Source organism: Catharus ustulatus, chromosome 7 (genome assembly GCF_009819885.2).
Source record: "Catharus ustulatus isolate bCatUst1 chromosome 7, bCatUst1.pri.v2, whole genome shotgun sequence".
Lineage (NCBI taxonomy): Eukaryota > Metazoa > Chordata > Aves > Passeriformes > Turdidae > Catharus > Catharus ustulatus.
Genome location: NC_046227.1, coordinates 39,931,360 through 40,153,673, shown reverse-complemented (window position 1 = coordinate 40,153,673; position 222,314 = coordinate 39,931,360). Strand labels below are relative to the sequence as shown.

General features: G+C 49.2%; 5 protein-coding genes across 18 annotated transcripts; 3 read left to right on the top strand and 2 right to left on the bottom strand.

Moving 5' to 3' along the window:
- Positions 1-4,491: 4,491 nt before the first annotated feature.
- PKP4 (plakophilin 4) lies at positions 4,492-68,840 on the bottom strand. Of its 9 annotated transcripts, none has more exons than XM_033064212.1 (22): positions 68,768-68,840; positions 43,035-43,168; positions 31,947-32,059; positions 27,420-27,454; positions 23,946-24,077; positions 23,605-23,795; positions 22,299-22,848; positions 20,452-20,643; positions 17,668-17,878; positions 15,990-16,122; positions 14,718-14,931; positions 13,621-13,804; positions 13,196-13,313; positions 12,531-12,722; positions 12,216-12,389; positions 11,276-11,426; positions 9,111-9,306; positions 8,247-8,331; positions 8,025-8,142; positions 6,665-6,796; positions 5,943-6,016; positions 4,492-5,492 (listed from the first exon to the last, which is right to left on the bottom strand). In XM_033064212.1, the coding sequence occupies exons 2-22, from the start codon at positions 43,161-43,163 to the stop codon at positions 5,241-5,243; spliced, it is 3,576 nt and encodes a 1,191-aa protein (XP_032920103.1). In that variant the 5' UTR covers positions 43,164-43,168; positions 68,768-68,840; the 3' UTR covers positions 4,492-5,240. The 9 variants fall into 9 exon arrangements, with proteins under 9 accessions (XP_032920103.1, XP_032920105.1, XP_032920107.1 ...); XM_033064214.1 differs by having other exon boundaries at positions 4,492-5,489; XM_033064216.1 differs by having other exon boundaries at positions 23,644-23,795.
- Positions 68,841-69,112: 272 nt separating this feature from the next.
- On the top strand, positions 69,113-117,643 carry CCDC148 (coiled-coil domain containing 148). Of its 2 annotated transcripts, XM_033064162.1 has the most exons (16): positions 69,113-69,212; positions 80,301-80,382; positions 82,744-82,865; positions 85,908-86,011; positions 86,531-86,613; positions 86,773-86,936; positions 87,187-87,282; positions 87,374-87,555; positions 92,405-92,543; positions 94,571-94,777; positions 109,291-109,431; positions 110,709-110,827; positions 113,549-113,666; positions 115,517-115,657; positions 116,706-116,848; positions 116,946-117,643. In XM_033064162.1, the coding sequence occupies exons 2-16, from the start codon at positions 80,328-80,330 to the stop codon at positions 116,998-117,000; spliced, it is 1,869 nt and encodes a 622-aa protein (XP_032920053.1). In that variant the 5' UTR covers positions 69,113-69,212; positions 80,301-80,327; the 3' UTR covers positions 117,001-117,643. The 2 variants fall into 2 exon arrangements, with proteins under 2 accessions (XP_032920053.1, XP_032920054.1); XM_033064163.1 differs by having other exon boundaries at positions 116,706-117,643.
- A 564-nt stretch (positions 117,644-118,207) lies between these two features.
- Positions 118,208-125,830, bottom strand: UPP2 (uridine phosphorylase 2; the record flags this gene model as incomplete). Its single annotated transcript, XM_033065278.1, has 7 exons — positions 118,208-118,931; positions 119,043-119,190; positions 120,226-120,372; positions 121,595-121,804; positions 122,374-122,488; positions 124,512-124,670; positions 125,687-125,830. Coding segments are annotated over 7 exons (1,647 nt in total), but the record flags the coding sequence as incomplete, so codon positions are not given.
- Positions 125,831-142,224: 16,394 nt separating this feature from the next.
- On the top strand, positions 142,225-188,044 carry ACVR1 (activin A receptor type 1). 3 transcript variants are annotated; one of them, XM_033065066.1, is made up of 10 exons: positions 142,225-142,289; positions 170,665-170,738; positions 171,260-171,526; positions 171,965-172,182; positions 174,488-174,587; positions 175,292-175,438; positions 177,410-177,685; positions 181,702-181,899; positions 185,734-185,864; positions 186,776-188,044. In XM_033065066.1, the coding sequence occupies exons 2-10, from the start codon at positions 170,687-170,689 to the stop codon at positions 186,908-186,910; spliced, it is 1,524 nt and encodes a 507-aa protein (XP_032920957.1). In that variant the 5' UTR covers positions 142,225-142,289; positions 170,665-170,686; the 3' UTR covers positions 186,911-188,044. The 3 variants fall into 3 exon arrangements, with proteins under 3 accessions (XP_032920957.1, XP_032920958.1, XP_032920956.1); XM_033065067.1 differs by having other exon boundaries at positions 142,247-142,309; XM_033065065.1 differs by lacking the exon at positions 142,225-142,289 and adding an exon at positions 165,499-165,591.
- A 6,334-nt stretch (positions 188,045-194,378) lies between these two features.
- Positions 194,379-219,181, top strand: ACVR1C (activin A receptor type 1C). 3 transcript variants are annotated; one of them, XM_033065137.1, is made up of 9 exons: positions 194,379-194,459; positions 204,165-204,395; positions 213,215-213,451; positions 214,657-214,887; positions 215,206-215,373; positions 216,095-216,251; positions 216,517-216,641; positions 216,749-216,879; positions 217,530-219,181. In XM_033065137.1, exons 1-9 carry the CDS (start codon positions 194,387-194,389, stop codon positions 217,653-217,655), a joined length of 1,479 nt encoding a protein of 492 aa, XP_032921028.1. In that variant the 5' UTR covers positions 194,379-194,386; the 3' UTR covers positions 217,656-219,181. The 3 variants fall into 3 exon arrangements, with proteins under 3 accessions (XP_032921028.1, XP_032921029.1, XP_032921027.1); XM_033065138.1 differs by lacking the exon at positions 194,379-194,459 and adding an exon at positions 201,080-202,072; XM_033065136.1 differs by lacking the exon at positions 194,379-194,459 and having other exon boundaries at positions 204,033-204,395.
- Positions 219,182-222,314: the final 3,133 nt, after the last annotated feature.

The window sequence follows — 222,314 nt, the reverse complement described above, 5'->3', positions numbered from 1 at the left end:
TCTGTATGTATGAGGCAGGAAATAGTTTTGAAATGCAGCAATTTCCTCCCTAGAAAAGCAACTTACTTTGCAAATATTAAAGTCAATAGTGCTGCATGTCTCTGCCCATAAGCATTTAGCCTGAAGTGGGTGATGGCAATTTTGAATGGAGAAATAAATTCTTTCAGGTAAAATGATCTGCAGGAGGGAGAACAAAAGAACCCTACCATGAAGTATTTGGCCAGCAGTAAAGGTTTTTGATATTTGTGCCACTCTGCCTCAGCAGAGAAATACTGATTTTTCAGTTTATTTACCTGAGCTGTTTGTTACTGCACAGGCTGGAGAGGTGAAGTTTCGTTACTTGCCACATAAAGCAGTGGTGTAGTACAGCTTTGGTGTGCTGCCTAGAGCACTAATAATGATGAGCTTTAGTGCCACTGGACATCTGTTCTCGGAGTTCTTGGGACAAGCATGGCAACTTGGTTTAAATAAGAAATTATAAGTTCATGTTGACTTCTTACCATATTAAATATACAATTTCTTTTTTTTATTTTTTTCTTCCACCCTCTTTACTTCATTTCCTCTGTCACTTGTTATATCTTTAAACCAGAAGCTGTTGTGAATTGGAACCGTGCTTGTTGGGGCACCTTGTTCTTGACAGGCAGCCCTTGGCACTACCTCAACAATGCCACAGCGCCAGCTTAGATCTCTAAACCTGATTGTATTTAATGATTTCATTTTTTAGACTGTTTTTTTCTGTTTTCATTTAGACTTTTTACCTGTTGGAAATTGTTAGACTGGTTTGTCTGGGTGAGAAGAATCAGCAAGAGAATAATCTTTCTGTGGCCTTGGGATAGTGCAGTTGAAATCTCTTGCTCTTCCTGCCATCCTCAGTCCCATCGCCCAATCATACGAATATCAAACTTCAGAGATGTTCATCTGATGCTGGGGATAGATTTATTTTAATGATAGCAATTTGAGAATGACTGAATTAAAAATGAGTTGATACAATAATGGTTGTATGTATTCTCAGCATGTGTTTTTTTCCGTAACGGAAGCAGCTGTGGGAAAGCCTGGGGGCAGACAGAGAATTTTAGTTGTGATAAAGAGACAGTAGTCATAGAAAATTTTCCTGAGTGGTGCTATTAGCATTCTGGAACTCTTCCTCTTTCCTGGCAATTTCTCCTTTTTAATCTATGTTCTACAGGCAGGTTATTAGCTGATTGCAAAGTTTGAGAAGTCACTTGGCAGGAACAAAAATCACCATGTTCCCAAGCAGACTGTCTGTTCTAATCCAGCTAACAGCTATTAGCATAATTATACACCATAGTCCACATCTGAAACAAGCAGGTAGCATGCAGACATATGGAATACCTTCCTCATGTGTCATGTTTTAAATCAGATCTCTCTGTTTAAAATCTATTGCTCATGACTCTGCAGTATTTTCCCTTCTCTGTCTTATTTCCAGTATTGCTTGTTTTCAAATGTCAGAATTACTAAATTGTGGGTACTGATATAAACTGATTCTGGTTCTGTATCTGACATCTGAATGGTAAAATACTACTGCTGTTTTCTTAAGCTCAGTGACAGCCAATTCCTTCTTCAGATGGGTCAATATAGCTGGTTTTAGATGCTCCAGGAGCCCAAGGGAGACAACAAATATTCTGGGGCAGGTATATAGCTTATTTTTCATTAATACATGTTTTAATTTCCCCCACCCTTGGTTTTATTTTGTGTTTTACAGTAGTTCAGCACTGAGTTAATAATGTTAGAGAGATCATTTGTGTTAAGTGTCTAAAGCAAGAGGTGAAGGCAGCCATATTTTCAGTGGGGTTTGTGTTGGTGTAATTGTTCACTAATGCATATAGTATGTATTTGACAAAATCTGGAGGGTAAGTCGAGCTTCACGTCTGTAAAGCTTGCCTGTTTCCTGTAGGAAACCTGACAAGTTCGGGACCTGGTTCTGATCTGGATGCCAGCTGTTTCTCAGACTGCAGGAGAAAAAGAAGTCTCCAGGTGGAAGGTGCTAGAAGGTAAAGGGCAACATCATCAAGCAGAGGAACCTTACTGGCTAATTTTAATTATAGATTTATTTTTTTCACAGAAGGACTAAAAAGATACATCTCTGTCATCACATATTTTATCCACCTAAGTGCACAAGTTTAAAAAAGTACTGCTGGGCAGTGGAATAAGTGAGTGAGTTCTAAAGAATTATGTTGCAACACACTGAGACAAGCCTTTGGAATTTCTTCCTAGTGGAGATCAGTTCCTTCTGAGAGTGTGATTGCTTTTTGCCAGTGAATAGGCAGATAGTTCACTTCTCAATCTGACTTTGAGAGCTAGCTGAAAATCAGCACATTACATATCCTGCTACTTGTCTTACTTTTTTACCTGGAATTTCTGTAATGTTGAACAGACTGGAAGGCGATGCTTTGTTCAATAGAACAATATGTATAAAGATATTTACTGATATCTGGGGTACCCTGAAGCGCTACAGAGATACCCTTGGCCTGCTCTAGGACCAGCACTGGCCAGTGGCCCAGCTGACCCTGACAGGCTGACCCAGCCCTTCGCAAGCCTGAAGAAATGCTGCAGCTGCAGTCCCCCAAAGGGAGACTATCAGCTTCTACTGGTGTGACAATGAGTGGGCTGTGACTGCACACTGAATCTCCAGTGACATGGCTCATACTAACAGTTAAGACAACATTTATCCCTTGTCTGTGGAATGCAGTTTTTTAAAAAATAGAGTGAAATTGAAAAAGAAAATTGAGGAATTAATCACATTGAGACAAGCTCCACAGGGGGATGTGAAGACAAGTATCAGAACAGGAATGGTTACTGAAGCTTTAGAAGGAGAATGCGGGAGTTTCTTTAGAGATACCATCACACATTGTTGAACATATGTCATACTGAGCTTTTGGTTCTCTTTCTATGTTCAGTGCACTTCTTTCTGTTCAAGCCATATGAAAAGTCACTTCAACTCCTACGCATTATTTAAAGTTGCAGGGAGTGCCGCCTCAGAATAAGGACAGGCAGGTTAATGGCTGCAGCTGAAATGTTGGTTGAAATGTTCCAAACACAGCCCAGGACTCAGCACGGCAGTGTTCCCTGGGCAGGTGTGCCAGTAAATGGCAAAAGCTCCTGTGGTTAGTCTCCAAAGTGGGTGTTACAGAATGCAATGGGTGTGCCAGCAGAACAACCAGCAAGGCCAGGACAGCTGCCTGTCCAACCTGCTACAGGCACCATCCTGCCAGGGCAACAAACAAGGTCAGCCTCCCTTTTTGTCTAATTGTGATCTAATTATCAACTCTACTCTCAATATAAATGCCATAAACCAAGCCAAATAAATATTACATTTTTTTGATGGGATAAAAACCTTAATAAGAGCAAAAGGAATTCTGTACTTTATGAAAGTGCATGCATTTTAAACTAGTGAATGCCCTCTAAGTCGTATTCATCTCAATACAAAATATTTAGAATCTCTAATAGGATAACAGAATTTACAAATACCATTTTGATGCTAAATTTGAGTAAATGAAGAACTTTGCTGCTGGTTTCATCCTTGCAGGCAGGCAGTCACCTCTCCCCGCTCCATGGCAGTGTTTGGAGAGGTTTCCAAGTGGGGCAGCCAGCACTGAGTCCTCCCCTGACCTCTGCCTTACAGCCACAAACAGATCCCTGCACTCTGTGATGGCAAGAACACCCTTCCAGCACATCTTAGTGACAGCTTTTCCCTTGTGCCTTCTGTTGTTGGCAGCTACAGGAATCTGCTTGTAGCTATGAAGTCATGTTTGCCTTGTTTTTCAAAAAGTTTATTTGTGTTTATGTTACCTTTTGTGAGTGTTAGTCCTTGATACAGTAACTCAAATGAAGAATGCATGCTTGAGTGCTGTCCTTGGCTGAGATGGATTCTCTTCACTCTGTTTACTCCGATAGAAAAATTCATTAGCCTTTTCCCAGTGTTCTCAATCTTTCTTTGGGATACTGGAAACCCTGAAAACCCAAGGAAAATGCAGTGATGTGGAGCAATAATGGTGGTTAGAGACAGGCTAGAGGTAACAGACTGTACAGCATGAGAGTTTGTGATTTAGTTACTTAAAATAATCAAACATTTTTATTGGAAAGAAATTCAGGTCAAATGCAGTCAGAACGGAGACCATCATTTCTAGGACAGCAAGGTGACCTCAATTTCCTTGAGAGAGCAAGGGGAGGGGTAGAGGAGTGATGGAAAGAGAGCTCTGAAGGGCTGGTTCAGAAGTCCCTTGAATTGCCAATAGCAACAGCATAAACACAAGTGTGAGGAATCTTGGTAGAAAGGTGCTGGATTGAGCACGCTGGGCTGCCAGCCTGACATGGTCAGGACGTTTCCACTGGAGAGGGCTGGGAAAATGGCCCAGATGTTTTGGTATGTTTAACCTGCTTAAGACTATGCAATTAGACTTCATTTTCATGGTATTTGTTTCTGAATATTACACACAGAAAATAATAAGAAAAAAATGAACAGGGAACAGCTTTCCATGGATGAGACTTCCATATTTATTGTTATTCCATGTGCATAGAAAATGGCAGTGAAGTTCCTTATGAAATAGGCAGGGAATGGGAGAGATGTGGATATACTGGACTTTGTGCTTCAAAATTACACTATTCATTTTTTAAAGTTTGGGCTCTTTTCTTCTTAGAATTCATAACACTTGTTTTAGGGATTTTTTGTGTATGATATTTCAAATTCCTTTTCCAATGACACACTGCATTACAAATGGATGGCACTTGAGACCAAGGTGGCATTTCCATATTTACACCAACGAAGAAATTTACATGACGCAGTAGCATACAATCCTGACATTCAGTAATAGCAATAAAACAAGGGCAGCCATTGGATTTTTTCTGTACAAACGATCAGAACAAGACTTTTATTCACATTAAAAAAATCAGCTTTAATTTTCTCTGACCTACACGCTTTCCAAATTCATCGTTCTCAATTCTCAAACCTTTCATCACATCGCCCACACCCTCACCAGACTACAGGAGCTACAAGTAATGATACCTAACACCTAAGCAGAGCAAAACCATCCCTGCCAGCTTTTTCTCCTGACAATTCCTCACTCAAAAAAAAAAAAAAAAAAAAAAAAAAATTAAAAAAAAATACATCGTCCTTTTTCCTTCTTTTTTTTTCACTTTCACATTTCTTAACCAAAACAACACGGGGCCATTCCAGTCCTTCTCAAGCCAGACACGAAGCACGCTGGGTTTTCTCTCTGGTGCTACACCCAGGAGTCAGGAGAGCCTGGGTACTGTTCTGCTCGGTAAGAAGATCGTCTGGTGGAATAAAAGTCTACATAATTGGTGGTTGATTTCAGTCCATACTGTGTTGTGTAATCTGAAGTAGCAGGAAAGTGAACTCGATCATCAAAGTAAGGGTCCTCGTAGCTGTGTGGGGACTGCAGGTACAACCGATAGGCATCGTAGTTTTTCCTGGTGGTGTCTTCTTGGCTGTAGTACAGTTGCTGATGCTGCTGGTAAAGACAGTAAAATAAACTTTCAAAAATATAAATAGAAAATACTTCTCCCAAGTGCAGCTCTACCCACGACAGTAACACAGGTTTCAAACCTGAAATGTACCCGGGGAAATGGAGGAAACGCCCCTGAGTCTGCTGTGTGTCTCCTACATCACTCAGAGGAGCAACTCCACAAAGGCACAACCTTAGAGCTCACGTACAGTACGTACAGAGGCTGGCCATGCCTACCAGAACCAGCCCAAACCCAGCTCAAGTCAGAAAAGAGATCTCAGATGCCCCCGTGAGAAGGTGCTAAAACACATGACTCCTAGGGAACTGACAGGGACCAGCCAGGCTCCTGCAGCCTGCGGCCCTGCCAGCTCAGGGCATGTGCCCACAGCCCCAGGCTGCCTTAGCCCTCCTGCTGAGCCTGGGCACAGCTCTAGCCAAGCCCAGCCCTGGGCTCACCTGCAGCCGCCGGTTCTGTTCTCTCGCAGGGGAGGAATAGGAGCTGATGTAAATGGGTGAAGCCTTGCTGGAACCTGGGAGAAAAAAGTTTAATGCTTAAACTTCAGTCTTTATTTATTCAGCCATAAGTCTGTTGGTTTTTATCCTGCCTTTTATGGAGCACCCACACTACTAAATCTGCGGATTTCAACACCTACTAATGTACAATGTAATAACAGAATGAAAGTAAATGTTGTCTCTCAGCAGCAGCTACAGGGAAGTCAGGAGGCTTATGTTGCTGTTTCTCATTTTACAGACTCTTTAAAGGAAGGAGTTTCCTTCTCTTTAGTCACTGTCATCTATTGGTTTGCTACTTGTGTGACATAGTAAGAAGGAAAAGAGAGATCTTGGAATAGATGAAATCTTGGTATAATTTAGTAATATAATAATATAAAACTGCACATTAAAATTTATAACATCATCATCATATAATATATATAATAATACAATTTTCTGCACTAGGATTTTAAATAAAATCCAGAATTCCAACTGCCTCTCACCTCCCAACATAGAAAGGGATCTGAGTTTACTCTGGTACTGGGCAGTTTTACTGAGAACAGCAGAGCCTGCCGTGTACCACAGCCAGGGAATACAAGGAATGGAAATGGAAAGCACCAGTTGGCTGTTGTCTGTGCACCACTGTGAACTCTTCCTACTCCACAAGATCTCAGCTGGTCTCTTACCAGTGTAGATGTCTTTATGTGCAACGACATCGCCCTGGCTGCTGTAATACTGCATAGAAGGGTGCGTCCTGTCATAGTCGGAGCGAGGCTCTCTGATTCCCAGCAAAGCTGGGGACGAGGACGTGCTGCCAACTGACGGGAAAAGAGACAAAAGCTGTTCACACACCCAGCCTTCCTCAGTGCTGCCTGCTCCCAGGGCTCCCAGCAGGGGCTGGCTAAGGACACGGCCGGAGCTGCCAGCAGGGTACCAGAGACTGCAAGGGGCTGTCAGTGCTCTCGGGCACACACAGCACCTTTGTGACACTCACAGCCCAGATCCCCAGATGGGCCCTTACCGTGCTGAGGACATGATGATGCTCTGCTGATGGTGATGGCTCATCTCCGTTACACTTAAACACAATACTTGAGGCCACTGTGTCACTTGTCCAGCCTGTCTGGCCTCAGTGACCCCTGTGTACACAGCTGAGTGCTGGGTGTGGTGTGCCCTGGGAGGCCAGGGGCCATGGGCGCTCCCAGCAAGGGATCACTTTGTGTTCCTCAATAGAGAAGTTTGCTCCACTAAATCCTCCCTGGTCTACGTATCACTTGGGCTTTGTTGGACAGAAAGACTCCAGCAATGGGAGAAAAATACTTAAAAACAATTTCTAGAAATTTTGCTTCAAAATACTAGTTCAGTGATAATCTTCTTTCACTGATGTGTCCATTACATCATAGTTCAGAATTCTGTGTTATTATAGATACTTTAATTACTATTTCCCTGGCATATTCATGGCTAAATACACCATGTTGTTAAAATTCTGACATGGGTCAACACAATAATGTGTGTTTTAATAACACACTCTTACTCCAGAAGAGCAAATTGGCTAAAATAAAATGCCAAATGAAGACAAACTAGAAGGCTTCAGGTAGGTTTTGTATCAGCCATCTTGAAGATCTAAATCCTAGCACTGAAGACATTGAAGGAACAAAGGTGAGAAATAAGTGAGAAGGAGTCAGAAAGTGAGGTTTTTGGGTTTGGTTGCTCATTCTTACGGATCATGACATAGTTGGGAACGAAAATGAGCTCCTCATGGGTGGGTGGGTTGCTGTTTGTGCTGCCAGGCCCCCCCACAGTCCCCACACAGCACAGGAGCAGTGGCTTTGAACAGGGCAGTGCTTGGTAACAATGTCCAGCTCCATTCATTGAGAATTTCACTTGGCAGGAACAGCTCAGGGAACACTCCCAGCACATGCAATGCTTTGCTCAAACCAAGGAGCAACAGCCTGAGCTCTGTGTTTTAAATGGGATTAGTACCCAACTGAGAGGTTGTTTGAGTTAAAAGCATGGGACAGCAGGTCCCCTTCACCCTCCCTGACTGACCTGACTGCATGACAGGTGACATCTGCTGATTGGCTGTGGATAGAGAAGGATGGGATTTGAATCTCTCCCGTTCCAGTGTTGATACTGGTGTAATAAAGTGACTTTGATTCCATCCATCCTGCGGAGTGGCAAAAAGAACAACACATCAGAATAAATTGCAAGTTATAAATAAATAAGTTTTTGTGGTGCCGTTTTCCAGTGTAAGCTAATTTTACAATTTACCTTTTTGTAAATGCTCCGGAGGTCTCGGTACTGCCACAGTGTGTTCAGGACCTGGGCAGCCGCCTTGACAACCTTCAGCGAGGATCTGAGCAGGTGAAGAATATGGCAGTGTTAGAAAGCCACTGAATTCCACTTCAAAAGAGCAGCGTTCCTGAGCTTTGTTACAGCCCGAGCCTGAACCTGTTTGTGGGGCAAACCAGACCCCGCCTCACCAGCATGAGCACAGCCAAGGCAGCAGCCTCACCACGAGATGGGGCTCCTGCTACCCCATCCCCCAGCCACAGGAGCTGCTGCTGCTGACCCAGCACACACTCACAGGGTTCCCTTCCACTGGATAACCACCGTGCCAGCACAAAACCTGTCTGACAGCCTCCCCGGAGCTCTGGCACAGCGGGCAGGACCAGCTCCCCTCAGCCAGCACCTGCCTGGCAATGCTGTTGGAGGGCATCCCCCCAGCCATGTTCTCCTTCACTGACCAAAGGGCTGCACTAGGTACAATTCATGGTTGCTGGGATACACCCTGACAAAGTGCCCACACAGTCTGACTTGGAAAAGCTCCAAATCTTTTATTAATCTTGTGGGTGTTGAAGAGGTGACTGGTGAACTCATTTAACCTGGACAGGTCCCATGGCCATGGTCACTGTGAGCAGCTGTCCCAGCCTCCAGAAGCTTGGGACAGAGAACACTGCCCAGGACAGTGGTACCAGTGCCTCCTCCCTCCCAGGGAGACTCCAGCTGACAGCTTCTCAGACCCAGACTGCAAAGGCAGATCTTTTTTTTTTCACTCAAAAAACCATTTCCTGCATTCTTAAGCATTTTAAATGGACACAAACAGCTCAGGTATGATCTTCGCTGCCTACTTGCCTGTCACCTCTTCCCTTTGTTATGTTGACCAGTTTCTCTATGCCCCCAGTGTCAGCGAGGGCCTTGGCATTCTCCATGTTCTTGCTGGTGACCTCGTGCAGGGCACAGCAGATCGCGGCCACCGTCTCATCCGATAGGATGCTGGGCCCATTTCCTCCGGGCAGCCGATTGACCAGGTCTCGCATGGCGTATTTACCTGCAAACACACACCCACAGAGCCAGCTCAGAGCCATGGCCCGCTCCCTCAGCTTGGAAACTGCAGGACTCAGCATGAGGCTGCAGCTGAAGGCACTGAGAAAAACCTGCCAAGAACTCACAGAGTCAAGGGAGACCACACAACAATTTTTGAATTCTTTTTTCCTTTTAGCTTAAAAGTGTGAGAAGCTGAGTTTTGCACTAAAAGAGGAACAATTTTAAACAATAATTATTTGGAGAAAGCAGAATTGTTCAAGGAAAAATGTTAGGCTACTTATTGTGATTGACAGAGCAGTGCATATTGCTGGGCTTCATCTATGGGAGGATTAACGAATCCTTACAGTAACTGGGAATTCTTTCTTCTGGATGTTCTGTTCACCTCGTTTGCTACCTGTCAGTGCTCAGCTCTGTCAGGCTCCAGCTGCTGACTCATGCCAGAGATAAGCTGCACACAAGGGACAGCAACTAAGATAAGGTTTCTTCCTGTTTGGGCTGTACTGTTAATTGAATGATTAATTGGTTTTATAGCAGACATGTATTTCCATGTAACAGTGAATAATGAAGGAGCTTCACACAAAGTCATTCACTCTCTATTTGTGTAATGTGCCTGAGAGGAAAAAAAAGAAACAGAAAGGAATTCTGCAGGCAAAAGGAGCCCCACAGGAAAACTGTCCTGACAATGCTGTCTGCAGCAACACCCTGCCATTGCCAACCCTTCAGCAAGCTCAGCCACACGCAGCGTGTTCCAACAGATATTGGCATTTGCTGGAGTCCTCATCTGTCATTTCCTCCAGTGTGACCCTGTGAGGCCATTGTTCCTTTCCTGTACCAGCAGAGAAGCTCCTAAAGAGGATTTCCAGCATGGGGTCGTGCACAACTCGCAATGTTTTACCCAGTCTGTCTGAGGCCAGACATTCTTTCAGGGGTACAGCCTTGAGAGGGAGAAGGAGCAGGTGGAGGTGGAGAACTGAAAAGTTTTGCCAGGAATGGAAGAAATATCCTGACAAGAGAACATCACCTGAATCTGACCTGCACAGGGCTGGTGCTATGGAACAGGTTTAGCTATGAATAGGATTCTCTCTTTACACACTTCTCACGTATAACACTTGCACTGCAGGAAAACACACTCTGAATGTCCCAGATGCCAAAGCTTCAGAAACAGATAACAAAGTTCTGTTCACCTGTATTTCTCTTTTTGAGAATAATGATCCTCCTATCTCTATGAACAGTTGTTATGTCCTTGACCCCACGATTCTACACAGAGAAAATGCTTTCATAACCAAAATGAGGCTTTTCTATATCACACCACTTGTTAACAGGGTTCACTGAAGCCACAGCAGTCTGAGACTGAAGCATGTTCAACACTAACAGACTGAGAAACCTCAGGACAGGAAAGGCAGGAAAGCTGATCGTTATTTTGTGGGGTTTTTTTAATGCTTCATCAGAAAGGCACAGATGAATGCTTAAAGGGTTAAATATTAGAATTGACAAGACAGTAAGTTTTTCTAGCAAGCACCCCTGTTGGTGACTTCAGCAAAGACACAGATGCTGCTCTATATCCGTGTTTTCCTGGAAATACTTTACCAGGAGAAGATTTCTTCCCTCTCTTCCTGTCCAAGATTGTTAAAAAAGCACTGCTTTTGTGGCAGCAGAGCTGTTCCATCCCCTGGGAACACACGGGAAACCTGCACCCCCCAAGCAGGTGAGCACTGAGCTCCAAGGAAGCAGAGCTGTGTTTCCAAGCCATTTGCTATGGAGGGTTTTCTGCCTGGTTTGGCTCCCATCCATGAAAGGTGGCCAGCAGCAAATGAATGTGGCAATATTGCTCTGGAAAGCTGCTGCTGTCAGGGGGACCCATTTATGTGACACGGCTGATGTGTCACAGAAACACCAAGTGTGCTGCTCCCATCAGTGGAATCTCCTTGGAGCTCCCACCCAAGGCCTGGTGCCCCGGGACGGTCGGTACGTACCAATGAGCTCCTTGTTCCGCACGTCCAAGGCCATGTTCCTTAAGGCAGTTGCCACAGACGACACCACTCTGTCGTTGTCCATCCTCAGCAGCTCCACCAGGATGGGCAGCCCCTTCTCCTTCCTGACGGCGGCGCGGATGTAGGCTGCGAACTGACACAGACACAGAGCGCGTTCCAGCCGCCCGCCAGCCCCGAGCCCCGCGCTGCGCTGGGACTCTCGCGTGGCTTCGCTCGTTCCCAGTTAAAGACATGTTTGATGTGGGCTTTGTCTGTGATTATAAAGAGCTGCCTCTTTGCCATTTTTCTCTCATTCCACTTATGAAGTGAGAAAGTATCTGAATAGATGATTACTGGAAAGGGAGCAGGGGGTTTGGGTTTTGTTTGCTGTATTTTGTTTTTAATTTCATAATGGTCAAACTGAAGAAGGCTTAGCTGGCTTGCTGCAAGCAAAGGAAGCAATTAATGCTTGCTGTGTTTTTAAATTTCTCCATGACAAATACATGACACAATACAGGGTTCTCATGTGCTGCTTTTGTAGCACATTATATACACAATGGCCAGAATGTATGGAAATAAATAATGGAATATGGAACTAAAGTAAAATTATTTGTCCTGGTCTTATTTCAACAGCACCTTCCCACCAGAATTCACAGCTAGAAGATGCCAGAAGATTGTTTGGATCTGATATGCACTGGAAGAAGTTTTTTCTGTTTATTTAAAATAAAGGCCAGCTTCCATATGGCCCCTGTTGCCCCTGCTCTTTGCCAAGGGTTTTCACTGTGTAAGCATGACTGCAGCACATGAGCACTAATGCACAGACAAGAGGGGAATGCTCAGATGCACATGAGAAAATGGCATGTGCCCCCCAAACACATTCCAGGCTCTTACTGAAAAAAAAACAGCTGGACTACAGAGAGAGGAGGGGCAGGAATTGCCATACCTTCCAGTTGCCTGCAGAAAGGTTCTGGAGTGATCCTGCAGAGCCCTCCAGAGTGGCTGGGTTGGAGCTCTCTGCCAGGAGTGTCAGGTATGGCTTCACCACCGACGGGTGCCAGAGCATCTCCACCCCTTTAGGAGACTTGGAAAATCCTGGGATAGGGCCAACTCCATCCCACTGGGAAAGGAACACAGATTTGTAACTGGACAAAACCTCTGTATTTTCATTCAATGTAGGATTGGTTTTGACAAGGTATGTCCTCCCCCACCATGAGACAAACCCCATCTGAGGTATATGCAGCCCATGGAAAATACAAACCTGATCCTCCTGGGAAGTTTTTTTTTTCTTCTTCTTTTTTTTCCCCCAGCAGCTTGGCTCTGAGTCTTTGCTGGGTGACTCTTTTCCCAACAAGTCATCCAGTTCATTGATTCCCAGCAGCCGTGCCTGAGGCACCTCCAGCTCCAAGCGGTAGGAGAGGTTCCTCAAGGTGCACACACAATTCTCCACCGTCTGAACCAAACCAGAGAGACACCATGTCACCAGCTCTTCCTCACACAGACACAAACCAAACCAAACCAAACCAGCGCAGTAGAGGAGAAAAGGCACTGGGAGCACAAGCACTAAACTCTAATGCTGGACCTTGGGCTGTGTTTTGGCTGCTTCTCTGGGAAAATGCAATCTCTCTCAAATCTGACAATATTTATAGGAGTGGTCTCTGCTATAGTGGCTTATTCTTTAGTATTCTGAAAATGAAAAGCCTAAGAGCTTATCACTGTTTTATTAGGAAACAGGTACTGCAGCACTGCTGGAAACAAGAGGCAACCCTGTGTTACACAGCTGAGTTTGGCTGTGCCTCAGTAACCGGGGCTGGGAGCGATGCCAGCTGAGCTGGGGACATCACCACGCTCAGGTGAGCTATACAAAGCCCCAGGATCAGACACACAGGTTAGCACTGAAGTATCTGTAGCTGGACATGCACACACCTTGCTGTCATAATCAGAGGTGTTCACACAGGTGTGGATCACATAGAGCAGCGAATCCACCAGTCCTTCGCAGGACCTCATCTGCTTCCGTGCCTCTTCCCCAGCAGAGCTCAGGTTCCTGAAGGTTGGAATGACAAAGGAACATGATGCAAGCAAGGACAGACAGATAATCACTCATTAGACAGTTTGCAGAAGGTTCTTATGCAGGTGACTGGTAATTAGTTAGCAACTCTTAGTGACTAACTTGGTAATTTCCATGGTTTTTCTATTAGGAAAAAAGGACAATTGGAAAAGCTGTCTACATGATGGAGCTCTGTAATTTATAGACTAAAACAATTCCTTTATCTTTAAAATTACAATACAAGAAATACCTGCTGGATAACATGATTACTCTTTAAAAGGGAGTATTCTAGAAGACCAAATACCTCAGGCATCCTGTTGTATTGCGCAGAACAAGGGAAGTCTGAAATTTAATTTTATGGTCATCATCAAAGGAGGAGCTGTTCCATCCCGAGTGGGGCACTATCACAGTGTTTGTCAGCGTGGACAGAGCGTCTCTAATGATTGTCATCTTCACAGCATCACACGAAGACAAGTTCCAGAGAACCCCTTAGAAGACATTTCCAGAGCAGCAAAGTCAGCAGAGACTTGGCAAACAAACATGAAGCAACAATGACAACTTAAAAGACATTACTTTAAATATGTGATGTGATTCGAGAGCAGGCAGAATGTGGAGAGCCAGCATCCAAAAAGGAGGAAAACAAGGTGAACAAAGTGAACAGTGGCGGAGGGCATGGCTTTGGTTTGTTTTTTCCCAATGATAAGGATGGCCTGCCCTGACATTCCTGCTACCTCTCACCATATACCAGGGATGTCAGAGCTGAACGTACAAGAGGGGATGGAAAAGTCCTACAGAAACTTTGTTCCTGTAAACAACAGTAACAAGTCCAGAGCATGCCCCATCCATCCATCAGCTGCATGGAACTGCTATCCATCTTTTACCCTTGGGGAGAAATCCCTTGTTTCCTGCCCAGCAAAGTCTCCATACACATGACATTCAGGTACAGAGGTATGAAATCTGACATAAATAACCAGCAGAACTGTGTATACAAATAACTTGCTGAACACAGCATCAAATCTTCTTTTTCATTGTGAAACACAGCTTGAACACTTTCTCTGAAGAAGTCATCCTTGATTATAATTCAGATAAAATTCCCTACACATTTAGATAGTTTGGATCCATCTTATAAATTCTGTGAGATCTCATTTAAATCTGTTGTCAAGAATAGATAAAAGAAGCCTGTAATAAAACAAATGTTCAGAATCAATAAAGAAATTCCTGCTGCGTGTGCTGGAGACTCTTATGAGGGAAAATTCCCCCTCCATGGAGCTTCAGTGCGACTACCTCAGCAGTCACCTCTCCCAATGACTCTCTACTCCGTGCTGATTTAACTGATCAATGTAAGTGTCCAGAAAAACACTTGGCATTACAACTGTCTGCTAATTTCCCTTCCAAGCTTACCTGTCACCAGCTCCTTGACCTCAGCATCGACAGATTTCCTCAGCAGCCGCAGAAGGGCAGGGATCCCTCCCACGTTCTTCATGGCTATTTTGTTCTCATCAGTGGACTTGCCGTAAACGAGGTTCCTCAGCGCACCACAGGCATTCTTCTGAACCTCCAGGACTCTGTGATCCAGGAGATCCACCAGGTGCTTGATACCTCCCAGCCTACAGACCTGGAAAGCGGAATGGCAGCACCATCAGCACCCACTATCTCACCCACCTCACTCCACAGATGTAAAAGGCTTTTGTTTTTATGAGAACAGTACTTCCTGTCCTACTTCTAGAAGAAACAGCTGCTGAACTTTATTGACTTGATTGCAAATGGGACAGAACCTCCCCTCCACCCCACTGCAAAGGCTGAGGATCATTTTCAGACACTTGATGTGTTCAGAGAATTGTTACTGCATATATTTTGTTTCCAGTTTTAAAAGTAATTTCCTATACCACAGAATATCTTTTTAGGGAATATACAAAATAAGAGCTGATTATCACTGTGATCATCACCAGATCATCAAAACCACCACCTGGTTTTCATCTCCCAGCAACAGTGAAATATGTTGGGCTATCTTCTTACAAAAGTTGCACCAACATTTTATTAACACAAAATCTATACTGAAAATAACATCTAGCACACACAAATAGGATGCAAATGAAAAGGCAAATTCTCTCAAATCAACAGCTCACAGCTGCTTTGCAAAAGCAGCAGGTCTTCGAATGCAAAGTTTCAAGAAATTTCAATAATAATCTGAATGTTCACTCAGATGTATCCTGCTCCCACATCAGAGTGACATAAACAGCTTCCTCCATGTTTCTCTAGGGATGGGCTCTTTTCCTTTGCCTGACAGCTCACTCATTCCCTATGATGCCTTAGAACACCTCGATAAAAAACAGTGGAAGTGCTCCGGAGCTCCTGGTTGTCCTAGTCTCCAGTCACCAACAGGTTACACACAGCCAGGCTCTGGCACACCTACTTTGGAATTCTGCTGGATGACACAACTTCAAGGTAAAAGATTTCCATAGGATTTCCATGCAGCTCTTATGACAGGAAGGATCTGAGTGTGTGTAATTACACACTCCCAGGCATTTCAATATTATCATCCACCTGGTACGCAGGGGAACACCAGAGGGTCACAAATACTGTGTCATGATGAAAACAAAGGCAAGAGGCAGCAAGAGGCCTAGTATTGCTGGTACTATTGCCTCTGTGGAAGAGCAGACAAGCAGCACCCACCTCTGTTTTCACTTTGTTATCCCCAAAGCAGAGGTGCTGCAGATAGGCAGCTGCGTTGGCCTGCACCGACGGGAACTGGTGCTGCAGCATGTGAATGACCTCGGGCAGCTCCGGGTCTCGCCACGCAAACTCCCTTCACGGACAGCAAGGAGAGAAGCATTACTCACAAAGCATGGGCATTTACTGACTGCAGCTAGCACCTTAATGGCTTTCCAACAACTCAGTTCTGTTCTGGAGTAGGAGGGCTAGAAGGAAAACCTGGCACAGTGGGTCTCATCACCTTTCAGTCTTCCAGCTGGAAAAGGACACTACATCCAGTGTGCTTCAGTTGGCTTATGGACCACACAAACACAAATAATCACTGAAGTAACACCTCTGTAAGATTACAAACTAAGAAGGTGCATCAGCAGTGACAGCTGAGTCAGAGTTCCTTTTAAGTTCCTTGCTATGAGTGGGAAGCATCCCTGCCATAAGTAACTCTTCTTGCCACCATACCAGAGCAGGCAGCCTCCAAGATTTACTACCTAGAGCTAAGATTGTACAATTAACATCATTTGGATGAATGCACCATTCAGTTAAATGAAATTAATTCAGTCTCTCCATATCCATTAAAAAGAATTTAAATATATCAATTTCCGCTAATGAATAAAATAACAAAACCCATGAAAGCAGCGTTTTCATTGCTGAGATGACAGGACTGGCCCAGACCAGACACCTGCCTGGTGCTGTGGCCTGCTGCAGAGAGGAGCAGGGGAATGCAGCGAGAAGCTCCAGTCTCACCATCTCTGCTTGAGGTTTCCTTGGTGCCCAACATGACCCCGGGACAGCCCTCGAGGCACAGCTGAGCCCAGCTCCTCCAGGATAAGCTGGTTCCTCAGTGACCCAGCAATCTGAGGAGGGACTGGAATTCCTACCAATTCCAAATCCACACCAAACATACATGTAAATCCTTCCAAGCCATGCGTGGCCTGGGCTTTGACACTCCCAGGTTAAATACAAGGTTTTAGTGCACGGTGTCCAGAGTAAATGACAATGACGACACTACGCTTGTCACTGGCCCACACTGTGCACAGACAGCTACAACATCAAACCAGGAATTACTGCAGAAATGAGTGTGCTTCCTTTCAAAATGGAACATTTATAAATAGTTTTAACACTTTGTTTTGAAATTTCAGCAGGCTGTTCATAAAAATTAATTCAAATAAATTAAGTCTGTACTTCTGAATTTTCAAGCCCCAATTCCCATTCACATAGAGAGAAATCTCACTGCAATGTTACAGGTTACTAAAAAATATTTGCAATAATCCAGTCAAATCTCATCAAAGTTGTGTTTCCTGTAATAACTTCTCCATAAAAACAAACATGAAAGAAAAACATCTTAATAAAATGCATAAAAGCTGCTTTTCTTTACTGCAAGCAGCATCCTGCATGTACTGTTTTGGCAATAAAGACAGAGATCTGAATGTTTAAAGGAGCAGGGAGCGCCCACGCCGTGGCAGCTGGGCTGGTACACCCTGCCCCGCCCTGCCCCGCCCACCCTGCCCCACCCATCCTGCCCCACCCTGCCCCGCCCACCATGCCCCGCCCTGCCCCACCCACCCTGCCCCACCCACCCTGCCCCACCCTGCCCCACCCACCGTGCTCCGCCCTGCCCCGCCCTGCCCCGCCCGCCACCTGCCTGGGGTCCTTGTGGATGCTGTCGATGGAGGGCGAGCGCGTGGTGCCGCCGTCGGGCGCGGGGTGCAGGCGGCCGTAGGGGGGCTCGGGCAGCCGCAGCGGCACCGCCCGCAGGGGCTCGGCCAGCGCGGCCGCCGGGGGCAGCCCGTAGGTGTTTCTTTGGTACGTCAGGGTGCTCCGCTGGCTGGAGGAGCGCTGCAGGTTACCCATGCCTAGGAGAGAACAGTGTCACAAACAGCCAGGTAACAAGTGCCTGCCGAAGAGAACGGGCGATGCTTTCTTAACAGGGCAAGCAAAAATCCATCAGTCCTGAAAATGCGAACCGTGCTCCACGCTGGAATCCACCTCGGATTTCATGGAGCAATTCCTCAGTGTCCCATGGAAATAGAGGTTAGTTACAGAATGAAAGGTGTGGTGGGATCAGGCTTGTGCCTCAGCTTCCCTCAACAAGTATTTAAAGTAGGAAATGCATCCCATGCCAACAAGCAGAAATCTGAGTGCAAAGTGCTTCCAAAGTTCATAATATCAATTCACCAACTGTACCAAAAAGGAAAAACAAGTAAACAAAAATTCAAAAACCCCATATTGTTTATATGATATTTTCCTTTTCCTAACTACACTTAACACTCTCCCTGACAAAAAGTAACACGTGGATCATTGCAAAGATGAAGCTGAGCGGTTTGGAAACAAGAACATGGATCTTCCTATCTGAACAGAGCTGTTGTGGTGGCTCTTGTTCTTCCAAGGGAAGTGGTATTAAGTAGATGAATAAACAAAGAATTCCAGTTTCTAGTTTTATTTCTTCATTGGCACTTCCTGACAAACTCCATTTATTCTAGGTTGTGAAAGGCAGAGCTGCAAAAAACTCGTGCCTCCTTCAGCACTCTGTTCTCCTGGTATTGCAGTTACATTAGCAAACATTAAAAAGGCATTTTCAAGCGTATGAAAACATGACATATGAATCGGACAATCTCTATAAATACAGTAATTTCACGAATACAAGCCGCACCAATTTGACTAAGATTTTGCTCCTAAACCGGAAATGCAGCTAATAATCAGGAGCGGCTAATACAACCTCAGAAGTGCCTGCCAGAGTGCTGAGCCGAGCAGCTGCAAAGTCGGCATTTTGCGATTGTTACAAATCGCTACTCTGTTGCACCGCAGGTGGAGCCTGGCTCCCTGCAGGCAGCACGGGGGGCGGGGAGAGAGGCGGGAGAGCTCTCTTTCCTCCTCTGCCACAGCCCAGGGGAGAGACGGGGGGGGGCCCGGCACCGCCATTGCCGCGGCCCGGGGAGGAGAGGGGGGACCCGGGCCGCCCCTACCGCGGCCCGGGGAGGGGGGGGGGAATGCGCGCCGCCATTGCTGCGGCCCAGGGAGGGGGGGGGAAGCCCGCGCCGCCATTGCTGCGGCCCGGGGAGCCGACGGGAGCCCCGCGCTGCCATTGCTTCGGCCCGGGGAGCTGACGGGAGCCGCGCGCAGCCATTGCCGCGGCTCGGGGAGCCGACGGGGTGCTTTGTCCCCGCCCGCCGCCGCCGCGGCAGGAGCGGGGAAACTCCGTCCCTGCCCGCCGCCGGCGCCACGGGCGCGGGAAAGCTCCGTCCCTGCCCGCCACCGCGGGGCAGCGCCGACCCGGGGTGACCGAGCCCAGGGGCAGCGGCGGCCGGCCCCGAGCTGCAGCACCGTGCTGGGCCACCTGGCCCCGTCAGCGGCCCCTAGCGGGCCGAGCCTGCACAGCCTTAGCTCAGCCAGTAAACCCCGCCCTCCCGCCGTTCTGTTACTAATTGCACGCGGGTCCTCGCTGCGAACAACAAAGCGGCTTATATTCGGGTGCGGCTTATCTATGGACAAAAACCGAAATGTTTGCCAACACCCAGAGATGCGGCTTATAGTCAGTGCGGCTTGTATTCGTGAATTTACTGTACTTCCAGACAGTTACTTAAGTTACTTAACTAAATCACTCTAATATTTTAAGAGTTTTTGGAAACCAGTACACAAATTATTAATCAACCTTAAAGAACATACTGCATTGCAATATGCATTACATCTCTCTCTAAAGAAAATAAATCCTAATACTAATCTAATGCCTATGCTCTTCATAATGCATGAGTGGCACTTTATCAGATACTAGAGGAATATTTCAGTTCCAACAGACAATCCTCAGCTGTAGCCTTTACCATTATGCTCTGTTGGGAAGTTGGGTAAAACAGCATTTTTACTGTGAAAGATGCGGTAGGTAATTTTAGTGGCAAGCTCTCATTTTACTGTATTGATGAACAAAAAAACCCCACAAACCAATTCGATTCATAACAGAGTGATACACAGAGAATGCAAGAGAGGAAGCAATAAATTCTGTGTGTCATGAATACACTTATCTGGGATGTACCCGTGCATGTGCTATCAAACAGAAACACCCTGACCCCAGCCCGACAGTGATGTACAGCCCCAGGCATTCCTCACAAACACCACAGGAGCCTTTTAGCTCCTGCATGTTATTTTAAGTCCTTCAAACCTAGCTCCTGTCTCCATTAATTGATACCCTCTAATTCTTCCTTCTGTGCTTATCCTGCGTGTCCCCCGCTTCCCCCGCGCCATGCTCCAGCTGAGCCCAGCCCAGCCCAGCCCAGCCCAGCCCAACCCAGCCCGGCCCGGCTCGGCTCAGCCCAGCCTGGCCCAGCCCAGCCCAGCCCGGCTCAGCCCAGCACAACCCAGCCCAGCCCAGCCCAGCCCGGACCAGCCCAGCCCAGCCCAACCCAGCCCGGCTCAGCCCAATCCAGCCATCACCCACCGGAGCCGGTGCGGAAGAGCGCGGCCTGGGAGCCGTGGTGCAGCTCCACGGTGCCGTGGTTGGGGCTGCGGTACACGGGGCTGTAGAAGGTCCTGCCCTCGTAGATGGGGGTGATGTGCAGGTCCGGGGACACGGCCGAGCGCAGCTCCTGCCCCAGCTGGCTGTGCTGGCTCGCGTACGAGCTCCGCAGGCCTGCAGGCAAGCACAGGGATGCCCATGTGGGCCATGCTCAGCAAAGCCACACTGCTGACAGGATGGAACCTTTCCTCCTCCAGCCAAGAAAAGGTGCTGTTTAAACCTTACCAGTCACAAAGAATTATCCATTACATTTTTTCATTATTAAATGGCCCACACTGAAAGGCTCACTGACAAAGTAGCATTTGCTTGACCAAAAGTTTTGACCATACACTGAAAACTTGAAATTTTGAGACTTAATATTTTTGGTATCATTTACAGTCTAAAGCACAGAGAATAAAAGCTGAGTCAGCACGTGTAAGACCCGACACAAGTCCTGTCGTGACAGAGGGCACAGCCTAAAGGGTTTGTAACCCTGAAACTGAAACAATCTGTAGCAGTAAGAGCAAACATCTGCTTGATAGTGGCAGCAGAAATATAAGCACATGGAGAAAAATCTTTATAAAGGTTTAAGTAGCCCACAATGTGAGTATATATAAACAGCTATGCTGCAGCTAGATGAGTTTTTCTCACCTTGCTATGTATTTAATATTTCATATAAAACGCATACAACTTTGTTGACTTCAGCATTACCACTGCAGGCACTAAAGCTCTGGCAGTTATCAAAGCTGCAGAACAAGTGAAATGAGCTATGCAAGGATGATGAAATGATGGGGATTACAGAACAACTTGAAAAGTACAATGCAGTAGTGATGTGTAACCAAACGTATCCTTAATCTGTGTATTCCCCCCCTGCAAAATGCCAGACCTCTGCCACAGTGCCTGCCAGGAAAGCTTTGGGCCATCTCTAAGAAAATACATCTACAGGTCGTGACAACAGCTGGACTTGAGCAGGCAAAGAGGGCAGCAGGGCCTTTCCCAACAAACTCATTCCCAGCCCTCTATCAAACTGGTATACTATTAAGTCCTGCAGACAGAGGTGAGGGAGAAGACACATTTGATCTTTTGCTGAGGAATGAGGGCATTTTGGAGTTTCCTGCAGTATACTGGTTCAAAAGAAAAAGCAGGAATTGCCATCTGTTCCATGGCACATGGTCTAACTTGAAAATCACCTTGTCTGTGCTCATTCAGATGAAGGTCAGAACAAAATCAGTAACACACAAAACTTACAATGTAGAGTAACTGTATGTTAACAAGAACTGCCTCTCAGATGAACAGGTTCTGCCTTTTAGGGCTCTATTTGAAGCTAGTGTTAAAACGATTACCCTATATTTACCTTGAAAGTATGAGACAGTCTAGAAATACTAGTGGAAAAAACCCCCTAATATTCAGTGGCAATAAGTTATATACTTTAAGAAGGAACTTGACATAAAATTAGTTCCAGGCTAGTATGTTTTATGTTATGTTTAGCCTGCACACACATTTAAATGTACTTTATCTCTGAAAATGTTGACATACCTCTGTAAGACTTAGAATTTCATTTAGTAACTAAATGGTAGGATTTAATTCAATGCAAGGGCAGCAATTAGTAATCATACAGCCAGTATTCACGAGGAACTTGGGATTGACCCAGAGTGTTTGACATCAGCATTTACAACTGACCTGACACTAGCACTGCAGTTGTGCCCCAGTGCCACAACGCTCCATGCACAACACCAGGGCTGCATTCTGGGCTTTCTCCAGCTGTGGCCTGCGCTGTGCCTGTTGCTCACCTGTGAGGCTATCTGGCCGTGGGGGGACCATCCTCTCATAGATCTCGTACTGCTGCCCATACTGGTCCATGTCATGAATTGTCCTCTGCAGCGTCGTGCCCAGGTGCTGCGGAACTGCCGTCATGCCAGAGCGCTTCGGGGAAGAGGATCCCAGCTGGGTTTGGGATGGAGAGCCCACTCTGGTCTGCACATCAGCAAGGGCGAGAGGAGAGCCCACTCTGGCTGCGGTGTGGTACGGGGCCGTGCCGCTGCCGGGGTTTGGCTGCCGGGAGGTGAGCGAGCCCACGCGCCGCACGGCCGAGGGGGACGCGGGGCGCTGCGCGTACGGGGAGCCCGCGCGCTGCACGGGCAGCGTGCTGCACGAGTAGTGGGCAGGCACGGACCTCTGCTCAGCCACGCCCGGAGAGCCGTAGCCGCTGCCCAGGGATGTCCGCAGAGACCCCCGCGACGGGGACACGCCGGTGCCCACCATGTAGGAGGGGGACTGAGCTCTGGAGGGCACCGAGCTCACCCGGCGCATCACGCGGTTGGGAGCGCTGTTCGCTGAAGGCTGTGGGAAATCAAAAACATTCAGGAGTTTTATCGTTTAGGTCACACGGTGGATATTGTAGTCCTGTAGGATGGAGAAGTCAGCAGGAAATGCACACAACTTAATGGTATACACAAGCAGCTGGAGTGTAGCTTTTGCCCTAAACCTGATCCCTTCAATTTTTCCTGTAACTTTTTTCTAACCAATACTTCTTAGTATATAAAATGACAATTTAACATTAAAAAACCACCTGCTTCTCATTCTCATCTGGCTTGCTATGTTTATCTTCACCTATGCTTTCCTTCCTCACTACTCAACCACTCTGGAAACTCAGGAACTGTAACACAACGAGTTCTGGTGTAATCCAGAAACATTCTAACAATTACTGTCTTACTATCATTCCATTCACTGAAAAAGGAGGGAAAAGCTAGAAACCATAGAATGTACAGGAACACGAGTAGCATCTTCCTAGAACTATGCTTACATACAGGCTAACTTCTAGGAAGGTTTTGCCCCATTTCACAATGAATTTTGAGTGAGTGATACCTTCCTGATATGATAATATCAGTGTATTGTGCTATCACGTGTGTTGATCCCAGCAAAGGAGTCTCTGCTGCACGCCATTCCCGCTTAGTCCCCAGTGAAAGTGTCAAACAAAAGCTGATTTGGTGCCATTAACCCCAGCCCACGCAAAGGGGCCCAGCTGCACAGTGCAGTCCCCAAGCCCTGCTGCAGCCCGTGCCCAGCCAGAGGGGCACAGTGCTCTGCTCAGAGTACCTGGACCGACGTCTGCCCCTCGGCGCGCGAGCTCCTCACCACGTGGTTGCCGGGGGCTCCACCAAGGGAGTGCTGCTGTCTGAGCTCTGACTTGTTCAAGTTTTGGCTGTTATGGAAACTGCTTATTTCCTGGTAACCACTGTCAGAATAAGAATTCATTTGTGTTGAACTTCTTGAGTTACCTATAGACCCTGTAGATATGAAGCCAGCATAAGAATAAAATCATCGAACAAATTCACCAAATTATATAACTTTTTAATTTGTTGCGTTCATAACTGTATTACATTTTTATACTATCAATACAGAAATATATTCTAATATTTAAAATGCACACAACAGACCCTCACTTTCATGGAGAGATGTCTGCTCTGGTGAGTAGAGAGTCCCTTGCTCTGCTTCTGTCCTAATATCATAGGCATTGGTGTGAACACCCTCTGACACCTGGGGCTTGCTTACACTGGTGGGCGGAGGATCTGAAAGAATAAATTATTTAGATAAACCCAGTGTTTCATGTGCAAGTTTCCTGCAAACTCAATAATGATCATTATCTCATACATGCTAATGAAGGACTGACACCAAACAGAATCAGCTTACTGGCTCACAGGTATCATCTCCCAAACACAATGAAATATAAATCTCTGAGAATTTTGTTACCCAGAAGTTTTGATGTAGTTATACAATTCTAATTTTTCAAATATAGGTTCTAAACTATTTTAATGAAAAATTAATTGATCACCTAGCACACTCTGAAGATTAGAAACACTGTGCAACTGTGCTGCAGTGCCCAGTGGACAGCTACCCCTACCCTTTTCTTAAGGGCCTGTAATCAACACCTCCAGGTGTAAAAAGCTGAACTGAATTTCATCCCTGTTTGTGTCCTATGAACAGCAGTTGCTGCAAATTTCTGTACTTTTTTTTTTTACTTAGTAAACTACTATCAAGATATTTTACTTCTAAAGCTAACTGCAGTTTCAAGAATGTCAGCTGAACTGTACAGACAAATGACAGTATTGTAAGGAAAGGCAAAGGAGGCACAGCAATGCTCCTGTGAAGAAAGGAAAAAGTTAAAGAGTCTGGGAAAAAAAAGGACAAAGATGAGGATACTGAATCAACACTATTTTCACAGAAATATTAAGCATTCAGTTATCATGTTATGCAGGCAGCAGAGATGCAGCACAGAGCACAGAAGGGTTGGGGCTGGAAAAGCCACCGGGACCACTGAGCCCAGCTGCTCCCCCAGCACAATGACCCCAAAGTGCCACATCCACATGGCTTCTACATCCCTCCAGGATGGGCCCTGTCCTGGGCAGCTGTGCCAGGGCTGGACAGCCCTTCCATGAAGAATTTTCCCTACTCTCCTAAACCTCCCTGAGGAAGCAGAACAGGCAATGCAGGTTACGTTTAAAGTAACACCTGAAATGTAAATGCTTGCTGCAGAAATCCATGAACGAGCCTGGAGCAAACTCAAAGGGAATGTGCAAGGAGCACAGCCCAGCCTCAAGGACTGCTCTGTGCCAGGAGCTGTGGGCTCTAGGCAGTGATGCTGCTGCTGCACAGAAATATTCTGGCTTTTACCAGTGGCTGGACACAAAATGCTGGTGTCTCACTGCCTGCATAATGAGCCATAATGGAACATTCACACTGAAAATGTTACTCAGCAATTGCTATTATGAAGAATGCTTGAACACTAGTCAGGTATTAAAAAAAATCAGTAAATCTTAGAAATCCTAGGCAGCCAGCAGTTATTTACCAGTAGTACATTCTCAGGTCAAAACTAGCTTGTTAAATTTGACACTAGTTAATTTACTAGAATAGGAGTATGACCAAATTTAATTAAGATTTAGTAAGAAGTGTTACTACACTTCTATTAGTTTAGTTGTCAGTATGCCTAGAAATGATCCAGGGAACCAACACTGCAAGAACTCACTTCACAGCCTGTTATACCAGCTCAACACCAGATGGTAACAGCCACCAGTGGGTGTTCCATGCTCTTCAGAATAAACACTTGGAGGACTTGGACATTTACATTAGGATTACATCCAACTCCAATACTTTAATCTTCAGTTGTTTTGTTTGCCTCATACAAGGCCCTATTATCCCAGTTACTGGATATTACATGATACTAAATCAATGTCAAACTGACAGTCAGTTTGGGGAGGGATGCAGGAGAAATAAGGTCCAATTGTGCTGTTCAGTGCAGATGTTCCCAGGACAGAGCTGGGAGCCCATCCTCGCTCCCATCACACACTGCCCACCAGGCCAAAGCCTGCAGAGGGCCAAAAAATAAAGATTGTTTAGGCTGTTTAACAAAGGCAAGAATGCACAATGAAATGAATTGTTGTCTTTCCATCTGACTCCACTACCATAACACAGGAGCAATGCCCTGAATAAAATAATAGCCTTCTTATAAACGGCTGATCTAATATTCTATTTATAAGCATCTGCAAACAACCTCACTTTATATTTCTATGAAAAATTCTGTATAATTCTACTGATGCAGAAAGCAATTACAGCTACAGTCACATCTTATCATCCACTGATGCTTTTGACATAAACCACTACCTGCAGTCATAGAAAAAGTGATTTAAGGCACTGGCTTTATCTGTCTTTAACTTCAGTATTTTCAGATTACAGTTCCTAAAGCAGTATCTAGTGGCACTTCTACAAAACAAAGATCCATGGTGAATTGGGGAATAAAACCTACAATCAAGCCACAATCACAGCACAATGTAAGCAGGAAATGAAATACAGAGCAGGAAATTTCAAGGAAGAAATAGGTTTTGTTTTTTTCAACATGCTCACTTCTGAGCAATTACTTCAGGAAAGGCTACTTTGAATACAGAAATGTGTGAAATACACATCTAGGTTTGCATTGACACATAGAGCACTGAAACAGAAATAGAATTTTTGGCCACATGTCAACTGACTGCTTAGCAGGGATGTGCACAAGAGATTTCTAAAGAAAAACACAAATGTGAGAAGAGAGTTAAAGGGCAAAATAAAAACATGAGCTGGATGAAAGAAAAAAAGAAAAAGGAAGGAACTAATAGAAGGTCAAGGAGAAAAGTGAGTAAGTTACGGGGAAACCAGAAAAGGAAATAAAACAATGGAAGGCAACTGGCTGAAAAAAATAAGTAAAACAACACCTGAGAGCTCTCTGAAGGAATCTCTACTAGTTGTGAAATGTCATTGGGACATCATAGAACAAGGGGAAAAACGGAATTTGAAAAATCTCCAACAAAAAAACCCACAAAACCAACATTCACATAGAAAAAATATGTAAGACTTGTTTTCCAGTTACTTGAAAAAACCAATTTGATTCCTGTTTAAAAGCACTGCTGAAAGAATACCCAAAAAGCATCACCATGACTAGCAAAAGTTAAATGGCAGTAGAAGTAGGCTGTTGAGAATATTAGCTTTAAAATAAAGGAAAAAAGCCTTTCCTGCCAAGGGGAAGACTCACAAGTAAATTTTAGCTAATTAATTAATTTAGTTAATAAATTTAGTTAAGGAAGACCCAATACCTGACAAGCCTTGTGTTACAGTCACAGCTCACACAGAAATGCAAAGGTACATAAAGATAAAAGAAAAGTACTTGCAACTACGTGTAAGCTCAAGCACCTTTTACAGGCACACAGGGAACACACGTGTCCCATGTGTGACAAAGAAAACACGAATGTCATACTTCAGAAAAGACACTTGGAAAAGATATGTAACACTGCTGCTAGAAGTTCCCTCTGTGTCAAAACAAGCAATGAATGCCAAGAAAATAAATCTACTCCGGCTTAAAGCAAATTGTACATAAAAGACAATACCTGAGGATCTCCAAGGAAATGACTTCTCAGTAGAGCTGCAGAAAGAAAAAAAATTATCACACAAATGAACCATGTGGTTAGTATGGACTTTTAATTGTATTTTTAATTAATCGTAGAAAACCTCACAAAACTCCCCAGCAGATAAAACTTCAATAGTCCATGTAAATACCACTCTGCAGTGCTTTAGACCTGAAAACCAACCCCTGGTTATGGAGTTCAGATTTCTATTAGTCAGTGGAAATTATTCACTGTAGCTTCCTGTACGTCACAGCACCAGGCAGCACAACCTGCAATAGGACAGGTGAGAGCACAGCTTATGGCACACAGCTCCTCTGAGGGTGTTGTGCTGTCAGTGCCAGCCCACAGCAGTGTGTGCCAACACAGCCAGCACAGCCACAGACAGCTGTGTGCCACCAGCACCGAGCACTGCTCCACAGCAGTGTGTGCCAGCACAGCACAGCCCAGCACAGCCACAGACAGCTGTGTGCCACCAGCACCGAGCACTGCTCCACAGCAGTGTGTGCCAGCACAGCCCAGCCCAGCCACAGACAGCTGTGTGCCACCAGCACTGAGCACTGCTCCACAGCAGTGTGTGCCAGCACAGCACAGCACAGCCACAGACAGCTGTGTGCCACCAGCACCGAGCACTGCTCCACAGCAGTGTGTGCCAGCACAGCACAGTCACAGACAGCTGTGTGCCACCAGCACTGAGCACTGCTCCACAGCAGTGTGTGCCAGCACAGCCCAGCCCAGCCCAGCCACAGACAGCTGTGTGCCACCAGCACTGAGCACTGCTCCACAGCAGTGTGTGCCAGCACAGCCCAGCACAGACAGCTGTGTGCCACCAGCACTGAGCACTGCTCCACAGCAGTGTGTGCCAGCACAGCCAGCACAGCCACAGACAGCTGTGTGCCACCAGCACCGAGCACTGCTCCACAGCAGTGTGTGCCAGCACAGCCCAGCCACAGACAGCTGTGTGCCACCAGCACCGAGCACTGCTCCACAGCAGTGTGTGCCAGCACAGCACAGCCACAGACAGCTGTGTGCCACCAGCACTGAGCACTGCTCCACAGCAGTGTGTGCCAGCACAGCCCAGCCCAGCCACAGACTGCTGTGTGCCACCAGCACCGAGCACTGCTCCACAGCAGTGTGTGCCAGCACAGCACAGCCCAGCCACAGACAGCTGTGTGCCACCAGCACCAAGCTCTGCTCCACAGCAGCAGGCACTGCTCACGGCAGGGCCCAACAAGGCAGCCCTGGGGATCACCGCTCCAGAGCATCTGCCTTCTACATGTAAAGCACTTCAAAATCCGCAGGTCTCTTTCTGTTCTTCGCTGCTTTTTCAGTTTCCAGTTTTCCAGAGGGAATTCTGATCCTTTGTACAGAGGAAGTCAAAGCACCTGACACAGCTCCAGCTCTGAGAGTGAGGAGTGACAGATGTCACACTGTCCGGGTTAGCAAGGTGCCTTCAGAGCCAGCTACTGCACAGACCAAGCGGGTGTCTGAGATCACTGTCAAAACCAACCTTCTGCTGCATTTTTCTAATGCTGATTTTTTATCAAACCATCTCCGCCCTTTTGTCCTTCCACCGAGCCATGTGCTTTCCTGAGCTCACAGCAGCACGGATGCATGACCATCTTTGCAGACAAATGAAGAATTCATCCATGTGTTATTAACATTTGATACTTTAAATGTTTTTATGGGAAAATGTATCTCCTCACTCTAAATATAAAATATCAAATTTTGAATAATACATCGGGTTTTGCAATGGTTATAAGCTGTTGTTTTCCAAACAAAAAAGTCTTCAAAGGAAAAGCACGCAAGTCAGTCACATTTGATTGTGTCTAAATATCGCATGAGACTGTGATTTTGGGTAAGATGTAGCAATTTCCAAATGACTTTCTACTTTACTTCTTTCTACCACAGCTACTGATTACAAAAAACTAGCCGGCAACATGAACAGCACGAGATACTTCTTTTCTAAAATGAAAACAACCATTTAGGAGCCTTCTTGGAAACAAAATATTTGTTATAAGAGTGCTAAAGATACATGTTAGCACAAACTGAACTAGAGTTACAACGAGACTTCGAGTAAAAGGAGAATTCCGAGGCGGACCTCAGGTGCCCCAGAGCCAGCCTCTGGCCCCAGAATTCTCATGCTGCCTGAACACCAGCTTTTCCACTCATGCCCTTTTGCTCTGTTCTTCAGCCTTTTTGGGAACTCAGTTCCTCACAGTGAGGCATCGTGGCTCAGTGCTGCTGGCAATGGTAACACACGCTGAATACACACAAATACCTCATTGTCACTGTCACAAGGCTATAACTGGAGCACATCCCTGCCCAACACACCTGACTGACCACTTGAGCTTCATTTACAGGTACAGAAGGTAGGAATGAAAAAGGTTGCTCTGACCATGGGTCACTGCTTCATCAACACTTCACCTGGTTAACTTGACTCTTATTGAATGATTTTGGAACAAGTCCAGCACACATCACCATCGGATCCCATCACCTGATTTTGTCACCTAGCAGGTGCAACGTTTAGAAGTCAGCAGATCTTTCAGCTCTGAGCAGTAAGTGCAGTGCGTTTCCTGGCAGTGTTAGCAGCCCTGTGGTGACACACTGCAGGGCCCATGCCGAGCTGCTGCTGGAGTGAGTCACAGTGCTGCCTCTTCCCTACAGCAGCACGTAACATACCCAGAGAGAGCCCACATGTGCAAGCTGCACTTTGGAACATGTTAATTTAGCCCACTCCTATCCTTGAAAAAGAATTAGGTTAGTAGAGTAGACATGCAGAAATATTCCTCTATCAGAAACACCGTAACAACTTGGTGTGACGTACAGTTTTCAATTAGAGAAGATAGAGACAAATATGACAGTAACACAAATATTTGGTAACTGGATATGGAGCATGCATACAACCTGTGCTGAAATCCATTTATGCCTTTCTTTTTTATTTTTTTATCCTTTCCATTTTTCCCTTACTTGTATTGGATTGATTTGTTCGGGGTTTTTTTGTTTGAGGTTTTGATTAATTTGATTTTTAATTGTTTGTTTGTTTTTTGGTTTTGCCCCTTTCTTAATTTCACACCTTTTCCTTGCCATTTTACTGCTTTACTTCAAAGCTATCTTAGATACAAAATTGAACCAGCTGCCAATCTGGAAAAAATAAAAATCTGATAAATGAAAAAGGTTCTGCATTAAGTCATTTAGAGACAAAACACACTAAGGGTCACCAGCACTGCTCTACATTTTAATGTGGCAGCTCTCAAACACTTTCCAACTTTGAATGTCCAGGTTAGAGTAGGGGCTGGCACCCCTCAGTGACACAGCTGTGCCCCTCTGCTAAGGCAACAGGTCTCAGCCAGAACCTGTGCACAGCACAGGAAACCTTCAGGAACAACACTGACACTTAGGAAATGGCACATTTCTGATTGTGTTAAGCAGTGTGCTATTTTTTTTAAAATGTTGTAAACACAATTATGATCTCCAGTTCCTAGACTGAACAAGTCAATTCCCGGTGCGTCTTTTGTAGGTTTTGCACAACATGAAACAGTTTAAGCCTATTATCTCTGCAAGTACTCCACAAGGTGAAAAGTATTTCTGATTTAAACAGCACTCTGTGAGAGAAAAGCAGTGATTTCCATCGCCTACCTTCCTGCTTGGCTATACTGCTGCTGTCACCAAAAAAAGGCAACAGATGAAAAAATTAAGTACTATTTATTAAATATTTATCAAATGGTGAAAAGCTGTAAAAAGCTAAAAATATAATTCTGTGAAAATGTAAGTACTTCACAGACATTCCTGCAGTATCTGAGCTCCCTCTACGCCTCCGTGGCTGGGTACATCTGTGCTTGCTCCCAGCCAGCCGGGTGTGCTGCTCTCAGAGCTGCCAGCCACATTGCAGTGTCCCCACAGGCTGCACGGGCTCTCCCTCCTGTCCTTTGGCTCCCATTCCATACATCAGCAACACATTTACAACTACATGCAGTACACAGAAACGTGGTGTAACTTTAAATTCCTATTGTAGGGGGATTTCTCTAATAAACTGCCATGTACTAAACTCCATAAACCCGTACTACACCTTACAAGCAAATGGAAACCTGGAAAATCAGTATTTTGCTTTTCTTGCTGAGACAGGTAAGCAGACATTTTCACAAATATTTTAAGTAAGTGAGGTGATTTTAAGTCTTCAACTTTTCTAACAGCTATCTTTTTGAATTCGCCAATACAAAACCAGGTGGTCCTGGACTTGCTGGCTGTTTCCAGGTGACTCTGGAAACCACTAATTCTCTGGATGTGAATTCAGAAAATGCCTGGAATACACAGATTACACTCTGTAATCATTAGAGAGGCCTCCTGAAACTGTCCCATAACCCTTTACAGCAAATCTGCATTATTTTGATCCTTCAGATATTAATAGAGGTGAAGAGTTATCAGCGAAAATGTATGTATAAAGGACATAAGCACCACTAAAAAGCCTTTAATTTATGGGACAAATGAAAGGAAAGTCATCAGGACCTGTACCTTGTGCTGGCGATACTTGGTGACTCTGCTCCAAGCCTACATCTCTCTAGCTGATTAGCCACAATTTGCCTTTCCACTTCCAGTTCTCTGGTAAGTCTTTGAAATTGAAGCTCCTGAAATTTCAAAATAAAAAGAAAAGCATTCTTGATGTTAAAAAATGGGTGTGGATTAACTCTGAAACAATCACTGATTCATCACAGTTCTGTTTTCACTCTTCCTTAGGGGAATAAACTATAAAAGTGGGAATTTAATGATTCCTTAAATCAGTGATTCATGCAAATATTGATTTATCACCTGTTACAGAAAGAAAAACATACAAGCATTTTGGGGTTTTATTTTACCTCCAATTAAAATTTTTGTTTCTTCCTACATTACCACAATTGAACAAAATCACGCATAGTGATTAAAGTCAGTCATACAGTCAGTGCCTATAAAGTCAGTCTTCAATTTAATCTATAAATGAGAAAACTGGAAATTGTCATATCCTAACTCTTCCAATCACAAACCTTCAAATCCTAAGCTATCCTACATTCTGACTGTAGTTGGAAACCTTAAGATTTATAACTTCAAAGCAGCTGAGCATAGAGACGTGCAATTTCACCTTTTCTGAGTTCAGCTTTTTTTACATTTCTTGGTCAAGGGTACCAAGCTTCAGCCTTTATATAAGGCTTTTGGAACACAAGGTTGCAGGGGTGAGTGGGAAATACCAGTGCTGCACAGGATGGGTGTTACTGAAACCTGGAACCATTTTCCATGGCACTCGGAAATCCAGACTACGCCACATCAAAGAATATTGAGAGGGTTTTTCTCCCCAGACAGCTTTTATTGACCAGAGAAAAGGGTTCTATTGAGCAATTGCATTATTTTTTCAAACTGTAAGCCCTCTGAAGTTTAGGTAAACCATATAAAAATAGATGAACACCAATATTTAGAAATAAAATGAAGCACGAAGCAAGTCTTACAGAGAGGTCAAGTGAACTCGGAGCGTTCCTGTGATGTGAAAGCCCAAATGACTGACGAGGTTTGTCCCGTGTGCTGCGTGTGAGCCAGGGGTATCAGCTCCTGCAAACTGCTCCTGCAGCCCCACATCACAGGGAACGGGGCAGAACCACCTCCCCTTCACCCAGCACTGCTGCAGCCCGTGCCCTTTCCAGGGAGACAAAGGGTGCTCCAGCAGTGTCCCACAGCTCCCAGCACCCTGCGGGGACCTCTGCTCCCTGCTCCAGCCCCAGAGCTTCACAGCCCTCTGGAGACTTGCACTACAGTAGGGGGCTCAGAGAAAGTGCAGGGAAAAGCTGTTCTAAGAAGGTGAGATAAGGATTTTTCTCCCAACAACACAATGAGACGCCCTCCAAGAGCCCCCAGAAGAAGGCCAATTAGTACCCATGCCATCAGGGAGGCAGCTGAGGCCCAAGGCAAACAGCAGCTGCCCTGCTGCCACAGTGACTAGATTGGATGGCAAAACTGAAGAAGTGACCCCTGAAGGTCTGTTCTGAGCCCCTACACTGAACTGGCTGTGACACACACACAAACACACACACAGAGAGGTGACTGCCCTTCCAGAGGATACGAGCCATTGTGGACACATCCAAACATTTTTGAGAACTCCCAAACCAAACTCAATAACCAACACCCTAACAGCCTCAATTTTGGCCAGAAAATGTGGGTTTGCATCCAGAACATGTTTCCTGTTCCTTACTATTAAACCAATATTTAAACAGCAATGTCATGGATGCAAGCTGAAAATCTGAACCTACTGTTATTTACTGATCTTTTAATTAGATTAATAAAATAAAACACGCTAGCCATTAATTGCTTCCATTCAACCAATCTCTATTAATTTCCCTTTTCATTACAGATAGAAGCATTAATGAACACATTATTCTAGAAAGCATCTTCTGTATAACATCTCAAGTAATAAATTGCCCATTTAAATTAAAATCCCTATTTTTTGCCCCACACTACAAAAATTCAAAGGCAATTAAAATAGAAGAACTATACTTCTATTTTTCTTGAGAGTAGAAAAGGTGAATGACATAAGTGGACAACAGAGCAATACATTTTACTTCCTTTATTTAAACTTAATTTAAAAGCAAAACTCACTTGTATTCTATCAGAAAAACTGAGATAAGGAGAAATAGGAGAAAAAGCCACCAAGCCTCATTTGACCACTTCAGATACTCTTGTAGTGCCGAGTTGGGAACAACACCATCAGCTATTTCCTTTGTTCCTCACTTCATCTTGGCATTGAGCAGAAAGCCACAAACAGCACAGTGCACTGAACACCAGAGGGGTAAGAGGCCTGCAACTCATCTGCCAGTCTTGAATCACTCTGATGCTTAGGAAGATCCAATGTGCTTTTGCAAGTGCAAGCACAGTCAGAAAAAAAAAAAAAAATCCAGCTCTATTTTCTAGTCTGAGTACATTCTAGCATGCCCAGCCTTGAAGCCCAATGAAGCAGCAGTTTATAATCTTTGAAACAATGAGTGATGACTTCTGTAGGCACCTCCTTAAATTTGGTATCTGCAGCAGGTGCTATGTCTTAAATACCTGAATAAATACACAAGATGGAGAGTTTTAGAGCTACCATCATTTTTACATCTGGAATACCTCATGCTTTAAAACTTTTTTCTTTAAGTATTATTATTATTATTATAGAAAATTAAGTCCTAACCAGCTCTAAATTGATCACCTGTCTAGTTGATGCTTCCTTATAGTGAAATTTTATACCAGCCTGAGTGGACATACCCCCACAATGTGTACCTGTGAGTCTGCACACTCGTTCTGGCAGGAATCTATTGGAATTTGTTTCTCTATCCAGCTTCTCTGGGAGCAGTGGGAGAGCTCACTCCTTGAACAGGATGCTCCCTGCACAGAGCTGCTGCCCTGGGCACAAATCCCAACTCACCGACTCCCACAGCACTGGCTACTGACAAAATGGCATTGCAGGACTCAAATACAACTCTTAATAGGCTTATTAGCACTTGCAGCAGAACATCTGTGTGGTGAGCACATGGTAAAATCACAGAACACACTGCCATACTGCATCCCAAGGAGCAAACAAACTTTCTCAGACACACTACACTGGCTTGGCCAGAACTACTTTTCAAAATTATTCAACATACATTGAGGGGAAAAAAAGCAACCTCTAATTCTATAAACCTCTTTAGCAGCAACTACTTAATCCCCTTATCAAACTGCAGGTTTTATGTTCATAACCTGAAATTCCACTGCAAAGCCACAGGCCATAATTCTTAATAAGAAAGTGCAATAAAAGACAGCTTTGACCACAATTCCAGCTCTGGATCAGGAAGTGCACACGCACGGACAAGAGAGCAGCTCACTTTGGAAAGCACTGCACTGACTGCAGGCAGCCAGGCTGTGACAGGGGAAACCAGAGCCCAGAACGTTTCAGGGCTGTGCAAGCTCCTCTTGGAGGAGGGCCAAGCCCTGTGCTGGTGCTGTAGTGCTCACACCAGGTGACCTACTGCTCTTCCTTGTGGAGCTCTGCCCAGCAGGAATCTCACTTGGGAGGACATTTCACTGCACCAAGGCACAGGTAAGGCCAGCTCCACCAATGCCAGCAGCTGATTCCTCTTTCCATGTGAAAGCTAAGGGTCTCTGAGCGGCTGGTGGCTCTGGGGCCGGGCACAACAGCCACCAACACACCGTGCTGGGCTCTCCCAGAAAGTACTTGAAAACAAGAAAGTAATGGGAATGCTGTTTGCACAAGTGGCCATGAAGACTGCCATTCTCCTGTTGCAGGCGTTGCATAATAAAAGAGGGTTTAGGGGCAATTCTGTGCCTTCATGCATCCCATCATTATACCATGTTGCAGGTTCACCTTTTTCATTTATGTTAACAAGGAACTTTTATCCCTCAGTAACATAGATGAGAATGAGGAATCCACAGTCACCACAATGAAAACTAAAAAATAATTTCTTCCTGGCCTGTTGTGATTTGAGGACCTCTGGAAGAACACAGACAACTTACACAAACAGTGGTCCAGGGGGCTAGTGAAAGATTCTCTAGTGACAGCTGTGCCAGAACCAGCAGCAATTGCATGAGCACTGCAGAGAAGTCAAGACTCCTTTTGAATGGTCCATGCCCGGCTATCCAGAGGGAGACAATGCCTCCCATAAACAAAGCCATCTCTTGCAGCTTCTTGACTTGAGCAGTTCCCAGTGGCTGCTGTGGCAGAAGACTGGGCTAGGACAGGCTGGCCCTCCCAGTTGCAGTGACACTGGGATAAGCTGAGCTGCTTCAAATGCCAAATGTCGCTGCCTACGAAATACTATGAAGGGAACTGCAAGCTGAGCTATGAAATGTGTTCTAATCACAAAAGTGTTGTCTGTTGAACAATTGAGCTGAGCCTCTTTCAACAGCTCAACTTACTCATCTAAGAAAGCGTAGCCTGAATCTGAGAGGAATATTTTTATCTTGTGTTTACTATTTCTTATTCAACGGCAACCACAGTGCAAAGCCACACAACTTCCATCACCTGTGAAAGTTTACACAGTGCTACAGAAAAAGCCATTATATTTTGGAATTTTCATGATATAGACATGCAACAAAGAAGAGGACAAACAAAACAGAAGTTGATTTATACCCTTCTTCATGTTAACCTCTTGCACTCATCTATGCAGAGTTCTCTGTTTCCACCTGCCATAATTCAGAGCTAGATCAAGCAACTGACTACTTAAACCCACGCTGAATACCATATTTTCCAAAACAGATGTCATACTGTAGTGATCCAATATTTAAATTCTCTACCAGCATCTATTGCAGAAAAAGCCTGTACTTCTAACTAACCATATTAGAGCAACCTTAATATTTTCTGTAAAAATTAAGTTTACTCACGCACACAACTGCATTTGCGTGTTTTCAGTATCTCAGTATCTTCCAAAATAGAAGACAAAAGATAAAAAATTGGACAGTGTAGAGAGAATCACAGATTACAGGATGTGAGATGACACAGCTACAATTACTGGCTGATCACACTTACTCTGTATTCAACAGCAGCAGACCATTAAAGCCCTTAATACTTTTATGCATGCATTGTTCACTAGTCTGGTACAACAGTTTAGTGCTGCTCTAGCAGATGAGAGATCAAAATTTTAGCATTTATAGAAAGCTCACTGCTGCCAGTGGCAGGAGGGAAGAATGGCACTGGAGGCATTCCCGGGCTGCCTCTGACACATCCTCTCTGGAAGCTTTGTGACAATGCCCAGGCAGCCCAAGTCAGGGCTGGAGCTGAGCTACTGCTCTGCCAGTACAGCTGGGCACCAGGGCTCAGCCTCTGCTGAGCAGACAAGCTGATAATCTAAACCAAGTGTGCTACAAAAGGTGTCAATACTCCAGTATCTGTCAGAGGCAGACACAGTTCCAGACTGGCTCCTTCTCAAGGGGACTTTCTCCTCTGAAGCCTAAGTAGAAAGGAGAAAGGAAAATTAACTGCTAGGTCATCATATGAATAAAGGAGTACAGAGAATTTTGATTAAGGAAATGAGCTAGCTGTTTCACCTGAGAGAGGAGTGGCATTAAACTTGTCCTACAGTGAGACCTTTAGGAAGTTGACATCTCAGACTTGACTCACCAAAACTAAAAATGCTGGTAAACAGCAGAAACTCTAAACCTCAACGTTCTGGGATTAAATAAGCAAGAGTGACCTATGCAATTAAACACAATACTAAGAGAGTTGGAAGAAAATCCCAGTTCTTCCAGTCATTTACAGAATGTTGACCAAGATTTTTGTTTCACTCATGCCAAACAAAAAGTACTGCCTTCAGTTCAGAACTGCCACACATTTATCACCTAACTGATCACTAGATGCATGTAAATGAGAATTTCAAAGTGAGACTGTGAAAAGTTTGTGCCCAATTACTGGAAGTGCATTTAATAAGTCTCTTTCCAGGTATCTCCATGAAGTGAGATGCCTGCATAGAGTACTGAATGTACATCACTATATAGCTGAACTGTAAAGAAATCTCCAAGACTTAATATCAATAGCTGTAATTCAAAAAGATGTTTTAACAAGCAATAAAAAAATAGGCATAATTCCGTTTCCATCTGAAAAACGTGGAGGTTTGCTCCCTGCTCCCAAACCCTATTAAAAAAATCTCAAAAATAATGTAAAAAATCTGTACTTAAACAATAATGAAAGAAAGAAGCGAGGTGCACATTCTTTATTTATGTGATACAGTTCAATACACTTACACAAAAGGAAAAGATTTTGCTGAAGTCCTGAACAAACAAGATTTCTAGAAAAACATGTAGGGAAATCCAAGAGAGGTATTATTACCCATCTGAAAGTATATCCAATCATTCTTACTCTGTCACCTACTTACTAAAGAAAAGGTGAAAGGCTGCCCATCTCTAGGTGTCACAAACAGCTAGACCAAAGAACCAACTAAAAAACCAGCCATTGCTGCAAGGGCTGCTGTCTTAGCAAAGACATTTAAACCAGCATACTCCAGTTACTTTTGAAAACTGCAATTAGTGAGTGGCTTTTCCTGCAAGACTGCTTCTCAGCCCAACCACTGAAAACTAATGTGCTAAGCATGAAATTCACAATTCCAAATGATCCCATGTAATCCTGTCAATTCAGCAGTTCATTCCAAATCCAGCAGCACACAGCTCGAACACAGAAAATAGCATGAACCCACAAGGAGCAGTTGGCAATTAGCTGCCCTACATTCCTCCCCCCAAAAGTTACTGCTACCATTGCTGCCCCTCCAATTTTCAACAAGTTGCTATTTTAGTATGAAAATACTCCATTTACTTTAAACATGGATAAGAGATTCTCTGCAGAACTCAACTAAACTCCTGGGTAGGATCCACAACTCCACAGGATTCAGAAGTATAGACAAGTTTTACTTTTATTTAAGACTTGCTTCAGCAATTCCTAATATACTTCTACCCGTGATAGCATGGAAGCCTTGTAACATTTTAGAAACGAAAGTCATATTTTAGGGAAAAAAATCCCAACTCTCCTCTAAAACAAACCCATAGAAAATAATCCCCTCCCCAGACAAACAAACAAAAAAGAACCACAACAAACCCAAAATACTCAAAATCCACCATCAAATCCATTTAAAGAAAAAAATATGAAAATATGTTTCAGCTTTATTATAATTAGCCTTGGGGGTTTCCTGCATTCAAAAAGATATTCCTTTAGAATAGTATTAGAATCACACAGAGTCCAAACTGTGCCCAATCCCCACCTTGAGCTCTGAGTGCCACTCCAGGAACTCCTGGGACACCTCCAGGGATGGGGATCCAACCCTCCCTGGGCAGTTCCAGTCCCTGACCACCCCTTCCATGGGGAAATTCCTGCTGTGCCCACCCTGAGCCTGCCCAGCCTGAGCTGTTCCCTCTGCTCCTGTCCCTGTTCCTGGATCAGATCCCAAATCCCCCCGGTGTCCCCTCCTGGCAGGGACTTGTGCAGAGTCACAAGGGCCCCCTGAGCTCCTTTTCTCCAGGCTGAGCCCTTCCCAGCTCCCTCAGGAATTCTCCAGCCCCTTCCCAGCTCCACTCCTTTCCCTGGACACACTCCAGCCCCCCAATGTCCTCACTGTATTGAGGCACCCAAAACTGCCTGCAGAACTGGAGATGCCTCAGCAGTGCCAGCAGAGGGGACAGGCACTGCCCTAGTCCTGATGGCCACAGTTTGGACAAGGGCCAGGTGCCTTTGGCTTTCCTGCCCACCTGGGCTCATGTTCATTTCAAAACAGATCTTGAGCTTTCTCAGAAAAGCACAAAACTGTAGTGATCTAAATTTCTTCACAGGTTACACCTGTTCTGCTCATGTTATAAAATAACACTGTAAGTGAATCGAAATGTTCCTCTCCTAAAATATGACCAAGGGAGACTGACCCAGCTGCCTGACACCTGACTCAAGGAGAGACGGATCAGAGTCTAGAAGACACATTCCAGTTTGGTAAAATGATTGCCTTAAGCTGATTTTAGGTCCTAGGAAAAGGAAACAAATTGAAACAAATGGAAACTTTATTTGAAGCAGCTTGTAGGATTCACGGGCTAAATAACACAACTATCTCATGACTATGGTAGAAAGCTTGACATAATTCAACACATTTATCTTAGAACTACTGCAGTAACTATAAAAGTTTTTATCAAGTTAAAATCTTGCCCAATTTGACAAGTAATAATAAAGGTTTTTCTTGATTGCGTTTCCACAGCAGTGTTTCAAATACAGTGAGTGTGTCAGGGTGTGGCAGCTCTATTTTACAAACACTGACCTGCTGCACCTCGCAGCAATTCCTGTACCAAAGGAAACAGCAAACAGTGTAGCAGTTTCTGTTCAAGGTTAATAAAGTAAAGAACTTCACTGGAAAATATTCTGTTCTGGGCTTTCTGCCACACAGGAAGGGTGTTGAACATGTCAGTGTCCATAATTATTATCAACAGAAAAAATACCAGAAAGCAGCAGTTCAGCTCTTAATTCTTTCATACTATCACTTCCAAGACAGAAAGACAATTTACATCTTCCTCCTCTCACACACATTTTATGTCTCTATAATTTCACAGTAAGGCTCCAGTTCTGAAGTTTGTGTAATGCTAATGATAAATGACAATTTAATATTTTTTAAGCTTTCATCAGAATTTAGTTATGTAATAGCCACATATTTAATAGCCGTTTTATAAATGGAAAGAGGAAGTGGTTTTGACTTCCTTTTCAAAAGAAAGAAATATTCCACTATAATTTTTTCTCTAGGACTAATAAAAAGATGCAAACATTGTTTGGGCAGGCCAAGGAACAGTAACAAAAGCCTTCAGTGCAACACCCGTGTGTGGAGCTGCTCCTGGCAGCGCTGCCCTGGTTGTGCACTTGGCAGCATCCGGCACAGCTGCAGAGGCAGCACGGAGCTGTGAGCACGGAGCTGTGCTGGGGCAGCCCTGCCTGGAGAGCCCAGCTCTGGCCCTGCTGCACTGCTGCCAGCTCAGCCACACCACCAGCACAGAGCTGTGCTGTGCTGGGACAGCCCTGCCTGCCTGGAGAGCCCAGCTCTGGCACTGCTGCCAGCTCAGCCACACCACCAGCATGGAGCTGTGCTGGGCTGGGGCAGCCCTGCCTGCCTGGAGAGCCCAGCTCTGGCACTGCTGCACTGCTGCCAGCTCAGCCACACCACCAGCATAGAGAGCTGAGCTGGGCTGGGGCAGCCCTGCCTGCCTGGAGAGCCCAGCTCTGGCACTGCTGCCAGCTCAGCCACACCACCAGCATGGAGCTGGGGCAGCCCTGCCTGCCTGGAGAGCCCAGCTCTGGCACTGCTGCCAGCTCAGCCACACCACCAGCATGGAGCTGGGGCAGCCCTGCCTGCCTGGAGAGCCCAGCTCTGGCACTGCTGCCAGCTCAGCCACACCACCAGCATGGAGCTGGGGCAGCCCTGCCTGCCTGGAGAGCCCAGCTCTGGCACTGCTGCACTGCTGCCAGCTCAGCCACACCACCAGCATGGAGCTGGGACAGCCCTGCCTGCCTGGAGAGCCCAGCTCTGGCCCTGCTGCACTGCTGCCAGCTCAGCCACACCACCAGCACGGAGCTGTGCTGGGCTGGGGCAGCCCTGCCTGCCTGGAGAGCCCTGCTCTGGCACTGCTGCTCTGCTGCCAGCTCAGCCAGACCACCAGCATGGAGCTGTGCTGGGCTGGGACAGCCCTGCCTGCCTGGAGAGCCCAGCTCTGGCACTGCTGCACTGCTGCCAGCTCAGCCACACCACCAGCACGGAGCTGTGCTGGGCTGGGGCAGCCCTGCCTGCCTGGAGAGCCCAGCTCTGGCTCTGCTGCCAGCTCAGCCACACCACCAGCACGCTCTTTGTGCAAAACGGACCTGCTGACAGCCACCACCCACCTACTTCAGGCAAATGACTCCTAATGGCCATTTCTGACAAATGGCCTCATGGACATGTGTGCTACCATGGCACAAGGCAAACTGCTGTTGGGAGAGAGGGGACTGAAGGTATCTGCAACTCTTGGCTGACTTCTCACACTGCAACAGCCTCTGGCAGTGATACCCTGCACACTGCAAATGTGAATAAGAATTTTAACACTGCTAAGAAATTTTTAGGGCTCCCACTGTCACCTTAAAATAGTTTTGAAACTATTAATTTAGGTGCGAAAATTAAGATTCAAATTCCATCATCCTGCAGAGAATTTTTGTTTAACAATAAATTATTATGGGTATGAAAACTGTTGATATCAAGAATATAAAACCTAATTCTCACTTTAAAAAAAATATTAATATGGGACAATTTGTAAGGACTAATATATCAAGCGCTTGCATTCAGAGCTACCATCTTGAATCAAGTCATGATTCATCTTAAAGGAAGTTCCAAAACTGACAGCAAAGTAGATTTATTCTGAGGTTCAGATGTTACAGTTTGTGTATTAAATCAATTAAGATAATAATTATTTCTCAGTATGACATAATGAAAGCCAAAGTTTGCCTTTTCCCTTTGTGCTTTTTAAATTTAAAAAAGAAAAAAAACAACCAAAACCTTAACTGGAGTGTTTCTTTGTAGAAAAGCAATTTTTCTCACTTGAATGATCTTTAGAAATTAAGGCTGAATTTTACTGCAAACACAGTTTTATTTTTCCTATCGAAATTATCACTTTAGAGACACACCCATATATGTGCTGCAGGTTTAAAATGTGTTAGTACCTTGGCACTGAAACGAAGTTTAAACCCCATTTTTTAATAAAGTACAATTAATCATACCCAATCTGTATGTGCAGGATTTGTCGCACTGAACACTTTACTTTGCAGGACTTACAAGGATTGATTCCAATGTTGCATCAATTCTACACCAGCTTTTCTTCTTTCTTTGCCACTAAACCTGCATTTCCAGTCTGACTTACAACAGCAATGCAGACATTCCAAGGGATACAGAATGATGCTTCTGTTTAATGCAGGTAACTGAACCCCCTCTATTCAGACTCTAAAACTGATACAGAAACAGTCTATAGCTGCACTGGGTCATGCTACAGAAACAAACAGTGATAACAAACAAAACAGGAAGAGACAGCTAACTGCACACACTCTCTGAACTGAAGAATTGCTGAAAACGAGGCAGGTACCTGTTCCTTCACAGAAGCTAAAATGGTAGTGGCAGTGGTCTCTGGTTCCATGCCTGGGCCTGTGGAAGCCTCCTGCGCTGTCTGCGGCAGCCCCTCCTCCACCATCGGGCTCTGCTCAGGGGCTGGCATTTTGCCTGCAACAACAAGATTTTAAGATAGTTTACATTTTCAGCCAGTGATGTTTAAAATCCAAGTTTTCAGGATTATTATTTTCTAGAAGCTTTCCAAACTTAACTAAATTAGCAGAGAATTTTGCATTACTCAATCTATGTTGTGTGACTGTGTTTCACCTTCAGAAATGGAGACCAGAATCATGTACACAACTCGAGGGTTGGGCAAGAGCAAGCAGGTTGCATGATGTTTCACCATTATTTTTAAAAACACTATTTTATGGTGGTTAATAAAACCCAAGATGCATGAAAAATACAAGTGTTAACTATTAAGAACACCCAGGATCAGTACAAGTCTACCACATACAGTTTTCAGCACAGAGGAACAACACGTAACAGCAGAACGCTCTGCTGTCAGGAACAAACTATGGAAGAGACTAATTATGGTAATAAAAGCTTAATGGGAGCAATGCTTCTAATGCTCTTTTTGCAAAAGAGGAAATTAAAATGCTAAAGTTAAAGCAATTGCCCTGGGCTATGGATAGTGTGGAAAGGACTGACAGGATTAGCCTCCAGTAATCCCAAATCGTGCTATTGCAGAGGCAGCACACTAACAATTCCAATCCATGGAAAAAAGCAACTAATTTGTTCAATTATCAAAGTCACTATTAACTAATACTACAAAGATAGTTACGAAGTGTGTTTAACGCTTTGAAAACAGCAAGTAAGCGGCATTCACTAAGCTTCTACACAGACACCATGCTTTAATTTCCTTCAGAAAATAAAGCTTGTGAGGTCCAATGTTAGAAGTAGTCCATATTTTAGATTTTCAGAACAAACTCACCCAGTATTCCCAGGCCAGACAAACAGGAACAGATTCCTTCCCCGTTCCATTCATTACTCAAAGGGTGAGGAGATGCTTAGGCTGCAAATGGGCTCCAAGGTTTTGTGAGACCCCCAGTTCAGAGCTGTGTTAGCCACGAGCACCTCACTGAGCACAGGGCAATGCACAGCGTCAGTGCACCCCGTGCTGCAGAGCTGTGTGTTTCTGACAGGGCTCAAAGGGGACTCGAGGTGACCCTGGAGGGATGTCCCCTGGGATGGCCCGCACTCAGAGCCCAGGCCGGGGCAAAGCTCTGTGCTGTCAGAGGAGTGCTGTGCCACTGTGAGGCTCTCATATTCCTCACAGGGGGAATGGCTCCTCTTCAGGCCCGTGAGCTCTCCTGGCGCTAGCAGGGGTCTTTATTAACCACCCTGCTCCTGCTAAAAGAGCTGGGGACACAATTCATGTGCAGTCTCACATCAGCCACTGAGGGAATCGAGCAGTTTCAGGGAAACCCAGGTGAGATGAGTGAGGAGAGGCAGTGGAGCACTCATGGGGGCAACCTGTGGTGCAGAAGCCTGGTCAGCCACCAGCTTCTATCACTGCAAATGGAGAAAGAAAAGCTGCTTCCCAAATACATCAGAGAAGCCCAACGCAGCAAGGCAGGACTTTTCCCCTCAGCACCTTGCATGTAAAGCACGGGGAAGCTGCCCTGTATGTACCCTGAAGTGAGCCTTATCAACAGCCCATTCCTAGCCTACATTCACACCCCGTTTATCCTCAGGAACCAGGCAAAAGAAACTACACAAAGATTTCTGCTGGCAGGACTGCACAAGGACACCTGAGCATGCTAGTCCAGCCACATCAAGAGTCACTCTACTCCCTTCTCCCCTTCTCACAGACACGGGTACCCCCACTTTCCATCCTCACAGACATGGCTCTCCCCTCACTTTCCATCCCCACAGACACGGCTCTTCCCTCACTTTCCATCCTCACAGACACGGATCTCCCCTCACTTTCTCTCCCCACAGACACGGCTCTCCCCTCACTTTCCCTCCCCACAGACACGGCTCTTCCCTCACTTTCCATCCTCACAGACACGGATCTCCCCTCACTTTCTCTCCCCACAGACACGGCTCTCCCCTCACTTTCTCTCCCCACAGACACGGCTCTCCCCTCACTTTCTCTCCCCACAGACACGGCTCTCCCCTCACTTTCTCTCCCCACAGACACGGCTCTCCCCTCACTTTCTCTCCCCACAGACACGGATCTCCCCTCACTTTCTCTCCCCACAGACACGGCTCTCCCCTCACTTTCTCTCCCCACAGACACGGCTCTCCCCTCACTTTCTCTCCCCACAGACACGGCTCTCCCCTCACTTTCTCTCCCCACAGACACGGCTCTCCCCTCACTTTCTCTCCTCACAGACACGGCTCTCCCCTCACTTTCCCTCCCCACAGACATGGCTCTCCCCTCACGTTCCATTCCCACAGACACAGGTCCCCCCTCACCTTCTCTCCCCACAGACACGGCTCTCCCCTCACCTTCTCTCCCCACAGACACGGCTCTCCCCTTACTTTCCCTCCCTACAGACACAGCTCTCCCCTCACTTTCTCTCCCCACAGACACGGCTCTCCCCTTACTTTCCCTCCCTACAGACACAGGTTTCCCCTCACTTTTTCTCCCCACAGACACGGATCTCCCCTCACCTTCTCTCCCCACAGACACGGGTCTCCGCTCAGCACAGACATGGTATTGTGAGGAGCACACCACGCTGTCCTCCTCATCCCCAGTTCCCGTGGCCCAGGGTGAGCATTCCTTCCCGTGCCAGCACTCAGGGCACCCACGGCAGGCCACCACTGCCATCACCACGGCCGCTCCCACAGGGATTGTCCCGTCCTGTCCTGCCAGGCCCGGGCCCAGGCCCGTGGGGGTGAGGGAGACCGCAGCCAACTCTGCGACTGCAACACAACTTACTCTCGACAAATAAAGAGACTTTAAATGCTACTTGACTTCCAAGGTGCCACAAATGAATAACCAGATATATCTTGACACACTGTTTTTATTGGTTTCAGCTTGCCGACACAAAGGCTGCCACTCCAAGCCTGTCACAAGCTGCACCTCAGGCAGGCAAACCCCTAAAGCTTCAAATATACCCAGTATTGAGTATCTAATAAAAACATCCAGATAAAAACCAATCAAATTAATTATTAGTGAAGGTGTCAGTGTTAAATGCACATCTCAGTGTCAAGAGATTTAATCGCAGACCTACACCCTTTCACACAGGCAGTTGTTTCAACTGATGTTCCTTCAATTAACATGTTTCTTGGCAAAGTTACTGATTTTCTAATCTTGATTTCAACATTAAATAACCGTTGGCTCTGATCCTACAAACACTTAGGTACAACTTGAGCTAATAAACAAGTCTGCTCATCCCCGCAGCCAGGCCCGTGGGCTTGGGTGGCACAGGAGAGTGAGGGAGCAGGAGAAGCTCTGCAGGGCCCAGTGCCCCCAGCACAGCTCTGTCTAGCGATGCTGCTTAAGGACAGGAACTCACAAAGCCAAGGCAGCTTCTCATCTTCACCTTACAGGAGCAGGAAATAGCGAGAGCAGGTTTGGTGAGAGCCTTAAAATCTGGTGTGAGTAAGAAGTTGAGAGGAGTTAATACAAACCCCCCTTTCTCCCTTACACAACACTGGGATTTATCCACTCAAAACACTCCCTGGACTTGTGCTACTACTCATTTGGGGATGGATAACAGATTCATTATTGGAAAACTAGCAATCAGATTTCATACCTCAAAAAATTAGGTTCACAGTTATCTTGCCTGTATCTGGTGCCATGGCTGAGGTCAGACACCACCCAGAACAGGAGGCTGCTCCCACATCTTTCCCAGCCTGTCCAGACCCTCATTCCCCCACAGCTCCATGCTATAGTTTCCTAGGTCCTGCCCTGAGTAGCAGTAAAGGCCAAAAGCAGTGACCATGTAGCTCCAGGCTGGCATGTCCCCATCAAGTGTGCAAGGAAGACAAAGCTCTTCAATTTGAAACCTCCAGTTTGAAATACCCTAAAACAATTTTGAGAACAGTGGTTTTCCCAGCCTCTCTGCTATAGACTCACTTTAATGGCTTCATGAAACCACAAAGTAAATCATAGCAGAGCAAACCAAGCCACCAGAAAGACTCAGTTCTCCATCAGGGGAGGGTTTGGCAGGGAGCACTACACATTGGGCAACTGTGGGATTTGCTTAAGCAAACCCCGCCTAAACAGCTCCATAACTGCCCCCTCAGAGGACATGCTGGCTCCAGTGTGCACCCCCTGCTCTGCTCATGTGGCTCACCAAGCACCAGCCCCTAAAGGCTCCCAGCCCTTCTCCTCCCACAGCCCCCTGCCCTAGGCTGGGCAGTCACCCGTGGTTCCAGCAGCAGACACTCGGGCTCTCAGCACTCAGGGAAGGAACCTGGGAAATACTTCTTGTGTCTGATCCACTGGTCAAACAGCTGCAAAGCCAGCAGTTCAGAGAGTTCATCTGACACAGCCTTGCTGTTGGGATGAGATGGGAGTGTGTTTTCCTGAGCCAGCTGATCTTGCAGCCACTTAATCACTGACACAAGAAAGCAAGAACATACTATTGAGAAGAAGAGAAATATGAGAAATCACTAAACCAAGTGTAAACCATGCTTTAAGTTTTCATTTCATTGGTCTTTACTCCCCACTTTTCAGTCCTCCTCCTGTTATTTTCTTAAACATATCCAGACAGCTTTGCCAGTACTGAATAACCCCACTTCTTTTAGTGCAGGCCCAAGAAAAAGCCAGACCTTGTGAGGATTGATGCCAGGCAGAAGTGGTGCTTTTTTACAACCTCCTAATCCCTTGCCTTCATATTCCTTCTGCCTTCCTTACATTGGTTATTCTTCGAAATTCGCTCCTTACCTACGTTCCCTGTTTCTGAGCCTCCCACTGCTGACCTGCAGCCAGTAAGAACAGCCACCAGGACAATTCATGCTGAAAAGGGAATACAATTCTTACCACCTCTGCCAGCTAGGACACGACGGACTGGATTTATTTCATGAGGGCAACATGAGAAGAACAATGGCCAACCTCTCATCACCGAAAATCCATATTTATCTAGCTACTAGGGTAACTCAAGCAACAATAGTAAATTACCAATGATATCAGACAAATACTCATTAGTACAGAGGGGAAAAGCTCCTATAAGCTAAAATCAACTTGCTGGGACACTAACATTATTTACTACACTATGAAGTTATTCTTGTGTATCTACACTTGGAGCAACAAGGCACATCTCAGCTCTTGGTCAAAGACTCTGCTCTTCTCATCCTTTATAGTGCATGAAAACCCAAAACCTAAACAAGATGTACTACGTTCCTAGTTTTTACAGGAAGATGTGATTAAAATTTATTCAAGTTCCTTCACAGGGCTGTCAGAACACTTCCAGGTAGGAGCAGCTGCCATCGGCTCCACCCTGCAGAGGGCTGCTCACCTAAGAACCAGGCAGGACTCACAAGCTTCCCCCAACCAAGTGACTGAACTAGCTCTGCGCTCTGTCTGCCAGCCTGCAGAATGTCTTTGGATGGAGAGGCAGCAGATGACAACTTATCCACTTGCAAAGATGATGCAAGCAACTAAAAATGGATTCTGTGAAAGATGGCTCCAGCGTTTACAGAAAAAGCAGGGTTTGAAGTTTCCAGATGCAGTGCAGGAAGACGCTCCAAACACCACACTACAGGCCAGCCTCTGTGGTCAGAGATGTGTTTTCTTTGTGGACATCAGGAGTGCACAAGTTCATGTGGACTTAAGGATAAAACCAGGAAAATAAACCTGTTATCTGGTGAAAACATGGAAGAAACTGACTTCAGAAACGGCAGGATAAAAACCACCTGCACAGTTGTGCAGACTGAGTCCCATAGTCAAAAAGGAAACCTACACACACACCTGACCCACTGTCTGAGGAATGTTTAACTGATTTACCACTAAACTTAGCCTCTTCCTGAGCCCTTTTTCTTTACAAGATACTTTTTTCCTCCTTTTTTTTTAAATTAAAATGTAGGTTCAAAAACCATTTGGTTTTATGTCCTGATTAAAATCTTAAAATGTACATTACCCTAGCTTTTTGATAAACGTATTTTTGTTACAGTTCCTAGGAAAAGACAGTCCCTTTTTTTTTTTTTTTTTTTTGGCTGATGGCTACATACTTCAACTCCACCCCAGTGAGCAGGCAAGATTCTACATCCACAAATATCTAGTTGTAACATGCTCATGAGACTAATATCTTTTATAGCTTTCAAACGAACCATTCACCAGAAGGTATCAGACACGTACAGCAAGACAACCATTTTGAATAAAGACATATTTACAACCACGTCCTTCAAGGCCCGAGGCACTGTCTGTAGCTCACCTGAAGAGAAGCCTCTTTGTCATCTGAAGGATGTCTGGAGAGCATTTACACTTTGCAAACACATGAAGTACGAGAAGTTAAATGGCAATAAATAAGAGTTTTCAGTAGTTTAAGCCAACAAGGCTCCATGACTTACAAGAAACAAGAGACCCCAACTCTGAACCTTCCCTTTGGGCCATCCCACGCCTGTGCTGCTCTGTTTTGCTGAGGTATCCAAATCCACTGGCACTGAACACAGCCTCATCAGAGCACAGTGCTCAAAGGCAGCTCAGACTAGCAAACAGACAGCAGATTAATCTCAAGGGATAAAGTACAGTCTCTCTTCTATTGCAGACTGAGGGGGAGGAGGGACATGCAGCATCACAGAAGGATTTTAGGTTTTCCAAACAGACTGTCAGGTGACAAGGACATTCATCAATTACTCAGTCAACCATGCACAGAGGATAAATTCTCAGTCTGGTGTTGGAATAGATGCAGTTAATGTAGGTATGAGGTCCTTCAGAATGAATATCCCAGAAGAACATAACCTGCACACAGCTGAGAACCTGCAGCACAGGAGTGCTGTGCTGACAGCACTGTGCCCTGCACCCAGCTCCACACCCACACCTGCCCCATCTCCCACCTGAAAACTCCTGCAAACAAGCACATGGCAACTAAAATGAGAATGGCTGCTAAGTACAGATATGGGCCACTACCAACCACAATGGCTACAGCTGCTGTTCAATTTCTACTTGTATTTTCTCCTAGCAAAATTATTGCTGAAGTGTGACAATGTTATTGCTAGAGAGAATGCTCACCACCAGACATGCCTCAGCTGGAAGTAGCAGCAACCCAAATCTCTGTTATATGCCTTTAGAAAAGTATGCTTCTCAATTTTGTCATGTAGTACATTTGAAAAAAAAATATAAAAAATTTTCTCAAAGATAAAAATTATCAGCTGCAACCCCCGTTACAAAAGACAGCTGGGGAGTTTCAGACTTCCACAGCTTCCCCTGTTTGGACAATGCGGTTTTTGAGAGATGTGGTGCCACATGTATCCTGAGATGGTCTGGAGCTGGACACTACCAACCCTGGCCAAATGACTACTGCAGAAATGTCAAATTCTTACATACCATAAACCCAGACTGGGGAATACCACAGTTTTCCAATAAACATGACTTTGGATTGCCAAAAGATTTCACTAAAATGAAGTTTAATCAATTACTAAACTGCAGTTTACTCTTCCTTTTGCCCTGAAATAGAACTGCACAGCAAAACTGTTGCCAAGAACTTCTACCTGCAAACTTTTACATTTAAGCAAATGAAGCTCTCTCTTCTTCTGTTCTCCAAGCCAGAAGCTAAAAAACCAAACTTTAATATAGAAGCAAAATATAAAAATTAGACAACAACATTTGGGTTTTAAGGCCACAATTACCAATATTTCCATCAGTTCTCCAATATCCCAAAGATTAGTATTATTTTTCCAAGGTATATTTGATTTTGTTCATCCTGCAAAATTGAAAGTACTGGTAGTAGGATTACACATAACTCTACTCTATAGAGAATTTAGTATTTCTACTAATGATTTATGAAGAGATGAAGAGCTGTGAACACCAAAATTTACATTTAGAGGAGATCAAGGACAACTGAGTAATTTGATGAAAACCACAAAGAAAGATGAATGAGCTAATGTTGTTAAACACAAAATCACACGAACTGTTCCCATCCAAATGACCCACATGCCTTCCTGTAGCAAGGGTAGGTGACACAAAAGCAGCTACAAAATTAGGCAGACTCAGGTTAAAGGGTCTGGCTAGGCAGGGAAACCTTTTGCAGAGGTGCCAGAGGGGAAAAAAGGTCAATGGTACATTAAATAATGTCAATAGTTGTAACCATACTCCAAAACAGATGTCCACAGTGCAAAATGCACGCAATCCAACATACAGCAACGAAAAAAAATTCAAAGACAGAAAACTATATATTGAAGGAATGAAGATTAAGTGTGGAAATGGTCAAGAAGCAAAACAAATACTGAATGAAGGCATATGGTTCTTTGCTGATGCTCAGTTAAAACAAGAAACTTTAAGAACAGCATTCACAGGCTTCCTGCTGGGTGGCAGAACTGCATCTTTATACAGCACTACAAGATCCTAAGATGTGATTTTCTTCTCGCAGCGAAAAAGATTTCTTCCAGTAAAATCTGCTAAAGGCATGCAATTTTGTCATGAGATGGCAACATTTTGCATCAAAGTTTAGCAGTTGGAGATGCAATTTAGATAGCCTTCCTGCCTCGGTTCCCGAAAGACTGAAAGTATGACTCAAACGTATTTTAAAAGCTAACATCAAAGGAATCTCAAATAGTTGTCACAACACCACCAACCTTATTTCTACCTTTTAATTCCCTGCCCCTTATTCCACTCACATGCTAATACCTGAGCAGGGCAATTAAGCACACCAAAACCAGACAGGGACTAGAACTTCAACTGTTAGGAAAGAGTGTGGGTTTGTTTTATCAAATCTACCTAATTCTGTTCTATGACAGCAGCACTAGAGAAAGACATTTATTTTGTGTAAAGTCTTGACACTGCCACGAGGGTTTGTGAGAAGCAGCCAAGGCCAGTGAGAGAGCCGGGAGGAGAGGTGAGCAGGGCTCCCGAGGAAGCAGAAGCCAAAGCAGCAGTTCCCTTGATGGGAGGTGGGCACTGTCCCAGCTGTGCCCGGGCTCCCTGGCACAGAGCACAGGCTGGCACCCCTGGGCATTCCTGGGGCATGGCTGGGCACACACAGAGCAGGGAGTGGGGGCCAGCACACGGGATCAGGAACTACGGGGGGAGCCAGCTTAAAACAAACAGCGAGCTCAAAACAGCTAACCCCAACACAGCAGGCACTGAAGTTTGTTCATTGACCCCAGTTTGGTACCACCTCCCACACAAACCCTGCCCACCCACACTCCAGGTGATGCAGGTGACACAGAACCAAGCACAGAAGCAGACACCACCAAACAACAGCTCTGAGGAAAACACACAGCTGGGATACCTGTAATCCAAGCACCTTCTTGTGGCAAAGAAAAGAGAGGGAAAAAAAAAAAAAAATCTCACTGATCCCTCCTGCTTCTTTCCCATTTCATACTGCACTGAAAATGCACAACCTTCCCAGACTGCTTCACTGAAGTTTTGTGCACCCATTTTCAAGCTGGATCAATTGAAAAGTCAGAAGAAAGCAATCAAAGCAATGCAAATTTTATGCAGAAGTTGCCTGTGTTTGGATATAAAGCAGAGACTTTTGGGAAAAGCAGTAACAGCCAAAATTCTGAAGTCACTGCAGGAAAGACAAAACAATAATCAAGGATAACATTTAAGAGCTACAGCTACCTTCTTGCCAGTATCAGACCATATAAATGACATGAATTATTTAAGTGTTGCTGTCTTCTCTAAATAGAATGCTGGGGTTCCTCTTTGCCCTTCCAAATTCAAACAAACACAACTTTTTAAATCACTTCACAACTATACGTAATAGAAAAAATTAAATGTTCACACTTAGGATTTAGATATTCCTGATAATTACGACTGATATATTTAAATATGCAACCTCTACCAACAGTGAAGATACAAACTCAACCAGTTATTTTCACTGTGCTTAACACAGAGCTGAATGAAGGGTTTAAAAGGCAGCGATCAAAAGCAAAGCCTCTCAGTAACAAGGAGGGAGTTGGAAAATTATGCAATTTTAAGCATTAAAAAAAATACAACAATTAATTAGTGTTTTAGGGGATTTCCACTTTCAAACCTGAGAAAGCCTGCTCCTGCTTGTTCTCTGCAAGTCCAGGAGAACGTCAATACACCAACTCAGGAAATACACTCCTGGATGACACCAGCAGAAAAGAATGCACTTCCACCACTTGCAGGATTGCTCTTTATTGCTCTTTTATGTCATGCTTAAGGGGTAATTGGAGTTAGAGGCATATCTTTCCATTTTTAGAATGTCTTACTTCAGCTCCATAGGAATATGTACAATTTCAGCTGTCTGTCCTTTCTGGGCACTGAGCAGAGAAGCAGCGGAGCACTGGGCAGGAACCCAGGCCCAGCAGTGCCCCTTGGGCAGGACCCAGCACGGATCCTGCGGGAAGGGAGGGATCCACCAGCACCCATTACTGCACTGCAGAGGCTGGAAATACTTGGCACACCATGTGTGCCACCTAAAATGAACCATTCCAGTAAGGAGCTCCAAGGCAGATGCCAGGTATCTTCTCAGTATCACAGAGATAAATTACAGATACTAACAGAACGCATCCCCACCTCATTGCCTTTGCTTGCCTATTTCTGAGACACTACTTCAAATCCAAAACATTTAAAATGGAGCTTTTCAGCAACAGCACAGGAGTTCTACAGAGATTCAAACTATTGGGATTTTTTCATTTAACTTAATATAGGACATCCTCTATTACTTCAGTTCTCATATGACCTGAGAGGTAAAGCTGCAGATACCAGAGCAAACGTGAACATGCCCAGCAAGGAGGGGCAAAAGGAGGCTCAAAAGCCTACCTTACATATACTGTGTTTAAAAGAAGTGTGTAACACCACAGTTCTTTTGTCAAACTAAAGCCCAATAAAAACTTAACGAAAAAATGTTATATATATGTGTACATATAGTTTGCACATAATTATTTCTTCAAATAAGTTTTCCAAAGAAGTTGCTTCTTTAAAATGGCAAATACATTTTGTAAGTTGTTTCTCTACAGTAATGCTGCTAGTTAATTACAAATAATGCTTAGCACACCTTCTGATGAATACTGTAAAAATCTCATATGTTTTAAAAGTAGTCCTCAGCAAGGTCATTAATGCAGACTCCAGATCAGCCTATTCCCTCACAGCAGGGTAAACATGCACACACATTACCTTGTCCCATTTTTATCTGTTTTTAACACTGATGCCGCTGCTGCTGCCAACACCCTCTCGGTGGGCACAGGAGGGATATGCCCAGGACTTGTCATTCATGGTCACCTCAAAAGCCAGTATTTACTTACAGCTGAACTGCCAGAGTCCCCTGCCCAGCGCCCTGGGGTGCCCTCCTGGAGAGCTGCTGTCCTCGGGGAGCCCAGCACAGCTCACAGGCAGGGCAGCCAGCACCCAGACCCAGCACCAGGGCAGAGCAGAACCACGCCAGGCTGGTAACCACGCCAGCCCAGACGCAGCCAGGCTTCCTCCCAGGAGCGCTGTCCTGCCCACACACGGTGCCCCAGCGCCAGGGACAGCAGGAACACCGTGGCACTGCTGGCACACCTCTGCCTCTAGGGCCAGGCCTGGCCCCAAGGCCAGAAGCAGCGCCAGGGAGCCAGCCCTCACCTTGTGGAGCCAGCCTGGTACTCTTTCAAAACCATGATCACACCATCACTACCCCTGTCCTGCATAGGAAGGAGAAATTAAAGAGTCTAAAGAAAGGAAAAGATTGCAGAGCAGGCACAGGACAAAGCTCTGACACAAGGCTAGTTACTTGTTCCATACCTGTCACCAACAAACCATGCAGGGGTGGGACCAGTCTTTAGACTCCATCATCCTCAAGTAAGTCTTCACGAAAGTGGAACTGTTTACTGGAACAGCAATATGAACTGCAGGTTTCACACTGAATTCTACAGAACTGAGCCAACCTCACTGACAACCTCCTTGCAAAAGACTGAAAAACTTGCACTGGTGCAAAGCACAGCATGCTCAAAGCTACCAACTTTCAGCAGAAAAAAAGGGTTTCCTTAGTAAGTTATCAATTCACTGTCTTCACAACAGACTTCTGACATATTTGCAATTTATTAGTCACAATCTTACTCCATCAGTGAATTGTAAGACCACTGACCAAAGCAAAGCTCAAAGGACAGGAATGGTCATGTCACCAAGAGAAGTCATAGAGTTACCTCTCTGGAGGCTGTTCAGTTTTGTAACTGGAGTCCTTCATGTGACAAAGGTGAGATGTTACAGCATAACCATCAACACTGCTCAATCTCCAGCAGCAGATAAGAGAGAGCTGCTAGAAGTGGCCACGCACACTTTGGGTGCAAGCTCTATTAGAAACAGATACCACCAGAATCTTGGTCCTGTAAGACCTAGCTGCTCTGGACATCAGCGGAGGCATGAATAACCAGCACAGTGGTGGGGCACAGCTATTCATGTAATGGATATGGTGACCAAAAAAAGCAATTAAATAAAAAAAGATTACTCAACAAACTCAAAGCCTAAAAGGCAGAACAGAAAAAAATCCCATGAAGCACATCATTATGGACTTATTGAATTTCTAAATGGAGAGATAATTCAAGTAGGCAGAACTGTAACTTAAGTGGTGGATTTGAGAAGAACCAGCGTTACAAAATAGAAAACAATGTGGTGGCATGAACCAGCTGAACCCAGCAGAGCTGATGCTCCTGCTCCCAAATAAATCTGTAGCTATCCAAAGCAGTGCAAGGGATGACACACAGAGGCATGCAGCTAAGTTAATAGAGGATTCCTTATCTGGGAAGCATACCTACTTTTAAAAGATATACAAATGCAAAAGAAGGTTGATGCTCCCTTCCTAGCCTAAGGGGAGAGGAGAAATCTACTTGCTTGCTATTGGTTTCCAAGCCAAATAATAATGGAGTTATGAGAAAGCTAGAGACAAGCAAGCCAAGCAGGGCTTGCTAAAGCAGCACAGAAATGAAGGATGACAGAAACATCTGTCTGCAGAGAAAGCACAGCCAGGTAACAGCCAGCAGGTACCTCAGTCAGACCAAGGAAAACACAGCCTGTTGTCAAATGACTCTGATTGTGTATGCAGCCTGCTCAAGGGGAGGAAGACAAAAAAATAGAATTAACACAAAACTCCATCTGGAGAGAAGTTTCTCCATTAGGAATTCCCTTGTGATTGATCACATCTAACACCAGCTAAAAACCAGGCCCTCAGATCTTCCAAATTTGGGGGGGGGGGGTTAGTAGGCAAGAAGGGCATGGGGCATTAATCTTGCCAGTGCTCTTTACCCAAGTCACAGACAGCGACCAAAGAAAGTTTCTGTGCAGACAGCAAGGTCAGCACCCAGAGGTAACTGGAGAGAAGAGCACAGCTGCTCCTGTGAGACAGGCACAGTGATGGCACATGCTGCTGCAGAGTGCACAAAAACACTCTTCCAGCAGAGAATCCCAAGTGTTGCTCCCATCAGAATGAAATGGAAGTTAACTCGGCACCTGGCACAGGCCTTGTTTCTCACATTTGCAGCTGGTTCTGCTGGTCTGCCTGAATTCAAAGGCTGTCATGATGACAAAGAAACCAAATCCTTCCTTTTCATCACCAGAAACCTTTCAAAATAGAAACTGAGAAGATATTGTTTTCTATGAATACTTGGGTGTAAAAATAAGGATAAGGAAACATTTGAGAGAAGACCAAACAGGTCTTAAATGACCATAAAGAAATTTATCACTATAAGTACAAATTAGGAAATTCCCCAGTGAAATGAATGTTTTGGAAAAGTAAAAAGTATAGTGAATGTACCATTTGAGAACAGAATTACTGGTGGTTACTTTCTCCACTGCTGTAATTGCATTGTTAGGATCCATAGACAGGATTCCTATCATACTGGTACATCTGACTTATTTTTTCTTACTTGTGCAAATAAAATCATATCTACCTTAAGGGGAGTCAAACTCCTTTAATCAGAGTTAAACCAGCAGAAAGAAGCTGGCTCCTCTGGGATGTGTTTACAAGGCAGCACTGTTTTGATTCACATTCTGCTGGCATCTCTGCAACTGGAAAATGTTAAGGTCAAATCAAGGTGATGTGCTTGCTTTCTTCCTGTGGTAGGGCCATTTCAGTTAGGACTCTTTAATAAAATATACACCTGTATCTTCAGACAGTAGCTGAACTAAGTAACAACCAGAGCTCTCAGTGCATTTAGCACCCACCCCAGCAGTGCCAGGTACAGCTGCACACACACACATCCTGCATCCAAAGAACGAGCTGGCACATGGAAACCATCAGCTCAAGTCACTGTCTGCCTCCTCTAGCATTGTGTCAAGACTTCACACCTCGGTTAAAGTTTAGGGATAAAGAGGGATCAGATCCTGACTGTCCAGCATAGGAGCAGCCCAAGGCCCCAGCCGCTCTAACCCACCCAAGTGAGTATCACAGCTGTAGTCGTGCCATAATACACAATAATTTGGGGGAGATCTGATTGTCTCTGCCCAAGTCACTCTGCACACGCAGGTCACAATTCTCTTTGAGTCTGCCACATAAACCCACACAGATCCTGCACTGCAGGAAGCTGGACAGACACGCTCTTTCATCTAGAAGAAGAAATGATCAGTGTCAGCCAGGCGAGAGGCACAGTCACTGCATCCCCTAACGCACACTCCGAGACAAAAAAGGCAAAACAGAAATACAGACAGGGATTAGCACCACCTCTGTTTCACAGGCCCACTGCCAGTATCCTGGACAAGATCAATCACATCAAACACCAGCTTTTGTTTCAAGGAAAACTGCATGAAAAACTTCTGCACACCTACAGCTGAAAGGGTGCCATTAGTGCTCACAAATCTACGAAGTTGTAAGTCTCACAAATTCAACACATACCAAACTGACTCACGCTCACATTGAAAAAGTCCATTGGCAAGAAGTCTGAACTTTGGAGCATCCAAGACTGTCCATCAGAAAGGGCCTTTGAAAACCACACTAACTCCCCAACACCACAGACCAGAGAGCTGCTCACTCCACGCACTATGTGAAACATCAGCCAAGGCATTAACTAGCACTGTTTTCCAAAAAATAGCACATCCTCAGTGAAAAGCACTGTCTTCCCACTGGACTGTGCCATTTCAGACACTGAAAAGGTCCAGATGTCACAAGCCCATGGCAAAGCCAGCTATGCACAAACCCCTCAGAACAGCTCCAGTGCAGCAGAGCAGAGATCCCTCCGACAGGGACTGAGCACTGGGTGCTCTGCACCCTGGGGCTCGCTCCCAGCCTCCACAAGGAAATGAGCTGGCTCCACAAACACAGCATCTTCCAGTCTGGAATTACCACATTCAGCTAAATTATGGGATGCAATTGTAAAGAAGATAAATTCCAATTTAAGGGATCGTTTTAAAAGCTGTGTAAGATGGATAAATACTTTGAAGGAACACCAAGTAGTATCTGTTTCCTGCAAGGTTTTTTTCTCCTAGTCTGTAAGGAATTTTAAAAAAACTCTAAGTACAAATGATTCTTGAAACAAAAGACATTGCAGAAGAGTGGTTATTCATCTGGTGGCTAGAACCAACCAAAACTTGGTTCTGAAATACAGGTCAAGCAAGCTTAACAGTTTTGAATTTCAACAGACTAAACTCTTCTATAAAGATTTTCACCTCATACTTTAGTGTAAGAAATAATAAAATCCATTGACAAGTGCAAACCCAAAAGACAGCAGTACAATGGGAGGGTTGATAAAATAAATGTTGTAAGAATTTGGAAAGTTAAGAAGCGTGTTTAAACATCACAAGCACAGCCCTGCTCTCCTCCTGCCTCAGGCTGTTAGAAGTTGCAGAGCAGAGGCTCTGGGGCTGGTTGTTAATTAGTTCCTGGGCATTAGCAGCATGACATAGCAGAGCTTTCACATGTAGTATTTATGTTTGTACTAGGGAAAAGGACACACCACCCTTGAATTTCTGGACTTACAAGGCGTATTTGCTTCCAAGATAAAAATCTGTTCTGGCTATAATTCTGTGCAGGATGCAAACCATTTCAGGCAGCTAGAGGACAGTTTTAAGTCCGGAGATCAGAGGTAAGGCAGTGTCCACGAGATCCTGTGCAAAGAGGGAAGCAGCCAAACACAATCCATGCAGCAGCACATCCTGTCTCCCCTTCCTCCAACATGTTTAACTTTGCCCACTAAAGACTTGGAAGCGAGACAGACATGTCAAATATTTGGAAAGAAAACCCTCACAGACAGGTGGCTGTTTGCCATGCTGACAACAGTAACAAGTTCTTCCAAAGGCCTGCTTGTGTCAGGGAACCTGGGGAAGGAAGAACCGAGATCAGCCCCAGGAGAAGCAAGAGCAGCTCTGGAAGTGACCTGCTCAGAGTTAGCAGTTCCCACTTGTGAGCCCATTCCACACAAGGAATGGAACACTGCCTTCCTGAGCGCAGCACGGCTGAAGGAAGGGCTGCCTGAACTTTTCACACCGGGACATTCTTCCAAAGCGCGATCAGTCAGCTCCCAAGCACAAGGAAAAAGGTCACGTTTGTGCTCCAAAACACAGAAAGTGTCTGCACAGCAGAATCTGTTCTCACCATGCTCAATCACAACACCGAGTTGGAGCAGGATCAGAAAGACAGGATTTGGTAAATTCTGGGCAAACAGCTCCAACCCTGAGCGAAGAGCAGAGGATTCCAGGTGTCCCTGCAGCAGCCCCAGCCCAGCCTGGCACAGGTTTGTCATTTGGGGGTGCACACTGACTGGGCTCTCATGCAGGCACGGGTGCTCTGAGCTGGAGCTGGCACAGCTGCTCACCTGTGAGAGGCACTCAGCCCTGGCCAGCACACCCTTCTGCACTGGGAACGCCTGACCAGAGCACCACCCAACACCGTGCACTGCTGCACAGAAAGCATGCTTTTCAGCTTCCCTACAAACCCCAAAATCCTGGAATATTGCCATAGTAAAATATTTTTGTTCTGTTGCAATATGATTCCTGTGATGCATTGAGATGCAGAGAAAACAAAGGAAAATTCTGGGGAAATTGCAATAATTTGAATTATCTTTGCTATCTAAAATTAAGTAACTTCCTTTAGTATTCCAAATTTCAGTCTGAAATATATTAATATTTATAGTATAGATTAAATCAATATACTAGTAAAACAAAACAATTCAATAACACCATATTAACTAATACATTGAACTTTATCACTAAAACAGCGTTTGCTGGCATTCTAACAAGGCAAGACTTCCTAAGTCTAACACACTTCACACCTCCTAAAAGCAGAAAGTTGTGATTCAGGATATCTTCTTTTGTATCTACAACAGTAAATAAGATATTTAAAGTCTACCCATTATGAACAGCAGAAAATGCATTAAGTTTTATAAAAACTGTTCTCCTCCTCCACTGTGTGACTACATTTCCAGACTGGATCAATGCAGCAGCAGCTCCCAATGGACAGTGGGTGGTTCCTTTCAGAGCACTCAAGTTGGCCAAAATAAAACTCAGTAGCTCATCAGACAAATCCAATCCCTGGATTCAGCATGCCTTGCTAATTCAACACTTTTTAACTGCATCTCTTCAGGACAGGGTTCTTTGTTTTGGTATTTGGGTCTTTTGTAGTTGCAGTTTTTTGATTTTATCTCAGTGTCAGTACATGACCTGGTGAATTTTTTTCCTGCTTAAAAATAACGTGTGTTCCACAACTAAATTAAAAAACTTGGAGTGTTGAAAGACTGACTACGTCAGCCTGAACAAAAAGCATCCCACAACAGGCAGCGCTGTCTACCAGAACTGCAGAACTGCCTTAAGAAGTGTCAAGTTCTTGAAACACAGGAAGTTTTTCTGCCAGTCTGTCTATTCTGTGAAGAACACTAAACTAGGAATTTTTTAAAAAGTATCTTCTGGAAAAGAATGTATTTAATGACAATGAAATTTCTCAAATCTCAGTGTATGCTGTTGCTATGATTTATGCTAAGGAACAACAGCAAAACTAACAAAAACGCAGATTTTTCTTTCTTTATGTGGTAATTAAAATAACACAGAGCAAATGGGCACATCTCACCAGCCACTCTGAGATTCCTGGGTTCAATGTTTTTTCATCACCCATCCAAAATGTAAATATGCTCCCAGGAACAAATGCTGTGTTGTATCAGTCACCTCACTGCCAATATTTTCAATTTCAGCTGAAATATGGAACTGGGTATTTTCATTACATCAGTTACGAGACAAAGCTGGATATGAAGGCTGTGGAGCAGCAACAGGTGGCAAGTTCTGTCAGTGTATCTTCACTCAGGGCTGAATCAAATGACACAGCCCAGCAGCCAGGCCCAGCACTGGACCAAAGTACCCTGGATTAGGTGTGTGTTACAAAAAGCCTGTTCTTGATATCTTCTTCATCAATTCAAGTTTTGTCTTTCTGCCTCTAAGTTCTATGGAGCAGGACTTCCCTCTCCTTCCCTGAGGGCCACACTCATTTGGAGTTCAGGCACTGGTGTGATACAAATTAAATCTCCTTTTGCAACATGCTGTAACTTCAATACTGCTATCTTATTTCACAGCAAGAATATATGGTAATTTTGTTTTTAAATAAAAACATGATGAAAATACTAACTCTTTCTGAGATCTGTGTACCTTTAGATACCACACTTGAGCATGAATTAACAGAAGCCAGTTGCTGAACACCATTACAGAAACACACCTGTACACAGAATATCTCCAATTAACAGTCCAGTGCTCCACTTGTCCAGAAGCCACTGAAATCATTACATATGTATGCATATGTTACATTACATATACCACCTTGGGTTTATTTTGGGGAAGATATGAAATGCTTCAGCTTTAAGCCTGTCACATTGACATGGAAGTTAAAGAACTATCATTTGTCTGAAATGGTTTCAGAGATTTCATCAATCATATTTATCTGTATGACAATAAACATGCTAACACTTAATTCCTGGGCTGCACAACAGGAAGTTCTGCCAAGGGAAGAACATGGGTTTGGAACTGAAAAAGTTTCCTTTCAGAGCACCTAGGATGCATTGCCTGCTGCTACCTTCCTGGGGAAGAGAACAGAAATCCACCACAAACTGGAAATGTTCCGTTCTCATCAGATTTCTAGCACAGACAGTATTAAGTAAGATCATTTAAAGCAAATTAAGGGATAGATTAGGTGCTTTCTCTTTGGACACGCGTAATGCAAAAGCTCCTGAGTACATTTATAGACACCTGTTAAAAGCACAGCCCAGATGACAGCCTTTGGCTTGCCACACCACAGACAGAACACGAGGAGATTTTGATAAGAAGATAAAGACAGGAAAAGTTTTTGGCACCCACAGAAACAAACAGAAATCCAGAAATGTTTTAATGCTTCTTCCCTGTTCCTTACAGCCGGACCTCATGGGACAGATGGGATATTTGGCATCACACCACAGTTCCTTTTTTTCACTTGCTCCCAGACCTCTGCTACTCCTGGCCCTAGGAAAACTGCCCCTACCCTCCTGCCTCCAGTCCCTCCACCTCCTCCCAGGACATTCTCCTCTTGCTCCTGCTGCCTCTGGCGCTGTCCCAGTCAGTCTAAAGGCATTCCTCGGACCAACCTGACACAGAGCTACCTATGCCAGTCAGCACAGGTGCCCCAACACAAGCAAACCCCCCAGGGCTGCCCCGTGCCATGCTCCAAGATGCAGCTCGCTCACCAGGGAAGGGCAGCCTGGTGCCCTAAATCCTCTGCACAAACCCAGAGAAGCCTGAGGGCACTGCATCCCCCAGCCTGCACATCCCATAGATCCCATAGCCACAGGGGAATTTCATCCACTGCCCACAAACACCAGCCCGTGGCACAAACAGTAAATACATTAAAAATCCCCCCACTGAGCTGTGATGCAGAAAGCAAGTTTCAACTTGTACACCTTCAAAGAATTTACAATAGATTCCTTTCTCTTCTTTAATAATGAATTTATGACAATACCAATCAAAACATTAGATCAACTACAATGTTAATTGAAGGTTCACAAAATCACGCTACATTTCAGTTAGAACACTACATGGGGGGGCTAATTTTGCTTATTTCTTAAATAACTGTTTAATGATTCTCAACAACGCCTCGTTTCATTTTCTCCACTAAAATAAAGACATACTTTAAATTATTGCTAAAAGCAATTAAACAGGAAGTTGACTGGTCTTCAATTGCTAGTGCTAGATAAAGAATCTAAAATGCTGTGCAAAGTGAAAAAACAAAAGGGGGAAGATCTGCAAGAGATGGTCACGGAGACACTTCAGAGAAAAACAGCAATTTTTCTTAATATAGCAAAACTGCTTCAAATTAAAGTAGGAATATATATATATATCAAAAGTACGTCTTTTAATAAAAACTCTGTTAAAATGGCACCTGGTTCAAAGATCCCATACACAAAGAACGGATTTTCCCCAACTTTCTGAGATCGTTTTGTTTTCCTGTAAAAGTGGGATGCAAGGAAGAGGACCAGAGAGATGAAGACAGTCCCAGAGATTGTGCACAGATCCCAAAGCCAAAGGCTCTGACCTGGAGGAAAGGCAAGGAGAGGCAGCAGTGAACTGGCCAGGCTGGCTCCGGTGTCCTGGCCTCAAACTGGCCGGGCTGGTCCCGGTGTCCTAGCCTCAAACTGGCCAGGCTGGCCATGGTGTCCTGGTCTCAAACTGGCCGGGCTGGCCCTGGTGTCCTGGCCTCAAACTGGCCAGGCTGGCCCAGGTGTCCTGCAGCAGACAGCACACGCTCTTCAGAAAGGAGGACTGACTCACAACAGCCCACGCTGAAAGGAGGACAAGTCTGTCCTGGGTCACCTCCCTGACCCGGGACACACGGCCGCTCCAGTGCCACCCTGACCAGGGACACACGGCTGCTCCACTGCATCCCTGACCAGGGACACACGGCTGCTCCAGTGCCACCCTGACCAGGGACACACGGCTGCTCCAGTGCACCCTGACCAGGGACACACGGCTGCTCCAGTGCCACCCTGACCAGGGACACACGGCTGCTCCAGTGCATCCCTGGGCAGGGACACACGGCTGCTCCAGTGCATCCCTGACCAGGGACACACGGCTGCTCCAGTGCATCCCTGACCAGGGACACACGGCTGCTCCAGTGCATCCCTGACCAGGGACACACGGCTGCTCCAGTGCCACCCTGACCAGGGACACACGGCTGCTCCAGTGCATCCCTGGGCAGGGACACACGGCTGCTCCAGTGCATCCCTGACCCGGGACACACGGCTGCTCCAGTGCCACCCTGACCAGGGACACACGGCTGCTCCAGTGCCACCCTGACCAGGGACACACGGCTGCTCCAGTGCCACCCTGACCAGGGACACACGGCTGCTCCAGTGCATCCCTGGGCAGGGACACACGGCTGCTCCAGTGCCACCCTGACCAGGGACACACGGCTGCTCCAGTGCCACCCTGACCAGGGACACACGGCTGCTCCAGTGCCACCCTGACCCAGGACACACGGCTGCTCCAGTGCATCCCTGACCAGGGACACACGGCTGCTCCAGTGCCACCCTGACCCAGGACACACGGCTGCTCCAGTGCATCCCTGGGCAGGGACACACGGCTGCTCCAGTGCCACCCTGACCAGGGACACACGGCTGCTCCAGTGCATCCCTGATCCTCCACCCTGAGCAGGGACACACGGCTGCTCCCTAGCTGAGCACCACAACCCCCAGCCTCCCGTGGCCCAGCTGAGCCGCCGTGAGACACTACTCACAGACTGTTCTTTCAGCCTTCCCTTTCATCAACAGAGTCAGCGATTCCACTACCCAAAAAGAAAATAATTAATCTCCTGTGAAAGTGATGGAGTCCTTCTTTCCTCCTGAAATGCAGGCCTCTCTGGTCTGCCTCAAAATAAAGGATGGAGGTACTAAGGGCAGCAAGGGTCTGAACGCTGCTGCCAGCTGCAGAGTGACAAGACACTGGGATTTTCTTCTGTGCAAGCAAAAGCTTTGGGAAGGTCACCAGAGGCAGTTTTTGGCTGTCTTTATGCAGCTCCTCCCCTCCCTTTGCAAACCTCCCCCGAGCAGAATAAATGACTATTCTGTTTGGATAAAAGAACATGAGAAGTTATCCAATGAACTAGGACATCTCAGAGGCCTTAGGAAAAGCAGCTGAGGATCAGCACAGCTCCCAGGCATGCCCAGAGAGTGCTCAGTGCCATCATCCCCTCCAGCTCCATCCCAAGTTCTGCTGCCAGAGCCAGCACAGCCTGCTCCTCGGGAAGGGCCATTCCCACAGGCCCTGGCTCCAGGCACAGCTGTGGCTGTGTGTTTATTCTCCATCTTCACTGGGACTGAACTGCCTTGTTGTCAGCAACACTGCAATCAAGGCGGAGGCAAGCACCAAGTGATAGCTACTGGCCATGCCCAACAGTCCTGTTCCACCTCTGGCTTTCTGGTCACTCACACATAAAGCCACGCCAGGCCTTTTTCTTTTTCCCACATCATTACTGAAGTTGGAACCAGTGTAATTTTGGATTCACAGTAGATGCCATACTCATAAGGATTTGACATCTTATTTTCACTTGAGGAAAGAGCCCCACCAAATCTAACCAAAAGTGCTAAAAATTCTGGAATTCTGACCCGCACCAACACAGGTTCCTCGGGAGATGTCCACATGCTTGTTGTACAAGGCAGCAAAACACGTTCTGCCTGTAGCAGCTCCCGCAGCGGTGTCCCACACAGCGCTGGCACTCGGAGCTGCTGTTCCCAGCCGCCCACTCCTGCACTGCCCGCGGCTCCGGACCCGCGGCTGAGCGCTCCCGGGGCGGGGGGCACTGCCCAGTCCCTCGGTGAGGTGTCCCAGCCTGCCAGGACAGCTCTCTGCTCAGCCCTGGCAGTGGGGACACTGCCCAGCCCCTCGGAGCAGGGTCCCAGCCTGCCAGGACAGCTCCCTGCTCTGCTGTGGCAGTGGGGACACTGCCCAGTCCCTCGGAGCAGGGTCCCAGCCTGCCAGGACAGCTCCCTGCTCAGCCATGGGGCAGGGGGCACTGCCCAGTCCCTCGGAGCAGGGTCCCAGCCTGCCAGGACAGCTCCCTGCTCTGCTCATGAGTTGCTGGAAGGGAGTGCAGCTGCTCATCCACAGCAACTTCATGTAAACCCCACTACGGACTGCTGATGGGACTGAAAATGACATTAAAGGAACTGAGAGCAATACAGAGTATGGCCAATAACAGGCTCACAACCATGCTTTTCCAGATAAGCATCACGACTTCTGCTTGCTTTTCTAGCAGACTTTTCTGTGCCACATTACACTAATACAGTACCACTACACTGGTACTAAAGCAAATTACTCTCTGTTAAGCTCACTGAACTCCAACACCAAACAAACAACCAAATATTGCAGGACTTCATTATTTTCAGTATCACAATTAAGAAAAAAATAATCCCCATAACAAAATTGACATTACTCACACAGTCCCATCATTCAGAACTGCTTTAGCTCTTCATCTGTACTAAATATATTGAAATAATCTACATAAAGTGAAGCAGAAGTACATTAAATTCTTATTTATGTTTTCTGTTCATTTAAAATGCAGCTTTTCTCCAGAGTCTTCTCTCAGTGCATGCAGATTTCTACACTAAGCACCAAACACACACTACTAATTAAGATTACTACTATTTGTACACAGCATATGGTATCGCCGAGTATGAAAAATACCTCAAAATGCACTACAGATGCTATTTTGCCATTGCAAGAAGCTTCTATAAAAGGGGAGTGTATCCTATAACTCTCCTTGTTTACACTGTGTGACTGAATTCAACTGTTAAAAGGATCCTGCATTACTGCTGAAAAATGCAAACTCCAAAAGGTGCTATCTTGTTGACATTCTAAGAAAAACTAGAACAAATTCTCCCCTCCCATAGAAGATGGCTCTCAGAAAACTTTCTCTGACTGTGTTTTAAAGCAGAACTTCTGATACCAGCACTGCTATTTATGCGGAACATCTAACAGGATGAAAGGGGAAAAGACACAGTTGTTACCAGAAAGGGCCTATCAGCTTTTCCACCTTAACTAAAAATATTAATAGCACCTTATTCCAGCAGCAATAGAGCACTTCACAAGCAACTTCAGCAGAAGGGGAAAGCAACCTTTCCACAGTCAGGTTACATTCATTTGCTTATAACATTGTAATGTTTAACAGAAACATTGCAGGATATAAATGCCAGCAAAAAGCTTTGGCCCCCAAAACACACTCCCCCTGCTTTAAACATGATGAACATGACTGAATTACTGTCTCTTCATAAACTAGACAAGTGCATTTAGTAGGTTCCTTTATTTTTATCACAATGAACAAACTATTTGATGTTGACCTCAAAAATGCAGTTATTGGTTAAGGGGACACCATTATTATAGTTTTCATCTCCTAATCTCAAAACTCTAATTTATCAAAAATTCACAATGCTGAAAAAACTGAAAAGCCAGTTCACGCAACACCAGTGCTCACAGTCCAACCACACCTTTTCCTTCAAACACTCGAATCTGGAAGCAATGACTAATGTAAAATTACCAGGGAGCAGAAGGCTATTTAGAAAAAAAAAAAAGTACAAAGGTCTATGGGGCAAACAGAGGCACTGCAGAAACACTCGGCTCCCTGCCCCTGAACTGGCGATGCCTCCTGAGCGTCAGGCAGGAGGAGAAAGGGACCAGAGGGGGCTTGAGTCATCGGCTCTGGTTCTTCTGTGCTGAAACAGCCTGGGCTCAGCATCAGCATTTATTTTATTGCGGCGAGACTTCATTTCCCAGCTCTCCCAGCCCGAGCCACGGCAGCGGCACTCGGTTACCGGCACCTGCAGAGCACTTTGTGTTCTCGCACACACTGCAGCGTGCCCGAGGCACGGCCGGCCGGCGAAAGGCCACCGAGCCCGCGGCCACCGAGCCGCTGCCCCACACGTGCTGCCCCGCTCCCTGCCCCGCGGATGGCACCGGAGACAGCGGGAGAAAACACCGCCGAAAGTTACTACAGCCCCCGTGCTCCCGGTGCGCGGGCCGAGGATGCTCCGCGGCTCCCGGTACGCGGCGGCGGGAGCGCGGCTCGTTCTGCGGCCCCGCCAAGGGGGAAAAATTCCTTTTTAAACCCCGTGCAGGGAACACGGCGGCGGCAGCGGGGTCAGGGACTCCCGGGAACATCGGGGCGGCAGCCGAACCTTGGGACTCCGGGGAGCCCCGGGACGGGCGCCGGGCCCCGCGGCCGCCCCGTGCGGGCACACCGGGCCCGCCCCGCCGACCCCGCCATCCCTCGCAGCACCCGCCGCGTCCCCGCCCGGCCCGCGCCCGGGGCCGTGCGGCGCTGCGGGCACGCCGAGGCCCCGCGGCCCTGCCCGCTGCGGCTCCGCCGGGCTCCAGCCCCCGGCGCGGCGCCGCGCTCGCCCCACGCACACGGACACCGGCGGGCCCGGGCTCCGCGCTCCCGCCCGCCGCCGCGCAGCGCCCGGGGCAGGGGCCGGGCGGCGGCACCTCCGCCAGCAGGGCCCCTCCGGGCGGCTCCGCCGGGCTCCGGGCAGCCCCGCGGGCACGGAGAGTGCGCGGCGCTCCGCCGGCGGCTCTGCCCGAGACGGCGGCTCTTCGGCCACGATGCCCCGGCGGGGTCCGCCGCCTCGCCTCCCGCGCCGCCCGCCCCGCCGCGCCCCGCCGTCCCTCGCCTCTCCCGCGCGGCGGGCTCGGGCCGCGGCTCCCCCGCGCCCCGCACTCACCGCGCGGAGCGGCCCCGCGGCCCCGCCGGGCGCGCCCGCCCTACCCCGGGGTCTCCATGGTGGCGGCCCCGCCGCCCGCTCCGCCGGCCCCGCCCCGCCCGCGCGCCGCGTCACGCGCCGCCCGGCCCGGCGCCCACCCCCATTGGCCAGGCGCGGCCCGGGGCGGCGCCTCATTGGCTGCTGCCCCGCGTTAAACCCGCCAATGGCGGCGCGACTTGAGGTTGCCGTGGTTACCGATGCCGTGCGGGGGAGACGGCGCGGACGGGACGGGACGGGACGGGACGGGCGGACCGACCCAACCCGACCCAACCCGACCGAGCCCCCCGACCCCGCTCCGCCGGGAGCGCCCTGCCGGGACCGGACCCGCGCTGTGCCCGCGGCGGCTCCGCAGGGTGACCCGCTGGAACGGGAGGCTGCTCCGGCGCCGCCCGCCGGACCCGTCGCGGTGAGTGTCCGAGCGCGGCGGGGGCGAGCGGTGTGTGTGTGGGTGGACGGATGGAGCAACCGGTTGCGAAATGGTCGGTGCGGGGTGCCCGCGATGGCCGGGCGTGCCCGTCCCGCCGCCTCCTGCCCCGCCGGAGCGGAGCGGGGAGCTGTGCCGAGCAGCAGGACCGGAGCCGTGCCCGCCCTGCTCCCGGCCGTCTGGAGCCCGTGTCCGCCGTGCCCGGTACCGGCGGAGCGCACAGCCCGCTCACACCCGGCAGGCCGAGCCCAGGTGTGTGGGAAAGATGGGAAAACATTTCCACAGTGTTTTAACCCCACCATTTTAAGCTTCCAGTAGCAGCCGAACTCTCTTGATGGAGTGTGAGGAATCATGCAGAAAAGAGAAGCCAGTACCCTAAAAACGCCGTAACACATTTCAGTAACAGACTTTGGGTGTGCTAAATGCCTGACCAACTTTTTGCATCCCGTGCCTGTCCTGAGCTCTCCATCTGTGTGTCTCGGGGTCCTGGCAGCCTCCCGAGCAGACCGTTCCGGGGTATCCCGGGTGCGGCTGCCTTCCCATTCATCCCGAGCAGACCGTTCCGGGGTATCCCAGGTGTGGCTGCCTTCCCGTTCATCCCGAGCAGACCGTTCCGAGGTATCCCAGGTGTGGCTGCCTCCCCGTTCATCCCGAGCAGACCGTTCCGGGGTATCCCGGGTGTGGCTGCCTCCCCATTCATCCCGAGCAGACCGTTCCGGGGTATCCCAGGTGTGGCTGCCTTCCCATTCATCCCGAGCAGACCGTTCCGGGGTATCCCGGGTGTGGCTGCCTTCCCGTTCATCCCGAGCAGACCGTTCCGGGGTATCCCGGGTGTGACTGCCTTCCCGTTCATCCCGAGCAGACCGTTCCGGGGTATCCCAGGTGTGGCTGCCTTCCCGTTCATCCCGAGCAGACCGTTCCGGGGTATCCCGGGTGTGGCTGCCTTCCCATTCTCTTATTCCTCTCCTCCCGCCCCGCAGGTGCGATAGCGAGTGACACTCTCCACTTCATTGAATGACACTGTAAATGGCTAAGAGGAGCCAAACTGAATGGCCACTTGAATCAGCGGCTCTTGCTGCGTCAAGAGGTTGTTCCGTTCACCCTCTTCCCCTGTTTATCGATAGGGATGCTGTAGAAAGCCTGCTGTAACATGAAAAAAGTATCCACGTTGCAACTTGTGTTTGTTTTCTCTCCAGCTCAGATTTTTGGTTTAGTTTTCGATGGAGTGGACCGCACGTTTTTAGGCATAAGGGCAGACGAACTCCTGATGTGGTTTAGTTGATGCTAATGCTGCAGGTAGAGCTATGTCCTTAGTTAGACTCTGCTTAGGAGGGAACTGCAGGTAACAAGTAGGAGGCAGATGAACGTGGTCAGTCACCTTTAAACTCATTTAAATCCTCTGAATTTCCCACTTGAAATCAGCTACATGGCAGCCATGTAGTCTATTGGTGAGATATTTAATCTCTGAGGTTTTTGTTGCTATTTGTGTAATTATTTGTATATTTAATAATGCAGTAGGAACTCCTACATTCTGATGATATCCACATGGAAAATACTTGGCAGCTGTAAACAGGAGTCTTGAGTCCTCACTGCTCTGAAAAATCTCATGATTAATACCATGTGAACAACATACAAAACATTACCAAACCAGAACGGTAGTCTGCCGAGGAGATGGGAAACAGGAGGGGAGGGGAGTAACAGTAGAAACTTGGTAAAAAAGAGTAACAGGTGTGAAATAAGTAGGGGAAGGATCAAATGAGAGTGGAGAACTGGAGTAAAGGAAAGATAAGATGTGAAACAACTAGATCTGGAATAAAGGGAGGAGAAAGTGCAGGATGTGCGAGAACTGTGAACATTAGTTGTGAGGTTGCTTCTGCCAAAGGGGTACAGGATTAATTAAATTAGCTTTAAATCACTCTCAACTGCTTTTCACCTGTAATTTCGGTATTGTTATATATAGTGTATTCACAGAGAACAGCTTTTGGGAAATCAGGAAACTTACACAGAACTATTCCTGGGCGTCACTGCGGGGGCTGTGGAAGGCACGGGTGATGGGCAGGTGGCACAATGCCATCCCCAGGCCTCTGGGGTTCTGGGTGGTTCCAGGTGATCAGAACAGGCTCCTCCAGGTGCCCTGCATCCCCACAGAGCCAGGCACTGCAAGGTCTGGCTTTGCTTTAGAGATTCCCTTGGGGTGAGGTGGGAAAGGGCAACAAACCGCTGGGAAGGAGAAATGGGTCTTGAGTTGGTTTGTTTTGGCACAGGAGAAGTAGGAGGAATTGAAAGTAACATTTTGAGGTCCTGTCAGATTTGGAAATACGTTGAATGACTGTCAGTGGGGAAAAGCTGTTTCATTCTGTCTGGTATTAGTCATACCCTCATAGCTGGTTTATTTGTTTTGGCACCCTGAGCAGCCAATACATTATCTAATTGACTGCTCCGTGTCCCAGTGCAGAATCCTGTCCAGCAGGGTGACACAGCCTATGGAAATGCACCCCATTTCAACTTTCCAGTGCAGAGGGCTGCATGGAGGGGGGTTCTAAGATTTATTCCATAGTGGCTTTGTCAAATATATGTTTAAATTCTTGTATAACTTTTAGAATCAGCAACAAACAAGTACAGTCTCTTTTTATTCATCTTCTGCATGTGACTTTTAAGTAAGATGTTATGTTTCATTCTCGTTTGGAAAGCAATGATTCTACTATATTTGCAGTTTGTAACAACCCAATCTCATGGTTTCCTTTGGGACTGCACTAGTTTCTCCAGAGCCTTAAATCTGTGCTCATCTTCTAGTGCTTTAGATGGCAATGTTGTTAACAGGTATTTTCTGGTTGTTTTGCTGCTGTTGTGCTTCTTCAGCATTTCCAGTCATTAATATGTTTGGTTTTTTTTTTTTTTGCTTTGTTTAATCTATTCTGAAATTAATCCATAATTGAGTTTTGCTTTATATATATATATATATATCCCACAGATGTTCACAGCCCTTGCAGAACACTGATGTGCTTATCTTTTAATTTTAGTGATAAATATCAGTCACAAAAACAGTGTTGCTTTGTTTCTTGGTGGTATTTTTGTTTTGTTTCTTTTTTTATCCTGCTTTTTGGGGTTTTTTTTGTCTATTTGGTTGGTTTGGTTTTGGGGTGGAGGGGCTGGGGAGTGTGGTTTGGTTTCTTCTGGAAGCTCTTTAATGCTGCCTGCTTTAACTGTAATCTCTTCCAGATACTGAAATTATGAAGGTTTGGGGAAAAAACATCTGGAGAAGAGAGTGATGCTCATGGCAGGCTAACACAACACCTGAACAGCTGTTTAGTGCTCACATGGGGAGTTATTTAGGTGTGTGGGGGGTTTTTCCTCTCAAAAAAAACCTACAATTTTATTTCAAAAGTTACTGCAAGCCATTGTGTTGATGTCACAGCAACTCAGTCAATCATAATACAATTGATTTCGAGTAATTCTGAAACTGTAATTTCATTTGGTATAGAAAGCACTAAATGTTCTACTTTTAATTGTTTAACTGGGGAGGTAAGGCACCTAACAGGTGTGTTTCTGAGGAAAGTGGTGGGCTGACATTTTGCTTTTTCAGTGAGGGCTTTTATAGAAGTGTTCTGTTTCAGACAGTGCCATTCAAAATTACTGCTCTGCCATGGATAGATATTAATCTTTCCCTGTGGTGAAACAAAATATTGAGGAAAAACTATTGGATAGTGACAGGTTGTTTGCACTTTTTTTTTCTTTCATGGCTCTAAAGCATCAAGTAGGAGTATTTGATTGTAGATTGTGCACAATGCTCAGCCTGTGCTCTGGCCCAGGCCCAGCTGCCACGGGAGGGACAATGATGCCCTGTAATGAGATCTCCCTCCAGCCTTCCCAGTGCCAGCAACAGGATCCTGCTCTATAGAATGGATCCAGCTCCCCCAGAAACCTCCCTGGCATATGTGCCCTTATTTTTTCATCTGGATCGGTTTTCCTGAGCGCACCATTCCTGCCTGTAATGCCTGCACCAAGGAATGTGCAGGCAGCCAAGCACAGCAGGAGTGGAAACAGGAACAGGAAAGGTTTGGCCCTGGACACCTGGTTCAGCAGAATGGAGAGGGTTTGGGGAACAGCAGCTTGCTGACCAGCAGTGTAAGCTCAGTAACATTTCCTTGGCAAGCCCCAGGAACCCTGCCCCAATATTGTGTCAGCTGTTAGAGTGGTCCCGGGAGGGGAGGGAGGGTGTTGTGTTGGGGCAGCAGCAGAAGGGATTCCCTAAGGGAGCTGTGCTGCTGCAGCCTGCTGATGGTGACACCAGGTTCCATCAGGTGTGCACCTGTAACTCAGGGTCCTTGAGGGTATTGCAGCACCTGCAAATAGGCAGGCAGCTTGGCAACAGCCAAGAGGGTGATTTGGAGAAAAGAGGGGAGAAAATGCCCAGTGGGATGTCCAGTAAAGACAAGGTCATCAGCTGTTGGTCTGTTCTGTGGGTTTTCAGGTCCTGAGCTTGCAATTGTTGAGTAAGCAATCTTAAAAAAAAAAAACAACCAAAGCCCACAACAACTCCTCCCAAAGCTCTCAAAGAAATAATAAAACCTTCACCACCGCAGGTCTGGGCAATGCAGGTACTTACATCTGCTCAAGGACAGGGGCAGGTCCCCTAAAATCCTTTGCAGTTTCTACCAACTGCTACAGTTGCTGAACAGCGTATTGCCATCTTCTTGCTAGTTTGTGTATGAGGCTGGAAAAAATGTTGATAAATGAACCAACTGTAATCTTTCTCACCAGACCAGGGATACAGAATGTCAGACTGAAAGCTAGAGATACTTTTGAATAAGGAGGCAACAAAGAAAATGTATATGCAGAAAGATTACTTGATTCATGTTTACGGACTGTACATTTCTAGTGGCTGTGACTGAGAGGCCCCAGACAAGGATGAGTTGCTTTTTGTAGTAGGATATCAGACAACATTATGCAATAATTTAAAGTGAAGTTGTGCCAAATGCTTCCCTGCACATAACTCTGGGAATTTGGCCTAGAAGAACTGGCAAAAGCTGTACAAAATGATACTGATGCTCCTGACAAAATAAGCTGCAGTGGCTCCTAAATCACATGAATTATCTGTCCCTCTGGCTTGTCTCTCACAGGCTGCAGACAAATGTTCTGCTCTGACTCCCACTACACTACCCAGACAAAAATCATCTGGGCTGCCTTAAAGGACAGTGACACAGAGTAGTTGGTGCCAGCAGCACCTCACGGGGTCCCTCGGCTCCTCTCTGCCCTGAGGTGTTTGTCCTGGCTGTGTGTCCCTCCTGCAGTGATGTGTGAGCTCGGGCAGGTGAGATGCAGAATTGCTCTGAAGTTAATCCCAAGTGTGCAAGTGGCTGCACCTCCACACAGCCACAGCTTCTCGTAGCTTGAGCAGGGAAAAGGATCTTGGCTTAAGGAGAAATTGGGTTTATCCAGACAGAGTCATATGTTCTTGAGCGCTGTTAATCTGTTCTGCCAACAACACAAACTAAGGCAGCTGACTTGTGCCTGCAGTTCATTAGGACATGCGTGCAGAAATCGGTCTGTCAGCAGAGCTGTGAGGAAGAGGCCTCCAGCAGTGGGGCAGGGACCCTTCCACACAGATTTGGGTTTGTTAAGTAAAAAACATCAGTAACAAAGCTAGCATGAAAAGGGGGTAGGAGGAAATGTTTCCATTAAAAATACTGCACAGAAGGCAACAGTGAAGACAGAGACATGTGCAAAAGATGACAACAACTTAAAATTACCTTTTAAATTCCTTTAGATAAGGAACCTGACTCCTGTTTCCCTTCCTGCTTTGACAAAATCTGAGATCTAGCTAGATACAGAAAATAAAGCTATCGTGACTCTCAAACTGTGTACTTGTGTGTTTTGCAGCAGTGGAAACAAAATCACATTGGTTTATTTGAAGAGCAATGGGGCTGTGATTTAACAGCTGGAATCCAGATATATTGCTCAAATTTTTTTTAAGTTTAGTCTTCAGTAGGTGTTTGTTCTTTTTTTTCTTTTAAAGTGACTCAATGACTTCGACCTGCTCTGAGCTTCTTTAACTGTCTTCCATTGAACTCCTGCGACTTCTTAATATTGACTATTTCAGTATCTGATGGTTCAGTACATGTGATCCTCTTGCAGAACACACTGTTCTGCTGCAGCTCCTTTTGAGGTCTAGCTCCTTAACTAACCCTGCCTGTAAAATTGCATCCTAAGTCCCAGTGGTGTTATATGTGGAATCTGTCTCTGAAATTCCTGTGGTACATGCAAATCCTGCCTCTTGATAAGGAGTGCAAAGCCCAGGTGCTTTGTTATATTGCAGAGAATGTTGATTCTCTGCAGTTTTGTGCTACAGCATCTTTGTTTCTGTTGTGCTAAGTGAATTCTGTAGATTTAAGTGTTTTTTCTGATGGATGCAGAGCAGCAGAGGGGTGAGTGCTCATTGCACCATTCCAAACAAGTCTTTGCACACAGCCTAGCCAATAGCAGGTGTGCTTTACAGGCCAGGCAGCCACAGGTCAATTTAACTAAACATTTATTATTTCTTAAGTAATGGAGAAAATTGTAGGGTCCTGTAATGGAAGCCTCACATCTTCCAATTATTCTTTCATATAGTCAACATATTGTTTCATTTTCTAGTTTTTGTTGTACATGGAGGTAATAAATAGAAATCTAGATAGAACAGTAATACAAACAACATATAACAAAATTCTGCAAATCTCTTGTGTTACTGAAGTCTGTAAATGGTGCCTCAGAATTTTTTCCTTTAGCTCAGCAGAGCTGGACTTTGTCCAGGTCTGTCCAGCCACAAGCCAGGAATCGCCCAAAGGAGCTGTGGCTGTCCCTGGATCCCTGGCAGTGTCCCAGGCCAGGCTGGGAGCACCCTGGGATAGTGGAAGGTGTCCCTGCCATGGCAGGGGGTGAAGCTGGATGAGCTTTAAGATGCAGCCCCAAATGCTCTACGATTAACTACTCAAAGAATTCAGAGCATTTTCTCCTGTCATCCTCTTTCATTTACACCTTGCAATTGCCAGGTGTGCTGACTGCAGCAGGCCAGCTGTGTTTGAAAAGGGATTGTGCATGTTTTGTTCTAAACAAAACAATATAAAATGCCACCTGACTCATGTGATCCAAGGTGATGTGGGTGACTTCGTTTCCTATCCTTTTTATGTCAAATTATAACTTCTAAAACATTTACTTCCCTTTTTAAACCTGTTTGTTTCAGTGTTTTTTCTAAGTGCTCCTGAAGTTTATTTCCTACTCTATTTGTAAAGAATGTTCCAAGAATGGAGGGGGAGTAGAGTTCCCTTGTGATGTGAAGATCCTCAGAAAGCAGATGAGTTATTCCCTGCCCCTGCAGTGTGACAAAGCAGTCCATGAAGCTGATTGTTTTAAGTGTTACTCAAATTGATCTTCCTACTTTGGATTAAGTTTTACTTAATGAGGAAGTAATGAGATTATCATAGACAAAAAGGACCGTGTCTCTTTTGGGAACATACCATTTCTGAGACTTGACTTTATTTCAAAGAGAGCTGTAATTCTTTCTTTAGGGGAATGCAAATTTAAATTACAATCAAACAATGGGATTTTTCTAGCAACTGTTTTGACACCCAATGATAGAAGTGTTATACTGCATATTTTCTTCCTGGGGAAAGGATTGACTGCTGCAAGATTAACACGTTCTGGATGGGTGCCACTTTCAGATAGTTAGTTCAACCAGAAGAGAAAGGATCTGATTAAGGGATCAAGCTCGTTATTTGTTTGTTGTTTGTACTCCACAGCCTACAATGAGAGTGAATCTTTGCCTCTTTTCCCTAACAATAATTAAGATCAGAAGGTTCAACAATTGTATATTAATATTTCTTTTCTTTAAATGAGAACATGCAGTAGCTACACAATTAACATTTCATAAAACTTTAAAATCTTTCAAAATGCCTTCCACAAAATATTCAAGACATTGCCAGGTATTCAAAAGAGAGCACAGAGAATAAGGGACTTCTGAGTCTGGGGATTTTTTCTGAGTTTGTATTTTTTAGGAACATCTGCTCTAGTGCATAATCCCAGTTCCTATTGCTGCTGAGTTCCAAGCTGTGGTTCAGCTCTGTGTTTCCAGTGGTTCATTATGTGAGCCATGGAGAGGACTGGCTGCACACCTGGTGCCCCAGCATCCCTCCTCCTTCCTGCACACAAACCCGAGCAGCACCTGCTGCACTGCCACTGGTGATGCTGTTAAATGGTGTTTTGTGGAGACTTGGTTCATATTATTGATTTTTACATTTAATAATGGGAGTGATTTAAAACATGCACAGGAAATTATGTTTCAAAAGGCATGTCTGGGTCATTGAGCACTGTGCCTTCCTGCCAGAAATCCATCTGCCCTTTGCTTGATGAGCAGCACTTTAGCTGGGAGGGAAAAATGGCCCTGTGACCCAGATCTGCAAAGATTTATGTATGCAAACAACTTGTTGAATCGAGACACTGGAATTCGGCACTGTTAAAAGCACTGGTTAAAGTCACTGGGAGCACTCCCTGGGCTGGAGCTGACTCAGCCCCAGGAGCAGTCTGTGGCAGGCACAGGCTTTGCCTCCTCCAGGAATGCTGACTGATGCTGGGGAGTTTAATTTCTATTTAAATGAAAGGAAGGAGGATCTTGCCTCAGTATTGGCTATTCCCACACGTAAGAATAGACATAGGTCATACACCTCAGACACCAACCAGGGCTTTCATTAAGAATGCACTGAAGAGTTTGGTTGAATTGGAGATGAAATCTTTTAAGAGATCACATTCTTTTGCCTAAAAGAGTTCAGTGAATAGTGAAATACTAAATTGTCATAAGAACAGAAAAAGAGAATTGATAAATCTTGTGCTTTTTACTGCTGCTAAAAGATTTAGCTGTGGTTGACTGTAGGCAGAACTGACAGAATTCTTGAGGGACAGATTTCTATATACAGGGACTTCTGCCTGGTGGCTGGTTGATCTTTAGCACTTTTTCTTTCTAAGATGCATCCCAATCTAGAGTCTGCAATGAAGTTTGAGCAAAGCTTTGGGACAGGGTGTTGGAATTTGGGCTAAGATGGACTTTTACAGTATTGGAGATGCTTCTAGATACATCTGCATTAAAACAGAATTAAATTGAACTGGCAGTGTTTTTATCATTTTGATTAGTACATTTGCTAGTTACTGAAGATAAAATACAGGTTTATATGCACCTTGTCCTCTTCCAAAACCATCTTAGTATTCACCTTCAGTGTTTCAGTGAAGCTGTAATGTTGAATAACAGAAAATAATGCCTGTGGAAGGCTGAGATAAACTACAAATGTATGACATCATTGTGGAAGAGAGAAACGGGTTGGCTCGAGTGGAATAAGGACTTGGTTCATCAAATACAATAGCCCTAAATTTACAGAATAAGGCCTTTTTTTTTTTTCTTCAGCATCAGTTCTGTTTTTGAGGTGTATTCTCTTGGTTCCTTTTGGAAGGAGGTGAAGGCTAGGTCAATATGTGTGAAGTTTTGTTCAAATACTGACATTAAATCAGAAACACATAAGTAGAAAGAAGATATTAACAATTTGCCAAATGAACAAATAAATAAATAACCCAGAGGGATAGCTCTGCTGCTGCTAATCTTACTAGTGTCCATAATTATTTTTCAAAAAGGACAGCGTGTCTTGTGTTAGAAGCTTGTCATTTAAAGCTGGCCAGATGGAGCCAGATTAGGATGATGGTTCCCAAAATGTGTAATGCAGGAGGATGACGCTGGTGCGGCAGCTGCGCAGGGAGCTGCAGTAAAAGGTTTTAATAGAGAGAAGTGGCTCTGATGGATCCAATCTTCTTAGAGCTTTTGAGTACTCCCAATTTTCCATCAATATTATTTTTGCCTTCGTTATATGGTGCAGATGAGAGTCCCTGTAGTACTGCCTTCCCAAGTTTGTCAGTAGAAGCAGTGCTTGGGTGGTCAGAAAACAAAAAAAGCAGCAGGAGGAAGCCTGACAGTCCTACAGCAGAGGGCTGGATGCAAACGTCACACAGCTCACAGGAAAGTACACTGCAAGCTGTCCTCAGCTGCAGTCTCACCTTTTTATGTGACTGACATGAACAACTCTGTCAGAGTAGTCCCCTTTACATTTCTTCTGCTGCTCTTCCTTCCCACCTTCCTGTTGCATTGTGCCATCCCTGGAATTTGTAGGGATAAACTAGTTCATCTCACTAGAACAGTGAGGAAATAACTCCACACATGAATAAATTATGCTGCTGTATTATATGCTGTGCTGCTGCTTGGTGTGGGACCAGGCAAATGTCAAAGGTGTGACAAGGAGATGGAATTGTGTGAGGGTGGAATTTTGGCACAGTGTGGCTGGGTTTGTGGGCAGCCTTGCTGGACATGACCTTCCCTTTCTGGTGTGACTCAGCTGTTGATTCAGTGCAGCTGAAACACCTCAGGTGGATCTATTGCTTTTGTTTCTGTGCAAGACCTGGGATGGCATCAGTGCACGCTTAATTCAAAGTAAGGGCTTTGACACATTAAAGGCTTTTTTTTTTTACTGTGTTGTGTAACTTATTGCATCTGAAATATTCTGTTTGACCCATGATGGTGATGTGGGTGCTTGATACCTGCTGCTCACCAGGAGCTGAGCCACTGCTGCCTGAACAACTGACCTGTTTCAAAGGTGTTACTACACAGGGGATTAAAGGGACCTAGGAGTCTCCAAATATAAGAAAAGAGCAACCTTTTCAGCCTTAATTTCTATAAAGCAAAGAACAGCTCAAAAGCTGACCTTATATTTGGATCGAGGGACTCACATTTTCATATTTTGAAAAGCACAAAGCAAAGGATAGAAGAGCTATGCCACAGGATTAGATTCACTGAGGAAACAGTACTTTGTTTTCTTGGCTGCTAAATGGTATGAGGCACATGAAATCTCTCCTAAAGTGAAAGATAAACATGAGGAAATTCTGTCTAATTACAGTTTTAGTGAGATGTACCTCTTCTCAGAAAACAGTGGATATTTTTGAAAGCGTTTTTAGATTGCATCAACAATGTTGGTATTCTCAAAACACATGTTTGTTTCTCAACAGGTGTAAAAAAATACATAAAAAATAAAAATGGGTGAACTGGACCATGGAACACTGTTTTCAGATCACAGGATTAGTGGTGGAGGTATGTATGCTGTCATGTTTAGGTTTAATTGTTTTCTTGACTGTTTATAAAACTCTCTGCCATTAGTAGCCTCATATAGGAGCTGCTATGACACTCTGGTTATGGTTTGAGTTGGAAGGGACCTTAAAACCCATCCTGTTCCACACCTGTCACTGTCCCAGGCTGCTCCCAGCCCCAGTGTCCAGCCTTGGGCACTGCCAGGGATCCTGCCCACCCTCCCAGGGAACAATTCCTGCTTTAGTTCCTGTCTGTATCCACCCTCTTTTCAGGTTACAGCTGCTGAACTCGTGCTGTCACTTACAGATCCTGGTAAAGCAGCAGATCCTTTCTGTTTCTCATGTAACCCCCTTTACATACTGAGAGGCTGCAATAAAGTGTCCCTGGGGCATCCTCCAGCCAAACATCCCCACCTCTCTCAGCCTGCCTTCATAGGAGAAGTGTTCCAGCCCCCTGGCCATTGCCATGGTCTCTGGGCTGGGTTTCTGTGCCCCTGTGCAGGGCCCTGGAGCTGGGTGCTGTTCTCTGTGGTGTCCTGGAGCTGGGTGCTGTTCTCTGTGGGATCCTGGAGCTGGGTGCTGTTCTCTGTGGGATCCTGGAGCTGGGTACTGTTCTCTGTGGGATCCTGGTGCTGTTCTCTGTGGTGTCCTGGAGCTGGGTGCTGTTCTCTGTGGGATCCTGGTGCTGTTCTCTGTGGTGTCCTGGAGCTGGGTGCTGTTCTCTGTGGGATCCTGGTGCTGTTCTCTGTGGTGTCCTGGAGCTGGGTGCTGTTCTCTGTGGGATCCTGGAGCTGGATGCTGTTCTCTGTGGTGTCCTGGAGCTGGGTGCTGTTCTCTGTGGGATCCTGGAGCTGGGTGCTGTTCTCTGTGGTGTCCTGGAGCTGGGTGCTGTTCTCTGTGGGATCCTGGTGCTGTTCTCTGTGGGATCCTGGAGCTGGGTGCTGTTCTCTGTGGGATCCTGGTGCTGTTCTCTGTGGTGTCCTGGAGCTGGGTGCTGTTCTCTGTGGGATCCTGGTGCTGTTCTCTGTGGGATCCTGGTGCTGTTCTCTGTGGGATCCTGGTGCTGTTCTCTGTGGTGTCCTGGAGCTGTTCTCTGTGGGATCCTGGTGCTGTTTTCTGTGGTGTCCTGGAGCTGGATGCTGTTCTCTGTGGTGTCCTGGTGCTGTTTCTGTGGGATCCTGGAGCTGGGTGCTGCTCTCTGTGGGATCCTGGTGCTGTTCTCTGTGGTGCCCTGGTGCTGGATGCTGTTCTCTGTGGGATCCTGGTGCTGTTCTCTGTGGTGTCCTGGAGCTGGGTGCTGTTCTCTGTGGGATCCTTGTGCTGTTCTCTGCAGGTTCCTGGTGCAGAGCACAGAGCCAGAACACCTCCCCTGGCACCTGCCCGTGCTGCCTCTCCTGCAGGCCAGGCCCGGGCTGGCTTGCTGGGCTCCAGGGGCAGCTTGCCAGCTCATGCCCAATTCTTTTGCTCTCAGGATTCCCAAGCTGCTCTCCCCAGAGCTGCTGCCATCCCTGCAGTGCCCAGTCTCTGCCTGTCCTGGGACACTGCCGGGGAGGGGCCCTTGGGACAATCCTTCCCCAGCGAGGCTCGAGGCACTGCACCGGCTGGAGGCTGTTGTCAGGCTCTGTGTCGGCATGCAGCAGATGAAAACCCTGGGGGAGACTTGGAGGAGGATCTGGGGTGGCTCTGCAGGATTTATTTTACCTTTTCCCCCTCTGTAAAACCACTGCACATCCAGCCATGGGGCTTAGCAGGGAATGCAGGAACATAATGGCCAATTTCCCTGCTAAAGAAAACTGAAGCAGAGGTTGTAAGGAAATGGCCATTCCTTATCCCTGTAAGCCTCCTAGCTTATGTAGGAGTATTTGAGTATCTGTGCAGAGGGCTTCACAGTGCTAGGGCAAAAGTTCAGGTAGTTCATTTACAATTGTAATTGTACCTCAATTTCATACCTTCCAGAACAAAAACTACTCCTGTTGCTCAACCCATAGGTTCTAATAAACATTGAAGTAGTTTTCCAATCAGTGCAAGATGTGCAGGCATTTATTGAAACTTAGCTATTTCTATATTAGAAGTCATTACCATGTCTGTAAATGCAGTTTAAAATGAATTAATAACTAAATTCACATGTAAACTATACTTTTTAACTTTTTGTAAACAGACAGCTGGTTACCATTTCTTATATAATTTCTACTAGTTTATGTTTGTTTCAAATTGTCATTCACCAACTAACAATATTGGTATGAAAACTCGTAGTACTGAAAGCATTGGTTTTGATTTCTATCTATAGTGCTTTTATTTTATGCCTCACACTTGAAATATTTCTCAAGAATTTGAAATGACCTTTTGTGTTTTATATGATAACCAGACAATTTGGTGGCTCCTGCAAGAAATGCTCTTTGCAGCCAGAAGTACAAACCTGTTGACTACGAACAGCTGTATGAACTTGCTGCAGAGGCAAAAATGGCCTCTGCACAAATTCAGTTAAAGGTATGATTTTTGTTTTGTCTGTAGTGTGAATGCTTTTGAAGTTCAGTGACCATATTTCTTGTCCCTGCCCCAAAGAATGAGAGTGAATAGGGATCACAAATTTCCATAACAACCCAAGGGGCTAAAATATGAAGGTTTATCATAGCTATGCTGTGATTTGGATGTGTATGTGTGGACTTTCTTCACATCAGGGATGCAAAATATGTCTAGATTCTACTTCCTCAAAAGACAGGAAAAATTTGTATTTTACTACCTGGAGGAAATTCACCCACATTTATTACATAATCCTGGAGGCAATGAAGAATTTGTGGGATTAAATGGGAAGGGGAGGCTGATCCAGAAAAAAAAAAGCCAAACAAAATATAGGAAGTGAGGATTTCCAAAAGTCAAGCGGAGGTAGATCTTAAAAAGAAGATTAAAAATATTTAATAGCCATAAAAGGTAAATGTAGAGCAGACAGAATTGTGTAAGTTGGTGCAGAGCATCTCAAGGGGTAAAGACAAGAGGAACCCTATTTAATAGTAGAGACAGGTGACAGTGAATGAGAGAAAAAAAAAATACATACTTTATAATATTGCTTCCTTTAGTGCATGTGGGTATCATATATCAAAAATTCTGGCAGCTATTGCTTCATGGATTGGCAATACCAAATTCTACTGAACACATTCAAGCTTTATTTTTCATCTTTCTTTTGTTTTTTCACCTTCTCAAGTGTTCTCCAACTGAGTAGGTAGTAAAATATACATGGTGAAAGCTCCGGGGAGACTGGAATGTGTTCCACCTACTACTTTTTGTTGCTGATTCAAGCCATTCAGATTTTGAAGAGCTGGGTTACTCTTCCTTTGAGGTAGAACCAAAAAAACAAATGGTAAATCAGTTGCTGACTGCTTAAAGAATAAAAAGACAGCAGAACAGGAAAAAAGGTAATATTGCAGCAGTTGCACATAAACGGAATTGCTGTTGCTATAAAATATTTTCAAGAGCATGTTAAACTTTATATGCAAAAGTATTTCAATTTTTGTTTCACTTAGTTTTAGGTTTGGTTTGAGATGCAACTATTTTCAAATTGCTTTAAATACAGTAATCTATTTGCTTTGGTCTGATTTCATGTAAGTGTTTTCACATTGTAACAATAGAAAGAAGTGCAGTAACATGTTTCATGAAGTAGAAGAAATCGAGAGGAAAATGTGACTTTTAAAATGTGAAGATATGTGAGCAGTGAGACATTGATTCAGAAGCACTGTAACCTGGTGATTGAAGGCACAGAACGCTGTGCTCAGGCTCCAGAGCAGGCACACCCAGCTCCTGTGAGCCCCTCGAGTCCCATTCACACAATCTCTCATCTCCTCACCCCAATAACTGCCCCGAGGCAGCTTAGGGCCGAGCACACAGCACCAGCCCCGCTCCACTGGGTTTGTTCCTTGTGTGACTGCCCAGCAACCAGCGATACTCACCCAGGGACTGGGCTCAGGCTCACCTGACAGGGCTGTTTCTCCTGCCTAAAGCAGGATTTTGGGTTGCTGGGTGGCTGAGGGACTGGCATTGCAGAGTTTTCAAGCCCTTCCTTATCCCAGCTGGGGCAGGAGTGGGAACATGCTGGGGGACACATCTGTCGGTGTCTGTGTGTGTGTCTGTGTCTCTGTGTCTCTCTGTGTGTGTGTCTCTGTGCAGGTGTTTCTGGGTGTCTGTGTGTCTCTGTCTGTGTGTCTCTGTCTGTGTGTCTCTGTCTGTGTGTGTCTCTGTCCGTGTGTCTCTGTCCGTGTGTCTCTGTCCGTGTGTCTCTGTCCGTCTGTCTCTGTCCGTCTGTCTCTGTCCGTCTGTCTCTGTCCGTCTGTCTCTGTCCGTCTGTCTCTGTCCGTCTGTCTCTGTCCGTCTGTCTCTGTGCAGGTGTCTCTGTGCAGGTGTCTCTGTGCAGGTGTCTCTGTGCAGGTGTCTCTGTCTGTCTGTCTCTGTGCAGGTGTCTCTGTCTCTGTGTGTGTTTGCTCAGTGCTCTTGTGCATGCAAGCACCGAGGGGTGGTGGTGGGTTTGTGCAGCTTTGCTCTGGGCAGGAAAGCTCCAGGTTGTTTCCACCCGAGCCAGGTGGAATCCCAGCATTTGTGATTCAGGACATTGCTTTGCTGAAGTAGCTGTGGAGGTGTCACGGTCTGCACAACCTGACTGACCCTTACAGGAGGGAGATGTTTATTCATTTCTCCCGTAAAGAACTGAGACGAGACCTCCCCATGTGTTTTTGCCATAGAACAGTGCATGTGCGTGCAGGGGAGCTGGGAGGGGAAGGCGCTGTGAGGAGCTGTGGGTGCACACAGGAGCTCTGGAGGAAGGGATGGCAAGGCAGCACACAGAGAGGGCAGAGGAGCTCTGTCCTCAGCATGTGCAGAGCCAGGGATGGTGGCTGTCACGGTGGCAGGAGGGTGAAGGAAATCACTTGTCCCCCTTGTCCCAGGCAGCCACCGGCTCCTGTCCCTGCTCCCTTCATTGTGGGCTGGCCAGATCCTTGGCTCCCCTTCAGCAGCCTTCCCTGGCAGCCTTTCCCCTGGTTTGAGCAGGAACTCCATCTGTTCCAAAAGCAGGTATTCCTGTTTTATCCAAAGTGTGAATCAATGTTTTTGTGAAGGCCTCAGACAGTTTGAGAGCCTCTCTAATTGCATAGATTTTGTAAAAAACCTCTTTTTTAGTAATGCCTTTTTGAAGTTCTTTTTCTTGACATACTTTCACTCTATCATCTTCCCACCTGTAAGAAAATATGTTTTTCATTCTCCTGCTTATCTTTCCTCAACTTTACCTCTAGGGACATAGGAATGGAAAAGAAAAGAAGAAAATGGACAATTTTTTTTTCACTTTCTCCTCTCATTAATTGTGATTTGAAATGCAACAAACTTATTTAATGAAAATTGGTTACATTTGAGCCCATTGCTCTTTAGAAAAACAGAGTTTTAAAAAAGCTGTTAGATTCATCATTCTGTATTTAGACATTTCCATGTGAAGGCATTTGATAAAGTTGTTAAATATGTTCAAAACACAACCTTTAATTTCCCCTGCAGATTAAAAAAGCAGAACAAGTTTCAAAAATTAGCAAAGAGCAAATGCTGCTGAAACAGCATCGTCAGGTGTGGTGGCAAGAGTATAAAAGACTGAGTGAGAGCAGGTAAGGGCTGAGGAATCTGAATGAGTCATTACTAAAGAGACTTCAGCAGAGAGAGTTTTTGGGCTGGCATGCTTGATTCAAGGAACATTGAGAAAAAAAGGTTATAATACCTGCTCTGAAGGTATTTTTGTGTGGGGAATGAAGGTTTGTGGTGCACACGGAGAGGGGTCTGTGGCATGAGGTGTCCTTGTGAGAGTACTGGGTTGTTCTTGTGAGAGTCCCAGGGGTGTCCTTGTGAGAGTACAGGAGTTTTCAGGTGCTGTTCTGTTCCTTTAGAACGTGTCTCCAGATGTGTGCGCTGAGGTCACACAGCAGGGACATTAACAGTGCTCGTCTCTTACCCTGTGCACTCAACATGAGCATTGGTGGCTTTTTTACCGTCTTTGTGTCCAAGTTCCCTTCATATCTTCCCAGGCAAAAATTTCCCTTTTTAATGTGATTATTGGAGTATTTGAGTATTCTTGCAAATGGAATAAATAAGAAATTAAAGCTTCTGCAAAATACATTTCATTTTCTCAGGCAAAAAGCAGAAGAAGAAATTAAGACTTTTCTTGATGAAGAAAGCCATAAGAACAACTTTTTTTTTGATTTGAGGAACTTGGGTAAGAATTTTTTATTAATTTCTTAATTTTTTTTTTGATAGTCAACTTTACCTTGATTGTTTGAGTTTTTAAAGCCCTTCCTTGGCAGGTTTAGATTTACAGAGCACAGTGCTGTCTGACATCTTTTGTGTGTTTGAGAAAGCTTTTTGTTTCATACAGAGCAGAAATTGTCCAGAGAGTGGGACACTTATCAAACGGATGCTTTGGCTCCTGTCTGGCAGTTAAAGGAGGATTTGAAGCTCAAACTGACTAAAATGCAGCGTTACCTTTTGAAAGAATCTTCTAAGAAACCCAAGATCAATTCAGCTGAGGTGTTACAGCAGGTTGGTATTTTAACTTTATTTTTACAATTTATTATCATCAGATTTTTAACATTTTCATTTATTTTTTTGTGGAGACTATGACTCACGTGCAAAGTGTGCCATAAACCCCCCTTTTTATCATGTATAAATGTGCTCACCAAAGTCTGTAAAGTGCAGCAGTGCAGGGCTGGAAATCTGACTGTGTTTCTAAATAAGAGTTTTCTTACTGTAACAAGAGGAAGAAGTAACAGTAACATGTTTTATTAAATAGATCAAATTTATGAAGAAGCAACAGAAGGCAATTTTGGAAGGTCTCATCCTTGAAAGTCTGACTTTGGAAAGAGAGCTTGAAGAGTTCAAAGAAAATGTAAGCTTTTCCTTGTAAGTTCAAGTAGAAGTTAATTGAGGGGGTAAATATGATGCAGAGTAGTGTCCTGAGCAGCATTTCTTCACTGCAGGCATTACTGCACTCTTCTGAGGAGAAAAAATGCCTTTTCCTGGCAGTTCCTGCTGAGCTGCTGTCCCTGGAGTGCCCTTACCCTGACCTGAAGGCCCTGGTGATCCAGGAGTACCAGCAGCTCGCCAGCAGCTACTGGGCAAAGCTTCAGGATGTGGATCAGCAGCTGGAAGCTTTGTCCAGGTAATGACACACCTCTGCACATCTTCTGTGGGATCAAATGTGTACCTGTGGTGTGATCTGCAAGCTGCAGGTGCTGTGGTGGGCTCTGCCCTCGCTTGGTTCTGTTCTGTGCAGAGCAGTGGAGGCACCTCCAGCCCTGAGAGTGAAGCCAGACCCTGCAGGGGCGGTCAGCTGAAACCATAAAAACATGTTTGGTGGATTAAGGAACCTTTTCATATGCTCTTGCAGAAATGGAAATTACTCCTCCTGTATGGTAACTACACTAGCAAGATTATGACAGAAAAGTACAGACTTTCCAAGGCGCACCTCCAGAATTTTATCTCTAAGGCAGAGAAAAAGGTCCAATCTTTTCACAAATTTTGGATCACTGCTGTAATTGTCATCACAAAGGAATGTAAAAGACGTATATAGCTCTGATTTGGATAACAAAAAGGAGGAGAGATTTTTCTGTAAATAAAAACATTTATTGAAAGAGCAGTATTCATAGTGATCTAGAAATGTAATAAACCTGTATATTAATAATATAAACTTAGCCTTTCTGCTGAGGCTGTCTAGAGTCCAGGAGATACTGAGTTGCAGACCCTGGATGGCCTTTGACTTCTTTTTGCCATCTCCTGATACTCCTTTGGATGGCCTCAGGTTGTCAAAAAACTGACAAAGGGTGGGCCAGGGGAATGGTTTGGAGGCTGGGCAGGAGAAACTGGGGAGAACTGGAAGGTCCCTCAATTTCTTTGGTAAAACAATCACATGTTGCTTCTGTGTTCTGTACACACACAGAGTGCAATGTTTGTGCTGTCCCTGCTGCTGAATGAGTTTGGTGTGCTGAAACAGGCTAAAGATGCTGGGTGCCATAGAAAGGGATGTTATGATTTGTTTATCTTTCGTACAGACTGCACAAATATTCCATATGTTCTTCTTGTGTACCCTGAAACCTGTATGCTATTACTGGAGCATCCTAGCTGTTAGAACACAATATTTATTGAAAATTGTTTTGATTTATCTTATATTTATAGTGTTTATGAAGCCTCAAATGGCAAATTTAAGCAGTTCTTTTGCTACTCTCTCTGTTTTACTGTTATAGTTTCTCTTACAGAAGAAGTTTTAACAACCTCAGTGAGGAAAACTGACAAATGCTAAATCACTCGATATGTACAAAGTCTTTCTAGTGATTTGAATCAAAATTGTGTCAAAGTTTGTGGTCAACACAATTTTGGTGAAAATTCATGAATTAAAATCCTTGACTCACACAGCATGTGTGCTACTGATAGAGAACATAATTTATGAAAATGGTTGAAAAATCTGCTCTAGTTTTTCACTGATCATAGGCCAGGTGTGAGTTTAGGTCTGGAGCTAGCTGGTTTTGCATCAATAATTAAATAATATTGGGACTTAAAGATAAAATACCATATTTGCAATGGAAAGAAATCAGTTGTAGCCTGACCACACGTGCAATTGAAGGAAGGAGGTTGGGATCTCTAGATGGGAAAAATGCAGTGGATGCAGCTGGAGGAGATGCTGGTGGTGGGGCAGGAATCTGCTGGGGCTGTTGGAGGCTGTGGGGCCATGGACCCAGTCTGTGTGCCAGTGCTGAGAACTGGAAATGTAGGGAATCATAAATGAACCTTCAGCAATCATCTCAGGCATTTTATTTAAAACTACACCTTGAGGACTTTTGTTAGCCTTCTGGTCTCCAAATCTATAATGTATGGCTCGTTTATGTTCCAATGATTTTATACACAACACATTTAAAATTAGTTTTCAATTAAAAAAAAAAACTTTGTTCTTATAGCATTGCTTTCTTCCAATGTACGGGTTTGTAAAAGACTCAGCTCACTTCTTACATTTATATTGGCTAATTTGCATGGAGATATTCTATGAGTTTGCAAAGATGCAGCCTTGTGATTGAAGTATTCTATAATTCATCATGCTAGCTGTGGTCCCACTGGCACAGGGAACGCTGTCAGAGATGGGGTGACAGGTCCTTGACCTTGGTGTGTGTGCCCTGATTAATACAGCCTTAATGGAGCCTTTGCAGCTGCTGTCATTGCTCTGTACCCAGAGACACCAAACATCCTCCTGCAATACATTTTTTTCTTATTTTTGTGATTTGAGAAGTGGCTCAGTAGCACATGATTCTACAATAACAAGAACTTGGTCACTTCAGCTGGGTCACTTGGCCACTTCACTTCCTCTGTCATCATATGTTGAATGTTCAGTAAAGAAACCTTCAATTAATACTACTCTGGCATTGCACATCCCATTTTTTAGCAGTTCAGACTGTCTGGAACAGAGAATTTGGAAATGTACATAGAATGTTCAAAAAAGAAATTTTAGAATAAGATAATGTTCGGTCTGGTTATTCTGTGTGATTTTCATTCATGCTAGAATACACATTGCAGTAGTCATTGCTTTTAGAAATGACAGAAGAGCTTGGGGGTTTTTTTCAAGCCTTATACAGGATTATCATATTTTATAATCCAATTTAATTTCTTTTGATGTTGCTAAAACACAAATTTTCATGTTTGGGAAATACCCAGGTCCTGAGCTATCCCACAGATTGTGGGCTTGGACTGGTGTATGTTAGAATGATTCTCTGAGCACTATTATATTTTCCCCACAATTTCCAAGGATGTCTGATTTGTTTAAATCACTGTAGGATGAATGGAGCATTGCAGGCTCAGCGCTGCAGCATCCTCTCAAGGGAATGGGAGTGGGGCTGTCCCAGCCCGGGGTGTTTCTGGAGCCATGGCCATCATCAACAGCGGGCAGTTGACATCTCACTCGGTGTGGTGGTGGCACTGTGTCACTGTCACTGTGTCACTGTCACGGTGTGTGATCCCCGCACGGGATCAGCTCTGCGGGGAGAGGAGCCTCCATCGGAGCAGTTTGTGCTCCTCAGAGTGTGCAAAGCCAGGGATTAATGCTGGCTAAATCTGCTCCAAAGGAAGCAGCTGCCTCAGGGCTGTGCGTGTGAGACAATTGCTGTTACAGCTCTGAAACAAAATAAAGATTGTGCTGTGCTCTGGTACAACCCTGCATACAAGGAAACCAAGCGCTGCGTTTAAAATTTGGGTCAGGCATTCAGCCTGGCAAATGTTTGTCAATATCTTGACAGTGCAGAAACTTGGTAATAGCTGAAATATTCTTGTCAAATGTGTTGGCACTTTTCAGACTTGTTTTAGATGAGATATTCCTTTCTGGAATTTTACAGAAGTGCAAGTGAGGTGACATCTCAGATTCGCTCAGCAGGATATGTTGAAATTCTCCATGTGTTTGGTGGCTATGAATATGCTGGACTGGGTCATGCTGTTTTGTGTTGGGTTGTTTTTTTTTTCCTTCACTGTTTGTCTATGAGCAGCTGACAAAATCTCAGCACAGCTGACAAATTTTGGCACAGCTGACAAACCAAGGCACTGGCAGTCCGTTTGTCCCTACTTACAATAAACTACTTGTAGCTCTCTCTCCAGCTGATTGCTCCCCAAAGGATCTCCCACAAAAACTTCTCCTTGTTTTGAGCAGTGCAGAGATTCATGGTTAGCTGGCCATCAGAGGAATGTAAATCAGAGGGAACTTGAGGGAGGTGTGGGATGGAGAGACAGGACCTGCTGGGGCACCTGCCCGGTGTGCTGGAGGGCACAGAGTGACCGGGGGCTGCAGCATCTCTGCTGCTCCCTGCTCTCAGCCATGCTGGCATGCTCCCTGACCAAGATATCCCTTACTCTGCCCCACTCATCCTTGTAGGCAGAGCTCTGGTTGCTCACCAGCCTGCACGGGCAGAAATGTCCGAGGTAAAACGTTACAAAACCAAATCTCAGCTCGCAGAGCTGCCTCACTGCTGCCACTGAAGGGACGTGTTCAGATGTCACCGTATGAGGAGTGTCAGGACTCACAGGGAGGATTACTGGTTTTTTTAATGGTAGATCATGGAATCTAGTTTAATGTTAATTACATGTGAGTTTCTCACAAAAATCCCCTGTTTGAAGTACCTGTTCTTTCTGTCTGCGTAAGGATAAGGCTGTTCCAGTGCTCCACTGGCTGCAGTGCTCTGGAACACTGGGACAGTGCTGCTGGCCTGGGGAGCCCAGGAGCTGCAGCAGCTGGAGGCAGCAGGAATTTGGGGGGTGGGTAGAGTCTCATGATTGTCTTCTTTTAATTATCCCTGGGCTCTCAGTCACTTCTGAAACCAGGTCACTAGGCCAGAGAGACCTTTTGGTCTGACTCAGTGTTGCTGCTTGGATGTTAATGCTGACAATGACAGCCTGACATTAATCCCTTCAGGGCCAGGAGTTCAGACTGAGGGTAAAACTGCAGCCCAGCCCGTGGTATCCTTGCAGATGGATGCTACTTCTCACTGCTCTCATTTTCTGAGACAGATGCATGCAGGCTCATTACTGCAGCTCCTACTCTAAAAAATGGTGAATCCCATGCTGATGAGTTTATGGCTGTTAGGAGTTTGCTATACTGGATCCTCATTTAGCTGCATGCAAGGATTGTCACTTCATTCATTCCCTTTTGATTGTTTGTTCAGTGCTCTGAGGTAGAGTCTGGTCATCTTGTTCTTTCCCACACTGCATTTTCCCTGTGGGGTCACTGATTATCCATTAATGTGGCATGTCTGACAAACAGTGACATTCCCCAATAGAAAGCCAGATTAGAAACAGAACAATTCATCAAATGATGCTGTAGTGTCACATCAGCAAAGCAATGTGTGTTTGCTTTATTTCATTAATCTGATTTTGTCACCTCTGACCCAACATCCAGTTTACAGCACCAGGACTGTGAGCCCAGAACCAAACTCCTCCTTTTCAGTGGTTGTTATACTGGGATGGATTGTTTTGCATTCCTATAGGAACAGTGACTGGAAGGAAGAAGATGAGTGGGTTTTCCAGACTGTTATCAATCAGTACCCAAGTGATCTTCAGAGGAGGAGGACTTTGTACCTGGATATGCTGCAGAGGTATCTTCCCCACAGATCCAGGCAGGAGCTGGTCAGTGCTGGTTTACATATTCATTCAATTATACAAATTCTTAGACTATGTAGTGAACAGTTGTATTAAAAGATGTTGGATTAAACTGATGTTTTTTCATTTTAAAATTTCTTAATTCTAAATTTTGTTCTGTGCAGTAAAGAAGAAACACCCCTGTTTTCAAAATGCAGGAATTTTCAAACCTATCATCTCTTCAAAACAAGTCCTGGGCAGATTTTATAGTTCCACATAGTCTTACAGCCAAACTCACAAAAATAATTTGTTAGTGTTGCTTCTGCTGTACAGTTTTATAGCTGTGTTAAGCCACTCTGTTTCTCTTGGAGTTTTTATTTTTCATGAGGATGTGCAGCCTTGTTGCATTGTCTAGGAACAGTTATTTTAATTGTTCTGTGGCACATATATAGCATGAAGAGAGGAAAGTTATCTCCCACTCTAAGGGAGAGGCTATTTTTATATCCATAATGCTTTCAAATTGATTGCTGATTCCTCTTGCACTCCACAGTGAATAAGCACATAGCAGCTAATTGAGAAACCCATTTCAAGGCCAGAATACTTCAGGATGTCATAAGAAAAGTAGGAGGCTTTTTTTATCTCTGTCTGTATTTTTAGACCATCTATTTCCCTGTGTTTGAGGAGTGTTTAGTGCAAAGGAATGACACTGAAGTGATACTGATAATTAGCTACAGTTTCACTAGAAATAAAACTGTTGTGGATTTCAGAAATGTTGCCCTGGACTGAATAGAGCTGAATAAGCACATGCTTTGGACACTGCAGATATGTTTTAAGCACAGCCACTATTAATGGGCCTCCCTGCTTCTTTGAAGGTTCATTTAAAATTTAAAACCACTAAATTTAAAACTCCAATTTCTACATCAAGCTGATATCTCTCGGTGTGTGTATTAGCATGACAACTATGGAAAAGTTAAAACACTGCTGAGAATCTGTTCTTGGGTGTGTGTGTGTCCCATTGGAACAGCAGCCTGGAGCTTTCCTCGCCTCCTTCCCTCGGTGCACAGTGTCAGGGGACAGCAGGCAGTGCCTGACCCCACAGCAGCCCCTGGAGAGAGCTCTGGGTTTGCAGGAGCAGAGGTGCAGCCCCTGCCTTGCTCAGGGGTGCCCTGGCTGCAGGAGCCTGTGCCCTGGGCCAGCAGCCCTGGCAGTGGAGCTGCTGAGGCTCAGTGCTCTGCTCCGGCTGCAGGGAAGCTCGGGGTGCAGCTTCAGCCAACCAGGAGCTGACAGGAATATCTGTGAGCCAGCATCCCCTCCTGCCCTGCCAGAGGGCTGGAATTAGCATCTGGAATGGTCCCCCTGACACCTGTGAGCAGCCAGCCATCTGCAGAATCTCATTCATCCATAGATACTTTGGGGATATAAGACAGGTTCCAGACTCTACTGCCTCATCCTGTGCAGCCTTACCTGACACTGCTTCCATCCAAGTCTTGAATATCCTCATGAACCTCACTGAATCAGGCCAAAGCAAGTGGATTTTGGATTTTCTCCCTGGTTTTGTTAGGTGGTGACACTGGTAATGGCACTGTGCTGCTTGGTGAACTAAGATTTTATTTCCAAATTTCCTGCTAGGAAGGAATTGGATTTCCCCCTGTACTGCTTTTGTACAATTGCTGTTGTTGGTGTTCTGTTTCTCTGCAGATCAGAATTTGTAGGAAAAGCCTCATCCTGCTGGAAGCGCTTGGTATCTCTGCAGATTAATTGAAGGACCTGCTCATGTGTTATATCCTTCAGGGCAGGGAGGGACCATTGCATTTCATTTATTCCCATTGCAAAGCACAGCTGAACAAAGAGCAGAGGGCCAGGAGGGTGCTGTGGTGCTGCAGGGTGTCACTGCCAGGACCCTGGGAGGTGCTGACATCCCTGGCACAGTGCACAGGGCTGTGCTGAGGGTGCTGTGGGAGTATTGGTGGCACAAGAACTAAAGCAATTCCATGTCAGGTTTGCAAAAATGACTAGGATTTTGATTTTATTAACAAATGGGTTTTAAGCCTTTCTGAAATGCCTTCCTCTTTCAGGTTGTCCATGAGAAGGCTTGGGATCGTTGGCATTCCATCAGGAACCAGCGCAGAGCCTTGCTGTTAGCCTGGGCTCAGCTCAGGAAAGCCTTTGTCCTCAGGGCAGTGGCCACTGCTGCTGAAGCTGCTGCTGCTCACGAGGCAGAAGTGGTGCTGGCTAATTCCAGGCAAAAGCAACTGGAGATCTGTGCTGATCTGAAAGCAAAGGTATGGATGGTTATAATCCATCACCAAATCTGTGTCTAACAGATGCATTCTAAATGAACTTTTTTACATTAACACTAATCGTTTTCAGATGAATAATAGATATCTGTCTGCCCTTCTGTTTATTTTTAAGAATGCTTTTTAAGACATGAAACCATGGATCCCTTAACTTGTTTGCCCTTGCTGTAGAAGGTTGACAATATTTTGATTTACTGTGCTGAGAGGTGAAAAAAGATAAAAATACCTGTGTGGTTTTGGTAAAGGAACAGAGTAAAGTGGGAGGAGGCTGGACACAAGAGGAAGATGTTGTGATGTTCATGCCTAAGGTGTTTGTAGGAGGAATCCCATTTCTGGGCATGAGAGGCATGTTAAGATTTGTTTAAACTACTCTCTGATTTTTGACTTGCACAGAAATGAACATCTGAGAGCATGCATGATGTGTTATTCCCACTTTACCAATATTCTCTCTGCTGCGCCCTCACTTCTCAGTGAAATACAAAACACTTGATTTAGGTTTTTTACGAGAAGTAAAGCATGATAAAACCTGTTCAGTGAGGCAGGATTTTGATGGTGATGCTAGTTTTTAGTCAGCAATAACACAAAACCCTTCTGCCTTGTGTTCTGGAGCTGTCTGGCAGAGGAAGGTTTGAATCAAAACACTTTGGGGTTGGGAACTGTCTGGGCATGACTGAGTGGGGAGCACCCTGCTCTGACCTGTGCCAGCCTCCCCTTGGGCCAGGGGCAGGAAGGAGGGGATGTCTGGAGCTCAGGGGATGTTTGGTGGTTTTTTACCTAGGCCTTCCTTTCTGGAATGCCTGTGTGTCTCTTCCCTGCACAGCCAGAGATGGAAGGGCCAATTATTCCAGAACTGTGAATGTGAGTCACCTTTTTTCCCCTTTGTTTCTTGTATTTTCCTCCCACACAAGAAGTAACAAGCTGGTTTTGGAGTACTTTGTTGTCTCCTTGTAGATTGACAATCCTTAAGATTGTCATGGATGCACTGAACATTGTCTGAAAGTTTTTTGGATCCTGACCTCCTGTTTCCAGGAGCTGTTTGAAACTTAAACCTATTAGGCCTACACTTTTCAAGAGTGACCTTCAAAGGGATCTTTGTTAAAATGTTGAATGTTTGAACAAAACCAACTCACCTGTTTCCCAGAAAAGAGGAAGGAAAAAGGAACATTTTTTTCATTAAAGGAGGATATCATTGTGACCTTGTTTTGATCAGCTCCACAGCTCAAAGGGCTGGAGGGCGGAAGCTGAGGTTGGGCACAGAGCTCACTCACTTTCAGAGAAATGATTCTCAGCCTATCCATGGTTCTGTTTTGGTCTGATGGGGATATGCATTTGGAAAGTCTTAGTTCGCCCAGTTAGAGCTCATTTTACACACTTGTCTCTAAATTTCTGAACTTTACAACTGCAGAGTGTTGGACATGGAAAGCAGCTGCTGGCAGGTAAAAGGGAGCTCAGTCCAGTTGGCCACTGATTGACTTAACACTTTGCATTTCAGGAAGTTTCACATCAGGAAGTGTTAGTTATCTCCCCTTCCAGAGGGGCAGTGTAGCTGCTGTAAAGATTTACCTGTGAGTGAACCCTGGGCTGCTGGTGTCTGTCTGTGCCTGAGAGGGACAGAGATCTCCTTCACTGCAGGTCTCAGACAGAGCCACAGCGTTTTTGGTGACCCCATCTGCGAAAGGACGTGGTGGCACACACAGGGAAAGAGATGTAATATCTGGCAGGTTATGCACTGATTTAGCTACTGCAATAACCCCATGACACCACCCAACTTTTATACAGTTCTCTTCCTCTGTCCACGACAGGCCAAAGGGGCAGCAGGCTGGCTAAAGAATAAATGATTTAAAGCTGTTTTAAATGCACTAGAAGCACCTATGCCGTTGGTGAGACTCTGGGCCTTGTGACTGACAGGGAGGGATAATTAAAAAGTAAAACAGCAGAGAAGTTAAATTAATATTTATAGCAGTTTCTACTTGGGGAAAGGACTTTCCAATTTTTATTCCATGTTCCATCTCACAGAAGATCAATCAGAAATCAGAGTCCCTAAGGAGAAACTTTGGAACAGCTCAAGAAGCTCAGGTGAAATAAATCACAAGGGCCATATGGTGGCCATCTGAAGGAACTAAAATGTGAAATGGGTAGTGCAGGGTGCACTGTGTGTTCTTAGAGAACAAATGTGCCTGTACATATCTTCAACATCCCTGTTTGCCACGGGAAAGCAAACAAAGCAAACCCCAGGAGTGACACTTGGGTGGGTGATCAGGAGTCACCCAGGTCTGTGTGCTTTGTGCTGGGGGAATCTGATCCCCAGGGCTCTGCAGCACACACTGCGTAAAACAAATTCTATTTTGGTAAAATTCCTTTCCCTAAACAACACAGAGAAGCAAATTTTTCCAAGTTCCTAGATAGGTAGGCACAAAGTGAGGAGTGATCTTTCCAGAGGATTTGGAGGTGCTGGGTTTGAAGTGCTTGCTGTGTTACATCACAGATTCAGCTGAGGTATGCATGCATTCCAAACATTATTTTTCTATCGAATCTGTCTTCAAATATTTGTAATGTGGTACTTTCCATCTTCATATAAAATGATTCTAGAAGAAGATTAGGGGGAAGACCCACTGCAGCAGACATCAGGGCAGCTGGGTCTCCTGTGTGTGCTGCTGGGGGGGCTTTTTCTTCCTCAGCACTTGTCTGTGCTCCTGCTTGCCTTTAAATCTCTTCTCCTTGTTTTTGTGCTCCAGGATTAATCCCCACTCCAGTGCTAAAATCTCTTGCAACACATTGTGCATTTTGGGAGAGCACCTCTTGCATTTCTGATCCTGGCAGAAACTAAGATAAATTAATTTGAAACAGGAAAGCATCAGCTGGAAATAAAAGGAGTCTTGCAAATTGTATAAAGCATCTTGCAGACTGCTTTCCTTCTCCTTTCCTGTATTGTAAGAAAGGATGTGACAGTAAACTTAGGAAAAAAATATTTCCCTATTCAGCATGTAGTCAAGTCACTGGTTTAAATGCTGTGACTTTCAGAGGAGATCAACATTGAAGTATTACAACTGAATGTTAAAAATATCCACAGAGGTATCACATCCAGTGCTTTGACTATAATCCAGTTATTTTTAATAAAACTTTTAAAAAGAATAAGTATTTGAATAATAAACTTCTCATAAGAATGGTTTTTTCAGAAGTGTTGTTTATTCACCATTGAATGACCCATCCATTTGTTGGACATAAAAAAATACAAGGAAGTTATAATAACCTAAATTTTAAATATAGCTACTCATGTTTGTGGTGAACTGAAGAGTTGTAGGATGCTATATTATGTCTCCAAAATGGATGTGAGCAAGTGTCTAAGACTCTTAACATTCATCAAAGATGAGCCAGCTCTGACTCAGTAGTAAGTTTTCAATCCAGACCTAACAAACCTGGGTTTAATAGTCTGAGGTGAGCACAGCACTGGCATGCTGTGTGTTTTGGGTCAGACAAAGCTCATGCACAGTACATGTGAAGCACTTGCAGAGGTTGTCTCTGCACATTTGCCTTGCCTGCCCTTTTCCCCCTGTACCCTGTGCTCCATCACACGTTGTTATTTCTGGTCTCTCCTCCTCCTGCTGGAATCTCCTCCCGCTGTGTTTCTGGTATTTGTGGCTGCTCTGGGAGGCCTGGGGTGCCTGCAGAGCCCTGCACTCCAGGGAAGCCCCAGGTGTGTTCTGTGATCCCTCCAGGGGCATGGCACAGCTCAGTGCCTGATCCACTGGCTTTTGGGAACAGGGACACAGGGGACTGCATGGGAGGAGACCATGGACAAGTTTGTGACTCTGAGATGCTGTGGAACAACCCCCAACAGCCCAGAACCTGCACAGGGGCTCAGCCTGGGCTCTGACCTGCTCAGCACCTGTCTGCTGGGCTGGCCAAAGCTGCTGAGATCTGGTGTCTGAGACAGGCACTTCTCTCTCAAATCTAGCTGGAGTTGTCCAGTGGTACCTAAAGGTGCTTCAGGATGGATAACTGGACAAGGAGCCAGCTCCTGCTGATGGAGTTTTCTTAGAATGATCTTTAATGAGGAAAGTGGCACCTCAGGCAAGCAAAGCTGCACCTAAATTTTGCATTTGTGGAGGATCCAAGGAGCACTTCTCCATATGATGGCAGATGGGTATAGAAGAGAGAATTCTGTATCTAAAGGAAGCAGTTTAGGTAAGTATTTGTAAATAGAAATGCAGCCTACTTAGGGTTATGCCTGTGTGAATATTTAAGCCTATATAATATTTACACATGTTAATAAAACACTGACATTCCCTTTGTCAGGAACAGAAAGATGTTCTCAATAATGCTGGATGAGGAAAGAGAGGAATACAGGGACAAGCTGTGAGAAATCAGCTGTTCACACGCTTTGAGCAAAGATGATGAGAAGTGCTGTCAGCCCCAGGGATCTGGCTCTGCTCCTGCTCTGGATCCCGAGCTGTACCAGTGCTGATCAGCCCTTGGGATCAGTTTCCTCTGGAATTGGTTTGTGGTGTTCCTCCTCAGGCCATCACTTGAGGGTTGTGCTCAAGAGCTTTTCTTTCTCATACCCCTTTTCCAGATTTAAATACTTATATTACTGAAGACAGTATTCTGTTAATGATCAAAACAGTTACTTTTAACCACTTTTCTGATATTTATTTTTTTAACTTCTCAGAGGTAGCCTGTGGAGCACGAGCTACTCAAGAGTAGCAGTCAAAAATCTATTTGGGGTGTGAACCTCCATTGTTTTTTTAACCACAGCCAAAATGAGATTATCTTCTGAGATTAGCAAATTTATAAATGTATTTTTTCTTAATTATCCCACTGCCGAATGCTCTAATGCTGCTCTAATTCTTCTCAGGTCTTGTGTGGGCCAGTCAGATTCAGAAATTGTTAACTTTCATCATTTATTGTCATTCAAAACCCTGTGGAGTCTGGATGTGATTCCAGGTGCTGCTCAGAAGTTTTTTGGAGAAGAAGAATCCTCAGTTTAGAGAGAAAGGGGCAGATTTTTGGAGCTGAAAGTTACTGGAGCCTTCAGCCCACCGCCTGTTAATGCCACGGGAGTTTGCTGCTGGCAAGGTGTGGGTGCTGGTACCTCTGGTGTCAGGAGTTGTCACCTGGCTGCGTGGTCTCAGGGCTGTCCAGGAACACGAGGAGCTCTCTGCCAGGACAGGAGAGCTGGGCTGAGTTCCAGGGAGAGGGAGTTCCTCTCTGCTGCCCAGCTTTGGAGCAGTTCTGCCCTGCAGCCCCTGCCATGGAGAGGCTGGGGTTTGTATTTGCTGCTCAGAGTTTGCACGGGTTTGAAGCTGTGAGTGTAATGGACCCCAGAGCAGTGAGCACTGACCCACAGAGCTGTGAGCAGCTGCTTGGTGGGGATATATGACATGGAGTCCCTGTGCAAACCTGAATTTCTCCCACCTCCTTCTGACATATTGGCTTTTTAAAACCTTTGTGGCAGTTCAGGAGCTTACTGACACCCGAGAAAAGAAAAATCATGCATACCATGCTTATAAAAAAGCACTCTCAAATTTTAGAAATGATAGCTTTTTCGTATTGTTTGGATGAACTCCCCCTGCCCTGTAATATTTCAGACTCCAGGGAACTGTTCCTAATACACACTTTAAATTTTTCCCTTTTATAAGCTCTAGTATTCACACCCTGAGGCACCCATCTCATTAGCTTTCCATTTAGGAATACACACATGCACTTCCTATTCTTATTGTATTTCCAGAAATAACACTGCTAATATTTTATATTTCAGTGTGTGGTGGCTTTGAATAGTGCAAGTCTTTTTTATATTATTATCAGTTAATACAATTACACACCAGTAGCAGGTCTCCTATACATCCCAGTTTCCTTGGCAATGTCAGCTTTGTTGGGGAACAATTTGCTTGTGACTTCTAAAGTCTTGGCAAGCAAATCCTACCTGGAATGTGTGAGGTGCCCCTTCACTGTGCCCAGTGCCTGTGCTGGGAGCTGCTGGGGCTCCTGCACGTGTGCAGCTGCTGCAGGGATCCCAGATCCCATTTTCCATCACCCCCTCACCCTGTGGGTGTGCCCAGCACTGCAGTGGATCCCAGATCCCATTTTCCATCATCCCCTCACCCTGTGGGTGTGCCCAGAGCTGCAGTGGATCCCAGATCCCATTTTCCATCATGCCCTCACCCTGTGGGTGTGCCCAGAGCTGCAGTGGATCCCAGATCCCATTTTCCACCATGCCCTCACCCTGTGGGTGTGCCCAGCACTGCAGTGGATCCCAGATCCCATTTTCCATCACCCCCTTACCCTGTGGGTGTGCCCAGAGCTGCAGTGGATCCCAGATCCCATTTTCCATCGTGCCCTCACCCTGTGGGTGTGCCCAGAGCTGCAGTGGATCCCAGATCCCATTTTCCATCATGCCCTCACCCTGTGGGTGTGCCCAGAGCTGCAGTGGATCCCAGATCCCATTTTCCATCGTGCCCTCACCCTGTGGGTGTGCTCAGAGCTGCAGTGGATCCCAGATCCCATTTTCCATCACCCCCTCACCCTGTGCCCAGTGCAGGGCTCAGCTCTGCAGGTCCTGGCAGCACCATGCCTCATCCAGGACCAGCAGCTCCGTCCTGCAGATGGGAATGGCCACAACTCCATCCCTCACCTTCTGCCCAGTCCTGGCACACAGGGAAGAATTTGAGCAGCTGAACTGGAGTTTGTATTGAGAAATTGTGAGTAAATGCAAACATGTTTCAAAAAACTTTTTTTTTTTTTTTAAGGGAAGTGCACTGCTTTTTTGTAGCTTTTGGATACACATTTTCATACAGTTAGTAACTTTTTAAAATGGCTAGTTTTGTAACTTAGACTTATATAGTCCTGTGTAATTTGTAAAATATTTAAATCCAAGGGATTTATTAGTCCTATTAATCCAAGTGGAATTTGTGTTTAACTTCTATTACTCTTGAGAGAAGTTGACTGAATCCTTTCTTTTCTATGGGAGACTGGGTCTTTAACTTTTTTTTTTCTCCTACATTTCCCTCCCATTTTCTTAAAAAGATTTTTTTGTGCACCTCAGAATGGCAGGGAGCTGCTCAGGCAGGAGGCAGAGAGCAGCATGTGCTGCTTTTGTCTGAAGTGTGAATGACTGAGCTATCCTGCAAGGGAAGAGGCTGCACTGCTGGCAGTGAAAGTCACCTTTTAACGAGTTTTCCATGTTAATCTTGTAGTGATCTCACTTTTGGCCAGTCCTAGAGGAGACAGAAGGCTATGACCTTGTGGGGGGGAATAAAAAGTTTGCCAAATTTAAAAAAATCATCTTTCTTGTTGTGTCCATTAGGAACTGGACTGAGAGCAATTATTATCCTTACTGAAGGGATGATGTGGCAATCCTGCTATTTCTTCAGCATGTAACTTCTTATCACTTAATCACCTTTTACATCTGCTTTGGGTTTTTTTTGTCTTTTTCAGAACACACTAGGAAGACTCTAAAATGGCCATTTCTCTATAAACTGAATTCCTTTGGTCATCAACTTGTTCTGAGGCTGCAGCCCATATTTTAAAAATGTGAAGGAAAAATGTCATAGTTGACGTGGTTTAAATCCAGATTTTCAGTTGAGAGGCATCTTTCCCTCTCTGTGCCTTGTGGCTTCCATCTGGAAGAATCAAGAGGAATCTCTGGCTTGCCATAAATGGGATAACTCTCACTTCTATATTCAGCAAGACCCTGAGCAGAGGATGGTGATGATGCAGGGAGGAGGGGGAGCAGGACTGGAGCTGGTTTGGGCAGTGGATCAGTGTGCTTCTCTGAACATGCACATTGCTCAAGGTGCTTTTGGAGCCTGTGCTGAGCACAGGTGACAGCTGCACCAGTCTGAGGTGGCTGAGCAGTGCTGTGGGAGGCAGGGATGCTGGATCTCACACAGTGCAATGCTCTTCCTTCCCAGAGTTTGTTTCTGGTTCCCAGAGACTGCTTGGGCTCTGCCCCAAAAGCTGCTGCACCTGTTCTGTGTCCAAGGGTTCCTTCAGCAGCCTGACGTGGAGGTTCTCCCCCGTTTGCAGCGTTATTGGTGCTTGCTCTGATTTTTGGTGCAGGTGACAAGCACAGCCTGCCCTGAGCTCAGGCAGCCAGTGCTGGCCCAGTGCTGAGATCCTGCTCATGGGATCTGCTGTGCACAACAGCCTGGGAGCTGTGGGACAAAGGTGGGGACACACTTGTGATTTCTTTTTTATTAATGGGATTTTTGAAACACTGAATTCCTTTAAATAGTGTTTGAAGCTGTGTCATAATCCTATTTTGCTGTTTGTGACCATGCAGCCCTGACCTGCAGCTGTGGTGTTCCTGTGATCCCACCATGAACAGGCAGGCTCTGCTCTGCCCTGGGCTTCCACGGCTCACCAAATTCTGTGGTTCCTCTTTATTGTCATTTCTTCTATCATGTACAATCTTCCCTTGCAAAGTTACTTTTCTTGAAGAAACCCCCTACATTTTTTCCCCAGGGATTTTTAGAATCAGTTGTGAACAATTCAAAGAAGAAAAAGAAACTTGCAAACCATAGTACAAATAAGGAAAGATGAGCAGAAGTGATTCAGACATTAGTAAAACTCTGGGAGATTCTAGGAGAGTATTTAGATTTGTGTCGTTTTGTAAGGTTGAAAAGTGAGCTAGAAGACATCAGAGTGGGGATGTCAGAGGATTTTCCTTTTATGCCTTCAGTTATGACAAACAGTACGAGCTTTATGACACAATTGTTGGGAATTTTGGCATAGAATTTGGATTCTAGAAGCTTAGCATGTCTGTGTGGCACAGAGTGATCTGAGCTCTGGGCAGTCGTTTCTGACACTGTTCCTCCTGGGATTTTACATCTTTTTGCTTCCTCATTTTCCCCTCTTTCCAGAGGCTGTTGTTGCCTCCTCACTCCAGCCAGCTGCCCCTGTGTGCCCAGCTTGATGCCACCTCTGGTGCCACCACAGGCAGATTCAAGGCCTGTTTATAAAAAGTCATTGTGCCTTGAAGAGAAAACCCCACATGGTACTGTGGCATTGTGAATTGTTTTGTCTTTAAAAGAGTTATATCTGTAACATTAGGTGAATGGTAAATACATTATTGCTATTCAGATGTTAGAGTGAAAGAACTAATTTATTACTTTAATTAGTTTGTAGTGTACTTTACATTATTGTAATATGCAATATTGAAATAATGAACTGGAAAAAGGTGTGTATGCATTCTGTTCAGCAAAGCAATTTAATAATTCACTTGGCAAAACCTCCTCTAATAATACATGAACTGTGAAATGTACTCGAAATGCCAATTGTAATTAAAAACTTTCAGAACTTAATGTTGGCAGTGCTTGTGCTGCTAAAATGAAGACTGTTTTGTGGAACAGGCAATGGGAGAGCCAGGTTTCAGTAGATTTTCAATATTAGTTTAACTGCTAGGATTTTTTTTTAATATTTAAATAAACATTTACTGTTGACACAGTAAAATATACTCTTCTGATTTTGGACTCTTAGGAATGGAAGAATGCAATCAAGAGCAGGTTATATTTTTTTGTGCAGTCTGTAGTCCCAGATTGCTGCTGTAGTGAAGCAGAATTATTGTTTGGGAGGTTTTTTGTTCTCCAGACCTGCACGATCCTGCCTCTGGAGATAAAAACCCGATGAATGCAGCAGCCCTTGTTGGCACACTTCAGTTGCAGGAATGCTGGCAATTCAGCCCCAGGTGGTCACTTTTAACCAGCAGAACAGAAAGGCAGGAAACGCTCCCTGCAGCGATTCCCCAGCCCCTGTGCCCTCCCTGCCTGTCCCTTGGCACAGAGCAGCTCCTGTGTGCCAGGGTGGGACTGCACAGGGCAGGGAATCCCCTCTGTGCTGCCTCAGCACCCACCAGACCCTCATCCTCCTCTCCAACCTGTGACACACACACAGAATGCCCTGGGATCTCTCCTGTCACCTCCTGAATCCCCTCTGTGCTGCCTCAGCACCCACCAGACCCTCACCCTCCTCTCTAACCTGGGACACTCTCACAGGGTGCCCTGGGATCTCCTGTCACCTCCTGAATCCCCTCTGTGCTGCCTCAGCAGACCCTCATCCTCCTCTCTAACCTGTGACACACTCACAGGGTGCCTTGGGATCTCTCCTGACCCCTCCTGAATCCCCTCGGTGCTGCCTCAGCACACACCAGACCCTCACCCTCCTCTCTAACCTGTGACACACTCACAGGGTGCCCTGGGATCTCTCCTGACCCCTCCTGAATCCCCTCTGTGCTGCCTCAGCACACACAGACCCTCAACCTCCTCTCTAACCTGTGACACACTCACAGGGTGCCCTGGGATCCCTCCTGACCCCTCCTGAATCCCCTCTGTGCTGCCTCAGCACACACAGACCCTCACCCTCCTCTCTAACCTGTGACACTCTCACAGAGTGCCTTGGGATCCCTCCTGACCCCTCCTGAATCCCCTCTGTGCTGCCTCAGCACACACAGACCCTCACCCTCCTCTCTAACCAGTGACACACACACAGGGTGCCCTGGGATCCCTCCTGACCCCTCCTGAATCCCCTCTGTGCTGCCTCAGCACACGCCAGACCCTCACCCTCCTCTCTAACCTGTGACACACTCACAGGGTGCCCTGGGATCCCTCCTGACCCCTCCTGAATCCCCTCTGTGCTGCCTCAGCACACGCCAGACCCTCACCCTCCTCTCTAACCTGTGACACACTCACAGGGTGCCCTGGGATCCCTCCTGACCCCTCCTGAATCCCCTCTGTGCTGCCTCAGCACACGCCAGACCCTCACCCTCCTCTCTGTGACACACACAGGGTGCCCTGGGATCCCTCCTGTCACCTCCTGAATCCCCTCTGTGCTGCCTCAGCACACACAGACCCTCATCCTCCTCTCTAACCTGTGACACTCTCACAGGGTGCCCTGGGATCTTCTGACCCCTCCTGAATCCCCTCTGTGCTGCCTCAGCACAGACAGACCCTCATCCTCCTCTCTAACCTGTGACACACACACACACACACACAGGGTGCCTTGGGATCTCCTGTCACCTCCTGTGCAAGTGGACTCCCCTGTGGATGTGTATTTCCCCTAGAACTGCTCTCTGGCACAGAGGATTTTAATGTTCAAAGGTGGTTCAAAAAGTGAAATACACTGGTATTTCCATCACCTGCTTAATGTCTAATTCTTGTTACTGCTTACACTTCACTCTACCTCTGCTCTGTGAAGAACATTTTATCCTGTATGATTTCAACTCTTCTGGGAAAAACCATGGCATAAGGCCAGCCTACAGAATCATGGTCACATTTTATACATATTTTGCAAGCATTGTGTTTTTCTGGCTTCTACCAATGTTCCTTTTTTTGTTGTGTTTTGGGTTTTTTGGGGGGTGGAGGGTGTTGTAATTATGTCCTTTTTTCTCATAACTATATATATTTTTTAAAGGAAATTGTTCTTCTTTTGTTCTAATGAAAAGGCATGGATTAGACAAACATGGGAGGGAGCAGGGCTAATCTAAACTAATTTCATATGCTGGATATAGAAAATAATAGCTGGGTATTGTGAACAAGTGTAGTACAGGGAAACTCTCCTCTGGTGTCCTTGTTACCCATTTTCCTGATTGGTCTCGGGCTCGTACATTCAAAATCCTAACTGAAAAATGAAAAAAATAGATTCAGAATTGAAATTTAAGAAGTGGGAAGCATGTTGTACCCCCTGAGCCAGTGTGTGTGTGAGTGGTGATTTAGGGCAGAGCAGGGAGCTCTGCAGGAGGGGAGATGCACGCTGAGTTACTGGCCTGTCATTTCTGTGTGAGGAACACTATTGTGTGATTAATGCTTGGTCAGCTTAGTGAAGTTCTGAATTTGGTGCCTGGTTCTGCTCATTTGTTCGTATATAACCTGTAAGAAATCCAGGTTGTGCCCCAACATTGGATCAAAGGGCTGAAATGAAAGAGCTGCTGGAAACAACCTGAGAAGGAGATGATGGAATGGCACAAGGTCGGGGCGCCACACACCCCACAGAAGCTGCTGCTGTAAAATGGATTAACAGGGAGGCTGGAGATGATTTCAGGACGCATTAGTGTCTGTGTCACTGCCTCAGTGTGGTTTGCTTCCTTCACTCAGTGGTGATGTCCCTGCAGGGTTTGCTCTGCTCTCCTTGGGCATTTCCAGGCTCTGGCTGCCCTGAACTATCAGGGAAATTCAGCTTTTGTTCTCTGCTCTCCTTGGGCATTTCCAGGCTCTGGCTGCCCTGAACTATCAGGGAAATTCAGCTTTTGTTCTCTGCTCTCCTTGGGCATTTCCAGGCACTGGCTACCCTGAACTATCAGGGAAATTCAGCTTTTGTTATCTCTCTCCTTGGGCATTTTCAGGCTCTGGCTGCCCTGAAGTATCAGGGAAATTCAGCTTTTCTTCTCTGCTCTCCTTGGGCATTTCCAGGCTCTGGCTGCCCTGAACTATCAGGGAAATTCAGCTTTTCTTCTCTGCTCTCCTTGGGCATTTCCAGGCTCTGGCTGCCCTGAACTATCAGGGAAATTCAGCTTTTCTTCTCTGCTCTCCTTGGGCATTTCCAGGCTCTGGCTGCCCTGAACTATCAGGGAAATTCAGCTTTTCTTCTCTGCTCTCCTTGGGCATTTCCAGGCACTGGCTGCCCTGAACTATCAGGGAAATTCAGCTTTTGTTCTCTCTCTCCTTGGGCATTTCCAGGCACTGGCTGCCCTGAACTATCAGGGAAATTCAGATTTTGTTGAGACCAATTCATGGCCTCACCACACCAATGGCTGCAATCAAACAGCCGAACAAGTCCCTGGTTAACAGGTAAATTAATATCCAGAGAAGACCACGAGAGGATCAGGGAGTTCTCAGACACTGGGGGAACTGAAGCTGCATCATGAACTGCACCCAGTGGCATTGACCTCATATGGGAGAGCATTTGAAAGGAGGGGGAAGCAGGATGTAGGGAAATCCAGGCTTACAAAAAGCAATTTTTGGTTACATAATCTTACTGTTACCTCATATCAGTTGAGAAAATCTGTGATGTTATTACAGAAGTTTAAAGCTCCTTCAAATGCTCCTGCAGCTTATCCCAGTTCCAATCTGAGCATGCTTTTAGCAGATTTCATTCACTATTTGCTTGCTAGATTTGAAATCTTTCTATATATGATTTTGCTTCGGTCTATTTCAAAAGCAAGGTAGAAAGGATTGCACGCTCTTCTGAGTGCTTTTCAAAGCATTCCTTTTTGAGTTCATTAGTGTGGCAAGTGAAGGGTAACTGAAACAATTTAGCATTGTATTTTACATTCTGAAACCTGTAAACTGCGTGAGCAGGCTGCTGGCAAAGCTGGTACATGAAGATGTCAATTCTGACAGCCCTGGTGCCCCAGGTTTGGGGAGCTGGATTTGGGGTTTGCAGCTGGGGCTGAAGGAGCCTCTGCAGACCCCCAGGTCACCCCTGCCCAGCAGGGTCAGCTCCAGGGGACCCAGGACCAGGCTGAATGCAGGATTAAACAGCTCCACAACCTCCCTGGCCAGCATGCTCTGGTGTTCATCCAGCTTCTCAGTGAGGAAGTGATGAATGCATTGGAATTTCAGGTGTTTCAGTCTGTGCCTGTTGTTTTCCCTCCTGTCACCGAGCACCTCTGGAAGAGCCTGGCTCTCTCCTCTTTGCACCCCCTGCATTTTCAGGTTATTTTCATGTTACCATTTTGCCTGCACCCCATGAGAAGTCACAGCATTGTTCAGTGTATTGCCAAGATAAAAGTGTAGTTGTTATTTTAGAAGAAGCAGGGTAAGTGTGGCATCGTTCAGAGATGCAGCTCTCTGAGAACCGTGGACCATGGGGAATGCTGGATTTCTAAACAGAACATCTTTTATAAGCACAAACCAGAAGAGTTAATAATCTGCACGCACAGCCAGTGAAATGCAGTAAAAGTGGAAAAATTATAAGCACTTTAATATCTTTGTATTAAAGTGCTGTAGTGCAGAAAACCAGTGAGCAATGGCTGCAATGCTTGTTCCTTAGAGGGATGCAGAGTTCTGTTAGTGCTTGACAAATCCATTACAAAAAGAGCTGGCAAGTCTCAGAAAGGAGACATCATTAATCCTGTAGAAGGCAGCGTGGAACAGATGAGCACACAAGTGCTCGTGGCAGCTCTGAGGGAATCGGGGCTGGCTGGGCTGGGACAGTGCAGATGAGCCCTGCCATGGCCAGGCTGGGCACAAATTCTTGAACCAGCACAGTCAGGATCCTGCCAGGGAGGGGTTTTTGGCACGCTGGGCGGGAGATGTGAATTACTGAGGCTGTTTCAGCAATTTTGCCTAAAACCTTTCCATATGTGACTTTATTGCACATGATGCCATCAGCTAGAAACTGCACATGAGCATGCAGAAAGGTGGTGCTTGCTAAACGGTTGTTGTTGATAAGATTATAAATCTTACTTTGTAAGCAGATTACAGGAGTTTCCTTCCCAGCCTCAGCTTGGCAGATCCGTGTTTCACAGTCTGCTGCAGGACTGTCTCTTCAACTGTTTCCTCCAGGTTCTACAGTGGAAAGCACAGCAGGAAGAAGCTGCTAAACTAGAAGCTGCTGTAGCTGCCAGAAGAAAAGAAAAGGAAGATGAGAGAGAAAGGCTACAGAGGGAACAGGAAACCATTCGTAGAGCTCAGGATAAAGAGAAAGTATAAGAAACTTCTATACATTTTTGCATATATTAATGTATACCATTGCTTCTAAAATCAATAACTGATCTTGTAACAAATGAATTTTGTACGCTATTATGTATTGATGTAGAGATGGGCAAATGGTTTGTCAGGTCTTGCTCCTGTCCATTTTGGGTCTGAAGTTCCTGATCTGACACAGCAGTTGTCACTCTATTGCATTTCATGGGAAAAGAAGCCTCAGCAAGGGTTGTGTGTGTCACCAAAGCAGCACCGAGGCAGGGCTGGGTCTGACTGCACAGGTCTGTGCTCCGAGCAGCCTCGGCACTGCCAGTGCTGCAGCTGTGTGCTGCAATGCAGCAGGGGAGCCTGCAGCACGGAGCCTGCAGCACAGCAGGGCTGCAGGGCACCCTGGGGACAGGGACAGTGCTCCCAGGGATCGTGTGCTGCTCCTTGGGACATGGCCTGGATGCAGCTTCACAGAAACTCAGAAATGCACTGCAGTGAATGCAATGCTCTAGAAAAGCAAGTGTCACAAGTATTGGTGTTGGCCTTTCAACCTAAGTGATATGGCAAACATCCATGTGGTTGTTCCACTGAGATTTTGCCTCTGAGTCCAGTGGCACAGAGAGTGGCACAGACATTTAGGGAGGCTTTGCTGCTGAGGTCACGAGTAGCTTTGCTGCTGCTCCTCTTTTTGTTCCAGCTCATTCTGTGGATTTGCCTTTGTACACATGGTGTTTGTAGTGGCAGGTGGCTCTGAAACCACGGGGAAGGAAGAGGCTTAGGGAGGCAGTGCTGACCCAACCACCCCCAATATTCATTTTATCTGTAAATATTCTGGTTGTGCAAACTTTTCTCTTGCTATGTGCGATGTCTATATCGAGCAGCCCTCTGCCTATGCACAGATGGAAGAGCAGCTGTTTGGGGTCAGCAGTCATATGTTTCATTGGAGTGTTTTACATCCTAGATCCTTAAAAGAGCTGATAACCTTATACTGCAGCTGCTTTTCTGGGGAATGCAAGCAGAATGCAAGTGGTAGTCTTCAGATTGTGGTGGAAAAATATGTTCAAATTAATGTTCACAGTCTGATTTTACTACTTTTGTTTTGGAGGCTCCACACCTTCTTGCTCTCCTAGTAAATATTCTGTTAGCTTGTAGTGCTTTAAAATAGAAATTTTATTCTAAAAGGATCAAAATTGGAATCTCTAACTTAATGCTTTTCTTACTTGCTTTGTTCTCACTGCCTGGGCTTTGGAGTGAGCGTTAATTTGTTGCTGTATTTGTTCAAACTCTAGCTGAAAAAATACTGGGCTGAGAAAGAGCTCAAGTGGCAAGAACAGGAGGAGAGAGATCTACAACATCTGGAGGAATTGAAAAAAATAATGGCTGAACAAGCAGCCAAAGACAGAGAAAGGTAAAAGAAATGAAATGCGAATACCTGTAGTATCAATAGGATCTTCTTATAATCTAATTTGCTTTGCTCTCCTGACTTTAGAATAAATTGAGGATAGGTATATTTTTTTTCCTTCCTGTTTAGCAAATGCTTCAAACTATAGAGTAAGGTTGCATCCTAGGTGATTGCATCCTTTTAATGTGGTATCAACACTACCAACTGCATTTAAGTCTTATTGTGCTTCAAAAATAGCATCCAAAAAGGCAAGTGTTTGTTGCTACCAACCCACTTCTGCTCTTTTATCTGTGCAGTGAATTTTAGTCAGGTTCTCCATCAGGTCCCTGAGGTAGGAAACGGTTTGAAAATCCGTCACATGTTCTAAAATCATGCTCCCCCCAAAAGCAATAGATTTGGTATTACTCTTGCAGGGTGAAAATAAATTTGGAATTGTGCAAATATTTGCACTGAGTGCCTATAGGAAACAGGCTGGCACAGTCCTGCTCTGCAGGAAAACACCTGCTGTGTTCCACCCCAGCACCTGCACTGCTGCCAGCCCAGCCCCACATTCCAAGGGAAGGCACGGACTGCTCTGTGCCAGGATTTGGTGAGATTGACCCAGGAACAGGGTGATGGCCTCTGTTTGCCAAGGGCTCAGTTCTCCAGGGCTGGGGTGAGGGTGCTGCATCTCCCCTGTGCACCTCCCTCGTCCCACCTCAGGGCTCTCACACACCCCCTGAAACTCTCCTGGGCTCCCCAGATACAGTAGTTCATTATTTCCTTTTGAATATTTATGAGACAGTGTCTGAAAGCAGAGTTTAATGAAAATATGCTTATCAAAAATGACACAAATGTGTACCTGCAATGCTACAAAAGATACCTTTACTGAAACTAATCAGTTATGCTCATTTATCAGCTAGTGATTTATTATAATTTTACTTACTGTGGTGCTTAAAAGCAAAATTGAGTATTAATATATTTTGATTTTGAGGTTTTCCATAAAATTAACTTTACATAAAAGAAACAGCAAAATGTTGCTAAGTGTCATAAAACGAAAGAGAATGAACAACTTCATTTAGATGTGGGCAGGGTGAACCCAAAGCTTGAGTAAACATTGGAAGCCAAGTATAAAAACGTATTGGAGGGGCGTTCCAGCTTAGGAACATGATGTGCAGCTGAGTGTGAATTCCCAAGGGTGGCTGCCTTCCCTGGGTGTGGATTTTAGCTGTGCCACTGCCTGCTGACAATGAACTTCATCTGTGCCACTGCAGGCTGTGCTCTCTGCAGCCTGTGCAGGGTGTGGGGACAGCGGTGGGGACACGACCCTGCCCCTCGTGCTGCTCCCCGGCTGCTCCCTGGCTGCAGTCAGTCGGGATCACCTGGGCTGCCTCAAGCTCATCACGGAACTGCTGCAGAATGCTTCAGTTTAGCACTGCTCTGTATTCCCTGTGCAGGAAAACTGCTGGGGCAACACAAAGTCTTTGAAGTCAGACCTGGCCAGGTGCCCCCAGTCTTCCTTCTTGGCTTTGCACAGAAGCTTCCAGAGTACTGAATTTCATGTGGGGTGACTTTGGAGTATTTAAAAACATGTATCACAATAGCTCAAGCAGAGTTAAATGATTTCAGTATAATTTTTGTCATTTTTCAAACAAAAAAACCAAAAAAAAACCAAAAAAACCCAAAAAAAACCAAAAAAACCAAAAAAAACACCAACCCAAAAAAAACCCCAACCTGCTTTTTATGAAATGTTCTCCATATGAAAAGCAGGTTAGGCTTTTTCCCTGGCACAGAATGACCGCTGAGCACCTCTGCTGAAGCATTTCTCTGCCTGAACTACAGTGGACACCATGAGGAACAGGAAGCCTCTCTGGGGTACCCTCAGGCAGCCTTGTACCACACTCTTGAGATCAATTTGTTTGTCCTGCTAATTGTGATTGGGTTATTGACACAGAGGTCTGTGCTAGCCATAAGCAGAACTGCAGCTTTAGTTCTGATTTTTGTAGTTTATAGCACAAATTATATACTCCTTTGAGCTTACTAAAATCTGTCGAGTAAGAAAATAACAATACATGTTTTATTGTAGCTGAAGCAGCTGTCTCGTTGAATTCTCCAAATTCGAAGCATGGCATTGACAGGGCCCATAGAAGTGACATTCCAACAAATATCTATAGCTCCATAAGGAGCAGACACAATAGTCTAAAAATGCCTGCAGTGAAAGGTGGAAGAGCACAGTACTGCTGTGGGTAAAGTTCTGGAGTTACTGGTGTGAACCTCCAGCTTTTTCCTTTGGAAAGAAGGGCAGAAGTCTCCAGTTTTTTTTCTTTTTCTAGTAACAAGACTGGAACGGAGGTGTTTCTTTTAATGGAAAGGATTATAGGAAAGATTTCTTCTGCCATACACAGATGTGAGAGAACATTTCTTGGCAAAGAAAATGGGGGAGAGAAAAGAGTACCAGGGCTATATAAAGCATGCTAGAGAAAATCTGTGGTCTAGACATGGAATCTGAAAGGTTAGCCAAGTTGTTTAAAAGTACAACTGACCAACCAAAACCCACCGAGAAACAAATCAAAAGGCACAACTCCCCTTCCCCAAAAAAGCCAAAGCACTCCAGCAAGAAGAGCACGCTGAAACACAAAGGCAGCTTTCCTCTGTGAGGTGTTTGATGGAGCTCATGCCGAGGTGTGTGCAGAGGAGCTCGGGCAGCTCCGAGCCCGGCGGTGTCACCGCGGTGTCCCTGTGCTGCAGGGTGCGCTTCCGACGGGCCGAGCTGGAGCGGCGGCTGCAGCGGAGGAGGGAGCTGGAGCTGCTGCGGGCCCGGCAGGAGCAGCACCGGGAGCAGCGCCTGGAGGCGCTCCGGCAGCAGGTGCGGCCGGGCTGGACTGGGCTGGGCTGAGCCGGGCTGGGCTGGGCTGGGCAGGGCTGGGCTGAGCTGGGATGAGCCGGGCTGGGATGGGCTGGGCTGAGCTGGGCTGAGCCGGGCTGGGATGGGATGGGCTGGGCTGGGATGGGCTGGGATGGGCAGGGCTGGGCTGAGCTGGGCTGGGATGGGCAGGGCTGGGCTGAGCTGGGATGGGCTGGGTTAGGTTAGGCTGGGCTGGGCTGGGCTGGGCTGGGCTGGGCTGGGATGGGATGGGCTGGGCTGGGCAGGGCTGGGCCGGGCCGGGCTGGGCCGGGCTGGGATGGGATGGGCTGGGCTGGGCCGAGCTAGGCTGGGCAGGGCTGGGCTGGGCCGGGCTGGGCCGGGCTGAGCTGGGCTGGGCCGGGCTGGGCCGGGCTGGGCCGGGCTGGGCTGGGCTGGGCTGGGCTGGGCTGGGCTGGGCTGGGCTGGTACCGCCCTGCCGGGGCACAGGCACAGCAGCGTCTGCAGACACAGCAACAGCTGAAAGGCACTCAGGTCCGACCAACAGCAATTCTCCCCTGCTATAAATCCTATGGCCTTTGTAGCTCTGACAACAGGGACATTTGACATTAAATTGTACTGTAGGAACTGCTGATATCTGACAGGGGTTACAGAAGGCTTTTTCCAAGTTGGATGTGCTTTTTTCTGGGTTTTGTTTCAATAATCTTAAGTCTACCTTGATTCTTAGGCAAGATTTACAAGTAATTTATATTCTTTTTAAATTCTGAAAACTTGCACACCTTGGATAACTTTTCTTCAGAGATATTTGAGCCTCTGAAACTTTAGCACATTACTTTTAAAAAGACACCCATAAAATGCTTACTAGTACTTGCTAATATCATAGTAAAAGTAGTAATAGGGTTATTTTTTTTCTACTGCTGACTTTTGAAAGAGTAATTTTGTCTTAATTTACATTTCTGTATGTAATCTCCTTGTTTTTCCTCCAAAGAGGCTGGTTGGTAGTTGTGACCTGTTGAGCTCTTCCCACTGACTCAATTCTCTTGCCAGAGTAGAAAATGATTCTAAAGGGCCTTTGCTGGGATGTGGTGCTCCCACTTCATTACACCTCTCTGACCAACATTTATTCTCTGTTTCACACTATGGAACTGTTGCTTCATAAAGTATGTACATTGTTTGTATGGGCGGAGGGGGAGAGGAAAGGTCTTTACTAAAGTCATTTGGGCAGCAATACAAAGATGACATTTTAGTAAAGAGATGGGTGAAAAAATTATCTTACACAATTTAAAGTATTTTTTTCTACTTTCAGCTATTTTTCATAGGGCCTTCTGACATTAGTTATTTTGCTTGTGCATCTTTCTGTATTTTTCCAAAGTAGCATTAGCCTGTATCCGAACATTTTAACACAAAGAAAGTAAATAGTGAAAGAATATTAACTCTGGCACAATACAGTGTCTGGGAGTCTTTGATATTGATCTAGCAACAGGAAATTGCACAGTTGAAGCAGTTGTGCTTCAGAAAAAAGACAGAGTTGTATTATTTGGGGTATATCAGTCAATGCTGATGCCCATGACTCTGTAAAAACTGTGAACTATCACCCTGAACAACTTTGTTTCCATTGGAAGAAAAGGAAGAAAGTCTGGGATTGTGGGTACTGCAGAATGATGAGGCTGCTGGGTCCTTGCAGAGACTGGGTTGGACACGGAGCTCACGTTGGTGTCTGGTGCTCGTCTCACACTGCAGCCGGGACCCTGTTCTGTGCAGGGCAGTGAACAGTGGTGTCTCAGAGGTGACAGTGACCTGCTCTGCCCTTAGCTCTACACACAGTCACTGTCACCCTCCTACCCTGCCTTTAGGTTGCCGTTGTTGCCCGATTAGACCCAGCCAGAGCCGTGGCTGACACGGTGGCGTCCAAAGCTCGCATGGGCATTGGCAGCAAGGAGGAGTTGGAGCTGCAGCAGCCCCTGTTCAGGCTGCACACGTACAGCGAAGAGCAGGTAATGGGCTGCAATCCTGCTGAGTGAATGGATCGGGAGCTGAACTGGCTGTGCTCGCGTTTCAGGGCACTCAGGTCACCGAGGAGGCTGCTCCCTCAATCTCAAATGCACTCAGGGAGCATCTTGATATTTTTAGATTCCCTCACTGTTCCCTATCTGCTCAATCAATGCATTTGCAGTAATTCACACTCTGGAATTTGAAAATTGTTTACAAAAAGAGAAGAGCTCTGGTACCATTCTGTGGTGTAAAAGCTTTCTTTTGACACTGAATAAGATGAAATTTAACAATGCCTACAGCTAAAGTCGTCCAGCACTTCTCATTTTAAGACATTTTAAAACTTCTCAGTTTGGTAATGGAAAGATGTGAGCTTTGTTAGGTTATTAAAATTCCCCAAATCTGACCAATATACAATGTTCTGACAAATCTTAACTTAAACCTGCTCTGAACATGTATATTTGAATATGTATATTTGGGTCCTATGCCTTAATTCTCATTCTGTTTCAACTGCAGCCAGGTGTGGTGCTGCTCAGGCTGCAGTTTGTGATCCCTGCCCAGCACATCCCAGTGCTGCAGGGCTGTGGATCATGTTCCCAGTGCTGCAGGGCTGTGGATCATGTTCCCAGTGCTGCAGGGCTGTGGATCATGTTCCCAGTGCTGGTCTCCAGCAGCTCTGGGCACTGGGAGGTGATGCTGGAGCTTATTCGAGGTGTTGCTCTTGTGCTTCCAGTGCAGTCCCACTGCAGACCGTGGAACAGGGATTGGAAAGAGGCTTACAGATTTTGTCAGATAAACTTCTGACAAATTTCAGAAGTAATTTCCCTGGTATTAATTGTCATTCTGACAAATGGAAATGGCACTGCCATGTGAGCACAAGGCAACACTGAGAAAAATCACAAAGGCATTTGAAGCACTTGGATTCCATAGAAACAACCAGGAGGAGATTGGTGCCTGCACTTGGGGCTGTGTGCATGGAGAACATGAGGGATGGCAGCAGCTCCTCAGGGAGCTTTGTGGCTTCTACTGATCATTGCTGTGGTTTTTTAACAGGTCATTTCTGACCCCAGGCTCCGTGTGGAGCTCGCTCTCCGGGAAGCTGGGCTGCATAAAACACTTTATGCAAGAGAAGTTTTGTCAAAACTTCCACCACCGAAGCTTCCAAGAAGAGACATGGAATCTACAGCTTTTAACATGTAGGGCACCTCTCATCTGAGGGGCAGAGGAGCGTCAGGGGTCTGGTCTGGCCCACAGTATGCAAACCTTAAATCAATTCCCTTTGGTTCGTCCCAGAACTGCTCGGTTCCCTGTGTGTGCAGCCGTTCCAAAGCACTCCAAGCCGTTCTGAGCTGTGCTGTGTCACGCTGTGCCTGCCGGGTGCAGGAGAGGCTGCGCTGTGTGCTGGTGTCCTGTGACTGCCCACGGCCTTTCCACTGGGAGCTGGGACACCTTGCTTCAGGACTCCTACACACAGCACAGCCAGTCTGATGGGCAGCACCTGGAGTAGGAATTCTTGGGATTTAATTGGCAGCAGAAGTCCAAAATAGCTGTGCACAGCGGTTTAGATTTTATTACGTTACATGAATAAACCCCACAATTTTCTTTCCAGGTTTCTTGATAATTTGATTCTTTTAGTTATAGAGTCTTCATTGCCATGAATGTTTCTAATATTCCTTGATTATGATAAGATGAAACTTAAACCTTTGTGTATATATAGAAGGCCACTTGTTGCATCACATTTACTGCAAACAGTCATACAATTTTATATTGTAGATTAGTTTTTCAGTATAAATTATAAATAGAGTTGGGATCTTTATTTCTTTATTTTCTGGTTTGACAGACTCCTGAGAGTGAGCCCAAGAGCAGCATAATTCCAGTGTGGCAGTTGAGTTTAGTGGGGAAATGCTGCAGAGCCTGCCCTGAGCTGGGGGAGTGATGTTTTCTGGGCTCAGCCTCTGAGTGCTTGTGCTAAAATTACAATTCTGTGTATATTTGTGCTTTTTATTTTGGCATCTCCTTTGGGGTAACTCGATATTTTTAAAACACACTTGGCCCCCTCACAACTGGCTGGATATTATTCCTGTGGGGAGACCAGCAGTGCTTTGCTGTGGGGAACAGACTGGCTGTGAGACAATTCCCAGAAAGGCATCATCCCAAACCCAGGCAGTTGACTTTTTCCTTTGCCCTTAAAAGCAGATCTACAGGATAAAAAATGGGTTGGGGTGGCAGTTCAGAGCTCAGCTGTCTCTATGCCAGGGATGGGCAGTTCACTCTCAGTACTTTCATAAAGCTTGATGAGAATTTCTCTGTGAAAATTAAGTTATTTGGTTACAAGCTAGACTACTTATTTGTGAATTTTGGTAGTGAGAAAAGTGTTTTTAATGTTAACCAGTGTCTGAAAGTCAGGTCCTCAGCTGACCACGGCTGAGTGCTGTGCTGTCCCTCTTGGCATGTGCCTGTCTGTGACCTTTAAATACTGTAGGAATGACAATCTGAAGGCCTTTGTAACAGCAGTAACAATAATGGTCACAAATATGCATTAATTTTCACGTCATTTACTTAGGTTTTGTCTTTATGTCCAAAGCAAAGGGCTGTCCTTCGGGAAGCTCGCTGTGGACGGGAGTGACCCTTACAGGACAGTCCTTCTCGGGGGCTGCAGCCAGGAGTGAGGAGCCTGCAGCTCGGTTCCGCACCCTCAGTTCCTCGTCAGCGCACATTGTGTGCGGTTCCAGCGGCGCTGCGGGCCGGCCGCTCCCGGGGTCCGCCGGCTGCGGCAGATACGCCTCCGCGGGCCCGGAGCTGTCCCGGTTCCCGGAGCTGCCCCGGTCCCAGTTCCCGGAGCTGTCCCGGTTCCCGGAGCTGCCCTGGTCTCGGTTCCAGGAGCTGCCCCGGTCCCGGTTCCCGGAGTTGTCCCGGTGCCGGTTCCCGGAGCTGTCCCGGTTCCCGGAGCCGCCCCGGTCCCGGTTCCCGGAGCTGTCCCGGTGCCGGTTCCCGGAGCTGTCCCGGTGCCGGTTCCCGGAGCTGTCCCGGTTCCCGGAGCTGTCCCGGTGCCGGTTCCCGGAGCTGCCCCAATCCCGGTTCCCGGAGCTGTCCCTGTTCCCGGAGCTGCCCCGGTCCCGGTTCCCGGAGCGGCCCCAATCCCGGTTCCCGGAGCTGCCCCGGTTCCCGGAGCTGTCCCGGTCCCGGTTCCCGGAGCTGCCCCGGTTCCCGGAGCTGTCCCGGTCCCGGTTCCCGGAGCTGCCCCGGTTCCCGGAGCTGTCCCGGTCCCGGTTCCCGGAGCTGTCCCGGTTCCCGGAGCCGCCCCGGTCCCGGTTCCCGGAGCAGGCTCCGTGTGCGGGCCGGGCCCGCAGTCCCGCTCCGGGCGGTGCCGGTGCCTGGGGCTGTCACCGTCAGTCCGTGGGGCACAGGCCCAGGCGCTTGCGGATGAAGGCGGCGATGAGGCGCTGCGGCCGCTGCTGGTACTCCCACAGCACCTCGTGGGACGCCCGGATCTGGTCCCCCTCCAGCCGGTCCAGGAGCGCCACGCACACCACGGCGGCTGCGGGAGGCCGGAGCGCGGTCACCTGGCGGCCCCTCCTGCCCGGCCCGGCCCTCACAGCCCGGCCCTCACAGCCCAGCCCAGCCCAGCCCGGCCCGGCCCGGCCCGGCTCTCACAGCTCGGCTCTCACAGCCCGGCCCTCACAGCCCGGCCCGGCCCCTCCTGCCCGGCCCTCACAGACCGGCCCGACCCTCACAGCCCAGCCCGGCCCTCACAGCCCGGCCCGGCCCTCACAGCCCGGCCCTCACAGCCCGGCCCGACCCTCACAGCCCAGCCCAGCCCGGCCCGGTCCTCACAGCCCAGCCCAGCCCAGCCCGGCTCTCACAGCCCGGCCCGACCCTCACAGCCCAGCCCGGCCCGGCCCGGTCCTCACAGCCCGGCTCTCACAGCCCGGCCCGACCCTCACAGCCCAGCCCGGCCCGGCCCTCACAGCCCAGCCCAGCCCAGCCCGGCTCTCACAGCCCGGCCCGACCCTCACAGCCCAGCCCAGCCCGGCCCGGTCCTCACAGCCCGGCTCTCACAGCCCGGCCCGGCCCTCACAGCCCAGCCCAGCCCAGCCCGGCTCTCACAGCCCGGCCCGGCCCTCACAGCCCAGCCCGGCTCTCACAGCCCGGCCCAGCCCGGCTCTCACAGCCCGGCCCGGCCCTCACAGCCCAGCCCGGCTCTCACAGCCCGGCCCGACCCTCACAGCCCGGCCCGGCCCTCACAGCCCAGCCCAGACCGGCCCTCACAGGCCAGCCCAGCCCAGCCCGGCCCTCAGGGACATCACGGCCCTCAGGGCTGCGCTGCCCCGGGCTCTGCCCCAGCACTGCTGTGCGGCCAGGAGGGGCATGAGGGGAGCGAGCTGTTGGTTTGTCCAGCACGCACCTAGGTCTTGTAATGCTCACTTGGGTTTTACTGAGCTATCAAATTTGCTTTAGTGTCCTTTTCTAGATAAAATCGTTAAGGATGTGTGTTTGGCCTTGTGGTGCCGAGCAGAACCCTTGGAGGGAGTACAGCCCGTGTGTGGGGAGCAGGTGGAAGCGACAGACTCACCTTTGAGACCACACAGTCCACACAGGGCAGCGAAGGCCGTGGACTCCATCTCAATATTCCTCACACCAGCATCATAAGCTCTCCTTAAGTACTCCAACTTTTTTTCACTGGAAAAAGAGCACAATGCACCATCTAATCTCCCCTGACCTGGAAAGGAAGCAGAGAAATGTCACTGTCGGCCTTACATGGGGTCATGGGGCACAGGGCTTAGGTGCAAATGGGAAATCCAGCAGTGCCCAGGTTCTGTCTGAGCCCACAAGGTTTTCAGGTGAGCAGCTGGTTAATTCGTATTCCCCTCAGTGTTAAAACCAGCGTGATGTGTCTCTGTGTAGGGGAGAGAATGATGCAGGTTTCAACACGGGTAAAAGGTGGAGTCAGCCCGTGGGTGGGAGGTAGCGGGGATGCTGTGCTCTGTGGGGACAGGCCATTGCTGCGGATCAGCTGGGAAGGCTGCCAGGTTAAATCCTAAAAATGCCAACTGACTGCACAAGAGGTACAATGAGCTGTGCAGAATGGGAACACTGAGAAGAGAAACGCCTTTAACATGGGTTTAATTTTTCTGCAGGGGCTGCTGTGGATGGAAGCTGGAGCTGCTTGCAGAGGCACTCCTTGTGCTGGTTGGGGAGCTGGGCCAAGGCGCTGGTGCTCCCCTGCTGCAGCTCCAGGCAGGACTAACCCTGTGTTCAGTGTGGGCACCCTGTGTTCAGTGTGGGCACCCTGTGTTCAGTGTGGGCATCCATCCCCACCCTCTCCTCCAACCCTGGGGCTCTGCTGTCCTGCTGTGTGCCAGAGCAGACCTGTGCCCCGTGCAGCTCCTCTCTCGCAGTGGCTGAAGGCTGGGGGGCAGGCAAATGCTACCTGCCAGCCTGGGACTGCCCTTCAGTTTATTGCTGCTCCTACTTTAATCCTCTCAAATGGCTTTTTGTTTAAATAAAATATGGACTTGAGCAATACACAGATGGCTTCATCTGCAAGCAGATCTGAAGGTTTATAAATAGTGCTCAGATTATTAATTCTTCATCTATTACGTTTCATCTACTCTGCAATCAGCATTTAATTTTGCAAAGGAAATGGTTCCAGAGTAACCAAAGTTTGTTTATGGAAATCTCACAGGCAATCTAATGTTTTCCTAGTGTTTGGTAGCTCTGAAATGACAGTCTTGCTGCAGGGGAACGGCTTGGTGGCAACTCAGCAAGATGCAAGCAGAGGTTCTGTGTGTTCCGAGGGTGCCCCCTGCCCTGCTGGCCCCCAGCACCACCTGGGTCTCTGCCCTCCTGGGACCTGGGTTCCCTCCTTAGCTTTGTCCATGGAAGAGTGGAAGGACTTGGCATTACGTGTGGTGAGGAAGGACAGACAAAGCTGCCTTTACCTTCGTAGAAGTCGTAGGTGCACATGGTGTGGCCGATGAGCGTGGGGAAGTCGGGAATGTCCCTGCTGCAGGCCAGCAGCTCCTCTGCGAGGTCCTTGTCCAGCTCGGTGCTGCGCACCACCACGTCACCCAGCACCACCTGCTCAAAACGGGGCTGGAAGGAGGAGTCCACGGCCGTGTCAGTGATCACAACAGAGCCAGCCTCGATCCCTGTGGAAACGGAAGCTGAGGCTGCCAGAGCTCATAACACCTGTGTCCTGCTGCCAAACTTCAGCACAACAGGAAAATCTCAATAGATCTGTCTCTTCTTTTCAGCAAGTACAGAAGATGTCGGGGAAGAATTGAAATTCATGAAGTAGCACAGATGTACAAGTAAAATGTACAGAGTCAGCACAAGGTAAGTGACTGTGAGAACGTGCTGAGTGACAGGAGTTCAGCTGCTTCTGGCTCGCAGAGATCGTGCACCCCCAGTGCAGGCATGGGCAGCACCAGTGCCTCAGCCAGGGGACACGGACTCATTTGGGTCACCACTAATCCATGTTTTCTGTTTGGAACGTGACACTTGGCTGTAGTGGAAGCCAGGCCTTAGTACACTCTGAGAATGTGCTCTCTGCCAAGCCAGTTGCTACAAGTTTTCTGGGTTTAACTCAAAACAAAATACCATGTTTGATATTTAGAGACCTGACACAACGCTAAAGTTCAGAACTGCAGGACCTGTTGCTGAGAGTTCTTTTCAATAATAGCTGTTTTGCTCTGAAGAAAGAGCACGAATCGCTTACCTAAGCCCCCAGAAGTACCGATGCGTATGATGGTAACGTCCCGGCATTTTGCGTGGTGCAGCAGTTTGATCAGCTCATGGAGCATAATGGAAATGGAAGGGATGCCCATTCCATGCTGTTGGAAGGAGAGAAAAGAGAAGCACCAGTCCCCATGAGGCTGCAGCAGCTGACAGGTACATGACTGCAGGGAGCTCAGGGTTGTGCTGTGGCCTTTTCTGCTGATGATCCCAACAATTTTTTGTGAGGGGGAAGAGACATCTTGGGGTGTTTTTAGTCTGTCCAGGTGAGGTGTCTAACCTCTTCTCCTCCCCTTGATTCTTTAAAGGCTCTTCAAGTAGAACTGGTGTTCATTCCTGGGGACCTGTGAGGGCACACAGATGGTGCCTGTCCTTCAAGGAAGGTCCACAAATGCATCCCAACATCTGAATGCTCCAAGACCTCCTGCATGTCTGCCAATCCTTACACTATGTGCTGACTTGCACTTTGTTGTGTTCTGCTCGTGCTCCGGGAGTGGGGAATTTCAGTAAGGACAACCTGAGCCTGCACTTCTCCACGTGCCTTGCAGCCTGTCCTCACCCCACACTGGAGCATCTCTGCTACACTGCTGAGCACAAAGGACAATGGAAAGGCTCGTGTCCCTCGGTGAGCACAGGCTTCAGGTGAGGTGTTTGCTGTGTGCCTTGCAGGCTGCCTGTCCCTCTTCCTGGCTCACATTCCCTGGCCTGCTGCCCTTCTGTCCCCAGCACTGCCTGGCTACCAGCTCCCCACTGCTGGCTCTGGATTGTTCCCATCCTCCACAGAATGCTGCCCCACTCCCATCTCTGCTGCTGCTCCCCAGATGCTCTGCAGGCCTGGAGCTGCTGGGGCTTCTGCTGCATCTGCCCAGTGCTCCCTTGCTTGGTCATCTGTCTCCTGCTCCATTGCTACACCAACATCCTTTTCTTGGCTGAACTTTTAAGTACAAAAAGTGTTTGGTTTTGGAGTTTGTGAAAGTGCCTCACATTTTTTTAGTTTTGCTATCATCTTCAAAAAGTGGAAGGAAGCATGTCTGGAAGCTCCATTAAGGTACACAGCCAGTTTTTGTGTAGCTTTGTCTCCTTTCTCTTGGCTGTGGGTCCAATGCTTTGTTTGCCTTGTATCATGTTTTAAATATGAAACCTTTGTGCATGTTGTTATTCTGGAACATCAGCCTGGCTTATTCACCAAAGGCTAAAAAATTTATTCTCATTGTAAATATTCAGAACTGGAATCTGTGTTCCTGCCCCTGTACGTTTGAGCTCAGTTGTGTTCCTAAGCAACTTGCAGAAATGTGAGGTTGGCAGCTGCTCTGCATGATGCTCCTCGGGGTGGCCATGTGCTGTGCCCCGTGTCCCCTTCTGCACTGGCCAAAGCTGGTGCATGGCCACAAGCTCAGGGAGGATTTCCTTCTGGCTGTGTCCCTGCTGCTGCCAGGCTGGGGAACAGCAAATCTCGTGGCAGTTCTCCCCCTTGGATTCTCTCAGACTGATTCCTTCAGGCTTGATTCCCTTGGTCAGGATTGGTTTGGTTTTGTCAGAGGGAGCTCTGGTGTGTGAGTGATTTCATCTCCTGTGAATCACATTTCAGACTAATCTTGTGCCTGAAGAAATGGTGTCAGGACCAAGCCTTTGGGTGTGAGTGCTCTCCAGCACAGCCTGTGTTTGCTTTTCTCTTTGTTCAGTGCCAAAAATCCTGCTCTAACAGAATAGTTATTAATTAGGCCGGGTTTTTGTTTTAGAGCTTGTACCAATGTAATGGTACTCCCAGCAACGTTTCATAGTTCATGTGAGGTCAGAGGTGGTTTTGCCTCCCAAACTGAGCACAACATGTGCACATCTGTTGTTAGTGAGGCACTTTGCAAACGGAGAGCACGGGTGCTGGGGAATGCTCCTCAAACAGCAGCACTTTGCCATGGCTGGGAGCTTGCACTGGTGGCAGTGGATGAACAGTGAAAAAGGGAACCTTTTGCTGGTGGGTGTTGGGGGAGGCGAAGGCGTGTGAGGGAGAGGTGGAGGCAGCCCCATCCCTGTGGCCGGGGCAGACGGAGCCCGGCTGTGGGGCCCTGGCACGGACAGGGCACGGCAGCAGCGCTGGCAGCACGAGCACGGCGCAGGACTCACGCTGATGGAGAGCACGGGCCCTGCCCGGTACATGGCGTAGCGGTCGGAGCCCGCACAGATGTCAGCCACGTCCTCGCCGGCCCCCGCCAGCCCCAGCTCCCGCTGCATGAACTGCGCGAACGCCCGCATCCTGTTGGGGCTGCCGCCAACGCAGACAAACTGCAAGGGAAACAGCAGGGTTGGTGTTTAGCTAGAACGAGTGCCACCAGTCAGCCTGGCCGTGGCACTGGTGGCTGTGCCAGGCACACCTTCCCAGGGAAAGCAGGGGATGCCTCTTCCTCACTGTCACTCTAGGGACAGAGGAACTACCGAGGGTCACAAAAACATGAAACCCAGGCCATCACCCCGGCAGGGTGGTAACTGCCCTGGGTCTGAGCAGCCATACAGCTGCACATCCCTGGGTATCAGACCTAGGCAAGAAAATCTTAAATCATTCAGCAAATTTGAGTTGGTAGTATCACCACTGGTAGCAAAGCAAACCCAGATGCTGGAGCTCATTGGTTAATTTATTCTATGAACAGTGCTGACTGCAATTAGCACTGCTGATGGCACAGAGGCCATAAAGTCAGGGAGTAAAAAGGACAGATTCTACATATTAAAGGAAAATATGCTCTCTGAAGGTAGGAGGAGGATGAGTGTGCAGCTGCCAGGGCAGTGCTGCTGATCCTGCTGCCAGGGTGCAGGGCAGCAGGAGCCCACGCTGTGCTGTGCCAGGCTGCTCCAGCCCTGGGCATTGAGGCTCTTCCCCCGCACGACTAGGGAAAGACTGGTTTGAAATGAAAGAGGACGTCATCATGACAAGTCAGTTTTGACAGCAGGTCTCAGCCAAAAATGATATGACATCCTCCTGCCCTTGTTTCCAGCAGATGATGATCAAGATGCTTTAGGCAAATGCCCGCTCTGTCTGTCCTCCAACATGGGGACATATAAAATCAGGTTTTACAGAGCTACAGGTTTTCAAAAGGATAATTTTCTGTTGTGCTTTCTGCCCAAAACAATCAAGGAGAGACAACCTCCTTGCCCAGGCTGCTTTGGCTGCTGAGTCCCTTGGCTGAGCAGCCAGACCCCACCCCGTGAGAGCCCTGGCAGCAGCAGGGCCCTGGCATGGGCTGGATGCACAGCTGGAGAGCCTGTGCAGGGGGAGCTGCTGCCTCGCTTTTGGACCTGCTCTTTACCTTGATGTCCCCAAACATTGCTGGCAGGTTGTGAGTCTTCGTTCCCAAGTCCAGGTGGTACAGGACATCCTCCTCCATCAAGTCCAGGTGTGGGTTTTTAACAAGGACCCGCCCATTCCTGCAGGGAGACAGCGAGGAGGTGGGTTAGGGCACAGGCAGTGCCCACAGGCAGGGGGACAGGCAGAAGTGGGGGACAGGGCAGCCTGGAAGCTCCACGAGGGACACAGCCCTGGTGTTGGACCAGGGATGGGACAGGGACAAGGGACAAGCCAGCTGTGTGTGGTGTCGGGACCAGCTGTCTCTCTAAACCAGGTAACCTCTTCGATACATCTGTTATTATATATCTATATATTTGGCAAAAATATCTCAGTATTTATCAATTTTGTCAATGGCAACCTTAGCCCTTTTCTTCATAGGGTTTTGCCAGCAATGTCCAGGGGTGATATACTGTGCTATTTTCTATGTGACAGTTTATCAAGCTCTTAGCAAATCAGGATTTCACACTTGTCCCAAATAACTGGCTGGCAGGGTGAGTGCAGACACTGCAGGCAGCCAGAGGCCAGCTTGCTGTCCCTTTCCACCTGCTGCAAGAGATGAGAAGCAACTAACTAACAGTGCAGGTTAGTTTTAAAAATGAGGCTTAAGTGAAACCCAGAGAACATTTTTCTTCTCTTATTAAAACAAATTCAGATGTTCCCCTGTTACTCACCCCGAGTACGCTGTGGTTTCAGTCATAGCAGCTCCCAGAGTCAGCTGAAAGCGATACCCTGCCGAAAAGGTAAGGAAGGCACTGCCTGTGTCCTGAGCTGTCAGAGTTTGGAGCTCAGAAGAGGTTTCAAGGGGCTCTGCAGGGCTTAAATACCTCCTGTGCTTTGAGCAGCTCCCAAGGTCACCAGTGGCCAGTCCCCCTGTGTTGGCTCCTGTGTTGGTTCGGTTGCCAAGGTTCCTCCCAGACTGGCATTTTGGGCAGGTGCGTCACCAATAACCTTGACTGGCCGCCCTAGGGCTGGGCCAGTGACCTGCTGGCCCTCTGGCCGCTGACCTTGTGCCCTCTGGCCGGCGGGGTGGGCACCAGGCACGTGGCTGCACATGTGCACCCTGTGGAGATGGTTTGTCCCAGCTGGACATTGCTGCACTCCCAGCCTGGGCTGTTTCCTGGCCCTGGACAAGGACCGAGGGGCACTGACAGCCTGGCCACTGCTGCTGGCCTGGACACTTCTGCTGGCTGAGTCATTCTCTGGCATTTGTCTGGGGTGCATAAAAAGGGTATTTGGGCTGTAGCCAGCCTCCAGCCCTGCTCAGAACAGCTCCTGGACCACCAGGCTGGCCTGGGGAGGCTGATTTCAGTCTCAGCAATGCCCAGACAGCACTGTTGGCTCTCATGGTCCACCCAGCCCCATCTCAGCCCAGGAGCCTGTCAGAGCAGTGTGCAGTGTGCCAGTGGCAGCCTTGCACTGGTCCCAGTCCAGGGCAGCCAGAGGGCTTGTGGGGCTGTGGGATGAGGCTGTGATGCTCCTGCAGAAACAGGAGGCTGGAGATTCTGCTCTTGATTCCTATCCCAGCAGCAGCAGGCACTGCCCTGGAAGATATTTAGGCTGGAGGGGCAGAATCTGGCATTTGCTGTTGGTGTCTGGGAATTGTCAGTGGAAGCTCTGATAATGAGAGAAGTGCTGGATACTTAATTTCTGGGTGAAAGCACATTGTGTGGGGCTCACTTGCACCGTGAACTCAGGCAGTGATGTGGTCCTGCTTTCCTAATGGGGAGGGACAGAGATTGTTGTAACTGAGGAAGCCTTTCCCCAAGCAAATGCCCATTTTGCTACCCATCCAAACCCTTTAAATTGCAAAACCCTGTACAAAAATAAGCAAACATTGCAAACCAGTGGCCTGGAACATGTAGATTGGGTACCTTACCCAAGATAGGGTCAGATGGCTCTGAGAAGGGGAAGGAGCAGAGCTCTCAGGGATATTTCAGGCTTGTTGGAGTCATACCAAAGACAGGCTGAAAGGATTTCTCTGCTTTGATGACGTTCTCTCTGCCTGGATGCTGTTCACATATGCCTGCCAAAAATGACTTATTACTGATGCTCCACAGCACTCCTGAAGAATAAGGATCTGGAGACTCTTTTCCCTTTCAGAAAGCACCAGATTTGTGCGAGGGGCACAGAAGAAGTTTCCTTGGGGCAGCACACACCTTCTGCCTGCTGAAGTCACTTGGTGCAATTGCTGTGGCGTCAGGCACAGAGTGGATTGTGCACTGAGCTCCATGCAGAGCTTCCAGTCCTGTCCAGTGAGTTACCTGATCTGGGGAACAGAAGCAGAAGGTGTGCTGCTGTTTGCCAGAGGTGGCTAGGAATGCTCTGGGGGAGGAGAGATCAGGCTGAGGCTTCCTGTGGATTCTCCTCCTTCTCAGGTCTTGTTTGGTGGAGGAACATCCCCATCTCCAGCACAGCTGGGCAGGGCTTTCATCAGGGAGCGAAGGTTCAGCAGAATGGTGGATGGATGGGTGGACAGACGGACAGGCAGCTGGACACCTGAGTGACCCTGTGGCAGGGCAGGGTCCCACACACTGCCTGGGCTGGTACAGGCAGTGCTTCCGTGTCTCCCTTCCATGGCAGAGGATTTCTGGGTCCACACCTGCACGGTTCAAACCATCCCACGATAAAACATTTTTCCTGAGCACGTGGACAACTTCTTAAATATTTTCTTATGAAAAGTAGTGTTCCAGTACAGCCAGCTGGGACATCCCTGCCTGGTGATCAGCAAAGCCCCTGCCCTGCCCTGCTGCAGCCTCTGTCCCTGGTGTGCTCAGTCCCAGGCAGGGACCACCCCTGTGCTGGCAAAAGGGACAAGATTTTGGAGAGTGGCCCTGCTGAGTGAGCAGGGACAGAGTCCCCTGGAGTCACAGCTCCATCTGGAATGTCAGGCTGACAACTGGTGGGCAAGCAATGTTCCTGTGGTGTTTGTCCCTGCCGTGCCCAAGGTAAAAGGAACCAGGGTGTTCTGTTTAAGTAAACATGATTGCACCAAAGGAAAGGGTTGGATTGAGCTTTTGGCTCCCCAGAAGTGACACTGAAGAGAAGGGACAGCAGCCACCACCATGGCCATTCAGGATTCAGGGCCTGTCTGGCTCAGCTCAGCTCCCTGCCTGGCCAGTAAAAGAAATCCCTCACCTTTGGTTCCTTCATCTGGTAATTTTTCCCATGGTTGTTCTTTGGGATGTTTTTCAGTAAATCCCAAAGTGAAGTCTGGCTGTTCTTGTCCTGCTTGCCATTGGCAGAGGCTGCAGAATGGAATAGAATAGAATAACACAAATCTAATCAAATAGAATAATGGACTAGGATGGGATAAAATACTGAAATAAAGTGCTTTCAGCTGAAAGGGACCTGCAGTGCTGCCTGCCTGTTTCTCCTGCTCGAGGCAGCATGGGGAGGTGGGGATGGTGAGAAGCAAAGAGCACTGGCCCAAGTGAGTGTTTGTTTGTGCCTGATTCAGAGCTAAATCCAGCCTCTCCAAGTGCCAGGCAGCGGAGCTGTTACCATATGTGCTAGAGATGACAAATAAAGCACGATGAAGTATACGGCACAGTAACATATGGCAGTGTAGACAGGCTCTCGGCAAGGGAAGAGCTGGGGAGAGCCAGCGCTCCCGCCCATCCCACACCTCTTGTCATGTTCAATGCAATTTTAGAACAGACAGCGATGGCAGCCTGTGCTCGGCAGGGAGCTCGCACCGCCGAGTCCTGCCAGGGCTCTGCAGCCCTGCTCCCAGCCAGCCAGCCCCAGCAGCTCCTGCTCCCCCGGCTGGGCTCTGCAGCCCTGCTCCCAGCCAGCCCCAGCAGCTCCTGCTCCCAACCAGCCCCAGCAGCTCCTGCTGCCCCCGGCTGGGCTCTGCCTTGGGTCCCGCAGCGCTGCTGCAGCTCCCGGAGCTGCTGATGGATGAGCTGTTCCAGCTGCAGCCCAGCCCTGTGTGCGGGCTGGCAGGAGGGGCAGGGGTGCCCGCCCAGGGGCTGCTCCGGCAGGGACGGAGCCTGTGCTCAGCTCACAGCTCTGCCTCAGTGCCAGAGCCGGTGAACAGGCACAGTCCGAGGGATGACTCGTGCATTCCTCCAGCCACGACTCCTGGCAGCCGGCAGAAGGGAGCAGCCGAAGCACCGGGGAGTGTTTTACTTGACAGGAGGAAGGCCATGTGCCAGCAGCGCAAAGATTTCCTGCTCCCCTTACCCGCCCTGTGCTGCGGAGCCAGAAAAGCGAACGCAGGCAGCAGAACGTGGATTTTTATCAGCTGTTTGCTCTGGCTCCGAGTTTTGCCTTGTTTGTTATTGGTATAAAGCTGCTGCTGGCGTTGGGAGCAGACAGTAAAACACTCTCCAAAGGAACCAGGCTCCACAAACCCTCGGGGCACTCGAGTAATTGCAGCTTGTCAGGACGTGTTTCCCCTGAGGGGAAGCGCTACGCAAAGCCATTTATTTCGGGCAGAAATCAGCTGCCTGACCTGTGTGCTATTCAGGCTTTATTCAGGAGCTGCTGATGTGCCAGTGCCGTGGCGCTCCCCGGGAGGGGCTGAGAATGCAGCCGCTCCACTGCAGGAGTGTTCCTTAGAGTTGTGGCAAGTCACCTTTCCCACCATTCCGTGTCTGCACCATTCCGTGGAGCTGGATTCACCCTGGGAACAGGCAGGGATTGCCTGCCCTGCCCCAGAGCTGCCAGGGTGCCTGGGGGGCTGTGCCCATGCTCTGGGTGTGCTGTGGACACCAGGTCTGCCCTTGTGCGCTCAAGGAGCTCCGGGCTGGCCCTGCACACGCCTTGGGAAAGGGGCTCTGCGTGGGTTCAAACCCAGCAGGTTGGTGCTGGTTTGATGCTGACTTGCTGCAGGAGCAGGAGTCCTGTTCCAGCTCTGCCTGGCTCCACAGGGATTGCTGCTGCCCATCCTGGACAGACTCCTTCCCTGGCCCCACATGGATCCTCGTAACAGAAATGTTGCTTCTGGCATCCTGCTTCTCCCGAGCTTGAGTTCCTTTCGTGCCTCCAGGCAGGATAAAATTGAAGTGAGAAGGAAGATGAACAGTGGGGCAGTTTGGCAACAGGGGCCTCTCATCCTCTCTGGGTATGTTCCCCCTTGCCTTCCTCTGTGCTGCTTTCTGTTCCCTTCACACTGCAGGGATGGGTGAGCTGCTCCACCCCTTCACAGGGACAGGTGAGCTATTGCCTGCTGCCAGTAGCCACAGAGGTTTGTTAAATGCCCAGCTTGCTGACACAGAGCAGGGATGTGGCCCCAGAGACAGAACCAGCAGCGGAACCTGCAAGTGAGCCTCTCTCTGCTTGCTCTGTTCCTGCCCAGGGCTTCTCTGTTCTCCAGCCTTCAAATCCAGATGGTGCCTGGGGTTTCTTCTCTTTTCTTTTTCTTACATGGGTATTTTTATCCTTTTGTCTTTCACTCTTTGGGCTTGTGGGTGCCTGTTGCAGCCGCCAGTGCCCGTGGGTGCAGCAGGAGGGAGGGCTGGGAGGAGATTCGGCCGCAATAAGGCAAATGACGCAAGGCCTGAGCACAGTTCATAAAGCCATGCTGCTTGTCAAGCCCAATCACGTCTCAGAAACAGGACAGGGAGCAGTTTCCCATCAGGAAATGTGGGGCTTGGGTGGCTGAGCCCCAGCACTGTGCCCCCCAGGCTGCCCTGCTGCCCGTGTGCCCCGCACTGATGGAGTGCCCACCGCTGGTGCAGGGCTGGAGCACGGCATGAGTGGTCCTCGGCCCTGGCAGTGTGGTGGTCTTGGTAGTAGCTGCTGCATCATCTCAAGTGCTGGATTTGTCAGGATCTGAGCTCACTGGGCACGGCTGTTCCGACACATTCCTGCACTCCATGGAGGATCAGGGGCTTCCACGTGAGGGCAGACTTACACTGTCCCCACTATTTCAAAACAAAGCATCCAGACCCTACTTCATCCAACTTTATTGAGATGGAAACAGATAAAGGGAGTAAATGCTGGTTCCAGAGGAGGCACTTAGTTCTGCTGGTGCTGGCTCTGCATTTCAGTGCCCTGTGGAGATACCTGGAAGATCCCAGCAAAACCATCCCTGCCTTTCCTCCCTCTTCTCTGTACCCAGGTAAACCAAGCAGGCTTGAAATCTGGGGTTTGTCCTTTTTCAAACAATTCCTTTAATTTTCCTGATGTTTATAATATTTTCTGTCCCCGTGTTCTTTCTCCTCCTCCAGGAAGGCTGGAGAGGGAGGGTTTGTCCTGCACCCCTCCCTGACCTGCTGTTCTGCTCCACCAGCATGGGAGCCAGAGCCAGCACTGGGCAGGCAGAGACCATGGAGCTGGAGACAGGTGGGAGGAGCATGACAGGGGTTAAAAATAATCACACAAAATCAAAGTGCTCTCTTGCAGCCTTCAAGATGGTTCCCTGCCTTTCTCTGCAACCCTGAGGACCAAGGACCGTGTTGGAAGTACCTTGATGCATCTGGCACCTCCATGCTTCACCAAGGTTTTGAAGGTTTAAAACACCGTGCTCAGGTGTGCACACCTTGGGGCAGGGCTGGCTGGGCCAGGCCAGCGGGGCAGGAGATGCTCAGCAGGAACATCTCTGTGGCAGGCCCCGTGCTGGGCTGAGGGTCTTGTGGGTGCCCAGCGGGCTGGCAGGACAGCCCAGCTCCTTCCTTAGCCTGGGAGAGGTGGTGCTGTCTCACTGCTTGGTGCCAGAGCTGTACTAGCCATGCTGCATTTCTAGCATGCAATAATGCTGTGCATTTCCCTTGTGTGGGAAGGTCAGGGTCAGAAGCAAAGCCCTGCAGTGGAAGACAGGCCTCTCCAGCATCCTGCATGGGAATGCAAAAGCACTTCACACGTCAGCAGTGCTTGCATCGCTCTGCAGAATGTATGAAGAGATATTCTAAAATACCTTAATTGTGATTTAAATGACGGGCACAGAGCATTAATCTCTGTCAGGTAAAGCACAGGGCAGATGTGCAGCACATCTGCAGTGGGATGTGCAGTGCTGCCCTGGGGAGTGGCAGGGATGCCCTTCAGCTCCCAGGCCCCTGCTGGTGTGGGATGTCCGTGTGTCCCAGAGCCGGGCACTGGGAGTGCAGGCAGCTCTGCCACCCCATCCCTCCTGCCCGGGCCTCGCTGCCCAGCCCCAGCGCTGCCTGCGGCATCAATTCCTGCGGTGCCTCACTGATTCCCCGGGGAAAAGCTATGTCTAACGAGGGTTCTGCATCCCGTCTACCAGGAGTTAATTTTCAGAGAATATTTCCAGGCGCCTTTCAGCGTCTCCGGCTGGAGACTGGAAGGAAGGAGACAGGTGCCACCTTGTGTGGAAACGTTTCTCCGTGCAGCGGGCACAGACAGAATTCCTTTCCCCCTTTTCTCTTTCGTGGCGTCACTGCAAGCTCCTCCCAGAGGCAGAAGGAGGCAGCCTCGGCACAGCCCCGGTACAGCCCCGGTACAGCCCCTGCCAGCTGTGGAACAGCCCCTGCCAGCTGTGGAGCAGCCACAGCAGCGCGGAGCCGTCCCGGAGGGTGGGACGGAGCACGCAGCTCGCTCGGTTACAGCGAGTGAAACCCCCAGGAACGGGAGGGGTGCCGGGGAAAGAGGCTGGACACGACCTGGAAAGGTGCTCTGGCAGCCCAGAGACCCCCGTGTCCTGGGTGATCCCAGCGTGGGCAGCAGGGAGGGGGGATTCTGCCCCTGTGCCCCTGGGCTCCGACATCAGAGGGACCCGGAGCTGCTGGAGAGAGTCCAGAGGAGCCCTGGGCTGCTCCAGGGCAGGAGCCCCTCTGCTCTGGAGCCAGGTTGGCAGAGCTGGGAATGTCCCCCTGGAGAAGGGAAGGATCCAGGGAGAGCTCAGAGCCCCTTCCAGGGCCTAAAGGAGCTTCAGGAGAGCTGGGGACACGCTTTTTATCAGAGCCTGTTGTGACAGGACAAGGTGCAAACTAAAAGAGGAGAGATTTAGATTAGATTAGAGATTCGGAAGAAGTGTGAGGGTGGTGAGGCCCTGGCACAGGCTGCCCAGAGAAGCTGTGGCTGCCCATCCCTGGAAGTGTTTACACAGCAGTTTGTCTCCCATCCCCTCACCCAGCTGTCCCTGTGCTCTGGCGCTGAGCTGGGGCAGCAGCACCCTGCTACGTGCCACACCACATTCCAGCCATAGTTGATCCCACAGGAGAATAACCTCCCAGAAAGGACCCTGCAGGTTACACCAGCTGGTCACGCTGGGCTCACCCAGGAGAAGGACACGAGGCAGGCTGTGCCCTCAGCCATGCCAGTCACACAAGAGCTGGAGAAATCTGGGCCCTCCCCAAGTGGTTTATTTAAATACAACAGCATCTCGTGGCACACACTGGCTGTGCTGGGCTGTCTGCCCCCTGATACACTGCTGGGTTATTTCTGTCACCTCCAGCACTGACAGACATTCTCCCTCTGTCCCTTCCCAGCTGTCCAGAAGCATCACAGTGAGCAGTCTACAGTTCCCTGTCCCAAATCACACTTGTCTTCCCTATCCAGCCTCTTAATCAGCTATTTAGAGGAAAATAAGCTTGATGCCTGGCTTTAGGAGAACAAAATGATGAGAACTGTCCTCCCTATGGCTGCTGCTCCCTCAACCTGTCCTCCCTATCAGCTACTCAGCCCTGTCCTTCGTTTCTCTGACCCACTCCTTGTGCTGTGGAGGCATCAGAGTCCTGGTCTCTGCTGGAAGGTGTGAGGCTGAGACCACACATCCAGCACCTCCTCTCCCTCCTGGGTCTCCTCTCCCCAGTGTCTGCTCTCAGGATAGAAGAGCACATGTCAAGGCTGCTCCAAAGTACCTAATATGATTTTCCAGCTCTGAACCTGGCCACTATCTCCAAGCAGAAGCAACCTCTCAACCTGCAGGTCATGAGACCCTCCTGAGCCCACGTGAGGTGTTAGGTCTTGAGAGACAAGTGGGAGAAGAAGATGCAGGTGGCTGACACGGCTGCTGGCCCCTGCTTTGCTCCTGCAGAGGGGAGAGCTCCCTTGGATCAACCCCAGGGAGAGAGATCTGGAAAATCTGGAGACTGGCTCAAAAATCTGCAGCCTTAAAAAAGGGATATTTTTCTGTATTGTCTGACTCAGCCTTTGGCATTTGCATCTTGAGCTCCTTGCTGTGTCCCTAAGGGTCAGAAGCATCTCTTCTTGTTCTGCACAGCCCCTGGGGTGTCCAGTGTGTCCAGGACCTGTGGCTTTGGGCTGACCCTCAGCCACTGGGGCTAGTCTGGGAGCCGCTGCTGTTCTTCTCCTGCCATGCCCTGGTGCAGGTGGATCAAAGCAGCTCTCTGACGCTGCCGTAGCAAGGAGTAGGTAGAACAGGAGCAGGAGGAAGAGACTCCTTGGTAACAGCTGAAGGTGCTTCAGGCTTCTTCAAAAGCCAGGAACGTCTTTATTAAACGGCTGTGGGGCTGAATGCAGCCCTTCGAACCACCCTGCCTTGTCCTTCTCTTCCCTCCTATTCCCTGCCACACAGACCAACTGGACAAACTCTCCACAGCCCTGCGTGTGCCAGCACTCTGCGGGCAGCCAGCACCGGGAGAACTCCCGGAGCCCCAGCGGGGTGTTCTGGTGCCGGTGCTGGTATCGGTGCTGGTACCAGTGCCGGTGCTGGTGCTGGTATCAGTGTCAGTACCAGCGCTGGTGCTGGAGCTGGTATCGGTGCTGGTATCAGTGTCAGTAATGGTGCTGGTATCGGTGCTGGTATCAGTGCCGGTACCACTGCTGGTGCCGGTGCTGGTACTGGTGCTGGTATCAGTGTCAGTAATGGTGCTGGTATCGGTGCTGGTATCGGTGCTGGTATCAGTGCCGCTGCTGGTATCAGTGCTGGTACTGGTGCTGGTGCTGGTATTGGTGCTGGTGCTGGTATTGCTGCCAGTACCAGTGCTGGTATCAGTGCTGGTATCAGTGCCAGTACCAGTGCTGGTGCTGGTATCGGTGCTGATGTCAGTGCTGATATGAGTGTTGGTATCAGTGCTGGTATCAGTGCTGGTACCAGTGCTGGTGCCGGTGCTGGTATCGGTGCCAGTACCAGTGCTGGTGCCAGTGCTGGTGCTGATATCAGTGCCAGTACTGGTATCGGTGCTGGTATCGGTGCTTGTGCTGATATCAGTGCCAGTACTGGTGCTGGTACCGGTATTGGTGCTGATATCAGTGCCAGTACTGGTGCTGGTACCGGTGCTGGTACTGGTGCTGGTATTGGTGCTGGTATCGGTGCCAGTAACAGTGCTGGTACTGGTGCTGGTGTCAGTGCTGGTACCGGTGCTGGTACTGCTGTTGGTATCAGTGTCAGTACTGGTGCTGGTATCGATGCCAGTACCAGTGCTGGTACCAGTGCTGTTATCAGTGCTGATATTGGTGCCAGTACCAGTGCTGGTATCAGTGCTGTTATCGGTGCTGATATCAGTGCCAGTACCAGTGCTGGTATTGGTGCTGGTGCTGGTGCTGGTGCTGGTACCGGTGCTGGTACTGGTGCTGGTATTGGTGCTGGTATCGGTGCTGGTACCGGTATTGGTGCTGATATCAGTGCCAGTACTGGTGCTGGTATCGGTGCCAGTAGCAGTGCTGGTACCAGTGCTGTTATCAGTGCTGATATTGGTGCCAGTACCAGTGCTGGTATCAGTGCTGTTATCGGTGCTGATACCAGTGCCAGTACCAGCGCTGGTGCTGATGCTGGTATCGGTGCCGGTGCTGGTGCTGGTGCCGGTTCTGGCAGCTCTCCCCGGCCACCCCCGAGCCGCTGCTCACCCACCGTGCCCAGCCTGGCACGGCCCCGAACGAGCAGGGAAGGCTCTGGGAGCCTGCAGCTGGGCCTGGCAAGGGGACACGAACAACATGTGTTACAAGCCCTGGAACTTAAATATTTTGCTGCTATAAATGTTAGCAACGAGAGCTCTTGTTACATTTAAATGCCAGATGACAGAAGCAGAGGCCAAAAAAAGCTCCTTCCCGGCCCAGCAGAAGGAGAGGGGGCGGCTGTGCCGTGGGACACGGGGCTGGCACTGGGGACACCCGCTGTGGGCAGGGGTGGCACGGGCACAGCCTGGCTGCGGTGCCGCGGGGAGAGGGGCTCGGTGCCCTGGGCAGCGCTGGCGATGGGCAGGGCACCGGGCAGGGCTCTGAGGGGCACTGGGCTGGGCAGCCAGCAGGTCACCAGCCCACCACAGAGAGCTGCTCCCTGTCCCACGTTTGGTGTTCCAAATGGAAACGAGCTCGCCAGCGTTTCCACCTGAGCCCCGGTGCCTCCACAGCGAGTTCCATGGGCTGACCCTTGGCCTGCAAGGGCTTCCCCCCTCATCGTTTATGTTTCAGCATAATTTCGATAAATTCCAGTTGGCTGTTCCTGAATACCACCCCGAGCAGAAAGGAACTGTGCAGCCCTGTGAAGTGAATCTTTGCAATTAGAGAACTCGAGCACTTTTTGGTGGGTGTTTTGCTGAAAACAAAGCACTGCATGTGATGGGTTTGGAAAGCACAGGGCTAATTACCAGCGCTATTTTAAAAAATGGCATGAAAATGAGTTATGCTGCTAATGCTCAGATGCAAGAACACGGTCTGCTTAATTTAATAATACTGTGTAATTTGTGTAAAACCAAATTGGTAGCAATTATACATTATTGTTAATTACTTGGAGCTGGGTTCTCCTCGCTGTGCTCACGCTGACTCGCACCTGGCTCCCCCGTGCCCCAAAGTCCATGGGGTGTGTGATGTGAGGATGGTAAGGACCTGACCAAGGGGAGCTGTGGAAGGTGCTGGGGTGAGGCCTCCCCAGAGGTGCTGGGACAGCAGGCATGTCCCCGTGCTGTCCCCCATCCCAGTGTCCTGGGGGAGTCCAGCAGTGTGCACGCCGTGGAGCTGTCGGGACAGGCCTCCCGCAGCCCCAGCGCGGCTCCTGGTGACTCACAGACGCCTGATGAAATACGTGTACTCCCAGTCACATTTATCACAGCTAACTACTAGAACAAGCTCTTTAATTTCAAAGCCCAGTGCTTCCTGGGCTTTTCTCAGCAGCTGTGCTCGGGCCGGTTGCAGCGCTGGGAGGGGCGGTGATGCAACTTCACTACAACTGCCAGGATTGCTTGTTTGCATGCATATATACAGATATATATTTAGAAATTTCCTCAAGGCAGAAGAAAATAATTCATGACAAGCAGCAGCATGGAAGGTCACCTGGATTATTATTTCTGTACCGCAGCTCACCTCTAGCATATAAGCAAAGTCTTTAAGTGCTGATGTTAATAATGCTAAAGAGTTAAAAACCTCAGCAGCTCTAAAGGCAATTATCAGGCTGGCTTTGTCATGCACAGCCTCATTTTGTGTGCTGCAACAAAATGATGTTTTACTGTGTGTTTTGGAAGGAATAACTGTTTGTTAGTGCTGTATTTTTGCTGTTGGGCTCTGTCTGCCCCTAGGGCCCCTCTGTGGGGCCGGACCCTCAGCCCTGCCTGCTCCCCTCTGTTGGTCTGGGGTGGTGCTCACTGCTCTGCAGGGCTTGGAAAGGCACAGGAGTCTAAAGGAAAATGGTTTTACCATTTACCAGTTACTGGTCTGGGCTCCAGCAGCCCCCTCTTTGAAACATTTCCTCCGTGGCATCTTTCAGCTGCATGAGCTGTTTCTACACTCCCAGAGCATTGCAAAGTGGTCTGACTTGAAATCCCAGCTGCTCCAGAGAGAGGCAGAATTTATGAAGAACCAAGGCAGTTCAAGTTACCATGGAAATTGTTTCAAAACAGAGAAGTCCAATTTTGCTGTACTTGTAGTCTCGGGAGTGTTTCTGTGTGTGAGGATGGCAGGGTGAACCTGCCCCACAGCTCAGGGTATGCTCTGTGCCTGCTGTGCTCTGGGGCCCACAGACTTCTGAGCACCACGGTATTTGCATAACATTCATGTGTTTATTCTGATGTCTGTGGGTGGCAATTTGTGCCCACAGTGCTCCTTTCACATCGACATGCCATTATTACACCTGATTAATGCAAACGTTGGGAAGAAGTTCCAGACTGTTCCCCAGCATGGAAAAAGCCACACAAGGTCCTCCTGCTGGGAACTGGAAGACCCCAGATTTAATCACACTCTACTCCTTGCAAAGCTGTGCAAAGTCAGCTCTGTATGAATATCCCTGTCAAATCCATGCCACCTTTGCTTGGGGGACTGTAAAATAGCTGATGCTTTACCAGCCTCACTGTGCCAGCGTGGCATCTGAGGCAGAGACAGCCCCGTGATCCTCCCCAAATCCCAGAACTGGCACTTCTGAGATGGCACTGCCAGCCACAACCCCAACACTTTGTCATGGTATCCCTCTCAGACTGCAGCCCTGGTTTTCTCCCCAAATAACGTTATTACAGATAAAATTCTACTTACAGCTGGAATTTCCTATCAACAATCATGTTACCTATAGAATGGTAATTGAAAAAGCCCTGCACTGTTTGTAAGGCGAATTTATTTGTAAGGATGCTTATGATGATAAATAAGAAGTGGCATTCAAAAGAACAGAAAAACATCCTGTTTATAGATTATGCTGAGATTACTTCAGTAACCTAATTCTTCCCTCTGTTTCACTATTAATTAGAAATCAGTGGCAGTAAACTGTACGTGATGCAGCTACAGGAGGCTGTGGGCAGGAGCTGCCTGATCCCAGCTCCCAGCACCGGTTCCCCCCGTGGCTGAGAATGAGCACTTAGCAACAGCTGTCCCTTGGTGAGCCGTGCGTGGGTTACTCAGTGACAGCTTCCAAAATTCATATTCTTCTACCAGATGTAAAGCAGAAACTTTCTCATGCAGAGTGCTCCTGAGCCATGCGTCTCCTGGCGTTTCCTGGGAACCCCGCGGGCGCTGGCGAGGGTGGCTCAGCCCAGCAGTGTCACCCTCTCCTGGGGCTCCATAACCACACGGGCTACTGCTGTCAAAAGGGCTTCAGGCTGCAAATAACCAGGTGGGTGTTCAGAAGAGCTGGCTGCCAACACCACCTGTGGGGCCTCAAGGGAAACTTGGCACTTCTGGAAACGTAGCAGTTTGGTTAAATTTGTAAAGCTGTATTAGATACCCAACCTTTAGTCTTCTCTTTTGGAAAATGGTCCTTGTTAGAGCTGTGTTTTCTGCCGAGGAACACCTACACTTGAGCTACTTGAATGTCACATTCAGCTGCTTGGCAGTACGCTGTGGAAAATCACTGGCCTTGTGCTTTTGAGCCAAATGTAGACCTATTTGTATTTTTAAGGGAATTAGTATTCTTTTCTCTGTTTAAAACATTCCTATTACTCATAGTGAGTCAAACCCTGGCCCCATTTGGAGGGCTGTAAGTAAATGGTCTGTGTGCACAAAGGAGCTTCGTTGGGAGCACTTTCCCAACCCTCCATCCACCTGCCTTTTCCCGAGGGAACGAGCATTCACCTCCAGCCCTGGCCCCACAGCTGTGATTGCTACCCATGCAGTCCCAGCCTGACTCTGCCATGTCTCCCTTCTCCTGTTTTACCCCCTGAGCTCCTCACCTCCTGTGTTTCAGGTGCTCTGGTGTGCTTGGGAAGCGCTGCATGTGTGGAGGAAAAGCACAACCATGTCCCTTGTGACACAGGATCACAGAGTCAGGTTGGAAAACACCTCTGAGATCATCGAGTCCGACCTGTGACCAGCCCCACCTCGTCACTCAGGGCAGAGCTCTCAGTGTCCAGTGTCCAGCTGTTCCAGGGCTCTGTGTCCACCCCGCAGAGCTGTGCCCGCAGCAGTGCCCAGGAACACGGACACGGGGCAGGGTGAGGCTCAGGGACCCTGAGGGCAGCCCCACTGATCCTGAGGGAATGCAGCAGCTGGAGAATGGGGTCACCCAGTCTGACCCCATTCAGGGCTGGTGGGACTGGCCCTCCCCAGCAGCTCCCGGGGCTCTGGCATCCCACCTCTGCCTTGGGAAACCCAGAGCAGAGCTGGGCACACACCCTGTGCCGTGGGGCTGGGCAGAGCCTACGTGGAGCATCAGGTCAATAAAAACTGGGAATTTCTCATGTCCCTGCTCTGTTCAGGATTGTTTGGATTTATTTAAAATGTTGGATGTCATGTGTCCTTAATCCATCACATCATAATGTAAGAGCTCTGTTGACAGTGATTGGATGCAGTAATTCTGGAAATCTGCTTTATTTTCCCGTTTAGGAAGAAGCCTGTGCCTTTCCAGGCACCTCAGTGATGTTGGCTGGCACGGGGATATCGGTTCCACCCAAAGCCAGGGTGTGTGCATCATGGTGACCTTAGCGTACCTGAAGGTGTCCCTGCCCCTGGCAGGGGGTGGAACAAGATGGGCTTTGAGATCCCTTCCAATCCAAACCATTCTGGGGTTCTGAAGTACCATGGTTAGAAGAATATATGATTTTGGGGAATTAATTCAGGGGGATGATGGAGAGTTAAAACTTCCAAGATGAAGGAAGACACCTTCAACCTTAAAAATTATGATGTGACAATAACTACTTTATGATTGATTTGGTGTGAAAATTGGAGTCAGATTATTTTTTATGTAAAATTAAGCACATCAGTCTTACCAGGATATTTGCAGTCTGGCTCAGCCCTGGGGTGCTGTGCCCAGCCCTGGATCCTCAGCACAGCAGGGACAGGAGCTCCTGGAGCTGAGCACCTGGAGCATCCCTGTGCCTGGGAAAGGCTGAGAGGAGCCCCAGCTGAGAGGGGCTCAGCCCTGGGTGTCCCTGCGTGTCCCTGAGTGTCCCCTGAGTGTCCCTGGGTGTCCCCTGAGTGTCCCTGGGTGTCCCTGCATGTCCGCTGCGTGTCCCCTGCGTGTCCCTGGGTGTCCCCTGAGTGTCCCCTGAGTGTCCCTGGGTGTCCCAGTGTGCAGGGCGGGCTCTGAGCAGCGCCCAGCATGGCCCCATAGCCCCGGGAGGGGCTGAGCCCAGGAACTGCCCCAGCACAGGGGGCAGAGCCCGGAGAGCGGCTGGAGCCTCCTCCCGGGGACATTCCAGAGCCACCAGGACACCGCTGTGCCCCGAGCCCGGGGATGGCCCGGCTGGAGCAGCGAGCGGCACCGGGGACCCGCGGGTCCCTCCAGCCGGACCCGCTCCGGGCTCCAGGGACGCTGGGAGCTTCTGTCCCTCGGTCCCGGTGGTCGGGACGGGATTTCGGACCCGAACGAACCCGAACCCACACCGGAACCTTAACCCGATCCCCAACCCGAACCCGAACCCGAACCCGAACCCCAGCCCGAGCTCCAACCCCAGCCCGAGCTCCAACCCCAGCCCGAGCCCGAGCCCGAACCCCAACCCGAACCTCAGCCCGAACCCCAGCCCCAGCCCGAACCCGAACCCGAACCCGAACCTGAACCCCAGCCCGGCCCCGCCCCCGGCCCCGCCCCCGGCCCCGCCCCCTGCCCCGCCCCCCGCCCCGCCCCCGCCGAGTCCCCGCGGCCATTGCCGGCAGGGGGCGCGCGGCGCGCGGCGGGCGGAAGTGACGCGCGGCCATTGCCGGTGCGGGCGCTGCCCCGCCCGCGCTCCTTTGTCAGCGGAGCCGCCGCCCGCGGCCGCCCCCGGCCCCGCCGGCCCGAGCGGGGCAGCGCCGCAGCACGGACAGCTCCGGCCCGCCCCGTCCCGCTCCGTCCCGCCGGCCCAGCGGTGAGTCCCCGCCGCAGCAGGTCGGTGCCGCCGCCCGGGAGGGCTCGCTGGGGGCGGCGCCCGGGGTGCGGGTGCGGGCGGGGGGCGCGCTGAGGCCCCGCGGGGTGCGGGGAGCGGGGGCTCCCCTTTGCTCGGCTTTCTGTGAACTTGCGGTGTTGGTGGCCGGCGGAGTTGATTCCGTCCGCTGCCCTGGGGCCGGTGGAGCTCGCCCGGGGGGCGGCGCGGAGCGCAGCGAGCTCCCCGTGGGTGTGCGGGCTCTGCCCGCAGCAACACGCTGGGAGTCCGAGCGGTGATGGGCGCAGGAGAGTTACAGGCCAAAGTCCTGGTGCCAGTTCGTCTGCCGAGGGTGGCTCTGCCGCGGCCGGAGCTGATGGTGCGGGAGGCAGCGGGTGCTGAGCTGGGGACGGAACCGGGACAGGACCGGGGACACAGGACCGGGACAGGATCCGGACAGGACGGGAACAGGACCGGGACAGGACCCGGGCAGGATCGGGACAGGATCGGGGACAGGATTCGGGACAGAACCGGGCGGGATCGGGGCAGGACCGGGACAGGATGGGGACAGGATCGGGGACAGGATTCGGGACAGAACCGGGCAGGACGGGGACAGGATCCGGGGCAGGATTCGGGCAGGTTCGGGGGCAGGATCGGGGCAGGACGGGGACAGGACCCGGGACAGGATCAGGGACAGCACCGGGACAGGATCAGGGCAGGACCCGGGACAGGATCCGGGCGGCACGGGGACAGGACCGGGACAGGATCCGGGCAGGATTCGGGACAGGATCCGGACAGGACCGGGACAGGACCCGGGCAGCACGGACCCGGCTCCTGCAGCAGCCAGTGCTCCCAGCCTGCTCGGGGTTCATGCTCACCCGGCGCTCTGAACACGCTTCTGCCCTGTGAAATCCGGGCCGTGGACAGCAGGGGAAGCTGCCCAGGCAATCTTTCCAACTCTGTCTATAAAAAGTGCTAAAATAACTTGTTCCTAGCAGTGCTTTTACATAAATTGAAACTAAACCACTTTGTTTTCCAATAACTGAGAGAGCAGTTCACCTTCGGCAGGGTCTCCAGAGCTGGGCTCATGTGGGTGTGCTGGAGGCACCTCGGGATGGTTTTACTGGTGGGAACTTCCAGGTTCTGGATTGAGCTGCAGAACTGGCACGTTTGTACAAAACCACTTTTAAAATGAGGCATTGAGCTCTCAGAAGAGAACATAGTATTTTTCCAAATCCTTGTGTTTTTTATGGTCTGCATTGAAGCCCATCTCAGCTTCGCCTTGAAGAAGACTCCTGTGGCTATAGCAGTTAGCACAAATCTATTTTTAAACTTTCACTTTTCTTTTGTTTCCTGTAATACGATCTTTGCTATGATCCTTATACCCCTTCAGAGGGACGGTGGTGACCTGGAATGCAGCAGGCACTTTGCAGATACTCTGCGAGCCCGTCCTTGAAGGCTGGAGCTGTTTGAAGAGTGCTGGGGTGCCTTGCAATTGAAATGGGAAATCTGGAGTCCTGGCTCTGGAGAGCTCTCAAGTGCACGCTGGGGCCTTTGATGGCCGAAACTTTTTTTTTTTTTTTTGAGGAGGAGGTGTTAGAGATCTGTTTTAAGGGAACAAAAAGTTCCTGTATGCCCTGTGCCCTCCCCAGGAGGTGTTAAGTGTGTGCAGTGGTTTCAGAGGTTTGCCTTCCCTCGGGATTTGTTTGCTGGGATAAGACCTGCATTCCTGCGTTTCAGGGGGTGGGTGTGTGCTCCTTGCCCAGTGGCACAGGACTGGGGAGCAGTTCTGACTGCACCTCTGCCTGTTTGTGTCCTCACACTGGGTGAGAGGTGTGTTCTGTTCTGCCTTCATTTGGGGACAAACTGTAAGGTCTGTTACTGTGACTTAGTTCATGCCTCCTCGGTTTGTGAATAATCAGCTCTTGCAGGCCTAAATCATGGTTAGGACAGAATTTTATCAGGTGAGGCTGTTATTTAAATCAAACCACTTGAAGGGGGAAAACCCCCCGTTATATGTTTTTACTTTTAAGTCTTACAATGTGTCTCAAAGTTTCAAGCTGGCAAAGGGGAATCCTACTGACCTCGTGCTGATGATGTTTCCAGAGGTGCTGCTGATATTCTCTGCCTAAGTTCCACTGCCCAGGAACTGCTGGCAACTGATGGTTTTTTATGATTTATTAGGAAATAAATTTAGAAAATTACTTATTAGGAAAATATTTTAGTTGCAGTTGAGTTTGCTGTGTCATTTTTGTACTCTGTAGAGAATAGGATGGCTGTGTTAGTTACTGACAGAATTGGTGAAGACCTGGGTAGTGTGTGCAGAGGTTCAGCCTCACCCTCCATGGCACCACTCAAACTGATTTTTGGTATTGTGTCCCTGGGGCTTGCAATTCAGCATGCTTTGAGATGTGAGAATTTTATTGTATGCCTTAGTAGCTGAATATTTGATATGCTGGTGGTTGATCACACTCTCAACACGTATGAAGTTGGTTGCATTTTCTTCTGCTGAGGTGACCTGTTAAAGATCACCTCTAACACTGAGTAGAAGGATCCTTTTGCAGGAGAATGCGAGTGTGTGGAGGAGCTGAGGTGAAAGGGGAGGGCTAAATATAGCCATTTCCTGCAGAACTTATCTGCTTTTGAGGCTGGCTTTCCAAATGGAACTGGTGTCTTCCAAGCCCTCAGTGAGGGTAGGAAGAGAACATGGGCGGGGGAAAGAACACCCGTGGGGTGTTGTGAGTGGGTTGTGTTTGTGGTTTTTGTTTTTTCCAGCCAGCTGGTACTCTGAAGTCATGCTTAAATTTAATGAAAGCCTGATGCTAAAATAGGATCTAGGGACAGCCGTTGTGAAATAATTAGGCACCCGTTCAGCCCCTCTTGTCCCTGCCAAAAAAAAGCTGCTTGAATTCATTTACATCCTTGGTATTGGAACTCTCAAATGGGCATCTTGGTACCTGTGTATGAACAGGTTAAAAACTTGTCCCGCTCACCTGTGCAGGAGATTGCAGTGGTGGTACTGAGTGCTCTGTGCATGAGGATTCCTGGATCTCACAGAGGTGGGTGGCAGGCTGGGCTCAGCCAGGTGTGCCCCTGGGCTGGAGCATGGATTAGGTGCTTCAGCACCTGAGGGCAGTCAAGATGGGAGAGTTTGGGAGCATCTTAGTTACAGAGATACCAGATGCTATCAAAATCCTCACCTTTTCAGCACTGCTGTGGACAAGCTCTGATGTTGGGGGTGTAAGGCATTTGTATCCTGTATGTGCTTCTACATATCTGTAAAAATCAGGAATAATGGTCTTTTGTAGCAGTGTTTGAAAACTGTTTTGGGATCATAAATTTGTAAAATGTTGTTGACTACAAAACGCATGGAATTCCATGGAAATGCTTTCATGAAATTCCTTTTTTCCCCACTATGTTTGCAGCCAAAACATGATTTTAGAGTGAGGCTTTCGAAGGCGTAGAAATGCAGTCCAATAACAGTAAGGGGTTGTAGTGCAGTAGTTTTGTTCCATTGGACCCTGAGTTTGCATGTGACCCAGTCTCAGGTGATGGTATTCCCCTCCTTAGCTTGTGGTCTTCTGGAATTGTGTGTGTGCAGTGCTCACAGGCTCCTACTGCAGATTTGCCTCTGCAGATTGAGGTTGGTGAGAGCACACCCGAGCTTCTGCTCTGGTGAGAAGATGCACAGGGCAGGAGCTGTGGTTATAGAGCAGCACTGGAGCCCAGCTCTGCCACGAGCTGCATGGGATGCTGTTTTCTGGGGGGACACGAGGAGTGTGCTCCAGTGCAGTGAGCACCCAGCTGTTCTCTGTGTGGGACACACGCTGCAGGTCTCAAGTGCTGCTGTCTCTGCTGGTTCAGGTGCAGCCAGAGCTGACCTCATGATTCATCTGCTCCTGATACCCAGCACCAGGTGCTGGCTCGGTGTGCCAGGCAGTGCAGATCCTCCATGGCAGGGCTCTTTTGGCGTGCTCCTCCTTTGTGCAGTGCCTCACCTTGCTGGCTGTGCCCAGCTGTGTGCCAGCGCTTCTTGGGCACAGCACTCTCTGGTGAGAACCTGTTTGCGTTCCTTGTGCCTGCAGACTGCTGTGCCACCAGCCCTGAAACTCCTCACACCAGATCAAGGTCTCTTATCAAGGGATGGAGTTCTGTTTGAACACAAAGGCGATGTAAGCCCCTGAGCAACTGGGATAATCAATGTCCTGCAGCTCCACACTTTCTTCAAGCTTGGGATCTGTTTTAGTTTTACAGGATGTTGGCTCAACCTGGTTTTGCAAGGCTGGGTGAGGTGGTGTGTAGATAAACTGACTTGCTAAAGGGGAAAATGCTTGAAAGAAAATACTATAGAGATCTTAAAGAGTCACAGTTGATGTGAGTAAACGGGAAGGGATGATCTTAGGTAATTCCTTATTTTGTAAGAAATGAGGTATGCTGAGGGTAATAAATGGTCAGCAACTTTAAAATTAAAACCAATAGCTTTTGTGTGGTGCCTGTTTAAGCTCTAGACTGGTTGTGGTGGGATATTCAGGAGACTTGCTCTTCTTTTGAGGAGCAGCTGGATCTGTTGGTTGGCCTGTGTGGGGCAGTGAATGCAGTGACTCGGATGCAGCTTTGGGCTCGGGAATTTGCCTCTGACTGGGAGCTGTGGGGTTGGGGCAGAGCGGGGTGGAAGAATCACCCTTCTATGCTGTGTCCTTTTGCTTTTTCCTGAGCTTCTGCTCCTGGTCTCAGTGAGGTTGTTGCTGTAGGGGTGTGCGCTGCTGGCTGTTCCTCCCTTTGGGGACACAGGCAGTCCGTGGCTCTCGCCCCAGAGGTCCTGTGGCCACTGCATCCCCCTTCTGAAACACTCCTGCAGGGTCACACCGTGTCACTGCTCCCTGGAGTGATGCTGCTGGAAAGGTGGGTCTGAAAGTTCTGTGGTAGAGTAACTCCAGTCTGCTTTAGGGAAAGGAAAGCTCTGGCTTTGTTAGGAAAAGCTTATTAAAACCAAGACCTCCAGTTTGGTGATTGTCCAAGGCTGCCTTTGGAGTAATTTGTGTTGTGTGAAATAACCAAGATGGAAATAGAAGGTTGTGAGGGGGAATGCCAAAAGCTGTTATCTGGGCCTTTTTGCAGAAGATTTGTTGCTGCAACACTTAACCCTGTGTCGTGAGTGCCTGGAATGTTCCTTCTCAGCATGCAGAAGCTGGTCATCCTGTTGAGTGGAAACTGGTAGGAGGATTTGTTCCTCGCCTCGCAGAGCAGCTGTGGTGAGCTGTGCTCACCGGAGGTGACTTTCTTGTTCTGACTGCAAACCTTCCCTCTGCTAATGAGCTGCAGAAGAGAGGCCAACAAACACCTCTTGTAATTGCAGGTCTGGTGTGTGCCTGGCGAGGATCCTGCGACAGCAGGAGCGGGCTGGCAGCCTCGCCAGCCGCCCTTGGCTGGGGGCAGCTCAGCCTGCGAGTGCCTTCCCTTTGAAGTGCTGGGAGTGCTGCTCCCTGCTCAGCAGAGCCTCAGCAGAGCCTCAGCACAGCCCCTGCAGCCCTGCCCAGGCCGGGCTGGGGTTCCTGGCTCCGTGCTCTGCCGCACTCAGCTCTGCCTGCACAAACCCTTCTGCCAGCTGCTCATGGCAGGGCAGTGAGTGCTGCTTCTGCTCCCCCATGGGCTGTTCCTTCTCCTGCTGGGGCATCTCTGGCCGTGTGACACACTGGGTAAGGGAAGCTTCATTTGGTTAAAACTTGGTCTGCCTTTGCCAGGTTAGTTCTAGCCTGGGTTAATGCCGGTGTTGTGTGGTGCTGGGGCTGAGGAGGGTCTGTGGGTGTGGGTGGCTGAGCAGATGCTGTGGGCTGCCCTGGAGTGCACCATGGGGTGTTTAATGTGCCTTGGCCTGGACCCACTGTGCTCTGCTCCACGGACAGTTCCTGCAGGTGTCCTTGCTGCTGCCTGCTCCCAGCTCTGGCTGTCACATCAGGATGTGCTCAAGCACATTTTTGGTGGCCTCTCAGTACCTGCCTGCCCTCCCTTCTCTGCAGGATGGTGCCCAGCAGTGCCCAGAGCTGCCCATGCTGCTCAGCCTGCTGGGGTGGGTGATCTCCAATGCTGTCAGGTGCTGGGAAATGCCAGGTAGAAGAGATGAGAGCGAAATCTCCCTAGGAACAAATGTAAAATTAAACAAAATGTGTGTTTGTATTAGTCAGCCTAAACCAGACTCTGCTATTTAGGGCTCTCTATTGCAATAAACTTGTCTCTTGTATTTGTGTGGGAGGACTACAACAATTAAAGTAATTTTGAGGCTGAATCTGAAAAGTGAAAACAAAATGAAAAGATAATGGTTTGGTTTAAGAGACTGTGGATTGTATTGTATTATGGTATAATACTCCTGTGTCAGAGATAGGTGATAGGCTGCAGGTTGGTTATTGGTCAGTGCTGTGTCCATGCTGCATGTCCACACTACAGATTAAAACTCTGCTTGATTTCACAAGGAGTAATATTTAAAAAATATTTTTTAATCCATTAAATTGCAGCCCTTAGTGGGCTGGAGTGAACTGCCTGCTCAGCTGCAGTTGTGGGTAGCAGCTGCTAGAGCATTGACTTTGATGGCATGGGCTGGGCAAATCCCAGGCTGGAGTGGTAAACAACAGAGAGAATCAAAATTTTCTGTTCCCCAGAAGTTGCTGAATAGAACTTAAAGACTAACTGGCAAAAAGGATAAGATACAAAAGTATGTGCACAGTGTGATAAATGTCCGTAGAACCAGTGGACTATTCCAGCTGGTTTTGGGATCAGGACAATGGTCTGGCAGTGGAGTTTGTGGCAGTCATTCTTGCAGGATTGCACTGTGTGCTACTCTTATTTTCTGTTGTCAGAACAAAAACATGTACAACTTGTAGTGCACCAGTCTGAGTGTTAAATTAATGAATTCCTATCTCCTTAAGAGTGGAATTGCAGTAAGTTGTGCATTTAAAAAAATAAGGCTGTTTTAAATTTGACTTCTAAATACTGTCTCAAGTTAAATGATAAAAAAGAGCATTTGAGATGTACCCTTTGCACATGAAAAAAGTGCTGATCCTTGTGAATTAAAAAAAAAAAACCACAACAAAACGGAGGGGTGTGTTCTCTTGATGATTGCAATAGAAAAATACATGCTTGGAAAACTTAGGAAATTCTTTTCTGGACATGCGTTCTTACATATTGAGCATTGATCTAGGTAACTTTTATTCCACTTGACCTTTATTTTTGGACTGAGTTGCAAAACCAGTTTAGATCCTGAGTCTACGTGAAAGGATGATGATGAAAGTGGCCACGCACCCACCTTCCTACTCCACCCGTTTTCCTTCTGGGGGTGACGAGGTGTGTGGTGGGACCATCTCTGCTTATCTGCTGGGGAGCTGTCCTGCCTGCAGAGGCACCGGGGTGCTTTGATGTCCTGCTGCTGTCGGGAGAGCCCGGAGCTCGGCCGGGCAGCGCGTGTGCCCAGCCCAGCTCGCAGACGCCGTCTGGGACAGCGCAGGAGCCTGCTGTGGCTGGGATCAAGGTTAAAGCCTTTCACTCCTGGCTCTCCTCCAGCTTCTTTGCATAATGGGAGCCCGTCTGTGTCCAGAGAGAAACATTCCAGTTGTTTCAGGTCCCTGGGATGGAAGGAGAAGCTCCCCTGAAGGGCTGCTCTGCAGGGTGGGCTGTGTGCTGTGGAGCTGGTTCCTTGGTCTTTCCCCTTGTCTGCTCTCATGCATCCTGCCCTTGGCTTTTGCTGTTGAGCACTTCTGAAATTCTTGAACAACTCCTTGGCGTGGCTTTTGCTCTCCCACATTCGCTGGTTGTCAGTTGGGCCTTTACAAATGTGCCAGAAATGCCACGTAGACACTTCTGTGTGTTTGTGGACCTGGCGTGTTTGCATCAGCCTCCAGAAGAGAATAATCCAAGCAACATGTCCCAGCTTGCTGAAGCAATAGGGTGTTTTTTCTGTCTTGGTGTAGGTATTTTGCACATTTGTAAGACTCATGTCATACCTCTAAAGCAAACCTGGGCATGGTTGTTCTGCAAAACCTGTTCTAAAATCTAAACCTCTTTATTCCCTTCCCTCCATACCTTCAACTTCCTTATGACACAAGTGATATTTTGAAGAGTGAGTGAATCAATATGACTCTTCCTAAATTATGGGAATAAAAACCTAAGCACCATCCAAAGTCCGAAGGAAAGATGGTATTTCCATGCCTGATGCAAAAGGTGCATGTTTTAATGACTGGAAAAATCTTTGACTTCATCTTTTTGGTTGGGATTTGATCCTGGATATTGCTTAGACATTCAGAGAAAATATGTATTGGACTTCCATGTGGAACAGTGTCCAGGATTGTGAGGGAACTTTGTCTTGTTTCTCCATTAGGAAAGCCAGAATGCCAGGCAGTGAGGAGCCAGAACAACAAACTGGATTTTGAAGCTCAGTTTTCTTACACAGTTCCTGGAATCTCTGGTGAGGAAGTGGTGTTCCTGAGGCTTCAGCACAGTTTTATGCCTTCTGTAAGAAAGGATCTGTGAGGAGTAAAACCTACTTTATTTCCAGTCGGGGGATTTGTAAGACTTTGACGTGCAGCCCAATTATAATTATGTTGGTTTAGTTCCCAAAGTGGATGCTCTTTATTCTAAAAGAGGCCCTACTGTGCAACCAGGAGTATTGAAGGCCCTGAAGTGTTAGCGTTTGAATGGTTTTGGCTTAGCTTTAAAATAAATATCTACTGGATATGGAGCTCAGGGGAGTGGACTAAAGCAAATGGAAAAGGTGAATTAACTGGAAGCTGTTCCGCAAGGCTGGGTCCATAGAGCCACAGCACAGCAACGCAGCGGCAGATGGAGGCAGAAGAAAAGCGTTTTGAGAGCTCACTTGTATTTTGAGCCTGATGAGAGGTGGGTGCCATTCAGGGGCTGCTGTTCCTCTGCACAGGGTTGTTCTGCTGTCGCTGTTGTTGCTCTGCAGCATCAGTCCCGTGTGGCCACAGCAGGTTTTCTGTCAGCACCTGCACTGCTCCCACGAGGAGCAGTGAGACCCATTCCTGGCAGCTCTGGAAAGGCTGCAGTGTTTGTCTCCTGGAACTTGGTGGTTCTTTTGGGACCTGAGTGAAAACAGCAGGTTCCCTTCCTGAACATAAAGATTCACAGTTTTTCCTGTGATGGAAACCTGGAAAGAGGAGCTTGTGCACTTCTTCAGGGGTGTGTGCGCCACAGGATAACTGAGCAAAGCAAACTGGCAAATCCTCCTTTTTCTGGGGGGGAAGGAGCCTCACGAGAAGCTTTTGGCCACCTCCTGGTGGGAATTTACGTGCCTGTGCAGTGGAAGTGGCCTGGCTCTGGGGCTGCAGGGTCTGTGGGGTGGAGAGCCCCTGTGCTGGGAGTGAAGGTGTCCCTGCTGTTGGGTCTCCTACAGGAAGGGTTCTGTAGAGCCAGGATGGTGTTACACAGGTAACCAGGGGGTTGGTGTGATAGAGGGACACTCAGGAACACTTTGTGGGACTTGGGACTTCATCAGAGGAGGGAATGGCAAAGGGCCAGGCACATAGCTGAGTAAGTTACTGCTTGTCAGCTGGTAATTGGTGCTGTTCACCTCTGCACACTGCTTGTCCTGGGAGTATGGATGGGACAGGGGTTGGAAACGCATCAGGGAGGTCTTCAGGGGCTGCCTTCTGCTGGGCACAGCTCACTCACTGCTGGCTGGGGTGCCCTGGCATCGTGGCAAGGCAGGAGAAGTACGGTGGCCAAGGATTGCTGTGCTTGGCTTGGGATGGCCTTGCCCAAGAAGTTCCCATGGGCACACCTGACCACTCACAGGGTGGGACTGTGGTTTTTACAGCGTTTCCTGGTAGGCAGCGTGAGGGCTCTGCTTCCAGGTGTGCAGGCTGAGAGCACAGACAGCCCTTTGGGGGCTGCACAGCCTGGGACCCTCTGGGGGCTCTGCTCTGGGTGTGCAGGCTGAGAGCACAGACAGCCCTTTGGGGGCTGCACATCCTGGGACCCTCCTGGGGGCTCTGCTCCTGGGTGTGCAGGCTGAGCCCTTTGGGGGCTGCTCAGCCTGGGACCCTCTGGGGGCTCCCCAGCAGAAAGTGAGTGTGCCCAGCAAAGGTTGGTTCTGAAATGCTGGCCAGTGTGAACACAAAGGGAAGTGAATTCAAACCAAAGGCACAAACTGCAGTGACCCAGAGGATGTACATGAAGTCTCTGAGGGGTTGGTGGGAAAGGATACCAAAAGTTTGGGTTTTTTTTTTAAAGTTCTGAAATATTCTCCCAAGAATCTTAGGGCTTTTTTGATGTGATTGATCTTGTTTCAGTCGCACAGGTGTGTTTGGTAGTATGTAAAAAAAGGATTCTTCTGAACTTGAGTTCATAAAGGCATATTAATTAAAAAATGAGTGTTGGACAAGCCAAAAACACTTGCATGTCATAGTTGTTTGAAAGATCTCTGTAAGTACTCTTGGTGCAGCTTGCAGGTTTTACCCAAATAGTTCTTAGGACCACAGCTGAAGGCAAAAAGTGCTTAATGTGTTACCTTCTTTTTGGGAGATAATTCTGGGTCAGGAGGCCACAGTAGCTACTGTGTGAGGAAGCAAACCAGGGCCAAAGGAAGAGGCTTGCATGGGCAGTGTGGGTTAGAGCTGAGCATGGAGTGGCTGCTCTGCTGGAGTGGTTGGTCACTTGCTGAGACACCAGGGAGGTATTTGAGCATCTGATCTTAAAGGGAGATTCTGCTGATCCTCTGATCTTGAAAGGCTGCTTTCTTACAAAACAAACAACCCACAAAGAACAGGTCTTCTCTGTTAAAGTAATTTAAAATGTTGAAATACAGTAAAGGAACATAAAACATGCAAAAAAACTCATCTGATTTTATTCTGAATTAAGAACTAGCAAGCTAAAACTTAGACCTTTTTGGAAAGATTTGAGGAATTCATGAGATTTTCATTGCTGAGCTGACCCACCCCTGAAGGTTGTGCAGAAGTAGGCGGCACCTTCAGGGTTGTGTGTCTGGAGTATAAAAGTTAAAATTACTTTAAATGGCTGAACTGTTTTGGGTTTAATTTAATTTGTGTTTTTGTTTACTTGTTTTTCATAAAACCCCACAGTAAATGCTAAATAAAGTTTGTTAAATGCTCAGCCCAGCTGCATCATGAGGAGGGTTTACAGGTGATGAACTCTCCCTCCCAGTCTGACAGGTCAGAGACCTTTAAAGAGTGTTGAGACCTTCCACCCTGCCATGGTGGTGTGGGGACATGCACAGGGACTCCCAAAACTTGCCAAGCTGATTCAGGAGCTGGGGAGCAGCTCCTTATCTTGTCTGCCCTGCCCAGGTCACCCAGACAAACTCACCTGGCTGGCTCTGGTCAGCTCAGCTCAGGGGCTGCAGCTCCTGTGTCCTTGGGCCACTGATGGGGCCTTACTGGCTAAAGGCCATGGGATTTTTTATTGTGTAATTAGCACAGTCAGGCCGCTGCAAGCCTGCTTTCCAGTTAAAAATAAACTTTAAAATATTGTATTTATAAAAGTGGATAGTCAAAACAAATACATCCTTTTCTCTAATAAATGGGGAGTTTCTGGGTGTTGGAGTAGAGGGATGGATGGTCTTTAAAGACTGTATTTAGTTAGTCTTAGCAAGATGTTAATTTGTCTTCAACAGCAATTGAACCTTTCTTAGAAAAGAACAAAAATAAATACAAAATCAGATCTAAAATTGGTTATTTAAATGGTACTCAACTTCCTAACTTAAATCACCTTGATCAACTTGGAAGCGTTTAAATACACACCAAAACCTGAAATGAGTACTCCACACTTACAAATGTAAAATGCTGTTTTGAAAACTTCAGGTAACCAGGTAAAATTCCAATTGTGTGGGTTGTGAGGGGACTTTTTGTTTTGTTTGTTTTAAACCTTGAATTTTGAATCACTGTGCTCTCACAATTGCTTGGTTGGGTTTATTTTTCATTTCTGTAGCTGTTCTTTTCCTAGTATAGTCCAGAGAACATTCTCTCCTGGTATGTCCCTGCCAGGTGGAGTGAGGTGCTCCTGCAGTGCTGAGGTGGTCAGTGAGATGGTCAGTGAGGTGCTCCTGCAGTGCTGGGGTGGTCAGTGAGGTGTTCCTGCAGTGCTGGGGTGGTCAGTGAGGTGCTCCTGCAGTGCTGAGGTGGTCAGTGAGGTGCTCCTGCAGGGCTGGGGTGGTCAGTGAGGTGCTCCTGCAGTGCTGAGGTGGTCAGTGAGGTGCTCCTGCAGAGCTGAGGTGGTCAGTGAGGTGCTCCTGCAGTGCTGGGGTGGTCAGTGAGGTGCTCGTGCAGTGCTGAGGTGGTCAGTGAGGTGCTCCTGCAGCGCTAGGGTGGTCAGTGAGGTGGTCAGTGAGGTGCTCCTGCAGAGCTGAGGTGGTCAGTGAGGTGCTCCTGCAGAGCTGGGGTGGTCAGTGAGATGCTCCTGCAGGGCTGGGGTGGTCAGTGAGGTGGTCAGTGAGGTGCTCCTGCAGTGCTGGGGTGGTCAGTGAGGTGCTCCTGCAGTGCTGGGGTGGTCAGTGAGGTGTTCCTGCAGTGCTGGGGTGGTCAGTGAGGTGCTCCTGCAGGGCTGGGGTGGTCAGTGAGGTGCTCCTGCAGTGCTGAGGTGGTCAGTGAGGTGCTCCTGCAGGGCTGGGGTGGTCAGTGAGGTGCTCCTGCAGTGCTGAGGTGGTCAGTGAGGTGCTCCTGCAGAGCTGAGGTGGTCAGTGAGGTGCTCCTGCAGTGCTGGGGTGGTCAGTGAGGTGCTCGTGCAGTGCTGAGGTGGTCAGTGAGGTGCTCCTGCAGCGCTAGGGTGGTCAGTGAGGTGGTCAGTGAGGTGCTCCTGCAGAGCTGAGGTGGTCAGTGAGGTGCTCCTGCAGAGCTGGGGTGGTCAGTGAGATGCTCCTGCAGGGCTGGGGTGGTCAGTGAGGTGGTCAGTGAGGTGCTCCTGCAGAGCTGAGGTGGTCAGTGAGGTGCTCCTGCAGCACTGGGGTGGTCACTGAGGTGCTCCTGCAGCACTGGGGTGGTCACTGAGGTGCTCCTGCAGCACTGGGGTGGTCAGTGAGGTGCTCCTGCAGGGCTGGGGTGGTCAGTGAGGTGGTCAGTGAGGTGCTCCTGGCTGGGTTTTCGGGTGTCCAGGGCTGCTGTCTCCTGGGAGCCATGCAGACCTGCAGAGTGCTCTGGCTTGTCCAGCCCTCCCTGGAATTGCCAGTTTGGCAGCTATGCCCTGCGAGGTTTACCACAGAATTATTGTGAAGCTGTTTGATTTCTCTGCAGCCCTGCTGTGGGAACTCGGTGTTTTGGGATTGGTTTTGTGGGCTGTTCTGCCTGCTCCGAGCTGGTGCTGCCATGGTGACATCTCGGCCCTTTGCATGGGTGACAGCAGAGCTGTTCAAGCATCTCCTGCCCTCTGCTCCTCACCTGGAGGCAGGTGAGCTCAGGCTGAGATGTGGTCTCATACAGACATGGAGACACTGGTGTTCCCAGCAGACAAGACCTGCCTTGTGCTTCTGGGTGTGTGGAGGTGGGACAGGGGCAGGACTCCAGAGCAAGGAGCACTGAGAGCTGCAGGGACACGTGGGGGTTATGGCTGCTGGAGGAGGTGGTGTACACTGCAGGTCCAAAAATAGGTGTCTGTGTGAGCAGCTGTGGGTGAGGAATCATCTCTGGGCAGAGCTCTCAGCTAAAGCTCGGCTGGCACTCGCAGGGGTTTGTATCAGTAGGTCAGTGTTAACTGGTGTCCAGCAGCCCTTGTCTTCCCAAAATGATCACTTTGAGGAGCTTGGAGTGAGTGGGAATGATCTTGGTGTTAAGAATGGGAACAGAAAAAGGGCTGAAATCAAAGTGCTTTTCTTGGTTGAGTAGTTTTGCCGTGTAACTTGTGTGGGTAGCTGGAGCTCATTTCCTGCAGGGTCATGGGTGGGTATTGGGGGAATGCTGCTGCAGTGCTCCTGGAATTCAGGGAAATCCTAGCAGATCTTGTTTGCATGAATGTCTTTTCATGAGAAACCCGACCAACAACCAGGTTCACACAATAGCAACTCACTGGTTTTAGCTGCAAACTCTGCTGGCCCAGGTTGTGATTATCTTTGCCCTGGGAAGCCATGAGGAGTGTTGGATGGTCTGTCCTGAAAATGTGAGAGGGACACGCAGGAAGTCCTTGCCGTGAGACCACAGTGGGACACGTCAGCCCAAAGCTCTGGTACAAAGAGCTCAGTCTTGTCCATGTTTGTGGTGAATGTTCCCAGACAAAGGGCTCTGCACATCAGTGGGGCGACTTCTGTTTTTACTAGCTCATACTGTCAAGTGAGTTCATGTCATTCAGTCACTTCTGGGGGTTTTGGAGATGATTTAGTAATTCCTGTTTTTTTCAGCCTACTGTCAGAAAAGTAAAGTATTAAAAGCATTGATAGAGAATCAGTTTATTCAGCTCAGAGCTGCTTGTTGGCTGGCAGTGCTCAGCTTGCTCTGGAGCCCTGGCTGCTGCAGGGACAGGGGCTGGTGTCACTGCTGCCGAGTGCCATTGCTGAGAGCTGATCCTGCTTTTCAGAGGGGAGATGGCTAACGTGTGAGTAGGTACCTTGTGAACAAGCCACAGCTGGGTGCAAAGCAAAAATCTGCTAAAACATGACTAATTTCTGAGTGTTGCATAGAGTTTCTGTCTGTATTCAGCAGCAAATTACCATTTTGAGCTTGTGCTGCTGTTGGTTCCCCAGAGCTGGCATGGGCTGTGTTTGAGCTGATGGTCATTGCTATGAGACTGTCAAAGCTCTGCTGCAATGTGGGCTTGGCTCTCTGTCCTTGCACTTGCAGCACGGCCCATTCCCTTCAACCAGAGCTGTTTTAATTGGGTTCCACTCTGTGTTATGTTAAAAACTCTGATGCTGGGCACAGAAACCCGTGACACTTGTTTTGTTTGTTCCTGAAAACATACACTTCATTCTGCTTTGACCATTCAAATTGGTTTTACATGATTGTCAGCTGAAAATAATGCTGGGATTGGCAGCAGCATGGCAGCTTCCTGCAGCCGGGCCCAGCAGTGGGGCAGCTCGTCCAGGGGGCTGGGAAATGAGGATTCCTGCTCTCACAGCCGGGGTTGCTTAGCAGGCAGCAGTGAGGCTTGGGGAAGGGCTGTCCCAGCCCCCTGGCTGGCCTTGGCAGGCAGCTCCAGGACAGCAGAGCTGGGCCACTGTGGGAGCATCTCGGCCACCACGGGCACAGCTGAGCCTGGCTGTGTGACTGAGTGGGATGGCTGCTTAGGAAATACCCAGTAGTCATGACTTCTGTTCATTAACCACTAAGAGTTAAATAAATGTTGTTGGAAAAACTAGTCTGTGTTTATTTGGCACGTCTCTCTCCAGCCCAGGCTGGTGCTAGTTGGTACACGCTCCACTGCCGAGCCTGTCTGCAGCGTGGTTTTATGTTTTCCATCTGTATTGATTTTCATGATTCATTGACCATGATCTAAGCAAAAAGCACACTTAAATGACACTGGAGACAGCTGTCTGTTAAAGTAGGACCTTTATGTAGTCTGAAATGGCGCCAGGTTTTTCTTCCATTACTTTATCAAGTAACACACACCAGTAATATTCTTTGTTTAATTTCCTTTTCTAGGTCACTGGTATGTCACCTCTCTTTTGTGTTAGCAGCAGATGGTAAATTCTTCCTCTAAACTTTCCTATCGGTTTTGCTCCTGTTATTTTTCTGATAATCATTTGAGGTTATTCTCAATGGAAGGGGCCTTACATTGTGTCTGGGGGTCTCTGTAAAGGACTCTGTTCTTCTCCCTGTGGAGCTGTTTTGAAAGGTACATGTGGGAAGTCCAGATAAAAGCAGAAATGTATAAAGCTTGGGAAGCTGATGTGTAGCTTTTTCCAGTTATAATCTGTCTCTCTTTGTATGGCAAGCTGAAGTTCCAGATGTTGTTTTGGCTTGGAGATAGCGGGTAGGGGAAAAATAAGCATTCTAATGTTAACAGAGTCAGGCTGTCTGGATGTGAGCTGACAGGAAAAGGGAGAGATAAAACCTTCATTAGTGGTGTGTGCAGTGCTGCAGAGCCGGGGTGGCTGTCCCTGGAAAGCAGGGCTGGGCTGGCAGTGCCCGGTGCCAGCTGTGGGGCTGGCAGCTGTGGGGCTGGCAGCTGTGGGGCTGGCAGCTGTGGGGCTGGCAGCTGTGGGGCTGGCAGCTGTGGGGCTGGCAGCTGTGGGGCTGGGGCCACCAGTGACCCTGGGCACTGACCGTGGGGAGCAGTGGGCTGCCTTCAACCCCCTTCCCCTGGTAAAAGGGAATCCTGACCCCTCTGGGGTCCTGCTTGTCCTCAGCCCTGCTGTGGGCTTTGGGGGATGCAGAGCTCTGAGGGGAGGGCTGTTGGTCAAACATGCTTTGGGGTCAGGCGGCCCTGGGGCTCTCACCCACACTGCGCTGTCCTGGAGCACCAGGGGAGCTTTGAAGCGTGTCTGTGCCAGGAACTCCTTATATTCTGAGTTGCAGAGTGGTTTGGGCATGTGTGTGCTGGATTTCTTCTGGAGGAGACTAAGCTGCAAACTCTGTTCCTGGTGTATGGCACATGTGCTCTGTCCTGGAGTGTGGGTGTCGAGTTCTCAGCCTCTTCTGGGCAGCCACATGTGGTAGCACCTTCCAGTGAAGAGACCAAGGTCAATCCCTCTGAAGTAAGAGCGCTGAAATGCGTGTTAGGAGTACGTGTGCTGGCCAGAAAAGGGATTCCCTGGATTAGTCCATAGGTTATATGTCTAATAGCCTATCCATTTTCTGTGTTATATTAAATGCATAAATATACTGTGTCCTGTGTCTCTCATACCTGTTTGTCCTGTCAGGCCTATTTCTAAAATGTATGAGCAGATTATTTTTAATTAATCACTGAAGTTCTGCTGACTTCCTCCTTAATGTTTCCTTTTTTCCCTCTTTCATTACTGAGCCTAGGAGGTAACAGCTTTGGTCAGTGGCCCATCCCTGCTGTGCTGCAGGGTCCTTTGGGGCTTTGTGGCCTGTGAGAATGGAGGGGAATAGTGCTGACACTGAGGCACAGAGGAGCTGAGCTGCTGCAGTCCTGGATCTGAATCTTGGTGTTTGCTGCTTGGAGCTGGGATAAACTTGTCCTCATCAGTTTGTGAGAGTCACTGGAAGGAGGGTCTGGGTGGGAGGCAGAGAGGGGAGCAGTCGTGTGGCAGACTAAGGGATCTTTGGAGCAGCACAGTGCTGGCCAGCTGGCCATGTGTGCCAGCACAGGGTTGGAGTGGTTTAACCCTTTTTGGCCTTGTTTTTGTCTCCCAATGGCAGCAGATGTCTGGAGCTGGCTGGCTGACCAGCTGTGACGGTGTGTGCATTACCTGGCACCCCAGAAATGCCATCCTTGGAGATCCCGTTGGGCTGGGATGTGCAGGACACGTCAGCACGGAGGGCCTGTGGTCTGTCTGTCTGTCTGGTGGAGGGATGCAGAGGGATCTGGGTGTGGGAGACTGCTGCTGCCTACCTTTGTGCTGCTCGCATTCCTCACCCGGCCCGCGGGCTGCACTGCGCCGCCTTGCTCATGTGGTTCGTGACTCAAGCCCAGCCCAGATGTGTTCATGCCCGGTCTGGCCTATTTTCTGAGAATCATTTTGGATGCCTCAGTCCATTTTATTGTGGTTTTCTTAGTGTCTAGTCCAGCTGAAGTTGAGATGATTCCTGGTCTAATTGAATGCCCACAGGCAGACACGGCAGCCTCTGCTTTCCCTCTGCAGCTGTGTTCCTGCTAACTTCAGAGCACTCACAATTAGAGCCACGCTGGTGAGAACCTGGGGTAGGGTTTTGATGATGCTTTTTTTTTTTTTTTTTTTTGGTGGAAAGTTCTAAGAGCATGAAACCCAGAAGAATCTGTCTTGTAGGCAGAAGATGACTGAAAATGCTGAAGGTTTCTGTGCAGTCAGATCTGACCTTGTTGACCAACCTGACTTTCCATTTCCACTGACCAGTGAGTGGTAGGGACATGGAAACCTTTTGTACTGACTGTTGGATCTTTCCTTCAGCATTATCTGTCTGGCAGGTTGATGACAGTTACCATCCAGAGTATTCAAAATTTATTTCCTCAAGCCTTTGACAGTGCTTTAGTGCTTTTTGACCCTTTGTAGGAGCAGTTTGTGTAGCGGGTTATTTGTGGGACATACATTCAGTCCTTTAACTTGAGTTTTCGTCTGAGGAAAATGGCTTGATGTTGGTGGAAAAAGAGTGGGATGGCTGCCTGCCCTGTGTGAGAGGGCTGCCTTGTGTCCTGCTCAGAATGATCCCTTCCTCCATCACAGCCCCTGGCGAGCAGGGCTGCTGGCCCACAGCCTGCTGGTGCTTGCTGTGTTGGTGAAGGTGTGTTTGTGTCGCTGTGCTCAGTGTGGCACACCCAGGCATGGCTGGGGCTCTGGAGGGTGGGCCTGGGGAGCACCAGGGGATGTGTGTGACAACTCACTGGAACCAGCAGTGGCCTCATTCCCTGCTCCTGGGCAGGCTGTGCACAGCTCCAGAGCCAGGCTGCTCCCAGAGAGGGCTGGAGCTTCCACCGTGCTCCACATCTGCAGCTGGCTGTGTGTGAGGCCAGCCATGGGAATTCACCTGTTAAACAGGGATGAGGCTGGCTGCTCTTGGCTTCTGCAGCAGCAATTAAACCAGAAGTCTTTATGAATCTGTGGAATGGTTTTCTGAAGATCTGCAAGTACAGCTGGGTTTGGCAAGGCCCTGTGAGATGTGTGAGCTTGGCAGCGTACAGCTAAATAGGTGGGAAGGGAATAATCCAGACAGCCTTGATAAGAATTGTCAGAATTGTGTGTAATCGGGGTACATTTGGTGCTAGGAGAGGTGACCAGGTGCCTGATGACTGGGCTGAGGGGTGAATAGCAGGCACTGATGGACATCTGTGGTGGGGAGCTCTGTACCAGGAGGGACAGAAGGGTTTGCCCAAGAGGTCCAAGTGGACACAGCTCTAACAGCAACTGAGGAATGCCAGGACAAAGGGATTTGTGAAGTTCTCGAGCTGTTGTAGGACACAGGCTTGATTGTTGGATGGCTCAGTGCCCCAGGTGAGACTGGCACAGGTAAGATATGAGTGAGACAGGGCCTGTGGTGGTGAGGCTGTGGTGAGAGGGGCAGGATGCTTTGGGGGAGAGAACAGAGTAAAGCTGTGAGCTGCAGCACTGAGGTTAATGCTGCTGATGTGGGAAGAGCAGAAATAACACTGGAGGATGCAAGGATGGAGGAAAGCCTGAGCTGGTCTTCCCCTCAGTGCATTCTCCAAGTCAGCTTTGGGCTGCATTCCCCCAGTGCTGAGTGCCCCTGGCTGGTGTTCCTGGATTTCCTGGTCACCCTGCTCGCCAGGTCCGTGTGCACACTGCTGCTGGGAGAGGAGGCTGCTGTTTGTATCTCGGATTTGAGAACAGGATTGTGTGGCTCTGGCCTGCCCAAACAGGCAAGACCAAACTGTGGAACAGTACTGCTGAGATTCTGGGGTGGTCTAGCATAATCTCTGAACATCTGAGTTTCTCATGCAGCAGGGTGTTCCTCCTTCCTGGGATTGCTGATTGCAGTCAGTTTTCTGGACTCCAGAGCCACAGTTACTGAAATCTGTGCTGAGGAAATGCTGTTTCATGCCTTGTGCCTGTGGAGTGTCAGGAGCTGCTGCTCTCAGGCCCATGGCCCTGATGTTGGTCACTTTTCTCTGGCTGGCTGGGACCGGGAGCAGTTCAGCAGAGTGAACACCTGAGTTCTGCATGTCCCTTAACCTTTCCTACCTGGTACAGCCCGTCATTCTGAGCAATGCTGCTCTAATCCCAGGGTGATCCCTTAGCAGTGAGCCCGAGGTGTGAAGCCAGGCTCTCTGTCTCTCCTCTGCCATGCTGCTGTGCTCCTCTCCCTGCCCTGCTCAGGTTTATAGATTTATATATCTACACAAATAAAATACATGTATGTTTATCGTATTTCCAGCCTTGATGGTTCTGTTTAACTAGGCTGTGTTTGCTGTGTCATGCTGCCATTGTATTCTGACTATGCAATGAAATTAACTACAAGAAGAAAAAAAGTTTTGGCTAATTTTAATCAAAATACTCCGAACTGCACTCAGGGTAGGGTACTTGGGCTGAAGGGCAGAAGTAGAATGTTCTTGTGGTGATGACCCTGTGAAAATAACTCTGGAGGTTCAGGCTTACCCAGGGTAAATCTGCAAAATCTCGCTGGGATTATTGATGTGCAAATGAGGGTCCTGCTGGAGTGAAATATCAGCCTAGCTGAGGGCTCACCTGGAGAGTGCTGGGGCCAGGGGAGCTCCAGCAGCCTCCCTCAGTTCGGCTCTGAGAGATCTGGCCTGATAGTGGCAGGGACTGCGAATAAAAAAGCATTTGCACCTCCCTAGGTCCCTGCATGTGTGAAAACACACTGAGGTTGTAGGGAGATGCTACTTAATTAATGCATGTGTAGGAACTAGACGACATTGTTATCTTGCAGCAGGGCATGCCCCAGTGAGAGATGGTCCCTAAAAGCTCTGCACATCATCAGACCGGGCTTCTCTGCAACCCAGAATAAAGAAATGAGTATTCTAAATTTGTGTAAAGGAAAACAGGGAAAACCAGGGGAAAGAAAACCCAGCTCTTTTTAAAATTATTTTTTATTAAAAAAAACCCAAACAGTACTTTTGCTGGTGATGACCAAGCCAAAGATTTGTTTTTGGAAATGTTTGTTTTGGTTGGCTGGAGTGTTCTGCAGAAACTCCGAACAGTCAAGCTGTGTAATATTTAACTAGTTACTAAAAAGCATTTGAAAATGATTAGCAGTCAGTGATCTCATTTAGACTGTGGGTTCAGCTGTCTGGGTTTCTGGTTGAGATTACAGCGCAGCCCTCTGGCAGAGCTGTGCTTATCTGGGGGGCAGGGTTTGTTTGGGTGCAGGGGTTATTTGGGTGCAGTGCTTTCACTGTGGGGCGCTGCTCTGGCTCATTTGGGGTGCAGGGTTTATTTGGATGCAGTGCTTTCACTGTGGGGTGCTGCTCTGGTTCATTTGGGGTGCAGGGGTTATTTGGATGCAGTGCTTTCACTGTGGGGTGCTGCTCTGGTTCATTTGGGGAGCAGGGTTTATTTGGATGCAGTGCTTTCACTGTGGGGTGCTGCTCTGGTTCATTTGGGGTGCAGGGGTTATTTGGATGCGGTGCTTTCACTGTGGGGTGCTGCTCTGGTTCATTTGGGGTGCAGGGTTTATTTGGATGCAGTGCTTTCACTGTGGGGTGCTGCTCTGGTTCATTTGGGGTGCAGGGGTTATTTGGATGCAGTGCTTTCACTGTGGGGTGCTGCTCTGGTTCATTTGGGGAGCAGGGTTTATTTGGATGCAGTGCTTTCACTGTGGGGTGCTGCTCTGGTTCATTTGGGGTGCAGGGGTTTATTCATGTGCTGTGCACATGGGCTGGGACTTTGTGCCCCCCTGGTTTCCCCTGCCAGGACAGGCAGGATGCAGGAGCAGGGTGTGATGGGCAGTCCCAGAACGCCTGGAGTTGTGTTCCTGCCTGAGCTCCTCCATCACACTGCACAGATAACATCTGCAGTAATCACACTGGTGCTGGCTGGAGGAAGGCAGGCCAAGGCTTGGAGAGGGAGGCTTTGAGTGAGTAAGTGGAAAGTAAGTCACTGTTACTGAGTGCATTTTGGGTTTGTGCGGCTATTTTAATCCTTTTCACCTAAACTATTCAGAAACAATTTTATAGGCACTTCCCGATAATCAGCAGTTGACAATATTTGTGTTTTGGGACTCACAGCTGCTGGGTAAATCCAGGTGTTGTTTGGATAGAGTTTGTGTCTCCATGGGCGGTTTTGTGCTGAGATGTGAGAGCACGGTGTCTCTGGAAGGAGAGCCATTCCAGCAGGATTCCAGGGGTGCTGTCCCTGCCTCCTCAGCCCAAGGCTCTGCACAGAGGAAGTCACACACGTGGATGGGGATTTTCCTCACTTTGTGGGCATCTGGAATGGCTTTGGCAGAGTGGTGTTCAGGGCTGTCTGTAGCTGTGGCTTGTGTCTAACAGGGAAGGTCTGAGGAGCTTTGCAGCTGTGCAGTGGAGCCTTTCTCCTGGTAGTCACAGAGTTCCATGTTCCCCTGTGAGCTGTCTGTGTGCCATGTGGGAGAGAGTACCTGCACGGCAAGGAAATGTGTGTATTATGTACATATGTGTAATAAAACAGCTTTGTTGGTACCTGCAGTGCGTGAGAAGCCGCAGTAATTCACTGTGTCTAAGTGTCTGAGCAGATAGCTGAAGGTGAAACCTGCCCCTGAGCAGTGCCTGGGTGGCTCAGGGTCTGCAAACCCTGTGTTCACAGTGTGCTGCTGCTGTGCCCATGTGGAATTGCACAGCTCTGTGCAGGTGCTCCCAGCAGGACAGGATCAGTGAGGCACAGACAGGACCCTGAGTGAGGCTGTGATGCAGGCTCTGCAGGGAAAGGCTGTTCTTGGGGCAGTGCTAATCCCTGACAGAACAAATGATAGGGAAAGAGACACACGTGTCTTCAAAGGCACTGGGAAGCTGCAGATCGATTTAAAAGTGTCTGTGCTTGTTTCAGTGCTTGAGTAAGCCGTGTGTCAGTGGGTTGCCTAAGACCCCTGCACTGATGCAATACCTGCACAGCTCCTGAGCTTTCCCACTGGGCAGGTGCCTGCTGTGTTCTGCCTCCTGCAGCCTCAGGGAGGTTCTGCTGCCCACTGAAATCACTGAGTGCTTGTGCTGGAAAAGCCCTCTAAGATCATGAAGTCAGATCATTCTTCCAGCAGTGCCGAGGGCACCACTAACTCAGTGTACCACATCCACACAACTTGTAAATCCCTCCAGGGATGGGGACTTCACCACTGCCCTGGACAGTGCCAGGCAGGCTGTGCAAGGCTGCACAACCCTTTCCATGGAGGAGTTTTCCCCAGTGTGCACCTGAGCCTGCCCTGGTACAGCCTGATGCCTTTTCCTCTTGTCATGTCCCTGTTCCCTGGGAGCAGGCTGTGTTTATTTTTTATATGATGCTTGTGCTTTGCTGCCTTTTCCTTTTCCTCTAAGAACCAAGGGGTTGGCTCTTTGTGAACATGTCAGAGTTACTGACTGGGAGAACCTTCCAGGACACTTTACACTGTGTAGTTGCCTTTTGTGTGGTGGTTTTGTTCTTACTCAGCAGTGCTGTGATTTTGCTTTGTACACAAGTACAGAAGAACCAGCATCCCATCCTTCACTCTTTCTGTGTTTGCAGCCACTTGAATCCGAGACATTTGGTCTTTCTGGGTGGCACTTTGACACATTTTTGGAGCTGTGAAGCGTGGATGTGTGCCTTGTGCCTTTGCAGGTGGGTACCAAATGCAGTTGGTAGCTGGCTTCCATTTCTGAATTCTGGCAACCAAGTTGATACCCTAAGAAAGGACTGCCAAAGTTGTTGCTCTCTGATGCAAGGAATGCCTTTGTGGGGCTGCTTGGGGGTTGCACCTCCTTTGTGTGAGCTTCAATTAAAGAGCAAGCTGTGAATTATTGCTTTTAAATGCACATTATTCCTTCTGAAGACACAGCTGTGGGTGAATTCAGCTCGTGTGTGGCTGTTGTGGATGGCACAACTGTGATCCAGTATTATGGATGTTTTCTTTTGATAGGAATCTGGTGAGGTACATGCAAAATATGTACAGCCCTTGGGCTGTTGGCAGAGGGCCAGTGGGACTGCCGGTGATATCTGGGTGCTTCTGATCTCATCCGGAAAGTCTGAGCCGGTTCGTGTTCCCATGTCTGTGTCGTATGGAGATAAACGCAGCCTGGAGTCCTGCGCTAATGGGCTCGCTCTGCCTGCCAGTCTGTGCTCTCTGGTGGCACTGGGACCAAAGGCCATCTCCCAGCTGCCTGCAGGGCTCCTTGTGGTGATTTGGGTTGTCTCAGCTGGTTCTTCCCTCCCCTGTGCTGCTGTCCCAGCAGCCCCAGAACTTCACCCTGCATTGCTGGCAGGCCATACAGCAATGATTTGGCAGCACACAGTTTTCTTAGGAAGAAAGGAGAGAGCAATATTAGCTGTGAGAATGGAGCAGGCATTGGGGTTTCAGGGTGGATTTTGCAATGTTGGGACTTTATGACTACAAACCATAAGAATTCTATTGACTCTGCTGCCTGGACCAGTTGTGTTGTCTGTGTTAGGCTGGGTGTCCTCACCAAGTGTTTGATCTGCCTTGTGCTTGGCCTATTGTTCATTTGGGCTTCCAAAGCCAGTTCAGAGGACTCCTTTGGGATCCAGAGCTGGCCTTGGAACAGATGCTGGCCTGCCCAGGAGCCAGGGTCCCTTCCTTATCTGCACTGCATGGCAGGATTGTTTGGAAATCTGGGAGCTGCCACTTGGAAAGAGACTTGTCCATCCAAAACTTTACCATAGCAAGTTCTGTTTTTCAAATGATAATGTACTGTTGCAGGAATCACAAAAGATTCACTTTTCCCTGTATGTGGCTGAACCTCAGACACAGTGTCCTGCTCCAGCTCTGCCCTGTGGTGTCCAGGACTGCTGCATCTGGAGTATGGCATGGGATGGGGAGATCCCTGCTATCCCTCTGTGGGTATGGAGAGTGGCACAGGGCAATGGGATCCCTGTTATCCCTGCATCCTGTGTGGCTGGGATCCCTGTTGTTATCCCTGCATCCCTGTGTGTCTGGGATCCCTGTTGTTATCCCTGTGTGTCTGGGATCCCTGTTGCTATCCCTGTGTGTCTGGGATCCCCGTTGCTATCCCTGTGTGTCTGGGATCCCTGTTGTTATCCCTGTGTGACTGGGATCCCTGTTGTTATCCCTGTGTGACTGGGATCCCTGTTGCTATCCCTGTGTGTCTGGGATCCCTGTTGTTATCCCTGTGTGTCTGGGATCCCTGTTGCTATCCCTGTGTGTCTGGGATCCCCGTTGCTATCCCTGTGTGTCTGGGATCCCTGTTGTTATCCCTGTGTGTCTGGGATCCCTGTTGTTATCCCTGTGTGTCTGGGATCCCTGTTGCTATCCCTGTGTGTCTGGGATCCCTGTTGTTATCCCTGTGTGTCTGGGATCCCTGTTGCTATCCCTGTGTGTCTGGGATCCCTGTTGTTATCCCTGTGTGTCTGGGATCCCTGTTGCTATCCCTGTGTGTCTGGGATCCCCGTTGCTATCCCTGTGTGTCTGGGATCCCTGTTGTTATCCCTGTGTGTCTGGGATCCCTGCCCATGTTCCCAATGCCCTCTAGTGGCTCCTGCTGCTGTGCTGTGGTTCCACAGGGAACGGCCTGTAGCTCCAATCAAATGGCAAAATCTTTGTGTTTCCAAAGGAAAATACCTTTTGTGTATTTTTCCATTCCCTTGGGGAAAAAAATTCTTGTGAATTCAGACACCAGATATGTCATGGATCTTTAAATCCACAGCAATTTTCTGTGGGAATTTATTAAAGAATGTTTTGTTTCTTACATTGAAATGTATATTTTCTTTCTCTCTAAACAAGCAGTAGCTGGAAGGGCTGTGCTTGCTGCTGTCACTAAAACCAGGCTTTGTTGCTTATGTCTGTGCATGAATTCCTTTGAAAAAGTAATTTTCTTTAAGCATTGGGAACAATACCTTTGAACTCATGCTCTCCAATAGTTTTTGAGGGAAAATTAGTATTTTGTGAAGGTCAGTCTCCATCCCAGCTCCTTCCCTGTGCAGTGTCCAGCAGAGCTGACCCACTGGAGGTGTGGCTGGGCCAGCCCAGGGCTCTGAGCCCTGCCACACTGCCCAGGGTGTCCTGGCTGCACACACATGGTGCAGCTCTGGTTTGGTGCTGGGGTGTGTGACACAGGGGCTGGGTGTGCTGCAGGTGCTGCAGGTGTGCACAGCTCTGCTCAGCAGGGCAGGTACTCCTGAGGCTTTTGGGAAACAAATGGCTGCAAGAACATTCATGGAAGCAGGGCTTAAATTGAGTGAGGTATTGGGCTGTTCTCCTTAGGAGGACCATGCATGCTGTGAAATGCATAAAATCTGTTTAAAGTTCAGTGTGGTTTGTGGGCCTCTTTGGGGGCACAGGTCTGATTTCCATCCTCATCCTCCCTCTGAGAAATACAGGGCAGGGGCTTGTGTGTACAAATGTACTTGTGTGTATTTGTGTATATACAAATAGACTTGTGTATGTACAACTATAGTTGTGCATGTTTATTTCTTTGTTTTCAGGAACTCAAATAAACTGCTTGAAAAGACACCAGATGAGTACATGACACAGGCAGAGTTTTCCTGGTGTTTCCTGGTGTGTGCTTCCTGTGCCTGCAGTCCCACAGTGTAGCCAGGATGGCTCTGCTTGGGTGTTAGGCTTGGTTTGGGGGATGGCTCTGCTCGGGTGTTAGGCTTGGTTTGGGGGATGGCTCCCTGCTCAGGTGTTAGGCTTGGTTTGGAGTTTGGCTCCCTGCTCAGGTGTTAGGCTTGGTTTGGGGGATGGCTCCCTGCTCAGGTGTTAGGCTTGGTCTGGGGGATGGCTCCCTGCTCGGGTGTTAGGCTTGGTTTGGAGTTTGGCTCCCTGCTCAGGTGTTAGGCTTGGTTTGGGGATGGCTCTGCTCATGAGTTAGGCTTGGTTTGGGGGATGGCTCCCTGCTCGGGTGTTAGGCTTGGTTTGGGGGATGGCTCCCTGCTCAGGTGTTAGGATTGGTCTGGGGGATGGCTCTGCTCAGGTGTTAGGCTTGGTTTGGGGGATGGCTCTGCTCAGGGGTTAGGCTTGGTTTGGGGGATGGCTCCCTGCTCATGAGTTAGGCTTGGTCTGGGGGATGGCTCTGCTCATGAGTTAGGCTTGGTTTGGGTAATGGCTCCCTGCTCATGAGTTAGGCTTGGTCTGGGGGATGGCTCTGCTCAGGTGTTAGGCTTGGTCTGGGGGATGGCTCTGCTCAGATGTTAGGCTTGGTTTGGGGGATGGCTCTGCTCGAGTGTTAGGCTTGGTCTGGGGGATGGCTCTGCTCAGGTGTTAGGCTTGGTTTGGAGTTTGGCTCCCTGCTCAGATGTTAGGCTTGTTTTGGTCCTGTTTCCAGTGCTTTGCTGAAGGTTGAATGTCAGCAGGTGTTAGGGATCCTTGGGGTGTGTCAAGGACAGGTGAGGGACGTGTCCGTGGGGTTGGGTCCCTGAAGGGACAGGGTTGTTCTGGGTGGGGAGGTGCTCAGTGCTGCCTGGGCCTTTCTGTCAGGGCAAAACCTGAATACCTGGGTCAGAAATTCATGATCATTTTAACTGATGACTAATCAATTACTGAAAACAAATCCGTGTCAGGAAATAAATACAGAAGTAATGCCTTTCATCACTGAGCACTTAAGAAGTGCTAATGATTTGAAAAGGCACAACAGAAGAGATCTGAAAGGAAAATGGCAATATCAGATTTATTTTCAGTTTTCATCTGCTTCAATTAGAATTAAATCTGAAAAATGAAGACAAATACCTGCACGTAAGGGGCATGGTAATGGCTCAGTGGCTTATCAAGAGCTTTGGTTTGCACCTACTGCTTCCTGCTGCTTTTGGCTGGAGTTTGTTCCCTGTGCCTGGGCCAGAGACTCTCTGCAGGAACCCCCAGCACAGGGCAGACGAACCATTCCAATCACCAGCCCTGCCTGTTGGGTTAGAGCCTAAGAAACCACACAAAAGTTTCTAGAAGCTTGTTTCACAGGAAAAAGTGGAGTAAAGGGTGGTCTGTTACTTTCTTGTAAAGACCAAGTGTCACAGCACAGACTGGAAATACAAAGGGAAATTCCCTCCTTCGTTTCCTGTTCTAGAGGGAGATGTGCTCTGCTCTATGCAGAAATCAGCCTGACCTGTGCACAAGCTGTGGTTCCCTGTCTGCAGCAGCAGGGAAATGGGCTTGGGCCATCAGAAGGAAAATCCTTGGAGAAGCAACTTCAACTGGAAAATTACTCTCAGGGAGCAGCATCTTCCTTAAATACATCTCGATCTTTTTCTTGCCATCCAGCAATGGTTTTTTGCTGGTTAATGGAAGTTATTCTGAGTTTTCTGGTGGAGATCTTCTGTGTTTCCCCTCAAAGCCCAGATAATAGAGTTTTACAGACCACCTTCCCAGTTCACAGTACTTTAACTTTTTAATAACTGGTTCAAAATTACTGGTTCAAAAATCTGTATTACATTCCTGCTTGGTATTGGGAGGGCTCATACTTCCCTACTACAAGTTTTTTTGTATCTACACGGTACTTACATGGGATGTCTCTGTGAATCTAGAAAGACATTACAGTAAATGCATTAATTTTTTTCAGTAAAGGAAATTATTTAGGAAACAAGACAGAGTTAGAAAGGAGCCCAGTCAATGTTGGGTTGTGTTTTGTGTAAGGAATTGATGTGAGACATTGCTGAACGCTGCCCCTGGGGTGGCTGTGTTCAGCCAGCAGTGGAAGGTCACAGAGCTCTCCTCTCTCCTTTCTGCAGCTCCAGGGTGGTTGATGGAGTTATGCTTCTCCCTGTGCTGATGGTGATGGCGTTCCCATCTCCCAGCTGGCAAGGTGAGTGCAGAGGGGGCTCAGAGTTCCCAGGGGTGTTTGGTCACTCTCCACCATTGCTCCAGTTTGGAAAGTGACCTCTGTAACTGCCCTACAGGAGCTTTTCTGACACACAGTGTGTTTAGGGCTTGCCTCAGAAAAAGGGGAATAGTACTTCCATTGCCATGGGAAGGCAGGAATGGTTCATTTGAAGATCTCTTGGATGTTCTGAGAGATGAGCCCCTGAAAGATGTGTACTTGCTGCTTCACAACCAGCCTTTGGAAAACATTGGCTTTCTGGAGTAACTTGGTTTTCTCACTTTTAAATTTTAACTTCTCGAGAGAGGTCTCTTGTGTGTGCTGTGGCATATCCCTGTCAGCTGAAGCAGCTGAATTAGAATCGTTACCTCCTACTTAGTGGTTCTTCAGCACTACCTGAAAACAATATCCCTTCCCTTAAGCAGGTTCGATTGTCTCATGATTACCTCTCGCTGAAGCTGTTAAGGACAGGATGATGTTTTTTCCTGGATTCTTCCCTTTTGCAGACGATGAAAGGAAGCTGAAGATGGTTCCCTACGAGTGTGTGTGCGAGGGCATCTCCTGTGGGAATGGGGACCGGTGCCAAGGCCAGCGCTGCTTTGCCTCCCTGAGCATTAATGATGGGGCTAAGGTTTACCAGAAGGGCTGCTTCCAGGTCTATGAGCAAAGGAAAATGACGTGCAAAACTCCTCCATCCCCCAACCAGGCCGTGGAGTGCTGCCAGGGACACCTGTGCAACATGAACATCACTGCACAGCTGCCCTCTTCCAAAGGTGAGAGCTTCATCCACCAGCAGTGCATTTCAGAAGGAGCTGGGGCTGGCCTTGGTCTGCTGTGCTGGAGAGAGAGATGGCTCCAGTGCTGGCTGCAGGAAGGGTTTTGGGGCACAGGATGCCCTGAGTGCCCTGGTGCCACCCTGCAGGGTGTGCCTGGGGTCAGCAGGGAGGCACTGCCTGTGGGAAGTGGCTGTTCCATGGGGAGCACACCCTCTAGGCAGGTGTGCTCCCACCTGGCTGTACCCTCCCACCTGGCTGTGCTCTACACCTGGCTGAGCCCTCACACCTGGCTGTGCCCTCTCTGTCATGCTGGGTGGGTACTGACATCAGGGTTGGTGTCAATACTAATGGGTTTAAAGACTCTCTCTGGGAATCTGCACATTAATTGTTTTCTCTCTGTTTTCACACTTTTCCCCTTCTCCCCTCTGTCCCAAGGGCACACCTTTCAAGGAGAGGCTGCAGGGTACAGCATGGAAACACTAATCATCGTCATCCTGGCTCCTGTGGTGGTGCTGATCGTTTTTTCTGCAGTAGCAGTGCTGATCATTCGCAGGATACAGAAGAACCACATGGAGAGGCTCAATTCCAGGGATGCAGAGTATGGCACAATCGAGGGCCTGATAGCCTCCAACGTGGGGGACAGCACGCTAGCAGTAAGTGACCTCCCTGTGTGCTGTGAGCTCTCACTGCCTGACCCCCTCTCTTCCTTCCCCTGCCCACAGCACTGAGAGCCCTTACTGCCAGGGGATGCCACTGGCCTCAGGATTGAGTGGTGCTGTTCCTGTGCTCCCAGAGCTGTAGAATTAATGAATTTTCACCAAAAGATGGGTTTGGCAAGTGTAGGTCCGTTGATCTGGAGAATTGCTCTAAACTGTTTGTGTTCCTGGAAACAATGCCAGCACATCAAAACAGAGAGTGCCTGGCTGTTTGGGGCCTGAAGTAATGGAGGAGGTGAAGAACTGTGCTGCATGTTTGGTGTGCAGCAGCTGAAGGGTTGGAGGAGATGTGATGCAAGGGTGAGGAAGAAAACATGGAGAATTTTGATGTTTAAAATCTCCAGATGTGACTGCTGTGGTCTCGGTAGCAGGGCTCTGGGATGACAGATATCAGTGACATTTTGTTGATGGAAGAGCAGTGGGAGTTGTAAGAAACGTGCAGTGCTTACTCAGAGGTCAGTTTTCAGAGCACACCCTTGCTGATGGGGTCTCTGGAGAATACAACGAGCTGGGAATTGTTCCCTTTCTGCAGGGTGGCTGTCCCTTCCCCCTTCCCTGAGCCAGAGCACAAATGTCCCAGCAGCTGTCCCTCACTGCATCTGAGCAGAGCAAGAAAAGCTTCAGGCAGATGGAGTGTTTGCTTCTGAAGCAGTGTAGAGTTTTCTTCTTGCATTGCTGAGATAAAATGTGCCCAGCTTTAAGAGGTTTGGAAAACATTTTCTGTGTTGGTGCTGTCCCACCATAATGTGCTCTCACTGCGGGGTTGGAGAGTGGCCCATGTCTGTTAACATTTTCTTTTCCTTTTTTTGTGATGCCGCTGAGTCTCTTGAATCAGCCCACAAAGCTTGATTCCATGTTCCTGGTTTCAGACTGCCAGTGTTGATGTGTGCATGGTGATCTGCCCTTAAGCACTGAGCTTTTACCAGCTCTTCTGTCTTATCTGGGCAAGGTCATTTCAAGCCATTTGCAGACCTTTTGTAATTTGATGTTACTTGGAAATGGTGATAAACCCTGCGAAGAATAAATCAAAATTCTGTTTATAAGAGCTGTGAGGGCGGGTCTGGTGGAGCTGTCAGACCCTGCTGCTCTGCCTCCCAGATGCACAAGATGTAATTGGTAGTTCCTGTGCCTCAAATTTCATTTAAACAGCAAGTCTTCTCGATTCCAGGTTTTTCTTCTCCGTTGTGTTTTAAGTCACTGATTTTGTCACACATTAAATAAGTTTACATTTAGGATTAGTCTCCACAGTGTAGCAAGTGCTTAAAGCCCTAAGCTGCTTAGTGGGCATGGAAGGAGCTCTGGCCTCTTCAAATCTTGTTTTTACAGTTGCTGTAGATAAGTTTGGGGGTGGCTTTTTGTTTTTGTTGCTTTTGTTTTGCCTCTGATTCAAGCATGAAGGAAAATACGAACCCTCAGTTTGTGTTAAAAGGTAAGGTGGTCTCTGTCAGTCCTGGGTTATCTTTTTCTTGAGCACTCATTAAGAGATTTTTAGAAGAAATGGGATCTCATGGATATCTGGCTCAAGCACAGCAATGCAGTTTTCTGGAAATAATAGAAAGTTGATTACACTTAGGCTTTTTTTATCCTATTGTCCTTTGTAAAGAAAGAGTCCAGCAATAGTTGTTAATGCTTTGAACTAATACAAAACTCCTTGCTGTAAAAGTAACTGGGCATTAGCATTTTACAAGGCTAATGGGATTTTAACATTCAGTCAGGATCTCAGTGATGTTTATTATTATAAGCTTACAGTTCAAAGTCTGCTTTCTATGCACTAAAAATACCAAAAACTGATAAAGCTTGTAAGAAAGATTTGTTACAGAAGCTTTTCTGGAGTATCAATGGCAAATCTTGTGTAGGTGATGCTGGTAAATCCCCTCACTTTGTTTATTTGAAAACTGGTTTTGGTTTTAAATACCTGCACCAAGCTTGAACAGGTATCAGAAACAGAAGTGAGAGGACATAGATAAGTAGAAGAAGAGTGAAGTGGTGAAAAAGGCTGGAATCTCCTTGATTCATGAATCTCAGAGCATGGCTGGTAGGCCAGGAGTGGGCTTCCAGTGCACAGACATCTGTTGTTATATATTTATTACACTTACTAAGCAAATAATGAATTTATTAAACAAATGCTCTGTGACCCTGAGTGACCAAATCACATCCCCTGAGCTTTAACCTAGCCTGTGCCTGAACAGTGAAAAATGGGGTTTCTCATGGCTCTTAAACTTCTGCTTTTCCTTCTGACCAGGATTTGTTGGACCATTCCTGCACGTCTGGAAGTGGCTCTGGACTTCCTTTCTTGGTGCAGAGAACGGTGGCTCGCCAGATCACACTTGTGGAGTGTGTAGGTCAGTGTCTCCTGGGTGCTTAGCTTTTTGTAGGGCTTCAGTGTTAATTTTAAGGATTCATTAAATTTTTCATCAGCATATTTGTATCATTAATTGAGTAGTCTCAAATTTGAGTTTAGGAGGCATTTGGGTCAAAGATACCTGGAGGCACTGGCACTGAGCCAGGAGAGTGTGCAGGCACCCAAGAGTGAGGGAGCTGCTGGGGTGAAAAGCTTGGCCTGATCTCCACAGGCTTGGTTTTGGTGGGGTTGGTGGTTTCTTTAATCCTTTTTTTTGTTCGTGGGTGGGTTTGGGTTTTTGCCTTCTTTAAATCATCATTTTGTGTTTCTGCCAGGGCTGATGGAATGGGAATGTAAAGGCTGTATCCCCAGCATTACATTTCCTTCCTGTCCTCCTCACTGCAGAATCACAGCTTTGTGTTGTGCACACTGACCAGAGTCACTTCAGCTGCAGCAGCACTTCCATTGCTGTGGTTGAGTGGTGACCCCTCCCAGTCCAGAGCCTCTGAGCTGCCCTGGTGTGCAGGGAGGAGAGAGCCACACTCAGGGCTGGCAGGAAAAGTGAGGGAAGGGGAGCAGTGTGGCTGCAGTGCTGAGAAGGGCAGGCAGGGGTGGTGAGCTGGTTGATGTTTGGTTCATGGCAGTGCAGTTGTGCCTGCTGAAGGCTCTTTGTCACTGACAGCTTCTGCTGTGTTTTCCCACCAGGAAAGGGCCGGTACGGAGAAGTTTGGAGGGGTCAGTGGCAAGGAGAAAATGTTGCTGTGAAGATCTTCTCTTCTAGGGATGAGAAGTCCTGGTTCAGGGAAACTGAGCTGTACAACACTGTGCTGCTGAGGCACGAGAATATCTTGGGTAAGTGGGACAAGCACACTGTGTGTCCTGGGGTGTCTGGGGTAGAGGTGAGTGACCTGGACAGGTCACCTGTGCAGCACTGCACGCTCACCTGGAGCTCACAGTCTGGGTTCCTGTGTTGTGATCAATAGCTGAGGAGAAATTTTTCAGGGAGAGACTTCCATCAGGGGCTGAGTCTCCAATGGGGACTGTGTCAGAGGAGCTGTGGCTCGGTGCTCTGCAGCATTCCAGCAGGAAGCTGTTAATTAACCAGGTAATCAGGTGCTGGCAGCTGAGCACACAGAGGCAGTGCAGGTGCCACAGACCCCTGGAAGGGACTGGCTCTTGCAGCTCTGAGTCCTGCACAGGCTGTCAGGGGAGCTCTGGTGGGTCTGTGATGGCTTCTAATCCCTGCAGAAATGGAGGGAGAAAAGGTGGGGAGGTGTTTATAATGAGATTTAGGGATTTGAATACTTTTCTTCATGGCTAAGTAAAGTGCAGTATGAATCCAGTGTTCTGTTAACTGTTCTTCTCAGGGTGAGAGTAAGCTCTTTGGTGTTTAAACTTCAGCTGTAGCTGCATGATGTATCTCTTCCCATGTAAATAGGAAAGTAAATGAACCTTGTGCATCACTCAGACCTCATGTGCTTGGTTCTGGGAACTGGGAAAGTAGCTTTGTTGTATTGGGCTGTGTCTGAGGTTTAAGCAGCCCTTTGATTCCTAATAGATGTGCCCTTCTGGGCCACCTCTGCAAATAAAATCAGCAGCACATTTCCTGAGTGTTGACACTGCCTCACCCAGAATCTGCCTTCAATCAGTTTTCCTTCAGCCCCTTATTCTTGCTTCCTGTCAGAGAATGTTCCCTGGCTCTCTAGCTCACCCTGCTAGACATTTGTGTGTTTCCTGAAGCAGTTCCTTTCTTACTCCAAAAATAATTTACTGGGCTCCTGAAATGTGAATTATTGAACTTCCCTTCCCAAGAGAGCAAGTGACTTAGCTGAAATTACATTGCATATTTCCCTTGGTGCTCTGCCTGTCTTTAGTCTTTCTTGATAACTGTCAAATTTGTTTGCTATTTTAGAGGCTTTTTAGATGCAATATTAAACAATATCACAGATTACAGAAATGTCACATTGTGCACAAGTCTGACTTGGAGAGAAAGCAGGGAGTGTTCTTTCTTTCTGACAAATGTTTGTGAGCTTTTCATAAACATGATTTGTTCCTTTGACTTGGGAATAAAACTTTAGTTGTTCCTGGCTTAAGCTGTGGAGGTCACTGTGGGTATAAGCAGAGGTGACAGGGAGGGAGCTTCCCCTGGATTTGGGGTTCAGTTTTAAGACATGACATTTTTGAAGGTGGTTCTTGAGGTTCATGAGTTTTGAACAGAAAATTTTCTTCATGGAAGGTCATTGTGGTGGGGCTACACATTTAACCCTTTTCTCTGCAGCCTGCACTGGTTGCCTGTGGGTGCTAAAAATGGAAATGGTTGTTCCTGGCTTGATGTTTGAGGTGTTTCTGCTTTTTCCCTCTCAAGTGGGCAGCAGCAAATGTGCTACAGACTGGGGTCTTTCTGTTTGACTGGGAACTTCCCCGCCCCCAAGTCCTTCAAAAATAAGGAAAAATAAAAATACTTGTAGAGTGTGTGGTCCTAACAAGTAGATTTTTGGTGTGACTGACAAATACATAAATGGGTTGTGAATAGATGTGAGTTAGAGTTCCAGCATTTGTTGGCTTTGTTTTCATCCCAGTTCAGCTGCAGTGCAGTTGTGATTAAACAAGTTGTGCATTGCAGGAGGGGCCAGCAGCACTGATTCACCTCAGTGCAGACTATTCAGAGCTGGAAGGGCCCAGGGGGACCCTGGAGCCCAGCTCCTGTATGGGGTCAGACCCACACCCTGGCGCTGTCAGCACCCTGCTCTGAGCTGCTCCTTGGGGCAGCCCTGGAGGAGCTCTCGGTTCATTTCGTGTTCCTCCTCCCTCCTCTCCCTGCAGGTTTCATTGCCTCGGATATGACTTCCAGGAACTCGAGCACGCAGCTGTGGCTGATCACCCACTACCACGAGATGGGCTCTCTGTACGACTACCTGCAGCTGACCACGCTGGACACGGTGAGCTGCCTGCGCATCGTGCTGTCCATCGCCAGCGGGCTGGCGCACCTGCACATCGAGATCTTCGGCACGCAGGGCAAGCCCGCCATCTCCCACCGCGACCTCAAGAGCAAGAACATCCTGGTCAAGAAGAACGGGCAGTGCTGCATCGCCGACCTGGGTGAGAGCGGCTGGCACGGGGCGGCTCTGGGGCTGTGCTGCAGCCTGGGGTGGTGTGACCTGCGGGGCAGTGTGACCTGCGGGGTGGTGTGACCTGAGGGGCAGTGTGACCTGCGCGGTGGTATGACCTGTGAGCCCAGAGTGACCCTTGTGGTGGTGTGACCCTATGAACAGTGTGTCCATGAGCCCAGAGTGACTCTTGGGGTGGTGGTGTGTCTGTGAGTCCAGAGTGACCTGTGAGCCCAGAGTGACCCGTGGGGTGATGTGACCCTGTGAGCAGTGTGTCCATGAGCTCAGAGTGACCCTTGGGGCGGTCGTGTGTCTGTGAGTCCAGAGTGACCCTTGGGGTGATGTGACCCTATGAGCAGTGTGTCCATGAGCTCAGAGTGACCCTTGGGGTGGTGTGTCTGTGAGCCCAGAGTGACCCTTGGGGTGATGTGACCCTGTGAGCAGTGTGTCCATGAGTCCAGAGTGACCCTTGGGGCAGTGTGTCTGTGACCCTGCAATAACCCTTGGGGCAGTGTGTCCGTGACCCCACGCTGACCCTTGGGGCAGTGTGTCCGTGACCACGCGATGACCCTTGGGGTGGTGTGTCCGTGACCCCACGCTGACCCTTGGGGCAGTGTGTCCGTGACCACGCGATGACCCTTGGGGTGGTGTGTCCGTGACTCTGCATTGACCGTTGGGGCAGTATGCCCATGACCCCTTGCTGACCCTTGGGGCAGTGTGTCCGTGACCCCGCGCTGACCCTTGGGCAGTGTGTCCGTGACCCCGCGCTGACCCCTTGCTGACCCCTCGCTGCCCATCCCGTGCCGCTGTTCCCCGCAGTTGCCGCCAGGTGGCGCCTGCAGCCCGGCCGCGCCTTGGGCTTTGCGCGGTTCCGGTGTCAGATCCGGACCCGGGAGCTGCAGGTGAGAGCTCATTCCAGAAATGAGGATCCTGGAGCTGCAGGTTAGAGCTCATTGCTGAAATGAGGATCCTGGAGATGCAGGTGAGAGCTCATTGCTGAAATGAGGATCCTGGAGATGCAGGTGAGAGCTCATTGCTGAAATGAGGATCCTGGAGATGCAGGTGAGAGCTCATTGCTGAAATGAGGATCCTGGAGATGCAGGTTAGAGCTCATTGCTGAAATGAGGATCCTGGAGCTGCAGGTGAGAGCTCATTGCTGAAATGAGGATCCTGGAGATGCAGGTGAGGGCTCATTGCTGAAATGAGGATCCTGGAGCTGCAGGTTAGAGCTCATTGCTGAAATGAGGATCCTGGAGATGCAGGTGAGAGCTCATTGCTGAAATGAGGATCCCAGAGCAGCAGGGTTTGAGCTCATTGCTGAAATGCTGTGTGGTCCCCAGGACAGTGAGAGCCGGTGCTCGCTGTGGCACTGCTGTGGCTCTGTCCTTGGGTCATGCAGGCGTTCCATGGCCCAGCAGTCGATCCTGGGACAGCTGGTTTGGGATGAGCAGCCACAGCCCTGGGGTTTGTTCACACCCTGGTGGGATGTCTGACAGGAGTTTATTTTTCTTTTCTCTGAAGATGAGGGAGAACATGTTGGTAAAACAGGATTGGGACACCATTGCTTAGGCAAAAAGTGTATTGAGAGATGGGAATTTTTAAAATAGTAATTCTACTGCATAGTTTCTATCACTTGTGCCTGAGGGACTTGGATACAGACAGGGAAAACATGAAAACCACATACTTGGGCCTCTGGAAATTTCCTGTGGGAGCAGTAACAAATGGAGCAGTAAGTTGAAAATACACAGCGTCAGAGGCTGGATTTTAAATAGATTTGTAGCACAGCACATCCTGGCATTGATTGACATGGCACTGGTACAGTGAAATCTGTTACACTATTTATCCAGAGACTTCAGATGTTTGAGGGATTCTTCTGAGAAAGCACAGCAGTAAACGCTTCCTGATCAGTTTTTATGGTAGTTAAATGCCTGTTCTTTAAAACAGGAACTCCTCAGACATGTACCTGTCACACTTTTCCTGTATTCCTCCTCTGTAAGGGACATTCACCAAAGAGTTTGTTGCTTCTGGCATGCATCCCTGCCCTTTCTTCTGTGAGGCTCAGTCTTGTTCCACCCTCTGCTGTGCTCCTCTCAGGATGTGGAGCTGGAGCTGCAGCCCCAGCAGTGCCTGCTCAGAGGGGCAGGAGCTGTGTGACAGTGCAGGGATGGTGTCATTCCTGCTGGGGACAAGTTCTGGCAGCTGGGGACAAGTTCTGCCTTTGTCCCTGCAGAGCTGGGCAGCTCTGTGGGGCAGCACAGGGCTGGGGGCTGTGCTGAGCTGCTGGAAGGCTCTGCTCTAACCAGTGCATCCCCCTGGAAGAGCTGGGTCTGCTCGGTGCCCTCGGTGCTCTGAGAGCCCCTGGGGACAGCAGGGCCCTGGGGGCTCCAGCAGCTCGGGGCAGCCAGGTCACAGCACCCTGACCCCTGCCCTGGGCTCTGCAGGTGCTCACTTGCCTCCCACAGCACTAAACCTTGACCTGTCAGCGATGAAGTTTTACAATTTTTATCTAAAAAGAGTAGATAATAAGATTTAAAAAGTAGATAAGTAGTTTGATTTTAAAAAAAGGTTTTTATCAAAGTGCTCTCTGAGGTCTTGATGTTTTCAGGGTTGGCCAGGAAATGTGGTTTCTGTTTGCTGTTGCAAGTTTTTTTTCCAAGAAAAATTATAACCATAGATACTGTAGAATATAATCTAATCTGAGTTTAAAATAGTCCATAAAAGTGTATGTGTGTGTGTCAGTATTTGACAAATGCTGGATCTGGGAGCAGAGAGCTCACGAGTCTGGGTCAGGAGATGGGACACGAGGTGTCCCTGAGAAGGGGGGACAAACACTGGCAGTGTGATAGACCAAGGGGAGGTGGTTTGAAAGGGAAAGAGGGTTGATTCACGTTAAATACAAGAAGTGTTTTACAGGGAGGGTGGGCAGCCCCTGGACCCCTTGCCCAGGGTTGGACACTGGGGCTGGGACACCCTGGGACAGTGGGAGGTGTCCCTGCCATGGCTGGGGTGAAATGGGATGAACTTTAAGATCCCTTCCAGCCCAGAGTATTCTGTGATCTTTCTAGAGGTGCCATAAGCATATTCTTATCAGGTTGAAAGGTCTTGAAGTGCATTTGAATGGTAGCAAAGTGTTTTCCAAATTCTTGTTACTTTAAAGAACAGACTGTTCTTTGGAAAGAGAAGCAAATAAATGATCTGGTGATAGGTTAGTTTTTGTGGGACTGAGGTAAAAAGCCTTTTAAGGTTCACCTAAAATAAACTCCAGTTAAGTGTAAATAGTAGATGTCATTCTTAGAAGATTGCTGAGGAAATTAGGGAGCGTTTGTGTCGCCCTCTCTGTGGCCTGGCTCTGCCATGCAGCCGCTGCTGCTCAATTTGCAGGGCTCGCTGTTTACCGCGGCCAAATGAGAGCTCTGTGCATTTCCAAATTTACACTCATTTGGTCCCTCACATAATGTTCTCTGCTTAAATGTTTAGTAATTAGTAGAGACCAGGTAGAGTGGTTTTGTCTGACTCATTTTAGATCTGCTTGAGGATGTTTATTTTTCAAGCTGCTGCAAATACGGTGTTTTTTGTTTTCCAGCTTTATTTTTTTTAACTGGCGTGTATCCTCCATGCAGTGTTTTTCTTTTCCCTTCCCCACAGTTCGGGTGTATCCACCTACCCAAAAGGTCTATAAATAAATTTGAATGCCGTGTAAAATTGTTTTCTTCCAAGCAGCAGCTGTTTGGCCTCTGTGTATCCGTGCCCAGAGTGCTGGGGACATCCAGTGGCTGCAAAACACTTCATGGCAGTGTTTTGCAAGAGTGCAATAAAATGCTTGATGCTAATCCCCTGGGAGATAAGGGGCCTGTCTGCAGGCTCGGGGCTGTTTTGCTGAGGTTGGAGCTGGCCCCGTTGGTCTTTGCCCAGCTGGTTCCTTGGCTCCTTCTCCTCCAGCAGGGTCACGGCTCCTGGGGCCTCCTGCAGCCCGAGGGGACCTAACTTGGCTTGTGTTTGTGTCCCCAGGCCTTGCCGTGATGCATTCCCAAAGCACGAACCAGCTGGACGTGGGGAACAACCCGCGGGTGGGCACCAAGCGCTACATGGCGCCCGAGGTGCTGGACGAGAGCATCCAGGCCGACTGCTTCGACTCCTACAAGCGCGTGGACATCTGGGCCTTCGGGCTGGTGCTCTGGGAGGTGGCCAGGCGCATGGTCAGCAACGGTGAGTGCTGCTCCCTGCCTCTGCAGACCCACAGCACAGCCCCTGCCCCAGGGGGATGGACCTGGCCAGCCCCCGCTGGGTTTGGCTCCTGAAACGCTGGGGAAGCTGTGCCTGTGCTGGCTGCAGTGGCTGAGCCCTGCTGGCATTTCTGCTAAAGCAGAGAAGAGTCCCCTCCTCATTCTAAGTCCTGGTGGGAACTAATTCATACCAAATAGCTAAGTTAACATTTTATCTTCTTTCCTTCTTCCTTGTGTCATTAAACCATAGTGAATATTTGTAGGTGTCTGTTTCTCATGACAAACCCTGAAGGACAGGAAGAAAGTGCATAGAAAACACATAGGAAGTGCAGGAGGTATCAGAGTTCAGGACTGCCTTTGCTCTCCCAAGCTGGAATGTAGCTCTGGGCTGTGCACAGGTCCAGGTCTGGTACTGGACACAGGTACTGCTGCAGCAGCTGCAGCCCACAGAGGCTTTTCCTGGGCTGCTCGTGAGCCAGCAGGGGAGGATGGTGCTGACAGGTTGGTGGGGGCTCGTGGGGCTGCAGACCTACTGCTTACAGGTGTGTGCTGGGAATTTGGTTCAGACTGAGCTCAGTGCCACCGTGGAAACACCTGGGGTGCACAGATCTGTCTGTGCACTGCTCCTGTCAGGAGAAGTTTCAGGGGCTGGGGATGGTGGTTGCACAGAGCCAGCTGCTCTGCACTGCTGACTGTTGCTGTAAGCAATTCCATGCTCTTGCACTTTTTGGGGTGGAGTAAACAGCTTCCCTCACCTGTGTGCATTGAGCTGTGTGGGAATCCTGGCTGGTCAGGGGGTCACTCTGATAACCCTGTTTGCTTGGCAGTGAGACTTTGGCATTGGGAGTGAGCCTGCAGGAGCAGGGCTGGGGTGGTGTCTTGGGGGACCAGAGGCACCCAGCAGCTCATGGACTGCCTTCCAGGCTCGGCCTCATTCAGTGCTTCAGCTCACAGACACCTTGAAGTTGTTCTAATGTGATTAATGAGTCTGGTAGTTCTTAATTTTTGTTGATTTATTCTAATTTAATTTAATTTTTTAATCTTAGCCATTGAGCCTTCAGGTGACACAGTGGTTCTTGTATTTTCTTGTTTAGTGTGGGGAGCAAGATGTGGTAGGAAACTCCTCTGGCACAAACAAGTGCCTGTGTGTTGTCTGTGTGCTGCAGGAGCAGCCAGCATTTTCTCAGTACTCAGAATGTGATTTCAGTCCCCAAAGCCGTGTTTGCCTCTCTTCAAACAGAGCAGGGCAGGTTCCCTGGAGAGTGTCCCCTGCCCTTGGAATGTGCTGCCTTGGTTTGGCACCTGCCTGGTGCCTGGCACTCACAGCTCAGCTCCTTGGGGGTTACCATGGTTGTTCCAGAGCTGTGCTCTTGTTCAGCAGTGACAGTAACACCAGAAGCTCAGAGGTGGTTCCTGCCCAGAGGAACCTGGCTGGAGCTGCTGCCTTGTGTCAGGTTGAGCAGTGAGATTTGTGCATGCACTGGACAAGCTGGACTTTAGGTCAGCTGAGGGCTGTGGGCATGCTGCCAGGGTGGAGCCCCTCTGGAGCCAGGCTGGGAGAGCTGGGGGTGCTCACCTGGAGAAGGGAAGGATCCAGGGAGAGCTCAGAGCCCCTGGCAGGGCCTGCAGGGGCTCCAGGAGAGCTGGAGAGGGACTGGGGACAAGGATGGAGGGACAGACACAGGGAATGGTTCCCAGTGCCAGAGGGCAGGGATGGATGTTGGGATATTGGGAAGTTGTTCTCGGTGGGGAGGGAGGTGAAGCCCTGGCAGAGGGTACCCAGTCAGCTGTGACTGCCCCTGGATCCCTGGCAGTGCCCAAGGACAGGGCTTGGAGCAGCTGGGACAGTGGGAGCTGTCCCTGCCATGGCAGGGCTGGGAATGGAGGGGGTTTGAGGTCTCATCCAACCCAAACCGTGCTGGGAGTCTATGAAGTACCAAGGAGTGAAGGTAAGAAGCCAGTGCAGTTCCTGTGAGTTGTAGCTGGTTGGAGAGCAGAAAGCCCCAACCCCAGCAGAGCAGTGCTGAAGTGCCAAAGTCAGCTCCAAGCTGTGCAGGCTGTGCTGAGGGTCCAGGGTGTCCTGGGCAGCGTGTCACGGGTCAGTGACGCTGTGGGACAGAGGTTGAGTGGCTCCCTGGCACCGCTGAGGCTCCCAGGAGGCTGGACAGCAGCTCAGAGCACTGCACAGGCACACTGGAGTAAAGGCCAGACCCTTTCCTTTGTCTGCAGGACTCTGTGTCTTCTGCAGCAGCCCTGTGCCTGGGCTTGGCAAAGACCACGTGCAAACATGTTTGTGAGCAAGAGCCAGGCTCCCTGCAGTGATAAAGTTCATCTGCAATGTCCTCGTGGCCTGGCAGTGTGCTCAGAGCTGTGGCACAGCTGGGCTTGGCTCTGTGGCTGCTGTGAGCCCTGGCTTTACCTGCAGGCAGGGCACACAGGGGGTTGTGTTGTGAGGTCTCACAGTGCTCTGGGTGGGGCAGGAGAAGGGAGAAGAAGGAATTCAGGCCAGGTTTGGTAAATGCAGCTGGGAATGACTCTGGGCAGCAGGGTGGGTGATGCTGCTTTACACAGCACATGGCATCTGTCCTGTGTCCCTGTCAGAACAGCACCAGGCAAGCTGCAGGCTGCCTGCTGCTCCTGATGGGAACCTGCTTGGGTAGCCAGCTCTCCAAACTACCCTCCTCGTCTCCAAAGCACTTGGAATTTCCTGAAGGCTAATCATTGCAGACAGGGATTTACAGATTTTTCCAGAGTATGCACAGGAATATCTATGAGCCTTTGATCTTCATCTTCAGTAGAGCAGGAAAACTAAAATTCATCTGTTGCAGGAAAGAGAACCTCTTTTCAGCTTCAGGGTATGCAGAGCAGCAGAGATTCTCCTGGATTTCATGTCTGGCTGTGGAACAGCAGATTTCAGTCTGTTGGTCCCAGCAGTCAGCAGGGAGCAACATTTGATGTTCCTGCTGGACACAGAGGGCCTCATTAGCTCTGCCTTTTTCCACACTGCTGACCCAGATGCCTTTGAGCACCAGTTTGGAAATTGGCTTCCTGAGAAGGTTGGGCTCCCTGTAGATGGTTTGTGAGGAAGCAGAGAGCTGTCCTGGGGAGCAGGCAGAGGGGCTGCAGCCTGGCAGCACACACACACCCTGCTTTCAGTGCCAAACCCTGGGACATGGCCGGGCTGGACAGGGCTTGGAGCAGCCTGGGACACTGGAAGGGATGGGGATGGGATGGGGATGAGCCCCTGGGTGCCACAGGCTCTCAGGTGTTTGGATTTGTGATGGCATGTGGTGCAGTTACCCTGGGGATTTTACTGTTTCCATAACAAGGAATGAAATGCTTTGAAGCACCATCTTGAGGGTTTGTGGATGCTGACATGCTTGTTGGACTCTTTCAGGAATTATGAAAGCACCAAAGTGTGTGTTCAGCCTGTTAGAAACCCCAGTGCAGACCTTACATTTTTCCATTTGCTGGTGGAAATCCCAGTTTTTGGTAGGCAGGAAAGGGGCATGTGTTACAAAACTTGGCCTTTTGACAAGGGATTTACTTCTCATCCTTTCAGCTCCAGCATCTGCAAAGTGGGTATAGAATAGCTCACACTTTGTGGACTTGCAGTATGAGCCAATTAATTAACATTTTGAGTAGAAAAAGCTGTTCCTGGGGCAGTGAGTGCTTTAGAGGCTGCATGGCACTGTAGGGCTGGCTTCTAAAGGATTTTTGTGCCTCTTAGGTGGGTTATGTTAATTAACACAATCCCTGTGTCCCTGCAGAAATGCTGTTCACTCACACAGTCTGTAATGTCTGTTTGTCTTGCCAGGCATCGTGGAAGATTACAAACCACCCTTTTATGACTTGGTTCCCAACGACCCCAGCTTTGAAGACATGAGGAAGGTGGTCTGTGTGGATCAGCAGAGGCCCAACATTCCCAACAGATGGTTCTCAGACCCGGTCAGTGTGGTGCTGCTCTCTTGGACGCAGCCCTGGGGGCTGTTTCAGTTGTCACTTGCTGGGGGATCTCCATGGCCTGGTCAGCAGTGTCTGAGAGCATCCCTGCTGTGCAGAGCTTGGCATGTGCTGGCCTGAGCCCACTGACCACTGCCAGCTCTGGGCTGCTCACAGATGGCCCTTCCAGAACATGATCTAGCAAAACCTTGCAGCTGCTTTTCCTGTGGCTGTTCTCCCTGCCAGGGGAGGTGAAGGGGAGAGAGGCTGGTCCAGGCTTTCCATGGCTTGCAGGCACACACAGCAGAGTGCTGGGCTCTCCTGCCTGCAGGACAGGAGCTCTTGTTCTTGTGGAAAGACTGATGCTCCAGTTTATTTTACTTCATCAGTGTCAGTCTGGCCTCTCCAGGCTGCCCAGCTGTTCTGGCCTTGCCCCTGGAGCTGTGGAAGTCAGTCAGAAATCTGCAGGGCAGGGCAGAGGGCTGATCTCTGAGGTTTGGGTGTGGAGCTGTGCCCTGTGCTGGGAGCCCAGCCAGTTAAATCTTGCTGGGCATGATGAAATCACAGGCAGAACCTCTGCACCTGCTCTGCTTTCATGGGTCTGCAGGAACTGGTTTCATTGAAGATAAATTCTGTGTAGTGCTTGCTTAATTAGCAAAAACCCCAACACTCCATGGATTAGTTGTACTGGTTGGTCACTCCAGTCAGCCCATGGCCGGTTGTGCTCTTGGTTTAATCAGGTTACCAGAAATCAGGAGCTTCTCAAACCTGGAAACCCTGCATGTGATAAATAGTGGGAAACCGAGAGTGGGGTGTTGGTCAGGCAGTGAAAGCTCTGAGTGCCTGGCCCAGGCAGGGCTGCCCTGGCCCCTGTGTGTGCTGACCCTGACCCTGCTGTGTGGTTTGTTCCTGCCCAGACGCTGACGTCCCTCGCCAAGCTGATGAAGGAGTGCTGGTACCAGAACCCCTCGGCCAGACTGACAGCCCTGCGCATCAAAAAGACTTTGACCAAAATTGACAATTCCTTAGACAAACTGAAAGCTGACTGCTGACCTCTCCTCGTGGTGCTGTCCTGGCAGGAAGGCACTTGGCTGGCCCCGAGGGCTCTGGCCAGGCTCTGCCTGCCCTGGTCCCCAGGGGCTGCTGGAGCAGAGTTGGAGCAGCTGGGGGACCCCGGGCCGGGCAGGACTCACCTGGGCGAGCGCTGAGGACTCAGCTGGATGTGCTGTGGCTGAGCTAGTGGCCTGAAGGAAGACAGAGAAATCCTAAGACAAGATCAGGGCATTAAACAATGGCTTTGAACACCTTCTTTCTTTCGTTCGTTTTTTTTTTTTTTTTTTTTTTTTTTTTCCTTTTTTCCCCCTTTTTATTTTTTTTTTTTTAATATTTTAATTCTCCTAATCACTCCCAGGGTGAACACATGGAAGTGGTAAATTTTAATCAGCAATATTGCCTGTGCTTCTCTTCTTTATTGCACTAGGAATTCTTTGCATTCCTTACTTGCACTGTCACTGTTAATTTTAACGACATGACTTGCCAAAAATATGATTGGCTGTATCCTGCATTGATCTATGCCTGAGTAATAGGAAAAGAATTCGGTAAACTGAAAATGTAACTGTCAGACTTTAGCTGCATTTTACATGTGTACTGATGTTTACAATAATGCTGAACATTAGGAATTTCTTGTTTATCCAAAACTTGCAAATTATTTATTACTAGTGCACTTGCCAGTTTTTTAAACTGTAAAATAAGTGCATAAAGGTAAAGCTTATTTTTATGTGGCCTCTTTCATGATTTCTTACACAGACGTTTTTGTAACACGATATAACCTGAAACATAAATTGTTTTCTGTATTATCATATTACAACTCGATAGTCACATTTTAAGTGCTTCACATTTGTAGGTGTGTGGTCTGTACCATATTTTCAGTTGGAATATGGAACGTATCTTATAGCCATTTCCCACAGGACCTTGTGTCTGGCATCTTACTGATCTGGGAAAGGAGAGCGATGGAGGAGTTAACTAGAATATTAGGTCATGAATGCTGTGGGGAAAATGCATTTTATTTCTTCTAAGCTATATAATATGCATTTAAACTCTGCCAGAAAAATAACTATTTTGTTTTAATCTACTTTTTCTATTTAGTAGTTATTTGTATAAATTAAATAGAATGTTTTCAAGTCCAACGTCGCAGTGTTTTAGTTGTGTTCAGTGTCAGGTGCCCCTGGGGGACCCTGGGCTGTCCCTGCTCCTGTCCCCTGAGCTGCTGAGGCTCCAGGGAGGTGCTGGGCTCTCCCTGGGCACGGCCCTGGCTGTGTCCCTGTCCCCAGCCGTGGGCACCCAGGGTTCCCTCTGTCCCCTCCTCCTCCTGCAGGAGCCCAGCAGAGGCCGTGCCCTCATCCTTGGGAAGCAGCTCCTTCCCTCCCCGTTCTCTGGGCAGGCATCAGCCACTGCACACCTCCTGTCTGGGGTAAAAGCCTGCTGAGGTTCCCTCAGCACTCCCAGCCCCGCAGGTTCTGCTCTGCTGCCTGTCTGAGGTCTCCTCCTCAGCCCATGCTCCTCTCTCAGCTGTGCAGTGCCTCCTTCCCTGGGCTGGGAGGCTCAGGTGAGTCTGGAGCCTGGGCTGCCACCAGCTGCCTGCTCTCTAATTGTGTGGGATGAGAAAAACTAGGAAAAGTGGGATTCCATGAGTTTTTATTAGTTTGTGACAGGCATTCAAATGCCTGCATGTGTTTTGGTTTGCTCTTAGCTCTGTGTGAGCTGTGGGATGTTGGACAGGCTGGGGGGATGGAGGTGACACTGCAGAGGGACAGCAGAGGTGGCAGTGCAGTGTGCAGTGTGGGGTGGAGTGAATGGTCAGGGTTTGGTTGGGGTTTTCACCTCTGCAGTGTTTCCAGTGCAGAGCCTGGGGGAGAGGGACAATCTTGTTCTGGGGGTCAGTGACAGCTCTGCTGTGCTGGTGGAGGCTGTGTCCCTGCACACTGTCACAATGAGTACAGCACCTCACTGGGCATCAGGAAGGAGGTCCTGTTAAACACCTGCTCCAGCTCCTGGCACTGTGGCATCCTCTCAAGGTGCTGTGTTCTACAGCAGCACTGCTGCAGGCTGGGAGCTGCTCTGGTGCTCCACAGGGGTCCTGGGGATTGATTTGGGTTTTGCAGCCCCAGTGCTGGGTGCTGGCTGTCAGCCGTGCTGGGGATGCTGGGGATGCTGCAGGCTGGGAGCTACTCTGGTGCTCCACAGGGGTCCCTGGGGATTGGGATTTTGCAGCCCCAGTGCTGGGTGCTGGCTGTCAGCTGTGCTGGGGCTGCTGCAGGCTGGCAGCTGCTCTGGGTGCTCCACAGGGGTCCTGGGGATTGATTTGGGTTTTGCAGCCCCAGTGCTGGGTGCTGGCTGTCAGCCGTGCTGGGGCTGCTGCAGGAGTGGGGCTGCAGCAAGAACACCACGGTTCTCTCTCCACCTCCCTGCCAGGGAGTTGTGCAGAGCCACAAGTTCCCCCTGAGCCTCCTTTTGTCCAGGCTGAGCCCCTTTCCAGCTCCTCAGCCCCTCCTGGTGCTCCAGCCCCTTCCCAGCTCCATTCCCTTCTCTGGATACACGGGATAATGGACTAAAGGATAAAACCACTGCCCATAGGATACCAGTAATGCTCTCTGTCCTGTAAAGAAGATTATCCAGAGAAGCTGCTGGCAGGGTAACAGAGTCTGCCAGTGCAGAGCCTGGGCGCTGCTGGGGGAGCTGGGCAGGGTCAGGGTCACTGCTGCTCCCAGGGCTGCCTTCTGCACAGCAAACCATCCAGGGGTCGTTTTAAATTCCACTGGGACCCCCTGCTACTGAAGCACTTTCGATCCAGACAGCAGCTGAACTGTTTGAAGGTGTTAGCAAGTGTGTGTGCTGGAATTGGGTCGCTATTTGCCAAATGTGAATCAAGAAAGTGGAGAGGAAAGTAATCATTGGGAGTTATTTCTTAGCAAGTTCTCATCCCTTGGCTTTGGGGGAGTCTTTCAGTGCTGTCCTGATGTTCAATTCCTGCTGAGGGCAGTCAGGTCTGTGCTGCCCTGGGAATGGCTGGGCTCCTCTTGGGAGCTGGAGTGTGGTGGGAGCAGAGAAGGGAAAACTCAGAGACAGCCAGGGAAACGTTTTCTGTGTGATTTAACCTGCCCTGCACGTGTCTGGGCAGTCACAGGACATTTATTGCTGCCTTTCCCTGCGGTGTCAGGGCTTGGGCAGTGGGGGAGGCTCCAGGTGAAGGGACACCCCAGCCTCCCAGCCACTGTTCCAGCACGTTCCTGAATCGGTGCTCCTCAGTACCTGCCCAAAAATCTAATCTTCTAAAGAGATTTGGAATTGTTATATTTAATCTGCTGCAGGAAGGGCGTCGCAGCGGTGATTACTATGGCGATGGCACAGGCAGTTCCCTCTCTGGAGCTGAATTATTCATGTGTCTGGCGGGTTTGCAGCGTGCCAGCCAGGACAGAGCTGCTCAGAGCAGGCCCTGAGCGGAAAAACATCTCTGATGAGCAGCACTGCCTGTGGGGTTCTGCTGTCCCCAGCAGTTAGAGGGGGAAGACTGGATGGACCCAGAGGTGTGACAGGTTTTGAGGGGTACAGGAGGTGTAAACATTTATTGGAGTTTCTCTGTTCCCAGAGAGGCTGTGTCTGTGCCCCATCCTTGGAAGTATCCAAGGCCAGATTCAATGGGCTTGGAGCAGCCTGGGACAGTGGAAGATGTCCCTGCCATGGCAGGATTTTTCTTCTTCCCATGGGTATCGTGGAGAGATTTTTTTTTAATGGGTTTTTTTGGGTGTTTTTGGTGTATTTCATGGCATGGAAAAGGTCCCACATTCCTTCCTCCATCCCTGTTCTTCTTCTGTCCAAGCTCAGAGATAAACCATGTGTCAACTGTGAAAAACCATTCCAGAAGGAAATCATACCTAGCAAGGCCAGGGATTTTTTGGTTAAAGACATTGAAACTTACAGTCAGCTTGTTCTTTGGATCTTAAGAGATGATGACACCCTTACTGTGCTGCCAGCTGGAGTCAGGAACTTTGCATCGCCCCAATCTCCTCCCCCGTGCGACTCTGCAGCAGTTTTCTCCAATTTTCACCACCCAAAAATCCTTTTCCCAAGTTTCATAAATATTTCAGACTCACAGCATAGATCTCTTTTCATTCTTGAAATGTTCTGGAAAACCTGGAGCCTTAAAATGTGATCCCACTTCAGTGCCTGTGGTTCTGCAGTTTTGTTTCCTGCCCCAGGACAGAGCCAAGGGCAGAGCCAAGGGCAGCTGGTGCTGGCCCTGGCCTGGGGGAGCCGCTGGAGCTGGGGCAGAGCTGGCCCTGCCCAGGGTCCAGCAGGGTCGAGGCCGTGGCCAGAGGTCACTCGGTTGTGTCACAGCTCACCCTGAGCTCACTCACACCTGGGCACGTTCCCTCTGTCACCTCTCTTGTGACAAGGTTCTGTGGGAATCTGAAACATCTGACAGCCCCTCCTCACTGGGGGAAAGGACACTGACACCAGGGAATAAAAAAAGGAATTTGGCTGTTTCTAATTGTCTGCTGAAGGGACAGAACCTGGAATTGTGTCTCCTCTGCAAGCACTTGTAAAAACCATTTGCATGAGAAACGTGACACAATTCCACATTCTCTGTGTCTTTTGCTCTGTTTATGGGGATCTTGAATTCACATCAAACCTTTAGGAAAAGGGCTCTGGCCCTCTCCCTTATTCCAGCTTTGGCCATTCCAGCCATCACCAGAGGATGGTTCTGTTTCCCTCTTGCTGTTTCTGGCAAATCTCTCTCCCCTGGGGCCACTGGAAGCTTCCCCTGGGAAATGTGGTGGGTTGGGAGGAATGTCCCTGGATCCCTGGGAGTGTCCCAGGCTGGGCTGGGACAGTGGGAGGTGTCCCTGCCATGGCAGGGGTGGAACAGGATGGGCTTTGAGGTCCCTTCACACCCAAACCATTAATGAAATAACTTTTAAACTACACTGATGCTCCCTCTTTGGACACTTCTCATGCTGAAATAATCTGAGCAGTTCCATTACTGCCCTCCTCATGACAAGGCTCAGTGTGGTGTGTCCTGTTCAGTGGAGTTCTGGGCTAGTGTGTGTTCGAGTTCAGAACCACAGGAAGTAGCTCTGGGGAGAGGGACCGACTAAAGAATTATAAAACGTTTTTTGGAACAGTTTGGGAATTTTTCACCTCTTGTTCTAATTGCTGCAGTCAATAATATAATGCTTTTTCTGGAGTGTATCGTTCTGATCAGGGTTTTTGGATGTTTTAATGGCGTTTCTGGATGAGCAGAGTGGGACTGAGGGAGCGTGAGGCCCCTCTGTGGCCAGGCACTGATGTGGGCAAGGGAAGGGGGAGCTGCTGACCTGCTGCCCAGGCCGGGGGGTTTGTGGATTCCCTTTGGTTTTTCTTGCACAAAATTTCAGCAGATCTTGGTTTTGTCCTGATGAGGAGCAAAACAAATTACAAAACAAAATTCTTGGGTTTTGGCCAGCTCTGTAAGTGCTTCCAGCCCACAGAAGTTTCTCTGGAGTTACCTATTTCCAAAGGCTCTCAAGTGCCCAGGACAGGCTGTTTCTGTCCCCCATGAGCCAAGCCATGCAAGTGGCTGAGCTGAGGCTGCTGTGAGACAAATGTGCTCCCCAAAGTGTGGTGTTTTTTCCCTCCCATCCCTTGTCTTCTTGTTGTTTTGGTTTCTGCTGGTGTTGTGTCAAATGCCTGAGGAAGATGACTCAGAGGGTGAAGGCTCAGTGATGGTGGATAACCAGGACCCAAACCTGCAGGTCCCCGAGTAAATACATATTTTGTTTTCTAAAATCTTTGATTCTCCTTCTCTACAAGGGCAGGAGATTCTCTTTTCATCACTTCTGCAAAATGTGAGCCAACATGTTCCATACATTTTTTTTCTGAACTGAAGAAAACTAATTACATAATTCCTACTTTTATGTCTTCCTTTACATGGAAAAGCAGAATAATTCCATGCTGTGAACCAAAACAGAGTGTGAGTGAGTTACATTTACAATTTCTAGTAGCATTGAGCAAATAAAGTGAATTGTTTGTAAGCCTTGGGGAGGAGTGGAAGCAAACACGGGTCTGCCAGGAGCAGCGCTGGTCTGACAGCAGGGTGAGCAGTGCTGGGTGCTGCCGAGGATCCAATGTTCTCTCCTGCTGTTCCCAGAGCCAGCTGAGATCTCCAGGAAAGTAATATGTGGCTTAACAGGTACTTGGCAAGTAATGGATGGCTGAGCAGGTGCAGGGACACGGAGAGCCCTGGGCAGGGAGCAGCCACGCTCAGGCTCTCAGGGAGGAAACGGCAGCAATTCCTCCTCTGTTGTTCTACTGCTCTGACACCCAAACCTTCCTATAGTTTATTAGGTTTATTAGATCCTGGCAGGTGTTCTGTGCCCCCTCTGCAGCATTTCCCCAGCAGAGAGGTGTGCTGTCCTCTGCTGAGCTGCGTTTCAGTGCAAGAGAACATTAACCCAGAGGGATTGCTGGGAGAGGGTCATGCAGGACCTGACTGCACCGCTGCAATTCCTATCGCAATTAATTGGGGATGGGGTCACATGGGAATCCTGAGTGTCTTCCCGGGATCTGTTTGAATGAAAATTTAAAAATAATAAAGTACAAGAGCAGGTTTTTTTGGTGCTGTGTAACAGCCCCTTGATCCCAGACTACTTGGGTTTCATCTCTGCTGAGTCTGGACCATGGTGGAGGGAAATTTTCTTTCTTGCAAAAAGAATTTAGTCGGATGATTTTTGCTTGAATCAAAGAATCACAGAGTCCTGGAATGGTTTGGGTTGACAGGGACCTTGAAGCTCATGCAGTGCCACCCCCTGCCATGGACAGGGACACTGCCCACTGTCCCGGGTGCTCCAAGCCCTGTCCAGCCTGGCCTGGGGCACTGCCAGGGATGGAGAGCCACAGCTGCTCTGGGCAACCCGGGCCAGTGCTTTTCCTCCTAAATCTCTTTTAGTTCAAGCCCATCCACGATGTTGCAGAAACCCTGCAAACTGTTCCACACGCTGCTGTCCGTGGGTGATTCGGTGCAGCCCGATGGAGAAGTCCCGGAGCTGGTGCCAAAAGGCACCGACGGGGATTTGGCAAAACCTCCCGGGATGAAAAATCGTCCTTTTCGCGGGCAGGGTTTGCGCATCTCTGCAGGCAGAACCCCGAGGGCTCGGTGCGCCCCTCGCCGCTCCCTCCGCGCTGCCCGGGGGCAGAACCGGGACCGAACCCCCGGCCCCGAGCGGGGCAGAACCGGCCCCGAGCGGGGCAGAACCGAGCCCGAGCCCCCGGCCCCGAGCGGGGCAGAACCGAGCCCGAGCCCCCGGCCCGAGCGGGGGCAGCGCAGGGCGGGGGTCCGGGCGGGGCCGGGCCGGGCCCCTCCCCGCGCCGCTAAAGCCGCGGGCGGCGGGGCCGAGGGGGCCGGTGAGCGGCCGAGGCGGGCAGCGGGACCGGACCGGAGCGGGACCGGCCCGGATCGGCACCGGCCCGGGAACGGGACCGGCCCCGGGGCCATGCGGGACGCGTCCCGGTCCGCGCTGCGGGCGGCGCTGCCGCTGCTGGGCGCAGCCGTGTCCCTGTGCGCAGGTACGGCGGCACCGGGAGCGGTACGGGGGGCGGCACCGGGGGCTCCGGGAGCGGCACCGGGGGCGGCACCGGGGGCTCTGGGAGCGGTACCGGGGGCTCTGGGAGCGGCACCGGGAGCGACACCGGGGGCGACACCGGGAGCGGTACCGGGGGCTCTGGGAGCGGCACCGGGAGCGACACCGGGGGCTCTGGGAGCGGCACCGGGAGCGACACCGGAGGCGACACCGGGAGCGACACCGGGAGCGGCACGGGGGGCGGAACCCGAGTCGGTACCGGGACCGACACCGGGAACCGCACCGGGAGCGGCACCGAGAACCGCACCGGGAGCAGTACGGGGGGCGGCACCGGGGGCTCTGGGAGCGGTACCGGGAGCGACATCGGGAGCGGTAGCGGGGGCTCCGGGAGCGACACCGGGAGCGGTACCGGGAGCGGCACCGGGAGCGGTAGCGGGGGCTCTGGGAGCGGTACCGGGAGCGGCACCGGGAGCGGTACCGGGGGCGGTACCGGGGGCTCTGGGAGCGACACCGGAGCCGGGGTGCGCGGTTTTGGGGCGCTGCGCTGAACCCCACTTCTCCATCTTCTCCATCCCGGCGGGGATGGGGGTTCGGGCTCTCGGTGCCTGCAGTGACGGCCGCGCGTGCGGGATCTGGGTCAGCGGGGATTTACCGGAGCGGGAGCCTCTGATCCCTGCGGCTTCCCACGCCGTCCCGGTCCCGCCCGGGGGCTGCCCTGGGCGCTCCGCAGGTCCCGGTGACAGGACCTGGCACTGCCGTGCCCATCGCAGGCGTCCGGCTCCTGCCCCGCAGCTCCTCTCTCGGGGGCAGTGCCGGGGACGCTCCCTGCCCGCAATCATCCCGGTAAAACCCAAACCCGCGCCTCCGGCAGCGCTCCGCGAACCGGCCGTGAGCAAGGCAGGGTACCGCAGAATACCTGACAGTTTTTCTGTTAGGTTTACTGGGTTTTACCTTGCTGAGCAGTTCCCTTGTGGGATGCTCATTGGAACCTTGCAGAGAGGGGAGGTCGCAGCCCCAGGTGCGGGCAAGGACCGTGCCCAGCTGCTCACAGAATCCCTGCCTGGGCAGGCAGGAGGAACCAAGCTCAGCTGTGAAATACTTCTATGTGGTACTGCACATCTGGTAATGGCTGGTGCCTCCACAGCGTGTAAAACCTGCTCCCCAAGAGCTCTTCTCGTTATTCCTCTGGAGTTGTGTTACCGGGTTTGGAGTGAGCCCCAGCCCCGTGCCCGAGTTAAACCGGGGCCGGCACCACTTCCTTCCCTCTGCAGAGCATCCTGAGCTGAGCAATCCCGTCGGCTTGGGTTGTTCTGTGCACAGAAGTGTTGCCTTGTGCTCCCCAAAGGTGCGGTGCAGGGTCCTCTCCTCACTCTGCTCAGGCTCGGGGCTGGGCACAGACCAGATGTGCACAGGCCAGGCAGATGTGTGGCAATAGAGGGGACAGTGTCGCTGTCTGGATGGGAAATTCCTTCTCAAACCGCTCAGTTGTGACTTAAGGAGCTCTCAGAGCTGGGGACTCTCTTATGCAAGCAGTTCCAGACTAGCAGGGGATCAGTGCTGGGTTATCTCCAGGATATTATCCATGGAGTTTGTACCCACAGCCCTGTGCTGGAGCTGCCCTCAGCCCCTCACGGGCTGGGACCAGCAGGTTCTGCTTCAGCTCCGTGCATGTATTGCACAAAATCCCTGTGCTCACACTGCTCTGCTGCATCACCCGTGTCCCATAAACACAGCCTTCCCAAGGATGCCTCGCCTCTTCAAACTGAAAATGTTCTTTGGCAGCTTATTCCTACAGGAGTAATTTCCCTGGGTGTTGTAGCCCTTTCCCTGCCCTGTCAATATTAATTTCAATGCCTGGACTCAGCTCCTGCCAGCTGGGTTTTGCCTTGGATGCTGAGCTTTTCCAGAATGGGGATTTTGAGCATCCAGTATCCTCCTTCCAAGATGATGATACTTGCAAATGTTTATAAAATCACTCCCCAGGTGTTTATTTAAGAGACCAAAACTCTGGAACTCTGTGATGTCTGTCATTCAAAGACATTTTCCTCAATCCTAGAACAAATACTTTTCCTTTATTTTTTACAACTTTCTAGTTTTTGTCCTGTTTGGTATCAGCCCTTTTAACAGCATATTTATATTGGGAGCCTTTCCTCCAGTTATTTTCTTACAGAGCCCTCTCCAGAGGGGGAATTCTCCACATTTTTCATAGTAGTCCAAAATGCAGGTTTGTTTTTTTAAGATCTCTCGTTGCTCAAAATTCTGGTGTTGCCTTCTGAAGAAATGCATTACAAGAAATAAATTTGTCAGGGACCCAACCCAGCGTCACTCGATGGCTGGGGCTGGATCTGTGCTGGGGGTGGCTGGAGCAGGGACAAGGGGGGCACTGGGCAGCTGGGGGGTTCAGGGCTCTGGGCTGCCCCTGTCATCACCTCTGGCAGCTGCTGGGAGTCCCCAGCACGCTCAGGTGGGATTGGAGAGGAGAGGAGAGAGGAGAGGAGAGAGGAGAGGTTCCCTCCTGCTCCCTGCAGGTGTGATGCCAGTGGCAGCTGGGCTGCCCAGAGCTTCTGAGTAAATGTGAAATGGTGAGTGCCCGACCCCATTCATCTTCTGAATGTGATCTAGGATTTCTTCATGGAACCTTCACACCTCTCCAGAATTGCCTTTGACATCACAGTATTTTCTTAATCTATGCCTGTGTCCCTTGCTACCTGTCCTGAAACTCTTCCTGTTCTCCTGTGCCTTTTGGAGGTGGGTGGCAGCATCTGATTGCACACGGCAGAGCAGGGCTGCATTTGGTGTGTCCTTGTGCTGCCACCGTGAACTGAGCTGTGCAGCCCTGCCCAGGGGGGCACAGCCCCTGTTCCCGGTGGGGATCAGTGTGCTGGTCCCTCCCTGGGCACAGCTGAGGCTGCTGGCTCTGAGGGTGATGGTTCTGCTCCGGCTCTGGTGCCTCAGCACGGGGCAGGGATGGAGTCCCCACCCCTGCAGGGACCCAACAGCCATGTGGATGTGGCACTGGGGACTGGGGTTAGGAGTGGCCTGGGTGGTGATGGAGGAATTTGGTCTCAGAGGGCTTTTCCAATCCCGACAATTCTGTGATTGTTCTGCACTGCAGCCCCGTGAGCCGTGTGCTGCTCCCCGGAGCCCCCAGCCCTGCTCCTGTGGATCCTGTGGATCCTGTGGATCCTGTGCCACAGCCTGGCTCCGTGCAGCTGCTGCTCCTCCCCGGCTCACCTCAGCTGCTGAGAGGAACAGGCTGGCTCTGGTGGGCTCACCGTGGCTCTGCCTGGTGCCAGCACAGTTTCTCTGCCGTGGTCAGTTCCCAGCAGTTTGCAGTTGCTGTGCCAGACCCACACCCACCTTCACTGGTGCCTTCTCTGCTTTTTGTCCTGGCTCCATCACCAGCAAGGGGCTGGACAGTGGGAAACAGCCAGTCTGTGATTTTTAGGATCTCCTTTGAGCCCCTTTGTCCCACAGTGAAACTTTTGTCTCCTGGGACCCTTCTGAGTCCAGTCAGTCAGGTCCAGGTGTGTGTCCTGAGGTGTGGAAATGCCCATCCCCAGGGAGGGAGGTGGCCCAGGGGCAGTGTGTCCTGGCACTGGGCTCTGTGCCTGGGGCAGTCTGGACAGCCCACAGTCATGGGGAACCCAGACCTGTTATTTGGAAATAAAATGAAAGTGTATCTAGAAGGGCACAACAGACAATAGCAGTACAGAATGATCAAAGATGGAAATGTTCTGGATATTCAGCATTTCTTCCCGTCAGGATGCTTAGATCTTTGCTTTCCAGTTTAATTTTGAAATGCTGTACTGCTAGCTATGGTGAGTAGTGAGGGATTATGACTTAATGAAAGATTAATTAATCTGTGTAGTAAAAAGTCTGTGCTGAAATGTGGAACCCTGTGTGGTTCATAAGAGAGGGCAGGTCTGGGCTTTGCTCCCCCAGAGTTTTTAGTTCAATTCTGTTAACCCTGTGGTATCAGTGGGCTCGTGTTAAGTGTTCAGTTCCTTCCATTTAACTTTTAAAGTTGCAGTGTCTGTCAATGTGTTTAAATTTCACTGTCTCCATAAGCTGGTGTTTAAACTCCTGCTCTTCCATCTCTCATTCCCATGTGTGTCACCCTTGTTCCTCGGTTATCTCGTGGTTCGTGTGCTTGGTGCTGACACTCGCTGGTGAAGGGGTGGAAGCACACAAAAACATCTTGTGCTGCTTTGTTGGGGATCGGGTGCTGGCTCTGCTCCTCCTGCTCTGTAAGCTCACTGCTCCTGCCTGTTTTCTGGCTGCAGCACTGGAAACCAAAGGGCAGGAAATGTCACTTTTTAGGTAAGTCAGGCTGATCATTTTCTTCTCTGAAGACCAATTCATCCTGCCCTTGACTCACAGTGGGACCATCCAAGAATCTGGTGTGTAGTCCCAGCTCCTATTGCAATAACAGCAGGAAAAATGTCCTTGGAAACCGTGTGGGTATTAAAAATGCCAGCCCCAGGAAACATCTGCTCCTGGGCTCTCTGTATCCAAAAACTGCTTTCCTCGTGTGTGCATCTCCCCTGGCCCTCGGCTGGCTCTGGGCTCCTGCTGCTGCTGGTTGGGTCCTGTGAGTGCCAACTGCCCTTGGGAGGGGACCTGTGTCCTGCAGTGTGTCTGTGAGTGCTGTCCCTGCTGGGGGAGCCTGTGGAGTGTGTGTTCTCTCCTCTCTGTCCTGTCCTGTCCTGTCTTGTCTTGTCCTCTCTGTCCTGTCCTCCCTGTCCTGTTCTGTCCTGTTCTGTCCTGTTCTCTGTCCTGTCCTCTCTGTCTTGTCCTGTCCTCTCTGTCTTGTCCTGTCCTCTCTGTCCTGTCCTGTCTTGTCTTGTCCTCCCTGTCCCTGTCCTGTCCTGTCCTCTCTGTCCTGTCCTGTCCTCCCTGTCCCTGTCCTGTTCTGTCCTCTCTGTCCTGTTCTGTCCTCTCTGTCCTGTTCTGTCCTCTCTGTCCTGTTCTGTCCTCTCTGTCCTGTTCTGTCCTCTCTGTTCTGTCCTGTCCTCCCTGTCCCTGTCCTGTCCTGTCCTCTCTGTCCTGTCCTCCCTGTCCCTGTCCTGTCCTCTCTGTCCTGTCCTGTCCTCTCTGTCCTGTCCTGTCCTGTCTTGTCCTGTCCTGTCCTCTCTGTCCTGTCCTGTCATCCCTGTCCTCCCTGTCCTGTTCTCTGTCCTGTCCTGTCCTCTCTGTCCTGTCCTGTCCTCTCTGTCCTGTTCTGTCCTCTCTGTCCTGTTCTGTCCTGTCCTGTCCTGTCCTCCCTGCCCTGTCCTCTCTGTCCTGTCCCTGTCCCTGTCCCTGTCTTGTTCTGTCCTGTTCTCTGTCCTGTCCTCCCTGCCCTGTCCTCTCTGTCCTGTCCCTGTCCTGCCCTGCCTGGCCCGTGGTCCTGCTGGGGTGATGTGCTTTGGGGAGGGTCTGGGCACATCTGTGGGTGGCTGTTGGGGAGTTCCATGCTCAGAGAGCTGGGGCTGTTGGTCTGGATGCCTGGCATACTCTCTGCAGCCATGGCCTGTTTCAGCTGTTCACTTTCTCCTAATTTCTCAACCAGAGAGTGGAATGTTTTAAGGGAATTGTTGTTCTGGAGTAAATAAAGGAGTCATGTTCACTACCAGATTAAAGAGTGCTTTAGTTTGAAAGTTTGGGAGCACATTTTCCTCCTGCCCCTTTGATCCTTTAACTCTTTGGCAGTCACCTTATTCCACCCCTTGGTCTCCAGGGTGGTGAAGTCCTGACTTTTGCCAGTGCATCACCAATGGCATTGCCAGGACTGTCCTCAGGAATGGCTTTGGGCAGGGAGGAAACATTTATTGCTGCCTACAGGGACTGCAGAATTTCAGTCAATAGTTGCAAATTCTTCCTCTCCTCTCGTGATGTAAAATGTCTCTGTGGGAAGGGGAGCAGTTCAAAGGTGCTGCTGGCCTGGACAGTGAGAGGATCTTCCACCACTGGGCTGCCACCCCCTGGTCTGAGGGGGTGAGGGGAGCGCCTTGCTGGCTCCTCTGGCACAGCAGCTGAGGCAAATCAGGGCAGAAATGATCCAGATGTGTCATGTGAAACTTGGGATACCCTGCCAGTGGTTGTAGATGGACTGGTGATGGAACTGACCTGGACTATTCTCTCCATGGAAGGAGCTGCCATCAATAACCAGGAGCAGCACTGGGGCTTTCCTGGCGGAGCACAACAGATACAGCACAAACTCAGGCAGGGCAGAGTCCCTGGGGATGGCAGCAGGGATGGGGACACAGGCTCCTTGGGGCAGGATTGGGACCAGGGATGGGGACACAGGCTCCTTGGGGCAGGGATGGGGACACAGGCTCCTTGGGGCAGGGATGGCAGCAGGGATGGGGACACAGGCTCCTTGGAGCAGGACTCAGGTAGGGCAGAGTCCCTGGGGATGGCAGCAGGGATGGGGACACAGGCTCATTGGGGCAGGACTGGCAGCAGGGATGGGGACACAGGCTCCTTGGGGCAGGGATGGCAGCAGGGATGGGGACACGGGACCCTTGGAGCAGGACTGGCAGCAGGGATGGGGACACAGGCTCCTTGGGGCAGGACTGGCAGCAGGGATGGGGACACAGCTCCTTGGGGCAGGGATGGCACCAGGGATGGGGACACAGGCTCCTTGGGGCAGGAGGGTTGCACAGGTGAGGAGCTCTGTGTGAGGCACAGCAGGGGTGTGACACTGGGTTTGTCACCTGCCCTGCTCAGGGGGATGGCAGTGGAAAGAGCCTGGATCTCCCCAAGGACAGGTTCAAAAGGGGCCAGGCTCCTCCCCTGGTTCCACGAGAGCTGAAGCAGCACAGGTGCCAGACACCTGTATTTTGGAGGTTGTATTCCATCCTCTTTCTGCTCTGGTAACAAAGGGCTCTGGATGGACACAAACGCTCTTGAAAACAGGGTCAGGGATTTGCATCTGGTTTGTGATTTCTGTCCATTTGTGATTTCTGTCCATTTTTCTACATGAGAAGTCAGCCAGCAGCACAGGCTGAGGAACAGCTCAGGTCTGAGGAACCTGAGGCTTCTGCTTTTGTAGAATTATGTTTAAAAGTGGTCTGTGAAAGTCTTCTGTGAGGGAAGTGTCTTGTCTTTCACAAAACTCCAACTCTGATCGTGTCTCTGAGTAGATTCAGCTCCACTTTCCCTTTTCCCCTGTGTGGGGCAGGATTGGGTGGTGCAGAGCCCTTGTCATTCTGGCAGTGGCTCGGGGTGAGGGTCCAGAGCTGCCCAGCCATCCCCAGCTCTCCCCGTGTTTGCAGAGCTCAGAGCTGCTCGGGATGTGCAGGGACAGTTTTGATCAGCTCTGCTCCCAAATAATCTGCAAGTACAGAGTATGGATAAAGCTGTCAGTTATCCAGTGCAGATGATGTAATAAAGACAATTTTCCACTTTATTTTTAGACTGTGAGAAAGGGAGAAAAACACCAAAATGACGTGTCTAAAGCCCTGAAGACACTTGCAACAGTCTTGGACTCATTTCCTCAATGATGCTTTTATTTTGCAGTTTTGGTGATGATGTGTCTGTTTTCCTTCTGCTAGATCACTAATTTATTTGGGTCTGACGAGTCTTGCTCCTGGCAGCAGCCGTAGGAGCAGGGTAATGCCTCTGAGGAGAGATTTGCCTGCTGTGCTGTGTGTGCTGGAGGGTCCCTGCTCCTGTGCAGCTCCTGGCACACCCAGGACAAGCACGGGCACACCGTGCCAAGGAAGTTTGAGTGCCCGAGCTGGAGATAAACAGCAGCAGCTGTTACATCCTGTGGCACAGGATGGAGACTGTTGTAAGGGGAGCAAAGGGTGTCACAGGAACAGAAATCAGATTTGTGCTGGTGTCTGTCAGCACTTCTGTGCTCCTCTGAGGACTCTGAGACTGCAGAAACAGGGAATGGCTTAGGCTGGAAAAACCTCTGAGATCATTGAGGCCAGCTCTGACAAGGCCACCACTAACCCACGTTTTACTTTTCAACTCTCTTTATCCTTAAATAAAAGCAAGCCCCTCTCCCCTGCAATCCTAAGAGAAACAGAAAGATTTATGGCTAAAATGATTGTCCTGAGTGGAGCAGGGCTCAGCCTGGCAGAGCTGGTGCTGACCCAGGAAGGGCTGCCTGGACAAGGTGTCTCAGGAACCATGGGCAGGAGGAGCCTGTCCTTCTGTCCGTGTCTGTCCTTCTGTCCGTGTCTGTCCTTCTGTCCGTGCTGTCCCTCTGTCCGTGCTGTCCCTCTGTCAGCTCTGGCACAGCTGTGGGCAGGGACAGGCAAGGGGTGCCAAGGTTTTGGGAGCTTTTGGGGAACCGGTTTTTGGGCTGGCTGATCTTCTCTGCCACAAAACACAGCTGACATCTGTAAAATCCCCTGGGACCAAGATTTAAACAGCTGCCGTGTGTGAATGCTGGGGACCTGTCCTGTGGGGGGTGTCCAGTGTCCTCCTGCAGCCCAGGACCCCTTCCCCAGCACTGGCCCTGTGCCCGAGCTCACATGGGTACCCACGGTGAGCCAGCTGGCACGGAGCCCAGAGCTGTGCTGTGCCATGCCGTGCTGTGTCCCCATGCTGGCACGGTGCCCGGGGCTGTACCATGCTATGCTGTACCGTGTCCCCATGCTGGCACAATGTCCAGAGCTGTGCCGTGCCGTGCCGTGTCCCCACGCTGGCACGGTACCCAGGGCTGTGCCGTGCTGTGCTGGGCCATGTCCCCACGCTGGCAATGGGACCTGGGGCTGTGCTGTGCCGTGTCCCCATGCTGGAACAGTGCCCAGGGCTGTGCTGTGCTGGGCCATGTCCCCACGCTGGCATGGTACCCAGGGCTGTGCCGTGCCGTGTCCCCATGCTGGAACAGTGCCCGGGGCTGTGTCCCCACGCTGGCAGTGCCCAGGGCTGTGCCGTGCTGTGCTGGGCCATGTCCCCATGCTGGCAGTGCCCGGGGCTGTGCCGTGCCATGCTGTGTCCCCATGCTGGCACGGTGCCCGGGGCTGTACCGTGCCGTGCTGGGCCATGTCCCCACGCTGTCCTGGTGCCCAGGGCTGTGCCATGCCGTGCTGTGTCCCCACGCTGGCATGGTGCCCAGGGCTGTGCCATGCTGGGGCTGTGTCCCCACATTGGCACGGTGCCCAGGGCTATGCCGTGCCGTGTCCCCATGCTGGCAGTGCCCGGGGCTGTGCTGTGCCGGGGCTGTGTCCCCATGCTGACATGGTGCCTGGGGCTGTGCCGTGCCGTGCCGTGTTCCCACGCTGGCACGGTACCCAGGGCTGTGCCGTGCCGTGTCCCCATGCTGGAACAGTGCCCGGGGCTGTGTCCCCACGCTGGCACGGTGCCCAGAGCTGTACCATGCTATGCTGTACCGTGTCCCCACGCTGGCACGGTTCCCGGGGCTGTGCCGTGCCGTGCTGTGTCCCCATGCTGGAACAGTGCCCGAGGCTGTGCCGTGCCGTGCCGTGTCCCCACGCTGGCATGGTGCCCAGAGCTGTGCTGTGCCATGCTGGGCCATGTCCCCATGCTGGCCCGGTGCCCGGGGCTGTGCCATGGCGTGCTGTGTCCCCATGCTGGCACGGTGCCTGGGGCTGTGCCATGCCGTGCCGTGTCCCCACGCTGTTCCGGTGCCCAGGGCCGTGTCCCCATGCTGTCCCGGTGCCCAGGGCCGTGTCCCCACGCTGTCTCGGTGCCCAGGGCCGTGTCCCCACGCTGTCCCTGTCTGCAGGCCTGCAGTGCGTGTGCCAGCTGTGCGAGCACACCAACTTCACGTGCCAGACGGAGGGCGCCTGCTGGGCCTCGGTCATGCTGACCAACGGGCGCGAGGAGGTGGTCAAGTCCTGCGTGTCCCTGCCCGAGCTGCAGGCTCAGGTCTTCTGCCACAGCTCCAAGAACGTCACCAAGACCGAGTGCTGCTACACCGACTTCTGCAACAACATCACACTGCGCCTGCCGCTCGGTGAGTGCCAGCCTGGCCGGGGACAGGGACACTGGGGAGGGCAGGGATCGGACACTGGGCAGGGCAGGGCAGGGACACCGGGCAGGGCTTGGGCACTGGGCAGGGCTCGGACACGGGGCAGGGCTCGGACACCGGGCAGGGCTTGGGCACTGGGCAGGGCTTGGGCACTGGGCAGGGCTCGGACACCGGGCAGGGCAGGGTAGGGACACTGGGGAGGGCTCGGACACCGGGCAGGGCTCAGACACCGGGCAGGGCTCCTGTCCATGGGGGCTTTAGAGCCTGGCCACAAACACAGCGCTCTTTATCCCAGTGAAATACAAACTGCAGCTCTGCCTGCAGGAGGAGGAATTCCTTGCCCTTCCAAAGGTGTTCCAGTTCGATGTTATCCCAGTTCCATGTCCTGCAGGCACAGGCTCTTCCCCCAGGCACTGCAGGGACCTCCTGGATGCAGCTGGGCAGTCTGAGCCCTGGGTGCCGTGGGTGGCAGCAGCAGCCTGGCAGGCGGCTGGTCTGCGGTGTCACTTCGGTGTCACATCGGTGTCACATCGGTGTCACATCGGTGTCACATCGGTGTCACATCGGTGTCACATCGGTGTCCACCCAGCCCTGCCCAGCAGGGATCAGAGGCTGTGACATTCTGGTCCCAGTGAGGGAGGAGAAGGGCTGGCACTCCCAGGGCCCTGGGTATTGCCCAGCTGGTGCAGTGTGAGCCTGCCAGGCTCAAAGTTGTGCAATGAAGTTGATTTGGTGCTTTCTAAAAATAAATATTCATACTATTTTTAGCAAATATTAGTTTAACTTTTTTGTTCTTCTTTCCAAGATTTGTGTTTATTCCAGGCTTTTTTTAAAAAAGGTGTAAAATGTATTATTTTATCAGATAATACCTTTTAATATACTTACAACAGTGAGATATGTTGCAGGTAAGAAAGATGCAAATTAATACGCCATTTAAAATTCTAACTTGAATTGAAGGTGCTATTATGTAGCTGTTAATGGAATTGGAAAGGCTGGGCAGACCATGGGGAGCTGCCTTGGGCACTGTCACCTCCTGGTGAACCCTGGCACCCAACCTCACCTGTGCTGTGGGGCAGGAATAAGGATTATTTAATTGGTGCTAAGGATAAATTATGTGATGTTTGTGTCCCCACAGACAGCTGGGGATACAAACATCATCAAGCCACCCTAGGACATTGATTTTTTCAGCTGACCACAGAAGGGCCACACTCACTGTGGTCATCCCTAGAAATATGAGGTGCCATGGTGGTTTCTCCAAGTTGGGGAGAAAGCTGCAATTTCTAGAGGAGTGGTGGAGGCACATCTGCTGTTCCAGCACTTGAACTGGGACTTGCAAAACCTCTAGTTTCATATTTCAGTACCCAAAAAAATAGACTGAATTCTTACCCTGAGCCCTTTGCTCTAAAGATTCAGGGGAACTCGTGTCAGTTGGAATTGTAGCAGTGCCAGTGAGGTTTCTGTGCTGGCCTTTCCTGACAGCCCTTCCTCACACAGTTCATGCTGTCAGGAAGTGGGGGCAGCTCTGGGCTCAGTCCCTTGTCTCAGACATCTCACAGGTGGCACCTGGTGCAGACACCTGGGTATGGAGGGTCTGCTGTGTGTTATCTATCTCTATCTCTAATCTCTATCTCTATCTAACTATAATTATCTCTGTCTCTCTATTTCTTTGTCTCTCTATTTCTCTGTCTCTATTTTCTATATAAATCTCCTAAAATATATATACCCTTGTATATATATGACTCTTTGAATATATACACACACACACACACCTTTATATCTGTGTATCTCTATATTATATATTTACCCACTTACCTGCTGACCTATCTCTACTAAGCAAATTCCAGTCTAAAAGTGAAGTATGAGGGCATGAAAAGCTTGCCTTTAGGCAGGAGTGACCCTCCTGGAGGAGGAGAAGCCCTGAGAAGGTCCAGCATGGTGCCCATCCCTGCTGGACCCATGTCATGGTGAGGCAGGACCTTTGTGTCCTTCTGGGACACAAACCCACCCTGGACACAAACCCAGCCTGGACACAAACCCAGCCTGGACACAAACCCACCCTTCAGCTGCTCTCAGAGCTGCTCTGCTCTGCCCCACAGGCTGGATGGGGCTGCAGCAGCCTGGACTGATGCAGAGTGTCCCTGCCCATGGCAGAGACTTGGATCCAGCTGAGTTTTAAGGTTCCTCCCAACCTGAACCGCGGTGGGACTCTGTGAGTGTAATAAATAAAGGTTTATGTGTAAAGGAGTGCCTGGAGAAGATGAGAGGAGCTGCAGGGTGAGGATCTCAGGGCAGAGCAGCGTGTGCTGTGTGCCTGAATTCCCATGGCACAGCTGCAGATGGCGATGCCTGACCCAGGCAGGGCCTGGGTGACAGCAGCTGACTTTTCCTTTGAGGGTTTTTTTTTTTGTGTGTGGGTTTTTTTTTTGTTTTGTTTTTTTTTTTCAGTGTCTGACAAGCATTAAAGACAGATTAAACCTGGATCTCTGCTTTTATACCCTCCTTCTTGTGGGCAGGGATTTCGTTGTGGCATATTGCATTAGCAGGTGAAAATGTCAAAGTGCAGGATGAGTTTGCAGTATTTGGTTTTTCCCTGTGTCACCCTGGATTCCTGTCCAGGTTTCTGCTGGTTTAACTGGGATACTTTCTGCCCCAGCAGGTGACTTGAGATGAGCTTCACCTGTCACAGCAGGGCTGCAGAGAACACCTTGAGTGCTGCTGCCTCGAGGCACCTCCCCATGACAGATCACCCCTTGTACATCCTCACTCCTGTTCTCTGTGCAGAGCTCACCACCGTGCCCTCAGCATGGAGCAGGCTGGCTTCAGTAGTTGCTCATCAGACCTAGATTTTTCCATCTGTAGGTTTGTGTCTCACAAGGTTTTTGAGCCATGTTTGAGAATTGGCAGACAGAGTCTGTGATCTCTGCTTCACCCCCCAATGGTGAATGGTGACTGTAGTCACACTGGAAGCTGGAGAAACTTAATTTTAGACTCTAGGCCAAACTGTATTTTTGAAATGGTTTTAAAGTATTGTGTAGAGCTGACTAGAGCCTCCCCATTAATAGGATGCAATAGATTTCCTTACTATATTGGAAAGAATGTGTAATTTTGCCCCCAAAGTAGCCTGGGAACACATACAGTTCAGAGCTTCTGGAAGCCTTGCAGTGGAAGCTTTACAGTGTCAAAGGCAAATGATGTGTGTGAGAATGGCTTTTCCATTGGAGGGAAAAAATAATTTCTTATTTTTGCTGCCTGCACATACTGCCTTGTTTACAGAAGCTGGACCACAACTGCACTGCATTGTGCAATGCTGAGTACTGCCAGATGTGCTGCTTTTGCTTCACACATGGCAACATCTCAGCTTCTATTCGTGGTTCTTTCCAATGAATAGAACATTCAGTGCTGGTGCACAGTATTGTACAATAGTGCAGCGGTGCTGGTGTTCCACGTGCAGCACCCAGGGTCCCTGCTGGAGCTGCTGGCCATGCAGCCAGGACAGGTTTTGTTGGGAATGCAGTCCCTGCTGCTGGCCATGCTGCCAGGGCAGGTTTTGTTGGGAATGCAGTCCCTGCTGATGGCCAGGCTGCCAGGGCAGGTTTTATTGGGAATGCAGTCCCTGCTGGAGCTGCTGGCCATGCTGCCAGGGCAGGTTTTATTGGGAATGCAGTCCCTGCTGCTGGCCATGCTGCCAGGGCAGGTTTTATTGGGAATGCAGTCCCTGCTGCTGGCCATGCTGCCAGGGCAGGTTTTGTTGGGAATGCAGTCCCTGCTGCTGGCCATGCTGCCAGGACAGGTTTTGTTGGGAATGCAGTCCCTGCTGCTGGCCATGCTGCCAGGACAGGTTTTGTTGGGAATGCAGTCCCTGCTGCTGGCCATGCTGCCAGGGCAGGTTTTGTTGGGAATGCAGTCCCTTCTGGAGCTGATGGCCATGCTGCCAGGACAGGTTTTATTGGGAATGCAGTCCCTGCTGCTGGCCAGGCTGCCAGGACAGGTTTTGTTGGGAATGCAGTCCCTGCTGGAGCTGCTGGCCATGCTGCCAGGACAGGTTTTATTGGGAATGCAGTCCGTGCTGGAGCTGCTGGCCATGCAGCCAGGACAGGTTTCCTGGGAGTGCAGTCCCTGCTGGCACAGGGATCACCACTGCTGTGTCCTGAGCACTGAGCCTGTGTTCAGCCTGTGAGCACCCCCTGCTCAGGCCTTTCCCAGCAGATCAGTTCTTGCTGGTCAAAGCCTCCTGATGAATTTCCTTTTGTTACTGCTTGCGGTGGCCTAAGAACAATAAAGTTCTATTTTGTTCCTTTCATGTCATGTTGTTTTTCAGCAGTTGGGAAAAACTGACGTGGTGTGGTCAGCATCTCCTGTGTGCTTGTTTTCACCAGCCCCTGCTGGGGACGAGCATTCATTCCAGAATGAGTCTGGAAAGCTCTGCAGGGAGGATGCTGCTGTGGATGGCACAGGGGAAGTGCTGAACAGCCAGGGAACAGCTCATGCCCTGTGCTCTGTAACTGCACTGAGCCTGTCCCTGTGGCCAGCATAGAGCCAGTTCTGCTGCCCAGAGCCAGCCCTGTCCTGCACAGAGCCAGCCCTGCTCCCTGCCCAGTGCCAGCCCTGTCCTGCTGCCTGCCCAGAGCCAGCCCTGCTCCCTGCACAGAGCCAGCCCTGCTCCCTGCACAGAGCCAGTCCTGCTGCCTGCCCAGAGCCAGCCCTGTCCTGCTGTTCTACCCAGGGCCAGCCCTGCTGCCTGCCCAGAGCCAGTCCTGTCCTGCCCAGAGCCAGCCTTGTCCTTCTCCCTGCCCAGAGCCAGCCCTGCTCCCTGCCCAGAGCCAGCCCTGTCCTGCTGTCCTGCCCAGAGCCAGCCCTGCTCCCTGCCCAGAGCCAGCCCTGCTCCCTGCACAGAGCCAGCCCTGTCCTGCTGTCCTGCCCAGAGCCAGCCCTGCTCCCTGCCCAGAGCCAGCCCTGTCCTGCACAGAGCCAGCCCTGCTGCCCAGAGCCAGCCCTGTCCTGCTGTCCTGCACAGAGCCAGCCCTGTCCTGCTCCCTGCCCAGAGCCAGCACTGCTCCCTGCCCAGAGCCAGCCCTGTCCTGCCCAGAGCCAGCCCTGCTCCCTGCCCAGAGCCAGCCCTGTCCTGCACAGAGCCAGCCCTGCTGCCCAGAGCCAGCCCTGTCCTGCTGTCCTGCACAGAGCCAGCCCTGTCCTGCTCCCTGCCCAGAGCCAGCACTGCTCCCTGCCCAGAGCCAGCCCTGTCCTGCCCAGAGCCAGCCCTGCTCCCTGCCCAGAGCCAGCCCTGTCCTACCCAGAGCCAGCCCTGTCCTGCCCAGAGCCAGCCCTGCTGCCCAGAGCCAGCCCTGCTGCCTGCCCAGAACCAGCCCTGCTCCCTGCCCAGAGCCAGCCCTGTCCTGCTGCCCAGAGCCAGCCCTGTCCTGCCCAGAGCCAGCCCTGCTGCTTGCACAGAGCCAGTCCTGTCCTGCACAGAGCCAGTCCTGTCCTGCTCAGAGCCAGCCCTGCTGCTTGCACAGAGCCAGCCCTGTCCTGCCCAGAGCCAGCCCTGCTGCTTGCACAGAGCCAGTCCTGTCCTGCACAGAGCCAGTCCTGTCCTGCTCAGAGCCAGCCCTGTCCTGCTCCCTGCCCAGAGCAAACCCTGTCCTGCTCCCTGCACAGAGCCAGCCCTGCTGCCCAGAGCCAGCCCTGCTCCCTGCACAGAGCCAGCCCTGTCCTGCCCAGAGCCAGCCCTGCTCCCTGCCCAGAGCCAGCCCTGCTCCCTGCACAGAGCCAGTCCTGTCCTGCCCAGAGCCAGCCCTGTCCTGCTGCCTGCACAGAGCCAGCCCTGCTCCCTGCCCAGAGCCAGCCCTGCTCCCTGCCCAGAGCCAGCCCTGCTCCCTGCACAGCATGTCCTGCTCAGTCAGGGCTGCTCCAGTGAGGCACTAGAGCTCCTGGGGTAGGGGATTTCACTGTGCTGTTCTCCATCCCTGTTTCAGGGAAACCTCAGCCCTGTGGAAACAGGATGAAAAATGTTCAGGAGATCCTGACAGTTAACAAGCAGCAGTTCCAAGGAGGAATCCTGCTCACAAATCCTCTTACAACCTCCCAGGTCACCCCTGGAGCAGCCTCTTGAAGTCATTAAAGGAAAAACCCGTGAACAAAATGTACCAGCTTTGTGTTCAGGAGGGCTGGAGGTGTGCTGGTGAACAGACTGGTATTGACTGGAGGAAGGTAGCAGTGGGTGCTGAGCCTGTTTGCTGCTGCTTTGGAGACCCCACATCACTCTGGTGGCTCTCAGACTCCAGGTTATGGTGTGCTTGTGCCCCAGCTTATCCCTGAAGGGAAGGAGTGACCTGGCATGGGCTGGAGCTCTGATTCTTACATCTTCTGCAGCCCTGAGATCTCATTTGTACTCATGGCTCTAAGTGTTGAGGTTTATTTTATGGGTCATATTTCAGGTTTGTTTTATTTGGGGGGAAAGTGCTCATTGATTTTTTTTAAACTTTTTTCAAATTTTAGGAATTATTTCAAATTAAAGGGATCATGCATGTGTTCATGTGCAAGTGAATCCCTTAGCAGTGTCTTCCTAGAGTTTGTTGGTGTAGAGCTCCTTGGGGGGTGATCAGAATGCTGACTGAGACCAAGCTTCCTGCACAACAGGTGTGTGGGGGAAGGCTCCATCACTTACAGAAATGTGGTCTGTTCTCTGGCCAGGACAATTGTGGGAAAGAATTGAGTGGAGAAAAGGAGGTTCAGGGGTGACCTTATCACTCTCTCCAGCTCCCTGAACTGTGGTTGTGGTCAGGTGGGGTTGGTCTCTGTCCAGGCAGCATTGGCAGAATGAGAGGACACAGCCTTAAGATGTGCCAAGGGAAATATAGGCTGAATGTTAGGAAAAAGCTTTCTACTGAAAGATTGATCACGTACTGGAATGGTCTGCCTGGGGAGGTGGCGGAGTCACCATCCCTGGGTGTGTTTAAAAAAGACTGGATGTGGCACTAGTGCCATTGAGGTGTTGGGGCATGGGTTAGACTCAATCATCTTGGACGTCTCTTCCAACCCAAAATTCTGTGATTGTGTGACCCCACTGTGTGACTGCTCTGCAGCCCTTCAGCCCATCCTTGTCCCAGCCCCAGTGTCACAACTGTCCCCTGTGCGTCCCATTCCCCCATGTCACAGCTGTCCCCTGTGTCCCATTCCCCAGTGTCACAGCTGTCCCCTGTGTCCCATTGCCCTGTGTCACAGCTGTCCCCTGTGTCCCATTCCCCGTGTCACAGCTGTCCCCTGTGTCCCGCAGTGTCGGAGGCCGCAGGCCGCGCGGGCCGGCGCTCAGCGGTGCTGGCAGTCACGGTGACGGTGCTGGTGTCTCTTGTCCCATTGCCCTGTGTCACAGCTGTCCCCTGTGTGTCCCATTCCCAGTGTCACAGCTGTCCCCTGTGTCCCATTCCCCGTGTCACAGCTGTCCCCTGTGTGTCCCAGCCCTGGTGTCACGGCTGTCCCCTGTGTGTCCCATTCCCCATGTCACAGCTGTCCCCTGTGTCCCATTCCCCCATGTCACAGCTGTCCCCTGTGTCCCATTGCCCTGTGTCACAGCTGTCCCCTGTGTCCCATTCCCCGTGTCACAGCTGTCCCCTGTGTCCCATTCCCCATGTCACAGCTGTCCCCTGTGTCCCATTGCCCTGTGTCACAGCTGTCCCCTGTGTCCCATTCCCAGTGTCACAGCTGTCCCCTGTGTCCCGCAGTGTCGGAGGCCGCAGACCGCGCAGGCCGGCGCTCGGCGGTGCTGGCGGTCACGGTGGCGGTGGCAGTGTCCCTTGTCCCATTCCCAATGTCACAGCTGTCCCCTGTGTCCCGCAGTGTCGGAGGCCGCAGGCCGCGCGGGCCGGCACTCGACGGTGCTGGCAGTCACGGTGGCAGTGTCCCTTGTCCCATTGCCCTGTGTCACAGCTGTCCCCTGTGTCCCATTCCCCGTGTCACAGCTGTCCCCTGTGTCCCATTCCCAGTGTCACAGCTGTCCCCTGTGTCCCATTCCCTGTGTCACAGCTGTCCCCTGTGTCCCATTCCCTGTGTCACAGCTGTCCCCTGTGTCCCGCAGTGTCGAAGGCCGCAGGCCGCGCAGGCTGGCACTCGGCGGTGCTGGCGGTCACGGTGGCGGTGGCAGTGTTCCTTGTCCCATTCCCCGTGTCACAACTGTCCCCTGTGTCCCATTCCCCGTGTCACAGCTGTCCCCTGTGTCCCACAGTGTCGGAGGCCGCAGGCCGCACGGGCCGGCGCTCGGCGGTGCTGGCGGTCACGGTGGCGGTGTCCCTTGTCCCATTCCCTGTGTCACAACTGTCCCCTGTGTCCCATTCCCCATGTCACAGCTGTCCCCTGTGTCCTGTTCCCCAGTGTCACAGCTGTCCCCTGTGTGTCCCATTGCCCCGTGTCACAGCTGTCCCCTGTGTCCCATTCCCCGTGTCACAGCTGTCCCCTGTGTCCCACAGTGTCGGAGGCCGCAGGCCGCACGGGCCGGCGCTCGGCGGTGCTGGCGGTCACGGTGGCGGTGCTGGTGTCCCTTGTCCCATTGCCCTGTGTCACAGCTGTCCCCTGTGTGTCCCATTCCCAGTGTCACAGCTGTCCCCTGTGTGTCCCATTCCCCATGTCACAGCTGTCCCCTGTGTCCCATTCCCCGTGTCACAGCTGTCCCCTGTGTCCCATTCCCCAGTGTCACAGCTGTCCCCTGTGTCCCATTCCCCGTGTCACAGCTGTCCCGTGTCCCATTCCCAGTGTCACAGCTGTCCCCTGTGTGTCCCAGCCCCGGTGTCACAACTGTCCCCTGTGTCCCGCAGTGTCGGAGGCCGCAGGCCGCGCAGGCCGGCGCTCGGCGGTGCTGGCGGTCACGGTGGCGGTGCCGGTGTGCGCGGTGCTGCTGGCGCTGCTGGTGGCCTGCACGGCGCGGGGCTGGCGGCGCCGCGGGACCAAGCCACCCAACGTGGAGGAGCCGCTGTGCGAGGGCAGCCTGGTGGGCTCGGGGAAGACGCTGAAGGATCTCATCTACGACATGACCACCTCCGGCTCCGGCTCCGGTACGTGGGTGCTGTGGGTGCTCGCCACCGCGGCGTTTTGCCACTGCACGCTGTGACCATGGGGCTTTGGGTGCTCTTCTTACTCAAACTGCAATGTCTCAGTTCTGTATTGCAATGGAGGAGTTAACAAAGGGAGCTCAGAAATCGGAGTCAAGCGTGAAACCCACTGCTGGTGTAACATGGCAGATAAAGAACAGTGCTAAACTCACCCGAGTGGGCCAGGATGCTGCTTCTGAAATTTCTGTTTCAGAGCAGAATAATGTTCCTCCAAATTCTCGTTTTGAGCAGAACATTCGTATTTTTAACATTTTCCCCATTTCTGATATCTTGCCCACTGTGAGGCCTCCATCGCTATTGAGAACTTGTTAAACGGAAGAAACCTAAAAATGAGGTGAGAATCACAAATTCCAGCTCATTTGACCAGTCTGGGATGTATAGCCCGGCTTTCCCTAACTAGAAATTTTATTAAAAAGTATGTAAACTATGCTTGCTTTTATTTGTAATTGGAAAATGTACAAATGGTGCCTAATTTAATTTATTTCCATGAGCTGCATACCTCTGAGGATTAAGTTGTTGTTCTTGCCTAATGCTTTTTCACAGCTCTAATGAGCAGACTTTGGCTTTATTTATGATGAAGGTTTTAACTGTTCCCAGCCACCTCTGAGCTGGGAACAGGGCTGGACTTGAGCAGAGCCAGAGCCTCATGCAGCGGGGTGATTTGTTCTGACTTTAGCCAAAATCAAGGTTGCCGTTATTAAAAAAAAAAAAAAAAAATTAAAAATAATTAGTATTTCCTTGTTTTAAGTCCCCAGCAAACACAAGATCAAATCAAACCAAGCAGGGTTTGTTTGTGACTGGCAGAGTACAGTGGAGCTGCTATAATAATTTATTTTTATTTTCGAAAATTTCAACCAGAGTAGAGCAACTAATTGACTGCAGGCCAGCTGCATCCTGTATCAACTCAAATGGAGTAGTTTGGGCCAAATTTTTAATTTTTTACTGGAGTTTTAAAAAGTCTTTTCTGTGTACAAGCACTGGGAAGTAACATCAAAAATCTGATTTGAGGAGAGGATTGGCTGGGAGAGGTTTTTCCTCTGGTAGTCTTGGAAAGCAAAGCCGTGAGTGCAGCTCAGTGGGCAAGGTCAGTGCTGGGGTTTGGAGGTCCTGGCTGAGCTGTTTCACAGGAACTCTCTGTTTTTTGCTAGGTCTGCCTCTGCTGGTGCAGAGAACCATCGCCAGGACCATTGTCCTGCAGGAGATTGTGGGCAAAGGACGCTTTGGAGAAGTCTGGCGTGGGAAGTGGTGCGGGGAGGATGTGGCCGTGAAAATCTTCTCCTCCCGAGACGAGCGGTCCTGGTTCCGGGAGGCAGAGATTTACCAGACAGTCATGCTGAGGCACGAGAACATCCTGGGCTTCATTGCTGCTGACAACAAGGGTGAGCAGCGTGGCGTGGGGTTCCAGCCTCTTGGGGAGCTTCTCCAGCCCAAATCGTTCTCTGGCTCTGTGGTGGCCTTGGCAGTGCTGGGATGATGGTTGGGCTTGGGTGCTTCCCAACCCAAATGATGATCCTCACTGAGTTCTGGGTCTGGCTCAGCACAGTTTTGGCTGCCCCCACCCTCTGAGCCAGACCCTGAACTGCTCTGCCCTGGGCTCCTTCACCTCCACAGCAGGCACACTTGCTTACTTGCATTCCCCAGAAAGGGGAAGGCTTTCCCTGGCTCATACTTTTAATTCTCCTGCTTCCCCTGGCTAGATAACGGGACGTGGACTCAGCTCTGGCTTGTCTCCGAGTACCACGAGCAGGGCTCCCTGTTTGACTACCTGAACAGAGGCACGGTGACCGTGGAGGGCATGGTCAGGCTGGCACTCTCAGTGGCCAGTGGCCTGGCCCACCTGCACATGGAGATCGTTGGCACCCAAGGCAAGTGCTTCCCTCCCAATTTCCTTCAAGTACTTTAAGGAGCTTCAGTGCACTCAAAAACATTTATGGGTGACCAGTGTCATGTTTTCCAAACTGGTAACACCAGGGGAACAGTGTGAGTGTGAGTGGTGCAGTACAGACTGGGAAGAGTCTGTTCCCTTCCCACTTCCTTTGGCTGCACTTTACCCGTGCCTTTAAAAACATGTTTATAGAAGCAGCTCTGCTGAAGGGGAGTGAGCACTAATGAAGAAAAATTAGGAAAAACTTCTTCATGGGAAGGTTTGTCCAGCCCTGGCACAGGTTGCCCCAGGCAGTGGTGGGGTCACCATCCCTTGAAAGGCTGTGTGGATGTGGCACTTGGGGACATGGGTGGTGGTGACCCTGTCAGTGCTGAGGAATGGTGGGACTCTGTGGGCTTAGAGGGGTTTTCTGACCCAATCCATTCTGTGATTCTGTAATTTTCTAAATGAATTCGGAGGGTGAACTTCCAGTTTCTCTTTTGTGTTTTATTCCTAAAATAAAATTGAAACAAAAACGGCCTCAAAATTTTCTTTCTAAGTCGACAACATTTAGTAGAGCTGTACTTGGTTCAAAATAGGCTTCAACATTTCTGTAGGGCATAGTAGCAAAATAATAAGACTGTTATTACATCCTTGGTCACTGTATTAAAATACACCCCGTTGTTATCAAAATTGGAGGCGGTTTCTCTTGCTGTGAACAGGGAAGCCGGCGATCGCACACCGGGACCTGAAATCCAAGAACATCCTGGTGAAGAGGAACGAGACCTGCGCCATCGCCGACCTGGGGCTGGCGGTGAAGCACGACTCGGTGCTCAACACCATCGACATTCCCCAGAACCCCCGCGTGGGCACCAGGAGGTGAGAGGCAGCTCTGGGGACGGCTCCTCACAGCCTCCCCTCCAGCCGTGTCCCCTGTCCCTCTGTCCCTGGGTGACGGGGCTGCAGTCCCTGCTGTGGAGTGGAGCTCTCTGCCCCACGTGGGGCAGCGTGTGCCGCCCATCCTGGTCACCCTGGATCCCAGGGCATGGCTGCCAGCACCACGAGGGCTCACAGGGCTCTGGCAGGTGGCAGCACAGCCTTTTGTAGGAGCTGCCCCAGCCAACTGAGCCTGTGTGCCCCAAAGGTACATGGCCCCCGAGATCCTGGACGACGCGATGAACGTCAACATCTTTGAGTCCTTCAAGCGTGCGGACATTTACTCGCTGGGGCTGGTGTACTGGGAGATAGCCCGGAGGTGCTCTGTTGGAGGTGAGCTTTGGCCTTTTCACCCAGTCCCAGAACGGGGCTGGAAGGGTCTCAGAGCTCTTCTTGTTCCACCCCCTGCCGTGGGCACCTACACAATAACCCTTCCCCAGGAGTCACTGAGGAGTACCAGCTGCCTTACTACGACCTTGTGCCTTCTGATCCTTCCATAGAGGACATGAGAAGGGTTGTCTGTGAACAGAAGCTCAGACCAAGTATTCCAAACCAGTGGCAAAGCTGCGAGGTAAAAGCAGTTTTCTAGTTTGTTCTAAGTTTATTTTGTAGGGTTTTTTTTTCTAGTTTTATTTTGTTATTTGTATTTTCAAATTTAAATTAAGGCAGAATTTTCCATTGAGAGATAGGGCACTCAATGTCCAGCTTCTCCTGAATTTCGAAGCTGCAGATGTCTAGTTCTCCAGATCAATACAGAGAAAACTCTGCACCAAGTGCTCAGTGCTGTCCAAGGCAGGTCTTAATTGATGCTGCTGCTCTTGTGTCACACTGTCAGAGACCTACACTTTATCTCCCTGTATTAAACCCGGGAAACAGGGGGTGGTGATTGCGTCCCTGGCTGTTGTCAGTTCCCCTGCACACACTGTGGTTGTACCCTGGCTGGTTTTGTCCCTCTGCAGACCCTGTTTGTACCCTGTTCCTGTCTCCACACCCTCTCTGTACCCATTTCCATCCCCACACCCTCTCTGTATCCCCTCTGTACCCATTTCCATCCCTGCAGGCCTGTCTGTCCCCTCTGTGCCCTGTTCCTGTCCCTGCACACCTGTCTGTCCCCTCTGTGCCCTGTTCCTGTCCCTGCACTCCTGTCTGTCCCCTCTGTGCCCTGTTCATGTCCCCAGCCCTGTCTGTCCCCTCTGTGCCCGTTTCCTCTGCTCCCCACAGGCTCTGCGGGTGCTGGGCCGGGTGATGCGCGAGTGCTGGCGCTCCAGCGGTGCCGCCCGTCTCACCGCGCTGCGCGTCAAGAAGACCATCTCCCAGCTCTGCGTGCCCGAGGACTGCAAGGCCTGAGAGCTGCCCGTGGAGCACAGGGCAGGGCGTGCTGCTGGCCATCTTCCCACCTGTGATAGTATTTTTGTTTCTGCTCTACCTCAGATGATGTGGCTCGGTGCTGCCGCGGGACGAGGCAGCTCGGGACTCGCCGTTCGGGTTTGGCACAGCAAGTCCGTGACTTGCTTTGGGTTTTTTGAGTAAATCAGACACCAGTGAATCGCAGGGAGGAGCTTAAAGCATCATGACAGTGTAAAAATACTTTTTGCTGTTGTGCTTTTCATCCTTGTCAGACCCCAAACGTCCTGGAAGTGTCTGGTGTTGGTCAAAGCCTGTTTGTGAGACAAACCTCATGTTCTGTCCTCAAACCAAGTAATAGACCAAATTAACCCAGCTTTTAACCTGGTATTTTTGTTTTTGTTTTTGTTTTTTTTTTCAGGGATCTGAAAAAGGGTTGTCAGTAAATGCATTTTGAACTACTATATTTATAATTAACCAAGCAGTTGAAAAGATGGAAATTCCACTGAGTGTGTACACTGTGAACAAAACCATAGAGTCAGTTCCCTATTAACATTTATTTTTATTGTCCAGTTTCACATACAATATCATGGTTAAAATTTGAGTTGTTTTACTCTGTCTTTTGTTCATCGAACAGATCAATCAAGGGACAAGTTTTCCTTTTAACAGTTAGTAGGAAAAATAACAGAGGCAATACTTTTCTGTTAGCTGTGAAAGAATGGAACAGGAGAAATTCTACCTAAAATGAGAAAATATTTATTTTTAACAATCTCTTTCCACTCATTGGCAGCAATTTTTTAGTGCCTTTTTGATGTATTATGGGGAAGCTTTAACAAAAGCCAGTGCAGCCTGTTCAGTGGTTTCTTACAGAATTCTGCCCACAGCACCAGGCTGGTGATGAATATGAACATTTCTGACCAGGTTTCTGTATCACAAGCCAGCAAAGTGAGTTTGGGTTAAAATTCAACAGAGCTCTGGCATCTTGTGGATTTTGGCCCACTCCGTGGCCCACGTATTTGAATATAGTGTTGGAATATTTTTAATAGGCAAAATTTTACATTTCATAGTCTTGTGGTTCTTTAAATCCAGCTGGCCCATGGAAACGAATCCCAAAGATGTTTCCAGAATAGCAAAGCGTTGCAGAAATCTGATGTGACCCCTGCAGTTCGTGGCAGCTGTTGGCTGATCACGGTGTGCCAGATCAGTCTTTGGGGCAGAATGTCTTGATGGGAACTATTTCGGGGAAGAATGTGTTAAACTTTTACTGAGTGCGGTGACCAGCAGTGCCATTACTCGGTGGTCAGCAGTGCCATTACTCGGTGGTCAGCAGTGCCATCACTCGGGTTCCACCCTGATGTCCTCATCTGCAGGACACTGCTGTCCTCGGTGGCTGTTAATTGCCCATGAATAGCCTTTGATGCAATTTACCCCTGAACAGTCTTTGATGCAATTTACCCCTGAATAGCCTTTGATGCAATTTACCCCGGCACAGAACTCGGTCGCTGCTGGTCCTGCAGGGCTTTGTGTGCAGTGCAACTCAGCAGTGCAGCTCAGCAGTGCAGCCCAGTGCAGCCCAGCAGTGCAGCTCAGCCCAGTGCAGCCCAGCAATGCAGCCCAACAGTGCAGCTGTTTCCCTGAGCTCTGGCACATCTTTTCCCTAAGCTCTGGCACGTTTTTTCTCCAGTGTGGTTTCTCAGATATAACCAACGCTGTCGTAGAGACTGCACGGGACAGCCTGGTCTAGGGGAAGGGAGGTAAAACGAGACAAGCTTTGAGGTCTCTTCCATCCCAAACCGTTCTGGGGTTCTGTGATTCAATTCTCATGTGCTTCAACCACATGAAGTACCCCGTGGAGCTCAGTGATGGACTTTATAGCCTGTTTGAAGGGTAATCTTGGCAACTGCATGATCCCAAGCCTGGTACTGTCTTGACTGTCAAAAAAATTTGCAAACCTAAGATCCAGCATGTGTTCTTGTAGTATGTACAAGAACATACTTATCTATTAAAAAAAAAAAAATCCTTATCTTAATAAGGAAGAATCAAAGCTTTATTTTTTTTAAGTGGGAAAGGGGTTTCAGTTTCCAGTTTCCCCCCCTGGAGTCTCTGGAAATTGTTGACCAGCCTGGTAATTTGAGCAAGACCCTTGTGGTGCCTGGCTGGGAGGTGTGTGAGCTCAGGCTCAGCTCCTCACACGGGTCACAGCTCCAACCCCAGAAGCTTTAACTTTTCCCTGGACATATCTCTTGGCATAATCAGACATTATGGTCTGTTTGCCCTGGCTTTTCACCCAACTCCGTGTTTTTGCACTGGTTTTCTTTTCTCTTTTGTTGTTGAGAGATGAATGTACATTTTGATCAACTAGAGTAGAACATAACTGAGCCAAGGGGCTGATGTTGTTGTATTGAACTCTGAAATGTTTGTAAACTCTACACTCCTTTAGAAAAACTCCAAAGAACTCTTGTTTTAGTGACCTTTCCCCTCCATGTGGGTACGTCCTGTTCTAATTTAAGCACAGAGGTTATGCCAAAACACTTCTGTGCAGTTTAGGGAGGCTTAGGTTTCCTCAGAGGTTGAAATGTTCCTGGTAATCTTCACTTAAAGCACAAGTTCTTAAGCTCATGAAAATTTTCAAGGTCAAGGATGCTCAAAACCTGTCACCACATTCAGCCTCTCCGAATCGATGCTTCTAACTGGAGGCAGTTATCAATATTTTATTATTTGCTTCTAACAACAATCTAAAGTTTAACATAGAGATTATGCACTGAAAGGAGAGTTAATTAATGTTTCCTGTAGCACCTAATTTTTTTTGTGTTACTTGAACTGCTGCCCCCAGACACTCCTTTAGAAATTCAGGCTGTAATCTTGTAATCTCCTCTGCACTTCCCTACTTTTGCAATTTGCACTTAATCAAGTTCCTTCCCTCATGTGACAATGTAAAGAACCCTACAATATTTTAGTCATTGCTATGTCACTTCTTTGCTTGGCACTAGCTTCAGGAATTATAAATAAATTAATTTAGAAATATTCCCAGTCCCTGCAAAGTCTGGACTTTGAGCAGGGCAAGTTGTTCTCAGTCCCCACAAGGCTGGAGCTGCCGTGCCAAGGGTGGGCTCGAGGCTGTCCCCAGCACGGGGAGGAGGTGTTTGGGTCACAGTGTCACAGGACAGGGGTGGCACTGGGGTGTTCTGACCACGGTGGGTGCCACAGGTGGGTGCACGCTCTGCCCTCCTTTGGGTGCACGGGGTGAGAGGCACAAACCCATTTTTGTGTTGAGGAAGTTACGGCTCAAACCCCCTGCTGTGGTTCCGTGGGGTCTGTGAGGATGTCCCTGGGGTGTCCTTGGGGTGTCCTTGGGGTGTCCCTGGGGTGTCCCTGGGTGTCCTTGGGGAGCCCTGGGCCAGCTCCTGGGTGCCCCCAGCAGCACTGCAAACCTGTCCCCTCCTCTGCCCTTGGCTGTGTCTCTGATCCCAGGGATTGTCCCCACAGGCTGAGGGACCCCAGTGCCCCCAAAGCTTCTAGGGAAAGATTCCATGTCCTGCTCTAACGGGCAGAACAGTATTTATGAATGTACAGGGAATAAGTGTAGAGGTACAATATATTTCTACAGAATATAAGAAATGTGCAATAAATCGTAACTTACACTGAATGTACTTTTGGCATAAATGGACCAGATGTATTTTGAATGTAGCTATGACATTGTGTCTAAGCCTGCTGTGATTCTCAGTCCCTAAGAAAAACGTGTCATGTTTTGTCAATCTACAAACCACTTCCTGAGTTGTCTGTTTTTAAAAGAAGCATTAGTATTTTATCTGGAACACTGTAATATTTCTGAACTAAGTATAGAGGTGCAGTGCTAACTTCAACCCTGGTGTTGTGAAATATCTGATCTGTGTACACTGCAGAGTTATTTTTAAAACTATTGCTCAAGTTATTGCTTGATATTGCAGCTGCCTGGATGTAAATAATGGTTTAGCTGTTGTATTTTGTATGCGGATTTGGGGAAGACGTGGCAATTTTAATAAATTCAGCATACTCTGCCCTTGTGTTCCTGTGGCCTGAAACTGTTCTTATGTTCTTATGTGAGGGGAGAAGAGCTTTGTGAACCTGCAGAAACCTTCCCTCGTGGCTCTTGCACTCAGGGCAGTGTGAGCTCCCACTGAGCTCCCCTTCGTACGGGACCCCCTGATCCTGCTCCTCCAGCTATTGAGATTTCCAGTGCTGTAAATCTGAGTGGGACCAGCACACCCTGAGCACCTCAGTTCTAGAGTGTGTGTGCTTGAAAATTCCCCTGACATAATCTGGGAATTTAAGTCAGGCTTTATTTTAACTTGGGGCGTGTCAGAATGAAATCTGCCATGCTGTGACCCGAGAAACTTCAGTGGCTTTTGAAGGATACTGTGGGATTGTTGTATTTATTTTTTCCTTTAAAAGACCTTTGTACTATAGCAACTCCTTGAGAGCCCTGAGGTCCCTGCACACCTCCAGGAAGGTGTCAGTGCCACTCTGTGGCTGTGGCCAGGCATTCTGCCCCTGTCCCCATGGAGCAGCAGCGCCCGTCCGTGAGCGGCGGCTGCCATCCACTGGCCACCGCCACGTCTGTCTGTCTGTCTGTCTGTCTCTCCGTCTGTCTGTCACACAGAGAGCTGTGTGCTGCCCTGCAGC

Excerpts from the sequence above, each read along its gene's own strand:
- CCDC148 (XM_033064162.1), top strand. The coding sequence starts at position 80,328 with ATGGGTGAACTGGACCATGGAACACTGTTTTCAGATCACAGGATTAGT. Across the intron at positions 86,012-86,530 it reads AAAAGACTGAGTGAGAGCAG|GCAAAAAGCAGAAGAAGAAA; the intron begins GTAAGGGCTGAG and ends TCATTTTCTCAG. Across the intron at positions 115,658-116,705 it reads ACACGTACAGCGAAGAGCAG|GTCATTTCTGACCCCAGGCT; the intron begins GTAATGGGCTGC and ends GTTTTTTAACAG.
- ACVR1C (XM_033065136.1), top strand. The coding sequence starts at position 204,035 with ATGCCGTGCCGTGTCCCCACGCTGTTCCGGTGCCCAGGGCCGTGTCCC. Across the intron at positions 213,452-214,656 it reads CACCTCCGGCTCCGGCTCCG|GTCTGCCTCTGCTGGTGCAG; the intron begins GTACGTGGGTGC and ends GTTTTTTGCTAG. Across the intron at positions 215,374-216,094 it reads GGAGATCGTTGGCACCCAAG|GGAAGCCGGCGATCGCACAC; the intron begins GCAAGTGCTTCC and ends TGCTGTGAACAG.
- PKP4 (XM_033064212.1), bottom strand. The coding sequence starts at position 43,163 with ATGCCAGCCCCTGAGCAGAGCCCGATGGTGGAGGAGGGGCTGCCGCAG. Across the intron at positions 17,879-20,451 it reads GCTCTTCCGCACCGGCTCCG|GCATGGGTAACCTGCAGCGC; the intron begins GTGGGTGATGGC and ends GTTCTCTCCTAG. Across the intron at positions 8,143-8,246 it reads TCCGGAGCATTTACAAAAAG|GATGGATGGAATCAAAGTCA; the intron begins GTAAATTGTAAA and ends GCCACTCCGCAG.
- ACVR1 (XM_033065065.1), top strand. The coding sequence starts at position 165,569 with ATGTGTGCCTTGTGCCTTTGCAG. Across the intron at positions 165,592-170,664 it reads TGTGCCTTGTGCCTTTGCAG|CTCCAGGGTGGTTGATGGAG; the intron begins GTGGGTACCAAA and ends TCCTTTCTGCAG. Across the intron at positions 177,686-181,701 it reads GTGCTGCATCGCCGACCTGG|GCCTTGCCGTGATGCATTCC; the intron begins GTGAGAGCGGCT and ends TTGTGTCCCCAG.